A 288,358-nucleotide genomic window follows, 5' to 3' on the forward strand; every position below is an offset into this window, starting at 1 on the left:
AGTGCAGTGGCATAATTGGGTTACTGTAACCTTGAACTCCTGGGCTCAAGCGATTCTTCTACCTCAGCTTCCCAAGTAGCTGAAACTACAGGCGTGCACCACCATACCTGGCTAATTTTATGTTTTGTAGAGATGGTGTCTCGATATGTTGCCCAGGCTCGTCTCCTGGCCTCAAACAATCTTCCTGATTCAGCTTCCCAAGTGCTGGGATTACAGGTGTAAGTCACTGCTCCCACCCAAAAAAATAATTCTGTAATGACTATCATTAAGATTTATGTACTACATGGAAATACATGTATGGAGCTGAATGCCATGGCTAGGAGAAACTATTATATTTTTGTTAAAAGCCAGTGAGAGGCTGGGCGCGGTGGCTCACACCTGTAATCCTAGCACTTTCAGAGGCCAAGGCGAGTGGATCATAAGGTCAGGAGATTGAGACCATCCTGGCCAACACAGTGAAACCCCATTTCTACTAAAAATACAGAAAAAAAAAAAAAATTCGCCGGGCATGATGACAGGCGCCTGTAATCCCAGCTACTCGGGAGGCTGAGGCAGGAGAATGGCGTGAACCCAGGAAGTGGAGGTTGCAGTGAGCCGAGATGCCACTGCACTCCAGCCTGGGCTACAGAGGGAGACTCCGTCTCAAAAAAAAAAAAAAAAAAAAAAGCCAGTGAGAACAGCACCTCAACCCACTTATTTTATAGAGTAAAAGTTATTTTGCTATACCTTTTGTCAGCAGAGTGTACCGTGGGAAATGCAAACTGGCAGTTGTTAACACCATCCAGAAATTTGTCAGTTCCATTTGAAATAGTTTAAATACTGGCTCAAATTTCTAAACCCCACCCTGTGGCTGTTTTCCCCCCAGCTATATATAATGGCATTCTAGCAAGATACTTTGGATCCTCATAACTTGTGACAAAACTGCCCTATACTAACAACAAATCATTGTAATTATAGATCTCAAATTATGTTAAATTGCTATACTTGCAACCAACAGCAAGAATTTATATTTTAGAATATGTTAAGTCTTCTCATTGACCAAAACAAACAAACAAACAAACAAAAAACTTCAGACCCTGATAAATTGTAGAAATATCTTTCCTATCTTTGCAGTTAAAGATTTTCATCTTGAAAGTTACGGTTAAAAAAATTTTAAACAGTTAAAATAGTGTAGCTGTGCTTAAAGCTTCTGGTAAAAGCCAATATGCTTTGTAGAGCCCTTTTCCCCCTCCTGCTTTTTGTTTTTAGCTCACTAAATGATATAAACACTGAGTTTTTCCATATATAGCACTGAATAAACTGTCACGCCAAAGTGTCAATCAGTCCAGCACTGTGTCATCTTTTTCTAAAGGATTCCAAGTTAAATGTCTGATGTGTAAATAACATGAAGAATTATGCTGTTAACTATGTGAAAGATGTGGGAATTTTAAAAATCATTTTCTATATTTGGAGAAGATCAAACAAGTCTAATTCTTCAAAGCTTATGAGACTGGTTTCACTTCATATTAGATGGTAAACAATCGAGAATGAACTTATATTCACCCTTGTGTCCCCCTCCCCTGACCCCCTTGGCTCACACAGTAAGCAAATAATTTTCAGATAAATCAACTTCTCAGAGTTATGCAATTGTATATACATGTCCATGTCCATTTCAGATGAGAAATGGGTGGATTTAAGGGTTTTGTTAAAAGTATGTGTGCTATAGTGGCAAAATTGAAATGGAAAGCCTAACCTCAACCCAGACAAGTACCTCGGTTCTGTCCCACACCAATTTAAGAACTGAAATACATGACTGACTTAGAAAAGTAAACTGACATTTTGTTCTCCTCTGAAAATACCCCAAGGTTAACTTCAGGATCACCTTGCCTAAACCTACAATCAACTTTTTTCATCCTGTAAGAAAATCCACTTACTAAAACAGATTCATGTTCTTTGGGCAGCATGTTCATTCATTTTTTAGATGGAGTTTCACTCTGTTGCCAGGCTGGAGTGCAGTGGCGCCATCTTGGCTCACTGCAACCTTTGCCTCCCGAGGTTCAAGCAATTCTCCTGCCTCAGCCTCCCAAGTAACTGGGACTACAGCCACGTGCCACCATGCCCAGCTAATTTTTGTATTTTTGGTAGAGACGGCATTTCACCATGTTGGCCAGGATGGTCTCGATCTCCTGACCTCATGACCTGCCACCTCTGCCTCCCAAAGTGCTGAGATTACAGGTGTGAACTACCGCGCCCGGACGTTCATTCATTTTTAAAAGGGTAATATGATATGCCAGTCTGAAAGAAGAGGAGGACCTGGTTTTCCTAAAGAAAAGTTATAAGAGATTGTGAGCTCATTAGGCAAAATTTGAAAGAGTCCACTTAATGGTATACTTGGAAGAGAATGTTACCCATCTACCTAAGAGTAATAATTTCAAGTCAGTATTATCTTCACTACCACTGAAAAAATGACAGAGTTAACAGAGAATAAATGGACAGCTATTTGATTAAAAAAAATTTTTATTCAAATATTAATTTTATCAAATGAAACAAGAATCTTTGATGATATTTTGATGTAAAAAAAAAGTTTCATTCATGTGTTTGCACTTTCCATGGTTTAATTTGTTTAGGGTAAATTGTCCAACCTGAAATATAAATTATCCCTTTGCTTAGTATACTCTTTATTTCTTAAGAAACCAAAAAAAGGACATTTCATTTGATAGGATTTAGTTCAAGGATGTCAATTTACTGTTTCTAGTACTAAAGTACGGGTAACTATGTATGGTCTTTAAGTGCAAATTATGGCATCAGTCAATGGTTCCCAAAACAAACCAAATCACACTTACATACTCAAAACACAGTATTTTCTTTTGCAAGTAAAAATATATAAAACAAGTTTCAAAGAACGTCTTTTCAGTAATTCCCGTTTTAGAAACAAAACCCCTCAAGAATAGTTTACTCAGTTTGTTGATACTTTCTCTCCCGCCAGTCTTCAGTCATTAAATACCTCTAACTTAAAGAAGGCAAAATGAAATTCAAAACCATTTGAATGCTTACAGGCAAATCCTGGGAAAGAAGGGAAAATAATAATTCAAGTAACATTTCTGTGAAACTGGGAATATGGCTCCTGTGTCTGCCCATTCTCTCAATTTGGTAGAAAGGGAAAAATAAGAGCTTGCTTCAGAACAGAACAAAAAGAAAAAAATGTCTATGACTAGGTCATGGGTTAAAAAAAAAAAGTACAGGCTGACAAACACTACTATGTAAATTAGTCAAACATTTTATTATAGAGTATATATTTATATCAAAAGCACAAAAAGACTTTTATTCTGAAAACCAGGAAGATTGTGATGTTACAGAAGAAGATTCAATAATTCCAGTCCATTTCTGGGGTACTAAGTGTCTGATCACCTCAGTTAAAACAAAATACAAATGAGGCCAAGGTCACAGGTCTGATCACCCTGAGTCCCTTAGCACTATTTGGTTTCTCAAGTTGAGACATGTATTCCCAGTCCCAGTTAGCCACCTTCCAAGTGTTTGCTATTAGTCTTAATGGGTACTTAGCCAAAGACTACACCCAAATATAACCAAAGCTCATGTCTAAGTCATAAGATTAATCCTTCAATAATAAGGATAGCATAATTAGCTTTGTTACCTAATTCTACATAAACTAAATCGTCAAATATCCTGGCATAATTGAAATGACTTACCGAGGAAATAGTAAAGCTTGGAAGCATTCTATGGTAACTGAGCTGAAAAACGGGAAATGCCAAATGTTGTAAATGCCGTCATTACCAATAAGGGTCACCAAATTCTCAGAAACAGGTAATTGGCAGCTCAAGGCAGTTAGCACTACAAGATTTCTCTTTAAAAAAAAAAAAAAACATCATTTTTAAGAGTCCTTTTTTAAAAGGCTACATCAAAAACCAAACCAAAAACAAACAAAAAAAATTAAAAAGGCTACATGAGTGAAACAATAACCACAAATTTAAAAATCAGATTATTATTCCTGTTTGTTCTTACGAGTCATTAGTATTCTTTTAAAACTTACTCCCTGAGAGATCCCAGACTATGTTAAGAAAGAGTGAGCTTGAAGTTATTCTTATTTAAAGAGAAAATCTATATTAGCTCATCACTTTTGATAATACTATAACTCTTAAAGTCAGCAGGGTAAAATCAAATTCTAAGGAATATAGTTTTGAGAATCATTTGAGGGTAAATGTAATGTCTATATCAAATTTGTATTATAGTCAAGGATTTAACTGATGGTGCCGAAAGTCAAGTATTTAAGAGTTAAGACTTTTAAAAATTGTACCCCCCAACTTACTTAGTAAAGTAGGTTACCAACTACTGATTTATTGCTTTTAATGTGATGAAATACCAGATTTGACAGCTAAATTAGCAGTGGGATACAAGTACGTTTTTATCTTTAATCATTTTTGTAGAATAGGACATGTACATATCCATATAAAAAGAGACTGTAGCAGATGCCTCCCAGAATCAACCAGTTCTTGTAAACATTGCATTTGTGCAGATTTTCATACTTGATTCCAAAATTGAGAACAATAAGATTAAAGGCAAATTTAGTAGCCACAAAAAGTCCAGTTTGACTTCCTGCAACATATGGTACCACTCCTCTCTTCAGAACAAAACAAAACAAAAAACCTAGCAGCACATTAAAAAAAAGTTTACAAAACATTTCAGTACTCTTTCCCTCCCATCAAAAACCAAACAAAAATAAAGTGCAGCACCCATAAAAGTGTCAAGAAAATAGCCAAGTTCTTCCTTTCTTGTAACAAAATAGCACTTGACCTCAGCAGTCTTAACCAAATTATACAGTGTCCATCATTTTGGGTTCATCATCTTCTTTATGTACCACTGAGTTTAAGCTGCAGAGAGCTGTATTGATAGAATACTGAAGATAATCTGGATTCTGGGGAAAAAGAAAAGGTGGATTGGGGGGGAGAAAAAAACGCATTATAACCAGTTTTATGACAGCACATACATATATATTCAGTTTCACAGTCCTATTTCTCTGCAGTGTAGTAGAGCAATAGGAAAGAAGATGGACTTTGGAAAGAGACTTGGGCTGAATTCCAAGAAAATAAAGAAAAAAATAGGATGCTATCACCTATGAGATGTGATAAAAGAATGATACATGTGAAAAACAGAAATGTTAACAAATACCACCTTTCTTCTCCATTTAATCATACAAGGCAAGGCTACAACTTCCATGTGATTATATATACACAGCTACTGATAATTTAAATATGGTTTGAAGTCAGCGATGCATTTTTAAGATTACCATCTAATTATAACAGTAAATACAAAAACTGCAAATCATTTGAATGAAGAAAAATATTTGCTGGGTAAAAATTGTGGATATCTTCAGGGTCTACTATGGTTTCACAAAGGTTAAAACAAACGCAGTGAGAAATCTGTATGCTTTTGAGAGGTATTTACATCCTTATTTTTTAAACAGAATAAAACCACGGGATTTTTTAAACAAGCATCACTCATAAATGTTATGTCAATTTCAAAAAAAAAAACTGGGAATAGAAAACATAAAATCTTACTCAATAAATGCAAAAATAAAACCATTATTTGTTAAAGCACCATGAATAAGGGTATAGCCCTTAAGATCCAGAACTTTAGAAAATTCTTCCCCAATTCAATTTTGTCTACTCAATTGTTCCGAATGTCTGCTAGTTACTTAAGACTTTTACCACTTGTATTACTAGTTTTACTTGTATTTATTTTATTTAATAAACACCAACGAGGACAATAGTCAAACAGGATAGATGTCTTAAACCTCACCATCCAATAAGAGGTTGGGAGGCAGGGTTTTCTAAAGATCCTCCTAAGAAAGTACAACACTTTGTGAGATTCCTTTATTCTAAAAGTCAAAAAGCTAGCTGGAGTTTGGATTATTCCCAATCAGGTCTTTATGAAGGAAATAGCAGACACAACCGAGATGGGATACTCACACTGGGCCTCAGTTTTAATCCTGCCTCTATTTAGTAAAGCAAGCCTCAAGGAGAACAAAATTCACAATTTAGTAAAATTAAAAGCTAGCCTATAGGATAAACCTAAAGTAACTGTTATTATATCTATATCCAAAAGGCCTTGGATTAGACCTCTCAAAACTAAGGATAATGAATGGTATTTGGCTTATTTCAAACAATTGCTGTCAATTATTTAAAAAAAGAAATTAAAAGCTAAATGGTTACCCACACTTAAGCTTTATCAAAAATGACCAATATTCTTGCTACATTGTCTCATTCTCCTAAAAAACAGCTTTAAGTCCTTTTTCTGACAATCCAAACCTAATTCTCTGGAAGAGAGCTTACAATTACTCTATTAAGACTGGGCTCCAGTTTTCCATGACACAATTTTAAATAACAGAATTGGCTGAGGAGATTCTCCAAAACTCATCCACCCATCTTCCTAAGAACTGTAAGATACTATCATACAGAGACTTTAAAAAAATAGAAGGAATCGGTATACCCAACCTAACCTATACTTAAATTTCATTGACTGTCCCATATTTTCATCTAGTAACATTCTCAACACATATGATTCAACAGTCTGTGGTACAGGTGAATAAGCAGTGAAGTATAACAGAAATCCAAAAGTAGAATATTAGATTCATCACTTATTGTGTTGACTTCAGGCAAGTTACTTAAGTTCTATGAATTTCAGTTTACTCATCTATAAAAATGAATGAAAATGAATCACAGGGTATTTGAGAAGATTAAATAATATGTGTGAAAGTGCTTTGCAACCTATAAACTGATATAAAAATGAGATGTTATTATGGTAAGATTTTTCTTCCAAACCTCTAAACTGATGATTTGGTCCCTCAAGTGTCCTCTCATTTTATTTCCCTCAATTAGTTGATAATCCTTTCTGCACATGTAGCAAGCATCTAACTGAAATTTTATCCAGCCCCTGTATCCTTCAGAAGGACTACACCAGTATGCTCAAATTGCTTACCATAAGGAATTGGTCTCCCACCATGAGGAGATTAGCCCAGCTTAATTAAATCTGAATAACCCTGATAATATCAGCAATACAAAAGTGTCAGAATTGTATAATTCTAGTCCCCCCATGACTATAAGGGATGCCTAGCACCTGATATCAGTTGCTATCTAATATGTGTAACAAGGACTTACTTCTCTCAAACCAGAGGAAACTTCTTGATAACAAAGGCTAAGATACTATAATGTGTACCTTTCCCTCTTATGTTTAGAATCAGTTACACCCTTCCAAAGTCTCTTTTTTTCCTTCCCATGCATTACGTGACATTTTAATTTCAGGAGGTTTATATATTGGATTTCACAGTGACTTGGTCCCAGAATTCCCCTGGAAAAACTACTTCCCTATGGGCTATTTCTTAGGAACTGAAGAGAAAAATCATAATGAATTTAAATAAAATTAAGAGATAATCTGTAGGAAATTTGTAGAGGGAATATTTCTTACATGTCTAACTAAGGGGGAACATTAGTAATTATTTAAAAATCAAACATTTATTTCCATCCTTGAGACTTTTTTTTTCCAGGCAGCCTCTAGAGCCAGAGTAGGCTCAGAGACTCCTGAGAATAATATTTTTGACTGGGGTAAATATGATCAATCGCTTTCCTTAAAGGACATACATGTAATTGGAATGGTGAAATTACAGTGACATAAGGTCGAGTCATTGAAAATCTCAATTTTTAGCACTTTATGAGGTTTAAAACTAAATATAGGACTCTCCTTGCATTGTCTTTTGCATAAGACTTTCCTTCTCACAATGTAGGCAACAGATTAAACTGGCTAAAGCTGGTCTTAAAATCTTGGAGCCTGGAAATGAGAGATGACTGGGCTCTATTAAAGTGCTACTAGTAAAATCAAATGGGTAGGAATTATCTAATAACTTAAACTTGTAATCCTAACTAGCATCAGGAAGACCAGTGGTCTGATCACTTCTCCTTTTTGATGTAAATTTTTTCTTGCTGCCTATATGACATGGTTTTACCTTGATCAAACCACTGAAGACTTCAAAGAGGCTCAAACAGTTGGCCAATATTACCAGATACAATATTATCAGCTACATTAGTGTGTTCTAAAAATGTTACATCTTGTAGACAATACCAAGATTTAACAAGAAAATACTAAATAAACTTAAGCAACAGATCACACTGGTTCCACTTGCATGTCCACTTTGAAGCTAATTCATCTAAAAAAAATCAAAATGGCATAGTTCTAACTCAGGATGAGATGTTTTAAGGAAGTTCCTGAGGGAGCCATCTTGAAGAGTTTATGACTGAGAGGATCAATAGCTAAGATTTGTTCTTAAGAATGGTTAGGTATAACTAGTCATTACTACATTAAAAGGAGAGGAAATCTGGTATCTCTGAATACTTAAGAGGTGAGATTCGGTACCAAAACATGGCATGAAGTAAGATTCAACAGTTATCTTCTGAGGCAGGAATATGTAAAATAGTAACACACATTAAAAAAAAAAAGTTTGGCAAAATAACAAAAATTATGTGAACTAATATGCTTATAAAATAAATATTTACTTTTCCAACTTACCTGTGGTAAGGATTCTAATAAACCTATAGATCCAACACCAGAATGGGGAACATGATTCTGAAGTGTCATAGGATGAAAACTTTGTGATTGAGAATAAAGTCTTACTCTTGACTTGAAAGCTTCAAGTTCATTTTTGAATGCTTCAAAATAACCTTCTTCCTCTGCCTAGAAAAAACAAACAAACAAAAAACAAAGACTGTGTTCTTCAAGATTTCTAGACATAGTAAATTCCAGAAAGCCTATAACAGGTTTGAAGTGGAGGAAGTAATGACAAGGTGAATAGTCTAAATACAGAAACCACCATGATCCCTGTCACATTTGTGAAAACTACCTGATTAATAGGAACATTAATAATTGGTTTGCTCCATTTCCTTCTGCTTCAGCAAAATAAGCTAATAAAAAAAAACCCTCCCTATACATACGCACACAACTAAAAGAAAAGAAGGTTTTCTCTGTATTTTCCTTGATTTATCTGGCTCCTTAACAGGATCCAAAATAGTCCTCATTTAATCTGTCAAATTCATTCTGTCTTCCTCCCACTACCAAACAATCAAGGGATATTCTTAAAACCTTTTAATCCTCCAACAATTAATGAAGGTGCACTATTACCTGTTCCTAGTAATTTTCTAACTCTATATTCCCTACTTGTAAGAGCTATGAAAACCAAATAGAATTCAACAGTCAACATCATTATGGAACTATCTTCTTGTTCTAGTTAAGTACCTTCTTTTCAATATTAGAGAAAGAAAAAGTATGATAACTTAGGTCGAGGGAGTGGAACTCTTAGGCAACTCTCTATTGGCAGCTGCCTCTGTTTATGTTTCTTCTGAATATAGAGAAATGATACAGAGATTTATCCTACCAATAGAATGCAGGCTTTAAGTTCAAGTAGCAGGAGAGATCTTGTCAAATGGATTTTAGGTTGTGTAATCAGGTTAAAACCTGTGGATTACTTATCAGCATCAGCATCTATTGAAATAACACAGAGAATGTTCTGTGCTGCCATCCTATCTTCTTGTAAATTTAGGAAGAACTTCCTTAATTACATTTTAGCACCTCGCTTTATAAGAACTTGTGTGGACACAGAGTATGTCATATCCAAAAGTATTCTTTCTGAAAATTGAGAGGCACAATTGCTGGCCTCACTGCATGCTTAAGGTTTAGGGATTTAGATACAGTGATGACAGATTTTGTATTATTAAGTAATGTGTAGGCCACTTGCTTAATTTCTTTATGCCAATTTCTTCACCCATAAGATAGCAATAGTAATCCTCATAAAATATTATATGAATTTAATGAGTTAATCCATGTAAAGTGCTTAGAATAGTCCCTGGAACAAAGTAAGCATACCATGAAAGTGATTATTTCATAATTTTAAAAAAAGTATTATTAAGAATACAATGTTAAGATTGAAGACCAGTGCCTTTCAGTTTTACTTTGTTAAAGTAAATGTCAAACAATATATATGATTTGGCCATGTTCCATTATTTTATTAAACACTAGTTTAAACACATCCATTAATGTAAGATGAAAAGGAAATTATGTTTTTAACTACTCCTAAGTGTCAAGTAAAAATTCAGAAGAGACGAAGTGTGGTGGCTCATGCCTGTACATTTTGGAAGGTTAAGGCAGGAGGACAGCTTGAGCCCAGAAATTCGAGACCAGCCTGGGCAATACAGTGAGACCATGTCTCTACAAAAAATTAGCTGGGGATGGTGGCATGTGCCTGTAGTCCCAGCTACCTGGGAATCTGAGGCAGGAGGACTGCTTGAGCCCAGGCGTTCAAGGCTGCAGTGAGCAATGATTGCACCACTGCACTCTAACCTGAGTGACAGAGCAGGACCTTGTCTCTAAAAACAAACAAAAGTTTAGACTAGTCACCAGAAGCAGCCTAGCTAAAATACCAAGTCAAGTATTTGCTATTAAAGTTCAACTGTTTCAGGAAAACTTCGTGTTTTGGTTGCATTTCAGAAGAGTTTAGGGTATTTAAGTTAGGACTACTGCCACATTGACAGTTTTTTTTTAATATACAAATAATAATTTTATGTTTATAAAAGGAAATGTTCATTGTAGTACATGAAAAAGAAAATGGAAATTATTTATAATTCCACCACACAAGTATAACCAAAGTTAAACTTTGGTATATTTCCTTTTTACTTCTAATTGTATATGTTCAAATATATCCTATGTGCAGAAAAGCATGTAAAAGACATACACACAGTTTATTCAGCAACACCCCCACTATGTGCCCGTAGAAATTAGGAAATAGATCATTACTAGTATCCTAGAAACCAGTTTCCAAGAGCATTTCCCCTCCCTCCCTGAGGTTATCATTATTGTAACTTTTGTCTTCTTAATCATTCCTTTACTTTAGTTTTACTGCTTATATATGCATCCTTCAACAATATATTATTTAGTTCTGCCTGTTATTAAAAAAATACTTTATAAAAAAAATACAAAATAAGAACGTTGATACTAGATATATCCATTTAGTATCTATCTAAACAGATACATCACTCTGTGGTTTGTTTGATTCACTCTCTTGTTTTCCATCCATGCTGATGTTGGCTAGTATTTTACCGAATGAATATACAGGTTGCATATCTGAAATGCTTGGCACCAGAAGTTTTTCAGATTGTGAATTTTTTCAGATCTGGGAATATCTGCATTATATCTACCAGCTGAACATCTCTAAATTGAAAACACAAAATCTGTGAGTATTTCCTTTGAGTGTCATGTCAATGCTCAAAAAGTTTCGGATTTTGGAGCATTTTGGATTTTGGATTAGGAATACTCAACCTATACCACAATTTATTCATTGTTCCCAGGTTTTTGTTATTATGAACAATCTACTATAACCATTACGGCAATCTAGTACATATGTGTAAGAGTTTCTCTAGAGCAGCAGTTCTCTTTACGTCTTGAAAATTACTGAGGACCCTAAAGAGCTTCTGTTTATGTAAGTTATAGCTGTCAGTATTTACTGTTAGAAATGAAAACTGAGGAATTTTAAAAACATTAACTAAAAATAACAATGACAAACTCATTACACTACCATTAATAACATTTTAATTTTTAAAAAAATTGTTTTCCAAAACAAAAAAATTTAGTGAGAAGAGAGCTGCTTTTTCTTTTTCCTTCAATTTTTCTAAATCTAATGTCTGGCTTTACAGAAGATGGCTAGATTCTCATATTTGTACTTCCGCATTAATCTCTATTATACACTACTGAGAGAATGAAAATGAAAATTAAAAATAACATCTTGATATTATTATGAAAATAGCTTGGACAGAGAACCTCCTGAAAAGGTCATGAAGCCCCTCGGGGTTCTTGGACCACACCTTGAGAATCTACTCTCTAGGGTGTATATACCTAGGAGAATTTCTGGATGTTAAGGCAGGCACTTGTTCAACTTTACTAGGAAATTTTGTAAAGTGGTTGTTCCAATTTATACTTCCACTAGCAGTGAATGCAAATCCTCATTGCTCTACTTCTTGGGCAGCTTTTAAATTACTGCAAATCTTGTGAGTGTGAAAGGGTACTTAATCTTTCTAGACATCTATTTTTCCTCAACATGGCCAACATCATCTAATATGTACTGCTTCCTGTGAATTTATAGCATAAGCATGTCTTCAGCTCACTACAAATGTTCCATAAATATAATTTTAAAGGGTACATAATATTCTATGTACCATGGGTATTTTTAACTATTCCCTTAATTGCTGAATTTTTAGGTTGCTTCCTATTTTTTCTTTATAAAAGTCTGATTTCTCATTAAACTGCTGAGTTCTACACATGAAGAATCCTGTATCTATTTTGCTCAATAATGCATCCTGAGCATCTGAAACAGCTGTGCTTTGCATTAGGCACTCAACATTTACTGAATGAATTAATGACAGAACACAAGTTTCCTGAATATACACATTCATTTAAATGGGTCTCAATTTCATATACATGCTGTAGTACAGCCTCTTATATAGCTCTTTTAAGTTTAAATTAGCAAGAAATTAGCAATATAAATTTTCTTTTCACAAGAAAATCTACAGAATTTAGCCTGTGGCATCCTGCTTGGATGCCTTCTATTGATATGAATAGAACAAAGAGGTCTCAGCTGGGACCAAATCTTCCCATTTATCATATCAAATAATTACTTACTTTGGCTTTCTGGAAAAATAAACGAAAACACCCTCTTGGATCCACATTACAGTTTTTGGCCATTTCCATAATAAACTGCATTACAACAGCTTGATGTGCTATTTGTTCCATTAAAGCCCCTTTCTGAAAAAGATTTAAATGATATGAGAAACAAATATATAAATATATTTAATTGGCATACTGATTCAAATTTTGCATTTTTAGAATATTTCTGATTTTACTCTCTTTAGTTATAAGTCAAATACTTTACAAACATATAAAGAGTATATCTTAGTTTATTATTATTATTATTATTATTTGTATGTGGACCAGAATAACTAAAGGAAGACCATGCTCTGAACTTGATTTAATACCATGATTACTGTCTCGATTTTTAAAATACGACTTTCAAATTAGTTTGAAAAGGATTATAGCAATATGAAAATAAGAGAGATGGGGGCGGAGTGGGAGAGAAAGCATAGTGGAAAAGTTTCTGTATGCTAACTGAAACAACAACAACAACAACAAAATCCCACATTAAACTCAAGTAGATCTGAAAGAAAAAAATGGTAATTTCATCTAATGACCTTCCTGCTTTCTTTTAAAGGACTTAATGTAGAAAAGAAAACAAAACAAAACATCAATAAAGTATGAAATCAGATTTCCACTAAGGTTCCCAGAAACTCAAGGTTCACATAATAATACCTTCTCAGCTTCTAGGTGAAAACACCATAAAATAAGATATTTAGCAGTTTCTTCACATACAAGGTATGGATGGTCAGACAAAAATCTCTGACTATCATCCCATCGACTCAACATACCTGTAAAAAAAAGAATTGAACCATAAGTGTTAAATATTTTCCTTCTTCCTATAAGGGAAGAAATACCAACAATTCTTAATTCATTAATCTCTTAATAGTATTTTAAAATGATTCTCTTTAAAGACAATTCATATTACCAGAGCAACAGACTATGGTAAAAGAGCAAGTGAGGAACAATACTCTTTAAAGCAATACTTAGTAGACTGGAAAAAGCTCCTAAAATTCACAGAAAGTTTTATTTCAGATAATTAATCAGGCCAGAGTTCACTATTAAAAAGTCCTGCATCCACGAATGCCCGCAGTCTTGGGCAAATTGAGAGTTAGTTATGTAAGCCATTTACTCATGATGTCTTTTATAAACAAAGTCTTTTAAAAATTAGTTAAGCGTATTTGAAAATGGTTGTCATTTTGTTTCAAGATGTCAAAGAAATCCAAATACTATTTAAGTTATATCTACACTTTTATCTAAATTAGTAGGAAATTTGGTCAAAGTCAATACCACCAAGAAATCACGGAACCAGCAAAGTGTTGACTTTTTAATGTTGTCTCTACTAAAAATAGAAAAATTAGCTGGGCATGGTGGCAGGCGCCTATAATCCAGTTACTTGGAAGGCTGAGGCACAAGGATTGCTTAAACCCAGGAAGCGGAGGTTGCAGCGAGTCGAGATTGCACCACTGCACTCCAGCCTGGGCGACAGAGCGAGAGACTCTGTCTCAAAGGAGATAAGCCGGACATGGTGGCACATGCTTGTAATCTCAGCACTTTTGGAGTCTGAGGCCAGAGGAATGGTGGAGTCCAGGAGTTGCAGGCCAACCTCAGCAACATAGTAAGACCCTGTCTCTACAGAAAAAGTTTAAAAATTAGCTGGGCATGGCAGTGTGCATCTGCAGTCCCAGCTACTTGGGAGGCTGAGGGGGCAGGATCACTTGGGAGCCTAGGAGCTGGAGGCTGCAGAAGGTATGATGGAACCACTGTGCTCCAGCTTGGGCAATACAGTGAGACCCCATCTCTTAAAAGGACTTAAAAAAAAAAAAAGAATAAAGACTGTAGCATTTTCTCATAGAGTATTCTAACCTTTATAAAGTTATTTCCCCAATGCTTTGCATATAATGATTAGGTCACTTGAAGTTCCGAGAAACAGAATGATTATGGAAGTTACTTAAAACTACTTTTTAAAGTATAAAGAATATTGCCAGGCATGGTGTAATCCCCACTATTTGGGAGGCTGAGGTGAGAGGACAACTTGAGCCCAGATGTTGGAGGCTGCAGTGAGCTATGACCTCACCACTGCACTTCAGCCTGGGTGACAGAGCAAAACCCTACCTTTTAAAAAAGTCTAATGATTCCTGGGACTCAGATTTAAAGAAAGCACAATCCTTATTTCTTACACTTGAACCCATAAAGTAAATCCTATGAAGCAGTTTTGCCTTAGCTTTCTTACACTTCTGGAGAGGTAATATTTTCAACTCTATCTACCATCCACGATAAAGCATTGCTCCTCTTGTTTACTTCTTCATGGCAGCATTGTGACTCACTGAAATAACAAAAGCCTTATCCATTCTGATTTATTTTGCAGGAAGGATAACATGAAAGGGTTCCTGACACTTGGAGCCATGGGGAAAGGTATCACTAAATGTTAATTTGTTTTTTCTTTTTGTTGAGACAGGGTCTCGCTCTGTTGCCCAGGCTAGAGTGCAGTGACACGATCTCAGCTCACTGCAACCTCTGCCTCCCAGGTTCAAGCGATTCTCCTGCCTCAGCCTCCTGAGAAGCTGAGATTACAGGTGTGTGCCACCACACCCAGTTAATTTTTGTACTTTTAGTAGAGACAAGGTTTCACCATGTTGGTCAGGCTGGTCTCAAACCCCTAACCTCATGATCCACCCGCCTCAGTCTCCCAAAGTGCTGAGATTACAGGCGTGAGCCACCACTTCCGGTCAAATGTTAGTATTTTTTAACTACCTATTTAACACCTGAGACAAATTAACACTTGACATTGAAAATACATTTTTTTTAAATCTGAGAAATACTATCACTTGATTTCAAAAATGCACATTGAATTAGTATGAAATTGATAAGTTCAGTTACAGGTAGTTGATACAGACCTTTGTGGAAACAGTGTGGAATTTTATGAACAAAACAAAGACAGGTGGGGTGCAGTAGCTCACACCTGTAATCCCAGTGCTTTGGCAGGCTGAGGCAGGAGAATCACCTGAGCACAGGAGTTTTATGTCAGTCTAGGCAACAAAATGAGACCTTATCTCTACACAAAAAGATAATTAGCCAGGCGTGGCCTAGTACACCTGTAGTCCCAGCTGCTTGGGAGGCTGGGGCAGGAGGATTGCTTGAGCCTAGGAAATTGAGGCTGAAGTAGCTATGATCTTGTAACTGTAATCCAGCCTGGTGACAGAAAAAGACTCTGTCTCAAAAAATAAACACATAAAGAGAATCAACAACTCAGTGGAACAGCATATACCTCAAATTACTGACATTATTTTGGAATTTGTAAACAAACTTGTATACAAATGGAGAGTAACAACTTAAAAGATGGTGGCTGAGAACACAGACTAGAGCTAAATGGCCCAGGTTCAAATATTGGCCTCACCATTTTACTATTGTGGGCAAGTCCCTTTATAGGCCTCCATTTCCTCATCTGTAAAATAGGGCTGAAAACAGTACCTAACTCAGGATTTTTGTGACAATTAAATGCTATTAATTCATATAAAGCCCTTAGAACAGGGCCTGAGACATAGTAAATACTCGATAAATAATAAACACCCATTAAAAATGTTTATTTTTTTTTTTTTTTTTTTTTTTTTTTTTTTTGAGACGGAGTCTTGCTCTGTAGCCCAGGCTGGAGTGCAGTGGCCGGATCTCAGCTCACTGCAAGCTCCGCCTCCCGGGTTTAGGCCATTCTCCTGCCTCAGCCTCCGGAGTAGCTGGGACTACAGGCGCCCGCCACCTCGCCCGGCTAGTTTTTTGTATTTTTTAGTAGAGACGGGGTTTCACGGTGTTAGCCAGGATGGTCTCGATCTCCTGACCTCGTGATCCGCCCGTCTCGGCCTCCCAAAGTGCTGGGATTACAGGCTTGAGCCACCGCGCCCGGCCTTAAAAATGTTTATTTAGCTAATCCTTTGGTTAAGGATAATACAGTCATTTTAAACTAGCCAAACAATTTATCTGAATGCTTGGAAAACCTCATTTTGACAAGTTTAGATATTTTAATCATATGCTTTAACCTATGTATTTCCCTAGTGAACATCTAAATCTCAATCCATCATCAACCTTCATATGCCACCTGATTCCTAAAATGGTCCTGAAATACACATGTCCTTATTACTGATTTCCGTTTCCTCTTTCATTATACTTATAGAATTATTATTATTAATTTATTTATTTGTTTATCTTGAGAGACAGGGTATTCCTCTATTGCCTAGGCTGGAGTACACTGGTGCAATCACAACTCATTGCAGCCTAACCTCCCGGGCTCAAGAGATCCTCCCACCTCAGCCTCTGCAGTAGCTGAGACTACAGGTATAAGCCACCACACTCAACTAATTTTTTTTTTTTTTGTAGAGATGAGGTTTCACTGTGTTGCCCAGGCTGGTCTTGAACCCCTGGGCTCAAGTGATCCTCCAGTCTGTTTCTCAAAGTGCTGGGATTACAGGCATGACCACCATACCAGGCTTAGAACGATACATTTTAACAAACTGCACTAATTCATTTTAATTTCCATGTGTACTAAAAATCTCCCAGCTAGTTTGTGAATTACTTGAGGAAAGCTGTATGATCATTTCCCATATTCCTAAACTCCAGATCTCCTATATTTCCAATCATCTACCACCATATGCATTTCTACCGATATGCCTGCACATAAATCCATCTTACTTGAAACCAAACCTATACTTGTCTCTCTGCCATCCTACAGTGCTTCCTAGGCTCCATGTTACCAAATCAAGCGTTCTAGAAATTCCTCTGACATTTCCATTTCTCCCACATCAAATTGATCACCAAGTCCTGTGGTTATACTACTATGATCAGTTAATATGGTGAATCACATTAATGAGTTTTCTAACATTAAGCCATTTTGAATTCTTAGGATAAACTCTTTGAAAATTTTTTTTCGCATTATAAAAATAAAGTTAGTTTATCGTGAAGAATTTTTAAAATCCAGAAAATAAAAGTTATCTGTAATTCTACCACAAGACATTATTGTTAATATTTTGATGTATTTCCTTCCAGGCACATTTTTGAATGACTTTTTAAAAAAACAAAATTAAGGCCTGGCGTGGTGGCTCACACCTGTAATCCCAGCACTTTGAGAGGCCAAGGCAGGCGGATCATCTGAGGTCAGGAGTTCAAGACCAGCCTGGCCAAAATGGTGAAACCCCATCTCTACTAAAAATACAAAAATTAGCCAGCGTGGTGGCAGGTGCCTGTAATCCCAGCTACTCGGGAGGCTGAGGCAGAAGAATTGCTTGAACCCGGGAGGCGGAGGCTGCAGTGAACAGAGATCACACCACTGCACTCCAGCCTGGGGGACAAGAGCGAGATTTCCTCTCCAAAAAAAAAAAAAATTAAAATCATATGCATTTTCTATTCATTTCACTTCATATGTAAGAATGCTTTATATCAAATGTTTTTCAAAAATAAGATATTGATTTTTTTTAAAAGCAATAAACAATTACATTGAAGAGGTTGTAAATACTCATAATCAGTACAAATGAAAAAAATCCTATCATAGTATTTGCGCAAATGTTTATAGCTCTTGGTAAAATTTCCAGTGACAACATCCTACACAGATTAAAAAAAGCTGAATCACAGCTAACTTTGGCTAAAACTGAAGATGATGTGCTCTGAAAATTAGATGACTCAAAAAGCAGCTCTGATGATCATAAAGCCAGTGATGTCAAACATGCATATAACGGTTTGAATGTAACGGTTGTAAAATGTAAGAGATAAAAGGCTTTGTTTCTAAATTAATATTTTATATTTATAAAATGTGAATTACCTAAATTAATAAACTAAATACAAATGTAGAGGAAAAAATCAGATTTTAATGCTTTATACTATTCCATGATATACTGTACCATTTACTATTAGGTGGTAAATTCTACCTAATTGTAAGGGTAAAAGCAGCACAAGAAAGGTAGTCAATAAATTGTATAAGGGAAAAGCTAGGAAAAACTCTGAAGAATATAAGCACAAATAAGACCACAGAGAAGCACTGGTGGGAAGGCCCTATAGCCCTACACAGCCCCCACACACACCAGGCCGATGTCATCCAAGGGTCTGGAATGCAATCCAAGTCCAGAAAGCCTCCAACTGGAAGCTTTAATTACATCTCCTATTGCAGATGTGTTTAAAAGAGTATACCAGAAGCCATTATCCTAAGCAAACTCACATAGGAACAGAAAACCAAATACCACATTTTCTCACCTATATGGGAGCTAAATGACGAGAATACATGCACACATACAGGAAAACAACGCACACTGCAGCTTACCGAAGGGCGGAGGGTGGGAGTATCAGGAAAAATAACTACTGGATACTAGGCTTAATACCTGGATGATGAAATAATCTGTACAACAAATCCCTAAGACACACGTTTACCTATGTAACAAGCCTGCACATCCTGCACATGTACCCCTGAACTTAAAACAAAAGTTAAACAACAACAAAAAACCAAAATAAAAGAGTATACCAATATAGTCATCATTTTGGTAAGCTTTCTTCTTTCATCACAATAAGCATACATCAGAAATCTTCCATCAAGCAGGTATAGCCACAAATTTTCACTGTCTTGTCTCACACTTCTATCAATTCAGTGCCATAATTCAGTCCACAGGGATTTTTATTATCTTATTCCCCATGACTACAAGTTGGTCCACTCTCCACTGATGGAACTTGGTAAAGCAGAAATTGCAGGTATTCCAGGTCCCTTATTAAGATTTCCAGAGTGGGAAATAAAACACGTGAAAATTTTGGGAGCCTACTACCTTACTAACATTCCTGGGGATCCAACATGCTGTGGCAAGTAATATATCTCCTCTGAAGTTAGAGTCAATATGCATTTCCAGTAAAAAACAGGCACAATGTGACTCCGGGAATGGCTATTGGTCTGGTTGGGTGTGAATACAGCAAGGTTCTGGTATTTATTACAAGATAGTATATTGGAAGTTCATAACACATAATGGCAAAATGATTGCTTATTAATCACCTCTGGATGTTAAGTCAGTTTTTTTCCTCAACTATCTCATTATTTGCACAACAGTTTCATAAATTCAGGGGTCACGGTGGCACAGGTTTGTGATTATGCATAGATTTGACAGTGTAGACTTTCCCCATCAAGGATGTTCTAGTATCCTAATCCAGTTTAGCCACTGAACACCTAATTTGCCAGTAGCAAAAAACATCAAAATCTCACTATGGCACAATGCACTGCAGAGATGAGCCAGCCATCAAGTAGCAGGTTGATTACCTTGGCCCCACTTCATCTCAGAGGTACTGGTAATTCTCACTTGAACCAGCCCACTTTAGATGTGGAAGTGCCCTCCCTCCTTGCCATGCTTCTAATCAGTAATACATCTGTAGTCTTACTAAATGAATTATTCACCATACCACATTATTTTTTGACCCAGAAACTCATTTTACAGCAAAAGAAATGCAGACTGTAGGGTTCATGAAATTCACTGTTCTCATAACGAACATCACTACCCAGAAGCAGGTTTTATAAAACGCTGAAGATACATAGCACCAGATGGGTTACAACACTTTGTGATATCTGGATATTTTCCTACACAAAATTGCTTCTGAACAAGGCAGTCAGCTTACAGCAAAAGTGAAAGAACTGTTTCTCATTTACTAGGTTTCTCGTGGCTTCAAAGCAACCAACTTTCAGAGTGCCAGCTGGGTGAAAACACCTTGAGGAATGTTGTTTTACCAGATGCAGTACATGCTCTGAAAGAGCAATCAGTATGGTACTATTTTTCCTTCAACAGAAAAACATGGGCCTAGAAAGCAAGCACTGTAGGCGGGAGTGGCAATTCACATATCACAACTAAGATTCATGTGCAAATTTTTTGCCTTCTATCCTTATGACTCAAGGCTCTGCTCATTTCAAGATTTTACTATCTGTCCAAGGGAGGCCTGTGTATTCATTTTTTTTCTATTATAAATAATACACATTGATGATATGTAGAAAAACTTCGTCTTTATTTCTTCAGGTACTGTTCTTTTAGTTAAATACAGTCTTTTTTCTTTATTTAAAATGAAAAGTATGAGCAAAGTGAATGTTTTATGAATAAATTACATAAAAGGAAGGGAAAACATTGAAAGTAATATTTATTGTATTGACATAATTGAAGCATAAACGAAATTCAAAAAATTCTGAGTAAATAAACACCAATAGGAAAAAGATTTCAAAATGCCATTTAAAAAGTTCATGAATATATTACAAATAAAAACCTTGTTTACTAAATTAACATACTACTTGGAATTTTTTTTAAAAAGTTTTTACTTTGGAATTAAAAAAAAAGTTTTAAACCTTAACTCCTAACAGTTCCTAGTAGCATTTTCATGCCAGCGGTATCATGCTGCCTATAATTCTCAGAACACACCATGCTGTTTCCTAACTGCCCGTCTCATGCTGTTGCTGTTGGCTTGCCTCCCTTATACATGAAAAACTCTTATCTGTTCCTCAAAATCAAGCTCAGATGCTGGCTTCTCTAGGAAGCCTTCACTTGTATCAAACCCCCTCTTACCCTTTTTCCCCAATAGAAAAAGCCTATTTTTCAGTTCTTTATATATACATTTCTATTACTATATTTATCTGAGTAACAGTTCAAGGATCTGCCTGAATTATAAAGCATCATATCCAAAACCTGAAAAAAAATGAATAATCTTTTAATCATAAGATAATCAGATTCCAAAGAAGCAAAGAGGAGAAAGAAAAAAGCAAAGACTAGTTGGGAAATGGAAAGAGGCTATGGAATACATAAAGTTGTCTTAGAAGGTAGTACTATATAATAATACTTTTGCTTGTCTTTACCATTTGGTTGGCTCTGTCAATTAATTTTATTTATAACCAAAAAAATTCTAAAACAAGATCTACACAGCTGTGCCAGAAGTAGCTACAAAATTGGAGTTTGCTACTTTTCTTTTTGGCTCTCTTTTTATAAGTCCGTTTTTTGCACATGTACATATGATACTAAACATTACAAAGAAGGAAACCCAAGTAGTAGACTTACCAAAATGTCTGATTTTTTGCTCATATTTTTGCATAAATGATTCTGATTTATCTTCATCCTCTGTGTCTTTTCTTTTATCTTGATTAATAAAACTCTAAGAAAAAATTTTAGAAATTTAAATCAGATTTTAAATTCTAATTGAATCTTCTTTCTCAGATACTGAATACCTAGCAATTCTTCCTGTAGACAATATTTGTGGTATAGTATCATACTGATATTACATGATTAAATTCATCTGTTAAACTATTTTTAAAAATTAAAATTTTCTTGTATGGGAGTCTTATTAATTTTGTTTAAAATGATATATGAGGCCGGGTGTGGGGGCTCACGCCTGTAATCCCAGCACTTTGGGAGGCCGAGGCGGGCGGATCACGAAGTCAGGAGTTGGAGATCAGCCTGGCCAACATACTGAAACCCCGTCTCTACTAAAAATACAAAAAATAGCTGGGCGTGGTGGCGGGTGCCTGTAATCCCAGCTACTCAGGAAGCTGAGACAGGAGAATGGCGCGGATCCAGGAGGCAGAGGTTGTAGTGAGCTGAGATCACTCCATTGCACTCTAGCTGGGCGACAGAGCAAGACTCTGTCTCACAAAAAAATACATATGATATATGTGTGGATATAGGTTTATCTTAGAAATCATGCAGAAAAACAACTGAATTACCCTTTTTGGTAAGCTGAATTTCCCAATTAAAAGCAGGTATAGAAACATCCTTTATATTTTACATGAATAATTTACTTGTGCATTATTTAATTCCTGTAAGTATTTGCAACTCTTGCCTAATCTTTCGAGTTCTTGCTGGAAATAAACTCAGAAATTCAAAGCACATAAACTATATTTACTATAAATTCTTTATTAAGACATAAACCAGAAATAGACCATTGTTGTTGCGTGTCTTTTTTTTGTTTTTTTGAGATGGGGTCTTGCTCTGTCACCCAGGCTGGAGTACAGTGGCACAATCATAACTCACTGCAGCCTCAACCTCTTGGAGTCAAGTGATCCTCCCACCTTAGACTCCAGAGTAGCTGGGACTATAGGCGTGAGCCACCATACTCAGATAATTTTTAAATTTTTTGTAGAGACGAGGTCTGGCTATGTTGCCCAGGCTGGTCTTCAACTCCTTGGTTCATGCAATCCCTTCACCTTGGCCTTCCAACGTGCTGGTATTATAGGCATGAGCCACTGTGCCTGGCCCTTTGTTGCATTTCTAATAAACTTCTTAGAAGAGACCAAACAGTTTCATTTTTAAAGTCAAGTACAAATTTCTATTAAGGAAGTACTTATTTTCAGTTAAATAAGTCATAAAATATACCAAGAATAAAGTTTGTATCTAGCTAGAAAAACTGGCAGAAGTTTCCTAGAACATTCTGTGATCGTATTTATACCCTGTTATCATCACTGCCAAAAATAAAAATTGCAAACTAGATGACTGCCAGTTTATAATCAGGAAGCACTCAAAAGTTTACATATTTCAAAATAAAAGATTTTTTCTTTATACAGTCTGCCATCTAGACCAGCACTGTCCAATAGAAATACAATCCAAGTTGCAAATGTAATTTAAAGTTTTCTATTAGCCACGTTAAAAAGCAAAAAGAAACAGATGACATTAATAAATTATTTATCCTAACATATCCAACCTATTATTTCAACACGTAGGCAATACAAAACAATTATTAATATTTTACTTTTTTTGGCACTAAGTCATTGGAATCCGGTGTGTATTTTACACTTACAGCACATCTCAATTCAGACTAGACACATTTCAAGCACTCAATAGCACATGTGGCTAGTGGCTATCAAGTTGGATAGTGCAGATCTAGATCAGTCCTCTCAAGTCTCAAGCTCCCAGACAAAACCAGTATAGGACTTTGAGCAAATGACTGGAACATAAAGATAGTCCTAATTAATTTGTGAGATAAATGTAGGCTATCTTAGAACCTAAGTTTAAAGAAATAATTAAAAGCAACAACAAAATGAAAATTTTTTTTTGTGACCACTGTGTTAAAGAAGAGACATCTCTTGCAGTGAGCCGAGATCACGCCACTGCACTCCAGCCTGGGGGACACAGCGAGACTCCGTCTCAAAAAAAAAAAAAAAAGAGAAGAGACATCAACTTTACAAAACAAGAAATATTACTTCGAACATTTCTGGAACCTTCTGGAAGAAAAAAGTTATTTTAAATAGTTTTGGTATATAAATGCAGAACAGAAAATAACACTTAAGATGTACCCCTTAAAACAATATATACAGATATAGCAAATGACTCAGATAAAGAATGATCCCATTGTGGAGGGGGAGAAAAAGTATATGTAAATTAGTAGAGGCACAGAGAAAGTCGAGAAAGATATGACTCACTGTTAAAGTACTGATAGGGCTAGTGGCGAGGTGTGTTACTGACTGCTGTAGCAGAACTAGAGCTGGTCCAGGGAAAGGCAATTTAAAAAGCTCATGAGAGTAGGTGAAAGCAGATGCCAAGAGGACAATTAACAAGTAGGTTATGTGCTGAGAAGTCTAGAAAATAATGATGGTTAAAGATAAGGTTCATTGTGGACTTAGACAAGAATGAGCAGTCTCTCCCTGAAACTTGAGGGTGAAGTACAAATATAAAGAAGTATCACTTTACAAATTAGTAGAAAATGACTGAATTTCATTGCCCCATAGGTTACAGACTAAAGATTTAAATACTTTTTTCCTAGGTTCTACATTTCATATATTCAAAGGATTGTGGACTACACAAATGTATCTATTTGTTAAAATTTTACACTTAAGATTTGTGCATCTCAAAGTATATAAATCTTACCCAAAAATTAAACAAAAAATAACAATAAAATGCAGGAATGGGTGTAGGGGAAGGTACAGATGAAATGAAAATGGCAGAATGATGACAGTCATTGATGTGGACTGTGGGGTTTATCTGTTCACTTTGTGTATGTTGAAATTTTCCACGATGAAAGGGCTGAAAACAGGTCTAAAGTCCAAATTCACTCCTAGATGATACATCCATGGGCTAATTAAGGAAAATGACGACACTTGAAGGCCTCTTTCTCCCTATTCTCTGCATGTTTCAGGCCTAAAGAACACTCAGAGTGGATAACATACAAAATCTACCTTTGTGGTAAAGCTAAAAGCTTTCAGCTCTGTGAACTGTGTTTCCTTCAGCCATTATGGGATAGTGAAAAAAATGAACACCAAAATATCTGTATCCATCAGCATGCTCATAGACTTCTTTATAAATGGTTCTCCAAAATAAGGCTTAATACAAACTGCAATTTTTCTTTTTCTGAGACGGGGTCTCACTGTTGCCCAGGCTGGAGTGTAGTGGCGCAATCTCGGCTCACTGCAATCTCTACCTCCTGGGTTCAAGTAATCCTCGAGCCTCAGCCTCCTAAGTAGCTGGGACTACGGGCACTACAGGTACATGCCACCATACTCAGCTAATTTTTGTATTTTCTGTAGAGACGGGATTTCATCATGTCACCCAAACTGGTTTTGAACTCCTGGACTTAAGTGATCTGCCTGCCTTGGCCTCCCAAAGTGCTGGGATTACAGGCGTGGACATCTAAGCCTGGCCTATTTTTCAATAAATATCATTTTATTCCACATTTAAAACACTAGTTCATGAAGTTTTGCCTTTTATCCCCTTTTCATGCATCTGAAAATTAATCTCTAGAAACTCTAGTTTTCAAATGGAAAACTGAGGTATTAAACCCTGAAGTTTGAAAAACATGGGATTTTAAAAGTCTAAGCCTTCATTCTTAAAGGCACTGAATAAAGGATATTCAACACTTCTCATTATCTTATCTCTCCATCCCAGTCAGTAATTTCTCACATTTAACCCACCACTAAGTTATTAAGTCACTCTACTTAGTTTTCTACTTAGTTGATTCATTTATAAAAATAAGGTAGTTGTATTAAAGGAACTCTAAAGTAGTGATAATCAATGTAGGGGGTACAAAATATGAGATGTGGAGGAAAATATTTCACAACTGATCTATTTTCCCATCGTTATAAATATCAAATTTTTGTGAATGTTTTTTAATACATGTAATATTTGTTCGGCAGTACATTTATATAAATATGTATTTCAGACTGCTCAATTAACTGCCTGGAGTCTGCAGCTCTACAACAAGAACTTTGAGACTTTCTGACTTTCATAACTTTTCAAGCACCTTTCATAAACTGTTAAAATTGAACACCGTTTATGGGATTCTGCTGCTTTGCTACCAAATACGCACAACTGGTTTGTACAAACACTTCAGTTTTTCTTCTTTCATTATGGCTCAATACAAGGTCATACCTTATTAAAAACATCCTTGCTAATGGCATCCATGCTCCACAGACACATCTTCTCTCTTTGTACTAGAGCTTCTTCTTTCTGTCGCCACTCTTCTTCCCGTTGCCTCAGTTCTGATACTGCTGTTTGTGCTTTGGCATGCTCCTGATCCAAGGACTCAGAATTATGCAGTGCTAAGCTACCAAGTTTCTGTTGAGCTTCAGCAAGATTCCATTTGCACGCCACAGAGCTCTTTACAAACTCTTTCTGCTTTTGGCAAGCCAATTCAATTCCATGGCTATACATCTGGATAAAAACAATATTTGTAAGAAATGAAGAAAGCAATGGATGTTTGTGCAGCACAGTTCAATTTTTTTTAATTCAAAGGATTTCTGTACAATATTTTGGAATATAGTATATCCTGTGTTCTAGGTCTGCAGTCATGTTTTTATATCTTAGTCCTTGTTTCATCAACTAAATTCTAAACTGCTTTGTTAATTTATGTCTATCCCCTGACAACTAACAGCAACAAAAAGCCTGGCAACTATCACAGTGTCTGGCATAAAGCTAGTGCTTAACAAACATTTAATTAAGTCTTCATAATCCTGAACAAGCAGAATAACGAGAACAAAGCTTAAATCTAGTTCATCACTTCAATACTCAACTTGCTGACAACCAGGCCTTTATAATTTTGTTCTCCAAATTCTTCACTACAAAAAAACCTCCTTTTATCTAGAAGTAATCATTTCTTGGTTTCTATTTTCTATCTGTATTTTTCTAATCCTTGGTGATTTGAGAAGTTCTTATTGGATATTTCCATTTATAAATGATTATATCAGACAGACATCCTTTAATTTATTCCTAATCAAAATAGGCAAAGTTATATATCTATATCTATCTATCTATCTATATTTTGAGATGGAGTCTCGCTCTGTCACCAGGCTAGAATGCAAAGGTACGATCTCAGTTCACTGCAACCTCTGCCTCCGGGGTTTACATGATTTTCCTGCCTCAGCCTCCCAAGTACCTGGGACTACAGGCACATGCCACCACGCCCAGGTAATTTTTGTATTTTTAGTAGAGGCAGGGTTTCACCATGTTGGCCAGGATGGTCTCTCTTGACCTTGTGATCTGTCCACCTTGGCCTCCCAAAGTGCTGGAATTACAGGCGTGAGCCACTGCACCCAGCCGCAAAGTTACATTTCTTAAAAGTAGCAATGGTCCACCCTGCTGACTGTACTAGTCAAAAGCAGTAGTAATTAGTTTTAATATTTACTTAATTACTACATGTAAAATACTGTGATAGAGATTCAATTCCCTATATTCCTTGGCTCAATAAAACAAAAGCTGAAGGCACATTCTTTATGACTTCTTAGTCAAATGTAGATCAACTTCAGAATAATTTCTCTCCAATCTATTCCCGTATCTTCATCACTATTCAAGCCCTTAGAATCTCACATGTGAATTATACAAATGCAGACTCTCTTATCTCAAGCCATTCTCCACTCCACTAGACTGGAGTGATCTTTCAAACAAATGAATCTGATCTTTTTTTTCATTCTTAGCTTTGGGATAAAGGACATACTCTGTGGCATAGCCCTTCGTGGTGGCATAGCCCTTTGTGATATCATTTCCCATTACCTCTCCAGACTCAGTTCCAATTGCTCTTCTACTTGTTTGCTTATTCTTCCCTTTCCTACCCTTGTCCCTCACTTCAATTTGGCAATCCTCTTTCTTCGAGGTAACTCCTACGGAAACTCCTATCTTCATCCAGATTCTGGCAGACCCTAAACTTTTTCTTACCCAGTCTCTCCCCACCCAAGTTATGTCTATTTCTATTGTGGTGTTTTTCATACAATATCATGCTTATTTGTTTACTGACTGGTGATGGTAAACAATTCTGAGGCAAGTAGCAACCAAGGACCCTACCTCTTAGCTGAGTCTTCAGGCAAACTCAGGTTTGTACTGGGACAAATGTGGACACTGTTGCTATTCAGATGTTTTATTTGCTCATTCAGCAGGTCTGGAGCCCAGGTACTATAAACAATGTCCCTAACTAACCAAATAAAACATTTATTTTTACTTTTTGTTATCTTAGAATAGGATCAAGAATAACTGTAGAGTAGCTATGCTTAAAACAGGGCCAGGAAAAGGAGAAAAATTAAGCTATAAAACTTATTTTGTAAGAAAAGATATAAGAAATTTTGTATACAAAACTTCTTTTGGCTGGGTTCTGTGGCTCACGCCTGTAATCCCAGCACTTTGGGAGGCCAAGGTGGGCAGATTACCTGAGGTCAGGAGTTCGAAACCAGCCTGGCCAACATGGCAAAACCCCTTCTCTACTAAAAATATTTTTAAAATTAGCTGGGCATGGCCAGGAGCGGTGGCTCACACCTATAATCCCAGCACTTCGGGAGGCCGAGGCAGGTGGATCACGAAAAGGAGATCGAGACCATTTTGGCTAACATGGTGAAACCCTGTCTCTACTAAAAATACAATAAAATTAGCTGGGCATGGTGGCGGGCATCTGTAGTCCCAGCTACTTGGGAGGCTAAGGCAGGAGAATGGTGTGAACCCGGGAGGCAGAGGTTGCAGTGAGCCGAGACTGCGCCACTGCACTCCAGCCTGGGTGATACAGTGAAACTCCATCTCAAAAAAGAAAAAAAAAAAAAATTAGCTGGGCACAGTGGTGGGCACCTGTAATCCCAACTACTCAGGAGGCTGTAGCAGGAAAATCACTTGAGCCTGGGAGGCAGAGGTTGCGGTAAGCCAATATTGTGCCATTGCACTCCAGCCTGGGCAACGCCGCAAAACACCGTCTCAAAAAAAAAAAAAAAAAAAAAAAAAAGGAAAAAGAAGACAATATATCAAGAAAAGTAATATGGTTATATGGATAAACAGAAATTATCTTGCATTTTCAAATTATTTGGGAGTAAATATTCTTTTCTCAAATCAAACAATTCTAAAAATAATTTATGTTTTAATTCTCCACAAACTACCCAGACAACATTTGGTCATTTGGCAAACTATCCAACATGTATTCAGATGATTAAATAAAATATTAGGTCACATTCTAATCCATGACCATACAGAAGTTTTAGAAAGACATTAAACATGATCTGCCTTTACATTAATTGGATCTAAGAATTACATATCACATAATACATTAAGAAGTCTAGATCCCCCTTATTTGATAAAATTAAGCCAAAGCTGTTTTTTAGGATTCTAAAATGTTAATTAAACATTTTATTTTTTTCCAAACATTCCAATCCAAAAATTTAAGTCTTAAAGCCAGCAAAACCAATAAGTAGGTCTGTAATAAACACATGAACTTAGAATTAATAATCACGTTGCAAATTTTTTTTTTTTTTTTTTGAGACAGAGTTTCGCTCTTGTTGCCCAGGCTGGAGTGCAATGGTGTGATTTAGGCCACGGCAATCTCTGCCTCCAACAATTCTCCTGCCTCAGCCTCCTGAGTAGCCAGGATCACACACACCCACCACCACACCCAGCTGATTCTGTATGCACCACCACGCCCGGTTAATTTTGTATTTTTAGTGGAGACGGGGTTTCTCCATGTTGTTCAGGCTGGTCTCGAACTCCCGACTTCAGGTGATCCACCCACCTCAGCCTCCCAAAGCGTGGGATTATAGGCGTAAGCCACTGCACCCGACCCACTTTGCAAATTTTAATACCATTTAAAGGTAGTTTCAGACAAAGTTTTACAGTACTTCACAGGGTGGGCAGTGCAGTAGGTGGGAAAATATACTGGACTAGGAGTCATAAGTGGGTTCTAGTTTTAACCTGGCCACTAACTAGTTACACGGTCTCAGGGAAATCACTTTTAATGAGAGAGATAAGCTTACTCACTTCTAAAAATCTTTCAGTTAAACAAATTTATAAGTGCACAAGTAAGAAATTAACATACAGATATTTCTCTAGATTACTTCTGTAATTCAACCACAATGCACTGTAATTCTTGACACCCTTTTTCCTCTTCATATGCCTTCCAAATTGACAATGGCACCTGCTGTTCACTCTTTTTTTCCTCCCTAACACATCATATGCTTATAATACATTTTGTATATAAAGATGACACTGGTGATCCAAAATTAGTGGGTGACTAATGATGGACCCATCAACTCTCATTCTATCCTCCTAAAAAATGTCTTATAGTTCCCCAGTGACTAGCTGGCCAAAGTACAGACAGTGGTTATGAAACAGCATTTTTCTCTGTGTGAAGCCAACTAACTCTGTTAGCTGGGCATAAGACTGATAATCTCACGCTTACTGGCAAACAATTTAACTCATCCTCATTAACATCTAGCAAAATAAGTTGAGAGGAAAACTACTATTAAATCTGTTACACTCTTGGGAACCCCATTTTGCAAGGAGGCGACAGACACCTATGATCCATTGAATATATTAGTGTTTAGACTGTGATCCTGAAATATACTTCCAAAACACACAGGGATTCGGAGGAGAAAAAAAACAGGAAAAGGTGATGCGAGTATGTAAGTATCCCCTAAGATAGGTCCCTGAAAAATCCTTAGTAGTATATCACATTTGGATACGTTTCAATGGCAGGAAGGCAGGAAAGCTGGATTGAAAACACAAGTAAATACCAGGAACCTAAGAGAAGTCTGAAGGAAAAGGCAAGTATATGCGTATATATTTTCACTGGAGAATGACGTGAAGCAAAACTAAACAGTAAGGCAAAGATGGTCACGCGAATGGGAGAGGTGTACGCCAGCGTCAAAAGCGAGGTTTGAAGAATTTACTCAGTTGTCAACATGGGTTGAAATCGCATGTGAAATCTTTGTGAGGACTCGGTGTGACGTTGAACTACAATCATTCACTGTTCCTATCAACTGTGCACAAGTATGCTAGAGCCTTTAACAGAATAAAGTGCTCCGGGAAAACCTCTCACAAGAGGACAAAGGGTCAATGTTACACCATGAGCCGCCCCAAATCTGGGTGCTGTCAGGAAGGGGAGATGGAGGAACGTCTTCCAAGGGTGAACAGCAATCAGCCAAGGTGAAAGAAAAGGTGTGCGTGGAGGTGGAGGTTGGTAATACATGGCCACCCCGTCTCCATCCGAAAATGCTATAAAAGGGGTGGGATGGCATCAGGCATCAGATCCCCGGGCCCCGGCAGTGAGGTGGCCGCAGAAAAAGGCTTAGAAGAGGGTCTGGGAGACGCGGCATTCCAGGGGTTTGGGGACAGCACCACTCCATCCCTCGGCAGAACGCAGGCCCCCTCTCACCTGGGCGCCGCCGCCCGGCAGCTGCGGGCAGCGGGGAGAACTGGGGAACACGTCCAAGTCACTCTCTTCCTCAGCCTCACCCTCGGCCCGAGGGAGGCTCCAGGGTCCCGGAGGCGGCCACGGTTGCTCCATGTCCGGCTGCTCCGGGTCCTACAACCGCCCCCGGCCCTACAACTGCCACTGCCAACAGACTTGGCGTGAGTGGAACCTGCTGCGCCGAGCCAGAAGCCCAGCCGGGGGCCAGGGCCGTTACCCAGAATCCCTCTACTGGCCGCGATGCCGCTGCACACCCCGCGATAGCCTGGGCCTCGCCACCGGCGGACGGCGGAAGAAATAGTCGGCACGGTGCGTCACTTCCGGTTGGGGCGGGGCTGTGAAGGCGCGTCCCGGGCTCTTTGCGTGTAGGGGGTGGATCTACAATTGTATTCCTGTTTTAAGCACCATTCTCTTTGAGCTTTTCGGCACTGCAAACTTAACGGCTAATGGCGCTGTGGGTGGAGAAATGTTTGTTAGGTAGCGTTAGGTATTGCTCTCTGGTGTTCCCTATACCGAAAACGGCGGGTCCTGGCCGCCTGGAGGTACGCAGCCCAGGTGTCCACTTTGCATGTTCCTTGGAAATTGCAACTCGTTCCTTTACGTTGACATTTAAACCAGTGATTCTAAGGCAGAGTTGGGGCGGAGGGAGGAGAGTTTTGAGCAAGCGGAGCCAGTTTTCCTCTCATTTCTAATTACAGGCAACAACAGAATTCTGTGGTTGGTTGGTTGGAGGAGTACACCAAAAATAAAGTACCAAAGCGAGCACGGCTTCAAAAAAATTAGGATCAGTACCGCTAGTAGCGAACGTATAAGAAGGGCTTCCTGTATTCCTACGTATCTTGTTTAAGCCTAAAGATGTGTGCCCTCTTTATCCCCTTTTTTGGAGACGAGGCAATAGACCTAACAAGCCTGAGACCACACATTTTACAAGGAAGAGGTAGCATCCAGCCCCAGGGAGTTTAACTTCAGAACTTGCACGTTTAACAATCAGGTCTTGCTGCCCTACTCATAAAGAGACCCAAATAAAAACAACATGACGCCATTTTTTTCCATGTATTTAGATTGGCAAACTTATGAAGTCGCTTAATACCAAATGTGTACCAAGACGTAAGCAAATGATGTAAGAATGTCATTAGTGTAACCTTTTAGGAGGAGTAATTTGACAATATGAGAGGCTTGAGCGGATTGATTCAGCAATTTCACCACTAAGGAAGTATGGAACAATTATTTTTGCACCAATATCCAAGGATTTATCTACAAAGATTTTTGGCAGCAATTTTTGTGTGTGTGTGGCAAGAAAAAAAAAAGTATTCTGATTGTCCATCTATAGAGGAACTTAAATTACGGAATATTAATACAATGGGATATTACCCGTTTTTAAAAAAGTAAATTGTATCTAAATATGCTGATACATAAATACCTCCAAAAGGTATTGAGTTTTAAAGCAACTTGCAGAATTAAACATATGTGTACGTATACAGAGAGAGGGCAAGAGAGAGAGATGGTATTTGCGTGCATGTGGGGGTGTGTGCAGAACATTCCTGGAGGATATACAAGAAACTGTTAATGATTACCTCGGGTGGGTGAGCCTAGGAAGAAAAGCTGCTGAGGACCTTTACTTTCCACATTTAGCTTCCCTGTACTGTGCTGTTTGAAATTTTTCCAATGAATGTACATTAGTAATTATAACAGTACAAGATTACTATAAAATTAATTACAAATAAAAGCTGAGAATCACTTTTGCACCTAAACCTTTTGAATTTAGGGGTGAAAGTAACAGGAGAGACTGGAAAGGGAAGAATAAAAGAAAAACATTTTTCTCTTTGCTTCCATGAAGCCACCAAGTGCTTTGAATATGCCTGGCATAAAGTAAGCCCTGTATAAACGCTAATGCTGTTGGTTTTTCTCCTACCTCTTTTACTACTTCTCCTCAGTCTTCTTCCCTTCTAGCTGACCTCTAACTTTAGAGTTCCTCATATTTTGGCCAGTGAGGAGAATTCTGTGGCTTTACATAACATCTGTGTATCTATAATTCTCAAATTGAAATCCAAGTCCTGACCTTACCCCTGTGCTCCAGACTCATGTCTACCCGCTGATTTGTCATCTCTTTTTGAATGGTTCATACACATCTTAAATTTAACACATCCAAACCCTTGATCTCACTCCCTTCCCCAAACTTCTGTCTTTTCTGTGTCAATCAATGGCATCACCATCCAGTCCAAAACCTAGAGTTCAGCCTTAGTTCCTCCCTCTCCTTTACCTCTCACACCAACAGCAAGTCCTGCTGTTTTTACCCCCAAATACGTCTTGAATTTATGTTCTCTCCTGCTTTACTGCGTACTCCCTAGGCCAGAACACTATGATTGCTTCTCAGAACTACTGCAGTAGTCTTCCATGCTTCTGTTCCATTCTTGCTCCTTACAATCTCTTTATACTCGTCCCAGAGAGATATTTAAAAAAATATATATTGTGTCTCACCCCTACTATATCAATTATATGCTTTCAATGCAAATAACTGAAACCCCAGCTAAAAGAAACCTAAACTATAAGGACGTTTATTGGCTATTTAACAAAAACAATGATGCCAGGATAGGCTTAGCAGTTCAAAGATGTCATTAAAGATTCAGGTTCAGGCCAGGCGTGGTGGCCTACACCTGTAATCCCAGCACTTTGTGAGGCCAAGGCTGGTGGATCACTTGAGGCCAGGAGTTCGAGACTAGCCTGGCCAACATGGCGAAACCTTGTCTCTACTAAAAATACAAAAATTAGCCAGGCATGGTGGTGCATGCCTGTAATCCCAGCTACTCGGGAGGTGGAGTTTGCAGTAAGCTGAGATCGCACCATTGCACTCCAGCCTGGGTGACAGAGCAAGACTGTGTCTCAAAAAAAAGAAAAAAAAAAAAAAAAAGAAAGATTCAGATTCTTTCAATCCCTATCCCCCATCTCCAGCATCCTAAATCTGTTTACTTTCATTTTCAGGCTTGTTACATCATTGTTGCAGGATGGCTGCTACAGCTCTGGACATCACATCAAAATATGGCAGAAGCTAAAGCAGGAAGAGAGAGGAGGAGGCAAAACAGCTGTATTCACCTGTGATTCTCATATGAAGAATAAAGGTATTTCTCGAAATCTTTTAGTGAAATCCTTGTATCTTATTGGCCAGAACTGGCTTAAATAAATTATGATTTGTTCTCTGGAGCTGGATGCATTGCTACCTAAACAAAATTGGAGTTCTGTTAGCAAGGAGGAAGAGTTTGTGGCAGTAAGGTAGGCTATCACATTTTCTGCCATAACTGATAAAGTTCCTGTGAAACCTAGTGGCAGCCTAATTCCTAAGTGTCATTCCTGTCTTTATTTTTTTTTTTTTTTTGAAATGGAGTCTTGCTCTGTCTCCCAGGCTGGAGTGCAGTGGTGCCATCTCAGCTCACTGCAACCTCCGCCTCCTGGGTTCAAGCAATTTTCCTATGGGATTACAGGTGCACGCCACCACACCCAGCTCATTTTTTGTATTTTTAGTAGAGACAGTTTTCACTATGTTGGCCAGGCTGGTCTCAAACTCCTGACCTCAGGTGATCCGTCCGCCTTGGCCTCCCAAAGTGCTGGGATTACTGGTGTGCACCACTGCACCCGGCCCTGAGTGTGATTTCTTAAACCCTCTCCCTAACACCTTCCTTGCCCTCTCCCACCCAAAATTTCTCTTGGACTCCTTTCAGTTCCTCAAACATGGCAGTTCCTTTCCTAACTCATGGCCCTTTCGAGTTGCTATTCCCTTTACCTGAATATCTTTTTTCTTACTTTGAAAGGCTTGCTAGTGGTCATGCTTCTCTTCTTCGATCTTAGATCAAATCTCATACTCTTAGGCCAATCTGGCCAGTGAGTCTAAATGAGGTTCTCATTTCTTCTTCAACCTGTTCTATTTTACCACCTTGTATATTTCCTTTCTACTATTTATCATAGTATTATTTTATGTTCACTTAGCTATGTTTCTTCCCCCAATAGAATGTAAGCTCCATGAGAGCACAAACTGTTTCTTATTCACTCTTGTACTTACATGGCTCAGAACAGTATCTGGCTTACAGTAGACACTCAGTAAATGTGGGCTGAATAAATGCATAGAGAATGAATGAATGGAAACAAGGATAAAAGAAAAGATTAAATAAAGGCAGAAGATGGTGAAAAGGGAACACAAAGAAGTATATTTTGGTAGGAGATAAGGAGTGGGTATAATGATATCAGAAGTAGCCTCATCTTGAGCCATTGCTGACTTCAGGATCTGAATCCTGTGCCCTGACATAGTAAACACTTATTTTTAGAAACAGTTTTTGCTATGTTACCTAGGTTGGTCTCAAACTCCTGGGCTTAAGAGATCCTCCTGCCTCGGCCTCTCAAGTGGCTGGGATTACAGGCATGCACCACCAGGTCTCGCTCCAGTAGACACTTTTTAAACAAGTCTTGGAACTTAATCATACTCTTTTACTTTCTTATTTTGGATAATAAATAAAACTAGTTGGAAAATGCTTTGGGTCATAATTTGCCTATTACTCCCGTGGATGTAGAGCTAGCCAGCTGAACTCAAAGGAGCAAATTAGGTTTTTTTCTGAGTAGAAATTACTTTTAAATGGAAAGACTATGTAATCCAAAATGCCCAAGGGCAGCCCTTGTAGAAGGACTTGTGTTGCATCATTATGTAAGCATTGAGCCTACAAATGCCAGTAAATCAAAGCACAAGCCAAAGAGTAACATATGAGTCTGACTCATGAACTCTAATAAAGTTGTGTGAAACAGAACCCATGTGTGGGTCCAGATCCCAAATGACTTCAAGATTGTTAAAAGCTGTGCAATTGCAATTTGATTCCTTCCTTGGAAGATTCCTGAAAAATTCTTGAGAAGTGTGTATATGTAAAGAAATACTCAAATTGCCAGCTGCTGTTTTGGATATTCATGCAGAGATCACTATTATAATACAGCACTACTTTTTCCCTTTAAGTGGATGTCCCTCTAAATTACTTGTAAAGTATTATTACACACCACAATAATTTTCTCATCTTATCTGCATTTGAGGTGAACAGATCCACTATATTTTCTTTTTCAGTATGTGTAAGACTTATATTGAAGGGAATTTTATACATTAAAGATTTTTTAAAATTGTTATTACGATTTTTTTTAAGAGACAAGATTGTGCTCTGTCGCACAGGCTGGAGTGCAGTGGCAAGATCATAGCACATTGCAGCTTCCAACATCTGGGCTCAAGGGATCCTCCCACCTCAGCCTCCTGAATAGCTAGGACTATGAGTGCATGCTGCTATGCCCACCTAATTTTTTTAAAATGTAGACATGGGTTCTTCCTATGTTGCCCAGGCTGGTCTTGAACTCCTGACCTCAAGCAATCCTCCAGCATCTGCCTCACAAAGCACTGGGATTACAGGTGTCAGCCACCATGCCCAGCCTATTATGAATATTTTTTAACACACAAAAGAATAGAATTACAGAAACCCCATTCATCCATCACTCACAGTCAATAATTATCAAGATTTTACAACATTTGCTTTATCTATTCCTTTTATTTATTGACTGGAATATTTAAAAGCAAAATCTTAGATGTTAAATCATTTTACCACTACATACCTTAATATATGTCTCTAAACAATGTTAATATTTGCCTTACATAAACACAAGGGCGTTATCATATATATAAATTAATGGCTTGGTGTTATCAAATGCCCAACCCATAATCAAGTTTCCCTGATAGGCTGGGCGCGGTGGCTCACGCCTGTAATCCCAGCACTTTGGGAGGCCAAGGCAGGTGGATCATCTGAGGTCAGGAGTTCGAGACCAGCCTGACCAACATGGAGAAACCCTGTCTCTACTAAAACTACAAAAAAATTAGCCGGACATGGTGGCGGAGGTTGCGATGAGCCAAGATAGTGCCATTGCACTCCAGCCTGGAGCAACAAGAGCGAAACTCCGTCTCAAAAAAAAAAAATTTTCCCTGATAGTCTCAAATATTACATTTGGTTTGTTTGAATTAATGTCCCAACAAAGTCCACATATTCCATTTGGTTGTGAGGTCTCTTAAGTATCTTTTAATCTAGATCAGTTCCCTCACCTCTTCCTTTTTATTTTTATTTTTTAAATGCCATTGACTTATTGCAGATTAACTGGGTTAGGGTCCTATAGAATGTCCCAGATTCTATTTATTTATTTATTTATTTATTTATAGACAGAGTTTCGCTCTTGTTGCCCAGGCTGCAGTGCAATGGCACGATCTCGGCTCACCGCAACTTCCGCCTCCCGGGTTCAAGCGATTCTCCTGCCTCAGCCTCCCGAGTAGCTGGAATTACAGGCTTGCACCACCATGCCCGGCTAATTTTTTTTGCATTTTTAGTAGAGACAGGGTTTCTCCATGCTGGTCAGGCTGATCTCGAACTCCTGACCTCAGGTGAGTCACCCGCCTCAGCCTCCAAAAGTGCTGGAATTACAGGCGTGAGCCACCGCGCCCAGCTCTATTTATTTATTTATTTATTTGTTTGTTTACTTATTTATTTATTGAGACAAGGTCTCACTCTGTGGGCCAGGCTAGAGTGCATGGCACAATCATGGCTCACTGCAGCCTCAACCACCCAGGCTCAGGTGATCTTCCCACCTCAGCCTTTCAGGTAGCTGGGACTGCATGTACGTGCTGGAATGTCCCGCATTCTGTTATAGATATGTCTGCCTGCTTCCTTGTGTTGTCATTAACATGTTTTTCTATCCTCCATGTTTCCTTTAAGTGAAGTTAACTCTAGAACAATGCTGCCCATTAGAACTTTCTGTGATGTTGGAAATATTCTGCCAGCATTATCTAATACCAGTAGCCACTGGCAACATGTGGCTATGTGTGCTTTAAGTGTGACTAATGCAAGTGAGGAACTGGATTTTAAATGTATTTAGTTGGACAGGTGCGGTGGCTTACACTTGTAATCCTAGCACTTTGGGAGCCTGAGGGGGGCAGATCACCTGAGGGCAGAAGTTCGAGACCAGCCTGGCCAACATGGCGAAACCCCATCTCTACTAAAAACATAAAAAATTAGCTGGGTATGGCGGCGAGTGCCTGTAAACCCAGCTACTCAGGAGACTAAGGCAGGAGAATTGTTTGAACCCAGGAGGCAGAGGTTGCAGTGAGCCAAGATTGTGCCCCTGCACCCCAGCCTAGGTGACAAGAGCAAGACTCCATCTCCAAATAAATAAATAAATAAATGTATTTAGTTTTAGTTCAGTTAAATAACTATAAATGACTACCGTATTTTTATTATCAGACAGTGCAACTCTCAGTGTAGTTGATTAGATTCAACTACAACTTTCTTGATAAATGTGCTTCACAGGTACTTCCTATAAATCACATAGGGAAGCATACCTATAATGATGTAGAGTGGGGCTGGAATTGATCAGTGAGTTCATATGGTGACAGCCAGATTCTGCTAATGTAAAGTTTGCCCAAAGGATATAATGTAAAGTCTGCCTAAAGGATATTAAGATTAATATATATAAATTATATATGTGTATATATGTATGTATGTATATATGTATGTGTGTATGAACTATATACACACTTCATCTTTTTTATTTATTTACTTTTTTTTTTGAGATAGAGTCTCACTCTATTGCCTAGGGTGGAGTGCAGTGGCGTGATCTCGGCTCACTGCAACCTCTATCTCCTGGGTTCAAGAGATTCTCCTGCCTCAGCCTCCCAAGTAGGTGGAACAGGCCTGTGCCACCACACCCCGCTAATTTTTGCATTTTTAGTAGAGGAAGGGTTTCATGTGTTGTCCAGGTTGGTCTCGATCTCCTGACCTCGTGATCCACCCACCTCGGCCTCCCAAAGTGCTGGGATTACAGTCGTGAGCCTCTGCGCCCTGCTATACTTCATCCTTAGGCAGTTTGTTAGAACCAAAGAACGAACTCAATGTAGTTCATTGAGCTTTCTTATACATACAAAAGTGAGAAAGGTAAAACTTTCTTCTCTGTATATCAGAGTTTGAGAAAACTAAACTATTACAGAAAATTTTAGAGAAAGACTTTAGAAAAGGCCAAATATAAGACAATTATTTCTTGGGTCTTGAGACTGGGCCCATGCTTTAAAAGAAATGAAAAATCAGTGACCTGGAAATGCACTACTACTGAAATAATCCAGATCATTTCATGTTCTTGGGTGTTTTTTCGTTTTTGTGTTTCTTCCTTTTCAGGCATTTCTTACAAATGCAAATGACTAACTCACTTTGGAAACTCAGTCTGCTGGTGTTATTCATACTTGCTAATGAATAATTCACTGCTCAAAAGATTGTAGGGCCTGACAAATGAGTCTGTTGAGTCCAGACATAAACAAATTGCTTAGAATAGGACTTTGAGGGTCTTTTTGTTTTTTTAATCACTTATTATTAAATACAGCTGCCCTTTTGCTCTAATAAGGGAGTATAGATGTGATGGAGAGAACAGGCCCTCTTTTCTTACCTGTCGGCTTGTCTGATAACTCAGGTGGGGAACCAATGGCAGGAAGAGGACTCAGCATGCACTGAACAGTGCCATAAAACCTGACTTGACTAACCTTTCCTCTTTCAGATTATGAAAGCTAGACTCTTCCTGGATGCATATATGCACATGTAGGAAATGTTGCCTATCATTTCAGGAGGTTTAAGACCCCTGAGATAGCTAGGAATCACAGGATAAGAAGCCTTGCACTGGAAGCAGAAGTGGCAGACACACTTGCATGGATATTTTTATGGCATGCAGTATATAGGACATAGCTCCAAAAGCTGAAGAAGTCAGTTCCTGCTCCTTTCTATATTCCCAGACCAATCCTTTCTATTATTTTACATTTTCTACTTGTTTTAATGTGGTTTCCTTTTTGGACTAAATAATGCAAGTACTTGGCAAAAATATATTTTTTAAGTACCTAAAGATATTCAATGAAAAACTAACTTCCTCTCTGCCTCCCTATCCCAGGTCCCTCCCCAGAGGAACACATTATTAGCACCTTCTAGCATATCTTTTCAGGGATATTCTAAGCATATATGTAGATATAATATTCTCCTTCTCTCCCAAATGGCAGCACAGTGTATACATTTTTATGCCATTTTCTTGACTCTGTATTTTATAGACTATTTACTGTTAGAATGTATAGCTCTGTCTGCCTCATTCTTTTTCCATGCTGCATAATATTCCATCATATGGCTAAAACATAACTGATTTAATCTGATCCTACCTAATGAACACTTAGCTGGTTTCCAGTATTTTTTCAAATAGAAATAATTGTGCACCATATATTTTTGTGAAAGTATACCCATGGGATAAATTCCTAGCAGTGGAATTGCTGAGTCAAATTAAACAGTTTGATAGACATTATCAAATTGCTCTCCGGATAAGTTATATGTGGTAGGCAGAATAATGGCCCCCAAAGATATCCATGTCCTAATCCCTGGAACCTGTGCATATGTTATCTTACATGGTAATGGGGAAATTAAGGTTGTAGATGGAATTAAGGTTGCTAATCAGCTGACCTTAAATTAGGGAAATTATCCTGGATTATCTGAGTGTTTTCAGTGCAATCACAAGGGTCCTTACAAGTGAAAGGGAGGCCAGGCACGGTGGCTTACACCTGTAATCCCAGCACTTTGGGAGGCCGAGGCAGGCGGATTACTTGAGATCAGGATTTCAAGATCAGTCTGGCCAGTATGATGAAACCCTGTCTCTACTAAAAAGACAAAAATTAGCTGGGCATGGTGGGACATGCCTGTACTCACAGCTACTCAGGAGGCTGAGGCAGAAGAATTGCTTAAACCTGGGAGGCAGAGGTTGCAGTGATCTGAGATTGTGCCACTGCACTCCAGTCTGGGTGACAGAGCAAGACTCTGTCTCAAAAAAAAAAAAAAAAAAAAACCCCACAAAAAAGAAAGAAAGGGAGAACCAGAGAGATGGCAGCATGAGAAGGACTTGGCTCTATGTAGCCAGTTTTGAACATGAAAGAAGAGAACATTAAGCCAAGGGAATATGAGCAACCTCTGGAAAAGCAAGGAAACAGAAAAGGCAAGGAATGTAGCCCTGCTGGCACCTTTATTTTAACCCAGTGAGATCTGTGTTGGACTTCTCACAAAATTAAATAATAAATTCGTATTGCTTTAAGCCCCTAAATTTGTTAAGTAGCCATAGAAAACGAATACATTGTATGTATTTACACTCCCATCAGTGTGTTTTCCCATACCCTTCCCATTAGTGCTGTCTCTTTAATAGTTTTTTCCTTTCATATGAATATACTTATTATTTGAAATATTTATGATTTTTGTGTCTTATAATTAATTTTTTTAGTTAAAAAAATCTGAGCCATAATTATCTGCCATATTCTTGTTCTTTGTTAATTTACTCTTTGGAAAATCCCCATTTGGGGCATGTTTCATTTTCTTGTCTGGGGCCAGGATGTGAACAGGATGTGCTGCTGTATCACTTCTGCAATGCTGATGTCACTAACTGGCCAAGCTGCACTGCAGACACTCTCTGGAAACAGAGGTTGTTCATTGAAATCTGTTTGCTGCCACCAAGAGGTACCTACCCAGTTAACAAAGCCTTTCTCTTGTAGTGGTGACAGTCCAATCCTTAAAAGGCTTTGTTGGCCCCCTGCAGAGGTGGACAGCCTCAATGATAAATTACTTTGCAAGATGAGTGAGAGGCATTGGGTATCCACATCTCCACAGCAGCTGAGAGCCTCAGGTAACCATGGTGGGGACAATTAGGAGAGTGTGAAGTATCCCCATCAACTCATTTAATATCACCATAGAAGATTAGCAGAAGTAGCTGTGCCTGGTCCTTTCTAATTCTGCAGATTTCTTTTACCCCATGTGATGGGACCTCTCTTTACCCATGTACATTAACCCCCACAGATTGGCTTGACCATCTCTGCATTTAATATTCAAAAATATTTATTATCTTCTATCCTATTTAGGGTATAAACACTTAGCCATGCAGAGTTTATAGATTATGGAGACAAATAGTAATCAACAGTCACAGGAACAAATGTAGAACTGCTATTATGGCAGTTGCTACAAAGAGGAGACACATATATGTATGATATAAGATATGATATTGAGATCCCACCTTGTCAGGGGCAGCAGAAGAGAGGTCTTGGTGGGGTATGTAAATCTGTGTACATGTGTTAATCAGTACCTGCAATGGATGACACTCTAAGTAAAGGGTACAGAGTGAGGAAAGGAAAGGACCTAGAAACATTGCTTAGCCAGACAGAGGAGGATAAACAGACAAATAAAGAATGGCCAGAAAGTTGGAGGGAAACCAGAAGAGAGCTGTGCCCTAGCAGCCAAGCAAGGAGAGACCAGTTAGATCAAGAGTTAAGACTAAGAAGAGCATATGATGGAACATTGTGTCTCTGGAGATCAACAGGATGTCTATGTTGCAGACCCAGTGATGTGGTAGGACACACCTGGATTCAAATGTGGCTGCTCCCTTATTAGGTCTGTGGCTTTTAGTAAAAGGCTATCTAGCTTCAGATTCTGCATCATAAAATAGGGATAATATCTCCCTGATAGAGTTATTATAGGGATGAGATGAATTAGCATATGCAATGTCCCTAGCACTTTGCAGATCCTTAATAAAGACTGATTCTTCTCTCCCAATACAACTCTGGCTATTTATTAATTTGTTCTGTTTGTCACTCTCCTTGATTTCTTAGCATTGGTGTTGGTGACCTACCTGTTAGGATCATCACAGGTCCCGTCCCACATCACTCGGGGTGTCAGCAAGTTGTGAGTGACAAATCAATGATCTGGACACTATAGGTAGCTAGATGCCCACCTGTATCTCTTGGTATGCAGAGAGACACAGCACTAGGAACTGGATAAGGACACAATATGCCCTTCTTTATCATACCAAGTTTTTCCCTTCCAGGGAAATAAACTTCAGTTACCAAAATTAATACCTAATCTTGTCTTGACCATCCTTCTGCACTATATCCAATTGTATAACTCTCTAATGCAAAATACTAGTCATAAATGACTGAACACAATTTAGGGTTTTTAATTTTTTTTCAGAGACAGCATTGGCCTTCCTAGATTTTTTGGATTGCTAGAAGGAGCCACTACCTGCTCCTTTCCTTCATTTTTGTCTATTATATATAGTGAATGTCCCCTACCCATTCAGAACTCTTGCTCTGCCCACCACCTCTGACGGTTTTTACAGTGTAACTGTGATTATGGCAAATACAGTAACTACCCATTGGGCTACTCAACGCTTGCCTTAAACTAAACCCCAGAAAAGGCTGGACACTGTTATGGAGAGACTGACATACTTCTATTGTTGCTAACAGGGGGTACCTAACTTTTAAATCTGTTTAAGCATTAACCTTGTGTTTCTAATTAGCACACGTTTGCTACTGACGGTGGCCATGTTTTCCGAAGCAAACATAACATCTAATAAGCAAAAGAGTATTTTTAGGAACAGACAACTATATTAAATGAGAATTGTTACAGAAATTCCTAGGCTTGGGGGTCGTGCAGCTACTAAACGTGTACTATTTAAATTATAACAGACCTATGATCTCATTCTACTTTCAGAATGGAAACGGTAAACATTTTAACATGGTAATTGGGGATAACAGGAGCTGATGGAAAGAAAGCTGGGATTATCGGCGTTTCTCTATCCGCCTACCACGCCAGACAGGGCCAGTCTCTCCAGTTGGGGGCACTGCGTGGGGGACAGCGACCGCGCCTCCAAGCGGCGCACCGCGAGTACGCGCGTCTGCGCTGGGGCCTAGCGCGCGTTCCACGATGGAAGACTGCGCGTTTGAGTGTCCCTGGCAACGCCACGCTTCCGCCTTCTGGAAGCCTGCACTCCAGCTTCGAGTGTGAGAGACCCGTCTCGGTGGGAGGGACCTGGGCTTGGGGGGACGGTGGGGGAATAGGGGGATGGGGACTGGAGAAGCTTCTGGGAACATTTGCTCTAGGGATTGAGCTAAACTAAGAAAAATTGGTCCAAGGCTCGGCACAAAAGGATCTTTTCATTCCAGTCCTTTCGCCCACGCAGGGAACGATGCCTCTGGAGGTGGTGGTGGAGCTGCAGATCCGGGCGGTAAGAGATTGATGAACTCCCCCTCCTTAACCTCAAGTCGGACTCTTAAATAGTCTCAGGTGGTTTTCAACAACCCTCTCCCACATCCTCCACTTACCACAAACACATCATTATCTTCTGGGACAGATCGTACCTTTGTCCTTAAGATTCTCCGTATTGGTTTTCCCTGACTTCTTAACATTTAATTCAGCTCCACCTGTTCCCACCTTTTTTTTTTTCCCTGTTCTAAAGTTAACATGTTTCTTATCTTTATCATGATTTTTTTTTATTATTATTTTCAAACAACCCTGCATTAAGTCCAGGTAGAATTTTATTTTCTTCTCCTGGATAAAAATTTGTGAACGGATTTTAAACTTCTTTAACCAGGGAATAATTTTAAAAAGCTCCATCACTTCCTGATTATTTGCCAACTCTATGAAGCAATCAGATATTTTCCTATGCTATTCTCCCCTTAGTGATGGCTCTGGCTTGCTAATTCCAAAAGGGAAATCAATCGATCAACAAATATTTTGTAATTATCAAATCTTTCCTAAGTGAGGTGCTGTTGCAGAGTGACTCCATGGTTTCTACTTGGGCGTCTACCATTCCCTCTTATTTCAGTTTCCATTTTCCAATCCTTCCATGTAGTTAGTAACAGAATGTCATGCCACCTTTCCTCTAGGGGCTTTTCTACTGGCTATGATTACAAGCATAATGCTAACAGGAAATTGTCATGGAATCTGGTTGGCCTCCATACAATTGGCAAATGCTGTGGTTTCATCATACATGTGGGTGTGAAAGGTGATCAAAATTTCCTGGATTTGTCCCACTTTGCTGTCAGCAAATAGGGCTAGACCATATTCAGTCATACTATACCAGTTTTAAGCTCTAAAAATTGTGCAGGAAGATGAAGGAACTCTTGAGAAGCTAAGTGATAAATCAGTCTCCCTCCTCATCAAGGCAAAAATTAAGTTTTCATCTCACTTCATTCACCATTATTGGTTAATTTTATTTTGATTTTTAAAAGGCATTCCTCAGTGTACAATTAACAAAGAAATCAGTTTTCTACTCTACAGTACTTAGGATGCTTCAAAAACATCAGGTGAAATTGATCTATGCTTTAAAAGTCAGAAAACTCAGGCCCCAGCAACTAAAACAGGGAATTCCAAAATTGTAATTATGAACTAGATGGTAAGCCTAATTTCATGCCCCTCATATTCAGATTTGTGGACACGGCAAGAGGAAATATCATTTGCTTCCAAATATCCGGCCTGAATATTGCTGCAGTTAAAACAAAGGATCTCACTAAGGTTAAACAACAAACCCAACCCACTTAGAGCTTCACAGTTTAGCTGCTTTAGCAAGTGAAGAGGTAGTCGGTGTTCAGGATGTTGTGGGAATGCAAATGATTTGATTTTGAGGCATGGCTGTTTCTTTTTCAGTGTGCCCCTCACTCTGAACAAGCTCATGCTTTCACTCAATCAAAATCTACTTATCACAGCCATTCTCCAGGTTCCTATCCGAATCTCAGTATGGTAGATCAAAGTCCATAATAATTTCTATTTATAAATGCCAAAACAGTCATTAAGATTATCTAAGGACATCACTTCCATAGGTAATTTAAAGGATTTCTTTTCAGGTAGAGCAGTATTTAAAGCATATGCCTTCTCCAGTCTTTCTGGGTCAAAGAATAATGAGCAGAGTCTACCCTGCGTTTGGTGGTCTTTGGTCTTATGATTTGGGGAGGCACCATGGATGAACAGCTTTAAATGTAAAGATCAATGTAAACAGAAATTTTGGAATTATACCTTGTGCCTGGTACAGCAGCAGACTCCCCTGATGAATTTCAAGTTAAATACTGTTACCTAAAATGTGCTGTACCTCAGAAAACGGAATTCCATGTGAAAAACTGTAGCATACAGGTATATACAAGAAAGCTTACGTTCTTGCATTGAGAAGACGTTCTTTCCCCATTTTATTACCCTGATAGAGGAGCATTATTCTTTATTCAGTGGAGATGACTGGCAGCAGGGCCCCTCCTGTTATACTGGTCACTGGCATAATATATGGTCAGCCTATTCCCAAACTTTCAGTTCCTCTGACTCTCCCCAGCAACTTAGTTCCTCTGCCCTCTCTCATGCCATGTTAGGTTGTAAACAGAAATAAGCATGGGGCTATGTCCCATTCTTCCTTTTCTATGAGCATCTTAGATATGCCTACCTTTTAAGTGTTTCCTCTTTAAGCAAGTTCTTGGCTTTTTCTCTGAATGCTAAAAGACAGGGAGTAGTGGGAAACACATAAAGATCTTTTGAGGGGTGGAGGGAGAGGAGAGAAAAGACAAGTATTATAATCTCTTTTCCCACTACCCGATCCACAAATATGGATAGAGATAATAAAGAGAAAATAAAGTAAAAAAGCTTACCAAGAAAATCAGGATTAAGAAGAAATCGTCCCAACTATGGCAACAGATCTTCAGGGAATAAACTAGAAAAACCTATGTCTTGAACTTTAAAAATACTGTTTAAAATCTACCTCAGGAAAAGGACTAGGATTAGTACATGGCCTGTCTGCATGTATATTTACAGAATGAACATCATGTTTCTTTCTCAAAGTTCAGTTTACAAGTGGTATGTTGATTTAGGGATTACCACAAAACACAAATCTTATTGATACCAACTTTTAACAGCAACAGTATAACCACCTCAGCTTGGTTTCTTTGCAGTTGTCCTGGAGACATAAACAATTGTTGAATAAATATGCAATAGAGGGTTTTTTGCTTTCCCTAATATGGCTGTGTTCAGTAATGGCCAGCGTGTGCTCCAGCCTAGCAGCACATCAAGATGGTGGGACACCTGAAATCCCAAAGGAAGCCTGAAATGCCTAAGAGGGACAAGCGGGATGGCTGCTGGTTTAGGTTGGCATCATCGAATGTGGAAACCTTCAGACCTCCTGGTGCCATCATCAATGAGATGGTGTCATCGTTGACTCCACAGTAAAAAGAGGACCGGAGCATTATGGGGTGAGAGCCAGCAATAGTCCACGATGCTGTACTGCATGTAGCCCAGAAAAAAGCCAAAAACCACGTCGGTGACATTGTGCCGCCCCAGCATGACCCTGGAGAGGCCCAAGACGAAGGCCCACAGAACCACCAGCACCCTCAGTGGAATGGCCAGTACCAGGTGGTTCAGGATGAACCTCGACATCAGGGCAGCCCTTGTGGCATGGCCCGACGGGAAGGAGTACTTGTCCACCGAGAGAGTGACAAACATGTCCATCTGGTTGTGGGCCGGGCGGCGCCTGCGGACCAGCCCTTTGATCAAGGCCACCAGCAGCAGGTCCAACAGCAGGGCGAAGAGCAGGTTCATCAGCACCTCGCGCCCGGCCCAGCTGTCGCTCCTGCACAGGCAGTAGAGGGTGCCCAGCAGCCAGGGGATGCCATGTCCCGAGATCTCCAGCAGCTTCATAAGGGGTCGCACGCTGCCCCACGACGAGCTCTCTCCCGCGCACACCCCCAACTTCTTGGACAGCCACAGGTCGATGGCCAGCAGGGAGCGCAGGGCTATGCCCAGGAAGGACGGATTCAAGTCCATGCGGTCCTCCTCGGGCAGCGGAGGCGGGGGCGCCTGGGAGGGGCCCGCCGCGGCCAGGGGGAAGGAGCCGCGGCGGTGCACTGGGCTCTCCGAAGCACGGAGCCGGGCGCAGGTGGGGTCCACGCCGGTAGCGCGGCTGCTGAGCAGGGACTGGAACTCAAACCTGCTGCCGCCGCCACCGCCGCCATGGGCTGGGCTGCCGGGGCTGCTGCTGCTGCTGCTCGAAGCGGAGACGCCCAGCGGCCGTCCCTCGACGCTCCTCCGGGGACTTGGCATCGCGGATGGCGGCCCGGACCCCGGTACCAGGCCGGACTAAACAGAGGCTTCCCGGCCCTGCAGCCTCTTCCGCTTCCGCACTACCATCCTGGAGGGGCGGGGAGAGGAGCCGGCGAGAGCGCGATTGTGACACCTGGTGGAGACGTGTGAGGGAATTGGAATTTCCAATGTGAGGAGAGCAGAGGGGAGGACGTTGACGCTGGGAGGTACAGGTGAGGGAATGAGGTGATGGGGAAAATGTCAGTGTTTGTAGGAGCTTAAAAGAAATAGAGCCCCGTGTAACAAAACAAAGGAAAGCCTGTTTTCTCTCTCTTGTTTGTTTTCTTTCTTTTTAAGATTTCTTGCCCAGGGGTGTTCCTGCCTGGCAAGCAAGATGTGTACCTCGGGGTCTACCTCCTGAATCAGTACCTGGAGACAAACAACTTTCCCTCTGCGTTCCCCATTATGATTCAGCAGAGCATGAGATTTGAAAAGGTGATCTTGACTTTCTCATTGGCTTTTGTTGTCTGAAGGTAACCTAAGAGTTCTTATAAAGAACACAGGTCTTACAGCATTATTTTGTAAATTTCCTTCAAAAAAATTATCCAAAAGCACTTCAGCACAGTACAAAACCGCAGTCGGCCTTGAAGCAAAACCACAGTTGGAAGACTTGCTTTTGTAATGCAGGTCTGAGCCAAGTTCTGTCAATCTAGTGCTAAATACCCCGGTTGATGTTTCCTATTCTTGGAACTCCCATGGCATTTTTTAACTAGAGCAAGGAGAGCATTTCTGAATGTTTTTGGAGGTGTTAGAGGTAGTTGCATTATATTTATGAAAGGGATTATTAATAAACTGTGGACCTTAGAAAAAACTGTATTAGACCAAGAAAAATAATGAAAAAAATGAAATTAGTTAAATCCTGTAATTAAAATCCTGTAACAAAATAAAAAGGCTGTTCAGATTTACTGTTTCCTCAGCTCACACCTGGTTTACTTAGCTACAGTGATAAAAGCTAGATTCCATTCTGGTGAATAACATGGTGATATAAATAATCACAACATTACCAGCCCTCTTCCCACTAAATTATTTCATAGAATATTGATGTTATTACTATGTCATCACTGACAATCTCTTAACATTTTTGTTTTGGAATTTAGAGATGGAATCAGTTTTAACCTTAATAAGTCTAATGATGTTGCCCCAAACAATATCACTAAGGGAGATCTGGGGAGAAGGAAGGCTACAGAGTAGAGCATGTCATTTTTAAAGGTCTGGAAATTGAGGCCCAGAAAGTGACCTATCTGTTTCAACCTGAGGTTGAGAGAGATGAAGATCAATTTTCTGAAGGGCTAAGATTGTATGTAATATTTTTATAAATCACAACCTATTAATTTAAATGAAGAATGTACCAAACTGGCTGGATAAAAGAAGAGAGAAATAAATGGCTATAACCTTGGTACATATAATCAGAATCTAAAGGAACTTAGTTCTCCCATTTAGATGTTGGAAGTGGTAAAAAAGAGCCTGGCACGGTGGCTCACGCCTGTAATCCCAGCACTTTGGGAGGCCGAGGCAGGCGGATCACGAGGTCAGGAGATGGAGACCATCCTGGCTAATACGGTGAAGCCCCGTCTCTACTAAAAATACAAAAAATTAGCCGGGCATGGTGGTGGGCATCTGTAGTCCCAGCTACTCGGGAGGCTGAGGCAGGAGAATGGCGTGAACCCGAGAGGCAGAGCTTGCAGTGAGCCAAGATCATGCCACTGCACTCCAGCCTGGGAGACAGAGACAGACTCTGTCTCAAAAAAAAAAAAAAAAAAAAAAGTGGTAAAAAGTTGATGGTAAAAAGAAGTTGGTGGTAAAAATGCAGTCTTCCCCTCCCCCCCAATAATTTTCTTTTTTTTTTTTTTTTTTTTTTTTTTTTTTTTTTTGAGACGGAGTCTCGCTGTGTCGCCCAGGCTGGAGTGCAGTGGCCGGATCTCAGTTCACTGCAAGCTCTGCCTCCCGGGTTTTTATGCCATTCTCCTGCCTCAGCCTCCCGAGTAGCCGGGACTACAGGCGCCCGCCACCTCGCCCGGCTAGTTTTTTGTATTTTTTTTTTAGTAGAGACGGGGTTTCAGCGTGTTAGCCAGGATGGTCTCGAACTCCTGACCTCGTGATCCGCCCGTCTCGGCCTCCCAAAGTGCTGGGATTACAGGCTTGAGCCACCGCGCCCGGCCTAATTTTCTTATTAGTTATATCAATTTTGAATTTGCTCTGTAGAAGCCTCTTTTTTTTTTTTTTGGAGACAGAGTATTGCTCTGCCATCCAGGCTGGAGTGCAGTGGCAAGACCTTGGGGCACTGCACCCTCTGCCTCCCAGGTTCAGGCGTCGGCCACCACACCAGGCTAATTTTTGTATTTTTAGTAGAGACAGGGTTTCACCATGTTGGTCAGGCTGGTCTCAAACTCCTGGCCTCAAGTGATCTGCCCACCTTAGCCTCCCAAAGTGCTGGGATTACCGCATGAGCCACTGCGTCTGGCCTGTAAAAGCCTTTAAAAATATTTTTCTAAGAAGCCCTAAGATAGAAAATCATAGAAGCACACGACTAGATAACTCCAACCTCCTTAATTTGTCAAAGAGAAGAGTGAGCCTGAGTCACATTTCAGATGCCACTTCTGCTCTGTTGAAAAGCTGTACATTTGAGATTACTAGTCAAACAAATCATGGAACCATTTTTTCATTTTATAAAATTCACTCAATTAATTGTCCTCTTGCATGAGTTGTTTGGGTTCATATTCCTTTCTTCCTGTTGGTTTTAGCTTCCTTGTATCTGTTCCCTTCTCTAGCTGCAACTACTTTCAGCAGGTGGTGAAAATTTTCTCTTCCTTGGATCTTCTGTTTAATTCAAAGTGGAATTTTCTGAGGCATTTGGGTAAACAAATTACTCATAAGAATATATGAGCCATTGTTCAAGCAGTTCATGTTGATCATTTACTCCCCAAGATCATACTTGAGAAAATCCTTAGATATGGATGTTAGTTTCTTAGAGCTGCTATACAGAAGTACCACAAATGGAGTGGCTTAAACAACAGAAACATGGTTTTGCTGTTCTGGAGGCTACAATTCTTGAAATCAGAGTGTCAGCAGGGACATATTCCTTTTAAAGGCACTAGGGAAAGACCTATTCCAGGCCTCTCTCCTAGTTTCTGGTATAGTTCCTTGGCTTGTGGCAGTGTAATTCCAATATTTACATGGCATTCACTCTGTGTGTGTACTGTTAAAAAAGACTGGGGTGGGGGAAGTCATTAGGCTGGGGCGGCTCCAGTGCTTTAAATTCCTGCGTAAGCAAACTGAAGCCCAATGTAAACAGTAAAACTATAGACTTTTACCAAATGGATGCCACCAATGAACTTCTAACGAGATTTTACCAATAAGAAATTGCCAACTAACCTTTAACTAGAGACTTTACCTATCAGAAACTGCCAATGATCTCTAACTAGGGTCTTTCTACTCCAACCAATTAAATGTATTTTCTTTGTCTTATTTTCATGTCAGCCTGTAAAAGCTTGCTGTCCATAATGCAGCAGTGGAGGTCTCTGAACCTCTTTTAGTTCTGAGTGCTGCCCAGTTTATGAATCGTTCCTTGCTTAAATAAATTTAATTTTGCCTAAAGTTTTTTTTCTTTTCTTTTCTTTTTTTTTAAAAACAGTTTCTGTGCTCAAATTTCCACCCCTCCTCAGGACACCAGTCTTATCAGAGGCCTACCTTATCCCAGTATGACCTTATTCTAACTTAAGTAATTTTATTTGCAGTGACCTTATGTGCAAACTAAGGTCATATTCTGAGATACTGGGTTTAAGACTTCATCCCATGAATTTTTGGGGGGACACAATTCAGCCCATAACAATGGGTAAAACGAAAGGATTATTAAAATAATTTAGGCAAAAAAACTCACTTACCCACATTTGCTTGATAAATCCAGTCAGTAGGACAAAAATTGATTATATGAGACACTTTCATTTTTGTTTAAGTTTAAATACCATTTAAATCAGAACTTTGAAGCCTGAAATCAAGCTTTGCTGAAAACGTTTTGTTTTTCTTAGGGCCTAGAACTTAGGGGGAAAGGCATGGTGTACCTTTATTTCAATCCCATCCCAGGCCCTTTTATTTCAAGAACAAAATATAAAGATTTGGCAATGGCTAGATAGATATTACAATGTTTTTCTTGTGCTTCAAGATACACTTAAAACTTTTGAGACTCTCCTCTCTTTCTTTTCTTATTCTGTGTGAGTGTAGCTGCTAGTACTTAGCTTTTGTTTTGTGTTACGCATAGGTAAAATTTCTTTTTATGTTCCTTTTCAGCACAACCAATTGCTTGGGAAGAGAAACCATTCATTCAGTTAACATTTAATGAGTATCTGTTGTATACAGAATGTTTTGCTAGGTAGTCAAACAAGACTCTTTGAGGTTGATTCAAGATGGGCTTTTAGCACAAACAGTAGAGCTAGGTCAAGTTGATGACATTTTTAGCATGTGGTAGATTTATCTAATTGAGATTTTTTTGCACTTATTGTTGTGTTAACCTTCATTTATTCTATAATCAATTGTTGAACTTTTAATCAGACACTTATTAAAGGTACATCTGCTGAGTTCTAAAATGTTATGTGACTGGATTTCACATATGTTAATTACTTGGAAGAATTTAATTTACCCTTCCTCTCTCTTTCTTTCCTTCCTTCCTTCCTTCCTTCTCTCTCTCTCTCTTTCTCTTTCTTTCTTTCTTTCTTTCTTTCTTTCTTTCTTTCTTTCTTTCTTTCTTTCTTTCTTTCTTCTCTGTCTCTCTCTCTCTCTTTCTTTTTCTTCTCTTCTCTTCTCTTTTCTTTTCTTTTCTTTTCTTTCTCAGGGTCTCACTGTTTCTCCCATGCTGGAATGTGGTGATGCCATCTTAGCTCACTGCAACCTCTATCTCCTGGGCTCAAATGATCCTCCAGCCTCAGCCCCGCAAGTGGCTGGGAATACAGGCAAAAGCCACCAAGCCAAGCTATCTTTTGTATTTTTTGTAGAGAGAGGATTTCACCATGTTGCTGGTCTCAAACTCCTGAGCTAAAGCAATACACCCACCTTGGCCTCCCAAAGTGCTAGGATTACAGGTGTGAGCTACTGCACCTGGCATTTACAGTTTCTATATGCACTTATTAATACAACTTTGAAAATTTATTTTCTCCATTTTTCTCTGCAGGTATTTGAAAGTGCAGTGGATCCTGAAGCTGTAGTAGACCTTTTGGAAAGTAGGTACTCTGAAAAACAAAACAAAAAACCAAAAGACTATTGTGTGTAATTCACAGATTTAAAAGTCTGCTCTTTTCTAGACTGTGATATGTTCATGTTTGGTAAATATTTATTTCAAGACAGCCTATGTAAAATTTGAATCACATTTTTGATTCTGCTACATACTCTTTCTAAATATAAATGGGCTTGGCTGGGCACGGTGGCTCACGTCTGTAATCCCAGCACTTTGGGAGGCCGAGGTGGGTGGATCATTTGAGGTCAGGAGTTTGAGACCAGCCTGGCCGGCATGGTGAAACCCCATCTCTACCAAAAATACAACAAAATTAGCCGGATGTGGTGGCACATGCCTGTAGTCCCAGCTACCTAGGAGGCTGAGGTAGGAGAGTCACTTGAACCCAGGAGGTGGAGTTTGTGTGAGCCGAGATCGTGCCATTGCACTTCAGCCTGGGTGGCAGAGGAAGACTCCATCTAAAAAAAAAAAAAAAAAAAAAAACAGCTAGATATAGATGGGTTTTGATGGGGATGGTATGATTCTGTTTGGTTGTTTATTTCTAAAAATTGTTTTTGTGTATTTCATTAAGTTAGAATATTTTTATCACTACAAAAAGTAGCTCTATGCCCATTAGCAATCACTCCCTATTCCCCAGCAACCCTCCTAGCTATCAGTAACCACTAATCTTTCCATCTCTATAGATTTGCTTATTCCGGATATTTCATATGAATGAGGTTATGCAACATGTGCTTCTTTGTGATTGACTTCTTAGTGTAATGTTTTCAAGGTTCATCCATATTATAGCATGTGCCAGAACTTAAGTTTTTGTTTGGCCAAATAGTATTCTATTGGATGAATATATCACATTTTGTTTTTCTAGTCATCATTGATGGACATTTGTATTGTTTCCACTTTTAGGCTATGATGAATAATGATGCTGTGAATATTTGTGTGTAAGTTTTTGTGTGAACGTATGTTTTAATGCCTCTTGGGTATACCTAGGAGTGAAATTGCTGGGTCACATTGATACAGGAGTGCTGGGAAGAGAGATAGTGGTACCTTTAAATAATATGGAAGGAGGAAGTGCTGGGTAGAGGAAGGGTGTGATCCCTGGCTAGGGCTCCATCCCCACGGACCTAGGTGAGGACAGGCACTCCTGCTTTCCCGCCCAAATATTGCATTTCCCAAGACCATCCTGGCCCACCACGCCCCCATCCTGTGCCTATAAAAACCCGAGACCCTAGCAAGGCAGAGACAGAAGCGACTGGACATCGAGAGGAGCACATTGGCACTAGCAGAACGACACGGAGTTTGGCTGGGGCGGTTGGAGGAGAGCTGGGGCCGCCAAGCGGCCCAACTCCAGGGGAAAACCATCTCCCTTCTGGCTCCCCCATCTGCTGAAAGCTACTTCCGCTCAATAAAACCTCACACTCATTCTCCAAGCCCATGTGTGATCCGATTCTTCCAGTACACCGAGGCAAGAAACCCGGGGATACAGAAAGCCCCTATGTCCTTGCAACAGGGTAGAGGGTCTAACTGAGCTGACTAACACAAGCTGCCTATAGACAGTAAACTAAAAGAGCACCCTGTAACACACACCCACTGGGGCTTCAGGAGCTGTAAACATTCACCCCTAGATACTGCCATGGGATTGGAACCCCACAGCCTGTCCCCCTCTGTCTGCTCCTCTAGAGGTTTGAGCAGCGGAGCACCGAAGAAGCAAGCCACACCCGCATCGCACGTCCTGAGAAGGGGAAAAGGGAGCTTTTCCCGTTTCAATATGGTAACTGTATGTTTAACCTTTTAAGGAAGTTTCACATTATTTACCAAAGCAGGTGAATCATTTTACATCCCACCAGCAATGTATGAGGGTTCCATTTTCCCACATCCTGGCCAACACTTGTTATTATCTGTCATTTTGATTGGTAGTCATCTTTGTGGGTGTGAAGTGGTATCTCATCATTGTTTTGATTTGCATTTCCCTGATGGCTAATGATGTTGAACATTTTTTCGTGAGATAATTGGCCATTTGTGTATTTTCTTTGGGGGAAATGTCTATTCAGATCTTTGCCTACTTTTTAATGGGATCATTTGTCTTTATTTTTTTGTTTATTTTGAGACAGGGTCTCGCTCTGTCACCTAGCCTGGAGTGCAGTGGCACGATCATAGCTTACTGCAGCCTCAACTTTCTGGGCTCAAGCGATCCTCCCACCTCAGCCTCTGAAGCAGTTGGGACTACAGGCACACAGCACCATGCCTAGCTAGTTTTGTTTTTGTTTTTGTTTTGTAGAGACAGGATGTCATCCTGGGTAGAAGTCAGAATGGGAGCAGGCTAGGTCTCAGGCTGACATACCAGGTAGATTAAAGAGTTTGAAATTAGGCAAAAATCTATGCAGAGGTAGCATAGATTAGGGTAGTCACTGAGCAAGTATGTGTCTCAGGAAGCCATCAAGGTAATTGGGTATAAAAAATGATGCCTTTGGCATTTGGCCTTTTAAAAAATAGATTCAATACCCAAGTTGATTTACTGCATTTATATTTCTACCTGAATCTTAAAAAACAGGAAGGTGAAACATCTCTCTGAGATGGGTCACATCTGTAAGAGCACTGATTCTCTCAAGCCTCTTTAAATTCAGAAAAAAATCCAGCATTTCAAATGATCCTGCAAGAACTGGGATATTTTCATTTCATTTCCCAGTATTAACCCTGGGAGGTAGAATGAAGCATAAAAGAACATAAGAACAGTTCTCTAGGTCACTCATTAATGATTTCCTTTTGTCCTTGATATTTAAAGCAAGTGTGAATTACGTGATGCCATTCCAGAAGGCAATTAAAAGGTGTAGTTATTTTATCAAGCATCCTAATTAACTTGCTCTATGGAAGAATAGGATTTTTCAATGAAGTATCTTGCGGATAAGAGGACAGGCCCTGAGAACACACTACTTGGGTTCCAATATAACCCTGTTACTGTTAGCCAGTCTGACCTTGCCCACATTACTATAGTTTCCTCTTTGAGGTTTAGTTTCTTCATTCATAAAAATGAGGATAGCCATTGCATTGGACTCATAGAGTCACGATGAGAATTAATTGACTGCATAGAATTTAGAGCCTGACCATAATCAAAAAATCAAAAATAGTAGATGTTGGCATAGATGTGGTGAACAGGTAACACTTCTACACTGCTGATGGGAATGTAAACTAGTATAACCACTATGGAAAACAGTGTAGAGACGCCTTAAAGAACTAGAAGTAGAACTACCATTTGATCCAGCAATCCCACTACTGGGGTATCTGTCTACCCAGAGGAAAAGAGGTCATTTTATGAAAAAAATACTTGCACACGCATGTTTATAGCAGCACAATTTGCAATTGCAAAAATGTGGGACGAATCCAAATGCCCATCAAACAACGAGTGGATATAGAAACTGTGGTGTGTGTGTGTGTACATATATATATACATATATATATATTCCATTATATATATGTATGATGGAATACTAGTCAACCATTAAAAGGAATGAATTAATGGCATTAGCAATGACCTGGATGAAATTAGAGACTATTATTCTAAGTGAAGTAATTCAGGAATGGAAAATCAAACATCGTATGTTCTCACTTATAAGTGGGAGCTAAGCTATGAGGATGCAAAGGCAAAAGAATGACACAATGGACTTTGGGGACTCGGGAAAAGATTGGGAAGGGAGTGAGGGATAAAAGACTACAAATAGGGTGCAGTGTATACTGCTTAGGTAATGAGTGCACCAAAATCTCACAAATCACCACTAAATAACTTATAATCAAATACCACTTGTTCCCCAATAACCTGTGGAAATTAAAAATTAAAAAGAAAGAATTTAGAGGCTGAATCAAACTAAGTGCTTAAATTACCATCAGGGTGATGGTTGGCAAATATATATTCCCTCCTCTCATTTTGAAAACCTAAAGTGTCAGGCTGTCTTGGCTTTTAAGTTTCTTGGCATTTAAAGTTTTGTCATATAAATTCAAAATTTTTTTCATAAATCTACAAAGTTAGAATTTTACTTTTGTTGTCTATTTAAAATGTTTTCATGTCTGGGCACAGTGGCTTACATCTGTAATCCCAACACTTTGGGAGGCTGAGGTGGGCAAATCACCTGAGGTTAAGAGTTTGAGACCAGCCTGGCCAACATGGTGAAACTCCATCTCTACTAAAAATACAAAAAGTAGCTGGGCATTGTGGTACGTGCCGGTAGTCCCAGCTACTTGGGAGGCTGAGGCAGGAGAATCGCATGAACCTGCAAGGTAGAGGTTGCAGTGACCCAAGATCGCACCACTGCACTCCACCCTGGGTGACAGAGCGAGACCCTAATTCAAACAAAACAAAAACAAATAACTAAAATGTTTTCACTTGTTATGTTATTTTGTGAGAATTATCTTCATTGATTTTTTTACTTGTTATAATTGCACCAACCTAATATATCATTTAAGTTATCTTAAAGATCTGAACTTTATTCTTGTCCTTATTTTAATTTTATTCTTGTCATTGTACATAGGCTCGCTATTTCTAAATATATTTTGAACTCAAGAAAATTTAAAAAGTTTGTATATATATATATATATATTTTTTTCTTTTTAAGATGGGGTCTCACTCCATTACCGAGGCTGAAGTGCAGTGGCACAATCTTGGCTCATTGCAGCCTCCACCTCCTGGGTTCAAACAATTTTCCTGCCTCAGCCTCCTGAGTAGCTGGGATTACAGGCATCTGCCATCATCCCCGGCTAGTTTTTGTATTTTTAGTAGAGACTAAAATACATGTTTAGTAGAGACTAAAATACGTTCACCATGTTGGCCAGGCTGGTCTCGAACTCCTGACCTCAGGTGATCCACCCACCTTGGCCTCCCAAAGTGCTGGGATTATAGGCGCGAGCCGCCATGCCTGGCCTTACAAAGTTATATTTTATGTTTAATTTGTATAGTCATATTGCACACTATTTTAAGCAAGATAAACTTTTGTACATTAATGGATAACAAGTGGATTTTGAATATTTAAGATGAAAATTGCATTGTTATTTTAGAGCTCTATGTATATATACACTTATTTATTTATTGTATGCACTTTTAGGAGACAAATATTGCATCTTTTTTTTTTTTTAATACTTTTCAGGAGGTGAAGTGCTATTTTTTTTTTAACTTTTAGGTTTAGGGGTACATGTGCAGGTTTGTTATATAGGTGAACCCGTGTCATGGGGATTTGTTGTAGAGATTGTCACCCAGGTATTAAGTCTAGTATCCAATAGTTATTTTTTCTGATCCTCTTTCTTCTCGCACCCTCCACCCTCAAGTAGGCCCCAGTGTGTATTGGTCCCCTCTGTGTGTCCATGAGTTCTCATCATTTAACTCCCATTTTTAAGTGAGAACATGCTGCATTTGGTTTTCTGTTTCTGTGTTAGTTTGATAATGACCTCCAGATCCTTCAAAAGACATGAACCCTTGTTCTTTTTTATGGCTAGTGAAATGCTATTTTTATAATTCTGTTACTCTCATTACACTCTCTTGATTGATTAATTCTAGAAATACCTGATTTGATGTTGGTTTGGAGTTATTTTTAATTATTATTTTTATTATTATTACTATTAAATGGATTTTATAACAGTTTAAAACTTAATAATTATTGAAAGACTGTGGCAATTTTTGGAAGTATTAAAATCTCATTTTTTCCTTTTTAGGCTTCCTAACCAGGTTTGAATTAATACAGCTAGTTCCTCCAGGTAATGTGCCAGTAAATACATTTCTAAATTAGCTTAATATAATTTTAAAATAAATTTGGCCTGAAAAAATGGGTACTGTACTTAAGAGTTGTGTTTTAAAATAACACATAACTTTATATATCTATAAGTTTATATAACACATGCCTTTTTTCTGCCAATCTATTAAATTTTGTCTATTTTCAGAATAATAACTTTATGGTGTTTGGTGGCAGGGAGCATAACTTAAACAGACTCCTTGTCTTTCCATTTTTTAATAACTTTATTTAATTATTAAATAATTTTTCAGTCCTGGCTTAGCTGATTTCAAGTTTTGACCTTTGGCTGTGTTCTAATTTGTGGGGGGTGTGTGTGTGTGTGTGTGTGTGTGTGTGTGTGTGAGAGAGAGAGAGAGAGAGAGAGAGAGAAACCCTAAGACATTTTCTTTGTTAGTTGCTGGAACAAGGTTGGTAAACTATAGTCCCTAGCCAAATCCAGCCTGTAGGCCATTGTTGTATGGCCCATGAACTAGAAATGGTTTCCACATTTTTTATTGCAATTTAAATCATATACAATTCATCATTTTCAAATGTACAATTCAGTTGGTTTTAGTATGTTCATAAGATTGGACTGCCATCACCACTAATTCCAGAACATTTTTATTACCCCAAAAAGAAATTCTGTGTTTATTAGCAATCATTTCCCATTCCTTCCTCCTCCAGGCCCTGGCCACCACTAATTGTGTCTCTGTTGATTTTCTCATTCTAGACATTCCATATAAATAGAAGCCTACAATATGTGACCTTTTATGTCTGGTTTCTTTCACTTAGCATAATGTTTTCATGGTTCAGCCATGTTGTAGCATGTGTCAGATTTTAATTCCTTTTTGTGCCTGAATAATATTCTTCTATATGGATTGGGTAATGAGGGCTCTGCCGTTATGAATAGGTTGATCTATTCATGGATTAATGTATTGATGGGTTATCATGGGAGTCAGACTGTTGGCTTTATAAGAGTAGGAAGAGAGACCTGAGCTACCATGCTCAGCACCCTCACTATGTGATGCCCTGTGTCACCTGCCTACTCAGCAGAGTCCCCACCAGCAAGAAGGCCCTCACCAGACACAGCCCCTCAACCTTGGACTTCTCGGCCTCCATAACTGCAATAAATAAATAGCTTTTTAAAAATAAATTACCCAGTTTCAGGTATTCTGTTATAAGCAACAGAAAATAGACTAAGACATTTCTACTTTTTGGATGTTTATAAATAATGTTGTTTTGAATACTTGTGTACAAATTGTTGTATATTTGCTTTTAGTTCTTCTGTGTATATACCTAGCGAATGGAGTATATGATAACTGTTTAACTTTGTGAGGAACTGCCAAACTATTTTTGGTTTTTACATTTTTAAATGGTTGGAAAGAATTTTTGAAATGAATATTTAGTGATGTGAAAATTATATGAAATTCAAATTTCATTATTCCTAAATACAGGTCTTTTTGGAACATAGCCATACTCATTCGTTTAAGTAGTATTTATAGCCACTTTTGCAGAGCAATGACAGAGGTGAGTAGTTTTGAACAGATGGCCTACAAAGCCTAAAACATTTAGCTGTCTGACCCTTTACAGAAAGAGTCTGTGACCCCTGTGCTAGAATCATGAGATTCTAGGAGGAAGCTCTTCTGTGGTACTTTTGCTTTGCAGTATGTCTTGAGTGACATAAGACCTGAGCTGGTGAGAGAGGTTAGGACCTGCCACTCAGTGGCACCAATTCTCATAAATAGTCTTTCAGTATAGCTATCTAGTGATTTTAGGGTTGTTGGCATAGAAGTGCGTGTGTGTGCACGCTTGTGTGTGTGTCTGTGAGAGAGAGAACACTGAAAACTCAGAAAATTCTCTTCTGATCTTTGTTATTACACATTTCTGCTTTTTTTTCTTTCTGAAAATGAAAATAGCTTCATAATTTTTACTTGTAAAAATTACGTAATCCTGAGAGAACCTTTATTTATATTTTGGTGAACATATTTCTTGATATTTCTCTGTAGATAGAAGAATACATAGATATGGAATTTTTGCATAGCATCACGTACTTTTTTATCTGTTATTAGCTTTCCCCATTGTATGTCACTGTTATATTGTTGTTTAATTTTTTTAAATTTAATTTTATTTTTTATATGTATCTTTTGAGACAAGATCTCACTCTGTCACTCAGACTGAATGCAGTGGTATGACCTCCTGGGCTTGAGCAATTCTCCTGCCTCAGCCTCTCAATAGCTGAAACTACAGACATGCACCATGCCCAGCTAAATTTTTATTATTAGTTGTATTTTTTGTAGAGCTGGGATTTCACTGTGTTGCCTAGGCTGGTCTCAAACTCCTGGATGCAAGCAATCCTCCCACATTGGCCACCCAAAATGCTGGCATTAAAGGTGTGATCCACCATGCCTTGCCTATGTTGTCATTTCTAAAAGCATAAATCTACATTTTTAAAAAAATTTAGTTTTTTATTTTTGAGACAGAGTTCAGCTCTGTTGCCCAGGCTAGAGTGCAGTGATGCAACCTCAGCTCACTGTTCCATCCGCCTCCTGGGTTCAAGTGATTCTCCTGCCTCAGTCTCCTGAATAGCTGGAATTATGGGCACCTGCCAACACGTCCAGCTAATTTTTGTGTATTTTTTGTAGAGTCGGGGTTTCACCATGTTGGCCAGGCTGGTGTCGAACTCCTGACCTCAGGTGATCTGCCTGCCTCGGCCTCTCAAAGTGCTGGGATTACAGATGTGAGCCACTGCCCCCAGCCTACATCATTATTTTGATAGCTATAAATAATTTTATTAATTTATCTATGTGTGTTTTATAGGTCTCTAAACAGTATTTCCATAGTATTTTGAGTTTTACTTTTCTTACTTTACATTGTTACCTATAGTTTACTTGTCATTTTCAATAGCTATGTATTTTTCCATAGTGGTGGTGTTATCCATAAATTGTTGAGCATTTAGATTTTCTTTTCTTTCACATATTTCTTGGTATATTTACAAATAATAGAATTCTTAGATTGAACCATGCCTTTTAAACTGGGGTAAGCTGATCCCCAATAAGGTTCCAATACTTCTACTGCATCCAGGAGTGCATGGCATTCCCATTCCCCATATCCTAGTTAATGCTGGATACTGTCAATTGGATTTGTTGTGTTTGCAAAGTATGTCATGGCTCACGCTTATAATCCCAGCACTTTGGGAGGCTGAGGCGGGCAGATCATGATGTCAGGAGTTCGAGACCAGCGTGGCCAACATAGTGAAACCCTGTTTCTACTGAAAATACAAAAATTAGCTGAGCATGATGACAGGTGCCTGTAATCCGAGCTACTCGGGAGGCTGAGGCAGGAGAACTGCTTGAACCCGGGAGGCAGAGATTGCAATGAGCTAAGATCATACCACTACACTCCAGCCTGGGCAATAGAGCCAGACTCTGTATAAATAAATAAGTAGATAAAAATATATTTTATCCTATTTTATGATCTATCTCCTTTTTAGATATGACTGTGACAACCTTAAATTTAAAACTTCTTAAAATTTTTCATTTTCCCATATTATGATTTGTTTTCTTTCCTTCCTTCTGTATCAAGTGACTGTCACTGTCCTTTGATTACTTATGGAGTAATGTCTGACATAAATGTTGTATTTTGGTATAGATTCTTATTTTTAACAAAGTTTTAAATCAGTTATGCTTAAAACAGTTACATTTTCCCTGTTTTGTTGTGTTATTTTGATGTTTTATGGTGTGTGCTTTTCTTTTTCTTTAGAGAGCATGGGAGAAGGAAGATGAGACTAGCAAATGTCTCAGCTAAAGCAGAGGGGACTGAGGAGGCTTTTGATAGGGATCGTAGTCCTGCCTGCTGTGGATATCACTGAAGCAGGTCAAGGGCCCAAGTGAAGTGCAGTGAACCCAGGAGTCTGTAGTTCTTTCTTGTGCTTCTTGGTTCTTTGGCAAAGGCTGCCGCTGGAGACAGACAAGAACCCCACTCTGTGAATTTAAAAACAGGTGCTTTTGGAGATGTCATTACCTTCATAGATAGATGGAACTGAGCAGGTGCCTCCTGCCTGCTTTTCAGAAATTCTCACTGAATGTTTTTCAGCCTAAAAGTGACAGGCTGAAATCAGGGCACTGAGTTTTTTTCCATAAGTTTTTTATTCTTATTTGACCCAATTTTATGTTCAAACATATATCACTGCTGGCAAATTATATTTTAGTATGCTGAGAAAGTAGAAGCATGCCCACTTTGGTCTTATTTAATTTTACATGGGTTTTTAAAAAGTTACCCAATTCCTAAGTAATCTCAGTATAAAAAATTTAACTAACATGAAAGTATGTAAAATAAAATGTCAAAAGCCCCTTCAACAATCCCTGACAGATAATTACCATTAACAATTTGATGTGGGCCAGGTACGGTGGCTCGCGCCTGTGATCCCAGCACTTTGAGAGACAAAGGTGGGGGGATTGCTTGAGCGCAGGAGTTCAGGTACAGCCTGGGAAACATGGTGAAACCTCATCTCTACTGAAAATAAAAAAATTAGCTGTGTGTGCTGGTGCGTGCCTGTAGTTCCAGCTACTTGGGAGGCTAGGGAGGTCACTTGAGTGGTTAGGGAGGTCACTTGAGCCAAGGAGGTTGAGGCTGCAGTGAGCTGTGATCTTGCCACTGCACTCCAGGTTGGGTGACAGAGTGAGACCCTGTCTCAACAAAACAGAACAAAACAATTTGATGTGTATCTTTTTAAACCTTCTAAAATACGTTTGGTATATTCAGCCAACCCTAAAATATACACCTATGCATGCACATACCTTATATATAGTTGGACCTTCTGATTGTCAAGTTCCACATCCATGAATTCACTAACCATGACTCGAAAATGTATTTAGGCCTATGATGGTTGTGTCTGTACTGAACATGTACAGACTTTTTCTTGTCATTAGTCCCTTAACAATACAGCATAACTATTATATAACATTTACATTATATTAGGTATTATAAGTAATCTAGAGATGATCTGAAGTATACAGGAGGATGTGCATAGGTATATGCAAATATTACACCATTTTATTTCTTATTTTAAACTTTTTATTATTATGCTCTTTTTACCTTCAACCAACTCACCCCAACTACACCATTTTATATCAGGGACGTGAGCATTCATGGATATTTTCTTATCTGCAAGGGTTCCTGAACCAACCTCCTGTGGATACTTAGGGATGACTGTATATTAAATACAGTATATATAAACATAAATATATTTAGTATTTAGTATATATAGTTGTGTGTGTATATATTTTATGGTTGGTTGAATACACTAAATGTTGGTTTTCTGGTCTCTCGAAAGACATATGACAGTCCAAGATATACCACATTTTAAAAAGTCAAGTGCAGAATATGTATTTTCAGCATATGTACACACACACACCTATATATATGTTGACTATAAATATTCTGCAACTTCCTTGTTAAAACTTAATATGTCTTGGAGTGCTATAAGTTTTTCATGTGACCAGAAGCCCATCTCTGAGAAGGTTGGGAGAATAGTTGTTTGAAAAGAATGATTGCAGAATATTCTAACTGAGTGCGTAAATACTGGTTATAACTCAAAAATTAATCAGATGCAAAATGGGAGCTGTGTTATACTTGTTTTTTTTTTTTTAATTTACAATCTCTCAATTTCAGATTGTAATTTTAGTGGAATTAAATTTGAATTGCGCAAAATAACAATTGATTTTACTTAGCTTCGGATGTAGTACAGATTGATCCATTAATTTGTTCCATATATGTTATTACAGGCATACTTTTGCACACACGATCTACACTGTGCCAGTCTTCCTAGTGTGATGCTGGTGGCACCCACTGGGCATGTAGCAGTGGCAGTGAGCCCTCGTGATCTGCTGATCCTTGATACTAGCTAATTTTTTTTTTTCTTGAAGTCTCCTGTGGACTGTGCTGTGGGGTCACATGGCCCACATTTGGGTTCTCAGGGACCAATTTCTCTGTTGGCTGAATTGTTACCTTTTCATTTAGCTGTATTTATTGCTTAATATTTTTTCTCATTGCTTTCAAACACACATATTCAAAAGACATGTTATGATCATTAAGTTAATAGTACAAATAAATTAATAATACAAGTAATGATATCCAGATGTGCATATGGCTTTACTGCTAAAGAATGAAGTCCAGTGATCTTTGCTGCCAAGAAATAAGACCCTTCCTGTTCTTCAGTTTGCAAAGGTGGGAAAAGGGAATGGACACAGGGGGGCAGCGTGATCCTATTCCACAGTGAGCTTGACGCTTTCTTTTTATTAACCTCTGAGATAACTACCTTCACTTTGGGTAAGTCAGGTATATTCAGTCCAACTGTAAAAGTCTATTCTCATGGGCCCCCATTCACTTAACAGAGCTTAATTTCATACTTTTATAGCAATGCTTTTATAGCAATATTTTACACTTTTGTAGCAATGCTTTTATACTTTTATAGGCATTAGCAAGGAAGGACCTTTTGTCTCAGATGATTTGGTTTTGAATTCCTACTTTGCCATGTGGTATCACTAGCCATGTGGCATCATGACAGGTCAAACTCTCAGAGCCTCAGTTTCCTTATCTGTAAAGAGGGAATCAAATGTGATCCTGTATCTGGAAGCACACTGTCAATTCTGACATGCTCTAAAAATGTTAGATATTCCTCCAGCCAATGTTGTTATTACAATTGTTATTTCTTTTGAAGTCTAATTTGTTTCCTTTTTGGGGGAAAAGTTCATTGATGCCATTGATGATGTCACTGTCCGTGTAATGAACTCTTAAGAACACTGAGTTCTCTCAGATACTTCCCTTGACCTATAAGACTTGTTCAGCCTGTGAATATGTTTATTATTTCTAACCTAGGCTCTTGCTGTACCGTCCTCTTAGTGTGCTGACATTTTCACTCTGGGTGGCAGTTTGGATTTCTAGAAAGTGACCACACCAGAGAGACTGTCTTGAGAAGCTTCATAGCCTTCTATTTATTTGTCTAACCCTATTTCAGTCTATTTTTATTCCTGTGATTCTAAAGATAGGGTATGAGCTCACTTTCAATTTTCTAGCCTCTTACTTTTATCTAAATTCTTGCTAAACACAGGAATAATAATTTGCAGCTATCATTTAGATGCAGTGACAAGAACTAGCCAAAAGCATATGAAAGGAAAGAGGGAAAAGGAAAGGCCTCCTGTGTAGAACGTCATCTCAGGAATCTAGGTGTTTGTTCCCGGTAGGAACATAATGATGTTTACAGAAGCCAGAGCAGTTCTGGGGCCACTGCTGGGCTGGTGTCAGAGAGCAATCCTGGTAATGGTAGGCAATGTCAGGTGCTGTGCTGTGCATTATACATGGCTTTGTCATTCGTCTTCAGAGTAGTCTTAAAGGGCAGGTACAATGACAGTTTTTACATTTTCTTGAAGAGGAGACTGAAGTTAAGTAGTTTACGTAATTTGCCCAAGATCACATAGTTGGTAAGTGGTGGAGCAGGGATTTGAACCCAACCTTGCCTGACCCTAGAATTTGAATTCGTGGTGCACGTCTGTAATCCCAGCTACTCGGGAGGCTGAGGCAGGAGAATCACTTGAACCCGAGAGGCAGAGGTTGCAGTGAGCCAAGACTGAGCCATTTCGCTCCAGCCTGGGTGACAGGGCGAGATTCCATCTCAAAAAAAAAAAAAAAAAAAAGTTCTTAGCTCTATACTATAGGCTTCAGGAGAAAGTTGTCTTTTGTTGCTAGTGATAGCTGGGGAAATTGGCACATCACTTTCCATTTGCAGGTTGTACTTCAGAGTTTTTGGATGGAGGCAGAGTCTGTTTTTGACCAGCAAAGGTGGGAGGATTATGCCCATCACAGGGAGCATTGTAAGAGGAGCATTAATGAAGAAGGCCAGGATGAGACTAGTAAATGAAGCAGAGAATTAATGTTAGAATTACACCCATTGGCTGAGTGCAGTGGCTCACGCCTGTAATCCCAGCACTTTGGGAGGCTGAGGCAGGTGGATCACTTGAGGTCAGGAGGTCGAGATCAGCCTGGCCAACGTGGTGAAAGCCCGTCTCTACTAAAAGTACAAAAATTAGCCAGATGTGGTGGCAGGGTGCCTGTAATCCCAGCTACTTGGGAGGCTGAGGCAAGAGAATCGCTTGAACCCAGGAGGCGGAGGTTGCAGTGAGCCCAAACTGTGCCACTGCACTCCAACCTGGGCAACAAGAGCGAGACTCCATCTCAAAAAAAAAAAAAAAAAAAAAAGGAATTACACCCATCTTCTCTCCTGTCTTCCTACCCTCTCTATCTCTATTCCTAGCAATTTACCGTTATGGAGCTTAATTTTTAACTATGCATTTATTTGTATAATTGTTTAATACTTATAGACTATAAGCTCCAGGAAGGCATTGATTATATTTACCTTCTTCACTAGTATACATCCAGTGTCTGTAAGTCTTACTACATAGGAGGTTCTCAATGAGTGAAGTGTTTTTTGAATATATGAATGAAAATAAATTGAAAAATGAATGAAGGGTAAGAGTTGGAAAAGCTTTTAGAGAACATTTAGTCTCTCTTCTCCTTTTTTTAATAGTATGGAAACTGAGTCTCAAAGAGGGTAACTAATGCTTATTGAGTGGCTAACGTAAGCTGGCACTTACGCTAGTTAACTTACTTTAGTCCTCATGTTCATTCATTTAAGAAGCATTTATCAGGTACCCATTATGTCCTAAGCATTGTTCCACAGGTTGCTGCACTTCACCACTCGTCTCTGAACATCATTGAAGTTCAGTTTTAAAATGTCTATCTTTAGTGATATTTCAAGGGGCTTGTTGAAGATGCTGACAGTGAGGCCCCTTTTCAGGTGTGATTGTCTTGGCTGGACCCTGTCCTGATTGAACTGCTCTGAGTTCACACCTTTCTAGGGACAACCCTGCCAGCAGTAGAATAATGTACAGAAAAGACAAAGTCACTGCTTTCATGGAGCCTTGTTGGAAGCAGATCACGAATAAATACATGAACAAAAATATCAATTAGTGGTAAATCTTATGTCGAAAGTAAAATCAGGTGATGTGATGGGGAGTGTCTGGGAAGGAGTGCTCTTTTGGATTGGGTTGCCACCTTCTGATAAGATGACATTTAAACCAAGCCTGTTATTCAGTAGGAAGGAGCCAGCCCTGCAGAGACCCGGGGAGGGAACTTTACAGAGAGGAGAATGATAAGGCACAACCCTTATGTGGAGGTGAGCTTGGTGTGTTTGAGGGACAGCAAGAAGGGTAAAGGATGACAGGGAACGACGATCAAGGGGAGAGTGGCAATAAATGAATTAGGAGAGATTATTAGAAGCCTGATTATATAGAGTCTTGAAGTCTAGGGTAAGGTGCTTAGATTTTATTCTAATGCGATGAGAAGCCCATTGGAAGGTTCTAAGCAGAGAAAGGCACAGTCTGATGTATTTAAAACATTGCAGTGTGCGGATAGTGGATTTGAGTGCAGGAGAATGGAGGCAGGGAGATCAGCTAAGGCCATGGCAGTAATGCAGGAGAGCATGCATGGTGGAAGTACATTGCTCAGGAGGGAACATCAATCCATTGTGGCTGGAGTGTGGCTGGGAGCGCACAAGTGGAAAGAAATGCTATTTATGATGAAAAATATAGAATAATTTCTTTTTGCACTTTGATTCTTTCCTCAGTAGAACCGAAACATTCGTATTAAATGGAGTTAGTAGGAGGAAGAATTTAATGCATCATATTATGTGATGTAAGGTCAATTATGTTCTACAGTTGATGTACTGAAAACGAAGCAACCCTCATCAGAATTCTTCTCATAAGTAAAGTGGCAGTCACTAAATAGCAAAACTGCCTCATTGGCTACAGTTACTTTTTTGATGGTCCTCTAGGCAGGGACCACTCTCAGTTCAGATCACTTCTGTGGCACCTGCTGTGTGGTCAAGGATGATTCAGATGGTAGCTTTCTGTCCTTCGGCTCAGTAATTGTTCATCCTATTAGACCCAAGATCTTTTGGTAATGAGTATTTTGTAGTATCCCTTTTATGATACTAAAAATATTTGTAGTTAATATAATCAACTTATACAAGTCACTGTAAAAAATTAACATAATCTGATTGTAATATAAAGTAGAAATGAAAGTGGTGTATGATAAAATGTATATGTTAATATGTAAGTGTCAAGCATAATGAAGCATTTAGATGGGACATGATTTTCAAAATATCAAACAGGTCCGGTTAAAGATCCAAACAAAACAAAATACAATTGTTCCTTGATTTACACAGTACTTGGAAAAATTCAGTGTATTTCCAAATCATGCAAAAAAAAAAAAAAAAAAAAAAAGCTTCGTCTTTACATGTAACATAGTTACATAATTATTTTCAATTACATAGTTAAGTTCTAGGCTCAGATAATTATAAAATAGTTTTTAGCCTGCAAGAATGTTTGCAAGATATTAGAAAGTCATTGGGGATGGGGGAGATTGTGTGATGTGCATGAGTGTCTTGAGCACTGCAGGACTCCCTCACACCTCTGGCTCCTGCCCCTGAAATATTTCCACAAATGTCCAAAATGTCCCTGGGATTGGTACCCCTGCTGAGAACCACAGCTGTAGCTGTCATCTGGGCCCTTGGCATCCATGCATCACAGAACACATTGAACCCCAGTCTAAACTGTAAACTTGTGTGAACAATGCTATGTTCGCCTTGTTCCTATTCTATCCCCGGTACCTGGCTTAAGGGTTATCATTAGTAAATATTTGTCGAAGGAAAAATTGGATGGATAGATGGAAAGATAGATTTTCCTATTTGTTCTGTTTTGTAGAACACCTCTTTAGTCTTTTTTTCTCTGTTATGACTTTGGAAGGCTTTAAAAAATTATCCAAAAGATAAAAAGTAATAGAAATTAGTCTCCTCTTGAATAACAGGTGCTAGGATCAATGTGTCTATTTTTACCTGAGTGCCATCTCTGCCATCATCTGCCTGAACTTTTATTTTGTTAAACCTGAAGGTGTAAATACAGATATTTATACTTTTTCTCCTTTCTTTCTAGTGTGGGATGAGTTGGCCTACTATGAAGAAAACACACGGGATTTTCTTTTCCCAGAGCCCAAGCTAACACCTTCGCACCCTAGGAGGTGTAGGGAAGTGCTCATGAAGACGGCTCTAGGTTTTCCAGTAAGTGATTCATGTCCATCTGGGCTTCTATTAGGAGAGAAAGTCTTGGGACCTGAATGTTTTATTCCTGAGGAGGGTTTGATCTTTATTTTGGTTAGTACCCCTGCTGTTCTGTTTAGTGGCTCCGTTTAGATGCCCAACTCAAGGTACCAAATTATACTGATTTTCAGTATTGATCTGAGAGGTGGAAGTTTTATCTAATCAGGCTAAAATCTTTTCCATATTTACATTGTCACATAGTTATAAAAGCCTCCTTTTGTTGCAGATTAACAGAAAGATTAGTTTGTTTAATCATAGCTATTATGACTAAATAGAGTAGCAATAGCAGTTATGTTATTTTTCATTTATTTTGCACTTTCAATTTTTTCTCCCAACAATTCTCAAGTTAGCCAAGGCAGATATGGTCTCCATTTAACAGAGAGGAAACTGACAGAGGCTCACAAATTGATATTACTGAAGAATCTTGAAGGATATAGCAGATATTCCACTGGTAATTTAATTCTTTGGGGGGCATTATCTGAACCCAAATTCAAGGTATGCATTTTGATGTTGTCTTTGACAATTTCTATTCCCACGGCAACCCTGATGATTTTCTTGACTGTTACATCACTTGAATGATCTCCATTTAAAAGGCTATGCCTTTGAGAATTATAAAAAGTATTTTGATACTCAGCTTTTCTCATATTGCCCCATGAATTACAATTACTATAATTTGTTATCGTTTCCTACTTTGTTGAGAGTACTGTGCAGAATATATTTAATATAACAGTCAGGACCTCTGTTTCTATGAAGCTTATCATGACAGAGCTTCTAATACTTCAAACAGCAAACATTCATTAAAGGTTGCCCTAATCAGAATTCCTAATAACTGTAACCCCAAGCCCTTCATTATCTTTGAGAGTTTGATGAATCTCACTGAAACTGTCTTTGTTTCTCCAAGATCTTCATGTATCATTTAAATCCATGGTACATGTGATAAGCTTGCCTTTAATTATTTTATTTTGAGTTATTGGGATATTGCTCTTCAGAAGCTAAAAGTTTAGGATCAAAAACTGATGAGAATCAGGTAGGGGATACTCTATTATTTTAACTTTGCTTTGCCTAGTTCTCTGCTAAATAAAAGGCATCTACAAACACTGAGCTGGTATCCAGTCAAGTATCAAGATAAAAAGAAGCAAACGTTCTTATATTTTCTTGATTGTTATCTCTGTTCAACTTTATGGTCATAAATAGGAAAAATAACCTATAGGAGGTTGTATTTATAGTTATTTATACATGCAGTTAGTCATTAGAGAATAGATTTTTTAAATATGTGGAAACACCTGCATGCATTAGAGGTATTCTTACAATTAAGTTAATCAAATTATATTTTAAACAATTTGTGAATAGATAGAGGGACTCAATTTCTCTCAACCACTCTATAAAGCAAAATAAAACCAATTGCATAGTAGTGGTTTTTGGAGTGTGGGATCTGATCTTATTTGTTACTCAAAAAATTTTATTTTTGACTGGACTCAGAAGTAGAAGCTTGCAGAGAGGGCCGCCTACATCTGTTGTCAATCTATTCCTGGCATTTTTCTTTGGTCTCCTTCATTCTTTTGGCCAAAAGCTTAGCATATTCTGCAGCCTCTCTCTTATTTCCCCTAGTAGTCTCTTTCGTCAGAGTAGTATGCTAGAGTTTGTGTTACAGGATATGTGGAGTAACGAGACACTGAATCTTGGGTGCTTTGGTTCTAGGTTTCTTACCTTCTTTGTTTAAGGGCTTTATTACAATATATTGGCAGATATCGTCTCTTTTAGAGTGACTGAAAAGTGCAGATTCTGCTAGGTCTTTTGGGCCCCAGGCGATGAGGCACCATAGTGTCAGTCAGTCCAGGAATATCCTTCTCTCCTTTTTTGATGATAACCAAGTTGAGAATGGTCAGATTGGTGACCACATTGTGACCCTGAACAGATTTGCACTTTCTTTCTCCAATTCTCCTTGGTCTATAACAGGAATGTCCCTTCTCAGCAGCAGGTGGACATAGCCATGGGTCAGGACACCCTGCTTTATGGGAAAAACTTGTTTGTCATTCTCACCGCTGATCTGGACCACATAACCCTCCCAATCTTCACCCAGAGCATCTCAGTAGTAACTTCTGTGGCCATATGCTTCTCATAAAAAGTATGAAGTTTGCTTTCATCATCCACTTCAATGAATTTCTGGCAGCCAGTGGCTGGAAAGGAAATATTCAGCTTCATCTTTTTGTTTGTTTGTTTGTTTTTGTTTTGATGTCTAACCAAGTAACTGTTACGTATTTATTTGTATACAATAAAAGCGTCATGAAAATTCTGTGTTGGAGATCACATCCATGTTGCTTTCACACATAAATAAGTATTATTCTGAATAGGAGAATATTAGTTATGTCCTGATTAATGCAATACATACTTCCTTTGTCAAGTATTTCCTCTGCTTTAATAGACAATTTCAGAAAGACATGTTAAGGGGGGAAAATCACACAATACTAAGGATCTGAGGGCCATAAACATCACGTATGTTGAGTTTGCTTTTAGTTTTGTTTCCAGTAGCTCTTAACCAATGTCCCTGGCTGTAATCTACGTGCTAGACACATTGCAAATCTTCAAAAGTGTATAAGATGAAAGAGCAACACACTTAATTGTTATTATTATTTTTTGAGATGGAGTCTTGCTCTGTTGCCCAGGCTGGAGTACAGTGGAGTGATCTCGGCTCACTGCAACCTCCGCCTCTCAGGTTCAAGCGATTCTCCTGCCTCAGCTTCCCAAGTAGCTGGGATTACAGGTACTCACCACCACGCCTGACTGATTTTCGTGGAGACGAGGTTTCTCCATGTTGACCAGGCTGGTCTCGAACTCCTGACCTCAGGTGATTCTCCTGCCTCCACCTCCCAAAGTGCTGGGATTACAGACGTGAGCCACCATGCGCAGCCTTCAGCTTCATCTTGAAGCAGCTGATTGCCCCCGAGATACCACAAAAAAGAGCTATCACTTTAATAATAGCTGATGTTTCAGCCTGGCCAACACGGTGAAACCTCGTCTCTACTAAAAATACAAAAATTAATTGAGCGTGGTGGCGCATGCCTGTAATCCCAGCTACTGAGATGCTGAGGCAGGAGGCAGAGGTAGCAGTGAGCCAAGATCATGCCACTGCACTGCAGCCTGGGTGACAGAGTGAGACTCCATCTCAAAAAAAAAAAAAAAAAAAAAATAGCTGATGTTCACTGTGTGCTCACTGTATACCAGGTACTGTGTTGAGCTCACTATCCTGTTCTTTCCCCACTATAAAGGAGAGGGAAGCTGGTGTAAAGAGTTTCAGAAATGCACTTAGGGTCACAGAACTGGTGAGTGATGGAGCAGGAATTCTCATGCTGGCCTGACTGGCTTCAGAGCCTGCGCTCTTACTCACTGAATGATGCTAATTTTCTCATATTTATTTCAGCCCACTATCTGATTTCTTTTCATTAATATTGTAGGAACTAAGAATGAATATGTGAGACAAATTCACTTTATTTTCTCCTAATTTATCAACTTATTAACAATTAGATTTATTTCCTCCACTAGCATGTGGCTTTTCTTTGTATTTCTGTATTTTGCTGTTTTATTTCACTTGATACTTTAACAGTATTTTTTATTTCCTGGTGAGGTCAAGAATTTTTTTTGTTTGCAATATTATCTAGTCTTATCTATTAGATAATAGATAATATTACTGTCTCATCTATTAGATAATAGATAATAAAAGATGATAATACTGTCTCCCTGTGAGGCAATGAGAAGATTGCACAATTATCTATTATTATGTTAGGTTAAGACTGACTTTGTAAAGTGAGCATAAAAAGCATTTAAAAATTATTTTTATTTGTTTATGTTATTATGTTATTTATTATGTTAAATCCTTTCATTGACCTAACTGTTATCAACATCATTCCATTGGTAAGGAGACTGGTTGAGATATAGTCTCTAAATTTCAACTCTAAAGTAAAATGTTATGCTAAAAGCAGCACAGTATGAAAAAGAAAATACATTCTTCTTTATTGTCTGTAAGTCATGGCAAGGAGTGGAGGTCATATAAGGTGAACAAAAATGTGTTACAGAATGTGGGTTCCTTACCAGCAGGGGACTTCCTTCCTCCTCTCTGGGCAAAGTGGATCAGGAACTTGAAAATCTATTAGGCAGCTGCATGTACAGTGGTTTAGTATGGAATCAGATTGTCTGGGTTCATTCCCAGTTTTGTCATGAATGGCTATGAGACTTTGGGTAAGTTAATCTCTTTGTGCCTTAGTTTACTCATCTGTAAAATGGGACTGTAATGGTACATCCCTCACAGGATTATTGTGAGTGTTAGATGAGGTAATACACAGTGTTTAGCATAATACCTGGTATATAGTTAAGTGTACAATAAATCTAAGCTGTTATTATTTATTGTGCTGTCATCCAAGGGTTAATACTGTCTCCCTGTGAGGCAATGAGAAGACTGCACAAGACTGTGGCATGAGAGATGACTTGTTCAGGCTCAGGCCACTGGGCTGTGGGGGACCTGAGGCTTGGCACACATGTGAGGGTCATATGATTCTACCAGTAGCACTGTGGACACTGAAATTCTCCTTGCCTTCTTCTTCTTGTAAGCCATCTGGTTAAGAAAAGATGAGGCTGTACTAGTCATATGATTGTACATTCTTTATCAAATGTCCCTCTGCATTGTCTGACTCTGTGTAGCATCTTGGCCCCTGTGTTTATAAGCCTAGAAATGTTTTCTTGAGTTGTCTGTCCAAGCTTTGCACTCTTGTGTGCATACTGTGCATTCTACAGGCAATATAAAAAGGAGTTAAGGATATAGATTGTACCGGTGAGGACTTGTGTAGACAGGATGGGTGCACAGGAATGAATGAATGCACAGGAAACAAGCTGACTAGCTGATTCACAAGGCCCCTGAAGAGATAGCATGAGGAAATGGAAAGAAGGCAGGTTTTGTAGTAGTTCAGCAGAGTTTCTTTTTTCTTTCTTTCTTTTTTTTTTTTTTTTCCTTGAGTCTCTCTCTGTCATCAGGCTGGAGTGCAGTGGTGCGATCTCGGCTCACTGCAACTTCCGTCTCCCGGGTTCAAGCGATTCTCCTGCCTCAGCCTCCTGAATAGCTGGGATTACAGGCTCACGCCATCACACCCAGCTAATTTTTGTATTTTTAGTAGAGAATGGGTTTCACCATGTTGGCCAGGATGGTCTCGATCTCTTGATCTCGTGATCTGCCCGCCTTGGCCTCCCAACGTGCTGGGATTACGGGTGTGAGCCACAGTGCCTGGCCAATTCAGCAGATTTTCAAATCCTGGGTCTACCCACCTGTGTGACATTGGGCATACTATTAAACCTCTCCAAGTCTGTTCCCTCCTGTGTAAAATGGGAATACAGTGGTCTACTACACAGGTTGTGTGAGGATTAGATGAGATCGTGCCTCTGGAAACCCTTAACAGAAGCTGGCACATGTAATAAGCATGCAGTAGATGTTGGCTTCCTTTCTTTCGAGGGCTTCAGCTGGGGCAGACCCTGTTATGGAAGCACCTTGAGTATAAGTTGTATAAATGAAAATGAAATATTAGAGACTGGAGGGAGAGACTACTATAGGCTTACCTGGAGGAGTTAGAGTGAGATCAGACATTGAGAGATGGGTAAAATTTGGATGGAAAAGAAGAGAAGGAAGGTGCCCTCAGGACAAGAAGTAACTTGGCCAGGTGGTGTTCTCTGGGGGAGAGTAGAGCAGAGAGGTCATGCAGAGGGGCCACTGGTGAGTCGATGGGGTCAGATGGAGACAGTGTAATTTAGTCAGATCCAGGTCCTGTCGCTGTGGTGCCATTTATAAGCCTTGTAAATTTGGGAAAATTGCCTTAATGTCTCAGTAGGCCTCATTTTTTGGGGAAAGCAGTTGTATTTTAAAAATTATTATACAATAAAATTGATGCTTTTTTGGTCTACAGTTCTATGAATTTTAGCATGTGTATAGATTTGTAAAACCACTACTACGATCGGGATATAGAACAATCCCATCACTCCTAAAATCCCCCTCATGTTACCTCTTTATAGGCACACCCTTCCCCTGACCCTAAGCACTAGTTTTTTCTCCATCACCATAGTTTTGTTTTTTTGAGAATGTTACATAAATGGAATCATACAGTCTGTAACCTTTTGAGAATGGCTTTTCTCACTTAGAAGAACGCTGTTGAGATCCATCCATGTAGTTGTGTGTGTCATTCATTTGTTCCTTGTTATTACCGAGTAGTTTCCATTATGTAAATACACCACGGTTCATCTGTTCACCCATTAAGAGTGTTTGGATTGTTTCTAGTTTTTGCCCATTTTTCAGTTTTAACATCTGTAAAACAGGATGATTATAATAATTGTACCTACCCTATAGGATTATAAGAATTAAACAGGATAGGATATATATACACACACACATATATATATATAACCCAATATTTTAGACAGTATGGTACTGAGGACAAAAAATAGAAATATCAAATCAATGAAACAAAATTAATTTGGAATTAGGTCTAATGAATACAAATATCTGATATGAGATATAAAGCAAGTTTTTCAAAGCAGGTAGGTAGAGAGGAAGACTCTATACATTATACATACCTCTCTCTAGGTAATCGCATTCAATTCCATGGTGCGGTGTTTTAAATAGAGTAGCTAACATCATGGACACTGGAGCCGGAATGCCTGGGTTCAATTAATAGCCATCATTACTAGATGGACATGTTACTTAAACTGTGTCTTAATTGAGGAGTACTATTATAAAACCTGCCTCATGGGGTTGTGTTAGGATTGGATGAGTTAATATATATGAATTACTTAGGCCTGGCTCTGATACATAATATATATTACATAAGTATTTAGCTATTCTTATTACATATATATTTTAGATAATGTGTGTGGATTATGCCAACCACACAGAAGAGCAGTTAGGTTCTTGTATGATTTTAAGTTAGAATGAGATGGCCAAAGAACTGTTTCTAGTAATTTTATTTGCTTTTCTTATACTGTTTTATTTTTAGGGAATTGCTCCTAAAATAGAGTTTTCTACAAGGACAGCCATCAGAGAATGTGTGTTTCTGCATAGAAACAGATTTCTTGTAAGTACAATACAAATCTAGTGATAGAAATGACCGGATTTTTTTTTTTTTTTTTTTTCCTAATTTAAAGAATTTTTGCCCAAACTCAGTTTATCAAGTTTACATGAAACTAAACAAGTAGAAACCTGGAAAGTTTTTACTAGGTTTGAATTTCTGTAATTCAAACTGTTTACTCAGCCAGTCATATTAGAGTATGTTTGGCACATATGTTTGGCAGCATGATGTAGCTGGAAGCAGGGTGATTCAGAAGCTAAAATTACAAATTTGATGTAACTGAGCTAATTAGCTTTTGTTATTGTCGTTCTATGACATTTACTTTTGATCTTATGAACAGCAGTTTCCATCTTTCTTTTTTAAAAGTTCAAAAATTTTAGGCTAGGCATGGTGGCTCATGCCTGTGATCCCAGCACTTTGGGAGGCCGAGGCGGATGGATCACCTGAGGTCAGGAGTTAGAAAACAGCCCAGGCAACATGGTGAAACCCCATCTCTACCAAAAATACAAAAGTTAGCTGGGCATAGTGGTGTACGCCTGTAATCCCAGCTACTTGGGAGGCTGAGGCATGCAAATCGCCTGAGCCTGGGAGGTCAAGGCTGCAGTAAGCCAAGATGGCTCAACTGCACTTCAGCCTGGGTGACAGAGTGAGACTCTGTCTCAAATAAAATAAATAAATAAAAAATAATAAAAATAAAATAAAAATTTAGAAATTTTATTTTTTCATGGATACATAATACCTATATATATTTATGGAGTACATGAGATATTTTGATATAGGCATACAGTGTGTAATAATCACATCAAGGTAAATGGTGTATCTATCACCTAAAACATTTATCCTTTGAGTTACAAACAATCCAATTATATTCTTTTAGTTATTTTAAAATTTACAGTTAAATTATTATTGACTATAGTCACCCTGTTGTTCTATCAAATACTAGATCTTACTCATTTTTTCTATTTTTTTTTTTTACCCATTAACCATCTCCACTGCCCCTCAGCCCCCACAACCCTTCCCATCCTCTGGTAACCATCATTCTACTGTCTGTCTCCATGAGTTCAATTGTTTTAATTTTTAGCTCCCACAAATAAGTGAGAATATATGAAGTTTGTCTTTCTGTGCCTGGCTTATTTCACTTGATATAATGACCTTAACTTCATCCATGTTGTTGCAAGACAGGATCTCATTATTTTTTGTGGCTGAACAGTATTCCATCGTGTGTATATAATATAATTTCTTTATCCATTCATATGTTGATGGACACTTAGGTTGATTCCAAATCTTGGCTATTGTGAATAGTGCTGCAGTAAACATGGGGCCATCTTTCTTTTTTTTTTTTTTTTTTGAGACGGAGTCTGGCTCTGTCACCCAGGCTGGAGTGCAGTGGCGCGATCTCGGCTTACTGCAAGCTCCGCCTCCCGGGTTTACGCCATTCTCCTGCCTCAGCCTCCCGAGTAGCTGGGACTACAGGCGCCCGCCACCTCGCCCGGCTAGTTTTTTTTTTTGTATTTTTTAGTAGAGACGGGGTTTCACCATGTTAGCCAGGATGGTCTCGATCTCCTGACCTCGTGATCCGCCCGTCTCGGCCTCCCAAAGTGCTGGGATTACAGGCTTGAGCCACCGCGCCCGGCCAAGGGCCATCTTTCTTTTGCTGAGGCTGATGCTCAGATTGTATTCATGGTCCATCTTTGGTAAACGTGAAGCGTCTTAGGGCATCCATGTGTACTACCTCAATTTTACTCTCTTCTTCAGTCCTAGTGTCCCCCTCACCCCAATTTCTTTCTGTTTTGCTTTTACCTTATTGTATATAATGTTGTTGCCACTTAAAATCTTTTCTAGAACAAGATAGAGAAGGAATAAAGGTAGTTTGTGAAGCTTCTCCAAATACTCTGGGACACGGTAGAGTAAAACCTGTATGTGAAACAAAATGCTTATCCCAGATCTTATGTATGGTCCTAGAAAAGACCTTGAAAATGTGGGCTGTGTGTTATGGGATTCTGAATGAGAAAGAAGGGCCAATAATCTCTGCAAATCTATCAAACCTCGCAGCATAATAACTCATATAATGGGAGACCAGTGATTAATTTTAAGGAAGGCGTTATCTGCTTTTTAGTTTCACCTTATTTATCCTCTTCTCTCCAATTTATTTGTGATATGTTCATAGCAATTTTTCAGTGTTTCTTTCTCTTCTGTTCTACCATTTTAATTCTGTTTTAACTTCCTAGGTCTTCCTTTCAGTGTTAACTTTTTAAACAAATAGTTTTATTGTTTTTTTTTTTTTTGAACTCCTGGCCTCAAGAGATCCTCTGCTTCAGCCTCCCAAAGTGTTGGGATTACAGGCATGAGCCACCGCACTCAGTCTGTTCTTTTTTTTTTTTCTTAAAAGTATCACTTTATTTTGGAAAATTAGAAAACAAAGATAAATAAGCGAAAAGGACCCAAAATTTTAAAAACCTGTCCCATTTTTGCCATTTAGAGATCAGCATTAATTTTTTTGGTATATTCTGTACACACACACACACTTTTAAAAAAGATTGAGATCACACTGCATTGCATATTATTTTGTACCCTTCTTTTTTTTACTTAACTTATCATAAACATTTTCTCATGTCCTCAGGTATTCTTGTGCCAGACAATTTTTCATGGTTTCATAGTATTCCATTGTATGGAAGTACTGTAATCTGTTTGGCCATTCATTTTCCTTTTGTTGAGCACTTAACTGACATATCAGCCAGGGTCCAGTCAGGAAACCACACCAAACTTGTGATTGTAACAGAAAGATTTAATTTAAAAAAATGGCTAAACAGGGGTTGAAAGACTGAAAGGTAAAAGGGGAACACTGAAATGAAGAGTAACTGCAGGAAGCAGCTTCCACCCCTAGGGCTGGGGAAACAAAGGGAAGATGTTGGGTCAGCCAGAACACAGAAGCTTAAAGAAGAGACTGAACAGAAATGGGACCCAGACCTCTGGAGAAGGGCTGCTTTCCTGGATGCTTCTTCAGGAATTCGAAGGTGGGACTCTGATGAGCTGGGACTCAGATCTCTAAGGAGGGGCACTGCTCCCTGCTGGTGCCACAGGAGCTTGGAGGAAGGTTCCTGTGAGTCTAGACTCAAATCTGAACAGGGGGCTCTGGCCCGCTGCTGTTGATATGTCTGGAGGGGTGCAGTGGGGCTAGTTCTGGCATAATAGGGGAAAGGCTATAATCTGGAGCCACTTGCAGCTGTTAAGGGGAAGAATTGTTGCTGGAATGATGCTAACAGGAATAGAATACAAAACTGGAAGTAGCCAGTCACTGTATCTCCTCCAGCCTTGCGCTTTCTCTAGCACCTTCTAGTGGCAGAGCCTACAGAGACCAGCTGGAAAAGCAAAAAGGGGGTTTGTAGAGTCCCTGGGTCAGTATTGTATAGCTGAGGTGGATTTGCAACTGAGCGCAATTGCTTACTCACCAGTACAGTTGGTTTCTAACTTTTGAATTACCATAAGCATTTTTGTAGCTATACATATAGCCATAGTTATTTCCTTATAGTACATTCCTGGAAGTGAAATTGCTAGACCCCTGTATGTGTCAAATTCTCTATTATCTATCTATTGGAGGTGTCTGACACTTTCTAACTTTCCCGTTATAAATAAATCTCACTGTTAATTAGTTGAATACATTATACTAGCAAGGTATAAATACTAATGATGTTGAACTGAATAGGAAAAAAATTAGAGAAATGTCCTTCCTTAAGTTTATGTTTTATAAATCTGAGGTGTTCTACCTTTGACCTTAATTTTTTAAAGTTCAATTAAATACAGTTATATTCTGATTGAATTTTTTTTTCTTTATTTATTTTTGAAAATATTCTTTTTTGTTGTTTATTTCAGGAAGAAAGACATAAGTCACGAAGGCCTTTATCTACATCACATGAACCAATATTTCCCTTAAATACTATAAAGATGAAACTAAAGGAGAATAACCTCAACAGACTGCCCAAAGGCATGCAAGCCCGGGAGCCCTCTCCATGTTCTACCAGGCATTTCTTCCAGGACCAGCCAGTTCAGTTGAACCTTGGAAGTAATTTCAAAATCTCTGGAGGAAGCAAGCCTCCATTTGTTGTTAGACATGTGAGCCTAAAATTATTTTTTAGAGTATTTTGCAATAGTGAGGATATGGATGAGGGTAGAATAAAGGAAGTTTGAGCTATAATAACAAATGAATAATATTAAATAAAAAGGTACTTCAAATTGAATAAAAATTGTGATTAAATTATGTTAATTTCCTAGATCATTGTCAGGAAACTCTTAGAAAGGTGCCCTATACAGTAGACTTGCTCAGTAAATGTCAGCCATCCCTATTTTTAATTTTTGAAAATTATTAGCAGAGTATAATGTCTACACATGATAACTTGCTGTTATCTTGAAGAGTCAGTGAACTGACAGAGGTTGAAAACGCGTAACGAAGGTTGGCATGCACTCTGTATCAATCCAAAACTAAAGCTTCATCAGTTTTAAAGAAAACTACATGAGTTTTCTTAATGAGATTGGTGCTCAGTGGCCATATGTTGAAGAGCCAGAAAAGTTTGTTTGCAGGAAGAAGCAATGTTGTGCGATACTCAAAGCACTTAATTAAAGTCATCTTAGATTATGTCCTCTGGCAATGGTGGGCAAATTTAATCACACTAGTTCTCTTAGTCTCTTTACAATTTTTTTTTTTTTTTTTTTGAGACAGAGTCTTGCACTGTTGCCTAGGCTAGAGTGCAGTGATACAATTTCAGCTTACTGCAACCTCCGCCTACCACGTTCAAGTGATTCTTCTGCCTCAGCCTGCTGAGTAGGTGGGATTACAGGTGCCCACCACCACACCCAGCTAATTTTTGTGCTTTTAGTAAAGACAGAGTTTTACCGTGTTGGTCAGGCTGGTCTCGAACTCCTGACCTCAGGTGATGCACCCACATCGGCCTCCCACAGTGCTGGGATTACAGGCATGAGCCACTGCACCCGGCCTACAACTTTTTTGCTACTATAAAAGTAATGGAAAACAGAAAAGTTCAGGAAAAAAATTAATCCATTGGCTCACCAGCATAATAAAATCATTGTTTGATTTAATTTGACTCAATTTCTCTACATTATACTTGCATTCATAGGCTTTATTTTTTCCACAAAGTTGTAATTATACTGTATATACAGATTAGTTTTCCTACATATTCCAATTAAAATTATATTAAAAAAATTTCCTGTGTTATTTTGTAGTCTACAGGAACACCAGTTCATGTTCTAATTAATGACTTATTCTCCAGAATGTTAACTATTGATAGTATCATTAAGTTGATATTTTGATTTAAAGTCACCAGTGGTGATGTTTGTGTATTAGGCAGAGACTGTGAAGTGTAGTAAGTCTTGAAGTGAAGGTGCTGCTGAGATGACTGTATGTAGAATTGGTTTGTAGAACTGTTTGGCTAGAAACTGCAGAACAGCTATCTACAAAAAATACACAACAGCTGTTGTCTTGGTGGCCTGGGTAATGACATCTGGCAAAAATCTAACGACCAATCTTTAAACATGGGGCCATAAAAATATCGAATTGAGTTCATTTATTTCATTTTGTTGAAAATATATCTGATTTACTTCATTTGATATAAATTATTGTAAAATACAACTTTAGTCCATGCCATTATGAACTAAGTAATCTTAAAATCTTGGTAGATTTCTTAGGGGATTAAAACTTGTTTGATACTTATTTTATTTAACAAATTCTTATATAGTTTTTCCTATGCGCCAAAGTCTTTTATCAGTGATTTGACATATTTAATTTTTTTATTTAGTCAGATTTTCTGATGATATGTGATGTTTCCTTAAGTAGAAGCATTAAAATTTAGAAAACCTGATGTTATAAAGACTATAAATTCAAGTCAATATATTAAAGTAAAATGAAAAGTAACATTATAACCTGCCTTATTAAAATTTTAAAAAACAGAAATAAAAAAAATTCAGCACCTCTATATTGTAGATATTTGGAAGAGTCCCTAGTTCACGTGTTTTGACCTGTTTGCAGATCATGTTACCCAATTTTTCCTTAGGAAAATATGGTCAGTCACCATAGATAAAATAATATAGTTGCTATTATTATTATTTATTATTATTATTTTTTTGAGATGGAGTTTCACTCTTGTTGCCCAGGCTGGAGTGCAATGTCGTGATCTCGGGGCATCGCAACCTCCGCCTCCCAGGTTCAAGCGATTCTCCTGCCTCGGCCTCCCAAGTAGCTGAGTTTACAGGCATGTGCCACCACGCCCAGCTGATTTTTGTATTTTTAGTAGAGATGAGGTTTCTCCATGTTGGTCAAGGTGGTCTCGAACTCCTGACCTCAGGTGATCCTCCCTCCTTGGCCTCCCAAAGTGGTAGGATTACAAGCGTGAGCCCCTGCACCCAGCCTAGCTACCATTATTCTTTTTTTCAAAAATGTAGACACTTGGACCAGAGAGGAATGTGGAAAGTAGAAATGTCATCTTGTGGGAATCCCTTGCTGTCAGTGAGGACCCCACTTAGGCCACCACTACTCACACTGTTTAAGGAATGTGAAATATTGTCCTATTTTAAGAGATTGTGAAATAAAGCTTCACTTGCCCTCTTTCTGTGCTGTATCCTTACCAGTTGTTGGAATGTAATTTGTGACTAACTTTAGTTCCTTATGCTAATGTTTAGCCTATGTCCTCATGTTCTAGCCTCAATGAAGGACAGAGAGTTTCTCCTTTTAGGAGTAACATGTAGCAAACTTGGAGACTGTGATCTAGGTGGTTTTCCAGCCTTCTTTTTCCAACCTGTGTAATCAGTGATTGAGGGGGAGACAGGCATTACCAGTGATGAGGGGAGGGTACTAGAAGCTATAGTGGATTCTAGTCTTATTTCTTTCCTTTACTTTCAGGTGGACAGTGCAAAGCCCTTTGGTGAGAATATTTCAGAGCATCATTTGAGGAGGTGTAGAAGAAAATCTAAGTTTTCAGACTTTCCGTTTCCAATGAGAAGAGGTACTTGAGTTTCTTGTTACTCCTGTACATTTCCCTGTGGCAACAAATGTGTCCTGTGTATACTCTTTCATTCTGAGGAATCACAGGTTATGTTCGGAACTGTGGGCCTAATTCTCAAGTCCTCTCCAGCTATGGAATTTCCAGGACAGTGGTCCCACGAAGCAGAGTCAGCTGAGAAGCTTCTGTCTGAGAGTTCCCCTCGTCATTGAAGGGGACCGTTCTGAGCAGCGTGCTGAGTGTGCTGTGGTTGCAGTTGTTCCCTGGCTGTTCCCTGGCTGGGCTGGGAAAGCAGAGTGCAACTTGTCCTGCTGTGAGCCCTTTGCAAAGTCACCATTGATGCCTAACAAATAAGGCTTTCCATTTTTCTGGATGGGAAAAAACAGGAGATTGATGGTGATCAGGAGATGTAACATTTGCTTTACAAGATTTCATGTCAGTAAGGTGGGAAGCCAACTCTATCTGAAGCAGTTAGATGAAGGCAGGGTATTTTTAAACCTTTAGATTTCAGGCCCTTTTGCATTCTTAATATTATTGAGGAGCCCAGAGAGCTTTTCTTGATGTGGATAACATCAGTAGTTAGCATGTTAGAAATTAAAACTGATACATTTTTAAAATATAAGAATAGACTACGGCCAGGTGCAATGACTCACGCCTGTAATCCCAGCACTTTGGGAGGCTGAGGCAGGCAGATTACCTGAGGTTGGGAATTTGAGACTAACCTGACCAACATGGAAGAACCCCATCTCTACTAAAATTACAAAATTAGCCAGGCATGGTGGTGCATGCCTGTAATCCCAGCTACTCGGGAGGCTGAGGCAGGAGAATTGCTTGAACATGGGAGGCAGAGGTTGTGATGAGCCGAGATTGTGCCATTGCACTCCAGCCTAAACAACAAGAGTGAAACTCAGTCTCAAAAAAAAAAAAAAAAAAAAAAAAAAAAAAAAAAGAATAGACTAGTATTTCTATTCCATTAGCCATCATCATCATGATGATGTCATAACATCATTGTGGCTTTTGGAAAACTCCATTGTGCAGTGGTGAGAGAATGGGAATGAAAGAGGCAAATCATGTCTTAGTATTACTATGAAAACAGTTTGACCTTGCAGATTTCCTGAAAGGTCTTGGGGACCCTTGGGGGAGATCCCTGGACCACACATTAAGAGTCACTGGGTTAAGGAATTCCTTGTAGGCTTTTGACTGAAATCCATGAATCATGTCGTTAGTGAAGGTCGTGTTGGTGAAGATCAGTCATTCCTGAAATTAATCAAAATTCTTAGGCTGGAAAGGAATGGTGGTGGTCCATTCTCTTGCCTGCTGGTAGCACTGAACTTTCCATCTATTGCCATCCCTGACAGTAGAGTTCTTTATCTTAGGCTTAAAGGTTTACACTTTTAAGGGTCTACTTTTAAGCCTTTTATGGTAACTTAAGCCAGTGTTCTTAGACTGTGGTAGCTCTTTGACAGCAGCTGGCCAAGGACAGAGTACCGGGTTTGAAGCAGAATGTGCTTCATCACATCTGACATTTAATTTAAGTTCTTTGAATTGAAAGTCACCCGGGTAGCTTATAAAGCAGCATTGTCTTCTCTACTGCAGTGAAATCACGCAACAGCAAATGTCCTTTCCTGGGGCGGACAAGTTGGGTTTAATGCAGGCTCTATTATGATGGGACTCACACATCACATTGGTCTCGGCCTTTGTCTTTTCTTAATCCTCGCAGGTGGAGAACTAAGGTTCCAGAGAGGTTACAATGTGTGTAAAGGTCACACACCAGGTTTTTGGCATACCTACATTTAGAGAAGACATTCAGACCTCTGGCCTCAGATCCTTGGAATCCCTGTAGCTTTCAAGCCAGAACTTTGCTTAAGTCACCTGTCAGCTCATTCATCCAGGCCTAAGGTAGAACACAGCAGTGCTTCTCAAACTTGAATGTGCATTTGAATCACCTGGGGCTCTTGTTAAACTGCAGATTCTGATTCATTAGGGCTGGGGTGGAGCTTAGGTTTCTCCTTTTCTAACAGGCTTCCAGGTGATATGAATGCTACTGGTCCAGGGACTGCACTTTGAGAAGCAAGGGAATGAAGGCGAGCCCCCCTGTGAAAGGAAGGGCTCAAAACCAGTAGGTAGGAGTTTCTGAGGCCACAGGGTTATGAGGCCACAGGAGGAAGGAGGTTATGAGGCCACAGGTTATGAGGCCACACTGGAAGGAGGTTATGAGAAGGGGGTTATGAGAAGGAGGTTATGAGGCCACAGGGCAGGTTTGTGGCTATAGCTGAAAGGGCATTAGCATTGCTGACTCCCTGCCCAGCTGGGGGTGGGTGCAAAGAGAGCTCCTGGGACAAAGTGGTACCTACATATCTATATGCCTAAAGGATATGAAAATGGTCTGGCTTTAAAAATCTCTTTTTATATCTACCAGTGACATGGGGAGGGGGATCAGTAGTCCAGAAAAAGTCCTTTGTCATTGCCTGAGCCCCGGTCACACTGGGGGAAGCCATGGTGACCTTAGCATTGTCTTACAAATACTAATTTTAAAAACATTTTTTAATCAACCTGGAAAAATCCAACCTAGTCTTCACTTTCTCTGTGTCTTTATTACCTCATTTCCTAGTCATCCTTGCCATACTTCGGCATTAGGTCTACTTACCTATCATGATCATTTACAGTCATGATAGTGATTTCCATTTTTGCTATGTTCTGTATTTCTCCAAGCTTTTACATATTTGTTGTCTCAATTTAACATTTGTGTCTACCTTGGACAAATATATTCAAGAGCTCCTGCATAAATAGGATTCCATGAAAACCAAAGAAAATGTCAGAGGAGACAGTTTACAAATTTTATATTAGACACATAGTACTTTTTTTTAGGTTCTGGGCACCTACTCAAATACGAGTTTTTCAGACTGCTTAAGGGTTATTGAACTTACTCATTCACTTTAGACTTGCTTTACCCTTCCCTCTTCCATACGTGCTGTCATTGAAGACAAATCGTCCAGAGGCTCACACCTGTAATCCCAGCACTTTGGGAGGCCAAGGTGGGTGGATCACCTGAGGTCAGGAGTTCGAGATCAGCCTGGCCAACATAGCAAAACCCCATCTCTACTAAAAATACAAAAATTTAGCCGGGCGTAGTGGTGGGCACCTGTAATCCCAGCTAGTCTGGAGGCTGAGGCAGGAGAATCGCTTGAACCCGGGAGGCGGAAGTTGCAGTGAGCTGAGATCGTGCCATTGCACTCCATCCTGGGCGACAGTGTGAGACTCCATCTCAAAAAAAAAAAAACAAAAACAAAAACCCAAAAAACAAACAAAAAACCCAGAAAACCTCATTGTTAACCTCAAAAAGACAAAAACAAAACAAAAAAACCCCACGACCCAGAGAATTGAAGTGGCTTAAGGGAGACTTAAAAGTGGTAGTGTAACTTACAAGGGAGCATTTAAGTTTTAAATAATTCATTCATTGTCTAAAATTTTTGTACTGCTGTAGAATAAATATAATGGCAGTTTTAAAGCTAAATGGTAATAATGAGTCATTGAAACACCTGTTCCTCTTTCTTCTAGCTTCTTCTCTTGACAGCCTTGCAGCTAACGTAAAGGTAATTTTAGAAATAGAATTTGTAAAATGATTTACTTCCAGCTATCTTATGTCAATTATTGTGCTTTTTCCAATCAGTGGTGGATATTTCTAGTTAGTCTGCTTAGGTGGAATTGCTGTAGTTTAGTGTTTGTTTGAAGATGTGCCCAGACTCCATGTTATACTTTGCTTTGGGGTTAGCTGGTTTGTGCCCCTCATATAAGTAGGATGAATCACCACGGAGGGTGTATGTAGACCCAATACCTACTTTATTGGTAGTGATTTTTATTGCTTTTTCTCCAAGCAAATAATTTTATACATAGAGGTGGTAAATCATTTGTTCTTGAAGTTTGATTGGTTTGTCAAAGTGAAGGCTCAAACTTCTGTGTAACAACATGAGAATAGATTTATGCAGAGAAAATGGAATATACTATGCTTCTTATGCCATAGCACTTAAATATTTTGTTAAAGTTATATTTTTCCCAGATCAATAATCCCTAGTCCTCAGAAATCAAAGTTTACAGCGTGAGTTTATTTTGGTTTGTTAATATATCCCAAACATACAGACTTTTGGTTATTTTTATCAGTCTTAACTCCTGAGCATTTTGTCACTAGTCTTCACTTCTCCAGATCCTCTTCTATTTGCGGGAGATCCCTGGCGCAAATGTTCTGTCATCTTAGCCCTAGTTGTCTTCCTTGTTCAGCCCCACCCCCAGCTCTAAATTAAGCAAACAGAAGCAAAATTACAATTAAATAATGCGCATTCACTCAGGTTATCAGAGAGCCAGATGAACGGATTATTTTAAGGAGTGACTCATCATCACGTTTAGATTCAAGTCAGTTTGGAAAGTCCTCGTCCAGTAAACAAGGTGATGCCGATTTCCACCGGAAAGCTTCATTTGCCACCTCCCAGCATTCCAGCTCTCTCGGACCCTTGGATCAGCCCCTTCTCAGAGAAAGGTCAGTGTCAAGCACTGACCTTTTGCCTGAAGAGTGCATTGTGGCCTGGCAGGGGTAAAGCTGGGTCATTTCATCAGCTTCCTTTCTTAGGAATATTCAGCTGGTGACACCTTGATATGAAAAAATGATTATTTCTTTTAAAATCTACCCAAAAGCCAGAGGCATATCTCAGAATATTTGCTGTGAATGGAATAGACAACTAACTTTGACATAGGTACTATTTATCTACCCATTTTTATTTGTCATACATTTAAAAACTAAACCTTTTTATTTTACCAGTATAGAAATGTTCACTACAGAAAGTTTGAAAATGACAGAAAAAAAAGGGGAAAAAAATTACCCATAGTCCTACCACCCAAAGACAAATGTTAACATATGGGCGTATATTCTTTTTCTAGACATGGTTTCTTTGTTTACATTATTTTCAAAAATAATAAAATTATATTTGCATATGTCTGGAGAGCAGGCCAGAGAGTAAGAACAGAAACCTTTATTTGCCAAATGGCACACTCTAGTAGGGTAAGTAACCATTGGTTTGCTTGAGTCTGCCTGATTTTAGCCCTGAAAGTCCTGCATTCTGGGAAACCCTTGAGTCTTAGGCAAACCAGGACAGTTGGTTACTTGAAGTTCAGGGAAGTGGCACTGACAATAATATTTATAAGATTGTTATTTTGAATGAAGGATATGCCAATCTGCTTTTCTCTGCATTATTAGTGATGAGAATAAGAAGCAAACTGTGCATACCAGAATAACACAATTGCTCACAAGGGACTCAGAGTAAATATATCCCAGAACCACAGTGGCCCTGAAATTTTTACAGGAATTATATTAACTTCGAGGTAGACTAAGAAAATGGCTGTCTATTCTTAGCGTTTTTCAGAAATGACAAAATAACTGTATATTCCAATGTTAAATCATGGATTTAAGGAAGCCAGATCACATATTTTAATAAAATCCATTAATATATGGCGAGCTTATGATTAGTTACTTTATTAGAGGAAAACAATACAACATAGATTAAAAAAAAACTGGCTCTGGGCTGGGTGCGATGGCTTATGCCTGTAATCCCAGCACTTTGGGAGGCCAAGGCGGGTGGATCACCTGAGGTCAGGAGTTTGAGACCAGCCTAACCAACATGGAGAAACCCTGTCTCTACTAAAAATACAAAATTAGCCAGGCGTGGTGGCATATGCCTGTAATCCCAGCTACTCGGGAGGGTAAGGCAGGAGAATTGCTTGAACCCGGGAGGCGGAGGTTGTGGTGATCCGAGATCGTGCCATTGCACTCCAGCCTGGGCAACAAGAACAAAATTCCGTTTAAAACAAACAAACAAAAAAACTGGCTCTGGCACACAGAGACAGGTGGTCAGAGACACACTTATACCTCTCTGTGCCTGGCCTCTGTCCCCTCCTGTCTTATGCTTTTGCCACCAGCCTGGAATTCAGCAGACTGGCAAAGCACAGGAGGTTATCCTGGATTTAAAGACTTGTAAAGGATTGATTTTAAATGAAGAGTGGAAAGAACTTTCAATTGGCAGTGGTCAGGAGACATGGGCTCTAGCGCTCATGTGTCTCTAAGTGCTGGGTGATTTCACACAGCTACTTGACCTAATTTTTTTAATTAATTAATTTCTTTTTATGAGATCGGGTCTTGCTTTGTCACCCAGGTGGAGTGCAGTGGCACAATCACAGCTCACTGCAGCCTTGACTTCCCCAACCCAAGCAATCCTCCTGCCTCAGCCTTCTGAGTAGCTGGGACTACAGGTGCGCACCACCATGCCTGGCTGATTTTCGTACTTTTATTTTTGTAGAGATGGGATCTCACTGTGTTGCCCAGGCTCTTCTCAAACTCCTGGGCTCAAGCAATTGTCTTGGCCTCCCAAAGTGCTGGGTACTGGCATGAGCCACCGTGCTCAGCTTCAACCTTTTAAACCTCAGTTTCCTCATCTTTAAAATGGATGTGATGATCAAAGATCCATCTGCATACAGCCACAAAGTGCTTCTCAGCTGCCAGAACTGGGGAAAACCCGTGGTTTTTTTTGTCCCTGTGCTTTCTATCTATAACACCTCCCAAACTCCTTAAAATCAGTACTGCAAGCTTTTCTGAGAGACTGTATTGAGCATGCTGTTATTGGGTAACTGTTGTGGACAATGGACACCATCATGACACATCTCTGCTTTCCACTGGCTCACATACTAGACAGGAAGGCAGGCATACACCATGTCACTGAATATGAGATAGACTGTGGTAGGCACTTAACACTTAACAGAAGTACAATCCAAATGCAGGGGAAAGACAGAGTGGGAGGAAATCAATTCCATCAGGAGAGAGATCTGAGAAGGCGTCTTTTCTCTTTAAATACATGTTAGATAGTTTATGCATTCATTCAGCCAGCCTTTCCTGAGCGTCTTTATGCAGCAGGCCAGCAATTCTCAACTCTGGCCAACAGAAGAATTGCCTCTTGTTTACTGAGTCAAAATCAACTAGGATTGGAATTGAGTGTGTGGGCGGGGAGTGCATGAAATCTGTGGTTAAGAGGAAAGTAGGATTGATACTCAATCTGCTAGGCCTGGAATGGGAACACTGACATTTAAGACATTTCTCCTGATCTCTGAAAACTTGCAACCTAGTAGAGGATATAAAAAATAATAATAATAATAAAAAAGAAGCATGCGAAGAGCTTTCTACAAAGCAGAACTTTGTGAATAGTGTGGAACAAAAGTTACTGGAGTATAAAGAAAAAGGGTGGAACTTTTGGAGTGTTTTAATGGAGGAGGTGATGCTTTCATGTGGCGGTGAGGGGAGAAGATTGGATTATGATGGGGTTCATGGAGGTGAGTGATGGGAGGTGGGAGGCAGGGGCACTGTCAGCTTCCAGCAGTTAAGAAGTTTGGAGAAAGTTGGTGCCAGTACTCAAAGGTTTGAGGGGGACCTTTGTTGCTTGACCTAAGGAGTTTGGGCTTTGCTTGGAAGGAGTGAGGAGCTCTGTGATATTAGTCACAGGAGTTGGCACAAGTGACTTTAGAAAGATGAGTCTTAGCTGCAGACCAGAGTTTTACTGGCCATCTCTGATGAGGCAGCAAATTCTTTGTGCCCAAAGTCTCTCTAAACTGGTAGCTTGGGACTTAGTTGGACTATGAGTTTGTAAATAAGGCCATGATTATCAGTGACAAAGAATAACACAGCCACAGAAAGGCCATCCAGTTTGCCCATAGCTGTCCTGGTTTTAGTACCAAAAGTTTGCATTCTGGGAAACCCCTGAGTCCCCCTGAGTCCCAGTTAAACCAAGACAGCTGGTCACCTTAACACTAGAGAAGTGGCTCTGAAGATAATATTTTAAAAACAGTTCTTTTGAACGAGGGATATGCCCTTCATGTCCTTGCAGAACACATTGCCCATTGGCTTTAGAGTGATCACCAGGGCAGATTCCTGGGACCCTGGGGGTTGCCAGCACTGTGTCTCCACTCACTCAGTGTTCTTTTCACACCAGCGTTATCAGGACCACTCTTTCTCTGTGCCCAGTTCACAAGGGTGCATGAGAATACCTGTTGTGTTTCTGCTAACTTAATACTGAAGTCAGTAAGGATCAATGTCTTAGGGATGAGTTGGGAGACAAATTTTGGAGTGAGAGTCAGCCCAAGGTTTTGATGGACGAAGTAGAAAACACTTTATCAGAGTGAACAATGGGAGTACTAAAGGAGGGAGAAACACTGCCAAGCCTGTTCCCTGTATCCACCATCTGAATAGTGTCATGCCTCTTCAGCACACCCTCTCTCTGCACGTTACTAAAGGAGAAGGTAGATCCCATGGAGAGGGCTCTAGTAAAGGCATAGCATTGCTCCCATCTGTTGACTCATCATTCTCTGAGATCTTCAAATGTAAAAAAAATAAATTGCATGTAACGATAATGGTAACAAATATAGGAGTCGCTTTGGTACTGGTTACTCTAGATCTATGAAAAATCATTTACAGTATCCAGCTGGTGGCTGTTTTTAAATGCTAGCTTCATTTATAGCTTCAACATATTTCTATTCCTTCCTCTTGAACATTCTTAGAGAAGGGCCAGGCGCGGTGGCTCATGCCTGTAATCCCCGCATTTTGGGAAGCGAGGTGGGTGGATCACTTGAGATCAGGAATTGAAGACCAGCCTGGCCAACGTGGCCAAACCCTGTCTCTACGAAAAGTACAAAAATTCGTTGGGCGTGGTGGCATATGCCTGTAGTCTCAGCTACTTGGGAGGCTGAGGCAGGAGAATTGCTTGAATCTGGGAGGCAGAGGTTGCAATGAGCCAAGGTAACGCCACTGTAGTCCAGCCTGGGTGACAGAATGAGACTCTGGGTCAAAAAAAAAAAAAAAAAAAAATTCTTTTTTTTTTTTTTTTTTTTTGAGACGGAGTCTCGCTCTGTCACCCAAGCTGGAGTGCAGTGGCCGGATCTCAGCTCACTGCAAGCTCTGCCTCCCGGGTTCATGCCATTCTCCGGCCTCAGCCTCCCGAGTAGCTGGGACTACAGGCGCCCGCCACCTCACCCGGCTAGTTTTTTTTGTATTTCTTAATAGAGACGGGGTTTCACCGTGTTAGCCAGGATGGTCTCGATCTCCTGACCTCGTGATCCGCCCATCTCGGCCTCCCAAAGTGCTGGGATTACAGGCTTGAGCCACCGCGCCCGGCCAAAAAATTCTTACAGAAGCATAGAAATAATGTTTGTAGTGACATGGGCAGTGCTTTAGGTGGTGCTTCCATTTGCTATGAGTTGTTTTCTTGGGTCGGCAATGGATTTGTGTAGATCCATTCATACTCTTGGTCTTGTCTCCCTGGAAAAACCAGCGGGACATGCTTGTCACAGAGAGAGCTGGAATGGAGGCCCGGATGTGGGCCGGAACCAGCCAAGCAGAGGGGCAACTGCACAGGGTGGTCATTCATATGGTAGCCATAGTAACAACTGGATTTCCAGATGTTCCTGTCATTTCCAGTGTGTACCGCACATTAATTAAAGAGAACCATTTTCTTTTCTTTTCTTTTTTTTTGAGATAAAGAGTCTTGCTATGTTGCCTAGGCTGGAGTACAGTGGTGCCATCTCGGCTCACTGCAACCTCCACCTCCTGGATTTAAGCAATTCTCATGCCTCAGCCTCCCAGTATCTGGGACTACATATGTACCACCACCACACCTGGCTAATTTTTTATATTTTTAGTAGAGATGGAGTCTCACCATGTTAGCCAGGCTGGTCTGGAGCTCTTGGCCTCAAGTGATCCACTCATCTCAGCCTTCCAAAGTGCTGGGATTATAGGTGTGAGCCACTGCGCCTGGCCCCAAGTGGCTATAATTCTTTGGGTATTTTTAGAAAACCGTATCTGTGCCTTTCATTATCAAATTGCTATGTACACTTTTAGATTAGTTATATACCTCAGACTTTAGGATTTGGTAACCATCCGCCTCCTGAATATGAATGGATGAATGAATGAATGAATGAATGAATGAGAGAATGAATTCAATCACTCAATAAATATTTATTAACTACTTACTGTGCTATTCAGTTCCTACTCTGCCCTGGGATGAGCTATTAAGCAAAGAGTCTCAGTCTCAATTTCACTCTAGGAGTAAAGACCGCCATTAACCAAATAATGACAAAATGTCCACTGGTGCAAATGGTATTAATGAGGTATAGATAAATGAAACTGCAAGTGCGTATAACAGAGAAGCTGACCTCCTCTGCAGGAGAGGGCTCAGAAAGGGCTTTGCTGAGAACTGAACAATTGAACTGAGCTCTGAAGGGTGGGTAGGAGTTAATAAGAGTAGTGAGCAGGGTTGGGAGGTAGAAGAGGGAACAGTGTTGCCAAATGCCTATGGAAGGTAGAAAATGCTCTATGTTTGGGGAACTGAAAGAGACTATTAAACCTATGGTTCAGTTTGGTGTCTGGGTGGCCTAAAGTAAATGAGATATGAGATAAAGTCCTGGTGGTAGGAAACAACCAGGATTGGAGGCTGGGTGTAGTGGCCCACACCTGTAATCCCAGCACTTTGGGATGCTGAGGCAGGAGGATCACTTGAGTACAGGAGTTTGAGACCAGCCTGGACAGCACAGGGAGACCCTGTCTCTACAAAATACTTAAAAGTTAGCTCCGCATGGTGGTGCATACCTGTAGTACCAGCTATTTGGAAGATTGAGGTGGGAGGATCCCTTGAACCCAGGAGTTCGAGACCAGCCTGGGTAACAAGACCCTATCTCTTAAAGAAAAAAAAATAGCCAGGCATGGCAACATGTACCTAGTTGATCCTCTGGGAGGCTGAAGTTGGAGGATTGCTTGAGTCCAAGAATTCAAGGCTGCAGTGAGCTATGATCATGCCACTGTACATTAGCCTGGGTGATAATCTCTCCCTAAAACCACCACTGGGATTAAATTTTATATTAAAATTTTTTGGATTTAAATTTCATATTAAAAGTTTTTGTATTAAAATTTTAAATGTAAAAGTAGGGTTTGTTCATGAGAGAAATATCTGAAAAACACAGGAAAGTACAAAGAAGAAAAGAATCACTCATAGCCACACATAGAAACACGAAAAATTCTTTTTTTTTTTTTTTTTTTGAGACGGAGTCTCGCTCTGTCCCCCAGGCTGGAGTGCAGTGGCACGATCTTGGCTCACTGCAAGCTCCACCTCCCGGGTTCATGCCATTGTCGTGCCTCAGCCTCCTGAGGAGCTGGGACTACAGGTGCCCGCCACCACACCCGGCTAATTTTTTGTATTTTTAGTAGAGACAGGGTTTCACCATGTTAGCCGGGATGGTCTCCTGGCCTTGTGATCCGCCCGCCTCGGCCTCCCAAAGTGCTGGGATTACAGGCGTGAGCCACTGCGCCTGGCCAAAAATTCTTAACATCTGAGCAGTTTTTATTCCCCAGTGCTTTTCCTATGGGTAGGTTTAAGAAAGACATTGAAATCACACTATGTTTACCATTTTGCATGCTGCTATTTTTTATTATGATTAAGTTTTAAATATCAATCCATATTGTCATGTGCTTTATTTAAGTGTCATTTTTAGTAGCTGCTTAATATTCCACCCTGTTCCATCTGTTGAGCAGGTTCCATCCTGGTTCTCAGTCCACTTGGAAGAATATCCATGAGAGGGTATGCAGTCTTCTGACATCCCACAGAGCACAGCAGCACCAAAATAAGGTTAGACTTTCTTATAAAACTAAATCTATGCTCACTAAATAATATGGGAACAGGGACCTATAGTCTAGTCAGGGAGACAGACATTAATCAAATAACCACAGAAATAAGTGAAAAATTGTGAGGCTTACCAAGGAGATTACCTGTTGTCCTGAGAGTGAATGGTGGCGGGTATTTGACATGGCTGAGAGTCAGGGCTGGCTTCCTGAGGATGAGACAGTGGGACTTGGATGCAACGGAGGAGTAGCAGCTAATTTGGTGCACGGCACTCATCAAGTGGAGGTCCTTTCAAAGGACTAAGAGAAAGCAGGCTAACTGGCCCACAGAGCATTCCTTTCCCCTGCACACATGAATCCCAATCCAGTGAAGAATACAGTTGTGTTTGAGCTATGTAAGGCCACAACATGGAAGAAAGTTGTTCTAAAATTTAATAAGGTGGTTTTTGGCTGTATGACTTTTACAGGGGTATGGGGAGTGCTTCTGATCCATTGGTAGGTATTCCCAGTACTTTGTCACTGCTTCAGACACACAGCTAAATGGCCGTTTACCAGCTCCAAAGAATTCAAATAAAGGATAACAGTGCCCCCAGTGGCTGACTTTAATGATGCCATGTATTTGAATTAGTCATCTTGACTTATTAAATACTGGCATATGCTAGATTTGCAGGATGATGCTTAAAAATAAATGTTGTTTGCCCTAACCATGAGGGTAGTGAACTACTTTACTTCTTTTCTGCAAAGTCATAGGCTTTGCTTTAATTCCTAACCTTTTCGGGCAAGGACTCTCTTTAAAATGTAAACAAAGGCCTGGTTTGGGGCTTAAATCTATAATCCTAGTACTTTGGGAGGCTGAGGAGAGAGAATCTCTTGAGGCCAGGAGGTTCAAGACCAGCCTGGCAACATAATGAGACCTCGTCTCTACAAAAAAAAGAAAGATTCTACATACACACATATATAGTGAACCCCATATAACAGCATAAATTGGATGTACAGACCTCCTACATGCAAAACTACACCTCTGGGTATCATCCATCTCTATTATGTTATGGGTAACATAATTGCTGGATTTGTTTTTATTGTAGGAAGAGTCTACCTCTGAAGTAAATTATATCATTGAAAGACCAAGCTGCCCTCTGAAGAAATACCCACTGCATGAACAGAGATATTTTTAAGCTGCTGTCTTATATAAGTAAGCAGCTTAAATACTTCCCCTTATCTTGGTTTGCTAAAAGAATTTCAGTTTTCTCCTATCAATATGAAGTAACTAGAAAGTATGGAGGACGGGAGACTTGGAGGAGACTTGAGAACCATGTTCTTCCCTTGCTCTGTATAATGGAGCTCTGATAACGGCAATGCATGTGTCTTCCAGTTCTCTTGCCTTTTGTAATCATCTCTCCTGCCCCCAACATCACCCTTTGTCTAATGGACCTTCCAGCCTTCTTTCAGCTCCTTGAACACGAGCTCTTTCCTGCCATGGGGTCTTTGCACATGTTGTTTTCTCCATCTGGAATTTGTCTTCCTGACTCTGCCTGGATAACTTCTATTTGTCCTTCCAGGCTCGTGATTTTCTGCGACACGACACTCCCTCTCTCTGTGATGCATACCGTTTAGCACACTGCATTTTTCCTTCATAAATTATAACACAATTTATTATTATATTTTTATCTGGGCTGATTGTTTAAAATCTGTCTGTTCTACTGGAATGAAACCTTTATGAGATCAGAGAATCTGTCTCTGTTGCTCACTGCTTTATAATCAGTATTTAGTGCCATACAATGGAATCACATTTAACTTTTCAAACACATGTACTAGGTGTGTGCACTGAACAAGAACCTGCCTTCCCATCTCCACCCTGCTGCTGTCCCTGTATCACCTGACCCTCCACAATGGTTGCTGCTCAGTAAAGAGAGTTTTGTTTTGTTTTGAGATGGAGTCTTGCCCTGTTGCCCAGGCTAGAGTACAATGGCATGATCTTGGTTCACTGCAACCTCCACCTCCCGGGTTCAAGTGATTCTCCTGCCTCAGCCTCCTGAGTAGCTGGGATTATAGGCGCACATGACCACGCCCAGCTAATTTTTGTATTTTTAGTAGAGACAGGGGTTCACCATGTTGGTCAGGCTGATCTCGAACTCCTGACCTGGTGATCTGCCCGCCTTGGCCTCCCAAAGTCCTGGGATTACAGGCGTGAGCCATTGCGCCTGGCTGCAGTAAAGGGTTTTTATAAATGCATGTTGAATATGCATTTATTATGAATGCATGTAACAAGGAAACTCTGGAATTCAGATCTGTGGCAAATAGCCACATTGTGGGACATCATAGTTTCTCATATATTCTTTTCTTTTCTTTTCCATTCAAGCTCAGAATAATAATCGCTATTCCTTATGGCATGCGGCCTGAGTGCTGAGACTAGTACACATACTTCACATGTATTAAACAAGTTCATATCTAATTCTCAGGACAACCTGATGAGATAGGTACTATCATTAGTTCCATCTTACAGCTAGGGAAACTGAGGCATAGGTTAGGTCCGTTGCTCAAGGTGACATGGCTAGTGAATGGTGGAGCTTTATTCTCTTAACTGCTACATTCTATTGCATTTTCAAAGCTGAGTGTAATCATACATGGAAATCCATGCAGAGAAAGAGCAGGTGTGTGAAGGAGGGCCCTTTGGAACCCAAGCAGAGTTTGTGGGCATTGCCTTCAGAAGGCTCCCACTAGGATCCTATAGCTTTGTAATGTATAGTCCTCATGTCAGCAGGATCAGAATAATTATGCATCTTTCTAAACAATAAAGGAGTGTGGGATAACCTGCTAAGTTTTCACTGTAGTCAGGCTCCTGAAAGTCTGGTTTGAGGGTCACGCGTGCTTTACAGAACAAGTTGGTTTGCCCTAGGGGTGGCCAGGGCTCCCTACCTTTAGCACAGAGGAATGGGGAGGACAGCTCAGTAATTGCCCATTCTGCAGGCTTCTACCTTAGAACGTTCTGCTTGCTAGATTAAAGGACGGATTCTGGGCCATTTACTCTCTGGTTACCAAAGTAATTGCTGTCTAGGCCATTATTTAGGTGGTTATACAGAACATAGCCCACATGATCATCAAATGCCAAATTACGCTGAATTTCAACATGGGTAATATCAGGTTACACAGAGCCTTGAACCAGCTGATATGTGGACACTGATGTCGGGGGATAGAGAGAAAGTAAGAAAAGAAAAAAACACGTCAATTCTGTCTTGGAAAATAGGTTTCATACATAACAGGAATTCCCACCCAGTGGTTTGACATAAGTTTAGAAGACCTTCTCTGGAAGTCTCCATACCATCCTCCCTGACACAACTTCTTGAGTCATGGATTCCTGGAGAGGCTGGGATCCTGGAGGGTCATTTTAGTGAAGGTTTAGTGATTGTAAAAAACCCAGGTGACTCTGGCTAGTCTTAAGCAAACAGGGCGTTTATCTGAAAGATGCTGAGCATCCATCTCAGTGAGTCCAGGAAAGATCCAAACAGGCAAGATCAAATAACTGAACAGGACAGCCAGAGCCACTCCTTGGGTTGGGAGGACAGACCCCAGGCAGGAGGCATCCCCCACACACAACCCAGTGGCTCCCATGGTGTGTCCCAGTTCTGGCTTTTCTTGAGGACTCTCTTCTAATGGCAGCACCAATTCCTGTCTCTCCCTTTCTCCATATCTGTTTCACTGCCAGGTCCTGGCTCCCCAGTGATCTCGAGATCCCAGGGAGATGAAAAAGTAGATTCTTACCACAAAAAGGTCAGGGATTCTTTAGCCAAAAACAATGAGTCAAATTATCTGACCAGGTAGAGGGAGGGAATGAGTGAAAGAAATGGGTTGAAGGGGTTGGAATACATCTACTTCTGGATCTTTTGGGACTTGTTGGTTTTGGTATAAACAGAGTATCCCTTGTATTTAAAATTGGTGAATTTTACCACACAAAAAACAAACATCCAAAAAACCAAACAAAACCTCCCACAAAGAAACCCATCAGATTATCCCTAGTTCTCTTGGAAGGCATGATTGCCATGACATCATGGCCCCCAGTGTGCAATGCCAAATTACAGAGTGAGACTGCATCACAAAGAAAGCAAAGAAAGGAAGGAAAGGAAAGGAAAGGAGGAAGGAAGGAAAGAAAGAGGAAGAAAAGAAAAAGAAAAAAAAGAAAGAGAGAAAGAAAAAGAAAGAAAAGAACAGAGAAGGAAAGGAGGGAGGGAAGGAAGGAAGGAAGGAAATTTGTTCAGTAGAATATAGTTGATTGGAACATGTTTAACAGGTCAACTGAATAACACCTATTTTGGCACATTTACTATGTAGCAAGGACTGTGTTAACTCTTCACAATAATAGTAAGAGGTAGATACTCTGTCATCATCCTGATATTTTACAAAGACGTCAAGTAAATTGCCCAAGGTCGCACAGATGCTCACTATGCTCACTGGGTTATTCTGTTGTGGGAATCCGGGGAGACTAAGTGATCCCAAGGCATAGCTACATGCCAAGATTGGGGTAGTATGAAATTATCTTTTTCTCCTTACTTGTATTGGTTGTTTGCCTTTTTCTCAATACCATATGTAGAATATATTGCTTCAAATTTTGCAGGGGAAATTAATGAAAGCTGAAGGGATCATGAAGAGCTCACTCACTACAACAATTGAAGCATCCTTAAAGAAATGAATAATTTTTGTTGTCTATGTTGAATCACTGATGTCTAATCCCCTTTAAACCAAATGCTGTACTCAGTCTTTTGTGCCCAGGTAAGAGTTGTTGATTAAAGTGTTTGCTGTTTGGGGGCTCACATTTTCTTGTCAAGCTGGAAAATTTGTGTTTTTGCATGTTTATTTTGAACATGAAAGAGGAAGCACTGTAGTTGGGTGGCAGGTGCTTATCCATTTGGAAAGCACTTCTTAGAATTCTAACAGGCCAGGTGCGGTGGCTCAAGCCTGTAATCCCAGCACTTTGGGAGGCTGAGGTGGGTGGATCATCTGAGGTCGGGAGTTCAAGACCAGCCTGACCAACATGGAGAAACCCCGTCTCTACTAAAAATACAAAATTAGCCAGGCATGGTGGCGCATGCCTGCAATCCCAGCTACTCGGGAGGCTGAGGCAGGAGAATCGCTTGAACCTGGGAGGCGGAGGTTACGGTGAGCCGAGATCGTGCCATTGCACTCCAGCCTGGGCAAAAAGAGCGAAACTCCGTCTCAAAAAAAAAAAAAAAAAAAAAAAAAAAAAGAATTCTAACAAAAATGTCGAGATGTCTTTTAACGTATTCTTCATTTTTGACAGTGGATGTGTTCTTGAAAACTTCTTTCTTTCTCTCTTCTTCCTTCTGATCCCTTTCTCTCTGTCTCTCATTAATTATATATGAGCTAGAGGAAGTTGGTATTCACAGGAATAACCTGATAAATCCTCCAGAAAAGACTGTCAACCTGACTTTCTCTTTTTGGTATATCCTTTTTTTGTTGTTGTTTATTTCTTAGTGTTAGGCTTGATTTACATGAAGCCCACTAAAAACCTTGGAAAACAGAGCATTACATCTGGATAATTCAGATCTTGTTTTAAATGTTGAATTTCTGTGATAAATTTGTAAGAGGAGGCTAGCTCCTTTGGAGTGTAGTTTAAACTGCTCCTTCTGTTTCCTACTCCTTTGTTCCAGCAATTCTTTGTAAATTTAGATGAGGAACAAAACCTTCCTCAAATATTTCTCCAAAAGAGCTACACATTAAGTAAATAGGTTCTACAGATAGGACTGCCAAAGCCAGGTTTTAAAGTTAGTTAGGAAGGTGCATTTATGAAATGCTTACACAGTGTGAGGGAGCAGGAAGAGGAAGGGGATGGGATAAAGGGAGACTAGAGGCACATTTGTCTTCATTGATACAGACCCAGAGAAGAGGGGCCTGAAAATGGAAACTTATGTCCCTCCTTCATAGTATAACCATAGCATTTTCCTCTACCAGCCCTACTATAGTGTGAATGTTTGTGTTCCCTCAAAATTTGTATGTTGAACTCCTAACCTCTAAGGAAATGGGGCCTTTTGGGAGGTGATGAGGTTGTGAGGGTGGACCCCTCCTAAATGAGATTAGTGCCCTATAAATAGGCTCAAGGGAGCTCGTTTGCCCATTTCCACTGGCGAGGAGACAGCGAGAAGGCGCCATCTCTGAACCAGGAAGAGGGCCCTCACCGGATTCTGAATCTGCCAACATTTTGATCTCGGACTTCCCAGCTTCTAGAACTGTGAGAGATAAATTCCTGTTGTGTGTAAACTACCCAGTTCATGACATTTTGTTATAGCAGCCTGAATAGAGTAAGACACTACCCTAAAACTTGTTCAGTTTTTAGAAGATTCAGTGAGAGACAAGTTTTCTTTTCTCATTGTGATCATAGGGATTGGTTCATTAGGTAAATTAAGGAAATGAAATTAAAAATTAGAAAAGGAACTCCAAAAACAAAAACAACAAAACAAAATTCATTTATCCTCTTCTCAGAATTTCAGCCAAATAAAGGTATATCCAAGTTGAACCTCCCAATCTAAAAATCTGAAATCTGAAATGCTCCAAAATCCAAAACTTTTTGAGCACCAATATAACACCATAAGTGAAAAATTCCACATCTGACCACATGTGGCAGGTTGCAGTCAAATGCATTTGAAACTTCGTTTCATGCTCAAAATTATTTAAAATCATGTATAAAATTACCTTCAGGCTATGTGTATAAAGTGTATATAAAACATAAATGAATTTCATGTTTAGACTTGGGTCCTATCCCCTATCCCGAAGATACTTCATTGTGTTTATGTAAATATTCCAAAATACAAAATCAAAAACCAAAACCCAAGTTTAAAACACTTCTGGTCAGTCCCAAGCATTAAAGATGAGGGAGACTCAACCTGTATCACAACCAGTATTCCACCTTGGCAAGGCCAACAGCAAGCTTAAATTACATGTGCTAATATATTCTCAGTCTCTCTGAAACTATAGTTGTCAATTTGTTATTCTGATGTTACCTCTAAGTAGTCATCAAAAATAAGAAAATACTGTGTTACATTAAGGTTATGCTATAAGTCTCAGCTAAAGGAAAGCAGCCCTAATGAATTGGTATCCCATTTCATTTATTGTTAAAATATACACCATGCATTCAATACTCAGTGTTTTTTGAAATGGTTTGAGCATAACTCTTTAATTTAATAAGATCTTAAATACACATTCTTGTTTAAAGTCATTTTTGGTTTTCACACTAAATTATACTTTTTTCCCTCTACTTTCGCATTTATTAACTCTATTCCTTAAATTATAATCATTTTTACTTTTTATTTCTCAAGGAGTTATCTCAATTTTGAGGAATCATGCTGGGGCAAGGATTGCAGTTGAAGTATTTTGCTTTTGGAGTATATAATAGTATGAATAATTTTGTGATGTTTGGGGGTTTGGATTACTTTGGGAAGATCTGTGTCATTAAACATCATAAAAATAATTCCCATATGTCTTGCTTCAGTTTCTAATTCCTTTCTTGACTTTTATGGTTGCAGATCTGTCAAAGCGTGGAGCATATTTTATGGACATGTTTCATGGGGTCTTGGTTTGCAGAGGCTCCTAAGAAAATATCCTTTGTGGAACCTAGGCCCTCCAAACAAAAGCTGCTGTACAATGAGGCCAGTTCTCTGTGGTCACCTGACTTAGCTGAAGCCTGTAGGCCATGAGTTATGAAAGAGATTTTTGAAAAATGAAAGTGCAAATGATATGTTTGACATAAAAGAGGTGGTTGGTTTTAGGTGTAATTTGAGAAGACTGATGGGTATGTGTGTGAGTTTAGCCCTAGCGCCCAAATGCCAGGCTACTCTCAGTATAGCCAGTACTCCCCCGAGTTGGTTCCATCAAAGGAGCCCGCTGGGTTCTCTGGAGGGCAGCCTGAGGAACAGGATATGCTCTCTAGTCCGTGCTGTGACCAGAGAACCTACTAGTACCACCGGATGGGGCTGCTGTCTTTCTCTGGTTAGGGGACCCCTCCTAGCACTACTTGGGGGACCTGCAGGTCTTGAGGAGACCTCTCTTCCCTTGTGCTGGGAACCCTGCCAACAGTAAGAAGAGTCCCAACCCTTTGCTCCTTTGGCCTGGGAGCCTTCCATCCTCCACACTGAATCTAGGGGCACCAAATTATGGTAATAAAGTTACTTTATTTATCAAAGGAAAGAACCTATGCTTAATTTCACATAGGGAATTTGGTCAAAACAGGGTCATGTCTAGGACAGGAGCTATTACTTGGTGCAGATGGGTCCTTTTCTTGATAGCTGAGTTGATGGAGCTTCTTCAACAAAATGAGGAGTTTCTGGTCCAAAATTTTTCCTTGGGATTCTGCATCTTTTAGAGTGATCCGTTAGCACCGCCCCACCTCACCCCCCACCCCCACCGTGTGTGTGTGTGTGTGTGTGTGTATTTTGTTTTCTTTTTTTTTTTTTTTAATATAAAAAATAGAGAAGAAGTCTCCCTATATTGCCCTATATGCTGGTCTTGAACTCCTGGCCTCAAGTGATCTGCCGTCTTGGCCTACCAAAGTGCTAGGCTTACAGGTATGAGCCACCGCACCCCTCCTAGTACCTGGATTTAAATCCTAGTTCTGCCATTTACAGGCTGAGTGCCTTGGACAGATAATTTAACCTTTTTGTGTCTCAGTGTCCTTATGTATAATATGGAGGTAATAATAGTATCTATCTAATAATGTTATTGTTGGTAGGTAATACATTTAAAGTACATTAAATCAGTGCCTGACACAAAATGAGCACTCAATGGGCATTAGCTATTCTTATTCTCATCTCATTTAATTTTTTGAGGAAAGCATTGTTCCCCCTATTTCTTGCTAAGGACACTGAGGCTCAGAAAAGCAAGTGTCAGAGCCAGTTTGCAAACCCTGCTCTGTGTTGTTTCCAAATCTCAGGTTCTCTGTACCACTTCCTGTCACCCCTTGGCTGCCACCTGGTTGGCCTTGAGGCATCCCAGATAATTCAGCCTAAGGGTTTGAAAAACATGAACTCAGAACATTTCAGAATAACAGAGCAACTGAGGTCTCTTGACAGAAGTTGGAACAATTAACCACTTCTTATTTAGGCCAACAAGAGAGGCTTTCTGCTCTTATTTCCTGTCATTGGAATGTTATGTTTGTAAACCGCATTTTTAGGAAGTCCCCTCCTCCCCACCACCCCCAAATAAACTTTCCTGTTCCTTTTTCTCCAGGAACTGACACTCACTGAAATTGGAATTTTGAACTGGGATAAACATCATACTTGTTTTACTGGGATGACTTCCAGGAACAGACCGTAGGCAGTGGCAGTAGGTGTTATTGCTGGAAGTGTTGCATTCGCGGTAGGAACTCTTCATTATGAAAGCTCATTTGTTGTTGCTTAAGGGATAGGATGACGTCCTTTGTTCACTGGGTCTCCTCCCAGCCCTGCAGTTAACCAAATTGATTCCACAGCCTCGCATGGACCTACTCAACTTGTATTTGTTAAAATCCTGTGTGCTCAGTATTGCGCAGGACCCTGTGGGGTAGGGAGGGGTCACACTAAGGGGTATAAAAAACAACCTGTGCCCTCTTGAAGTTTCCAGACTTACTGGGGCAATGAGACGTTAAATGAGATATTTCAAGTGTGATTCCCAAAAGGTGTTGCAAACTCGGATGTCTTTAGGGCCAGGCAGGATTTGTGACTGTCAGAAGCAGTGGAGTTTGAAATAATGGTGAGTGATGGGAGCTGGAGTGAAGTGGAGCGTGTAACACCCCACCCTCCCACAAGGTGTTCATCTTCAAATTCAAATCTAAACCAGCCAAAGGCTCTGTGGCCCACATAAAGCTGGTCTGAAGCTGGGTCTTGCCCAAAGCCACCAGTTTTGACTCCTGTTTAGTAGTATAAAGTAATGATATTGATTTACAGTGAGGTTTGTAGAATTCAATTTCATTACTTTATAGTCAAGTCTCATTGATTGACTTAATAATATAAGGCAGTATCTGATTATGTACCAAGATACTGTTGCTTCTGTGTGTTTCAGGAGGTTGGAAACAGGTGGTATTGGGATTGCAGGCCAAGAATTTATTTTCAGTGTTTAAAAAATAGGCAGACCAGGTAGAGAAGAGATTTGGGAGAGTGAAGCAATTGGGGAGAGTGTAATGAAGCATGTGCATATGGAGAAGAGGAAATGTCTTCCGGGGTATCTTCTGAAGTGTCCTAAATATTCAGGTGAGTATTTTCAACTTTGTGCTGTAGACAATAAGAAGCCATTAGAGTTTTGGAGCCAGAAAGCAAAGTATTAACCTGATGATCTTGTGCAGGATGGTTTGGGGGTAGGTAGAGGCTGGCAGTGGGGAGACTCTGACAAAGCCTTTGAAGAAGTCTGAAAATTAGGGCAATAGAACCTGAACTGAGTAGGAGAGTCACAGGAAAGAGAAGGGCTGATTAGATACCAGGGCTGGGAAGACATCATGAGACAACTTATTTTAGGGGTGCTTAAAAACCTGTGGGTGTATGGGGGAGGTACCTGGCCCTTTTAAGGAAGAAGTGGTTAAGTCAGGTGGCCTGGGCTTGTTACAAAGTGAAGGTGAACTACTTAGTCAGCAGAATAAAGTATTGATGGAGAGAATAATTGCCCTGCAGAAATAAGGACACAGTGTCCTTCATTTTGTGGATTCATATTCTTCATGATGTGTGAGGCAAGATGAACTGAAGGACTAAGAGAACAAAATAGGAGCTCAAATGAAATCCTTTAGGGACTTTTGTTTTTGTGGTCTCTTTTTGGCCAGGGAGATAGAATAGGGAACACTCAGAATTAGTAGGGGGCGGGGTGGGTGTTTCAGAAGCAATGGAGGCCTTGTCTGGGATTTTGTTTAGTATTTTTTTAATCCCTCTGAATCTTGTTCTTATCATGAAGGCCTCATGGTTGTAAATAGAATTTATTTATTTATTTTTTTTTTATTTTTTATTTTTTTGAGACGGAGTCTCGCGCTGTCACCCAGGCTGGAGTGCAGTGGCCGGATCTCAGCTCACTGCAAGCTCCGCCTCCCGGGTTCACGCCATTCTCCTGCCTCCACCTCCCGAGTAGCTGGGACTACAGGCGTCCGCCACCTCGGCCGGCTAGTTTTTTTTTTTTTGTATTTTTAGTAGAGACGGGGTTTCACCGTGTTAACCAGGATGGTCTCGATCTCCTGACCTCATGATCCGCCCATCTCGGCCTCCCAAAGTGCTGGGATTACAGGCTTGAGCCACCGCGCCCGGCCGGTTGTAAATAGAATTTAGAGGATTATCAAAATACAAGTTGTTTATTCAAGAATTACTTGGAAGAGAAAATGCAGGAGTACACCACGTCCAGTGATGCACGTCTGGACAGAGGCTAAGTCTTGGGTCACTCACTTCACAAAGAGGCATCACTGTTCACTCAGGGGCTCCCACCTGAGGCCCACAGCAGAGGGATTCAAATAAATGGACCAACCTCTATAGACCTGCCTTGCAACCTCAAACCTTTTGGGGACAAAAGCAAGAAGAAATGTTTATGATCCTAGATTGTAGGGGAAATAATGGTGATTTTTAAAAACACAATTCCCAATCTGGGAAAGAGAGACTACAGAAAAGATTGATGAGATTGATTTTGGATAAATTCAGTTTAAAAAGATGGTGGAAAGGCCAACAAGAAGTGGTCAGTAGAAGTTGGAAGTGGGGATCTGAGATTTGGCTTGGAGATCAGTGCAGGAGAAACCAAGGGCAGCTGTAGATTTTGTGGATACGCATTGTTGTTAATCATCTGCATAGAGATGGTAGTTGAATCCATAATATTGGAGGAGTATATAGTGGAGAGAAAAAGACCAGAAGCATGTGAGCTTGTTCATTCATTCCACAAATATTTGAGGGGACCCTGTGTGTGTGGCACAGGCAGAGATGAGACCCACAGCAAGGGAGCAGCAGGAGGAGGAGGTTACAAAAGTGATGGAAGAGTGGTGGGAAAGGGTCAGGTGGGGCAGAACCTCGTAATGTCTTGGAAGCCAAGGAAAAATAACTTAGTGGAATATAAAGCTAACCAATAGTGACAAATGTTGCAGAAGAGTAAAAATTGACGACTGAGAAAATGCCTTTTGGATTTCATGAGCAGGGCATCGATGACCTCGGAGTTTCAGGAGTGCTGTGGAAGCCTGACTGTAGGGGATTAGGTGTTTGTGAGTGGGGAGGAAATGGAGTCACAGCATAAAGAACAAAAAGCAGTCCCTAAAATTTTGCAAGAAAAGGAAAAGAGAAATAGGGTTCCAGTTTTTATTCTGACTCCCCATCTCTGGTTTTGGAAAAGAAAGGGATTTTGGGGAGAGTTAGGATTTGAGTGAAACATTTAAAGGTGATATGAGGGAGGGACACAATGATATTGTATACCATAAAGGAGGTGAGGCTGGGCAGCTAGGTGAGATGGGAGATAATCTAGACATATTTAAAATTAATTTTTGCTAGAATGGGAAAACAGGCAATTTGAGGGAGCAAATTTGGTTGTATCAAATAAAATGTTATGATTAGAAAAGATAAACAGCTTGTAAAGAGGTGACGATTGGATACTATCATGCATTTCCTCTTACTTTTTAGACATTTTGAAGCACTATATCTTAATAGTTAGGAAAAGACTTGGAATCATGTGAGTCCCAGCTCTGTGAACTTGGGCAAATTACTTAACCTCCCTAAGCCACAGTTTCCTCAACTGGGAAACAGACGGTAATATGACCTGCCTAATAGACGTGTTAAGAAGAATGCGTGAGACTATGCATGTAAAGTCTTTAGTACAATGCAGCATATAATTAGCACTTGGTATTAGCAGTGATTCATTTTTTCTTAAACCACTTTATTCAGGTGTGATTGGCATACTAAAAGTGTACATATTTAGCATGTACAACTTGGTGAGTTGTGAAACAATCACCAAAGTCCATGCCATAAACCTATCATCTTCAAAAGTTTCCTCTCACCTTCTTTATTAATTAATTATTTTGGGGGGTATGATAAGAACACAATGTAAAAGCTACTATATTAGCAAATTTGTAAGTATACAATGCGGTATTAAGTATAGCTACTATGCTATGCAGTAGATCTAGCCAATGATTCTCATCTGCTTTGAACATTTAGACCACCCCACACTTGAGTTATAATTAATATTTTAGTACTCCTGGCACTCTCTGCCTTATAAGGCCTGGTGAAGAACAGTGACACTGCAGCCAAATGGCTGAGCCATCTATTTGTTGTGTGGTCTTTGGGGAAGTTGCTTAATATTTTGTGCTAGTTTCTTCATTTGTAAAAAGGAGATAATAATAGTACCCACTTTATGATGCTGTTATGAAATTAAATGAATTCATATTTAAGTGGTAAGAACACTGCTTGCCACATAGTAATTGCAATGCCAACATTTGCTGAGTAAATAAAAATGTTCTTCCTCTGTGTCTTTTTTTTTTTTTTTTTTTTTTTTTTGAGATGGAATCTCGCTCTGTCACCCAGGCTGGAGTGCAGTGGCGTGATCTCAGCTCACTACAAACTCTGCCTCTAGGGTTCAAGCCATTCTCCTGCCTCAGCCTCCCGAGTAGCTGGAACTACAGGCATGTGCCACTACAGCTGGCTAATTTTTGTATTTTTAGTAGAGACGGGGTTTCATCGTGTTGGCCAGGCTGGTCTCAAACCCCTGACCTCAGGTGATCCACCCGCCTCAGCCTCTCGAAGTGCTGGAATTATAGGCCTGAGCCACTGTGCTCGGCTTGTTGTTGCTGTTTTTCCTTCTGGGCTCAGGACATCCCACTTGCTTGGACACTCATCCTGGCAGGGAGGAATCTCAGGGGATACCTGCAGCTGTTAGGTCAGCACCTTAAAAGAAACTGGACCTTGATTTGCCTTAGAGTGTCATCTCTAGGAAAGGAAATGATGCCCAAGAATAGGGTAGCGACTGCCTGAATTGATATAGAAGCAAACATTTTCTTAGTGGCAAGAAAAGCAGACTAAATATCCTTGCAGGCTGAGTCAGCATTGTTTGCATGTCTAATTTTTTCATCAACTTCTGTGGCATGTTTTTCTAACTTAACTGTTCTCCTCTGATGGAGCAGAGAGCCTTGGGTTTGTGATTCATGTGAAATTGACACATTCTTTCTACCTTAACCTTTCTGGCTAAAATAGGAAATGGGAGGATTAGCTCCAAAGTACCTGAGAGGTAAAGCCAACTTGGCATGCTGGGAAGGCAGAAGCAGGTGTTGAGGATGAATCAGCCAGTGTCCCTCCATCGCCGACTGGTATTGCCTTCTTTTATCACATGCATTTATACAGTAGCACTTCTCTGACATCCGTCAGACTTGCCTAGTTTCCTAAAGACCTGGACAGGATAACCTCGGATTCATTTTGGAGAACCTTTATAATTTTTTTTAAGCCCTTGGCTCAGAAAGGCCTTTTGGCTGGCCTTTTGTTATTCTTGCCAAGCTAAGCTAATAGCCTTGGAAACACAACACAAGGGCTCTTTAAATAAAAGTTATGTTTGAATGCTTGGAGGAGGATCAAAGTCATCTTTAAAATGTGCATGCCTTGAGCTCTTTGTGAAGGCATGCTCATAAACTGGAAGGAGTAGTACCTTTCTCCAGCGACTGCCCTCCCAAGATGACTGAAGTCATTTCAATCTGTCTTACCTTCACCTTGGAAAAGGTAACTTTCTACGGGGCACAGACAAAGACAAAGCAAATCCTGGCTGGTGTTATATCTCCAGACCTCTTGCACCTTCCCCTGCAGCCAGACCCTTGACCCTGAAATGCTCAGATGATGCAACTCTGTATCACATTCCCTGAAGTGCCCTGAAGCCTTGGTAATGGCTTTCCTGCGTTATGGAGGAACGGCAGCTATCAGAGCCTGCAGTCTGACAGGAAAACGCAGCTTCTTGGAGGGAAAATGGAGGACAGGCATCCAGATACTACTGCTCAGTTTAGTTGATTCTGCATTTAGTTCCAGGGTTATTTGCCTCCCTCCATTTTTTGATAAACAGTACTTTTGTGAGGCAACTTTCTCTCTAGGTAATATCCTGGAGTTGTCCCCATGGAGCTAGAGCTTCCGAGCTGCACGCTGCCGGGGCCTTCTGGAAACCAGTGGAATTTCTCTAGAAGAGGCAATGGTATTCCTTTCTCATTTTCTCCAGCCAGAATAATCAAAGGAATGTAAATGTTTATCTTGTCTTTTGGGGGCTTATTCATAACTGTTTTGAACTTGGTGTGGCAGGCCAAGTGGAGATTTGTAGATGAAACCATAAGTGTCACCCTAATTCTGGAGAGACACCTTCCAAATCACACATGACAGTGGTTTGCCCTAGTGAGGGAAGAAATGGGACATCAACTGTGTGGTTAGATTTCACTGCTTGCTTAGGAGTTTTGTGGCACTGTGCATGCAGCCTAGGCCATTGAGAAATGTCCTGATCATTTCCATCCCTGATGGATAACTTTATACACTTAGGTACACTCACCCAATTCCATATACAGGTCAATGTGGTGTTCCCAGCCAGGGACGGTGGCTCACGCCTGTAATCCCAGCACTTTGGGAGGCCGAGGCAGGCAGATCACCTGAGGTCAGGAGTTTGAGACCAGCCTGGCCAACATGGCGAAACCCTGTCTCTACCAAAAATACAAAAATTAGCTGGGCATGGTGGTGCACGCCTGTAATCCCAGCTACTCGGGAGGCTGAGGCAGGAGAATCACTTGAACCCAGGAGGCAGAGGTTGCAGTGAACCAAGATCGCAGCACTGCACTCCAGCCTCGGTGACAGAGTGAGACTCTGTCTCAAAATATATAAAGATATAGTTCCCAAAGCTAATTTAACAAGGCCTGCTTCTTCTTCTTTATATTATCTGGCTTTCACTTTAAAAATCTAAGATTGCAGAGAGGTACATTTCCTCCCACAGGGTATATTAAAAAGCTCCAGGTAGGGCCCTGCTTCCATCAGGTGAGGAGACTGTTTTTGAATAGTCACACAAGATTTATAGGCTGACTGCAAAAGTGAACTTCATGCTGGACTCTCATTTTCAGGACGTATGAAGGGGTGTTATGTGAAGGTACATCTCAGCTTCACACAGCCCAAGCATCTCAAATCCCTGTCTGTGTCTCAGGGCATAGGAAATGACTGCGAACACTTATTTTTTGTTTACCTCCTACATAACACTTTATAGGAAAAATTTCCGTTTGCTACCCTTTAGATTAAAATGTCCCATTTCTGGAAGAGTTTCACCTTTATAGAATGGGGGCTGTTTACGAATCTCACGAGGTTGGGTATACTGTTTGCTCTGAGAACTCAGCCAGCACCAAGTGGTAGGAGCTTCATTCCTTCACCACATCAGGGACACGGATCCTAAAACACTGGAAGAGCAATTGCATCTCTATGGATTACCCATGTTAATAAATGGGGGAGGGAGAAGGGTGTAGTTTTTTCCCAGAAGCAGGGGTGGGGAGAAGAGACACTAGCATTTATTAGACATAGTCTGTAACAGAGTCTTTGCTACATGCATTTCTCATTGACCACTGAAAGCAGTCCCGTGAGGAAAGAATTTTTATTCCTATTTCATGGAAGAGGAAACCAAGGCTTAGGTTGTTGGCAAGGGACACAAAGCTGGTAAGGAATCAGAGCTGTGTGCATACTCATTGTATTCCATAGTCCCTTGCTGGGCAGTTGGGGAATACAGAATATCAATCCTGTTGCATAGAAGCTTCTAGCAGCCTTCCAAGGCTCTGAAGGATCACTTCCTGTCTCCTGTTCCAGGAGGGAAGATTCTTGAGCTCCTGCAAAGCAAACACTGCAGCTGGCCTACTGCCTGAGTATAAGCCAAGCACACTCCCCATGGCTCTTCTAAGAATCGGGGTGTGCTTTAATAAAGGGCCTTGTACCCACTGGACTAATAAAGATTTGCTGAAAGAATAAAGTCATTTGTCAGCTGATAACACCATTTCTCTATTCATGAGTAAACTGTAGGCAAAATCAAAATCACATGGAGACCCAGGGGCACCAGCTCTTCCAAACAAGTATCTTTTTCTAAGGAATTGTGTTGTTGAGTATTTTCTCCCATGTTGTACACAAAGGAAACTACCCGGTATTCCTTTGGCCAGGTAGCAATAGGTATTTTTCTGAGGAGATAGGATCCTCTCAGTGGGAAATAGGGAGCTGTTCATTCCTTTGTTGTCTGTCACAGCAAGTAAGTCCATTGCCCCCTGCAGAATCCCCTCATGTCTGAGGTATTCTAGGTAGGACTGCACCATCCCATCAGAGATCACTCTGAACACAGCCATTTGTAGCTTGTAATCTTACTTCAGAGGGCAGGATTGGTCCTTTAGTGAAACCAAGCCACCATCATATTGAGAGGTAAGACTTTTTTTGTTGTTGTTAAATATAGGGTCTCTGTCACTCAGACTGGAGTGCAGTGGCGCTATCACAGCTCACTGCAGCCTCAACTTCCCCAGGCTCAGGTGATCCTCCCACCTAAGCCTACTGAGTAGCTGGGACTACAGGCACACACCATCACTCCCGGCTAATTTTTGTATATTTTTGTAGAGACGGAGTCTTTCTGTGTTGCCCATGCTGGTCTTGAATTTCTGGCCTCAAGCAATCTGCCTGCCTCGGCCTCCCAAAGTGCTGGGATTATAGGGGTGAGCCACTGCGTCCAGCCGACTATCTCTTACTGTAGTAACTTCATCTCCTAACAAAATCCTACTTTCATCTCCGCCACAAAATATGCATGCAGCTGTTCATAATGGCACTGTATTTCCGCCTTGTAATCCCATTGGCTAACATGAACAATCGGATTATCTTTCCTCAAGCCTCGCTTTTTCATTCTTGGGGTAAAAAGTTTTGAAAACAATAATCCAGCTAGGCACACTGGCTCACGCTTGTAATCCTAGCACTTTGTGGGGATGAGGCAGGGGAATCACTTGAGGCCAGGAGTTCAAGACAAGTGTGGGCAGCATATTGAGACCCTGTTTCTACAAAAAATAGAAAAATTAGCTGGAGTAATGGTATGTGCCTGTAGTTCCACCTACTCAGAAGGCTGAGGTTTGAGCTCAGTAGGAGGAGGCTGCAGTGACCTGAGATCATGCCACTGCACTCCAACCTGGGTGACAGAGCGAGATTATATCTCAAAAAACAAACAAACAAAAAAAACACTTTGTAAAATCTAATTCAACTGATCATATCTCTGCCTTCCCACACCCATCCAAGTAAGTTAAAACAACAGATAACAAGAAGAAAAAGGCGGGGGGAAAGAATGAGGGAAGTGTTTATTGAGACTGAAATGGAACATTGTTCTCTTTTATGAGTTAACAGCAGTGTGTTAAGAGGCTGGTTACAAACTGACTCCAAAATGATAACTCGCAGCTCATGAATAGCTCTGCCAACTCCAGTGCCACTAATTGGGGCATCCTAGTAAGGGGTAGAACCATTTAGCCCAAGAGAAATTACTGATTCAATTTCATTTACATTTAGATTTATTTCTTATAAACAATAGCAATATTTGCATTTTAAAATTCACATTGAATCATTATTTACTATTTATGATGTTTACATAACAATTCAGTATCATTATGTTGTAGATTTCAGATGTAGGTGGTCAATACTGAGTACTTATTTACTCTTCTGCTATCTTTGGCACAATTTCTCATTTCTTAAACATGAAAGCACAGGTTTAAGTTGGCTACACAATACTGCAGAAACATGACTATTTTGGATCTCAGTGTAAGTACAAGTTTATGTTAAGCATTATTTACAAGATGAGAACTGAAGCACAGACTTTAATAAACTAGCTTCATAAATTAGCAGAATGACAAGCAGAGAATGTAATGAATAGGGCCAAGATTACCGATTAGAACAGTCCTCCCTGGAGGAGGAGACGAGTGTCATAGAATGGAACTATTTTCCCCGAACCACTGATATCAGTTTATGTCATGGGATTTACTCTGCAAGAACCCAGGTTAGGGGCAGGTCTTTTTCTGCAATGTGGCTTGTTCAACCCATGGAATCTTTATTAAAATACAACTTAGTTGGTAGCTGGCCAACATTATTTGGGCCCTGATAACAGAAGTGCAAGGATGGCAAAGTACTGGCCTCTTTGAGTACGAATGAACTTGGAAGAATAAAGCCTTCCAGTTGGATGAAAGCACATCCAGCCTTTTGTGAGTGACAGCTTTGTATATAATCTTATGCAGAGCTAATATGGATTGCCTCGAGGCAGCTCAAATCTGGAAATTGTAAATGAATGGCTATGCCACCTTGGAGTATCACCATAGTACATCTCTGCTTTAGGGCTGATATACAGATGTGAAACGATCAAACAACATGATTTCTCATTCTAGTGCTCCTGAGAAAGGAGTTCTGATAAGCCCCAAAGCAGACCTGGGTTGGAATTGTGGTTATTATTCAAGTACAAGGAGAACTCTTTATTTCACATTGACGGTTCAGTTCTGATCTCTGTCTGGCAAATTATATGAAAATAATAAATATATACATATATATATATATATATAGCTCTACGCTGAACACTGGGTTAATAGTTACCAGCGTCCCAATACAGTACATTGAAAAAAGAATCCTTCTCCCTTTCTTCCAAACCCTATGCCCATCTTAAAACTTATTGCAGAACTATGCTGGTCTGTTTTCTTTGAAATTGGCTGGAGATAAGTTAAAAATGGACATTTTGGCACATTAACTGGGGAGAGGTGGTTGAGATGCATTATAATTTATAAAAAAGTGAAAGGTCAAAGGAAATTCATGCCAATAGAAAGCCTGAGTAAACATTTGTAACCAATGACAGAATATTTTTTTTTAACCCAAAACACTTGTCTATGCACGAGAAAGCATTTTCTTTTTCATATCCATTACCTAATTCTAATAGTTATTACTTTATGTACTTCCAAACTTTGTCTCTTATAGAATTTCTAAAACTCAGATAATAGAACTTTGCTTTTAATGGATTTCCCTTCATCTTACCCCACACCCAAATCCCAAAACCCGGAGAGCAAAGGCTGTGAATCCAAATATACAAAATAATCTGGAGGTCTGTATATCAAATCAAATGAACACCTGGCCATTAGCATTTTTCTTTTCCTTAACCAGTGTTTGAGATGACTCTCATGGAAATGTCCTTCCTTGTTTTCAGTTATCTGCAGCCAGGGGCCCTAGAACTGTGAGGTCTGGGTGAATGAGATGGTGTCAGACTTGTCTACTGCAAAGCCTCCATTGACATAAGACTTCTTGGTGTCTGAGTCTTCGTTGTCAAGGATTGTAGATTCCAAGGCAAAGGGATTCACAATGTTTACTTCAGATGAAACATCCATCTGCTCCAGCTCCTTCTTGGAGAGCTTTTCCACGATGCCTGTCCCAAAAGCATCACCAAGGACGTTGACCATGGTCCTGAACCGGTCCCTGGGGAGAGATGGGAGGCGTCAGACAGGAGGCCCAGATTTCATTTTCCTTCATCATCGGAGAGATGCAGTGACCTGACATGTTCAGTTTAGATTTAAGTAAATGCAGAAAGTGCTGTCCTTATGACTGACTTACTGAAGGCTCCTCACAGGCCTGGGGTTGTTCATACAGGCATAGCATGAGCTCTCCCAAAGTAGCAATGATTTCCCTAAGTCTCCCTAAATTCCCTCCTCTTTCCCAAAGAAACATGAATAGAGTTGTTCCAGATATTTTCTGGGGGAACTGAGGGAGGTTCAGAATTCAGTAAGTTTTTCAGCCCTAACCTCTGTCTTGTGGTTTTCTAGATTCAATGCAAATGCCATTGTGGGCTGTCTTTGGGCAAAGGTCAGAGAACTTGGGTGTTTTGTGGGTGGTGTATGTACCATGTGCATGTGGGGTATGCGTGTGTGTGTTCAGGTCTATGGTGTACTTGTTTATTTACCAATCTAGGTCACTCTACTTATGAGCAAACCAGGAGGCATGGCGCAGAGCACGGGGTCAGAAAACACAGGTTAGCCCAGGAATGGATTTCTCCGTGAGCCACCCTCATCCGGTCTTAACTCCCAGAGAGCCTGGGGAAGAGACCGGTGACAGGAAGACAGGTAGAGAAGGCACACTGCAGAGGAGAGGATCCATTTTGATACTGGTGCTTTGTTGATAGCAACTGCATGCAGGGGGAATCTTGTGAAAACTACATCTGCAGAACAGAAAAGGCTGACAATGCTTACACATGGCCACACTGGATGCCCTTCTGTTATTTAGAACAAGTCCAGGGATTGAACTGGACCTAGTGTCTTTTTATCCCATACCTCCAATTGGACCTTTGACTCATCCGGGTATCTTGGCAGTGAAGGTAACTGGTTCTAGGAAGACTCAGGGAAAGGAGAAAAGTGCAAATCCACCATCATCACTAGAAAGAACCAAATCTTGCCTCAATGCTAGGGTATCTTTGCAAGAAGGGTGCCACCTCATTTGGGCCTATAGCCCAGTTAGCTACTGAGGCCCCCCCAACCCATGACACAGCTTCCAAGCCAGGTGCAGAGGCTTTGCCATCTGAAATGTGAATCTGTGTTTTCAAGCCCACATAGGATGTTTCTGCTTCCCTTTCCATCTTATCTATCACCTGCAAACTACAGTACCTAGCACTGTACTCCCCAGTGAGCCTGAGCTGGTTCTGAGCAAAGGCTCCATGTGGAGTGATACTTACCTGCAATGCCAGGGGACAGAGCCAGACCTAGATGCTGCAAGACCCATGCACAGAAGTGGGCATCAAGGGTAAAGCTAGGAGCCAAGCTGGTTCTGACTTTAATCTTGAGGGTCACTAAAGGTACGTTCTCACACAGATGTTCTGCTGTATTGTGTGTGTGTGTGTGTGTGTGTGTGTATGTGAGAGAGAGAGAGAGAGAGAGAAAGTGTTGTTGATTGGGGCCTGAATAGTCCAACTCATTCTAATCATAACAATGAAACTTGCCATTTATTGAGTATGTATGGGCTGCCCGATACTATTCTAGACACTCCATTCACATAAGCTCACTCAGTCCTTAAAACAACCCAATGAGATAGGCAGATTTTTTCCCATCTCACAGATTATACAACTGGGCCTCAGGTTACGGAACTTGCTCGAGGTCAAGGAACTTGCTCAAGGTCAAGAAGCTGGTAAGACACAGGATGGTGATGCAAACCCAAGTGCTCATGCCACTGTCCCTAACAGTTCGGAAGATGCTTAGGAAGATGGACTGATTTTGAACTAGGTGGTTCTGAGCCTATGATGCTGAACCGGGGCTGGGATAGGCCAGGATGGCCCCGGGGCCCTGCCTGGCTTCTCACCTTGTTGTTCTGTGTTTATCTTTGTTCCACACCCAGCTCCTAACGTTGAGCATTACCAGGTATAATGAGCTGATGGAGCTCACTGGCTTTTTAAAATCACTACTCCACATTATGAGGAGTTAATTTTTAAGCACATTATCAGATGGCCTGGTCAGAGGAAAATTAAAGTAGCAACAGGTGGCTCATTAGGCAATCTGAGGAGAGAATGATGACAGACTGCAGAGCCCGCGAGGCTGGGAAGCCCGCCTGCACATCCGGCTGAGGCAGTGCATTTATTTCAACTCACAGGAGCCAGTCGACAGCAATGATCAGGGTGACATCCTCGGCGGGCAGGCCCACGGCACTCAGCACAATCACCATGGTCACCAGGCCAGCCTGGGGCACACCAGCAGCTCCGATGCTGGCAGCTGTGGCCGTGATACTGCAAAAACATACCAGCAGGAAAGGAGTTAGACAATTACCTCTCCCGTTAAAGCGTTGGCCTGAAATGGTTAGTCCTGCTTAGTCGCGATGGCTATTACTGCTGTGTCCCTAAGTTGGGCAGTTAGAATCTGTGACCTGCTGAGCCCCAGCTCTGCCTCATTACAGGATTAGAGCTGCAGGGGGATGGGGGCTGGGTGGGGTATGATGCCATCTCCTTGCAGAGAGAGATGTGGCACATCACTCTAATGCAAGGAAGAACTGCATAAGTGGCACCAAAAAATGAGCAAGAGAGATACTCAAGAGGAAAGCAGGAGTTTACTAAATGGGGTGTTAATAGAAGGCTTTGTGTACTCATCTATGTATACATACACTCATCCTAAATAAGTGCCAAGTACCTCTGCACCTGCCTTCCTACTCCCTTCTTCCATCTACTCACCACCCAATAATTTACGGAGCACCTAATGTATGGCAGGAATTTAAGTTGCCCTGAAGAATGGACAGAGGGATAGCTGTAGGGGCAGATGGACAACGGCATTTCAGGTGAAGGCAAAGGAATGAGACAATGGTTAAGCAGGCCTTATGCACTCTCTTGACATCACAGGACTCTTTACCTCTGGGAACTGCTCTTTAGGGCACTGGATTGAGAAAGAGCTGATCCTGTCCAAGATGCAAGCATTTACTCCTGACTGCTCCTTTTTGCCAGTAGATGTACTTTGTGGGAAAGAAAGATCTGGAATCCAGGAGACGCAGCCAGGTGAACTTTATTACCAGGTATTTAAAAAGATTCCTCTTGGTAAGATCAGGTGAGGCAGTAGGGATTTTTCTCTTTGTAATGTGCAGTCTCTTTATCAGCAACATCTTCCTTATTTTAATTGGATCATTCTGAAGGAAACAAGGGCTCACCCTGCCCTGAAAAGTCCCTTTACTTAGATAAGCTTGAGACCACACCCACAATGCTTTCTGGAGACAAGTCCTTGCCCTTGGGCCAAGGCCTGAACTGCTGCCCAGGTGCCACTGGGTTGAAAGGTGAAAATGTAAAAATTGCCAATTTAAACTGGAAGAATCCCTGATTCTATCCACAAATTCATATGCTTTGGGGCTAAAAACGTCTTAGAGTTCTTAGGAAGCTGATTCTACTGCCCATTCATCTGCCTACTGAGGTGTTGCAGAAAGCATTTGAGGGTACAAACACAGGCCAGAGTTTTTTGACAAGTGTATTTTCATTCAGTGGTTTTGACCACCAAATTACAGTAAATTAGAGATTTCTGGGGCTGTACCAATTACTCCAAAGGTTTCAGGCCTCAGTCTCAAAGGTTTCTGGCCTCTATAACCCTTTGGATCTCTTCTGACATAATCACTCTTTGGAAAGCCGAAGATTATTTTAATGCTGGTTGAAAAAAATTTAAATGGAATGCATCAACAGGTTTTCTTTGTCAGAAGTGATTTGTATCCATGCCAGCTGATCCCTCTTGGAAACCCTGAGGTGTCACAGTTATCCATGTTGCTATAGCCTGAGGCTGGGCTTGAAACTCAAAATTCATTTAGTCCAAGAAAACTCTGTCCTTGAGCCTTGACCTTGCTTGCTAGACTACGGCTGTTTGACTGGCATTGGTCTGAAACTCAGAACTATGAACCTTCAGATGGGAGAAAATAATATAAAAACCTACTCCTGCTGCTTGAACATATTCTACTTTGAGTTAGAGGATTTCCACAGAAGAAAACATAAATATCAGTGGCACAAAGTTCTTTCCTCACACTGAGGCCTAGTTTTAGGACCAGCCACTGGACTCGGCTCTCTAAACGGGTTGAAGGATGGGTTGTGACTTGGAGGGAACACAGGTTTTAGTGTCAGACACACCTGGGTGATGTACTTTAGGCTGTACCATTTCACTGATGGCATTTCTTTAGGCAAGTTACTTCTCTGAATCTCAATTCCTTGCCTGTAAGATGGGGACAGTATGTCTACTACAAGCTGCTGGGAAGATTAAATGAGGTTAATACATGTAAGGCATCTGGTATAGCACTTGTAGATGCTTAAAAACATGCCATTTCCACATGTATAGCTATGTAACAAACCTGCATGTTCTGCACATGTATCCCAGAGCTTAAAGTAAAACAAAAAACAAACAAGAAGATTAAAAATGTGCCATTTCTGCTGCTACTTCTGCAACAGCAGTAGTTGCTGCTAATGCTTCGTCTATTGCTATTGTCGCTGCCACCACTGGTATTATTTTTTGTTTGTTTTTTTGTTTGTTTTTTTTATTAAATTATGGAGAGTTTATTACACACCAGCAATAACTTTTTCATATACTCCATTAGATAACAACACTGAGACATTTCAAATGTAGTTACATTAAAAGTCATGTTGGAATGTACTTTAATTACCATGATGATAGTGGCAGTGCTTACCAGGAAAAGAAAAGCATTTTGTTCAATTAGTGTTCTACTACTGCTACTGCAGCAACCAGAACAGCAACTATTATAACAACAACTACTACTACTATTACTACTGCTACCTTTTTTCCTCTCTGCTCTTTCTGGGCCCCAAATCCTATAATTATCTTTCTTCTTTATTTTATATATATATATATATGTATATATATATATATATATATATATTTTTTTTTTTTCCCCAGAGACAAGGTCTCACTCTGTCGCCCAGGCTGGAGTACAGTGGCATGATCACAGCTCACTGCAGCCTCCACCTATTGGGCTCAAGTGATCTTCTTGCCTCCGCCTCCTGAGTTGCTGGGACCACAGGTGCGCTCCACAACACCTGGCTAATTTTTGCATTTTTTGTAGAGATGTGGGGCTTCGCCATGTTGCTCAGGCTGGTCTTGAACTCCTGGGCTAAAGTGATCTGCCTGCCTTGGCCTCTTCAAGTGCTGGTATTACAAGTGTGAGCCTCTGCGCCCTGCTGTATGATTAGCTTTACTTTTCTTTCTTTTTTCTTTTTCTTTTTTTTTTTTTTTTTTTTTTTTGATGTGGGATCTCACTTTGTTGCCTAAGCTAGAGTGCAGTGGTGCCATCTCAGTTCACTGCAACCTCTGCCTCCCAGGCTCAAGCAGTCCACCCACTTCAGCCTCCTGAGTAGCTGGAACTACAGGCACATGCCACCATACCTGGCTAATTTTTCTTTTTTAGAATATTTTTGGTAAACATGGGGTTTTACCATGTTGCCCAGGCTGGTCTCGAACTCCTGGACTCAACCGATTCACCCACTTAGGTCTCCTAAAGTGCTGGGATTACAGGTGTAAGCCACCGCTTCTGGCCCTAATTATTTTTATAAGACAATTTATCCTTTTTTTTTTTTTTCATTTTGACACGTGTACTCACACCAATTTTCAATCAGTTGTAACCTTTGAGTATTATGATAAAGCCACAAAAGGGTATGTTTTGGGTAGATAGTACCTATGTTTCTTTGACATCCAGTCCACAGAAATATACTTTGGGTCTAAAAATCTCTTTAACCGTTAGTTACGTGAACTATAACGGTAACTGTCAAGTAAAACCAACTTTTATTATTTCCCATGTAGAGCCAGTGAGGATTTTAAATTTTAAGCGAATGATTACTTTGGGTCTCACAGTTGTTATTGGTTCTGGGCCAGTAGTTACCAGCAAATCTGATTTAAGAACACACCAGAGAGTAGGGAGAGAGGCTTTAATGTGAATTGACTAGCCTCTAGGCCCAGCGTTCATTCCTCTGGCAGTGAGGTTAAAAAATGATTAGAAAGATCTAGAAAACTTATAACCAAAAAAGAGGGAGGGATTTCATCATAAAGTGGCAAATACACAAAAGAATTGGCACCTCATAAACCACTCCTTGGAAATCAGTTCAGTGAAGACTGGGTTCCACATGCCAGGGTGAGGGAAGTGGGAAAAAACCCTTGGAAATGTAAAAGTAACAACTGTTGGAAGCACAGGGGTGGTTGTGGAGCAGAAACTTTCTCAGGCATGACTCAAGGTTTCAATTTTGACATACTCTCTGCTGTTATAATTACATGACTTTACTCAATCTCTTTGGCACAGGCTTCTTTAGCCACTAACACTTTTTTATAGATTACACGGCATTGGGATAGTTCTCCAGCTGGTGTGCCAAATGGTGTATTTTGCACTTGTCTTCAGCCAACAGAAATACTTTGCGATTTAGGGGTGGGGAGGATTTAAAAAATGCATTGTGTTAGAACATTGTTAGTTAACAAACTCTGATTTTATGCCTAGAATTTATGTTTAGGCTGGGGATACAAGAATGAATTAACTCTAAAGAGTTCAGATTCAACCTTGAGCAGGCCTAGGGACCAGTTTAGTCTTAAACTTCCATTCTAAACTGAACAAAAGTCTTCAGGTTAACTCTAATCCCAGCCTATTACTCTAACATAGCGCTATCCAAAATAACTTTCTGCAATGATGAAACCATTCTATGTCTGTGCTATCCAATTCAGTGGGCCACATGGCTAGTGGTTACCGTATTAAACAGTGCTGTCCTAGAGAAACAAATCTGGCAAAATCCACTTATGACAGTTCTACCATCTACTTGGGCAGACAATTTCTATCCTCATTTCATTAGAATTCTCTGCAGCATCTGACTCCGTGGACCATTTCACCCTTGAAAATCTCTCTTTTCTGGGTTTCCATGATACCAAGGTTTACTGGCTTCCCTCCCATCTCTCTGTCCTTCTCCCTCTGCCTCTTGGGTTTTCCCTTCTCTACCTGCTTCTAGTATTAGGATTTTCCAAGCCTCAGTCCTTAATCTCCTTCTCTTCTCTACAAACTCTCCCTACGTCATGTCATCCACTTTCAACATTCACTGAGTGCTCACTACATAGGCACAGTTATAAGCATTTTATATGCATCTTACTTAATTGCCACTATTTGAATAAGTTGTAGGTACTATTACTCATTTTACAGATGAGAAAACAGGAGCTTAAAAATTCAAGTCACTTGCCCAAGATCACAGCTAATCACGACGTAGCTGTGATTCCAATACAAGCAATAACTTGTGACTCATACATTTGAAGACCATCATTAAGCTCATGTCCCTGATGTCTGTATCTTCAGCCAGACCTGTATTTCTCATTGCATGTGTCCACCTAGAAGTCTTAAAGGCATTTCAAATTCAGTGTGTCAAAAAGTATTAACTATTTATCTTTCCTACCTATATGTGCTTCTCTTACACTAGTTCCTGTTCTGGTAAGCCCCACCCCCCAATTTGGAATCATGTACCAATCCTAGGAGTCATCCTAGCATTCCCTTGCTTTTCACCCTGAATCCAGCTGATGCTTCTTCCATTCATTAGCTCTTCTCCAACCTCAGTGTCAGTGCCTTCTAATACCCTGCCTGGACCTCTGCAATGGTCTCCTAACTGGTTTCCTAGATTTGGTCCCTGCTCCCATCCAATACATCTGCCATATTGCCAGTTATCATTGTAAAAGGCAAATCTGCCAGGCGCGGTGGCTCACACCTATAATCCCAGCACTTTGGGAGCCTGAGGTGGGCGGATCACCTGAGGTCAGGAGTTCAAGACCAGCCTGGCCAACATGGTGAAACCCATTTCTACTAAAAATTCAAAAATTAGCCAGGTGTGGTGGTGCATGTCTATAGTCCCAGTTACTCAGGACGCTGAGGCAGGAGAATTGCTTAAACCCAGGAGGTGGAGGTTGCAGTGAGCCAAGATCGTGCCACTGCACTCCAGCCTGGGCAACAGAGCAAAATTCCATCTCAAAGCATAACATAAATAAATAAATAAATAAATAAATAAATAAATAAATAAATGCAAATATGTCCACAATGTGACAAAGCATCTAAGAACTTTCCACAAACTTTTCGTACAAAACCTTTCATGACATGACCCCGTCTCCTCATTCCTTTATGTTCTCCACATTGTATCCTTTATGCCAGCCATAGCAAGAAATCTGTATGCTGTAACTAGCCTATGGCTGCATCACAAGCTATTTCTGCCACCCCAGATGCTCTTAGCTTCTTCCTTTGCCTGCTAAATTCCTATTCTTTTAAGATTCAGCTAAATGTTCCCCTCCTCTGGGAAGCCATCCTTCACCTTCACAGCTAGAACCAGCCCTTCCCTCTCTGGAGTCCTCTGTGAACACCATACAGAGTTCTCTTACATCCCTCATCAGGGTCTTCAGCATTCATTTGGATATGTGCATCCCAATCTAGCAGGGATCTTTTGAAAGCAGGGACTGGCCCTTACTCAGCCTTGAGTCTTTGTGCTGGCCTGTGCCTAGATCCTACCGGCTTCAGTAAACCGAGCACAGGTGATGGCTTTGGCTACCCAGACCCCGAAGCAGAAATCTTGCATACCAGGATATAGTTGTATTTAATCTTGGGAAGGTACTTTGTAGATCAAGAAAAAGAATTCATCACTGGGACATTCTTGGTGTCCCTTCACGGACCATTTTTACTGGCAGTAATCCCCATATCACCGATGACAATGAATGTGACACCACGCCCCACCTGATGGTGATGATCTGCCCAATGCCCAAATCCAGGTCATTCAACTGTGCAATAAACACCGCTGCCACTGCTTCATAGAGCGCGGTCCCATCCATGTTGATTGTTGCACCAACGGGTAACACGAATCGAGTGATCCTCTTGTCCACCTGGTTCTTTTCTTCAGCACAGCGGAAGGTGACAGGCAGTGTTGCTGAACTGTGTGATAAAAAGAGAAAGGAACTTATGGTCTAGAAATGCTGGTCCTCAGTCCCTGCCTGAAGCCATGCCTCTCTTCCAAAAAGTAAATAAAGGGTCCTTTTGGGTAATCTTGTCAAGAAAAGTAAAGAAAATAACAAAACAAAATGAAAGAAAGGATCCAAAGCATGTTGGCCCTTTAGGCAGGTCCACGAATCAGAAGGTGCTGTGCCCACCGCTGCTCCCAGGTATGCCATAACCCCTTCCTGAGCTGCAGGCCATGCTAAGAGGGCAGGAAATATGCAACAGCGTGAAGCAATGTGTTCAGGGCCAGGGACAGAGAATATGGAGGCCATTTCTCAAAGGCAGCTACAAAAACCGCAAGCTGGAGTCTGTTTTGTAAAGTGAGGTGAGAGTTGATGACATTGAGTCTGGAGGCTTCTTCCAGAAACCCCTCTTCTGTTTACCTGGAAGAGATCATGAGAGCTGTCAGGAGAGCCTGGGCCATTCCCATGGCAAATCGGAAAGGGTTCTTTCGTACGACTATGAAATATATCAGTGGGAGAATAACAATGGAGTGGATTGCAAGCCTGTAAACAAGAAAGAGAAATTAAAGTTTCAAAGATAATACCACCTCCCCACACTTAATCCTTTTATCAAACATCTTTTTAATTTATAAAATTGACTTTCATAATGGCCCAATGAGAAATGGGAGTAGGGCAGGAATATACGTCCCCATTCCATGTATGAGAGTGTAGAGGCTCACTCAACAAATGAAGCATCTTGTCAGAGTTAATGACAAAGCCAGTAGCTGAATCCAAATTTAAGGCTTCACAAAACAGAATTATATCATGCTGCCACACCCCTGGGTGTGCTATTCCTGCCACATGCACAAAAATGCCCTTTTTTCCTTCTGTTGCTGCTGAATTCTTCTCCTCTAACACTTAGCTAGGCATCCCCCTTCCTCCAGGAAGCCTTCCCTCACTTCCCCAGGTAGGGCTGAGCCTTCTTTCCTTTGTACCCTCTATGTCACCACTACACTATGCCTCATATACCTTTTATCACAGCGCTCAGTCCTTACCCCCTCCACTCCTTGCACCAAGCTGCTGTCTTGCTGGTGGCACCCACTGTCTAAGAGGGAAGTCAGATTTACAGTAAGGAAAAAAGTCTCAGCTATTCCACAGCCATAATTTGGGATGGACTTTCTTTTCTTTATTATTCCTGCCTTTTCAAACTGTTCCTTATTTCACATGGAAATACACAGGTTACATGAACTAGGGGGCTTAAGAAATGAGACTCATTTGGCAGATAGATATATACGTAACTGGCAGCTTACAGTCTACAGATCAGTTATGTGTGTTTGAAATAATAGGAAATGGTCATGAAAATTACAGATCCTGGAGGTCTGGAGAGAGGATCTTCTCGATAGAGAGCTTGTAGCTAAAAACCATGAGGAACTGACTTTTAGTTTTCCATTAGACACCTAGCTGGGGTGACAGAATAGAAACCAGCAGAACTTGGTTATGAAATGGCTCAGCTCAAACACCCCAGCCACATCACTGCTGAGACACAATCCCTGGCACTGCCTGTTTCAGCAGCCCTACAGCAGGGTGGCCTCCAGTGAGGTGGAGGTCCCGCCTCCCTTGGCACCATGGTCCTCACACTGTAGGGACCAAATCTACCTCTGTGTTGGCTGGCAGGGCTGTGTTTTTGGGAAACACAGATTAAGAACCAAATGTGCTGTGTTGGAAATCTCCAATACGATCAAGTTCCAATAGGTGAGGTGATTGCTCAAGTTGGGTGCTTGTAGGTATTGACTTGTGGGAGTCAAATCAATAATATTTACTTATTCCCTTAGTCTATATTTCTTAGCATATGTGACATATTCTGCCCCTGGCTAGGTGTCCAGGGGCACCATTCATATCTTATCCCACCTCAATAGCTAGGCTATAATAAATATGCAAACTACCGAACCCCTACTGCCTTCCTGTTTAATGGCTTCTAAAAAGGCCCGCACAATTCCTCCTAGCCTCGAGATTCTCCTGGCACCCTCTCTGACACTCTGATGGTGCAGGCCATGGTGGTGGTTAACAGCCCCTGCTTTGAACCAACAGCCATCCTGCTCCTACTTGCTCAAGTCTGATTTCATTTAGGCCCTTGCTAATTTCTTTCAGGTTCAAGGTGCATGGAGGCTATTCTTACTTGCCTGGCTAGTTTACATTCTTAAGGAAATGAAGGCCAGGAGAGAGCCAAGGGAGGCTACAAGTGGGTTTCTCTCTTGTTTTAAAAAATTATTTTAACATAACCAATAAAGGCAGTGACAAAGCCTGGTCCAGGCTGTTCTGCCAAGAGCTGACAATTAGCACAGCATGATCCACCTACAGTATAGCTGTTAAAGGGCAGCCCTCCTCCCCCTGCTGTCTTATCTCTGAACCCTATCTTTCCCAGCACATAGGGGAGAAGCCAGTTTTAGCCAACTGAAACCCAACCTCCCAGTGGCCATCCTATTGGATTAAAGGAACTTTCTGTCTCTTCTCTTGAGTCTGACATACCCAGTCAGGACTGTGGCCATGTAAAGGCCCAGCTTGCGGAATATTTCCCAGTCTTCAACTTCTATGATCTTCCCAGCAATCAGGAACAAAATACCCAGTGGCATATAACTGGAAAGGAAGCACAACAGAGGCATGATTCCGTCAGCAAGTGTTTTCTCATGCTGGGTTGGTGGGGAAGGAACAGGCCAGTGTGCGCACCCTCGGCTTGGCATGCTCGCTTGGTGGAGCACAGGATGCAGAATTGAAGCTAAGAGCTGTTTCAAGTCCTGGGTGAACAATACTGGCTCTAGTTTTCAGTACCTATGTGCACCTTAAATTCTACCCATCCAAACTACCACAGGATAGTTTGCAAACTTGGCAAGAACATGTGGTTCTTGTTGATCTGAACAGATCCACATGATGATCTGAACAATTTTCATGGTTGCCTCACTCAAAGCATTGAAGAAATCCACCAGAATTTGTGGATGAGGGCGCATACCTCATGCCATGTTCCTAGTGCATATATATCCTGCTGATTGTCATATCTGCAGATCTCACTTGAGCTTGATCCTCACTGACAAATACGGCTCTTTCTAGCCATGGTCATCTGTTTCCCAGGTATCAGCAACAGAGGCATTAGTATTAGTACTGGAAGTGATCATCATAGCTCTATTTGTGGAGCTCTCATTACATCTTGCGTTAGGGAAACTATTTTATGTGCATCATTTCATTTAATGTACTTCTCCTATCCCTGGGGGTAGGTTTTATTATCCTTTTTAACAGATGATGAAGCTGAGGTTTCTGCAGTATTAAGTGACCTGTCTGTCCATTTTTACTGAACCCTTTACACCACAGTCAGACATCACTGTCCGTATCTACACTTTGGATTAAATAATGTTGAACCAATTAAATATGAGGTAAGTGAGGCAGATGCCTCCTAAGAAAGGTGGACTTTTTGGCATTTCCAGGGACAGGGCAGACACTCAAGTGGTGTCACTGGTATGCTCACGGATGGCAGCTTTCATTCAGATGGGTTAGTGCCCATGCTGTACCAGTTATAAATATTTTGAAACTCACTTTTGCATGGGGCACAATAGGGAAAGCACTTTGTGTTCTCACATACAATGAACTCCTTCTAATCATTTTTTAAAGAATTGCTTCTTACATGAAGGCTGACTGGGTGTAAGATGATCTCGCAAGGCTTTGAGGGAAAAGACAATGGTTGATAGCTAGACTTTTGTTCATGAACTAACTCCTGGGTAATATGTGGAATTATTTAATACTCTAGTGGTGGCTGGGTGTGGTGGCTCACACTTGGGATCCCAGCATTTTGGGAGGATGAAGTGAGTAGATTGCTTGAGCCCAAGAGTTTGAGATCAGCCTGGGCAACATGGCAAAACCCTGTCTCTTCAAAAAATACAAAAAAATAGCCAGGCATGGTGGTACATGCTTGTAGTCCCAGCTACTCAGGTAGCTGAGATGGGAGGATCACTTGAGCACAGGAAGTTGAGGCTGCAGTGAGCCGGGATTGCACCGCTGCATTCCAGCCTGGAGTGACAGAGTGAGACTCTGTCTCAAAAACAAAAACAACCAACAGCAACGAAAGCCCCCACAAAATACTCTGGGGGCTCAATATTAAATGTCCAACTTCTCTAGCATGAGGTCAGTTGAGAAACATAAAACCTCTTCTAATTTTGAGGGGACAGAATTGTCAGGGGAAGCAAAATGACATTAAACGGTGTCTGCTCACCACATGATGATCTGAACAATTTTCATGGTTGCATCACTCAAAGCATTGAAGAAATCCACCAGAATTTGTCCCTTTTCTCCCATTTTTCCAATGACAAGTCCAAAGACAAGGCAAAAGACAATCAAGCCCAGGACGTTTATGCCATCTGAATACATGCCAATGATTTTGTATTCCTTTGTTTTGTTCTGTGGATCAAAACCAAGAAAACATATTGACTCATGATTATAATCTTGTTAGAAAGCACAGGTTTGGAAATGAGAAGATACAATGACCAAACATAATAAACTGGTGATCTCCCAGGCAGAGTCAACAAAACTATAGAAAATATAAAAACAATAATAAAAACACCTATGCATGTAACAAACTTAACCCTTGCTCCCCGAAGTTAACATGCTTTCTCTTCTTTCAACAAGTCCATATTTGAATATTTCTTATAAAGATTTCTTATTCTGGAACGGTTTATATTTTTATTATGAATTTTAGAATCAAGGCGCTTTTCAGGGTCATTTTAACTACTAGCTACATTTGGAGTCTGCTTAAAAAAGACAGGAATTAATAATGCAGGAAGTACAAAGTACTTACCAGTGTGAACACTTTTACCATCTGTTTTACCCTGATAATGAAGCACAGTAACATTCTTTATGCCTGTGGTCTTGGATGACCAATAGGATTATTTATTTATTTATTTATTTATTTATTTAGAGATGGAGTCTCTCTCTGTTGCCCAGGCTGGAGAGCAGTGGCACGATCTCGGCTCACTGCAAGCTCCGCCTCCCAGATTCACGCCATTCTCCTGCCTCAACCTCCGCAGTAGCTGGGACTACAGGCGCCCACCACCACGCCTGGCTAATTTTTTTGTATTTTTAGTAGAGACGGGGTTTCACCACGTTAGCCAGGATGGTCTCAATCTCCTGACCTCGTGATCCGCCCACCTCAGCCTCCCAAAGTGCTGGGATTACAGGCGTGAGCCACCGCGCCTGGCCTATTTATTTATTTTATTTATTTTTTTTGAGACAGTTTCACTCTGTAGCCCAGGCTGGAGTGCAGTGGTGGTATCTCAGTTCACTGCAAGCTCCGCCTCCCAGGTTCAAGCAATTCTCCTGCCTCAGCCTCCTTAGTAGCTGGGATTACAGGCATCCGCCACCACACCCAGTTAATGTTTTGTATTTTTGGTAGAGACAGGGTTTCGCCATGTTGGCCAGGCTGGTCTCGAACTCCTGACCTCAGGTGATCTGCCTGCCTCAGCCTCTTGAAGTGCTGGGATTACATGTGTGAGCCACCACGCCCAGCCAGGATTCTTTTTTTTTTTTTTTTTTAAACTTCTATATTCAAGGGTACATGCGGTGCAGGATGTGCAGGTTTGTTACATAGGTAAACGTGTGTCATGGGGGTTTGTTGTACAGATTATTTCATCACCCAGGTATTAAGCCTAGTATCCATTAGTTATTTTTCCTGATCCTCTCCCTCCTCCCACCCTCCTCCCTCTGAAAGGCCCCAGTGTGTGTTGTTCCCCTCTATGTGTCCATGTGTTCTCATCATTTAGCTCCCACTTATAAGTGAGAACAGGCAGTATTTGGTTTTCTGTTCTTGTGTTAGTTGGCTAAGAATAATGGCCTCCAGCTCCATCCATGTCCCTTGCAAAGGACATGATCTTGTTCTTTTTTAATGGTATCATAGCATTCTGTGGTGTATATGTATACATTTTCTTTATCCAGTCTATCATTGGTAGGATTTTAGACATACAAAAATTAGCTAAATACTTACTACTGTGAATCATGTATTCGTTTTTACTTTTTTTTTTTTTTTTAAACAACAGGGTCTCATGTTGTCCAGGCTGGGGTGCAGTGGCATGATCATAGCTCACTGCAGCTTCAGACTCCTCAAGGAGGGCTCAAGTGATCCTCCCACCTCAGCCTCCCAAGTAGCTGGGTCTACAGGTGCATGCCACCATGCCTGGCTTAATTTCTTCACTTTATCCTGGGTACAAATAGCCTGAGATTTACAGAGAGATAACTGAGTGATGCCAACTAGGTTTGTAAAGAATTATGTTAGCTAGGCACGGTGGCTCACACCTGTAATCCCAGCAGTTTGGGAGGCTGAAGCAGGTGGATCACCTGAGGTTAGGAGTTCGAGACCAGCCTGGCCAACATGGTGAAACCCCGTCTCTACTAAAAATACAAACATTAGCCAGGCATGGTGGTAGGCGCCTGTAATGCCAGCTACTCGGGAGGCTGAGGCAGGAGAATTGCTTGAACTTGGGAGCCGGAGGCTGCAGTAAGCCAAGGTCGCAGCACTACATTCAGCCTGGGTGATAGAGCAAGACTCCATCTCAAACAAACAAACAAAAAATTATGTTGAGGAGCCACTGGGCTACCAGTCATTTCTTACTTATGATCAAACATATATTTAGGGCAAAGCTAGAGTATTACTGCAATGGCTATAGCATAAGGTCTTAAGATTCAGTTGGAGATGGCCGGGCGCGGCGGCTCAAGCCTATAATCCCAGCACTTTGGGAGGCCGAGACAGGCGGATCACGAGGTCAGGAGATCGAGACCATCCTGGCTAACACGGTGAAACCCCGTCTCTACTAAAAAATACAAAAAACTAGCCGGGCGAGGTGGCGGGCGCCTGTAGTCCCAGCTACTCGGGAGGCTGAGGCAGGAGAATGGCGTGAACCCAGGAGGTGGAGCTTGCAGTGAGCTGAGATCCGGCCACTGCACTCCAGCCTGGGCAACAGAGGGAGACTCCGTCTCAAAAAAAAAAAAAAAGATTCAGTTGGAGAGACAAGACTGTGAGAAGCATGAGCCAATAATAGCAGGATGGTATGTAATTAATTGTGCACCCAAACTATGAGATACAAGTGTCATATGGAGAGTGGGACATGAATGAGGGTTTCGAAGTTAGGGAAAACTATGGCTGAGGAATCAGCAGCCAGGAGAAAAAGCATGTTTCAAAAAGATGGCAAGCAAAGGCAAAAATGATCATGCACTAGGCCTTTGCACCCTACTTGAATAATTCTTGCTCATTCATTACGGCCTCCAGACTAATTTAACAACCCTTGTTGAATGCCCCCCAAACATCCCACTCTTCCTGATTGTAATACTCATCATTCTTTGTATGAGGACAGAGGCCTGGCGTCTGTCTTTTCACCATTATAATCCCAGTGCCCAGCAGGGCCTGGGGTATGGAGGGTGCTCAGAAAATATTTGTGGAACAACATCAAAAGGCAAGAATAAAGAGTGATGGAGGAAGTGGATCTGGAAAGAAGAGAGGCGCCCACTGGAAGTAAGTTGTGAAAACTAGAGAGAAGCCAGGTCATGCAGCGCCTCTGAACCCGGTCAGAGGAGTTAAGGCTTTCTGCAGTAGGAAGCAGGGAGCCAATGGTAGTTTATTTAATTTGAATTCTTAAGTCTAATGAATACTCCTTTTCTCCTTAAATCATTCCTTCCTGTGTGAAGTTGAGAGAACATTCAGGAGAAATCCTACAGGCTTACAAAGATATCACTGCAGGCCCACACATTCTGATCTCCAATTCTGAAATCCCCAAAGCTCTCAAAGCATGTGGATTTTATTGATAAGTTTATAGCAAACTCTTTTGGCAGCAAAACCTATCCTAAACTGAGATGAGGCTACTGGCTACTAAGGGTTCATTTCTCTCCTTGGCAGAATATTTATGAGTTTGTTATAAAAACATTGATGTGGTTGATTCTGGCATGTTGTTGCCCTTCTCACTTACGAAGGTTGCATAATATGCAGTACATACACCACATGGCCGTTCTAAAGTCTGAGAAACTCTGAACTCCGAATTACATCTGGGCAGAGAGATTCTGACTAGGAATTGTGGACCTGCATTGCATGCTTATGTATCTGACAAATCTACAGCAGTTCCTAGAGATGGCCAGCTCTACTGTAAGCAGACCCGGAGAGGAAGAGGCAACAGGGCTCATTTATTTGCTCTTTGTGGTCGATTCTCTCTATTCCTGGTAATTATGTTTTGTAAAGTGCCCATGGACACTGCATTAGCAAATACTGAACCGTTGCTCCTGGGGGAAATGCAAGGTTATGTTTCTGGGAACCTTGGACACATCCTTTTCAGCAAACAATCAATATATAACATTGTTGTATTTCTTTTACAGACACCTTGTTTCATATAGATTGTTGATTTATTAATATTGACCTCACAGCCAACAGCACTATAACTCATTCCTGAATGAAGCTTTTCTAAAGCACAAATTTTCTCCCTAAGGCACATCAAATGCCTTAGGAACATCTTGTGCTTAGGAACCCTGGAGACCACTTCAACATGATGCTTACTTTTTTTGAAACAAGAGTCTTGCCCTGTCACCCAGGCTGGAGTGCAGTTGTGCAATCATAGCTCAAATGATCCTCCTGCCTCAGCCTCTCAAGTATCTGGAACTACAGGCATGTGCCACCACACCTGGGTTATATTAAGATGTTTTGTAGAGATGGGGTCTCACTATGTTTCCCAGGCCAGTCTCAAACTCCTGGCCTCAAGTGATCCACCTGTCTTGGCCTCCCAAGTACTGGGATTACAAGTGTGAGCCACCATACCCAGCCTGGTCCTTTTTTATTTTTTTATTTTTTGACACAGGGTCTCTGCTATCCAGGCTGAAGTGCAGTGATTCAATCATGGTTCACTGTAGCCTTGACATCCCTAAACAAGCGATCCTCCTACTTCAGCCTCCCAAGTAGCTGGGACTATAGGTGTGCACCATCATACCCGGCTATTTTTCATTTTTTGTAGAGGTGAAGTGTCACTATGTTGTGCAGACTGGTCTGGAACTCCTGGGCTCAAGTGATCCTCCCACCTCGGTATCCCAACGTGCTGGGATTACAGACGTGAGTCACTGAACCCTGCCCTGGTCCATTTTAAACAGCAAAATCAGCAAGGAAAATCACAAAAATGCAAAAAAGATGATACTAAACACACTGCAAAATGGACACTTGTTTCCAGTATGAGAATCAAAGCAAGAAAGCAGAGCACAACTTTGTTCACCTTAGCTGGGAACGTGCCTGTCGGGTGACTCAAATATTTTGCTGCTTTTTATGTACCTGTGGATGACCACGAAAGCCCCATAAGTGTGGATTTTGGGGTCACAAATAAATTTTAGCAAGTAGGTGAATTCACAAATGCAGATTCTGTGAATGACGAGGATTGACTGTATTTCCTACTTGGTCATGAGTCAGTGCCTGTCTCCTGGGGAAGAGGAACAGGAAACAAGAATGGTACCTTGGAAATAGCAGTTGTCATGACAGCTGTGAAGGACTCTTCTGTCATGTTCGTCTCTGGATCTCTGGGAGGCTTCACTTCTTCACGCTTAGTTTTGTACTGCACGTTGGAGAAAATCAAGGACAAGCAAACAAAATGTTTTTTAAGCTTTTGAGACTAAATCACAGGAACATGTTATTTTGGTCAAACAAGTGCCACTGAAGGGATCTACCTCCAATGCCTCTGTTGGCTCCAGTTGTCAATGGTACCTCCCATCAGGTTTTGGAACTAAAAGCAAGGCAGAAATGTAAACCCCTGACTCCCACAATCACCATTCACTTATGTCAAAATGTTCCTTCACTTTCACAATAAGCGACAAGTTGATGGAGGAATAATACAAAAGAAAGTACAGGCTTGATCTGCAGGTGCTTTCAGAGACAGTCTCTGTAAGGATTCCTGTCAATCATTTTTGTTTTTATTAATTAATAAATTATTTTTAATTTGAGCAAAAACACTTCATCACTTTGATAACATCACCACGACTTTAATAAGCATCAAGAAAGGTTTAACAATGTGGTTGTTCCAAAATCAACAGTCCCCTTAGGGCTATTCAGTGATACTGCTGTTGAATTCTCTTCCTTTAGCCCTGTTTGGTTCTGTGGAGCTTCCACATGGGGGTTTAAGAAGGAGTGAGTATATTATTACACCAGGCATAAATGTTCCCCCTACAAGGCTCTGCCAACACCGAGAACCTTACAAACAACCACTGTGACTGATTTGCAAAGGCCCCGCTGTAATAGAGGAGGTTCTGTCCCTCGTGGAGGTCTGCAGAGAGCAACAGAGTTGCCATTTTTGTTGGTATACACAGAAGCCTCTGTTCATGTAACTTATGTAAATGAATACAGCAGTTTGTGATGGACTCAGCTGTCTTAAAGCACATAAATAAATAGGAGGGAAAGGCTTGAAGTAAATGGAGTGAAGAGATTGTTCAATTTTCCTATAGAAAAAAAATCATGGCTTTGATACACTACGTTGTAGAGCTCCAGCAATGGGGATGCAATGATTTTTTATTATTTCTTTTTAGAGACATGGTCTTGCCATGTTGCCAAGGCTAGTCTGGAACTCCTGAGCTCAAGGGATCTCCCACCTTGGCCACAGGTTTGAGCTTCCACACCTGTCTGGGACACAATGATTAAGGAGAAGACTGTGAACCCAGATGTGGACCACACCAGGAGGGTTAGATCCTGGGTTCTAATACCAGAGGAAAAGCAAAGAGGAGATAAAGAGCTACCTTTTTTCTGTAGAAAGTTTAAACTTCTATACAAATATACCATGGTTCTCCAAAAATAGGTACTGGAGGCCACATTTTAAAATACTCATTATTTGACAGATTTCTGACTTGTACCATTTGAGCCCTTTTGGGGGGAAAAGCATAAAGGAAGAGGAAGCAGTGTAAATTGTGACATGCACCTTACTGTGAGCCAGAAAGGCTAGATACAAAATAGAGACATCACCTTAAACTCGGCCAGTCACAGGTGTACGTCCTGCTGCCATTTTTGCGGGGCTAATTCCATTTCTTGAATCACAGCAGAAAAAAACATTTTTTAATTGATAATGGGAAGAGGGTAGCAACTTAAGAGCACAAGTAATTAATATTACCTGCTGAAAACAGGCCTGGACAAGATTCTCAGGGAACATATTCCTGTTGGAGACATGAAAGGCAGTATTATGTTAGGGCAAAAAGTATTGTTTTGTCATACCTAATATATTGGTAGAAATGAGTATAATATAAAACTAGTACTCTGGTTTCTCTTCTGGCCTCTCCTTTGCAGAATACTTCATGTATTGAGATTTCTTTTTTCCTGCAGAGCTTCACCCAAGTATAGAAAGCTCTCCTAATCAACTATCACTTAACTGATTCACTGAGTAACTGACATGCTTGCTCTCCTTGGTAAAATGGACACTCACAGTCAAGAGACTATTTATTCTTTAATATTCTGAACATTTCTGTTTTCATCAATGACGTTGTATGCTTACTGATATGGTTTGGCTCTGTGTCCCCACCCAAATCTCATGTCAAATTGTAATCCCCACATGTCAGGGGAGGGGCCTCATGGGAGGTGATTGGATCATGGTGGGTGGTTTCTCCCATGCTATTCCTGTGATCATGAGTGAGTTCTCACAAGATTTAGTTGTTTGAAAGTGTATGGCACTTCTCCCTTTGGCCTTGCTCTCTCTCCTGCAGCCATGTAAGACGTGCCTTGCTTCCCTGCCTTTGCCATGATTTTAAGTTTCTTGAGGCCTCCCCAGCCATGCGGAACTGTGAGTCAATTAAACCTCTTTCCATTATAAATTACCCAGTCCCAGGTAGTTCTTTATAGCAGTGTGAAAATGGACTAATACACTTACCATGGGTTCATTGTATTTGTTCCCAAATTCTTTATACCAGTTGCAAATATCATCATAATTACTGAATTTCATATTATGTAAACCAGTGAAATAGGAGCGTAAAAAGGAAGGTATGGTTTCTATAAAATCTAAGCCACATGCCTGGAAACTCAGTAAAGGCCAGTGACTAAGATTTTTATGGTTAGATTAGGTATGGGAAGATTATTGAAATTAAAAAGAAAAACTGGAAAGATTTACACTCAGCTTTCTTTGCAATGTCCAAAGGTTTTGGTGCTCTGTTCTACAGAAACTTTATCTGGAACTTGCAGATGATACATTTATAAGGGCTGTACACGCAACAGAAACTTTAAGAAATTACCATGAGCTAACAAACTTGAAGAAAAGACCTTGACTTTATGTCAAACAATTGGTGAATAAATGCACTAAGTGTTAAGTGAAAACAAAATATGTAATGTGTATCTTATGTCCTTTTTTACGAGTCTCTGCTTTAATTGGTATTTTTTATTGACTGACCTATTTACAGCTCTGGTTGCTTTCAATAAGAGAGTTTCTCCTGTACAATTAAAAAATGGATTTATTTAAGTGCGCTTCAGAACTGACTACCAATCCATCCCAGTATCTCTCTGGAACATGTATCTGCACTTCTGTTCATCCTAAATCCTGATTCAGAAGCCTGTTTCTTCTCTTCCCTCTTGGAACCAAGACTTGGCAAGCAGTACTGGCTATGTAATTTGTGGGTTCCTGAGCAAAATGAAAGTGCACAATAATTCAAAAGTTATTAAAAATTTCAATAGAGTAACAGCAGAATATTAAACCACGTACAAGGCCTTGTGCTACTATAGGGTTGCATGTCCTTGAAGCCACCTTGTGGCAAGACACTCACCTGATGAGATCTAACATGGCATCCACCGTACTGACTTCAGGGGTGCTGCCTGTCCTGTCGATTTCAGCCACTTTCTGGGTGACACCAGGCTTAATGCTCACCACCAGCACAATACCTGTGGCCAAGAACAGTGTCCACAGAGCATTAGGAACCTTCCAGGGCACCTGGCACAGCTAGTACCTTTAGAACAGTGGGCATGGTTATACCAGGCAATAGTGTGATGGGGAGGACCCTGAGGTCCAGCCAAAATGCTGAGCCTCCTCTGGAATCTCAGCAACCACTTTAATTACTCTTCCATTTAAATGAGTAAGCAGAAAGAACTCCGTGTGCTTGCGTGCATGTGTGTGTGTGCGTGTGTGTTTAAAATGAAGGGGCTGCATCCCAGAATTGCTTCTGGAAACACCTGCTGATGAGAATATTCTTTTTCTTGAACTTACGAGATCAGCCTAGGAAGGTGTTAGGGTAAGGATGATCCATTTTCCAGCCCAGAGAATGCATCTGATGTCTTTCTGCAACTTTTACCCACAGATGCTGGTTATCCTCCTGATAATACAAAACCAGCCTTGCCTTCCTTCCACACCATAGGTCTTCAAGTATCTCGAAAGCAGTCATGTGGGAAAATGCTGTTCCAGGGGTGGAATGAGGACAAATAGATGGGAGTTATAGGGAGAGAAGGTTCATCTCTCTGTAAGGAAGAACTGTCTACATGGCAGAGCATCTGACATCACCATTGTGGCCTTGGTAAGTAATGGGTTCCTGTCACTTGAGTGTCCAAGCCAAGGTGGGAGGCTGTAGAAGAGACCAAGACATTGGAGGGTGTTTGACTGGAGGGAAGTGAAGAAGAAAAAGGTCCTTATGCTCCTTATTGCTCCTCCCTCAAGAGGAGGCAATGGTAATCCAAGGGGTAGGGCTCTGGTATGCTGAATGGGTCCGTTTTGCTAGTGGGAGGAGTTGCTGGGCAATAAGGGACCATGAGTGGGCATGGCCCACTCTTTTCCTCTCTCAGGGTTGTAGAAGGGCTATATGCCTCCAGCTAATAAGAGAGCAGGATCTTGCTTCTCATTGCTATTTTTTCTCTGTGTCTGTCTTCCTCAGGAAACTCATGAGATGATGTGGTTTTGTTTTATGGCAGAGTTCAGGCTCTCCTGGGTCCCTTGGCCTAATACCATTAAAGCCTCACCACATCCCACCTCTTCTTATCAGCTTATTGAAGCAGGGCTACAAGGGCCGAGCTGCTGCCACATCTGAGTACATGCTCTTTCTGTCTTCCCCCTCTGGACATTCTTCTTAAAATGTCACTCAGGGTTACAAAGACCAAGCATTCTTCAAAAAACCATGCTAAAGGTATAAGAGCAGCTACTCCCTTACTAGAATTTTCTCCCTCTTACAAGTGGGATTTATCCTTAACAAGGATAGCTTAACAAGGATAGCTGTTAGCTCTTGTTACTATGTGAAATGCACTAAAATGCTATATTTCTGGAAATATTTTATAATTATACTCAACTTCACTATTATAGACCAATTATCCACTTTAAGAATTACGTAAGTGGCTGGGCACGGTGGCTCACGCTTGTAATCTCAACACTTTGGGAGGCCAAGGCAGGTGGATCACCTGAGGTCAGGAGTTTGAGACCAGCCTGGCCAACATGGCGAAACCTTGTCTCTACTAAAAAAGTACAAAAATTAGCTGGGCATGGTGGTGTGCACCTGTAATCCCAGCTACTCGGGAGGCTGAGGCAGGAGAATCGTTTGAACCCAGGAGGCAGAGGTTGCAGTAAGCCGAGATCATGCCACTGCACTCCAGCCTGGGTGACAAAAGTGAGACTCCTTCTCGAAAAAAAAAAAAAAGTAGTTAGGGTCAGGCACCGTGGCTCATGCCTGTAATCTCAGCACTTTGGGAGGCTGAGGCAGGCAGATCCCTTGAGCCCAAGAGTTCAAGACCAGCCTGGGCAACATAGCAAGACTCCCCACGTCTCTTTTTAATTTTAAAAAAATATATTTTTAAAAAAGTAGTTGAGCTTTTCTTAACACACAATTTTTTTTTTTTAATCAGAAAGTAGTATTGTCAAAGTACCATAAAGTTTTCCCTTTGAAGTCTGTCTGCCAGGTTCAAGTGATTCTCCTGCCTCAGCCTCCCAAGTAGCTAGGACTACAGGTGCATGTTACCATGCCCAGCTAATATTTTTGTACTTTTAGTAGAAACAGGTTTTCATGTTGGCCAGGCTGGTCTCAAACTCCTGACCTCAAGGGATCTGCTCACCTCAGCCTCCCAGAGTGCTGGGATTACAGGCCTGAGCCACCGCGTCTGGCCACCAACTACTTTTTGAATGAAAAAAAATTACCGTTACATAGAGGAATAAGGATTCAGAAATAAATATTACCTAGAATAACAGCAATGAGAGTGGTACAGAAATAATACACGACAGCACGTAGACCAATTTTTCCAGATACGTTGGAATCCAGTGCAGCAACACCTGAAGGGCGAGACAGAAACCAAATTACATTAATTTTAAAAGACAGGTTTCCCGCAATTTAATCCTCAAGGTGTGAAATAAAGAGCTGAGAGGTGTTCTCATCTACAGACAATGGGCAATAACATGCAATCGGCAAAAGCAACACTTCAAAATTCCAAACAGATGTAAAAGAGGGAAGCCCAGTCAGGTGCAAGTTCCCCTGCAGGCAGCTTCCCACAGCCTTGACCTCCAGGAGTGCCCTGCCTTCAGATCTTCTTGGAGTTGGTCAGAAAATGATCATAAGGAGTCCCCCTCCCACATTTGCAGTAAGAACTTTACCAAGATTTGTATTATATCATTCAACATCCCTTATGATAAACCTCCTTTGGAATTCAGTTATCTAGGAAAAGTTTATCTTGAAGATCTGAGATCGTTTTGTTGTTGTTGTTGTTGTTGTTTGTTTGTTTGTTTGTTTGTTTGTTTTGAGACAGAGTCTTACTCTGTCACCCAGGCTGGAGTGCAGTAGTGTGATCTTGGCTCACTACAACCTCCGCCTCCCGGGTTCAAGCGAGTCTCCCGCCTCAGCTTCCCGAGTAGCTGGGATTACAGGTGCACACCACCATGCCCAGCTAATTTTAGTATTGTTCGTAGAGATGAGCTTTCACTATGTTGGCCAGGCTTGTCTCAAACTCCCGACCTCAGGTGATCCGCCACCTTAGCCTCCCAAAGTGCTGGGATTACAGGTGTGAGTCATCATACCTGGCCTGAGATAGTTTTTTTTTTTTTTTTTTAACACTTGAGAAATCATATAACTCATGATAGTTTTCCTTTCTGCCCTTTCCAGGAAGCTTAGGCTCAACTGGAAAAAATAATGTTTATATACAATTATAAAAGTAATATACATTCATTATAACTATCTGAAAAAGGAGAAAAGGTAAAGATGACGACAAAAATCACATCATCTCATCAACCAAGTTAATATTCTGGTGAATTTTCTTCTAATATTTTTCTCAATTTTTTGTAAACAGCTGAGAGAATTTTATAGTTTTTAACCCTCTCTCTTCTTAATATTGTAGTTGTAAGCATTTTCCCTCATTGTTACAAACTCACCCTGAGGATAATTTTAATGGCTCAATAATCTGTCATGTGGCTATACCAGAATGTATTTAATGATCCACTTATTGCTGGATCTTTAAATGGTCCTGGGGCCAAATTCACAGTAATGTCATTATCCATTCTGGTTAGTGTGTTTCCTTCCTCTTTTCATGATTTTCAAATTGCTTCTGTGTAAACAACCTTATTGTGTATAGCTTTTATTGTGAGACATCTTAAAATTTCTATTTGAAAGAGGAAAGATATTAATAAATAATTTCCCAGGGCACAGGTAATGTCAGAGACTTACAATCATTTGGTTAGATCTCACTTCAAATGGTTCTTGGCTACCAGTAATATGACTAAGTGTTGCCCAGATTTGAAAGGGCTGTCTGGAGTGTCAAGGACAGCTGGATTAGAGGTGGAAGGCAGGCATCCCTGCTTGCCAGAAACCCTTGCTCTCTGTCAAAGATGCTCATATAAATGGAGTCAAAAGCCGTTCTCCAATTGGACTTGGACGTGGGAAATGGGCCAAGTTGAGAAACAACGGAATCATCGTTCAGCAAGCTGTCATTGGAGGTTTCAGACACTACCCAGCCTGATTTCCAAAATGAGGGTCATATTTTGAGTCAAAGGATCATTATAGAAAATGATTTTGCATATTCAGCACACATGAGTTGTCCCATAACCATTTGCAAAGCCTAAGGTACAGGGTAGCAGGAAAAAGGAAGAGGTTGTCACAAGGCAACCCCAAGGGAAAGGCAGTAAACCTGTATGGCTATCAGCATGCATAGGTAACTTTTATGTTCATTTCCCACACTAAAAGGCCTATCCATTTTTTTTTTTTTTTTTTTGTTTTTTTTGTTTTTTTTTTTTTTTTTTTTGAGACGGAGTCTCGCTCTGTCGCCCAGGCTGGAGTGCAGTGGCGCGATCTCGGCTCACTGCAAGCTCCGCCTCCTGGGTTTACGCCATTCTCCTGCCTCAGCCTCCTGAGTAGCTGGGACTACAGGCGCCCGCCACCGCGCCCGGCTAATTTTTTGTATTTTTAGTAGAGACGGGGTTTCACCGTGGTCTCGATCTCCTGACCTTGTGATCCGCCCGCCTCGGCCTCCCAAAGTGCTGGGATTACAGGCGTGAGCCACCGCGCCCGGCCTATCCATTTTTTTTTAAGTGACTGGGGGATTATGCTTCTCATATATAATCATACATATTTGATGTACAGGAAAAATCTGCAAGGAAGTGATCACCATTATGACGACAGAACAAGTCATTTCTCACTCTAAACACACCATTTCTCTGGCTGTTGATTGCTCCTTTGGAAGTTAATATTTTGAGAGAAGGTGCTCTGGCCTCTGTAGCAGCCACCCCAGAATGTTGTTAAGGGGCCATTCATCAACCTCTGGGAAAAGATTGTGCAATTGCCATATAATGGGCATACTGCAATAGTCACATTCTAGAATAATTTTTATGATAGATTTTATTTGATTTGAGAAAAATGCAGTTTGCTGTGTTGAAGAGTCTTTCTTTTCCTCACAGTAAGACAACGACAATTAGGCAAGCAACAACAAAAAAGTCAAGAGAGATTGAAGGCCAAAATTTAGAAACAAATTCACTATCTCATGTTTAGTTTAGGTCTCTTAAAGAGCAAATCATAATGCAAATATGTAAGCTTGCTAAGTATATTATATGATTATAAAATATATGCCTATTTCATTTTAGAGCTCAGTATATCGTTTTGATAACTATAATAATTATTTCAAACAAAAATCATAGGTTAAAAAGAAACAAAAAGAATCACCACCTTAACAGACTCCAAGTAACTCATCTGTAGCCCTAATATGGGATCTATTTTCAGATATATTGTCCTTCTTTGGTAGATGTCTAATTTAAGCAGATTCCAGCCCCTAAAGTGCTGACAGGTGAGAGTCACAGAGCAGTTAAAGAGCTGTTCTTGGAGGTGTATTTGGTGCTCTTTCAGGATTTTCTTCCAGCAGTGAAACAAATTAAATCTATGTGGGTAATTGTTTCCAGCATATGTTAATATGTCTTAATTTGTCTTAATGATTTGGCCATGGGCTCGTGCCTCTGCTTGTACTCCAGGACTCAGCTGGCAATAAAAGGCTTGATAATAATGAGATCTTGGTGAAAATATCTTAAACAAATACATCCCCAAGTAGACATCCAGCTTCCCCTCTGTCCTGGAGCACAGCAACTATCTTGCAGTAACTTTCGCACGGTCCTTTGTTTTCCATTCCTCTAATCTACCTCCATCCTACCGTTTTCCCGGATATATCAGATGTTTACTCAAATCAACAATTATACTTCTCTGCACTGTATAGTTACCTCTACCTCTGTACAGTTACCACTGTATAGTTACCCTCTACCTCTCTAGTCATCAATATGGGGGCAGAGCTGGCCCCCAAGTCCAGGCTCTTGCATGATTTATAATGCATTGTTGGGGATAAGAGTGGTGACCACTATAGAGGGAGAGAACAGATACAGGGAAACAGCCTAATCTTTGAAAACCTCTGTAAATAGGAACATTACAGAACTTAATGACCATAAAATGTCTGTCTGGATGGTTGTAAACACCCCACCTGCCACTAATATCAATAATGATGAGGATGATAATTATAATACAAATAATGATAATGACAATAAACACTATACTGACTGCATGTTAATGCATCATCTTTAATTCTCATTATAACCCAGGGAGGCAGGCATTATTACGCCCATTTTACAGAGGACAAAACTGTAGCTCAGAAAGGCTAAGTACCATATAATCATAAAGTTGGTAAGGTGAGTGGTAGAGCTGGGATTCCAATCTACGTTTTACCTCAAAGGCCATATTCTTAACCACTATTCCATATTGACTCTATCCATGTGCTACAAAATTCTAGACTAGCGCTGCCCAGTAGAGCTTCCTGACAGAAAGGTTCTGTTTTTGTGCTGTCCCCTGCAGTAGCCACAAAGTGCACATGGTTAGCAAGCACTTGGAAAGTGGCTAGTGTGACTGACGAACTGAGTTTTCATTTTAGTTAATATATATTTATTTAATTTTTTTTTTTTTTTAATTTTAAAGATGAGGTCTCACTATGTTGCCCAGGCTGGTCTTGAACTCCTGAAATCAAATGATCCTCCCACCTTGGCCTCCCAAATTGCTAGGATTATAGGTGTGAGCCACCACACCTAGCCAATTTTAATTAATCTCAATTTAAGTAGCCACACGTGGCTAATGGCTATCCTATTAGACAACCCAATGTCTCTAGACCCTACCAGTGTTTAGCATTTAGTGCGTGCTCAACAATGTTGAATGAACAAACTATAGCTTAACTCTATTATCAAATTCAGGAAAAGTTCTTTGCCTTGCAAGCATGGGCAGGGGAAAGGAAGATGCTAAGCCCAAATCTCCTGGCACGTAGTTCTATCTACTGCACTGACTGTATTGCTCTAAGGCCTGAAGCTTATTGTTCACTGGGCCCCCGGTGCCTTAAATAAGGTGCTCTACGAATGTTTGTACTTGAAGCTTTCTACAGGACAGAAAGAGCTGCATTTTTTACAAGTAATCCTCTCCTTACAAATGACCCCATTTCAAAGATCCACTTGTGGGTTTGAAACTTGGAACTCAGCAGGTAGTCTCCTTAGAAACCACTTATACATGGTGGTTTAGTTTGGTTCCCAGGGCAGCCAACGAGAACACTTTTCACCATAAAAGACTCCACAGGGGAACATATGTAACATCTTAGTCTTTTTCAACCTTGTTTTGTTGTTGTTATTGTGCAACCCACCCCCCAAAGCCTTTTTCCTAATCACCACCCCTGTGAAATTCTAAAACCACAAACTGTGTATATAGTAAATGTATATAGTAAATGATACATGTATTTTTTACATAAAACAAGTAAGATTTTCTCCCCCAACTCACCACCACCAAATAAAAACAGCTTTTGCTACCTTGGGGACAATATTGTCTTGGTGAGAACTTGTGGTCTAGCTCAATGAATGTTGACTGTGAGAATGAGAATCCAGGCACTAGACTCTTACTGGCGGGACATCAGAGAGCAGGCCCACCTTAGTCCCAGACAAGTAAAACCTCATTTGTACTTTATTTCTGAGTTTTCACTCTCAATGGCCACCTGTGTTTCTTGCTCTCAGCCCATCTTTGGTGGCTGGCAAGGTCTAAAGGACCCCCTTGCTTTACAGTTCACTATCAGAACTCGTTTCTCCTGGGAGCTGAAAGCTGTCCTCTAGGAGGTGATAAATGAGAGGGAACCAAGCAGGTGTGATGGCATCTGCACAGAAATCAGCAGTGAGTATTTAAAATGTTTATAGTAATTGGACAGTAACTTTATTTCTGTTGAATGTAATAATAAAAAATAGGGGCCGGGCGTAGTGGCTCACACCTGTAATCCCAGCACTTTGGGAGTCCCAGGCAGGTGGATCACCTGAGGTCAGGAGCTTGAGACCAGCTTGGCCAACATGGTGAAACCACATCTCTACTTAAAACACACACACACACACACACACACACACACACACAAATTTGCTGGGCGTGGTGGCGTGCATCTGTAATCCCAGCTACTCAGGAGGCTGAGGCAGGAGAATCTCTTGAACCTGGGAGGTGCAGGTTGCATTGAGCCCATATCATGCCACTGCACTCCAGCCTGGGCAACAAGAGTGAAATTCCATCCCCACCCCCTCCAAAAAAAAAAAATAGGGCTAGTATTTCATATGTCTATTTTTAATATAATTTTTCTAGTAATTTGCTCTAACTATGGTTTATGAAGGTTATTGATCTGTAACAGATCAGAAATTTTAACAACTGGATTTGCTCCATCCAGTTGAAAAACTAGATGTTTTGTGAAGCCCTGGTGCAGAGACTAGGTACTGTGGGTTTTCAGAGGAGCCTGCGCTGTCACCAGATTGAGATGACCAGGAGAGGCTTGATGGAACAGGTGGCATCTGAACTGGGCAGAAAAAGAAGAGCACGGTTCCAGTTCCTTGTGAGCCCAGAGTTGTCCATTAGAACCTGGGACAGTTTTGAGGCTGGGCTGTGGCCTAGAAACAGGGATAAAATCCCCAGTTGTCCTTGGAAGTCAGGGGCACCTGCTAGCTCTTTATTTTAGGAAAAGGCATTTATTTGCTTTTTTCACCTCAGGAGAAGGCTCTGATGAGCAAGGGTGTTGGCTCCCAGCCAAAGCAGTAATCATCTGAACTTTTTACAAAAACACTCCAAAGGAAGCAGTTGCCTGGCTAAACAATAGCATGTTTTAAAAACAAACATCCGAGGGCAAAAGACTCCTCCTAGAGCTCTCTGATTAAGCAACCACCCACTGAGAACAAAGCTTTCGTGACAATCTCTCCACATTGCTGTTAAGGTATCAAAATTCAGTCCCTTATTGGAAGTTCTTTTAGGTCTGGCATTTGGTGGTGTTACGCCATTATAAGTGAACACCACATCCAAGAAACTCACTGTTGCATAGGAGTTAAAACTCGCCATGTGGATGACTCCTGTCTCTGTCACCAGCAGAGAGGCCACCTGTGCAGAGAGAAGGCATGGGCTTTGGTGGGACAGACTGGGCTCAAATCCCAGCCTCCTCCCAGACTCAGCTTCTCCATCTATAAATTGGAGGATCTGAAATGCCTCTATCACCTTTAGGTTAATTGTGAGGAGCAAAGTGAACAACCAACCTCAGCTTGCATAGCTGTTGTGAGGATTAGAAACAATGTATAACAGGCCTAATACAGTGCCCAGGACACAGTGTGTTCGTAGTAAATAGCCTCCATGGTTACTGAATAAATGATAAAGATGATGCACGTCACTGAGCAAATGGAAAGCATTCAACAAGAATTAACTGATTCATTCCTTCACTACACAGTCACTAAAGAGATCTTTTAAAAACGTAAATCAGGTCATTTTATACATCAGGATAACCCTTCAATGGCACTGAAGGTAAAGAAAATCCTTACCTTGGCCAACAGGCCTTGCAGGGGAGACACCTGCCTGCCTCTCCAGCCCCGCCTCGTGCCATCTTCCTGTCTCATCCTCTCCTTCAGCCTCTTCTGGATCAGACCAAGCTCCTTCCCACCCCAAGGCCTTTGCACAAGCTCTTCCCTTTGCCTGGAGTGCTCTTCCTCACTCTTCATCTGGCTTTTAAATTCTTTCCTCAGAATCCTTCCCCGATTATCCAGCCTAAACCAGGGTGTCCTGATTTCCTTGCTTGGCATCCTGTCTCAACAATTTTTATCATTGGTTCATTATTTTACATCTCTTTCTTGCTAGGTTTTAAGCTCCACGAAGGCAGGAGACCTAGATATCTGCTTGTTCACAAATGTATACTCAGTGCCCAGCACATAGGAGATGCTCAATAAACATGTTGATTGAATGAATAACAGTTATTTAAGTATGGCTGCCTGCCCTGGATCCCTCTCCCAGGCTCTGGCCCCTTGGCAGCAGAGTGCTGCCAGAACAAAACTTGCCAGTTCCAGCTGCTGCCCTTATGATCTGTGTGATCTTGAAAAAGTGGCTTAATCTGTCTTCAACCTCCTGTTTCCTTATCTCTAAAGATGGAGTTAAGGTCCCACCTACTTGACGACTTCATAGGGCTGCTACGAGGATTAAATAAACAGGTTCACAATTTTTAAATTCCAAAATGTTCCTTTTATTCCCCAGGGAAAACAAAGCAGGATATGATCTTACTTTGTTAATCCAGGGCATAGGGAAATCTCTGCAGCCTTGATTAGTACTCCCTGGATGTTCAAAGGGAAAGGAAGAGGCAAAGGGGAGCATGCAAAAGCTTTCCGTGCATGTGTCACCTATCACATCTACTTTTCTCAGAGACATTAAGAACTCTCTTAAAATAGGTAATATCTCCACTCTAGGCTATTTGGTGATGTTAACAAAATAAACTGGTCCTTAAGCAGAATCAGCTAAAGGTCCCCTTGAAGCCTCTGTCAGCTGGTCCACATTTGAAGTTCAAAACATGCATCAAAAAGCAGTGGGCTCTCCAGGCGCAGTGGTTCACACCTGTAATCCCAACACTTTGGGAGGCTGAGGCAAGTGGATCACTTGAGGTCAGGAGTTCAAGACCCAGCCTGGCCAACATGGTGAAACCTCTTCTCTACTAAAAATACAAAAATTAGCCAGGGGTGGTGGTACACACCTATAGTCCCAGCTACTTGGGAGGCTGAGGCAGGAGAATCTCTTGAACCCAGGAGGTGGAGGTTGCAAATGAGCTGAGATCGCACCACTGCACTCCAGCCTGGGCAACAGAGTGAGACTCTGTCTAAAAAAAAAAAAAAAAAAAAAAAAAAAAAAGAAGTGATGGGCTGTGTCCTGGTTTTAGCAGTCCAGGAGCTGTTTTAGCATTTTTTTCATTACTGTGGAACACGGTGGTATTTGTAGTTAGGACCAGTTTTTCAGAAGACTCCATGAACTTTTTGATTCCCTGAACTTATTGTCCAGTGAAAGCATTAAACACACCTCGAAGAATCTGAGGAACTCAGCTATTCTTTTCCAAAGTCCATATGAATGCTCTGACAGCAGCAGCTAGCAAATGGCTCGGTGAGACTTTTCTGGGTTTTTGCCACAACCTAAATATGACTGAGCTGTCTCTTTGCTTCTCTTTATTCATAAAATTGGTATCTCAGACTTCTAGGCAAAAGCTTCTTACATGCTGGTGAACTTTACAAACTGATGGCAGAGCAAGTCTTTTTATATTGTTCTCATTTCCAGAATGAATGCATTCAGTGTGTTCATATCTGCGTAGCTCAATTCTAATATTGGCCCTGTAGATTCTGCTGCCAGTTCAGGTACTTTGTAGGAACTTCTGAAGGTCTCAGACAAAAAAGAGTAAGTAAAAAAATTGTATAGCATTCTAGATGTGCTATGAAACATTATTATTGTTCATATTTTAAAACCGAGGACAAGTTAAGTAAAATCCAAGGTTTCACAGCTAATCCACGGCAGAACCAGGATTCAAACCGAGGCAGTGTGGCTCCTGTCTGTGCTCTTAACCACTAGACTCTCCTGCCCCTCTAGGATAGATACTTGTTCAGGTGTCCCTCTGTAGAGAATGGCACAGGTGGGAGTCACTGCTAGAATTGCTTCCCTCGCCTACAGGCTCAAGTCCAGTCCCCTTGGCAAGGCACACAAGGCCAATAAACCCTTGTGCTCACCCCTTCCATCCCATTCCTCTTCCCCACGTTTCCAGCATTCCACTTCCAGTCTCACTGTCCTCCCAAGATGCTATTTTGGGAGGACAAAGATGCTATTTTCTTCTGCCTGGAATACCCACCCTCATCCGTTCACTTGATTTTTATGCTTCCTTCAAAATGGCTCCTTCTAATGTCCCCTGTGCTGTCCTCATTCCCAGAAAGTGCTTATCACACAGCATTGAAATGTACTCTTTCTTTCTAAGACTTAATTTTACACGTTGTGTGTCTAGCAGAGCCTGGCTCATTAATGAATGAATAAATAAATGAACGAATGGTCTCCCAGGTCCATGCATCCAGTATATAGAAGGTCCTTAGAATCCCTTTTTAAATAATAAAATCAGGTTATCTTACAGCTGAACAGAGCTATGAACAAGTCTAGTACCTGTTTAGTCAGAAAGAAGGCTCATGCATGGTTGATTCTCTGGGCTTCAGTCTCAGGGAAAGACTAAAGCAGGGCATATTTATCTCTTGCCACTATTCATTTTATTACTTGCAAATGACATGTTCATTATGGGAACTCTTCCTTATACACTATGTGGTTGTTTTGTCTTTGGAGGCCAGGCTTTACACAGATCAAACTGATGCAGTAAGTCCTTTGGTTTCAACAGCTGTATTTTAACTCAACACAAATTTCTTGATAATCTTAGGGAAAGGAGCACTTAAAGTGCAGGAAGAGCCCACTTGTTCCAGATGTTGCAAATGAGGCAAGAAGTTCACTCTCAGACTGTACAGTCTTAGGCAACAACCTTGTCTTCCTGCCTGGAGTTTTAAGTTTATAAACCACCTCGAATGGCAATTTTCATAGAAACTAAACTGTATAACGGACCACCAATGTTTCAAGAAAAGAATGCATACTCCTCCTCCATAGCTAAAATTGACATTAAATGCTCTTAGCCACCTACATTTATGAACAGTAGCTTATATTTAATAGCAAGTCGTACAACAAAGTGATGTGCGTCTTCAAGTCTTACAATTCTTGCTAACGAGGGACTCCTGGACCTGACTATCAGATGACCTCAGCTCTGTGACCATGTGAGTGGTAGGCCCTCACCCTCTTATATGTGGTTTTCTATTAGTCTGTTTTCATGCAGCTGGAGTTAACAAATGTTAGCTGAATAAAACTGAACCTTGTCTCGGGGAGGCACGTGGCATGGTTCTTTTCATAGGAGGATGTGGGACTGTTTCCAGATACACAGCTGCCTCTGAGTAAATGAATACATAGCCTTTAAAAAAAAGCCTTCCTCAGCTCCAAATATTTAAGTGTGTCATCTGCTGTAAAGCCTGAGTTTACAAATAAGGTGTTCTAAGACTATCACCAACTGCACTTTATTCTGCTCATCCTCTATTCTTCAGTCTCTTCAGTGCATTCATACTCATTGCCAGATGTAGTAGTTTATTTTATTACCTGGATTCAACCTCAACTAGCTTGTATCTGGAGTGTCAGAGTCTAGCTGGGCAGGGGTCAGCTCCTGGCTGGCCTCCTGTATTTGTAAATGAATGTTTTGTTGGCACACAGTCACCCTCAATCATTTACATACTGTCCGTGGCTACTCTCCCAGGACAAACAGAGTTGGGTAGTTGGGCAAAATACACAGGGCCTATAAAACCTAGAACATTTACTATTGGGCCCTTTATAGAAAAACCTTGCTTGAAAGGCAACCAACTCACATATGTATTCTACATCTGGCTGTTGTTTAATAAATACCGAATATACCTAAGGTTTTATAAGGCTTTGAACTTTTTTACTTGGTTAAAAAGTAGGGCAGGTGTGGTGGCTCATTCCTGTAATCCCAGCAATTTGGGAAGCTGAGGTGGGAGGATCACTTGAGGCCAGGGGTTTCAGACCAGCCCTGGCAATATATCAAGACCCTATTGCTACAAAAGTAAGAATTAGTCAGGCATGGTGGTGTGCACCACCTGTAGTCCCAGCCACTAGGAAGACTTAGGTGGAAGGATAGCTTGAGTCCAGGAGTTCAAGGCTGCAGTGAACTATAATGGTACCACTGCATTACAGCCTGGGCCACAGAATGAGACCCTGTCTTACACCGTCTCCCAACAAAAAGTAGTAGAAAACCTCTGATCTTATGGTTGAGGTCAAGCCCTAAAATTTTGAAATCCTAATGTGAAAGCTGGAGTAACAATTATCTAAAAGTCTGGAACTTTTTTTTTTTTTTTTAATCTTCCAAGGGTAGAGTGTTAAATTTATCTTTGGAGAAGCTCCTCAATTGTAAATCCAATCACCCAACCAGTGTCTGGTGGAAACTGAAAGATATTGATAAACAAAACACAAATATTTTCTCCTGACGTCTAGTGTTTAGTAATGTGACTTGTCCAGGAAGCAGAATGAGTACTAGGACTCACACTCAGTGGCCTGGGGGAGAGAGGAGGGAAAGGAGGGATTTTTCTTGGCTTGATATCTGCTTGGCTTGACATCCACTGAGCTGCAAACTGGTGCTGTTTCTTAAGGAGCTGTGTGTGCCCTTGTTTGAGCAGGTGTTTATAGGAAATCCAGAGCTGCGACATCACAGTAATGGTTAGGAATGAGCTTCTCCTTGCTCTGGAGGAAGAAATGTGCACAGGAACTGGCATGGACTTGGCCCAGCCTGACCTGGACAGACTCCCAAGTTCTACAAGCAGGGTGGTTGCAATAACCCAGCAGGTACTATGGTATGGAATCTACTGAAGGCTCCTGATGGGGTCCACGAGGAAAGGCTACCCCCTGTGGCTGTGAGGGGGGTTTTCTCTGAAGTGGATATTCCATAATGGCAAGCATCCCAGGAAGAGGTCACTCCAGGTCAGGACAGGATGGCCTGTGTGCTAGTGGAATTTTTCCTTCTTAGAACCTGGTGTCAGGTTCTGGGATCTGGGGTGCAGGAAAGCTTGGAACACCTTTAGTGGAGAGATGAACTCCAGCCTCCTGAAGGCAAGCTGGCAGCTAAGCAGAGGGGCATCTCTGTTAAGGGACCCTGGGAGCCCCTTCAGGGAGCAGCTGGATGTCACCATTGGTGTTTCATCTGCTTTTGGTTACCTTTAGCAAAGATTATGTCCTGAGTAGCAGTGTGGTCTCAGCTACACTTTGGAGAATTAAGCTTCTGTTCCTGTCTTAGGATGGAGGAGCAAAGAGGGGAACTCCTTAGGTCACAGGGGTAGTGGCAGCCACAGCAGACACCAGGAGGCGCAGCTGTGCCCACTGGAGTGCTTCTGGCCCAGGCGGGGGTGGCAGAGGCTAAAGTGTTAGAGCTGGAACCTCTTCCTGAGCAAAGTTACGAGCATCCAGGAAGGATGCTCAGGGGACCTCTGGGAGTGGGACTGGAGGTGCTGTTCTGTTCCTGTGCCGGTCATAGGAGGCTCCAATCATCATAATTTAGTTTTGGGAAGTATTAAAGAAAATGTGACCTGAATTTAGACTCACTGGCTGGTGAGACCTGGACCAGGATTTTTCCAGAGCCACAATTCTCAGGCATATTCATAAGCTATTTCCTGTTATTTCTCTGGTGGTTTGATATAAATACAGCTTACAAGCCTAAATGTTAGCAGACCCCAAACACAGATATTCCTCAGCATGGCAGGAGCGCGTTCTTCACAATGTAATTTATGGGTAGGATTCTATTAGTACCCACAATGACTGTCTCTGAAAATGTCTTGAGTTTATATTGACTGTGCCATTTTTTTTTTCTGTTTTAAAGTAACTTTGAGACATTATGTCATTTCATATATGCATTTAAAAAGTAAGGACATTTTCTTATACAACTATATGCCATTACCATCTCTAACAAAATCATTAACAATTTATTGATACCATCTAATAGACAGTCTGTATTCAAATTTCCCTGGCAAATATGACTTCTTAACCTTATTACATAAAAAGGGGTTCTTCCTGTTTTTTAGAAAAGCTATAAAGTGTTTTTTTAAATCTCACCAGAGGCTTTTGATGGCAGAATTTTTTTCTACCTGTTAATTTGGCAAGAGAGTTTCCTTTCTGCGGGAGCACAGATTATTAATCTTGGGTCTGAGTTCCAGCTGTGTTTCTGCTTCTGATTTACATATCCTTAGGGGACTCATTCAACCCTCCCCAGCTTCCCACCTGCATCCTCCTTCAGCCTAATAACTGTATACATTAAGCTACCAGCCTGCTGGATTTATGAGGGCATTTGCAATGTGAAATGGCCCTTCCTGTGTGTTTTCCATGGCCATCTTCTGGGTGGGGAGGCTGAGGACTACTTCAGAGTTTGGAGGAAGGAGCTGTGTACCAGGTAAAGGTGGCACTGAGCTGGCAGGGGAAGGGAGCAGAGATGGGGCAGAGAAGCGACCAGAGGCAAAATTGGAGGAGCTCAGGGCAGAATCCATCCCCATCTCTTTTATTAAAAATACAAACCAAACAAAAACACATGTTCAGTTGAAAATGTAAAGAAAGCACAATGGATCATGTTTTCTTACTTTCCGGATGTTAACCTTTTGGTTTTGATCACAACTTTTAAAAATGTATATACATTTTAATAAAATTTGGATTGTACACACTATCCTGTTGTGTAATTTTATTTTCCCATTTTATACTGTATTGGGAATGTTTTCACATGTAATTAAATATGGTTCTAAAACAAGTTTTTAACAGTTGCTTAGTATGAAAATTTGTATACTATGTATACATATGTATACAATATACATTTGTATACATTTAGGTTGCTTATAATTTATCACCATTACAAAAAAATGTTACCATGAATATCCTTGTACTTAGGAATTTGAACATATCTCTGATTATTTCTTTATGATCAATTCTGAGAAACACAATTACTGGGTGAAGAGATCAGAACATGCTCCAAACTGTCCTCCAGAAAGTTTCTTCCAATTTATAAGGTAACTGAAAGTGTATGAATGAACTTACTTTCCTATAACTGTGCCAACACTAGTCTTGTTGCTTTTCCTCTCTAATATGACAATTTAAAGCATGGATATGCCATCATTGTCCCCACCCTGCTTTGTTCATATCCCTGGAATCTTTGACTATTTCATTGCTCCAAATCAAAAGATGGGGTGGTGGTTTTGCTCGCTGTCTCTAGTTCTTGACTGGCTGCTGCGGGTTTGGTGGAGGAAAAGTGGAGAAACGACTTGACCCATGCTATAGCTTCAAAAGTAGCTGGGCTATGTCAGTGGAATGCTGAGTTGTAAATTATTTTCCTAGATTATTTACAAGACTGAGCTAACACACAAAACATCCAGACTGCAAAAATCTCACTAGAGGAAGTACCTGTTTCTGGCTTCTGGCCTCTGGCCAAAGGATATGCTTCCCAGAAAAAAAACCAAACCAAACCAAAACAAAACTCACTTATTGACTGCCAAGAGTGGCATGTATTTTTCAAACATCTGATATTACAGAATCAGTATATTCATACATGTATTTTTACCTTTTCTTCTAAAACCTATTTTACCTCAAGTTTTGGGTTTGCTGCATAATTTGGATCAATCTTCTATACTTCCCCTCATAGATACATGAGTTAAATAGTATTGCTCATCAGGTAGTTTATGCACCTTGTGCAATTGCATGCAAAATACAGTATATACATGTACAATTGTGAAGATTTTTCTTGAAAGGAAGTCCAAAGCTTGCATTGTGTTCTCAAAGGAGCCCAAGAAAAGATTAGGAATCTTTGGCTGAGTGTGGTGGCTCACACCCATAATCCCAGCACTTTGGGAGGTTGAGGTGGGCGGATTTCTTGAGCCCAGAAATTCGAGACCAGCCAGGGCAACATAGGAAGACCCCATGTTTAAAAAAAATTTTTTTTAAAGAATCTTTGATATGGAGAAGATTCTAAGGGTTATAACTACAATCCTTATAGCGGCCAGGCAGGTAACGTAAGAGTGAAGTGGACAAGGTATTGGGGCAACAGGGAGTTGTGAAGACTATAGCATTCTTAAATGCATTTGCTCCAACTAAATGAAGTAGTTGTCTCTTGGTTTCAGACCACTGTTGGTAGGTGGGAATATTGGGCCAGTGTTCCCAGATCTTCATTTTTTTTTTTTTTTCAGAGAAAGCCAGAAATTTGGATATTTACATGAAATCTTTCCAATTTTAAATGCTTATGACAATTTAAACAAATAAATATTATTTGGGACAAATAATTGGTCTGCTGCTGTGTCAGTCAGGCTGCTAGGGTTAAAAGGAACCAGGCATTTCCAAACATAATTAAATACATTCATATAAAAATAATTAAATGCTCTCTTTAGGTTTCTCATAAGCCGAGAACATCAAGACCATTTAAGGACAAAGTTCCCAAGGGACTCTAGTCTGGTTGGAGTTTGGCAATTGGGAAATTCAAAGGCCAAATGTGACAGCTCTTCAAGCAATGCAGTTCCTGAATGCAGCAGATCCTGACCCCCACCTTCTCTTCCCCTGACCAATGTCCAGTACTCTACCAGGGCCAGTCCCAGGTCTTTACAGTGGCAGTGAAGAAAAATGTTCTAGAAGGGGACATGTCATGACATCTAATTGCGTGTTTACATAAAACCTTGATTTTCAAGCTAACAGCACCAGCTACTGTCATGCCACGTTTTACCAATTGCCAGAGTTAAGTACAAGAAACTGTGCAATGCAGATAAACTTATCACACCCAGACAAATGATATTTTTGTAAACCAAATTCATCTCCATCTACCTAAGGAAGCTTCCTCTTCAAAGGAACCCTGCAATATAATGATCAATATGGGAAAAGTCATTTCCAAATGCAACTGTGTCACAAGTTTTAAAAATACTGGGCCTTTCAAATGTGGTGTACATCCATATTTAAACCCTTCTCACAGAATTTGACTGCTGGTCCCCATAGCAAATATGTAGGGCAGATACATAGCAAGTTCTGGGTTTCAGTAGAAAGTGGGTAAGGAGTAGAGAGACCCTGAAGGCAGCTGTTGAGAGGCTGAGGGCAGTACAGCTGCAGTTGGGAAATAAATGAGTGAATGACTGAAAACATGATCAAAATTGACAATCATATTTTTCCTGAGGACACTAGCTAACATGTCAGTGACTAAATAAGCTTTTTTTTTCCATGCCCCAGATAATGTTTTGTTTATGTTTGAAAATGACATTTTCCTCCCAAGACATCATATGCTGGTCAAATGAAGATTTGAGCAGTGGTGGACAGCACTGTAGGCACAGTGTATGACAAAGCAATGCCATGTTGAGAACAGTGAAATGTTTCCACAGAAGCAAATATAGACATTCCAAGTGGAGAGAGGTGGAGAGGGAGAAGGAGAGGGAGAGGGGGAGAGAGAGAGATGCATCTAATGTATTTCAATTTTTCCCATAATTAGAAAAGAACAACTTAGGTGAAAGCTTTTTAAATAATCATAGAGAATGACATGGTTAGGCTTTGTGTTCCCACCCAAATCTCATCTTGAATTGTAATCTCCATCATCCCCACGTGTCAAGGGAGAGACCAGGTGGAGGTAATTCAATCATAGTGGCAGTTTCTCCCATGCTGTTCTCATGATAGTGAGTGAGTTCTCACGAGATCTTATGGTTTTATAAGGGGCTCTTCCTGCTTTGCCTGGCCTTTCTCCTTCCTGCCGCCTTGTGAAGAAGGCTGTCTTGCTTCCCCTTTGCCTTCTGCCATGATTGTAAGTTTCCTGAGACCTTCTGAGCCATGCTGAACTGTGAGTCAATTAAACCTCTTTCCTTTATAAATTACCCAGTCTTAGGAAGTTGTTTACAGCAGTATGAAAATGGACTAATACAGAGAACATCAGTTTTCTCAAGGTACCTGTAATCATGCTGGATATAATTAATGGCAAAATGATGAGTTTCAGCATCCGCATTAGAATTTCTCCAGGAAAAGCAAAGTAGAATTTCTCCAGAGTTGAGAGGTTGCTGTGTTCTCGAACCAAGACTCCTGTGGTAATGCCTAAGGAAAATAAGAGTTGGAAAGAAGGAAGAGGAACATTATTGAGTTCTCCTGTATCCATGTCTATGGAAAAATACCCCCAAATGCACATTTTAATGGCAAGAAAAATAGTTTAGATCATTTCCCATGAGTCTGTAAAATCTAGACTGAAGTTATATTTTAAAATATAGTGAACAGAAAGTACACATTATTTAGTAAGTCTATAAAAAGTATTTTACACATGAAAGCTTTGTTGTCATTTCTTCCCCATCAATTATACTTATTATAATGACAAAATATTAAAGAACACTGTGAGAAAAAAAAATCTTAGTCAATCCAATACAGCTCTTTTGCTTTCACATACCACCTTTGTCTACCTGCAGAGATATTTGACATCTTTTATTATTTTTATTAAGACAGGGTCTCTCTGTCACCCAGGCTAGAGTGCAGTGGTGCCATCTCAGCTCACTGCAGCCTCGACCTTCCAGGCTCAGTCGATCCTGCCACCTCAACCTCCCAGTAGCTAGGACTATATGCACACCACCACGTCCAGCTATTTTTTTTTTTTTTTTTGGAGAAATAGGGGTTCATCAGGTTTCCCAGGCTGGTCTCGAACTCCTGGCCTCAAGCGATCTGCCCACCTCGACTTCCCAAAGTACTGGGATTACAGGTGTGAACCACCATGCTTGGCTATTTTACATATTTTATATTTACATATCAATTTGTATTTTTCTCATATTTTTAAGTACATTTTGTAGCATATTTGTATAATCTTTCCTGTTTATGCGACTTTTATAATTTTAATAGGAATATAATATCCTATTGATTTATTTACCATATTATCAAATGACTGTTATCTAATGTTTTGCACTCTTTTCAGTTATTTCTAGGTAATGATATGTTCAGGTTTATCTGATTAAAAGGCTTTTTACAAAGTTTCTGATCTTGAGTACCTTGTACATGAAGTCTTATAATTATGTGAGTGTAGGGACATGTTCACTATTAAGAAATGTTGCCATTCTCTGAAAGCTTTTCCTTAACAAGTTGCCCATATTGAAATCCTCCAGTTGTATGGATAACACAATTTAATGATGACTTTGATAACTAAAAATCACAAATTTTTATTTCTTCTTAATTATCTTCCAAGTATTTCTAATAACATCTAACTGCTTTACCCTTTCCTTCTCCCAATACACACACCCTTATTTTAAGGCAAAAAAGGAAATGGCATGACTTTTGCATCATTTTTCCTTCATCAGCCTCTGTTGGATGTCATGATACTTGGAAGTAAAATGACTAAATGGCAGAAAGATTCAAGGAGGATATCACTGGATATGTGAATCTACAAACTCAAGCTATTAGTTTATGAATACCGAGACTTATTTGGGCACAATTAAAAACTCTAAGGCAATGAAAGAATATGTGAATTATAATCAGTACTAGAATTTTCATTTAAATTCAGGCATCCTTCCCATGCCCACTAGTAGACCAAATAGATGAACCTCACAAGATGCATTTTGTGTACTAACCTTATCCTTAGCTTAATTTTATTTCTCTAAATATTCTACCTTTGCCTTGATTTCTATTTTGTGCATACACTACTGGATGCATTTCTGGTGATTCAGTAGTGTTTACACACTACTGCATTGTGAATACACAATTTTAAATCATTATTGGAACAAACATATACACATACACACATAAACATTTCCCAAATTGTAGCTAAGACAAAGATGAAACAAAACCCTATTATCAATGCTATTTGGTTTCTACTTTACAACCCTAGTGTTAGAGACTCTTGAATGGATAAGAATACCAAGAATTCAAAATATTTTAAGTAAATTTAAAAAGCATGATGTGCTCACTTTCTGCTTTATAAACTGCCTGTGTTCAGCTGTTCTATATAAACATACCCATATTATGCCCTAATACTCTGTAATTCCCAGGACTTTAAAAAACAAACAAACATTCTCTCTCATACTATTCAGGTTGCTTCAAGTAAATTTTTGGCTTGTATGTCAAAGAAAGCTCAGTGTGTAAAAAATAAAGATGTGTCTGTGCTCAAAAACTAGCCACACAAGGACTCTGTTGAATAGCAAAAGCAGCCCATGTGCCCCAATCTCAGGGCTTATATTACTAATGATTAACTGTGCCTCTAATTATCTCTATGCTAAATTAATGTAGGGTCATTAGAAAGATATGCACTTGCTATTTTTCAGCCTTTAGCCAGATATAGGATTTTTTTAAAGGGAGAAATAAAAGAGCTGTCAGGTATAGTAGCTTGAAAGCAATAAAAGGCGACATGCATGCCAAGCAGGTTACTGTATTTGGCAATTACAACTTTCTAGCTTTTTTCAAGCTTGTTCTTGAAATTGAGTGCCACAAATTGTACTCCAATATTTCTATTTTCCTTCCTTCCTCCCTCCCTCCCTCCCTCCCTTCCTTCCTTGCTTCCTTCCTTCCTTCCTTCTTTCCTTCCTTCTTTTTCTTTCTCTCCCTCTCTCTTGCCCCTTTCTCTCTTTCTTTCTAAAAAGAAGAATAGAAATACCAATCTAGCGCTGGAAATGAAGTTGGGATATTCAGAGATGTCACCCTGAGACCCTCAAATACAAGAAATGGCTAGTGAGAGGCCGGGTGCAGTGGCTCACACCTGGAATCCCAGCGCTTTGGGAGGCCGAGGCGGGCAGATCATGAGGTCAGGAGATCAAGACCATCCTGGTTAACATGGTGAAACCCCGCCTCGACTAAAAATAACAAAAAGTTAGCTGGATGCTGTGGCAGGTGCCTGTAGTCCTGGCTACTCGGGAGGCTGAGGCAGGAGAGTGGCGTGAACCCAGGAGGCAGAGCTTGCAGTGAGCCGAGATCGCGCCACTGCACTCCAGAATGGGAGACAGAGAGACACTCCGTCTCCAAAAAAAAAAAAAAAAAAGAAAAGAAAAGAAAAGAAATGGCTAGTGAATGACCTCACCTAGGAGTTATGCCTTGTAAATTGGTGTGCTTTATCTTGGTCTCAAGCAGTTTAGAAACAGCAGATTCAGGATGAAGAAAATCACCAGAAGATTTTCCAGGTCCCAAGAAGAGGTCAGAGTCTCATAGGGCATAACCTTTCTTTACCCATTAACAGAGTCAGAACCTTGGACTGGATTAAGGATTATGGAGAGGTCCTCAAAGCCAAAGGCTGCTAGGAAGAACTGCCCTTCTGGGATTATGCAGGCCAGACCCACCTGGTAAGGCCACTCCCAGAACTAAGAAAGGTGGAGATTATGAAAATAAATAATTCAAAATCTCAGCTGTTGAAACTTTATTTTGAGCCTTAAGGGAATGTGATTATGGAACCTGAGTTACATAAATAGGCAGCTGTAACCTTTGTTTCTCTGATTATAGATTAGCCTTTTCCTTAACTACATTGTTTGGTAAAATGTTGTAAATGACTAAAGGGTGCCAGGGAAGACCCTTTCTCTCTAAGTGTGGATCTTCATTATAGATTAGCCTCCCTCTTTCCTCTTTCACACAAAGTCTTCATAGTTAGCACACGATCTAGGATGGAATGTTAAACTTGCTTTTAAATTGGAAAGGAAATGAAAAGCTGTATGGAAAAGAAAACAAATTAAATTTTTGTCACTCATAAACCAGCCTTGTGTAGAAAATACTCTAATCCTACTAAACTTCTTTGTTTGCTGTATAGAAACAAGTACTTAACTTTTAACTTCGAAGCACTGACTCCATTTCTCGGAGTCCATGTTTCTTGGATGGCCATTACCAGCTTTTTGCTTGAATAAACTCTTTAAAACTGGATTCTGATCCTTTTGATTATTTCAGGTTGACAAGATCAACAATTTCCCTGAACGGTGTAGCAGGAAGGACTTCAGCAGGGCCAACAAGGAATTCCCAGTAAACTAAGTACCTGGACCCCCAAAGCCTCAGCAATGGACACAGGACACCATTCTTGGGCTTCCTTCCCACCACAGGCAAGGTGATTTCAAGCAGATGCTTGGGAAGCTTGGGAAAGACACTGGTATTAGGCAAGCAGGCTCAAGCCTGGTTCCACCAATTGTGAGGTGTGGAACCTGGGCCATAACTTTAACTTCTCCTATTTTCAAGGGTTAGATTAGCTGCCTTCAGAAGTCCCTTCTAATGCCTCTAATCACCTCTGAGCCTTGATGTCCTCAACTTTAAAATGAGATCACATTATCTCATTTCCAAGAAAGCTGCCTGTGCTTTTGAAGCAGGAAATTTCCCAGACACCTTTGCAGGTAGGAACTGGAGTGCACGGATGCTAGATCTAGCTGGCCGCTTTGGCACTGGCGGGGGCAAACTCCACTCACTTGGACCCATTGCACTTCATCCCTTGCAGAAGGGAGTCCACAGGTGAGCAGGTGCGGGAGCTGGGGGTGAGGGCTTCTGGGCATCAGCCTGAGCAAACTGTGTGTGGAGTCCTGAGGCAGTGTCTAGTGGGTGCCCACTACCCCTGAAGCCTCAGAGAGCGTGTGTTTTAGTCAGCACTCTTTTAGCTTTTGCCAGCCACGGACGGCTTAAGTGTTAACAGTTCAGTGGGCCCTCTGTCTTTTCGTGTGAGACGGTTGCTGTCTACCGAGAGCAGACGGTCAGTGTGATAGCCTTTAGCATCCTCACCGATGGCATCCAATCTCTTGTTTGGTGTCCAGGAATAATCAGGTCACATGAACAAATTGAAGGGTGGTGAATATGGAGGATTTTATTGCTGATGAACGTGGCTTTCAATGGAGGGGAGCTGAAAAGGGGATGGAGCAGGATCATCTTCTCCCAGAGTCTGGCCATCCCTGGCCAGACTCCTCCCCAAGGTAACACTGTCAAGCCATCCCTCTGAAGTCAAGCTGCTTCTCTCCAATGTCCAGGTGCTTCTCCTCTCTCTGCTGTTGGAGCCTGGGGTTTTTATGGGCACAGGATGGGTGGCAGGGGGGCCATGGGTGGTTTTGGAAAAGGCAACATTTGAGTGGGAAAACAAGAATGCATGTTCTCACTTTGGGCCATGGATCCAGGCTTCAGAGTGAGGCCTTTGCTGGGGACTGCCCTCTTCTGCCCAGAATTTCCCTGCCTCCTGTCCCTATTGCTTTCTCCAGCTTTTATGCTAAATATAAGCTGGTAAGGCCAAGTGCAGTGGCTCATGCCTGTAATCCCAGCACTTTGGGAGGCCGAGGCAGGTGGATCATGAGGTCAGGAGTTCAAGACCATCCTGGCCAAGATGGTGAAACCCCATCTCTACCAAAAATACAAAGATTAGCCAGGCTTGGTGGTGTATGCCTGTAGTCCCCCGTAGTCCCAGCTACTCAGGGGGCTGAGGCAGGAGAATCACTTGAACCTGGGAGGCAGAGGTTGCAGTGAGCCGACATCACGCCACTGCACTCCAGCCTAAATGACAGAGCAAGACTCCGTCTCCAAAAAAAAAAAAAAGTAAGTTGGTAAAACACGAAGAAAGAAACATGGGAGGAAAACACCCATGATCTCAACTAGGGATTATTTAAGTTCAAAGGTGAAGGTTTAAAAGAGAAGATGCACAGAATGTCATTTCTTCCATGATGTCTCAAAAAAAACAGCTGCCAGTTCATAGCCTTGTCTCAGAGGTTCTGAGGTGATTTGTTTTTTTGTTTCTAAGTTTATTAAAAAAGTATTGTTCAGGAAGCAATACTGGGAATCAGAAAAGAACAACAAAAAAAATCACATATCATTACATCAGTCTCTCTCTCCCTCTCTCATTTTTTCCAGGTCCTAACCAGTCTTTGTTCTTATGCACACACACTCTTTACAGTTATAAAATTAACCTAGGGATAGTAGTTGAATTGCATTTGACTAAGATTTATGAAAACAGCATTGTCATTCTTTTGGGATATTTGCAGAAAAGAGATTAAAATCATCTGTGGTTTTTTAAAATGAAAGCCATAGAGTAGTTCTCCGGTACATAAATTAATTTTGGCTTGATTAAATAAGAATTACTGGCAAAGGAAAAAATCTTTTTAATTATTGCTGAAACAGATATGTAGCCATGCCATCATGCTAGGCACTACATTAAGCAAATTAATTACGTGCCTTTTTGCCTTTTGGGAGCTAATCTAAATAAATGTTGATGATGAGTAAATAAGTGTAGAAGAACACTTATTGACAAATGACTACATGCATTCAGTGGATAAATAGAAGGATAGTTTCTCCATCCTGCCCTCATGCTGTATTATCTGTAGCCCTTTCTCATCTCTTTCTGCCTCCCTAAAGAGCTGAGTAGCTCCACCAATACAGGCTCTTCATGAGAATTCCGGCTCAAAGCACAGATGGTGGAGTCTGCAAAGCTTTTATTTTTTTGTTTTAAAATCCTTTAAATAAAGTATTTACTACACTGGCAATATATTATAGCAGCTCTGCCTGAAATAAAAATAAATGCAAAAATTCATCCACAAACTCACCAACTCAAATATATCCAAGGTTGAATTGTTTCTATTTTTCCTTATACTATTGCAGTTGTGACAGGAAAATAAATCTTGGGGCCCCCAAATCCCTAAGCTAAAGGTAAAAGTCAAGCTGGCAACCCCTTAGGGCAAATCTGCCTCCCATTCTATTCAGAGTTACTCCTCTGCTCACAGAGATAAGTTTATATCTGATTGCCTCCTTTGGAAAGGCTAATCAGAAACTCAAAAGAATGCAACCATTTGTCTCTTACCTAACTGTGCCTGCAGACCCCCTGCCTGCTTCAAGTTGTCCCGCCTTTTCTGGACTGAACCAATGTAAATCTTATATATACTGATTGATGTCTCATGTCTCCCTAAAATGTATAAAACCAAGCTGTGCCCTGAGCACCTTGGGCACATGTCCTCAGGACCTCCTGAGACTGTCACAGGCGCGTCCTTAACTTTGGCAAAATAAACTTTCTTGATTAACTGACACCTGTCTCAGATATACTGAACACATACTATATGTCAGGCCTTGCACTAAACATTTCAAATAAATTCTGTCTTGTATATTATCTCTTATAATTTTACAAATTATAATCTGTATTCTGCTGAAATGTCTCATAATTTTTAATGGCTATATATGGAGTTTTTTGTAAATGTTTTATTGAGATCAAATTCATATAACATAAAATTTACCATTTTAAAGTATATAATTCCATGATTTTTAACATACAATGTTGTACAACTGTCACCAATGTCTAGTTCCAGTGTTTCCATTACCGCCCAAATATTCCACACCTGTTAGTCACTCACCACTTCCCCCTACTCCCAAGGGCTCCTGGTAACCACTGATCTACTTTTCTGTCTCTATGGATTTGCCTAATCTGGCATTTCATATAAATGTAATCATACAAGATGCAGCCTTTTGTATCTGGCTTATTTCACTTAGCATGTTTTCAAGGTACATCCATGTTGTAGCATGTGATTTTTTGAAAAAGCACTTTTCATTTAATGTTATGTCATAAGCATTTCCCCCACATTAAAAATCTTCATCTTTTTATTAAAAACACTGAGTAATACAACTTTAGCTGTTTGGAAGGACTTGCCTCTTGACCATCAGCCAACTACTAAACACTCCAATCCTTGACAATTTTGCTGAATGCTGCTGACTTTGCCTAGCGACCAAAGAGGCAATCATGAAATACCAAGCAAAGGTTCATATTAGCATACATTTTTAGGTTTAAGTTTTAAGGTAAGAAAGTACAATAAACACATTCTTTGTAGTAGGTTAATTCAAAAAGAGGCAATAACACTTTTGTGTTTATTAATATCCAAATATATCCCAAGCACTATATTGAGTGCTAGAGGATTTGAAGGGGAAGAGTTAAAAAATAATATAATTGTGTTATTAAAGCAATAAAAATGTTTTCCTTCATGGGTGACTCCACCATCAACAGGAAGTGTGGTTTGCACTGTTTTGTCAATAGCAACAATTGTTTACATTGAGTCATCTATCCCTTTTGGTCTACCACCTACAATTAAGAATTCGGTCTGACTCAGGAGAAAAGTTGATTTTGGTAAAGGTCGAATGGATTTCGCTAGGGTAGGATTTGGGCCTGCAGGCAAAACTGGTTTTCTCTGACACATGACTGTGTTAAACCAGCATCTCTGTGCCCAGGAAGAGGGATTGCTTCTTCTCACAGGACCCTTGGATCTTGAAGCCGCTCCTGAATCAAAGATTACATTGTATTCTGCATCATTAACATACTGAGTACACTTAGTTGTGTTTTCAGTGCTTTAATTAGTGGTCCATATTGGAGGGCTTTGACAATTCAGTTATCCAGACTTTATCCACAATATTCCATTGCCCACCATCAGAGATCAGAGTTAGTTATATTACGGAAATTGAGAGAAAGGGAAGAATTGGGCCCTCTTTTTGCATGCTCCACCCTTTCATATTTTCTCCCCCTCTGCAAACCTCCTTCTTCCTGTCAACCCAAATAAAAATAAGAGCAAAATAAGGGAAGGAGTCAAGTCATTCACTTTCCATTATTTATGGTGCATTTTAAGGAAGCTCTTAAATATTCAAGTTACTCTCTCAGCCTATTTGGTCTAAATAAATAAGAAAATACATGCACAATATTTGCTTCATTGTCCAACTCAACTTTATCACCTGGTAGCATTCAAGGCATGTATCTTACAGGTAACTGAGAACTCTAAAAGCGACTAGGCCCACGGATCATGAGCAAAATGATACTATTGTGGTGAAGTAATCAAGTAAATATATATTTTAAAAATGAGACCAAGTGTGGTAGCTCACACCTATAATTCCAGTACTTTGGGAAGCCAAGGTGGGAGCCCAGGAGTTTGAGATCAACCTGGGCAACATAATGAGACACCATCTCTACAACACATTAAAAAAAAAAAAAATGAAAGTTTCATTTTGACTGATGGCAGAGGCTACTGATTATCTAATTCATCCTTCATTCCTCCTTACACTTATTCATCCGTTCATCTGCATATTCATTTGTTCACTCATACATAGGTGTATTATCCTAATATATACATATCAAACACTTACTGAGCACCTACACAAATAGGCATCATGGCACACTGTGTGACTACAAAGACATCTGGATGCATGGCCCTTGCCCTCAAGGATGGAGGACAGAACAGTTTCATCAAGAGAGTAGAGACATTTGTCTGGGAAAGGAAGAGTATGAATTCGTAAGACTACTGCAAAGGCTTAAAGGTCAGAAATCTGGGGTATCTTGGCACATTTAAACAGCTTCAAGCAATTCAGTATGGCCCGTGATTACGTAGGTGGACCTAACTGCACAAGTAAGAAGAAGGATCACATATGCCAAGCTAAGGATTTGAAACTGATTCTGAAGGCAGTGGGAAGCCTCTGAAGGATTTACTCCTTCATTGGAAGGAGTTTTGCAAGAGAAAGCAGTGTGCGAATCCTGTAAGTGGTTGCTGTGATCCAAGGTGGGGGGTGTTAAAGAGTGGAGAAGGGGAACAAATTTAGGAGGTGGAAGAGTTAGTATTTGGTGATAAATTATATGGCTGAAGGTGGAAGGCAGTAGAGATGAGGAAGAAAGTGAAGTTCTGGGGTTCTTGTTTTCTAGCTTGGGTAACAGGGTGGGTGGTGATACCTACCACAATGGGCAATATGGATAGTTCTAAGGATGATGAGTTCATTTTTGTATGGGACACTGAGGGGAAGATGCTTAATGAACACACGGTTATGTGTGTATAGAGCATAAGAAAGAGACATGGATGAGGTATGTTGATATGGGTATCAGTGGCACAAACAAAGAGATAAGGGTGGATGAGGCCACATATATTACAGCCAACTCAGATTATAGACTGAGAAGCATGTACTGTTAAGGTTAGGACTCAATTTATCAAAGCTCTGGTATTATCTCTGTATACCTTAGATCCTCAACCAATTTTACTTCTTCCCACCTTCTTAAACCAGAATACTCTCAAACTATAAAAAAATCTAACTTGCATTTTTTGTTTGTGTTTTTGAGATGGAGTCTTGCTGTGTCTCCCAGGCTGGAGTGCAGTGGCGTGATCTTGGCTCACTGCAACCTCCGCCTTCTGGGTTCATGCCATTCTCCTGCCTCAGCCTCCCGAGTAGCTGGAACTACAGGCGCCCACCACCATGCCCGGCTAATTTTGTTTTTGAATTTTTAGTAGAGATGGGGTTTCACATGTTAGCCAGGATGGTCTCGATCTCCTGACCTCGTGATCTGCCCGCCTCGGCCTCCCAAAGTGCTGGGATTACAGGCTTAAGCCACCGTGCCCGCCCTCTAACTTGCATTTTTAATAAAATCAAACTCCAGTCCTCCAAGATTTTCCATGCAAGAAGTATCTTCTTGTGAGAAGGGGAGGTGGGCTGCACAGTTTTGGTTCTTGTTCTTGGAGATGCCTTTCCCGTGGGGAATTCTCATTAATTAACACTGTCATCACGCATCGTGGTGTGCATCAAAGTGTCCATGCTCCTAATATCCCTAGCATAACAGAAATTACACTAGAAGGTTTAAATGAGACTTTACTAAAAAGTAGGGGGTGACAAGAGCAAAATAAACACAGAGGATAACATGCACAGAATAAGCTGAGTAACAAGAGGCAGGTATTCTTTCATTCTTAGTTGGTGACCCCAATAATGGGGTCTTCTGATGTGCTCCTGGTCTTACTCCAGGAGGGTTTTACTTCTTGCATTTTCTAAAGTTCAAGTTCAGATTCCACTTCTTTTCAGAAGACTCACCACTTTGCCATGACAGATACCCAGAATATCTACTGGTTGAGTGAAATGAGCCCCATAGTATGGCTTCAAAACAATAACAAAATGGTCTCAGAACTCAAACTCCATATAATAGAGATGTTCGCATAGACATTAGCATTGGATAGGTGCTGCCATTTTTGTTATATAAGCTTAGAAACAATTTCTGTAGATCTTTTGTGGGAATTTTATCTAAAATGAGAACCTGGTTTGGTTATCTCAATCAAAATACCAAATCAAAAGAAAGTATAGCAGAATGGCAAACATAGTACACCATGACAGTCTAGTGTATTGATCATAGTGCTCAGATAAAATGTGAATAATCAATGCCATAACAAAACCAGCACTTTATAGAGCATGTCAGTTTACAAACTGCTTTCATACAACAGGGTAGATAGAGCTACTGCATTAGTTTTCTATTGCTATGTAACAAATCACCACAAATTTAGTAGCTTAAAACAATACACAGGTAATATTTCCAAATTTCCTTGGATCAGGAGTCCGAGCACAGCTACGCTGGGTCCTCTGATCAGGGTCTCACAAGGCTGCAATAAGGTGTCAATCAGGCTGTATTCCTTCCTGGAGCTTAGGGTTCTCTTCCAGGCTCATGGGGCTGTTCTCAGGATTCACTTCCTGGTAGTTGCAGGATTTCTTACTGGCTGCCAACAGGGGCTTCTCTCAGCTCCTACAAGTCCTACTGTTCCTTGCCATGTGGCCCTCTGACAACACAGTGGCTTCCCTCTTCAGAGTCAGCAGGATGGGCCCAGTCTCTTTAAGGGCTTTCACTTGATTAAGTCAGGCCTACCCAGGATCATCTGTTTTGATTAACTCAAAATCAACTGATTAGGGACTTTAATTACATTTGCAAAAGTCTCTTTGCCTTTGCCAAAGAATGTGAAATACCATCATATCCACACTTAAAGTAAGGGGATTTTGCAGGGTATTTTTGCCAAGAAGTAGGAATCTTGGGTACCATCTCAGAACTGCCTACTACATCTACTGTAGATCCCCTACCACAACCAAACTGCATGAATAAAAACCTCATGCGACACTGGCATTAACTTTATTTCTTAATTGTAATTTTGTTAGAATTCTATTCAGTGTACAGAATCCGAATTATTGATTTTTTGAAAGACTATTCTTCTGAAATGTTTCAATGAAAAGTAAAAAACCATAAACATGTATACATCCACCCCATGCAGACTGAACAAATCCTCCTCAGATCTTTTTTTACAAATAAAACATTATGGTTGAGGGTCCATTGTATCCTCCCCAATTCCATCCTCTCTTAGATAGATTAGATAATCACTAATTTAAGCCTACTTTTTGTCCATGACTTTGTACATCTACTACTCATGTTTCTATCCATTAAAATGTCTTATGCTGTTTGTGCTTGAAAAATCTAACTCACATGGTATCAGTCTGGATGTATTCTCTTACCTTGCATTTTTGAAATTTTTTGTGTTTTTAATTATTTATTATTAATATTAATACAAGTAGATCCAGTTCATTCAAAGTGCTCTTCAGTATTCCATATCACATTCCCTATTTTGTTTTCTATATGACTAAATCCTGCTCTTATCTGATAAATTCTTTCCACCTAATTTTTAAAGGTTTACTCTGTTATTTTTCTCACTTTTGGAGTTGATTGCTTAGCTCATTATCATTATCTTTGTGAGTTTTTTTGTTGTTGTTTTGTTTTGTTGTAGAGACAGGGTCTCACCATATTGCCTAGGCTGGTCTCAAACTCTTGGCCTCAACTGACCCTCCTGCTTCAGCCTCCCAAAGTGCTGGGATTATAGCTTTGTTTTTGTTTTTCAGTATGTGCATATAAGGCATTTCCTTCTAAATTCTGTGTTGGTGTCCTGTGAATTATTTTACAGTACTTTTACTTTTATTTAGTTCTAAATATCTTATAAATCTCTATTGTGATTTCTTTCTTTGAATTGTAAATTCTTTAAAAAATATATGCTTTTCAGTTTCCAAATGTATGGGTCCTTGGAGGGTTTTTATATATTCCTGATTTTTTATCTCTCTGTGATGCATTGACTGATTTGTCTCACACCTATCTTGCAGTTTCCAATCCTTACATCAGTTGCATTTCCTGGATGTTTAATTTATTCACTGAATTTTTAATTCCGGTCTTTCTAAGTTTCATTTCTAGAAGTTATAGTATCCTTTCCACACTATCATTTTTCTATTATCTAGTTTCTATTCCGCCTATTTTTCTTTAGTTATTCTAAACATATTTAGTATATATTCTTTCAGACTGTTCTATCATCTCCAGTGGGGGACACCTATCCTCCTACTGGGTCTTTTCCTGTGTAGTTTGTAATTTCTGATCATAGGCTTGTCTTTTGAGGAGGGGGTTGACTTTTTTCTGAGTTTACCTACAGGCTACTTGTTTTTCCTGGGGACTTAGGAGTTTCAAGTCCTCCAGGACAGTTTTCATATTAATTTTTCAGCTTGATAAATCAGCATTACACAGTGCTGTAAATTTAGATCATGCACTGAGGGAATTATCAGTCTGGATTTTAATCCTCTCATGGGTACCAGCTTTACCTCTTACTTTAGCCATGGGCAAATGGCAAACTTTCTTAAGGTTTTCCTGAGTCACTAGGTAGAATTTCTCTGCTCTTGTTTCCAAGGGCAGGGCCAAATTTTGTGGTTCCAGACTTTATGTCAAGGTTTGATTTAAACTCCTTCACTCACATGGGCCAAGATCATATCTCCTTTCCCCATGTGGATATTAAAACCCCTATCTCCGGGCCGGGCGCGGTGGCTCAAGCCTGTAATCCCAGCACTTTGGGAGGCCGAGGCGGGCGGATCACAAGGTCAGGAGATCGAGACCACAGTGAAACCCCGTCTCTACTAAAAATACAAAAAAAAAAATTAGCCGGGCGCGGTGGCGGGCGCCTGTAGTCCTAGCTACTCAGGAGGCTGAGGCAGGAGAATGGCGTGAACCCAGGAGGTGGAGCTTGCAGTGAGCCGAGATCGCGCCACTGCACTCCAGCCTGGGCAACAGCGTGAGACTCCGTCTCAAAAAAAAAAAAAAAAAAAAAAAAAAAAAAAACCCCTATCTCCCATTATTAAAGCCTGTAAGTGGGTCTTGCTGTGGTTGGTTTGTCCTCACCAAAACTTATGCTGAAATTTCATCCCCACTGTGGCAGTATTGGAAGGCAGGTCCCAGTGGGAGGCACTTGGGGTCATGGGGCTGGATCCCTCATGAATAGTTTGGTGCTATTCTTGCAGTGGTGAGTTCTCACTCTGGCAGGACTGGATTAGTTCTCATGGGAATGGATTAGTATACTCAAGAGTGGGTTGTTATAAAGCCAAGATACCCCTCAGGTTTCTCCTCTTTGTATAGATCTGCTTCCCCTTTGACCTTCTCTACCATATTTTAAAAATAATTTTATATTAGTTATTAAAATTAAATTATATACACATGACCCAAGATGAGATGACTTTCTCTACCATATTTTGATGCAGCTCGAAAGTCTTCACCAGAAGCCAGGGCCATGCCCTTGAACTTCCCAGCTTGCCGAGCTGTGAGCTAAATCAACATCTTTATAAGTTACCCAGTCTCAGGTCTTCTGTTACAGCCACACAAAACAGATTAAGACAGGTCTAGACCTTAGCATCAGATCTTGTTTATACTTCCGGCTTCGAGTTCCCTTTTTATTTCTGGCACAAGGGGATTTCCTTTATTGCTTTTGAGTTTGGGTTTGGCTCTCCTTTAACCTGGAGGGGACTTTTATATATCTATGTGTTTGAGATGGTGGGAGAACCCATTCATATTAGCTCAACTACCATATTAATAGATGTGTGACACAACCATCAATTATTTATTCCTTATCCTTTCCAATATGCCCATTTTAACATGGATAATGGAGTCAGTAAATATTAAAATTGAGAGTTCTACACTGTATAGAAACGATCTTGCTACATCAAGAACTCATTATATTAAAACAATCATTGCTTTTCTAAGTATTCCCATGTATGCACATAGGATCAATTAGCCAACAATTATTTACAGATCACCTAATTTATACAATGCATTGGCTAAACGGGTAAATATAGATGAGAGTAATGTATAAACAAAGGGCCTTTAATATACACAATGAAATAAGGCATGTTAAATCACATGAGGCATTTTGAAGGAAGAAAGGAATTCAGCAGCAATCCTTCAGGAGGCAGGCTCTTTAAGAAGAGACTGTGTTCAAATCTTGGCCTCACCACTTTATTAGCTGTGTTATCTTGGACAAAATACCCTGTAGCCTGTGCCTCTGTTTCCTCATCTATAACAATGGGAATAACAAAACATCAACCTCATAGAGTCATTAGGAGATTTTAAAATGAGACTATATGTAAAGTACTTAGAATAAAAAGTACCTGGCTCACACTGTAAGTACAGCTAATAAATGTTAGCTATTATTGTAGGCTACATACTCTTTATAGATTTTCTCATGAAATGCTCAAAAGTGTTTTGGCTCTGACAGGTAAGTCATGGTTACAGAGCTAAAGAGCAGCAGAGTCAGAAGTTGAGGAGAGAAATTAATGTTAAATATTTTTGATATGACCAAATTAACAAAATTCTTCCTTCTGTCTATGACATTTATTTTGGTAGAGAAATATTAACTTTTGTTCTATAAATTAAAAACTTCAGAGTTAAAATTATGATATATAACATAATGTTTGTTAATCTTTATACCACTTGATATCAACAAAATAAATATCTTAGGGTCTTAATGGTACTAGAACACATGGTATGTGAAAAAGAAAGAAAGAAAGAAAAGGCATTTGGTATCTTCTGAAATAATTTCCAACGTGACTCAATAACTTAATTAAACTCTGCAAATATTTACTATGTCCAAGGACCTGTGTTAGGTTCAAGGGGTGGGAATCAAGGTATAAAAATGGATGATGTAAGACCCTTCCCTCAAGGAGCTCACATCTAATGAGAGTCAATCATAGATGCAACTCAACACAGGCAGGAGTCACAGTGGGGTGCTGAACAATGGAAGGTGGAAGTATTGAGCTGTGGGAAGACAGGGAGGGAGAGGAGGAAGAAGGGGAGAGGGCTGGGGAAGGCTCAAGAGTAAACACAAATAGGTACCTACCTCAGGATTTTATGGAATTTTTATGGAATTTTATGGAATTGTTTACAAGTACTTTGGGGAAATGCTAGTTGATCAAAAGATCGTGTTTCTTCATCCAGTAATGAAAGGAAGCTGCAGCCAGTACTAGGATGGTGATATGGTTTGGCAGTGTCCCCACCCAAATCACATCTTGAATTGTAATCCCCATAACCCCCATGTGTCAAGGGAGGTAATTTGGTGGGAGGTAACTGGATCATGGAGATGGGGGTCTCCCCCATGCTGTTCTCATGATAGTGAATGAGTTCTCATGAGATCTGATGGTTTTATAAGTGTTTGACAGTTCCTCCTTCACACACTCACACTCTCTCTCATGCTGCCTTGTGAAGAAGGTGCCTGCTTCCCCTTTTGCCATGATTGTAAGTTTCCTGAGGCCTCCCCAGCCATGCAGAACTTTGAGTTAATTAACCCTCTTTCCTTTATAAATTACCCAGTCTCAGGTATTTCTTTATAGCATTGTGAGAACAGGCTAATACAGATGGCATCAAGAGTATACCAGGTGAAATCCATGGAAACCATGAAAAGAAAGAGGAAGACTGACTCACACGGAGGTTAGGCTGAATAACCATGTGAGATGTGAAGGGATAGAGAAAATATAATGTAAATCTATGCTTCTTAAACTCTGATGTGCCCTGAATCACTTTGGGGTCTTGTTAAAAGGCAAGTTCAGGCCAGGCGCGGTGGCTCACACCTGTAATCCCAGCACTTGGGAGACCGAGGCGGGCAGATCACAAGGTCATGAGATTGAGATCATCCTGGCTAACTCAGTGAAACCCTGTCTCTACTAAAAATACAAAATATTAGCCGGGCATGGTGGTGGGCACCTGTAGTCCCAGCTACTTGGGAGGCTGAGGCAGGAAAATGGCATGAACCCGGGAGGCAGAGCTTGCAGTGAGCCGAGATTGTGCCACTGCACTCCAGCCTGGGCGACAGGGTAAGATTCCATCTCAAAAAAAAAAAAAAAAAAAAAAAAAAAAAGAAAAGAGGCAGGTTCAGATTCATTAGAACTATACTTGGAATAACAAAGAAGGAAATGAACCTAGCAAGGGCATCCATAAGACCTTGCTACCAATGGCAAGCACTCACTTTGAAGAGCATAAAGATGCTGCTGCAAGCCTCAAGCAACTGGACACTAAGGTATGGTTCAATCAACATGCAAACAAGTGGGGCCACTCCCTTTGTAAAGGTCCTGAATAAATAATTGTCTTTGCTGACTTTCTCTCCCACTTAGCTGCCACCATCAACTGTACTTCCCCCTTCCCTCTTCTGCCTCAGGGTGCGGCTGCAGGCCTTCCATAAGGTACGCAGACATAAAGTCACAGTTGAGCCTAAATGAGGGAAAATCACACTAGCCAGCCATTATCAAGCTTCTAACCACACCATCTCAGACAATGAACTCATCATGACAAGAAAAATGTGCTGCAAATATTCTTCCTGGATGATGATGGGGTTCATCTGCCCCAGAATTTTTCTTTAAGAGCAATTTTGAAGCAAAAACAAGGTCTCCATCCCACCATGGACAAAAATGTGATAAACCCACAAGCTTCCTCAGCCACCATGGCACTTTCTACTATACCAGATGTGACCACAGCTTTCCTTCAGGTGGCAGAGAGGATTAGTGCAGGGCCTCAACAGTAAAACCCTCTCCAAACAAAGTGCTTCCTTCTCACTCCAAACTCCATTTTTGAGCATAAATCCTGATGACCTTTGAAATACTTGTGGGTAAATAGGAGGTAGGACCTGGTAGAGACAACCAAGCTTCACAATATGGCAGAAAAAATTTAAAATTTTCTTGAAATATATTGCTTTGCAATTTATTCAAAAATGAGAAATGTGCAAATTATGTATCTGGTAAGGGTCTACAATACATAAAGAATTCTTACAACTCAACAATAAAAAGACAATCAAATTGTTAAAAATAGACAAAAGATTTGAATAGACATTTCTCCAAGGAAGATATACAAATGGACAATAAGCATATAAAAAGATGTCCAACATTATTAGTCATTATGGAAATATAAATCAAAACCACAATAAGATGTCACTTTATACTCAGTAGAATGGCTATTTTGAAAAAACACAAAAAGAGAAAATGATATATGTTGGTGAGGATGTGGAGAAATTGGAATCCTTTTGCCTTTTTGGTGAGAATGTAAAATGGTGCAGCCTCTGTGGAAGACTGTTGGGCAATTCCTCAAAAATTAAACATAGAGTTACCATGTGACCCAGCAATTCCATGCCTAGAAATATACCCTCTGGAACTGACAACATGTCCTTACACTAAAACTGTACAAGAAATGTTCACAACAACATTATTCCTAATAGCCAAATGTGAAAACAATCTAAATGCCCAACTAATTGTTGGATAAACAAAATATTGTATCTCTATCCAATGGAATATTATTCAGCCATAAAAAGGAATAAAGCACTGCTGCATGCTATGGTATGGATGAGCCTTGAAAACATTACACTAAGTGAAGCAAGCCAAAGAAGCCAGTCACAAAAGTACATGTACTATGATTCCATTTATATGAAATGTCCAGAAAAGGCAAATCCAGAAGCAGAAAGCTAACGAACCAAATTGATTTTTAAAATGGGAAAAAAGAAAAGTAGACAATAATAATATTAAAAGGGATTCATTCAATTTTGATTGGTTGATAATTTGATGGCTTTTTCACGAGGTGGGAAAGCTGATGACATCACAGTGAAACTTTTCTTTTTCCTTTAATCATCATACTAATAGCACAAAGATTGCCAAAGATGTGACATTTTGCTCAAACTTCCACTTGGCAGGATGTATGTGAGCCTATCAGATCTGAAAGTCTCACCATCTGGAAATAACAATTTGAAAACCCATATGAAGCCAGACATGTTTATTAACAGCTCAAAAGAAGATGATCAATTTAAAGAAAAGTTGTGATTACAGATTGTGGAGCATAGCCTGTAAAGGAGATGCTTAAGAGCTTAATTTCCAATTACAGTGTCTAAAGATAAATCAAAACAGCCAACAGAAAACCAGGATTATTTTGAGAACAGTGTGATATGAAAATCCCTGTAGAAAAAGTAAAATAAAAACTAATGGCCTAGAAAAAATCAGCTGTCATTAATTAATGGCTTGCATACCTGTGCATACAACCACTTTGCTAAGCTCTGTGGAGGATATGTGGTCTGGGTCCCCATGTGGTTTACAGTCTAGGTGAAGATATAAGACATAGCAGAAATTTCCATGAGTCACCTATCTGGAGTTGAATATGTCCCACCAGTTACTAGCAGTGTGACCTTACGTAAGTTACTGAATCCTTCTAAGCCTCTGTATCCTCATCAGTTAAAGAGAAATGAGAAGAGGACCTATGTCATATGGCTGTCGTGAGCATTAAGTGAAATAATGAATGCACAGGACTTAGCCCTGCCCTTGGCCTGCAGGAAGGCTCAATAAATATCTATGATTGAATAATAACAACAGATAATAACAGCACAAGTAGAGAGAGCAGAGCTTCCAAAATTATTGCCTGGTGTAAATAAAAACCAAGCAGGATCAGATAATGAAAAGAGGAATTAAGAATCTGGATTCTAATTCCATTTCTACCACATACATACTAAGCTATGTCATTTAAATCCTCTTGCTTTTTGATTGCTTTATCTAAAAACTTCAGTGAGGGTATCTCAAGAATGTTGGGTGAACCCAAAGAGAAAATGTACATAGGAAACACTGTGTGATCTAAACAAATGTCATGCATTATTCTTATTTTACAATGTATTTATCTATTATTCTTATTTGTTTCCATTTCATTGAAGACCACTCAAATTATACAAACAGTTATGGTGTAAAATTTAGAGGCCTAAAGACACACTCCCTGTGGAGGATTGAGCAGAAACTTCTCTTTAGAGCAAACAGAAACCAAAGTTTTATTTCAGCTCAGTTTATAGTTGTCTAATAAACAGTTCTGCAAACACCAGTCTTATAAATACAGCTGAAAGGGGTTGGAGACCCTAAGGCAGACAGAACAGTGGAAAAACATGACATGATTAGACACCATCGGGCCCAAACCACTCATCATTTATCTTCTAGCTTTGGGACAGAGCACAAATGACAGCCTCTATATGCCTTGATTTTGCTATAAGTCAAGAAGGAATGATACACGACTCAGACTCAGGGTGAGTATTAAATGCAATAAATCATAAAGTGAGAAAATTCTCTTCTTCTTTCTTCCTTCCCTGTCACTTCTGCCTCTCCCCTCAGGGAGTGGAGCCATCAGTGCTGAAAGGTGGTACAGGCAGCAGAGTGACCTGATATTTTTCAGTCTACCCTGATGACAGAATGGGACTGATGGCTTCTGCATCTGAAAGAAGCTAGAGACACTGCATTGACAGGCAGCTGGAGTTGGAATAGGGCATGAGGCCTCTATCACCACAGATTCTAAACAAATGAAAGATGTCTACAGAGGGAGAGCACAAAGATATTTAAAAACCATGCTGTAGGCTGGGTGCAGTGGCTCACATGTGTAATCCCAGCTATTAGGGAAGCTGAAGTGGGATGATCGCTTGAGCCCAGGCTGCTGAGGCTTCAGTGAGCTGAGATCATGCCACTGCACTCCAGGCTGGGCGACAGAGCCAGACCCTGTCTCAAAACAAACAAACAAAAAGACCATGCAGTAGAAGAACCTTTTCACCACTCAAGGAAATAACACCTCCTTGGTCATCTTTCCTAAAACCAAAAAAAGTAATGACTTCATTCTTTTTTTTTTTTGAGACGAAGTATCACTCTGTCACCCAGGCTGGAGTGCAGTGGTGGTGCAATCTCAGCTCACTGCAACCTCTGCCTCCCAGGTTCAATTCTCCTGCCTCAGCCTCCTGAGTAGCTGGGATTACAGGCACCCACCACCATGCTTGGCTAATTTTTTTTTTTTTTTTTTTTGTATTTTTAGTAGAGATGAAGTTTTGCTGTGTTGGCCAGGTTGGTCTTGAACTCCTGACCTCAAGTGATCCACCTGCCTCAGCCTCCCAAAGTGCTGGGATAACAGGCCTGAGCCACCGTGCTCGGCTACAACTTCATTCTTAAAGTAGAGTTGAAATAAATTTCAACAATTTTCAGATGACATCAAAGACTGCAAATGTACAAGGCTACAGCGGTCAGGGCAGAAGTGAAGGAAACAGGCCTGTGGGTCTGTGGTGGTCCTGATGTCTCTGCCCAAGTCCCATCACATGAAAGTGAGGGTCCATGGTGGCCTTGTCTCCTGAACTTTTAAAGAGAAACTAAAAATCTAGGTCTTTGTGTGAGACCACCCCATTTTAAAAATGTTAACAAAAGCTTAAAAACAATTGTTAAAGTCTGTGAGCTCACCCCAAATATCTCTGCAAGCCAACTTCCTCCTGGCTGTCATCTTTCATTCTGTTACACAATAACAGAAGAGGGAAGGTGACCAGTGTTCAGCCGAAAGCAAATATCACAGCAATCAGGAAATGAGCACGTGGAACACATGAAGCCTCCCGTGGTCTTGAGTCAATCTTACAAATGTTTTCTGGGTGACTTCTTTGTGCCAGCACCATAGGAGGTGCTATGTTGTGAGGTCAAAGAGAGGACGCTGCTCCTGCCACTGAGAAATTGTATTCTAGTAGGCAGGACAAGACAGAAGACAAGAGAACAAGCTAGTCTATAGGAATGGCCACCCCAAAATTGTAGGAGTTCAGAGCTACCCTTGAAATTCACATTAGGTGGGATTAAGAAAGGAAGAATTTTAGATGAACCTTGGATGTGAGAGTAAGAAGGAATTCACTAGGTGGGGACTATTGAGGACAGTGGAGAGTGGAGAGAACACCTAAAGACAGAGGGGCAAGGGAAGAAGAAACTAACATGTGCCAGGTGCCTATGGCCCAAACACTTTTATAATACATTATATTATTTAGTCATCTAACAAGCCTGTTATTTACAGATAAAGACAATAATGTAACAAAGGTTAGGAAACTTGTCCAAAGTCACATGGCCAGCCTCGATATCCAGTTCTGTTGGACACCAAAGTTCTGTTTCTTCCATAAAGAGGTGATAAGAGTGTGTTCAGTCAGTAGTCTGGCTAGTGCTTGAGGGGTGGTTTAGAGAACCAAGACTAGGAAATCCCTTGGGGCACACCATGGAAGGCCTTGAATGCCAGGGAGGAGAATTTATACTTCTCTGACCCTAAGTTCCCTTCCATATAACGGGTTCTTTGTGAGAATAAAATGAGATAAACCATGTGTTAAACAATAAAGTAATATACAAAGATTAGCTATTAAGGATAATGAATAGCCATTGAACATGTTTATGTAAGAGCCAGCCTGGATTGGAGGAAAGCCTGGTTAAAATGTGTAGAATGGATTAGCATAGGGAGATCAGGTAGTTGGCAGCTGTTTACAGGCAGGAAGATGAAGGCCATAGGATTGGAAGATGGGAAGGAACTTCATCAGGAGTGGGATAGATTGAAGGCAGGAGAAGAATAAGAATCCCAGATCCGTAGTTTGGGTCAGGTAAAGGTTTGGTGAGATGATAAGGGTGGTTTATTTCAGACTTTGGGTAAAAGGGAGTATGAATCAGTTCATTAATTCATCTTGTTTCCCAGAGAGAAAAAAAGATCAAGAGACTCCATTCTGGCTCTGCCACATCCCCACAGCCAGCCCTGTTTTATTTCATCTGCTTGCTCAAATTAAACCCACCACACTGGAGTGCAATCTGCCAGGAGCCAGCTGGGGTGTATTGTGTTCAGTTGTTCAAATGTTCAGGCCTGTTCTGGGTAAGTTCATGCTGGTGTCTCTTGGAGGGATGCCTAGGGTGAAGGGCTGAGCTCTGAAGTCAGACAAATCTGTTTTAGAACCTGGCTCTTTCATAGATCACAGGTCACTTCCTCTTTCTTTATGGCAACTCACAAAAGAGGGACCAGGGAAGCTCCTGTACCAATGTGGCTCTCTAACAGGATCTGGAACTGAAGACTAATTATTTGGACGTGGCTTACATTCAAAAGGACATTTCGAAGTGGTTGAAGAGGAGAAACTTTGCTAACAACTTGTTCAAAGACTCTTTTACTCCAGGGAACATATCTGACTGGGAAGAGAGTGGAGGATCTAGTGCCTTGTGCCATACTGGAAACACACAGGACAGAAGGCTCCACAACACAGCCTGGCCTTGGGAGGAAGGTAGGAGGTTCTGACTCAGCAGCCAGCTGAGAGAGGTGGAAGAAGACCCTTGATCTGGGCAAGCAAGGGTTCAGTCCTGCTGGAAAGTTGACTCTTTTACCAAGAGAATCCTGAATCGCAGAGAAAGAAGTCTCAGACTGCAGTACTCTAGGAGTGAAACCAGATGGATGCCTAGAGGAACTCAGCCAGCTGGATAAGCTCTCACCTCTCCACCTTTGACATTGTGCTTCACACGGATGTTGATGTTCACCAAGGGTTTTCTCTTCCACCCTCTTTCTTGGGCAGCACACTCTCCCACAGGGATCCCATCTGCTTTTATAGCTTCCATTTCCATCTCTATCTGTTGCCTCATGCTGCTTCCCCAGTGACAAACTCAATATACAATTACCTGCTGGGACTCTACCTGGATACCTGCACATGAGGTCCAACAAGGGAAAAATAAACTTATCTATCCTCCCTTAAGAAAACCTCAGACTTTTCATCCTGGGTCCCCTGGTGATTTAAACATAGGCCTATTGAATATTTGAAACTCTTTCCATCAGAAAAATGGAGGCTCTGTCCCTGTCTCTTCAATCTGGGTTGGCCTTCGTGATCACCTTGATAGACAAAATGCAGCAGTAGTGAGGTTATGTGGAATCCGAGATAGGTTAGAAGAGGCCAGCATCTGATGAGTTTTCTTCTTGGGACACTCACTTTGAAGCCCTGAAGCATCATGTAAGAAGTCCAGCTACCTTGAAGCTGCCATGCTGGAGAGACAACATGGGAAAACCAGAGCAAGAGGGAGGGTAGTGGGGTGGGGGTTGGGGGAGAGAGAGAGAGAAAGAGTAGGGAAGAGAGAGAAAGAGAAGAGGGGGGGGAGAGAGAGAGAGAGAGAGAGAGAGAGAGAGAGAGAGACAGAGAGAGAGACAGACAGACAGAGAGAGAGAGTCAGAAAGAAAAGGGATACAGGAGCCCCAGCTGCTTGAATCCTGCCAGCCCAGGCAGAAGACAAGTGAGTGATGGCCTTTACATGATCCCAGCCCCAGCCACCAGCTCCCTGCAATCACAAGAAAGAACTGTGAGCAATCATGATATGGTCATTATTATTTTAAGCCACTAAATTAGGGGGTGATTTGTTACCTAGAAATAGATACCCCTAAATTGTGTTTTTATTTGCAAACATTTTTGGAGGGCTTACCATGTACCAGACCCTGGGCTAAGCATAATTAACTCTGATCTTCACAACAACTCTATGAGGTAACTTCATTTTCAGGTGAGAAACTAAGGCACAAGCAAATGAAATAATTTGTCTAAGACCCCACAGCAAATAACTGATACAGCAGATATATTGAAGCGGTTTGGGTCTGAAGTGGTACACTTTTGGAACATTCCAACTGACTCTGTGTCCCATGCCACATACCAAGTTCTGCTGTTATTGGCCAAATAACTCTCAAATTCATCTCTTTCCCTTCTACCCTCACTGACACTGCCTTGGTTCAGGTCTGCCGCATTTCTCACCAAGGCTACTTCATCAACTTCCTAAAACTCTGCATACAATCTTGTCTCTGCCAATTCGTTCTGCAAACTAAGTCAGAGCTATCTTCCAGGATGCAAATCTGGCGGAGTCACTCTCCAGCTTAAAGCCCCTTCAATGGTTCCCTAACATAGGGTGGCACGCAAGCTCCCTGACCATCCTAGCCCCAGCCCCAGCCCCAACCATGCCCACTGTGTCAGTTCTGCCCTGCGCTCATGTCTTTGAGCCTTTATTTATTGTTCCCTCTGCTCTCTCATTTATCTGATTACCATTTCAGTGACTTCAAAACTCAGCTCAAGCATATTTGGAAAGCCTTCCCAACCTCCTCCATGATCCGTGTGACATGTGTGTCTCCAAGCCCGATAACCAGGGAGGCTCTGGCTGGCCCTGTGGATGTTATCTTAAGAAGTCGGTGAACCTTCCATGCCCAACAATATCCAAAACAATCAGGTCAGATATCCTCAGTGGGAATTAGGGCAGCATCAGGCCACTCAAGGTTCTGCTCTTTGCAGGGATGAGAACTCACTAGAAAACAGGAATTCCCCACCAGTAAACACAGACCCCCTCTTGCAAATGCCAGACATGTATGCACCAACTGACTCTTAAGGTGATATATGTATGTGTACATGTGTTGATCATACAATAAAATTGACTATTTTAGTGTACAGTTCTATGGTTAACGGTTAACATGTTAAAATTCTTTTCTTTTCTTTTTTTTTTTTTTTGAGATGGAGTCTCGCTGTGTTGCCCGGGCTGGAGTGCAGTGGCGCGATCTCAGCTCACTGCAAGCTCCGCCTCCTGGGTTCACGCCATTCTCCTGCCTCAGCCTCCTGAGTAGCTGGGACTACAGGCACCCGCCACCTTGCCCGGCTAATTTTTTGTATTTTTAGTAGAGACGGGGTTTCACCGTGTTACCCAGGATGGTCTTGATCTCCTGACCTCGTGATCCACCCGTCTCGGCCTCCCAGAGTGCTGGGATTACATGTGTGAGCCACTGCGCCCGGCCAACATGTTAAAATTCTTATAGCTACCGTCAAAATTATAACATAGAACAGCTCCATCAGGCCAAAGAGCTCTCTCATGCTGTATCTTTGTCGTCACACCCTTTCTCCATTCCTAACCTCTAGCAACCACTCCTCTGTTTTCCATCACTACGGGTTTGTCTTTTTGAGGCTATCATGCAGATGGAATCATATTCTGTGTAAGTTTTGAGACTGGTTTCTTTCACTGAGTATAATGCCTCTGAGATTCATCTGAGTTTTGTACGTATCAATGGTATGTTCCTTTCTGTTGCTGAATGGATCACATTTTATGGATAGACTGCATTTACTTATTGAAGAATATTTGGGTTTCCCATTTTGATTGATTATGCATAGTGCTGCTATAAACATTCACATGCAGATTTTTGTGTGAACATGTTTTCCTTTCTCTAGGACCTATACACAGGAGTGAGACTGCTGGGTCATATCATAAAGCTGTATTTAAGGTGAGAAGAAAGCGCCAAATTGTTTTTTTAGAGTGGCTGTACCATTTTGTACTCCCATCAGCAATGGGAGTTGCTCCACATCCTCATCAGCACTTGGTGGTGGTGTTTTTTTTTTGTTTTTTTTTTGTTTTTTGTTTTTTGTTTTTGCCACTCTTAATAGGTATTTACTGGCATCTTATTGTGGTTTTACTTTTCCCTAACGGCTAATGATGTTGAATATCTTTTCATGTGTTTATTTGCCATCAGTATACCCTTTTCGGTGAAGTGTCTGTTCAGGTTTTGCCTATTTTTAAAGTTTGATCGTTTGTTTTCTTACTACTTAGTTTTGAGAGTTTCTTTATATATTCTGGATACAAATTTAGACAAGTTGGATATGTGATCTGCAATTCTTTTCTCCCAGTCTGTAGCTTGTTTGTTCATTCTCTTAAGTGCCTTTTGTAGAGAAAGAGACTTATGTTTTAAAGTCCAACTTACCATTTTTTTTTCTTTCATGAATTGTGCTTTGGCATCTAAGATCTCTTTGCCTAACTCCAGTTCATGAAGATTTTCCCCCTATGTTTTCTTCTAAAAGTCTTATATCTTTCTCTTTTCCTTTTGGAGTTAATTTTTGAATGTAACGTGATTTTAGGTTGCGGTTCATTTTTTTTTTTTTCCTGCATATGATGTCTAGTTGTTCCAATACCATTTGTTGGAAAGACTATCTTTTCCTCTTTGAAAAGCTGTTGCACTTTTGTCAAAAATCAATTGGAGGGCCAGGTACAGTGGCTCACACCTGCAATCTCAGCACTTTGAGAGTCTGAAGCAGGAGGACTGCTTGAGCCCAGGAGTTTGAGGCTGCAATGAGCTACGATCATGCTGCTGCACTCCAACCTGGGAGACAGAGTGAGACCCTGTCTCAATTTAAAAAAAAAAAAAAAAAAAAAAAAAAAAAAAAGACCAACTGGGCATATTTGTGTGGGTCTATTTCTGGAATCTCTGTTCTGCTTCATTGCTCTATTAGGTTGGTGCAAAAGTAATTGCACTTTTTGCCATGTCTATCTTTTCACCAGTATTATACTTGATATGTTGATAACCATATTGAAATAAGATAGGATTATTCCTCCAGCTTTCTTCTTTTTCAAAATTATTTTAGCTATTCTAATGCCTTTGTATTTCCATATGAATTTTATTTTTTGTTTGGTTTTTTGGAGACAGGATCTCACTCTGTTGCCCAGGCTTGAGTGCAGTGGTGTGATCATGGCTCACTGCAGCTTCGATCTCCCGGGCTCAAGCAATCCTCCTACCTCAGCCTCCCAAGTAGCTGGGACTACAGGTGGATGCCACCATGCCTGGCTAATTTTTGTATTTTCCTGTAGAGACGGGGTTTTGCTATGTTGCCCAAGCTGGTGTTCAATTCCTGAGCTCAAGCAATCTGCCTGCCTCAGCCTTCCAAAGTGCTGGGATTACAGATACGAGCCACAGCACCCTGCCTCCATATGAATTTTAGAATCAGCTTTAGAATTTGATATATCTACAAAAATCCCTGCTGGGATTTAGATCAGAATTGCCTTAAATCGATACATCAATTATGGGAGAACTGACATCATTCCTATGTTGTCATCCAATCCATGAACAACTTATGTCTCTCCATTTATTTAGGCATTCATTGATTTCTTTCATCAGTGTTTTATAATTGTCAGAGTACAGATCCTATATATATTTTGTTAGCTACATACCTAATCCTTACTTTTTGGAGCTATGATACACAATGTATTTAAGTTTCCATTTTCTGTCATACATTGTTAGTATATAGAAACAGCAAGTGATTTTTGTGTGTTAACCTTGTATCTTTCAACCCTGCTAAAATCACTTACTAGTCTTAAAAATTATTTTGTAATTTCTTGGGATTTCCTGTGTAGAAAATCATGCCATCTGTGAACAGGGACAGTTTTCTTTCTTTCTTTTCAATATGCCTTTTATTTCTTTTTCTTGCCCTGTTGCACTGGCTCAGGCTTCCAGTGAGATATTCAATAGAAATGGTGAGAATGGACAGCTTTGCCTTATTCCTGTTCTTAGGGGGAAAGCATTCAGACTTTCAGCATTGAATATAAGCTGTAGTGTAGTATGTGTGTGTGTATGTGTGTGTGTGTCTGTGTGAGTGTGTGTGTGTTTGTATAGAATTCTTCAGAGTTTAAGGCAAAACATGCTTAATTTTTCTCCTCCTCTGCTATGGTATGAATATGTGTGTCCTCCCTCAAATTCATATTTTGAAACCTAATCATCAATGTGATGGTGTTAGGAGGTGGGGCCCTTGAGAGGTGATTAGATCATGAGGGCAGAGCCCTCCTGAATGGGATTAGTGCCTTTACAAAAGAGTCCCAGAGAGCTGCCTTGCCACTTCCACTGTGTGAGGAAACAGCTAGCAGGCATCATTCATGAGCCAGGAAGTGGGCCGTCTGCAGACATGGAATCTAATGGCACCTTGATCTTGGACATCCTGGCCTCCAGAACGGTAAGAAATAAAAGTCTGTTGTTTATAAGCTACGTAGTCTGTGGGATGTTGTTATAGCAACCAGAACAGACTATGATACCCTCTCTCAGCTTTTAAAGTGATTTCTGTCTCAGTTCCATCAATTTCAAACCATGTGGTTAATAACTAAACAACTTCACTGGCTTTTGTAACTATGAATTCAATAAAATTTAACTTATGAGTGTTGTATTGATTGCTTTCAGTCAATAGCTCAGGAACATAACAGATAAAAGGCAGGTTTGTTGTTCTTGTTAAGGGACAGTATCCCTTGTCCCTGCAGTAAACAGCACACCTCCTAACTCTCAATTTGTTTACAATGGAGCTGAAGCCCTAACTAGTCCAGAAGCTTGGGGGAACATGGTAGGATGAGGGAGTGACCCTGGTCTCGCCAATCAGCTCACCACATTCCTTTGGTCCCAAGACTATATTGAAGAATGGAGCTCTGACTTAGGGCTGAGTTAGCCTAAGGTTAAGGCCATGGAGTCTTGTTTGAACTAATAGGGATCAGAAAGTTTATCTCTCCTGCTGGGTGTGGAACTGGGATAAAGAAACCTCGACCTGTGCTGGCAGCTATCTCACCACCAGGGAAGAGTCTTGCCTGGGAGTGAAAACGACACAGGTGTAAAGAGACTATATGTAAAGAGAGAACAGGTCCAGATGATACTAAACCCCTGTACTAGAAGCCAGGTACTGTTTCTAGACTCTTACGGTATCTGAGCCATAAATTTTATATGTTACCCCCACCACCTTCCAACTTTCTGGATTAAACCTGTTTGAACTGGATTTTCTGTTGCTTACAATTAGATGAGTCCTAAATTATAGTGGGGAGACAGAGAAACTGCCACTGGTATTCTAGGTGTCTTCTCCACCAACCACATTTGCCCTCCTTGCATGGAAGAAAGGCTGGTAGATGCAGGGCCAATGCTCTCTAGATATGGAGGCCTAGGGCTAGGCCTGTGTGACCAGCCGGAGATGGTCCTGCTGGTATATAGCTAGAGGCTGTAGGAGCCATTCTGACCTCTCATTTCCCACAATGCCCTTAAGCAGCAGCCACCAGTATCACCAGATGTCATCAAAATAGACCAGGTGCGGTGGCTCATGCCTGTAATCCCAGCACTTTGGGAGGCCGAGGTGAGTGCATCACTTGAGGTCAGGAGTTTTAGACCAGCCTGGCCAACATAGAGAAACCCTATTTCTACTAAAAATGAAAAAATTAGCCAGGCATGGTGGCATGTGCCTGTAATCCCAGCTACTTGGGAGGCTGAGGCAAGAGAATTGCTTGAACCTGGGAGGCAGAGGTTGCAGTGAGCCGAGATCATGCCACTGCACTCCAGCCTGGGGGACAGAGCAAGATTCCATCTCAAATAAATAAATAAATAATAATTTCCTTGCCATCATTTCCTAGACTGTATCTTTTCAACACTTCTTGGTGTCCCAAGAAAACCTTTTAGCATGGCACTTCATTCCATATGGCTCTGTGCTGGTCACTCTCCATTTGCCCTCAGATTCACCCTCTGTCTTTCTTTGTCCTGCTCTGTGCACTGAGAGGACTGATCCAGGGTTCCTTGCCTCTGGTTTTGGCTGGGTTGAGCAAATGAGAGGCAGTAGCTGTAGATCTTAATGGTGGAAAGAGACAGAGGTTGGGGTTTTTAAATTTTCTTCTGCCCTCCCTGCCTGTGTGTTCCTCTGCGGCCACATAGGCCCTGTCTTTTGGTCCCTGCCACAACTCAGCTCTCACTGTACTGTGGAAACCCCATTACCCTCCCTTGCCTGTTCAGGCCTAGAGGAGCTAACAGCTTCCCAGTTATTCATCCCTGGGTGCCTCACCATCCCTTGCTGATTCCTTTTACCCTGCTGAACTCTATAAATAGTCCCTTGATTCAATTCTGCTCAGTGAAACCCTTTTGAGTGAGTGCACCATCTGCTTCCTGCCAGGTCCCTAACCAATACAGGCCTGCATGTCCTTCTCACCCCCAATCCCAGCAGATCCAGTCACAGCAAACTCCTTGCTATTTCTTAAAAGATGTTCCACGCTTTTTTGCTTACATGCTTTTTTGCTTTCACACTCATGTTCACACAGATCCCCCTCCCTCGAAAGCCCTTTGCCACTATCTCTGCCTAATAAACTCCTACCCATCCCTTAAAGCCTAGTTAAAAAGCCGTCTCCTCCAGAAAGCCTTTCCCAGGCTGTCTCCCCAGGTGGAAGGAATCTCTCCTCTGGACCCTACTCAGTTTTATCTGTATTTCTATTACCCCCTCAAACAGGTCTAATTCGCGCTCTCCTTCCCTTTCATCTCAAGCTCCCAAGGCAGAAGCATTTGTCTGCTCATTCCTGTACCCCACCACCCCTGGCATCAAGCTTGACACACTGTAGGTGTTTGATTGACACCTGCCGCATTGAGCCGAACCAGGAATGCATTTTAATTGCTATTTAATGCACATGCCCAGGAAGCCACTGCATTTTCTACTCTTTGCTCATCAAACCTGATTGTGAAAGGCAGGAAAAAATCACTGAGGGAGGATGTCATGAGCAAAGCATGAAAATTGGGCCACAGGAATGCAGATAAATTCTGTCACACTGTCTCAGGGCCATCCAACCCAGAAGTGTGTCATAAACACAAGTCTCTCCAGTAACTCCTGACTTGTGAGATGTTCTCCTTTTACAATGGCTATGGTGCTGTACACATGAGAATTCAAGTGTCCAGCTCCTCACCTGGGGGATGCCTCCTGGGGATGGAGTCTTAGGAGTCCTTTGGGCTCAAGTGAGGGTGAGCTTCGTTGGGAAAATTAGGACCAGCCCACAGGAATCTAGTCTCTTGAGCAAGCATCCGGCTGGCTTAGAGTCCAGCAGGTGGGTGAATCTATCAGTCTCGGAACAACCAGACTCTCTCTCCCACAGGTGTGTCAGTCCCATACATGTGTGCTTGGATTATTTCCCAAGATACATATCTATGACTTGACTTGTGGATTCCAAAGTCTTGCATTTTCTACCTGTGGTTGACTCTGTTCTACTTTTTTCCTCTTAAAGCGATTTGTTTGCTAATCTCATGGGTGATTCTACCTATCATCTTGTTTGCATTCCTGTGAAAATCCTTTATCTATCCTATGGTCACGTTCCACTCTTTCCCCTCCTCAATATCTGGGCAAATATTTGGGTTCCAAGCCACTGACGGAATTTCTGTCCCTTTGCTCAGACTTGTATGGTTTGGAGAGGGCCTGGAATCCTCTGCTTGAAAGGTACACCTTTTCCTCCAGTTTAACTAACATCACGTGTCCCAGATCACTACCTCTTTACAACAGCCAGTTTCACATGCCTGTAAACACCTTCTTGGTTCACTACACAATCTTAGGAAGCCGTCTCCCTGTGTGTAAATAAAGGCTGACCATCTCTCCTGCAGCAGGTTTTAGTCAGGTGCAACTTAAGATCAGATTGACCTCTGGGAGAAAGAAGGTGGCCCATCGTTCTGGATTTTCTAGACCTGCTGCAAGCCTGGAACTCCTGGATGAACCCTGAACCCAGAATGCTAAGTCTAAGTACCTGGGTCTCCAGGACATACTTCAGTCCATTCCTTACGTCTGCTTACAAAATTTGTGTCATCTTGAATGCTCTTCCTCATGACTCTCAACTATGCTGCCTGCCTGCTAACTGTTTACCCTTCTCTCTTAACTTTTGTGGAGCTGTAACTTTCCCCACTCCCAGAAGGACCACAGAAACATTTACTTTTATCTTCAAGTGAGTTAAGACATATTTTAAGAATTTAAAACACAATAGTAAACATTCATAAGGCACTTTATAATTTCAAAAAGTAACTCCATGTGGATCAGCTCATTTAATAACAATAGTGGATTAGATTGAAGGTCTAGAAATGATTGTGAATGCATCTAGGATGACCACCAGAGACCAAAAAAATCAAACATGGTGAGTATAATCTTTCCACAGTAACACTTGAGGATTTTGTTTACTCCTGGAATTTTTTTTTTTTTTGAGACAGAGTCTTGCTGTGTTGCCCAGGCTGGAGTGCAGTGGCACCATCTCGGCTCACTGCAAGCTCCGCCTCCCGGGTTTGTGCCATTCTCCTGCCTCAGCCTCCTGAGTAGCTGGGACTACAGGGGCTCACCACCATGCCCAGCTAATTTTTTTTTTAATTTTATTTTTAATAGAGATAGGGTTTCACCGTGTTAGCCGTCTTGATCTTCTGACCTCGTGATCCGCCCACCTCGGTCTCATGAAGTGATGGGATTACGGGCTTGAGCCACCATGCCCAGCCTACTCTTGGAATCTTTTATTATATGTTTGTGAAAATCTTCAGCCCCCTTAGTACTGCCCTCATGGAAAACAGATGTTCCCTGGGAAATGAGGGGAGGTTCTAAGAGGGGAGAAAGAGAGAACCTAAGAAAAAATTACTGGCTGCATACTCCACGCACTGTGATCTGCCAACCCTTTTCCCTGGTACACAGGGCCCTGAATAGGCTTCAGGGAGCCTACACAAGCTCAGTGATGAGCACCAATTCAGATAACTTCAGGGTTCTAGATCTTAGGTGCAGTAAGTCCAGTCTTTTGCAGTTATTGACTTGAGGTTAAAAAAGCAACCAAGCATTACTCAATTATTTCCACTTAAGCAAAAGTAGATGTCGATTTCTATTTTTTTTTTTCAAAATAAATTAGCTGGAGATTATTGGGAAATACCAATATTCAATGCAGATGTTAAACCAGATACAGAGGGGACCCAGGCATGCTATTTAAGGTTATGGTTTCTAAACTGGCAACAAGATCTTTTCTTAGGTTATATCAATTTACTTCACATAGAACAGCATATTTCAGGCCTTTTCCACTTCATAACAAAACCATCTGTACACAGAACCCAAACACAACCATATAGCATTATATGTAAAATGTGAAAATGTACTTTAAAATGCAAGTGGCTCTAAAGCACTTGCAGGATAGAATTTCATAGTAATCTGGCCAGGCATGGTGGCTCATGCCTGTAATCCCAGCACTTTGGGAAGCAGAGGTGAGTGGATCATTTGAGGTCAGGAGTTCAAGACCAGCCTAGCCAACATGGCAAAACCCCCTCTCTACTAAGAAAATACAAAAATTAGTCAGGCGTGGTGGCAGGCACCTGTAATCCCAGCTACTCGGGAGGCTGAGGCAGGAGAATCACTTGAACTCGGGAGGTGGAGGTTGCAGTGAGCTGAGTTGGTGCCACTGCACTCCATTCTGGGTAACAGAGACTCTCCATCTCAAAAATAAATAAAATAAAATAAAATAAAAGTACAAAAATTAGCTGGGCGTGTGGCACATGTCTGTAATCCCAGCTACTCAGGAGGCTGAGGCAGGAGAATTGCTTGAACCCAGGAGGTGAAGGTTGAAGTGAGCCAAGATCATGCCACTGCACTCCAGCCTGGGTGACATAGTGAGGCTCCATCTCAAAAAAAAAAAAAAAAAAAAAAAAAAAAAAAAAAAAAAAGAAATATACATATATGTACACATACACCCCCACATCGCACACACAAAACTCCACATAATCCAAACCAAGGCCATTTCCTTATTAGCAAAGGTATTTCGTGACAGTTAAATATTACAGACTTATTTACCACTTGTTTTGGTCAATCTTGCTACAAAAAGACACTGAAACAGACAATTTTCTTCTTCAAGGTAAAGATGATGTCTAATTTAGAAAATCTTCCTCTTGCGATTGCACAGTGAAAGGTATCATTTAATTAAATATAAAAGCTTACTGGGAGAAATTATTTAAATCTACACAGAAGAAAACATCAACTTTTTAAAAACCAGTAAGAGCACTGTCTATAACACAATCCAAAACCTTTCAAACCCAATCACAGTGCTCTTTGCTGTTTTGTGACAAGATCTTTATCTCCATCACTTCATAGAACTCAGAATCTCTTCAGTCTGGTGAAACCTCAGGAAATTCTCCACATGCAAGAAAGAAATCCAAGAAGCGGCAGCAGAAATGGAGCAAGCCTGTTACATCTCCTGGTTGACAATTAACTTTTGCTAATAAAAAAGTAAAAACTTATTTTCAGACTCTGATGACCACATCTAGTGTTTACCCACGCGGTTGTTCAAAGTCTCCTGGAACAGGTAGCACAGACAGGCTAATTAATTTCTTATCATAGAAATAATCTCCAGACAGGGAGAGAAATGGGCAGAATTTGGATAAGGATGTGAAAGGATACTTGGAGGGGGAAAATCCAGAAATAAATTCACTAAATGGTGTAAGAGTTGCTAAATACCACAGCTGAAAAGGCTCTACCATCCAGGGTTGATTCAGCACCAAGCTGTGGCCCAATTATGGAAAAATAGATGGATCTTCCATTTTCTCTAATTAGCCCAAAGAATTCTCTGGAGATCAGGCTGGTTCTGGTGCTGCTTTCTTGGGAAGATCAGATGTCCAGTCTGGGAGCTTCAGGGCCATGCTGTGCTCACACTAAAATGGCTTCAAAACTGCTAGTAACCAGACTTGTTCTTCTGGGGTCCCCAGTCCAGGAGTTAAGTATGTTTGGGATGACTTAAGCTAGCGTAAGAGTTCCTCATGGTCTTCACTCAAAAACCCATACAACTGGGTGGGTTTCTAGGGGATGAATGGGATTGGTTCATCAAAGATTTACTTGTTTTAATTCTTCGGTGAAGAAGGTTGTAATCAGTCAAAAATATTTGGGGGCACCTCCTGTGAAGTAAGTACAATGCTGGATGCTATGATGTGACAGACCTGTGTAGTATTGCATTCTTGTCCTTAGAAAACAGGTAAGAAAAAGTGTGAAAGAACAGCAACACATATATTAAATTATAGTTCCATGTAATACTGAAACTGAACCTAAGAGACAATAAGCCCTCCTTACTCATATCATCACCTTTATGCAGACTTGCTCTTTCCAATCTTCAAGCCCAGAAATCCTACCACACCTGCTCAAGGCCATTCCAATTATGGCCTCCTCCAGGAACTTTCCCAGTTACACCTTTCTTCTTTGAAGGCCCACAGCATGCTACAGCCTCCTTGCAGCATTTACCACACTCAGGATCATGTTAGTGATTCTGCATGTATTGCCATCAATAGACTGAGAGGACAAAACACAGACTTTGACTCTGCCTCTCTTATCAGTAAGATCAGTGCTTGCGCAATTTAAATTCAGTTCCTAATTGATTGCCAAATGAATAAACTTTTCTCAGCAACAAACAATACTTTTCATCTTATGCGCCAATTCTGTTTGATCAACAGTGGTTGCCTGGAGCAAAGTTTGGAGGATTCTGAGACCACAACAGAGCTCAGTAGTGAAGAGTACTGTAATCAGTGATGTCTGCCACAGAACAGGCCTGGGAATGGTGGTGCTAATGGTGATAATTTAATGCATATAAATCAAGGGTTAAGAATGCAGAGAAGGGAGATTATCTCCAACTGCAGTCAGAGAAGTCTACAAGATAAAAGTGGGAATTAGATCCATCTTCGAGGATAGGCAGGATAACAGTGAGTGAAACATTTGAGCAAAAGGATTAGGGCATGAGAGTACAACAGTTCTGGGAAAGCAACTAGATGTGTTCCACTAGAATGCGAGCTCAAAGAGAAGGCTTATGTAGGAGAAGCGTAGGGGAAAGGACTAACCACACACAATAAAGAAGAGCTACAAGACTGACAAAAGTTGAAGCAAGAAGGAGAATAGGTTTTATTTGGCTACTTTGCAAGAATGAAGCCTGTCTGCCAGAATGGTTCTAACTACCAATTAGGTGTATCAAGGTTTGCTAGGAAGGAAGAAGACTTGCTTAATGGTTAATAATTAGTAACCTAAGCTTTAATCAGACAGTCCTGGGTACTAATCCTAGCTCTGTGTGCTCAGCTACATGACCTAAGCCTTGTAAATTTCAGTTTCCTCATCTGGTAAAATGGGAACCTCCTAACTCATTGTACTGAGTGTCAAATGGGAGGTAAATGTACATAAAACTAATAGTAAATTCTCAATAAATATTGATATTAGGTTGGTTAGCCAAAGAGAAATTTTCAAGGGAGAAAATATGTCACTCTCACTCTCTCTCTCAATGTCTCATACTTTGGGGAATCTTTTTGTTTTGTTTTGTTTTTTCCTGGAGACAGGGTCTCATTCTATCACCCAGGCAGGACTGCTGTGGTGTGATCTTGGCTCACTCCTGATTCAACCTCCTCCCGGGCTCAAGTGATCCTCACCTCAGCCCCCTGAGTAGCTGGGACTACAGGCATGAGCCACCCACACCTGGCTAATTTTTGTATTATGTGTAGAGATGAGGTGTCATCACGTTGCCCAGGCTGGTCTCGGATCCCTGGGCTCAAGCAATCTGTCTGCCTTGGCCTCCCAAAGTGCTAGAATTACAGGTGTGAGCCACTGTGCCTGGCCCATAATTTGGGGAAATCTTAAATGAGACCTGCAAAGTGGCTAAGTGGCTCAGAAAACAAGTCTTTGAGATACCCACAGAAATTGAGCAGTATCAGTTTATTTTCCAGTAATGGGGAGAGGCTCAGGGATTAGGCTCTCTGTGGCTTAGGCATTTCTGGTGATGGTGCATTTTTTGTTGTTGACTTAATTCCTTACTGAGTTATAAGTAACTAGATAACTCTTAAGCAATAGAACAGTGGTAGAAAAATAATTATACAATCTCACCCAAGCTCTCTCCTATAAGGATTTCCCCCTTGTTTGAGTCAGTGCTGTAGTTTTTTTGTTTGTTGGTTTGGTTTGTTTTGTTTTGGAGATGGAGTTTTGCTCTTGTTGTCCAGGCTGGAGCACAATGGTGCGATCTCAGCTCACTGCAACCTGTGTCTCCTGGGTTCAAGCGATTCTCCTGCCTCAGCCTCCCCGGTAGCTGGGATTACAGGCATGCGCCACCATGCCTGGTTAATTTTGTATTTTTAGTAGAGATGGGGTTTATCCATGTTGGTCAGGCTGGTCTTGAACTCCCGACCTCAGGTGATCTGCCCGCCTCAGCCTCCCAAAGTGTTGGGATTATAGGCGTGAGTCACCGTGCCTGGCCAAAGTGCTGTAGTTTTAACCATTTGAAAGTGCTATACCCAAACAGTTGTCACAGAGAGATTATAAGAATAAACACACTGTGTGGCCATGTGGACCCTCTCTGAGGGTGTTTCTGAAGCCAAGTCCCAGTCCCCAAGGCCGCTATTACTTCAACATGCAGACCAAGCAGAGAGTCACATGATGATAGCAGGAGAATCATTTGAATCTGGGAGGTGGAGGTTGCAGTAGCCGAGATCGCACTACTACACTACAGCCTGGGTGACAGAGTGAAACTCTGTCTCAAAACAAAACAAACAAAATAGAAAAGGCCATTTAAAACACTTTCTACTATCAAGAGCCTTCCTAGACATGTGGAGATCTGCTGTGACAACTGCCCTGTCTTGGACACAGTTAGGGACTCTGAGATTAAGAAAGGGCTCGGGAGTGGTGACCTCAGCATGAGTGCAGGACTGGTGGGACATCTTATCTTCTCAGGGCTGGTTCTGGGGTTTAGTGGTAGAGAACAAGGCACTGTATCCCTCCCTGTCTTGGCTGAGTGGGGACCGCTGCCCAGAGCTCACATAGCTGAGGCTGGGCCTGGGAGAGGAACGTGAAGCATCTGTGAGCTGGGAAGAGATCTGTCCATCCCAGAAAGTATAGGACTATTTACTGGAAAGGAAATATTCTACCTTTGGTAATGGAACAGGCAGTCAGCAGATAATTTTCAAAGTAAAGTAGTAACATTTCTGGCAAAGAGTGAGTCACTGAAACACTTCCTTTCCATTAACAGAGGTGTTACTGTGGGTGTACTAATTACAACAGGGCACTCTTTGTTGCAGTTTGGGGCTGTTCCTTCAGCAAGTGTAATGTATTAACTCTTTCTAAATCAATCTCTTGGGCGCAGCATGGTGCCTCGTGCCTATAATCCCAGTACTTTGGGAGGCTGAGGCGGGCAGACTACTTGAGGTCAGGAGTTCGAGAGCAGCTTGGCCAACATGGTGAAACTCCATCTCTACTAAACATATAGAAAATATTAGCCAGTTGTGGTGGCAGGCGCCTGTACTGCCAGCTACCTGGGAGGCTGAGGCAGGAGAATTGTTCGAACCTGGGAGGTGGAGGTTGCAGTAGCCGAGATCGCACTACTGTACTCCAGCCTGGGTGACAGAGTGAGACTCTGTCTCAAAACAAAACAAAACAAAATAGAAAAGGCCATTTAAAACACTTTCTACTTTAACAGACACTGCTATGGGGGGTTTAAATGGGCCACTCAATGTCATCTAAAATGAGTTCATTTTCTTCGAGAGTTCTTGAGTTGTCACAGCATATGTAACCCCAAATCTCCAGTGACACGGGAAATTTGCAGTACCTCAGGCGAACACAGCTTCCCTGGCACCAGGCCAGTGTGTCACGGACTCCCTAGGACAGTTATTTTCAGTCTCGGCTCTGTTAAAGGTAATCACAATTTCTCACAAGTAATTAATGTGGAAAGATTTCTCTCTTTATAAGCAAGTGCTCTCACATGCATGCATGCTCTCTCACAACTGAGTCCTAATCCTACCTTGTCTGATGTAACCCAGGCTTTACCCATCTGAGCTCCACCACATCCTGAATTTGCACGATAATTTTCTACACAGCATGTTTTCATTTGAAGCTTGCTTTATTTCTTATGCCCAATGCTCAAATTTTTAACAGGTGAGCAACTTCAATTGTGTAGTGTTACTGTCCTAAATAAAACACCATATCTTAAATTAAGCAACATCTAACAAGATATTCAAGATTTGCCAACCATTAGTGATTTATATTCAAAGTCTTCCTCATAGGAGGCATTAAGATTGTATATACCAACCTGCATGTGCAGAGTCTAATATGTAAAATCATTTTAAAGATTCATTTTATAATTTTGTGTTTAGATCATTTTGTTTGGGGTTTTGATTTGATAGACTTGAGTTATATATACCTTGCATAGAACAACCAAAAATCAGAATCATTTCAGTGATGCTTCAAATCTGATTCTGATTTGGTTGCAAAAATGAAAACACCAGGCATAAGCATTCAAAACCCAGTTTCTTTTCCTAATTCTTTAATATGTAGAATTTTGGCTAGGCCAGAAGGATCTCTAAGGTACTTAATTAAGGAGATAAGATAGATAGATGAGAGATAGAGATACATAATATAGGGTCGGGCACAGTGACTCACGCCTGTAATCCCAGCACTTTGGGAGGCCGAGGCGGGTGAATCACCTGAGGTCAGGAGTTCGAGAACAGCCTGGCCAACATGGCGAAACCTCGTCTTTACTAAAAATACAAAAATTAGCTGGGCGTGGTGGCAGGCACCTGTAATCCCAGCTACTCGGGAGGCTGAGGCAGAAGAATCGCTTGAACTTGGGAGGCAGGGGTTGCAGTGAGCCGAGAACGTACCACTGCACTCCAGCCTAGGTGACAGAGTGAGACTTGAAAAAAAGAAGCCTGGATGACAGAGTGAGACTTGGTCTCAAAAAAAAAAAAAAAGATACATAATACATACACATATATATTATGTATATAATACATAATATATACATACATATATAATATACACACATATATATGTATACATAGAGACAGAGACCACGTATCTCAGTATTTTAGAGAACGTATAAGCAATATCATATATATACACATACACACACACATATATATGTATTTTCAAATGAACTTAAGTCACTATCAACTCCCAAATTTCTAGAAAATATTATGGAAACCAATTAGTAGTGCTCAGTATTTTGCTAATATTGTCATGTCTGTGGCATGCTATGGAGTAAATATATTAATACAAACTAAATATATATGACTAAACTAGCAACCTTGTCTGTTTTCATCAGTTTTCAGAAATATATAAACATAAAGCTATATTCCTCATTAAAAGCAAAAGTCCCCATTATATAGGAATAACTATGGCTTTTTTTGTTTTCCCTATGTCAAACTGATTATTTATTGTTGTGGAAATCACTGGTTTTGAGGATATAGGAACTAGGCTACTCCTGTCATTTTAAAGAAACTATTATTTTGTTTAGTGTTTTTGGAGTATTGTGTACTTTGCAAATATTTTAAATTAGAGACATATAAGGTCCAAAAACATACATATATTAGGTCTTCTATTACTGTTGTAATAAACAATCTAATAATACTGACCTAGAACATATTACCATGGTAAGAGCCCCGTATACAATTTACATTATTATCCCTATGTCACTGATCAGCAGTTCAAACACAAAACAGTTAACTCGACGTCAAGGTCATTTTATCATCCTGTAATGCCCTTTAACCCCCACTTAGCTCCTTATGGAAGAGTTCCTCTGGCTCCCAGCAATGAACTGTGGAATGAATACACAGTCATAAAGCTAAAGGTTCTTAAAGCTATAGGACTCTCAGAGGTTTTATAACCCAAGTCAACAATTACTAGCACACATACCACTAGTTCCGGACCCTAAGCCAGTGGCAGACAGCAGTAATCAATTTCAGAACTTTTGTTTTCAAGTCTTTTTCAACAAACATCATACCAGATAATCCACTACCTATAAATGGTAAAAGATGCATGAATAGAATCTTCTTTGCTTTCCTAGCTAATCTAAATCCCTTTCTTCTTAATAAGAACCAAAGACTCAGAGAGTATAGGTAGCAGATACACTTTTTTGAAAATTAAAAAAATAGTTTTTAAGAGTCAGTCTCATTACTTTATGGCTCATTTTATTTTTTAGTGCCTGTGAAATGTAACAACAGGAACCTCAAGGGGTCTGTAATCTAGTTTTGAGAAAGAAAAGATTAATATGCTTGATATTTATATAGACTCATTCAGTGTTAATCTATGTTGCTGACATAGATCAGAGGGGGCTGAAACACACAGAGCAGAAGTTATGGAGGAAACAGAGTTTGATCTAAGTTTTAGGCTCATTTGTTCCCTTGACAAACACGGACAACCTTTTACTAACTCTCTGGGTCATAAATGGCTCAACAATTCAACAAATGTATTCACCTTACTGTGCAATGTGACAGGTACTGTGGGCACAGAGAAGAGCAGCACAAAATTCCTTCCCTTAGGGTTCATGAGTTGGTGAGGGAGGCAGAAAAATCAGAATACACGGTAATAAATATCACACAGCAGCAGGAGAGGACAGTGGTTAGAAGCAGAGTCTCTGGAGCCAGACTTCCAGGGTTTGAATCCCAGCTCTGCCCTTGACCTTGGGCAAGTTTCTTAACTCTCAGTTTCCTGAAAATATGCTTGATGGAAAGATTAAATGGTTTAATACCTATATAGCACTCAGAACAGTACTTGGCACAGAGTAATGGATACATAAGTCTCAAAAAAAAATTTCTGTTTTTTTAAACCACCCAATTTGTGGTAATTTGTTATGGCAGCCACAGGAAAGGAATACAATGCTTCACCCTTAACTCCTCCCTTCCATCTCAGGAGTATAAAGTCCTGTTCTCTGTTCAGGGCCAATCCCCGACCAGGTCCCTCCACTTCACGCTGTCTTCTCCACGCAACATCACTCATTGTTTTCTCTCTCTTCTGCATTTATTATTATTATTTTTTAGAGACAGGGTTTGCTCTGTCACCTTGGCTGGAATGTACAGTTATGTGATCACGCTCACTGCGGCCTGGAACCCCTGGCCTCATGTGATCTTCCCACATCAGCCTCCTGAGTAGTTGGGGTTACAGGCACACACCATCATGCCTGGCTAATTTAATTTTTATTTTGCAGAGACAGGGGTCCTGCTGTGTTGCCCAGGCTGGTCTTGAATTCCTAGCCTAAAGCAATCCTCCCACCTTGGCCTCCCAAAGTGTTGGGATTACAGACATGAGTCACCATGCTCAGCTGCATTTTTATTTTTAATGATCACTTCTCTTCAGGTTCAGTCAGACTCAAGTCTCCTTAAAAAACAAAAAACAAAAACAAAACAAAACAAAGCTGGGTGCAGCGGCTCGCACTTGTAATCCCTAGCACTTTGGGAGGCTGAGGCAGGAGGATAGCTTGAAGCCAGGAGTTCAAGACCAGCCTGGGCAACAAAACGAGACCCTGTCTCTTAAAAAAAGAAAGAAAAGAAAAGAAAAGAAAAGAAAATACTCTCTGGATCTTAAATATGACTTCCACTTTCTCTGAATTCTTTCACATCTAAGTGCCTCCAAATAAAAGCCCAGAAGGTCACGTCCCTGTCCTTTGTATCCCCAACGCTGTTGAACACCCTCCCCAGACCCCCTCACTCCTGCCCCTGAACCTGTCACCCATCACTGTTCCTGTTCTTAATTTCTATCACACCACTTCCGGTTTCTCCTATGGGGCCCTTCTCTTCCCAGGCCTCCAGTGCTGGGGTTGTCCAGAACTCTGTCTTTGGTCTTCTCTTCTCCCTACTCTCCCACGATAGGTTCATTCATTCCCAAAGCCTCAATCAGGTCCCTGACATGCTCTCTTAAGTCGACACTCCACTCCACGTTTGTCTCCTGAGCACCAGACTTACTTAGCCAGGTGCTTGCTGCCTACCTTTGCCCAAACACCCCTCTGACTCCTCAAACTCAACATGTCCACCGTGGAACATGCCATATTCTTTTCCAAGGCAGTGCCCCTTCCAGGACTCTCTGTTTTGCTAGAGATGGCCACTGCCTTCTCCCTTGGACCAAATTCAGCCAAGCCCTGCAGGTTAACCCCAAGCAGCTATCTTTCCATTGTGTTCCACTCCTGGCTGCTCAGCTGAGGCACCCATCTCCCCTTTCCTGGACCTTGGACCTGAACCATCCTACTGCTCTGCCCCCAGCCTCACCTCCACTTCACCTCCTCCTACTCTCTCTCTCCCTCATTCTACTCCTTGATGTTTCTCACACAAACTAGAATGTTCCCCAGATACCTGTGCAACTTTTTCCTTCACCTCTCCTCAGTCCTGATTCAACTGTCACCTTCTCAGTATGGCCTCTCCTGTCACCCTGTTTAAAACTGCAAACCCCCACCTTGCCACCCCACTCCCTGCTCTATACTACTCCAGAACACTATTCCCATCTAACATACTCTATACAGTAGGTTACCTATGTATTCTGTTTATGGTCTTCCTCTCTCTACTTGAACATTAAGTCCCATGAGAACATGCCGTATGACCCAGCTCTAGAACAATCCCTGGTGCACAGTGGGTGTCTGATACATATCCGTTAAATGAATGAATGGCTTAAGTGTTGATTACTATAGGGATATTCCTAAACAGTGCTGAGCCAAGGTTCTATGCAGGTGAGGGGCTGAGCCTGGAACCAGCGTGAACCGCTGCTGGGCCCTGTCTTCAAGGGCTAGACAGACAAAGCGGGAAAGCCTATGCAACGTCTCAAATTAGCACTTCCAGATGCACGCTACATGAGCTCCAGGGTAGAGACATGAGGCTGGGCAAGGGTATTACTAAGACCATGAAGGAGCTGTTTCTGATTTTAGATAATAGAATCAGAATCTATGCATGATTGCTTCCTTAGTGCTCCAAAGAAAACACTTTAGAATGAATAAGCTTGCCAGCTCTGTCATGTAAATGCCAATACCTATTGCTGTTTCTGAGTAGCTCTAAGTTGAAATCAGAGTTTTCAAATGACTGAAGTAATGGCATAACTGGTCTGGAGGGAAAGATTAGGTTTTATATTGTGTGAATAGGGTGAGGATATAAGAAGTGCCTTAACAACATTATATACTATATAACCATTATTGGATGACCCGAATCAGAAGGCTGGTAGAATTCTCACTCAGTAACTCTGCTTGGACAGAATTCCCACTTAGAGCATAAAACCTTCTTTCAGAATTTACATACTTAAATTATATTTATATAAATTATATATTTAAATAATATATTTAAATGAATTGAGGATTAGCGATTAGCCTGTGGGGTACAAAACAAAATGATTCATTGTTTCCATTTCCCCTTTAAAGAAATGAATAATGCTACGGAGACAGTTACTAGCTCAGACAGAGCAGGTCATCAAAACACTTGAATCACCCTAAATTATAGGTGGGACACTAAGCAGAACAGACACAGAGACATAATATGAGATAATTTATTTAATAAGAAAATATTAATTTTCTCATAATCAAATTATTCATATTTACCTTAAAATAACAACTATTGAGTGCTGAATATATGCCAGCCACACAACTGAGTATTTTTCACATTATCTTAATCACCTCTAATAACAAACGAGGTAATGACTAATATCTCCAATTTCCAGATGAGGAAACTGAGGCTTGTAGGGAATACACAATTTGCCTACATGATAGAGCTTGATAGTACCAGAATTCAAATCCCAAGGACTTTTCACTCCAGGCTCTGTGCTCATTCTACCATTCTATGGAAGTAAAGAATAAGCCTATAAGAATTATAATGAAAGCCGTGAAAATGTTCCTAGTGGTATTTTAGTAGGGGATAGAGGATTTTCCTGTGAAAATCGAAGATATTATTTTCAGGAAGCATGTAAGGTGTCACAGAAATTAACCAAGATGGTCACCTAACTATTCAATCCCTTCATCTTGTGAACAAGAATTTGAGAAATGTTTGGTTCTTAGCATTTCCTTGTCCATGAAAAGAGTGAACTTCCACTCCTGATGAAGATGACCTTTATTACATTTCCCCTCATGTGCTGTATCTTGAAAAATCAGACTTTAAGCTGGCTCATAAAAATCTTTGCCCCTTATTTCTATAATCAAATATTTTAAAGTGTCAGGGCTACTAAATTATAGTAGTGACTGAACATCTCATTTCATTATTATTTCTTTAAATTTTTTTTAGAACTAGAGATGAGATCAGGCCAGTCTCAAACTCCTGGACTCACTCATTCCTGCCACCTTGGCCTTCCAAAGTCCTAGGATTACAGGTGAGAGCCACTGCACCTGGTCAGGGACCAAACATTTCAATGGCTATAATCAGAAAATGATGTTTTGTCAGGATAGTTAATACATTTCACAGTTTTTTTCTTTAAGGTCCACATGCTGAAAAGTCCAGAAGGGAGGCTGCATCAGAGCTCCTGTGATTTTTCTGGATCAGTTAAGGCAGTTATAAAATAAATTCTTACTATCATGATCTAGCAAGGGTTTACGAATAGACTCAGTGCCACTGTTATAAGTCACTGGAATTTCACTGCCAGTTAAACAAATCAGCCCTTACAGACTACACAAACAGAAGTATGATTTTTCCACTCAGGCCCAGTACTCTGAAGAAAAAGGAAAAGGAAAGGATCCCTGTTAATGGGCACATTGGGGGTGGTCTAGGTTTGAGACTTCTCAGACCGGAAGCAGGACTGCCCTTTGTTGCCATCTGAGGGAGCAAATATCCAGGAAGATTTCAGCTGGACACTTGATTTTTAAGTGGTGACTTTCCTTTCTGGAGAAAAGTACTCAAACCAAGCTCTTGGGGCTCACATACATTAAAATTGGAGGAAAGTGCCCATCTGAGACCAAAGGCCATGTCTGCAAAATGGGCATGTACTTCTTCTTGACCCTGAAGACGTATTCATGCAACCGATTCCAAAGGCCAGGGAACAATTGCTTAAAATCTTTTCCAAACCAGTCTCTAGTGAATTGCATGCTGACCGGTGGTGTGCAACACTTGGGTAACAAGTGAGTATCTCTGGAGAGCCCCATGCTGAAAAGGCAGGATAACTCCACTTTCACAGGGAATCAGGAGGGAGGCACAAGCCAGTGTTTACCCTGCAAAGTCTTTTTTTTTTTTTTTTTCCTTTTAGACAGGGTCTTACTCTTGTTGCCCAGGCTGGAGTGCAGTGTTGCGATCATGGCTCACTGCAGCCTCCACCTCCCTGGGCTCAGGTGATCCTCCCACCTCAGCCTCCTGAGTAGCTAGGAGTATAGATGTGCACCACCACACTAATTTTTGTACTTTTTTGTAGAGATGGAGTTTTGCCATGTTGCCCAGGCTGGTCTCCAACTCCTGGGCTCAAGCAATCCTCCTTCCTTGGCCTCCCAAAATGTTGGGATTATAGGTGTAGTCATCTTTTTCTTTCCTTTTTTTTTTTTTTTTTTTTGGTAAATTCTTGGTCTCTCACCCAGGCGGGAGTGCAGTGGCACAATCTTGGCTGACTTCAACCTCTGCCTTCTGGGTTCAAGCAATTCTCCTGACTCAGCCTCCTGAGTAACTGGGATTACAGGCGTGAGCCACCTCGCCCTGGCCCTCTCTCAAAGTCTTCAAAAAGAGCTTTAACAATTAATCCTCGACTCTTATCACTAGGAAAACAAACAAAGCCATCTCTTCTCTTTGGCCTAAAGGAAATCAAGTCGTTCTTTGTAGCATATGCTATTTAAATATGGTGGAGTAGGATAAACTTTCCCTTAAAAATGTCCAAAACCGAAGGAAAAAAAAATTCCAAAACCACTTGGCACTTGTTGGGGGAAATAGTCAAGATTTGCTTCTCTACTTCTCTCCTTTCCTCCTACAAATAGCCTCTGCTAGGGTCATTCCAGGATGTTATTTATTTACTAGAAACCTGACTTTCCTTTGCACAAGTTTCTGGAGAATCCAATCTGACCCCAACAATCCCATTAACTTCCAAAGGCCATTTCCCTGCCCTATTCCCACCCTAAGGGGAGGGGGCGGTTCGGAGGGGAAGCAGACAACAGCAAATATTCTGAGATTTAGGAGCAGCAACTGGAGAGGAAGGTACTCGAGTTTGGGAGGAGACAAGCTGTCCCCACTTGCCTTTTCAGCAAACACAGCTGCAGTTTCCAAAGGGAAGGTGGAGCCTGCCGAGGAATCCACATTCCTCAGAGGGTGCAACAGCCCTCACCTGCTGAGGAGCTATCACGGGAAAGGAGATAGATATGGCCCTAATCCCAAGGAAGCGCATCCCCGGGCCAGAGCTAGAAACACACAACCTTGGCAAAAAATCAGAATCTAAATAACTCATACCTCTGAGCAATGGCTCAGACATCCACCTGGTCCAGTGATCTGTGAGGGGTGGATCACTTAAATACACACTTGTTTAAAAACAGGCAAGGATGGCTTAAACATTATTTTAAATACAAAAACAACGTGGAGAGCAAGGAAGGCAGGAGGGGAGGCGGCTGAGTTCTCTTAACTCTATTCCCCCGTGACCTCCCGCGGGCCACAATGGCACATCCCAGAATTCAGGCACGAATGTGGCAGCTTTTCAGAGCCCGGGTGCAGGCAGTCGACGCTCGCCGCGTGGGAAGGCACCGTTCCACGCACTGCCCATGGTGAGCGGCGACAGCGTTCTCAGCCTCCCTCCCCCAAGGGTCCGGCCCATCCCGGAGGCCAAGGTGCCTCTTCCAATTCGACGGAGAACTGTAGTCCACACTCAATCTCTGTCCGGGCAGCGTGGTTGGGGGTGTGGGGGTGAGGAAGGTGGCGATGTTAGGGGGAGATACGGTGCGGGATTAACAAAGAAAAAAATCGAACCCTGTTTTCAAACGAGCAGAACCAAGAGCTACTTGCTTCCCTTTCGACTCCCAAGCCCCTTTGATCATTTTGGGTAGAGCAGGAACCAGCAGCTCAAGGAGCACTCAAATGGGAGTCCCTGAGGAGCTTTGTTCTTATTGTGCAGTAATTAGAGCGCTTGAGGGTGGGGGAGGGAAGGCCCCGCGGGGGACTCGAGGCTAAGGCCGAGGGGGCATTGAGGGACCCTGCATGGAGTGCGCCAGCGCCAAGCCCACCCTCACAGCCGCACGCGGCCTGGGCGCAGAGAGCGCGTGAGGGTGCGCTCATCGCCCACCCGCCGCGCCGCTCACCTAGCACCACCGCGGCCACGGTGGACAGTAGCAGCCAGTTATTCTTCAGGAACCGCTTCCACTCGCATCCCTTCCTCGCCGGTTTCCCCATGGCTGTCGCCGCTATTGTGCCCTGGGCTCGGCCGTGAGCGCGTGGGCTGGGCGACCCGGGGACTGCTGGCTGCTTGGCGGCGCGGCGAGATGCTGGTGCACAGGGGATAGGTGAGAGCTGGCCGCTGCAGTCGCCGCGGTCACCACCGCCGTTGCCGCCGCCACCCGGGATCGCGCACCGCGCCTGCCGCCCTGCCAGACCGGTGGTTTTGCGTGGCAGGCGCGCCCGGCTCCTCCTGCCGCCGCCGCGCTCTGCGGCGCCCGGGCCAACCAGCGAGGAAGGAGGGAGGAGCGGCGGGCCCGGGAAGGAGGGTGGGTGCGTGCGTGGGGCGCCTGGGGTCCCTAGGGAGCAGGCGTGGGAGGGCGCCCAGCGCTGCGGCAGGAGCTGGGGCAGCCTCTCCGGGAATCCTGAGTCCCGCCCCACAGCCTTCCACTGGAGTCTGTCTCGCTTTCCACGCCCCACTCATGCTAGGTCTTCGGGTTCAGGGTTTCCTTATGTCCCTAACCCAGAGAGGCGGAGCCACTGCCCTCCTTGGTGTGGGCTTCATCCTGCACGTCTCCCTCTCCGTTCTCCACACCAGCTATTTCCAGTGCCGGCACCCTAGAGAACGGGTGCCCTTTCGAGTTGGGGGAAGCTGATTCTGCCTTGGGTCCCTCTTGCCCCGCTACGCAGGCTGGGATGTGCCAGCAGCCGCGAAAGCCTGAAGCCTCTGGGAGGAGAGAAAGGAGTCCTGGGGCAGAACAGGGCTCTGGAAACTTTCACGCGGAGCCTCCAGTGCCCCCCCACAGGGATTATTAATTCTCCTCTTCGAGTCGCTGGAGGTGATTTGTCTGTGGACACTGGGCTTGGAAGTGTTCCCTGCACAAGGAGATGGTGATTTCTCTTAGAACTTTACTTCCGCTCCTTGTGACCACAGGCCCTGGAGCATGGAGGCTTGGTGCAGTAATTAGGATTCAGAACCGGACCCGGGAGCTGTTCTGGGGAGAAAGTGGGCGGTCCATCCCCTAAGGTCCAACGGATTGGAAAGGCAAACACAGGAGAAACTAGGTTAGTGGTGCCAAATATATTTGGTGTTGCTAAGTGAATTTCTGATTCTCTTCCATTTTCTACCCAGTTCACTCTCACATATACAAACTCTTTCCCTCCGTATACCGAATCAGTACCTCCGCAGCTGCAAGCGGTCTTCTTATCAGCTTTCCTAAAATTAGTGAGCCCGGAACTCTTTTTGCTATTGTAGAATCTACTCTGATTGTGGGTAGGGAGAATTTCCCCTACTAGATTTTCTGATGACTAAATCCTCACAATTTGAGCTTCATTCCTTTGGCGTAAATTGATAGAAGCATCTTTTAAGCGACAATGGATTAAGATTTACAACCTTGTGGACTTTAGTATGAGTGAGTTTATCAGCTCTTTCCAGAAAGCAAACTTTGACAGAAAGGTTAGAGGGATTTTAAGGTCTTTGGGTGTCTGAGGAAGATCTGAAGAAATGTCAGAAGGGGGGCCGGGCGCTGTGGCTCACGCCTGTAATCTCAGGACTTTGGGAATCCGAGGCGGGCGGATCACGAGATCAGGAGATTAAGACCATCCTGGCTAACACAGTGAAAACCCGTCTCTGCTAAAAATACAAAAAAAATTAGCAGGGCGTGGTGGCACGTGCCTGTAGTCCCAGCTACTTGGGAGGCTGAGGGAGGAGAATCGCTTGAACCTGGGAGGCGAAGATTGCAGTGAGCCAAGATCAAGCCACCGCACTCCAGCCTGGGCGACAGAGTGAGACTATCTCTAAAAAAAAAAAAAAAAAGAAAAAAAAGAATTAAAGAAATGTCAGAAGGGAAACTATCAAGAAAGCGAGAACAGTGCCGGGCACTGTGGCTCACACCCGTAATCCCAGCACTTTGGGAGGCGAAGGCAGGCGGATCACTTGAGGTCAAGAGTTCGAGACCAGCCTGACTAACATGGCAAAGTCTCGTCTACCAAAAATACAAAAATTAGCCAGGCTTAGTGCCATGCGCCTGTAATCCCAGCTATTTGGGAGGCTGAGGCAGGAGAATCACTTGAACCCAGGAGGTGGAGGTTGCAGTGAGCCAAGATCACGCCACAGCACTCTAGCCTGGGCAAACAGAGGGAAATCCTATCTCAAAAAAAAAAAAAAAAAAAAAAAAAAAAAAAGCGCACGAGAGAAGACTTGTCCCACAGTAAAAAAACAGCTGGAAAAAACCCAAATGTCCAACATAAATGGAATGGTAAATATATTATGGAACTGCCAAGCAACAGTACCTTATGCAGCCTACATAAAGGAAGTTTATGAAGTTTTTAACAGCATGGGATAGCACATGTTATAAATCTATATTTATAAATATAAAGGGAAGAAAGAAATACTAAAATTGCATATACAATTTGATCACATGTATGTAAAATAAACATATTGGCTGGGTGCAGTGGCTCACACCCATAATCCCAGAACTTAGGGAAGCTGAGACAGGAGGACTGCGTGAGCCCAGGAGTTTAAGACCAGCCTGGACAACATAGTTAGACCTCTGTTTCTACAAACATTAAACCAACCAATTAACAAGCAGATGAAATAAAACCATGTGCTTAGAAAAAAAGACCAGAAGAAATATGTCAAGATTTTAACAATGGTCATCTTTGCCTTCTATCTTTTGTATTTCCAAAGTGTCTACCATAGAACCGGGAGTGTTGGCTCACACCTGTATTCCCAGCACTTTGGGAGGCTAAGGCAGAAGGATCACTTGAGGCCAGGAGTTTGAGACCAGCCTGGGCAACTTAGTGAAATCTTGGCCCTACAAAACTTAATAAATAAATAAATAAATAACCTGGGCATGATGGCACATGCCTGTAGTCCCTGCTACTTGAAAGGCTGAGGTAAGAGGATGGCTTGAGCCCAGGAGTTTGAGGTTGCAGGGAGCTATGATTGCACCACTGCACTCCAGCCTGGGTGACAAGAGGCCTTACATCACCCATAGCACTTTCACACTGGGAGGCCAAAGCCCTTGGTCCCCTGAAGGTTTGCTTCAAAATCACTGACAGGCAGATTCATTAATAGGAGAAAAGGCATACCAATGTATTTAACATACACACAGGAGCCTTCAAAATGAAGACCTAGCCTCCCAATGAGGTACAGAAGTTTGTATACCATCTTGAGGTTACAGAGAGAATGGGGGCTTGAATCATGGTAAAACAGGTTGTGGGAGGTGGGGAGAACAGGAATTGCTGAGGGGATTAGGAGGGAGAATGAATGGATCGCTGAACAGAGATTAATTTGTGAATAGTTCTCTTTGATAGTGAAAGTGTCTGTTCAGGTGTGGTTACATTCTTGGTCTTACAGGAAGGGGAAGAACAAACAATTACTTTCTTTGATGGGTCTGAATCTTAGGCAGATAAAGGAACTTCCACTTCTTTGTGAGAGACCTTGAGGTTTCTCCATGTCAACATGTCAAAATGCCATATTTTGGGGTGTTGGATTCTGAGCCCAACAACACCTAAAGCCCCTATAGTGCATACTTGTTTTATGTTCATTTAAATTATGCATTGAAAATAGTGCAATATAAAAGATTTAAAAAATTTCAATATATACAAACATTTTGAAATAATCAAAATCTCCCTGACTAAAAGCAAAAGTCAAGCCAGGTGTGGTGGCTCATGCCTGTAATCCCACCTCTCCTCTTTGGGAGGCCAAGGCAGGTGGATTGCCAGAGGTCAGGAGTTTGAGACCAGCCTGGCCAACATAGTGAAACCTCGTCTCTGCTAAAAATACAAAAAATTAGCTGGCCATGGTGGCAGGCACCTATAATTCCAGCTACTCGGGAGGTTGAGGCAGGAGAATTGTTTGAACCTGGGGAGGCGGAGGTTGCAGTGAGCCGAGATTGCGACATTGCACTCCAGCCTGGGCAACAAGAGCAAACAAAACTCCATCTCAAAAAAAAAAAAAAAAAAAAAAAAGCAAAGGCAGGAGTCTCAAAAGCTCAACGCTGGTAGTACAATCCCCTGATGGGTTCTTGCCTGCCACACAGGTAGAGCTGATTCACTGAGACACTGGTATTGTTGTAAAGATGGAGCTTAATTAATACAAAGCTAGTCACATGGGGAGACAGGAGGTTATTACTCAAATCAGCCTCCCTGGAAATTTGGAGGCTGGAGTTTTTTGTTTTTTGTTTTTTTGTTTGTTTGTTTTTTGAGACGGAGTCTCGCTCTGTCGCCCAGGCTGGAGTGCAGTGGCTGGATCTCAGCTCACTGCAAGCTCTGCCTCCCGGGTTCACACCATTTTCCTGCCTCAGCCTCCCGAGTAGCTGGGACTACAGGCGCCCGCCACCGCGCCCGGCTAGTTTTTTGTATTTTTTAGTAGAGACGGGGTTTCACCGTGTTAGCCAGGATGGTCTCGATCTCCTGACCTCGTGATCCACCCGTCTCGGCCTCCCAAAGTGCTGGGATTACAGGCTTGAGCCACCGCGCCCGGCCAGGAGGCTGGAGTTTTTAAGAATAACTTGGCAGTCAGGGTTTAGGGAATAGATTCTGCTGGTTGGATGAAGATGAAATCACAGGGGTGTGGAAACTAGTCCTTATGCAGAGTCAGTCTCTGGGGTGGGGCTACAGGACTGGTTGATTTGTGGATCTGATTGTGGTCAGCCAGTCCTCAGAAATCCAAAAGTCTGAAAAACATCTCAGAAAACCAATCTTAGGGCTGAGCACGGTGGCTTACGCCTGTAATCACAGCACTTCGGGAGGCCAAGGCGGGTGGATTACTTGAGGTCAGGAGTTCAAGACCAGCCTGGCCAACATGGTGAAACCCTGTCTCTACTAAAAATACAAAAATTAGCTGGGCATGGTGGTGAGTGCCTGTAATCCCAGCTACTTGGGAGGCTGAGGCAGGAGAATCGCTTGAACCCAGGAGGTGGAAGTTGCAGGGAGATGAGATTGCTTTACTGCACTCCAGCCTGGTCGACGAGAGTGAAACCCTGTCCCCCCGCCACCCCCATGCCAAAAAAAAAAAAAAGGAAAAAGAAAACCAATCTTAGGTTCTACAACATGTGATGATGTTATCTACAGGAGTACATTGGAGAAGTTACAAATCTTGTGTCCTCTGGAACAATGGTTGGTGATCATTTACGCCTACATCTTAGCAGAATTCAGGCTCCCTTCATAATCCTGATCTTTTGTCTTTTCATTGGTTCTATAAAGACGATTCCTGTCCTCCAATGAGGAGGGGATAGTTTTGGGAGGGGCTATTACTATCTGTACTTCAAGGTTAAACTGTAACTTCCTCCTAAAGTTAGTTTGGCCTATACTGGGTACAGTGGCTCACCCCTGTAATCCCAGCACTTTGGGAGGCCAAGGTGGGTAGATCACCTGAGGTCAGGAGTTCAAGCCCAGCCTGGCCAACATGGTGAAACCCGTCCCTACTAAAAATACAAAAGTTAGCCAGGTGTGGTGGCAGAGGCCTGTAATCCCAACTACTCAGGAGGCTGAGGCAGGATAATTGCTTGAACCCGAGAGGCAGATGTTACAGTGAGCTGAGACTATGCCACTGCACTCCAGCCTGGGTAACAGAGCAAGACTATGTCTCAAAGAAAAAAAAAATTAGCCTAGCATGGTGGCACATACCTGTGGTCCCAGCTACTCGGTAGGCTGAGGCAGGAGAATTGCTTGAACTTGGGAGGCAGAGGTTGCAGTGAGCCTTAACCATGCCACTGCACTCCAGCATGGGTGACAGAGTGAGACTCCGTCTCAAAAAAAAAAACAAAAAACAAAACAAAACTTAGTTTGGCTTATGGCCAGGAATGAACAAGGATAGCTTACAGGTTAGAAGCAAAGTAGAGTCAGCTATGTCAGATTTCTCTTACTGTTATAATTTTTGAAAAGGCAATTTCAGTGGGCCAAGTGGATTTTAAACTGTATTTATACTATTGCTACATAGAAGTTCCATTTTAGCTGGTAATAACAAACAAAAACAAACAAACACATACAAAGCACTTATATACCAGGCACTCTTCTAAGCACTTGGCCCAAATTAATTCACTTGGTCCTCTCAGTATCTCAGTGAGGTAAGGATTATTGTTTCCTCATGAGGTTGTTGGAAGAATCAAATGAAATATTATGGCTTATCATCCTTATCTTACAGCCGAGGAAACTGAGGCACAAAAAGATTCAGCTCCTTGTCTAAGTTTCCCCTTTTAGGAGGAGAAAGGGTTGAGCCAGATGGTCTGGCTCTGGAATTTGTACATTTAACCAACACCTGTTTTTTTTTTAAATTTTTTATTTTTCCCGACACTGAGTCTCACCCTGTTGCCTAGGCTGCAGTGCAATGGCACTCAGATCTCGGCTCACTGCATCCTCCACCTCCCAGGTTCAAGTGATTCTCCTGCCTCAGCCTCTTGAGTAGCTGGGATTACAGGTGTGCACCACCACACCCAGGTAAATTTTTTGTATATTTAGTAGAGATGGAGTTTCACCATGTTGGTCAGTCTGGTCTCAAACTCCGGACCTCGTGATCTGCCCACCTTGGCCTCCCAAAGTGCTGGGATTACAGGCATGAGCCACCGCACCCAGCCACCAACACCTCTTATGTAAGGAACAAATATAGAGTTGTTACAAAAAGAACTAGCTGAGTTACATGTTGTATTTTGTGCAAGGTCTTTAAGAGTCCATTCACCTGTATCCAGCAGACACTTGGGTCTCTAATGTGCTGTGCTCAGTAGGGCACTAAATACATTTTATGGGGCAGTGGTTGGACTCCTGCATCGTCTGTAACTGCTGCTGGCACCCAATTCTATGATATTTCTCTGCCTAAAGCAAAATACAGGATATGAAGCATCACTTTGGGGAGATGTCTAGTGATGCTGGTCTTTAACTTCAATTCTTTTTTACTTTATTGTCTTCTAATAGTCATGGACACAAATGATCTTAAATTGAACAAAAGTTGAGAGGCATTTCCCTTGTAAGCTCTACTTTGAAGAACTTGGTCACTCAGCTCCTGGAAGAAAAAGTTCTCTCTCCAAGTCAAATAGAAAGAATTGTTAGAATTTTTTTTTCCTTCCAATAAATGCTAGCATCTCTCTTTTTCCCCCAAGTCCTTCAAATTCCACCATCCAAATAAACCTTTGACTAGTTTTTATTAATTACATTTTGCTAGTATGCTGCTGCTGCTTTTTAAAGATTTAAGTAATTTTGGCATTTCCTTCGTTGTTATTTTTTTTCCCTTTTTAAAAAATAGTTGACTCATGGCCTCTCCTGTTAGTTATTAAAGGAAGGAGACTTTGACTTTGCCACACGAAGTTGTATCAGCAGGCCTTATATATTAATTGGGATATAAATGAAAAAGGCATTCAGAAACAAAAAGTAAGACATCAGCTTCTGAGTATCTCTAGAAATAGTTTCCTAGTTGTATTCTCTCATCATAAAACATTTATGGTTGGTTGTTTTGTCCTCATGCAGTGGCAAGGGAGGAGGAGGTCATGGAGTACCAGAGTCTCCTTCAGCATCTCAGCTGCACAGAGTTTCATGATCCATGGATGGGGAGAAAGATGGTGTCAGCACACCTAGACACCCTTTTTAACAGTTTCTTCATCTTCCAATCTCAGTCTAGATATAACTTGCCTTGGAACTATAAATTGAAGAAGAAAAGAACTGTAACTCGTTAAACTTTCACGACAATTCTCCAAGTAATATTTTATAAAGATAATTTGACTGGAAAGAACTTTTCTAATAGATATATGACCTTGAACTCTTGGCTTCAACAGAACTTTACCCCACGGGCTTTATTGCTCACTCTGACAAAGTGAAGAACAATTCCGTTTCATTTTAGGATATGAAACAAAAGTTCTCTGTCTGCCTCACATAAGCCGTGTGTCCTTGACCAAGTAATTTAAACTTTCTGAACCTCAATTTTCTTATCTGAAGATACCATTTAAATTAATAAATGCAAATAGTCAATACATATTTAAAACATGAAAAAATCTTCAATCTCACAAGAACTAAATACAAATTTAAACCAATATTTACCAGCTAGATAAAGATATTTCGACATACATTTTTAAAAATTTATAATTGCAAAATTTATACTTTTAGCATTATAAATTATAAACTTAGAGAAGGTATGGAGAAGTGGGCAGTGTCATACCCTGCTGGTAGACCCAGAAAATGCTGTGACTTTTCTGAGGTTAGGCAATTGGTAACATCAATCATAAGTGCTTGTATTCTCTAACTCAAACACTCTACCTCTAGAAACTTATAATGAAAAAAATACCCAAAGATGTGCACAAGGGCTGTTCACCTCAGCTCAGCTGGAAACAACTTAACTGTCTAGTAAAGTAAACTGGCTAAAGATTAAGTGTGTAAAAGTACACTAGACAATGGGACATCACTTAGAGATTGAAAAGCGTATTTTAGCTTTGATCTGAATTACATGAGAATTACATAGGAAAATGAATTACATTGGAAAATGGTACACACACACACACACACACACTCTCTTATGTTATTTATTTATTTATTTATTTATTTATTTATTTATTTATTTTGAGACAGAATCTTGCTCTGTCATCCAGGCTGGAGTGCAATGGTATAAGGCTCACTGCAAGTTACGCCCCCCACGTTCAAGCAATTCTCCTGTCTCAGCCTCCTAAGTAGCTGGGATTACAGGCACATGCCACCATACCCGGCTAATTTTTATATTTTTAGTAGAGACAGGGCTTCACCATATTGGCCAGGCTGGTCTCGAACTTCTGACCTCAGGTGATCCGCCTGCCTTGGCCTCCCAAAGTGCTGGGATTACAGGCATGAACCACCACATCTGGCCCAATTATGGTTTTAAATGCAAAAGTAAGTTATAAAACAGTAGATGGAACTGGGTGAGGTGGCACGTGCCTGTAATCCCAGCACTTTGGGAGGCCCACTTGGGAGGATCACTTGAGCCCAGGAGTTTGAGACCAGACTGAGCAACATGGAAAAACCCTGTCTCTACAAAAAATACAAAAAATTAGCCAGGTGTGGTGGTGCTTGCCAGTGGCCCCAGCTACTCTGGAGGCTGAGGTGGGAGGATTGCTTGAGCCCCAGAAGTCCAGACCTGCAGGAAGCTGAGATCAAGCTGCTGCACTTTAGCCTCAGCAACAGAGCAATACCCTGTCTCAAAACAAAACAAAACAAAAAACCAGTAGGTGGGTTTTTTGTTTTTGTTTTTGTTTCCAATAAATATGTAGTAATTTATTACTTGTATACTTGAAAATATAAAACTTACAATATACATTCTACAATTGCAATTAAATATATGTGTGTAAGAGTAATATGAAAATTATTAATGTGCTTATTTTTCTTTTTGCCTTTCTGAGCACATGCGTTTTGCCCTGGTAGAGGTCAAGGCATTCATATGCTGAGGATATTAGGATTTGTGACAGAGGAATGTTAAAAATGTGGTAACATTCCACTTCTATATGATATATAGCGTTAGATAGCAGGAAAGAGGATTATTGAGAAAGAATGTTCCATATTCCTTAATTTCTTCATTAGAATATCAAAAGCTTGGCTGGGCATGGTGGCCCATGCCTATAATCTAGCGCTTTGCGAGGCCGTAAAGGGAGGATCACTTGAACCTGGACTTCAAGAACAACCTGAAAAACATAGTGAGATGCTGACCACAAAAAATAAAGTTAGACAGGTGTGATGGCACATGCCTGTAGTCCCAGCTGCTTGGGAGGCTGAGGTGGGAGGGTTATTTGAACTTGGGTAATCCAGACTGCAGTGAGCTGAGATCATGCCACTGCACTCCAGCCTGGGCAACAGAGTGAGACTTCATCTCAAAAAAAAAAAAAAAAAAAAAAAAAGCCCAGGCTGGAAAACCCATCTCACAGAATTCTTCTGTAGTGTAAGAAAGACACCTCTCCACCTATAACATCTGTCACTCTATCACAGCAGGAGGTGAAAACATAGGGAATCAAAAGAAAATATTTTCTGGTCAAGGTTGGGCATGGTGGCTCATGCCTATAATCCTAGCACTTTGGGAGGCCAAGGTGGGCGGATCACCTGAGATCAGGAGTTCGAGCCTAGCCTGGCCAACATGGCGAAAACCCGTCTCTACTAAAAATACAAAAAAAAAAAAAAAAAAAAAAAAAGAAAAGAAAAGCTGGGCGTGGTGGCACGTGCCTGTAGTCCCAGCTACTCAGGAGGCTGAGGCAGAAGAATTGCTTGAACTCAGGAGACAAAGGTTGCAGTGAGCTGAGATTGTGCCACTGCACTCCAGCCTGGGTGACAGAGCGAGACTCTGTCTCAAAAGAAAAAAAAAAGAAGAAGAAAATATTTTCTGGTCAAGAGAATGATGGGAAGAAGGAAGGGAGAGAGGAGAAGCGATGGTGGTCCTGGTTTCTCTCTCTGAGCTTCATCTAGGAAGGAGTGTATGTTAAAAAAAGGAGGGTAGCAGCTCTGTCTCCCACTAACCTGGAGTGCAGCCGCAACCACACCAACACCAACACAGCAAGGCAGTGTGGCCAGGTGGAGAGATACTCTGAGATTTCATTTCCTAACCACCCTTGGTAACTGGAGGCAGGGGTGCTGACTTGAGAGCCACAGGATGGTCATGACTGGGTGAGGCGATCCTCCTTAGAGTCTAGGGAACCTCTATAAACTGACCTGATGTAGAGACTTGCATATTTGTTACTAGCAGTAGCTGAAGTGAGGTGTAGGCCTTGAAATGAGGTGTAGGTAAATGCCCTGAGCCCTAATTGAGCCAAAAGACAGGAAAGAATACATCTTCACAGCTGTAGATTTTATCCACAAAGGCCCACAGGGAATGTTGCAAGCAGGGACATGAAGGACAATGCTCTGGACACCAGGATCTAAATAAGTCCACACGTGACATTTGGTTAAGTTGTAAAGTATCTTTTATTCTACGATCTCTCTTATGTGTTTGTTAAAGGGACTAGGTTGAGGCCTGGTACAGTGGCTAACGCCTATAATCCCAGCACTCTAGGAGGCTGAGGCAGGTGGATTGCTCAAGCCCAGACTTTCAAGACCAGTCTAGACAAAATGGTGAAACCCTGTCCCTACAAAAAATATTTAAAAAAACTGCAGGGATATTGAAAAATATGTATATTTAAAAAAAGGTACTTGGTCATTTGTCCTACAAAATTCTGCTTATTCTGGATTTGGCTAATTCCTTCTCCATAGTGGAAATTAATTTGTTTCTGTATCCCCAATAGTTCCTATAAGTTGGTAGTTAGATGTAGAGGTTTGCTACTTCATAATGCTAAGATTGAACAGTGGATTCTGATGTCAGCCTGATTCAACTATGATAAATTCACCATCAACACTTCACATATGGTTTTAACATCTATTGGTGACAGTGAAGACCATTTTAAAAAATTCATTCTAATTCTATCATTTGTACTGCATGTATTTTCTGTAATCAACTATTTGGTTACCCTGAATAGATTTTATATGGAAAAGGCAGGATAAATGCTTAATTTCTTTCCTTGGTTGGTTTTCTCAACAATGAATTAGTGCACCAGCAACTTCCAATTGTGACTACTGAGTTTTTTTTTTGAGATGGAATCTCTTTCTGTCGCCCAGACTGGAGTGCAGTGGTGCACTCTCATTTTACTACAGCCTCCACCTCCTGGGTTCAAGCGATTCCTGTGCCTCAGCCTCTGGAGTAGCTGGAATTATAGGCGCCCGCCACCACGCCAAGCTAATTTTTGTATTTTTAGTAGAGAGGGAGTTTCACCATGTCAGCCAGACTTGTTTTGAACTCCTGACCTCAAGTTATCCACCCGCCTTGGCCTCCCAAAGTACTAGGATTACAGGTGTGAGCCACCACGCTGGGGTTTTTGTTTTATTTTTAAAATATTAGTACGAATACATGGATTTATATGTGTTTTGGATAGATTTATGTGTTCCAATCGGTTACAATCATGATCCTTTCCCATGCTCAAATCATCCTGTCTTTAGCCAATGGGAGCCCCTTCATTTTGGCAGCTGTGTTTTTTTAAACAACCACTTGTCTTCAATAGTGTCTTTGTTTTCTGACTCAGCAAGATGTCCCAAGACCACCTTGTGTATTTTTTGCCCCGAAACTGGAATCAGTTACTTCTCTAAAGGGTTCAGATTCTGGTTCCTGGTAAATAGTATTCAGGAGCTACAGTCTTGGTAATGGTGGCTCATTGCTACATTGTTTCCAGGCCTTTTTAGTGGACAAGGCTTAGAAATATGTATTTCATAGCAAGAGACAAATACATAATAAGTTCATATTGCTATTTCTGATTTCATTTTTTCTTATAGTGTAATATACATAATAAATTTTACAATTTTAATTTTACCATGTTTTTAAGTATACAGTTTAGTGACATTAAGTACATTCATATTGTTCTGCAGCTGTCACCACTATCCATCTCCAGAACATTTTTATTCCTAGGCTGAAACTCTGAGCCCGTTAAACACTAACCTCTAGCCAGGAGTGGTGGCTCATGCCTGTAATCCCAGCACTTTGGGAGGCCCAGGCGGGAGGATCACTTGAGCTCAGGAGTTCAAAACCAGCCTGGGCAACATAGGGAGACCTTATCTCTACAAAAAATACAAAAATTAGCTGGGCGTGGTGGTGCACATCTGCAGTCCCAGCTACTCCAGAGGCCGAGGAGGGAGGATCACTTGAGCCTGGGAGGTTGAGGCTGCAGTGAGCCGTGATCACGCCATTGCATTACAACCTGGGTGACAAAGAGAGACCCCATCTCAAAAAAAACCCAACCCCCCAAAACCCACTAACATCCTATTCCCCACCTCCCACCCCCACCCGACCCTAACTCCCAGCAAACACCATCCTACTTCCATATCTATGAATATTTGTTCTTTTGTGAGTGGCTTATTTCACTTAGCACGATGTCCATTAGGTTCACACATGTTGAAACTCGTGTCAGCATTGCCTTCCTTTGTAAGGCTAAATAAGATTGCATTGTATGTATTTACCACATTTTTGTTTATCCATCCATTTGTCGATGGACACTTAGGTTGCTTCCAACTTTTGGTTATTGTGAATAATAATGCCGTGAATATGGATGTACAAATATTTGTTTGAGTCCCTGCTTTAAATTATTTTGGGTATATACCCAGAAGCATAATTACTGAAGCATATGGTAATTCTATATTTAATTTTTTGAGGAACTGCCATACTGTTTTCCATAGCAGGTGTACCATCTTACATCCCACCAGCAATGAACAAGGGTTCCAATTTCTCCACATCCTCACCAATATTTGTTATTATATTTTCTAGTTTTTAAAATTCTATTAAAAAAACAGCTATTCTAACAGAGATGAATCAATTCAAATTTAAGATTATAGGATTGTGGCTACACTTTAAAAATTTTTATTCTTATTTCTTTTCTCTTTACCTTGAAAATGTTGGTTCTTAAAAACATTAATTCAAGTACTTATTTCCTAATACTATAATGTACACATAATAGTTAAAAAAAAACAAGACCCATATTGTTTCTAATAATAAGATCACTGGGCCGGGCATGGTGGCTCATGCCTGTAATCCCAGCAATTTGGGAGGCCGAGGAGAGTGGATCACCTGAGGTCAGGAGTTTGAGACCAGCCTGGCTAATGTGGTGAAACCCCATCCTTACTAAAAATACAAAAATTAGCCAGACTTGGTGGTAGGCACCAGTAATCCAGGCTACTTGGGAGGCTGAGGCAGAGGATCACTTGAACCCAGGAGGCGGAGGTTGCAGTGAGCCTAGATCCTGCCATTGCACTGCAGCCTGGGTGGCAAGAAGGAAACTCCGTCTCAAAACAAAACAAAACAAAACAAAACAAAAAGCCCCCACTGAATTCAGTTTAAGATTTCTCTGTGGATCTTGTGGTCCCTAAAGATACATCAGTAGAGATATATAATCAAATTACTGCATTTAAAAGTCACTGTAAATAATTATTTTTCCTGTTATTCTATCAATTTGATATAGTTATGATTATATTCATTATATGAATATGATTTTATTCAACAATAGATTATATTCATCCATTTGTTTTCAAATGTCAGAAACTGGTTTTTAAGAATTTAGTATTTTTTAAATTATGTAAAACATTTACATAGTTCACTCAAAACTATAAAACAATACAATCAGGCCAGGCACGGTGGCTCACATCTGTAATTCCAGCAATTTGGGAGGCTGAGGAGAGAGTATCACTTGAGCCCAGGAGTTCGAGACCAGCCTGGTTAGCATAGTAAGACCCTATCTCTATTTCAAAAAAATAAACAAACAAAAAACTGGCACAATCAGAGAATTCTCACATTAATATCCAACCCCACTCTTCTTCTACTACCCTTCCTCCCACGGTAGGTAGCAACTAATTATCTGTTAGAGTTTGATTTATTCTTCAGTTGCCTCTTTTTAGAAAATATAAACACGTACTTATATTCATATTCCCCTCGCTTGTACACAAAATGGGAGCTTACAAGCCCTCTTCTGTGCCTCTTTTTTTCATTGAACAGTATATCCTGGTGCTCACTGAGTATCATAATACTGAAATCTTCCTCATTTTCTTTTCTACTTAATATTCCTCTGTGTAGGTTTATTATAGAGAAGTCTTCCTCATTCCTTTGCACTGCTGCAGAATAATACACTGTGTGGGTGCATCCATAGTTTATTTAACAAGTTCACTAGTGATAGAAATCTGGTTTGGTTCCAGTATTTTGCTATTACAAATAATACCACAAAGAATAGCATTGACCTCACTCAAGAATGCTCTGGTAAATGTTTGCCAACAAGCTCTCTGGAAAAATAAAATGAAATGAGAAAACAACCCTGATTGAGCACCTTTTCATAATGTTTAGTGGGCATTTGGATAGCTCCTCTTCTGTGAAGCATCTGTTCAGCCTCCTCTTACTTCACTATAAGGTTGTCCATCTTATTGTTTCCTCTATATGAGCCCTTTGCTGGACATATGTATTTCCAATACTCTTTCTCATTATTCACTGTCTTAGTGATTTCTTCTGAATTTCTGAATTTAAAAATTTTGGCTGGGTGCAGTGGCTCATGCCTGTAATCCCAACTACTTGGGAAGCTGAGGCAGGAGAATCACTTGAACCTGGGAGGCGGAGGTTGCAGTGAGCCAAGATCGCGCCACTGCACTCTAGCCTGGGCAACAGAGCAAGACTCTGTCTCAAAAAAATAAATAAATAAATAAATAAATAAAAATAAAAATAAAAAAATTAACATAGTCCAATTTATGAAAAGTTTCCTTTAAGTTTGGAGCAGAGTTCTGTTTAATAAATATTTGCAAGCCTGGGCAACATAGGGAGATCCCGTCTCTATAAAAATTTTTTTAAAAAATCAGCTGGGTGTGATGGCAGGTGCGTGTAGTCCCAGCTACTCCAGAGGCTGAGGTGGGAGGATCACTTGAGCCTGGGAGGTTGAGGCTGCAGTGAGCCATGTTCACACCACTGCATTCCAGCCTGGGTGACAGAACAAGACCCCATCTCAAGAAAAAAAAAAATTGCTTTGGACTTCACATGAAAAGTAAAAAAAGAAAAAATAAGTAAAGAAAAAAAAAATTGTTTACTCCAAAGGTATGAAGATATATGTTTTATTCTAGAAGCTTTATTATTTTGCTTCTTTCATTTCAATCTAAAATCTATCTGGAATTCATTATTTTGTATGATATGGATGAAGATTCATTTTTCTCCATATGGATATCCAATTAATCCACGAGCATTTATTGAAAAGATCATCCTGTCTCCACTGCATTGCAATGTGACTTTGGTGTATGTGTATGTGTGGATCTGTTGCTGAATTTTCTATTTGTGTGGTGCATTTGGGTTTTTGTTGTTGTTTTGTTTGTTTGTTTTTGTAGAGATGGGGTCTCACCATATTGCCCAGGCTGGTCTTGAACTTCTGAACTCAAGTGATCTGCCCACCTTGAACTTTCTATTTTGTTTTATTGATCTATTTGTCTATCTTTTCACTAATTCGCTCTGTCTTGATTATTGTAGCTTTATATGTAGCTTTGATATTTGATATTGTAAATCCTCTAACTTTTTTTAAGATTGTCTTACTTATTAATCATTCTTTGAATTTCCGTATAAAACTTAGAGAGCTTATGAATGTACACAGAAACACTTTCTGAAATTTTGTTTGGGAGTGACTCGAATCTATAGATAGATTTGGGGGGAACTGACATCTTTACACTACACAGGTTCATGAATTTCGAGCCTTCTGATACATGAAGCTAGTCTATTTTTGCATTTATTTAGGTCTTTTTTAGTTTTTCTAAATAATATTTTGCAATATTCTACATAGAAGTCTTGTGCATCTTTATTAGGTTTTTCCCTCAGTATTTAAGGTGTTTTGATATTTTTGTAAATAGCATCTTTTAAAATTTTTATTTATTTATTTTTATTTAACTTTTAAGTTTAGGGGTGCATGTGCAGGTTTGTTATATAGGTAAACCGATGTCACAGGGGTCTGTTGTACAGATTATTTTATCACCCTGGTATTAAGCTTAGTTATCTTTCCTGATCCTCTCCCTCCTCCTCCCACCCTCCACTTTCTGATAGGCTCCAGTGTGTGCTCTTCCCTTCTATGTGTCCATGCCTTCTCATCATTTAGCTCCCACTTGTAAGTGAGAACATGTGGTATTTGGTTTTCTGTTCCTGCGGTAGTTTGCTAAGGATAATGGCCTCCATCTCCATCTACGTTCCTGCAAAGGAGGACAACATCTCGTTTTTTTGTTTTTGTTTTTGTTTTTTTGTTTTTGTTTTTTTGAGAGGGAGTCCTGCCCTGTCATCCAGGCTGGAGTGCAATGGCATGATCTCGGCTCACTGCAACCTGCACCTCCTGGGTTCAAACAATTCTCCTGCCTCAGCCTCCTGAGTAACTGGGATTACAGGTGCCATCATGCTTAGCTAGTTTTTGTATTTTTAGTAGAGATGGGGTTTCACCATGTTGGCCAGGCTGATCTCATTCTTTCTATGTCTGCATAGTATTCCATTCCATGGTGTATATATATAATATTTTCTTTATTCAGTCTATCATTGATGGCCATTTAGGTTGATTCCATGTCTTTGCTATTGTGAATAGTGCTGCAATAACTGACAAGGTTGCAGAGAAAAAGAAATGCATATACACTGTTGGTGGGAGTGTAAATTAGTTCAACCATTGTGGAAAGCAGTGTGGTGATTCCTCAAAGTTCTAAAAACAGAACTACCATTAGACTCAGCAATCTCATTACTGGGTATATACCCAAAGGAATGTAAACAGTATTTTTTAAAAAGATTTTTCAATTGTTTGTTAATGATATCTAGAAATATAGTTGATTTTTAAAATATTTATCTTCATATCTGCAATCTTGCTAAGTTTATTTAATATCAATAATTATATAATTTCTGATTTTTTATATATACAACATGTTATCTGTAAATAACGACAATTTTAGTTCTCTCTATTTTTTTTTATTATACTTTAAGTTCTAGGGTACATGTGCACAACGTGCAGGTTTGTTACATATGTATACATGTGCCATGTTGGTGTGCTGCACCCATTAACTTGTCATTTACATTAGGTATATCTCCTAATGATATCCCTCCTCCCTCCCCCCACCCCATGACAGGCCCCTATGTGTATGTTCCCCCCCCTGTGTCCAAGTGATCTCATAGTTCAGTTCCCACCTATGAGTGAAAACATGAGGTGTTTTGTTTTCTGTCCTTGTGATAGTTTGCTCAGAATGATGGTTTCCAGCTTCATCCATGTCCCTAAAAAGGACATGAACTCATCCTTTTTCATGGCTGCATAATATTCCATGGTGTATATGTGCCACATTTTCTTTTTTTTTTTTTTTTTTTTTGAGACGGAGTCTCACTCTGTCACCCAGGCTGGAGTGCAGTGGCCGGATCTCAGCTCACTGCAAGCTCTGCCTTTCGGGTTCACGCCATTCTCCTGCCTCAGCCTCCCGAGTAGCTGGGACTACAGGCGCCCGCCACCTTGCCCGGCTAGTTTTTTGTATTTTTTAGTAGAGACGGGGTTTCACTGGGATAGCCAGGATGATCTCGATCTCGTGACCTTGTGATCCGCCCGTCTCGGCCTCCCAAAGTGCCGGGATTACAGGCTTGAGCCACTGCGCCCGGCGTGCCACATTTTCTTAATCCAGTCTATCATTGATGGACATTTGGGTTGGTTCCAAGTCTTTGCTATTGTGAATAGTGCCACAATAAACATATGTGTGAATGTGTCTTTATAGTAGCATGATTTATAATCCTTTGGGTATATACCCCGTAATGGGATGGCTGAGTCAAATGGTATTTCTAGTTCTAGATCCTTGAGGAATCGCCACACTGTCTTCCACAATGGTTGAACTAGTTTACAGTCCCACCAACAGTATAAAAGTGTTCCTATTTCTCCACATCCTCTCCAGCACCTGTTGTTTCCTGACTTTTTAATAATTGCCATTCTAACTGGTGTGAGATGGTAACTCATTGTGGTTTTGATTTGCTTTTCTCTGATGACCAGTGATGATGAGCATTTTTTCATGTGTCTGTTGGATGCATAAATGTCTTCTTTTGAGAAACATCTGTTCATATCCTTTGCTCACTTTTTGATGGGGTTGTTTGATTTTTTCTTGTAAATTTATTTAAGTTCTTTGTAGATTCTGGATATTGGCCCTCTGTCAGATGGGTAGATTGCAAAAATTTTCTCAGATTCTGTAGGTTGCCTGTTCACTCTGACTGGTAGTTTCTTTTGCTGTACAGAAGCTCTTTAGTTTAATTAGATCCCATTTGTCTATTTTGGCTTTTGTTGCCATTGCTTTTGGTGTTTTAGTCATGAAGTCCTTGCCCATGCCTATGTCTTGAATGGTATTGCCTGGGTTTTACTCTAGAGTTTTTATGGTTTTAGGACTAACATTTAAGTCTTTGATCCATCTTGAATTAAATTTTGTATAAGGTGTAAGGAAGGGATCCAGTTTCAGCTTTCTACATATGACTAGCCAGTTTTCCCAGCACCATTTATTAATGGGGAAAGGGAATGTGGTATTATTTCTGAGGCCTCTGCTCTGTTCCATTAGTCTATCTCTCTGTTTTGGTACCAGTATCATACTGTTTTGGTTCCTGTAGCCTTGTAGTATAGTTTAAAGTCAGGCAGTGTGATGCCTCCAGCTTTGTTCTTTTGGCTTAGGATTGTCCTGGCAATGTGGGCTCTTTTTTGGTTCCATATGAACTTTAAAATAGTTTCTTCCAATTCTGTGAAGAAAGTCATTGGTAGTTTGATGGAGATGGCATTGAATCTATAAATTACCTCGGGCAGTATGACCATTTTCACAATATTGATTCTTCCTTTCCATGAACATGGAATGCTCTTCCATTTGTTTGTATCCTCTTTTATTTTATTGAGCAGTGGTTTGTAGTTCTTTTTGAAGAGGTCCTTCACATCCCTTGTAAGTTGGATTCGTAGGTATTTTATTCTCTTTCAAGCAATTGTGAATGGGAGTTCACTCATGACTTGGCTCTCTGTTTGTCTGTTGTTGGCATATAGGAATGCTTGTGATTTTTGCACATTGATTTTGTATCTTGAGACTTTGCTGAAGTTGCTTATCAGCTTAAGGAGATTTTGGGCTGAGATGATGGGGTTTTCTAAACATATAATCATGTCATCTGCAAACAGGGACAATTTGACTTCCTCTTTTCCTAATTGAATACCCTTTATTTCTTTCTTCTGCCTGATTGCCCGGCCAGAACTTCCAACACTATGTTGAAGAGGAGTGGTGAGAGATGGCATCCCTGTCTTATGCCAGTTTTCAAAGGGAATGCTTCCAGTTTTTGTCCATTCAGTATGATATTGGTTGTGGGGTTGTCATAAATAGCTCTTATTATTTTGAGATATGTCCCATCAAAACCTAGTTTATTGAGAGTTTTTAGCTTGAAGAGCTGTTGAATTTTGTCGAAGGCTTTTTCTGCATCTATTGAGATAACCATGTGGTTATTGTCATTGGTTCTGTTTATGTGATGGATTACGTTTATTGATTCACAAATGTGAACCAGCCTTGCATCCCAGGGATGAAGCCAACATGATCATGGTGAATAAGCCTTTTGATGTGCTGCCGGATTCGGTTTGCCAATATTTTATTGAGGATTTTCACATAGATGTTCATCAGGGATATTGGTCTAAAATTCTCTTTGTTGTGTCTCTGCCAGGCTTTGGTATCAGGATGATGCTGGCCTCATAAAGTGAGTTAGGGAGGATTCCACCCCTTTTTTTAATTCCAAAAAAACTATTTTTTGGAATAGTTTCAGAAGGAATGGTACCAGCTCCTCTTTGTACCTCTGGTAGAATTCGGCTGTGAATCTGTCTGGTCCTGGACTCTTTTTTGGTTGGTAGGTATTAATTATTGCCTCAATTTCAGAACCTGTTATTGGTCCATTCAGAGATTCAACTTCTTCCTGGTTTAGTCTTGGGAGGGTGTATGTATCCAGGAATTTATCCATTTCTTCTAGATTTTCTAGTTTACTTGTGTAGAGGTGTTTATAGTATTCTCTGATGGCGGTTTGTATTTCTGTGGGATCGGTGGTGATATCCCCTTTATCATTTTTTATTGCATCTGTTTGATTCTTCTCTCTTTTCTTCTTTATTCATCTTGCTAGTGGTCTATCGATTTTGTTGATCTTTTCAAAAAACCAGCTCCTGGATTCAGTGATTTTTTTGAAGGGTTTTTTTGTGTCTCTGTCTCCTTCAGTTCTGCTCTGATCTTAGTTATTTCTTGCCTTCTGCTAGCTTTTGAATGTGTTTGCTCTTGCTTCTGTAGTTCTTTTAATTGTGATGTTAGGGTGTCAATTTTAGATCTTTCCTGCTTTCTCTTGTAGGCATTTAGTGCTATAAATTTCTCTCTACACACTGCTTTAAATGTTTCCCAGAGATTCTGATATGTTGCGTCTTTGTTCTCATTGGTTTCAAAGAACATCTTTATTCTGCCTTCATTTTGTAATGTACCCAGTAGTCATTCACAAGCAGGTTGTTCAGTTTCCATGTAGTTGTGCGGTTTTGAGTGAGTTTCTTAATCCTGTGTTCTAGTTTGATTGCACTGTGGTCTGAGAGACAGTTTGTTGTGATTTCTTTTACATTTGCTGAGGAGTGCTTTACTTCCAACTATATGGTAAGTTTTGGAATAAGTGCAATGTGCTGCTGAGAGGAATGTATATTCTGTTGATGTGGGGTGGAGAGTTCTGTAGATGTCTATTAGGTCCGCTTGGTGCAGAGATGAGTTCAAGTTCTGGATATCCTTGTTAACTTTCTGTCTCGTTGGTCTAATGTTGACAGTGGCGTGTTAAAGTCTCCCATTATTATTGTGTTTGTGTCTAAGTCTCTTTGTAGGTTCTAAGGACTTGCTTTATGCATCTGGGTGCTCCTATATTGCATGCATATATATTTAGGATAGTTAGCTCTTCTTGTTGAATTGATCCCTTTACCATTATGTAATGGCCTTCTTTGTCTCTTTTGATCTTTGTTGGTTTAAAGTCTGTTTTATCAGAGACTAGGATTGCAACCTCTGCTTTTCTTTTTGCTTTCCATTTGCTTTGTAGATCTTCCTCTATCCCTTTATTTTGAGCCTATGTGTGTCTCTGCATGTGAGATGGGTCTCCTGAATACAGCACACTGATTGGTATTAACTCTTTATCCAATTTGCCAGTCCTTGCCTTTTAATGGAAGCATTTAGCCCATTTACATTTAAGGTTAATATTGTTATGTGTGAATTTAATCCTGTCATTATGATGTTAGCTGGTTATTTTGTTCCTTAGTTGATGCAGTTTCTTCCTAGCATCGATGGTCTTTACAATTTGGCATGTTTTTTCAGTGGCTGGTACCTGTTGTTCCTTTCCATGTTTAGTGCTTCCTTCAGGAGCTCTTGTCAGGCAGGCCTGGTGGTGACAAATCTCTCAGCATTTGCTTGTCTGTAAATGATTTTATTTCTCCTTCACTTATAAAGCTTAGTTTGGGGAATGGGGTATCCATCCCCTCAAGCATTTATCCTTGGATTTACAAATAAATCCAATTACCGCTACACTTGTTATTTATTATTATTATTTTTGTTTTTTTTCTTTTGAGACAGAGTCTTGCTCTGTTACCCAGGCTGGAGTGCAATTGCGTGATCTCAGCTCACTGCAGCCTCCGTCTTCTTGGTTCAAGAGATTCTTGTGCCTCAGCCTCCCTAGTAGCTAGGACTACAGGTGCGTGTCACCATGCCCTACTAATTTTTTGTATTTTTAGTAGAGATGTGGTTTCACCATGTTGGCCAGGCTGGTCTCAAACTCCCGGCCTCTGGTGATCCCCTCGCCTTGGCCTCCCAAAGTGCTGGGATTACAGGCATGAGCCATTGTGCCTGGCCTACTATCATTATTCAGACTAAGAATGTATGCAATATTACATGTAAATTTCCTGCATTCTTACAGGATTATCCCTTCTCTGGTCATGAACAGAAAAATGTGCTGAAACATCTGTAATTGATGGGCAATCCCCAAGGAAGAAAGAGGGAAATGCTGATTCTGGTAATGCTGTTGGTTAAGTACGCAAATATAAGGCAGAGTTTCTGAAGAAATGTGTCACTGAAGTTTGTTATTGCTAGCCCTTTGGCCACATCCATTTATAGCTTGTGCAAATATGTCCGTTTAGAGGAATACACTACACTAGCTACCAGTGACAGGTTTGTGTTTTATTTTAATACCATTTTGGGGGATTTCTTCTCATATTCACATGTGTCTTTCCCATCGGGTTTAAACTCAAATGTGAAGTCTATTCAGACCAGCATTTCCTGGCTTCAATATTCTGCATACAACGTTTATAATTCTTTTCTTCTTCCATATGCCACTTATATTACTTGCCTAAGGTTTTCTTTGAACTCATTTTCTTTTTCTTCAATTAATGCCTTTTAAAAGAAAATATCAGGCCAGACATGGTGGCTCATGCCTGTAATTGCAGCACTTTGGGAGGCCAAGGGAGGTGACTCACCTGAGGTCAGAAGTTCAAAACCAGCCTGGCCAACATGGTGAAACCCCATCTCTACTAAAAATGCAAAAATTAGCCTGGTGTTGTGGTGGCACTTATAATTCCAGCTATTCGGGAGGCTGAGGCAGGAGAATCGCTTGAGCCTGGGAGGTAGAGGTTGCAGTGAACCGAGATCACGCCACTACACTCCAGCCTGGGTGACAGAGCAAGACTCTGTCTCAAAATAAATAAATAAATAAATAAATAAAATTTAAAAAAATAAATAAAGAAAGAAAATATTACTATCACAAATTGAAAATCAATACTGCTTGTCAAAATCATGGTAAAAATTAAAACAGTGAAACTGAAATAATTTTATTAAATACTACAAAGAGATCATCGCCTATTGAAGACTCTGACCCCCAGGCAGCCCTCTTTATTAAAATAAGCAATGTTAGAGAGGTTTTAAAGCCTAAATAAGCTGAGCTGTTCTCCTTAATATAATAAAAAACCTGACAGAAATGAAAAGGGAGGGATTTTTTCCTGTGTGATTCCACTTTGTTCAGTGATTTGCCAGTGTACCACATGAAGGCTCCTCATGTTCTACTCTTTAGGATACACTGGATTGGATCATCTCCAAGATGTCTTTCAACCTGCATCTATGACATTCCAAATTTTTTTTCTTCGAAGTATTTTTGTATTTCCTCCCTCAGTTCTCACTCATGGAAGCTGTCCTTGACCTATACCACATGTACAAATGACTCCTTTCTAGCAATGACCGCTTGTACGCCTGCACTCTTAGTGCTGAATGTCACTATGAAAACACTTGGGAATTTTATATAAGAAACAGAAAAATGGAGAAAACTGTGTAAAGTAGGAAGTAATTAGGAGACAATAGCTCAGACAAAAGACATCCTGCATCTTTGACCTGGAACATTTTTATCTGTTTTCCCCAATATTTTTTCACTTTCTTGTACTTCCCACTTGAGGCTTATTTGGGTTAAAATAAGTGTATTCTCCTAAAACAGCAGATATCTCTAGGAGGATTAAAAGACCATCAGCTACCCACACCTTAGTATAAATTAATCTAATCGGTTTGGTTATTTCCTTGATGTCTGAGATTGCCAACATTAAAAGAAACAGAAAGAAATAATTTTGATGAGTAGTATATTTTCAGGGCCTGGGGGAGCATAAGAGGAGAGAGGGTTGGATGAAAAAGCATGAAGAGATAGAAGAGAAACAATAAAGGAAGGTCAGAGGGTCCCAAATAAAAGTTTAAGAATAGTTTAATGTTTTCTCTCTTTCCCCATTTTCTTGCTCTATCAGCTTAATTCCTGTCATACAGACCCAGAAGTCAGGTGAGTATAGAAAATGACACTTAAGTTACTTCTTAAAGTCAACTTTTATAGGCTAGGACTTTCCCCACCATTAGTAAAATTGCTTCTAAGGAAAAATGTATTTTGTGTTTGTGACAACCAACATATTCACTGCGTTCTATTACACAGTATTTGATAACCTGAGAACTATCTGTATGGATTCTGCATACAGTCAGTAACTAAGAAATACTATTTATCTCTCTGCCTTTGTAAATCTCCAGCGGAACAGAAAAATGCCAGGAAGATTGGTACAGACATGGACTTCCCCAAGAGAATGGTTCAATTTTACATAAAGTGTTCCTGTGCCCTTTAAGTCCTATATTAGGTTTCCCATCACCTTAAGTGCAATAGTTCTATTGATGACTTTCAAGCAGGTTCTAGGCCAGTGCTTTTCAAACTATCTGTGATGAAGGACCAGACTTTTTCTTCTTCTTCTTTTTTTTTTTTTTTTTTGAGACAGGATCTTGCTGTGTTGCTCAGATTGGAGCACGTGGGCACAGCCATGGTTCACTGCAGCCTCAGCCTTCTGGGCTGAAGCAATCTTCCTTCCTCAGCCTCCTGTGTAGCTGGGACTACATACACACACCACACCCAGCTAATGTGTGTGTGTGTGTGTGTGTGTATATGTGTGTGTGTGTATGTGTGTCTGTGTGTGTGTTATAGAGATGGAATCTTGCTATGTTGCCCAGGCTGATCTTGAACTCCTGGCTTCAAGCAATGCTCCTGCCTCTGCCTCCCAAAGTGCTGGTATTACAGGCATGAGCTACTGCTCCTGGCCACCTCCTTTTTTTAACTCTTTGATCCGTGGTGGAATCCAAAAATGCAGTTTGTGCCACATGTGACTCAGCATACAAGTCTGAAAACACCCCCACTGGTCTCTTACCTCAGTCAACAAGACAATTTCACCAATCTTGAGCTTGGATGTTCTGGCAATGTCAAGTTGCTATAAGAGTTTCTACACACTAATTCCTAATTTCTGAGCTTATCTTATTGCAGAATGGTGAAAAGGTTTACAGATCATACATTGAATAGTGATCTTGTAGGTGTGCTCTGAGAATCCTTCTTATAAAATGACAAGACCCCTGCAGCCCTGGGGAGTCCTTTCATTGACCTAGAGTAGATGTAATCTAATGGTGTGGCCCATGGACAAAAATAACCTGAGAATTATTGGTCTGTAACACAGACTAGCCAACTCACTTGGTGTGCTCTTCTTGCTACTTCCACTCCTTTGAACTGTACCAGAAAATTTGGAGATTGTATAGTTTTTACCAATTATTATATTGCTAACTAAGTACATAAACATAATATGTAAAACAATCTGCAAAGCGCTTTCTCACTGTCAGATTAAGTTTTGCTGCAGTAACAAAGGATCTCTGAAATCTCAGAGCTTGACAACAATAAATCTTTCATTTCTTATTCATGCTATATTTCCATCAAGGGTCAGTCTGAGCCAGCTCCACTTGATCTTCATTTTAGGACCTATGCTGAAGGTGTAGTGCTAGTTGGGACATGGCTGCTGGTATTGGGTGAGGGAAAAGAGAAGATGGTGGCCATGTGATAGTTCTCAAGGCTTTACCCCAAAATGTCCATGTTATTTTCTCTCATCTCTCATATCTCATTGGCCAAAGCAAGTCATATGACCAAGCCTGAAGGAGGCAAGGATGAACAAACTCCCAGAGGAAGGATCTTGGAGGGAGGGGCAGCAAAGAATCCAAACCCTAGTAACACCTATTGCAATCATTTTGAAAATTTGAGTGAGAGTTGAGGAAAGAGTAGAGGCATTTCAGAATGTGAAAAATCTATCCCATAAACAAGGAAGATAAAATTACTTTTACTAATTTTAATACCAATATGAGAACATTTTACTCTGATTTTAAGGCTCTGTGAGAAGAATTGGTTATTTAAGTGCATCATTGAAAAATGTATTCTCTGTAAGAATTACAGATGATTCATATTAAAAAGAAAACCATCATGGGCATTGATCCATCTTTCTGGAGTATATAAGGCTGACATACAAATATACATGAAGTAAACACAAATGAGAATGTAGTCCCACCTGATACAAAGTTAATTTGTGCCTGAGGTTTGAAAAGTTTAAGATCTTTTCTTTTGATTTCCATGGTTCATTTAAAAGGTGAGAGTATCATAGAAAAAGAGTGACATATTCATTCTCTGAGGCTTGTTAGAGAATTCCTCATTTGGTAAAATAAGAGAACGTCTCCAACTCCCAGAGAAGAAGTAAGACTGGTCTTAGTAGTCTTTAAATATTCTTAATTCTCTATGGATGAGAACAAAATTTTCTCCCATCTTTCTTCAAATAGGAGTCATTTTAGTATCAAAGAATTAATAAGCCTCCTTAAGTACCAAACGTACAACCAAGGAGTAATTGGGCTCATTTGATGTTAGAGCTCTTCAAGGTCTCTTTTTATATTAAAAACACTCCAGATTGGAAATGCTTTGTCAGAACTAGAAAGAAAGAACAAGGACAAATCCCCACAGCATGCAGACATGTAGAAGAAAAAAGGAAAGAGTACTCCTTTATTTGCTTCTTTTCTTTCCCTCTTTGCCCATGATTTCTTATTTTTCTTTGGAGCCTTACATTACTACTCTTTTAAGCTCCTCTTGGGATGGCTTCTTCTGCTTCTGTTTAGTGAGATGTTAACAGCACATTTTTCTAAGAGCTCCTCATATTTAAACTCGGGGCAGTGGGGGAAATTGTGTTTTTCCTGCACTAGCCAGGACATCAAGCTAAACTTGGAGTATATATACCTACAGCTTCTTCATGGGGCACAGGAATGTGGCTGGAGAAGTGCCACATGGTGTGGACTTCCATTATGGCAACCTAATGGTAACCCATTATGCTTGTGTAGAAGTTACAGTATTTGCAGAGTTCATTCACCACATTTTCTTCTTTGATCTGATTTTGACATCAGTTCTGTGAAACTGGAACTTTCAACCCCATTTTATAATTAAAGATTAAGTGATAGAACCAATGGAGGGGATCCATGCAGATGTCATCTTTCTTTTCCAGGAATTGCCTCCTTTCTCTATCCACATTTATATCTCAAAAATGCCCATGATCTTCCAGGACAGCATGAGATTCCCCACTGTTGACTGGTCCACCACTGAGTTACCAAATTGCCTTTCCTCATGGCCATAATTGCTTGATCTACAGATGGGTACCTGACCTGAACCAAGTTAATCAAGAACTGTCTTTAGGATTTTACAGATTGGAATGGGCCAGGCGTGGTGGCTCAAGCCTGTAATCCCAGCACGTTGGGAGGCCGAGACGGGCGGATCACGAGGTCAGGAGATCGAGACCATCCTGGCTAACACGGTGAAACCCCGTCTCCACTAAAACATACAAAAAACTAGCCGGCCGAGGTGGCAGGCGCCTGTAGTCCCAGCTGCTCGGGAGGCTGAGGCAGGAGAATGGCGTAAACCCAGGAGGCTGAGCTTGCAGTGAGCTGAGATCCGGCCACTGCACTCCAGCCTGCCAGCCTGGGCGACAGAGCGAGACTCCGTCTCAAAAATAAAAATAAAAATAAAAATAAAGATTGGAATGGAAAATTCAGCACCCCTTTAGTGGCACAAACTTTTAGAGCGTGCCTCTATCATTCTACTGAAACAGCTCTTATTAAGGTCATCTGTGTCATTCCCTCTCCCCTACCACGGTGATATCTAGGGATCAATTCTCAGGCTTCATTTTTCTCCATCATTCAGCAGCATTTAGCATGGTTAATCACTTCCTCCTCCACTTTGTTTTTCTCCCCCCACAATTTTTTTTTTTTTTGAGACAGGGTCTTGCTCTGTTGCCCAGTCTAGAGTGCAGTGGTGTGAACATGGCTCACTGCAGCCTTGACCTCCTGGGCTCAAGCAGCCCTTCTGCCTCAGACTCCCAAGTAGCTGGGACCACAAGCATGTGCCACCATGCTCAGCTAATTTTTAAAAATTTTTTCTAGGAATGAGGCCTCACTATGTTGCCCAGTCTGGTCACGAACTCCTAGGCTTAAGTGATCCTCCCACCTTGGCCTCCCAAAGTGCCAGGATTACAGGCATGAGCCATTGCTCTTGGCTGCCTCTTCTACTTTCTGCATCTGCTTTCTGGGATACCACTCTTGTTTTCCCTCCTACCTCACTGGCTATTCCTTTTCAGTCGCCTTTTCAGGTTTGTTCCCCGATTCCTAGTCTCTAAAGATTGGAGAGCCCCAGGGCTGGGTCCAAGACCTCCTGTATCCTCTGTCTGCCTTGGGCTGTCTTTGCTTTTCTCTTTGTCCTATAACACCACATCCAGTACTTCAGCATACAATGCTGACAACCTTCATGTATATTCAGTATATGGTCACTTCTCATCAGCTTTATCACCTGGTTCAACTTTCACCATCTCTTACAAGGATTATTCAAATGATCTCCTAAATAGTCCCCGTCTCCACTCTTGCCCCCTACACATGGCAGCCAGAGTAGTTCTGCTAAAACAAATCAGATCATGTTATTTTTCAGCTCATTATTTTCCACTGACTTGCCATACCAGAGTAAAAGCCCAAATCCTAACGATAATCTTGGATCCATGTGGCAAGGCCATTGCTACCTTTCTGCTCTTGCCTCTTAGCACTCTTCCTGTCACCCACTTCTGCTCTAGCACACTAGTTCCCTTGCTTGTCTTTGAACATGTCAATCACTTTCCCACTTTAGGGTCTTTGTATTTGCTGTTTCATCAAATATACTTATTACTTCCTCCCAAACATTTTCCACTTGTTCAGATGTAATCAAGTCTCACTCTGTTGCCCAGGCTGGAGTGCAGTGGTGCGATCTCAGCTCACCACAACCTCCGCCTCCTGAGTTCAAGTGATTCTCTTGCCTCAGCCTCCCGAGTAACTGGGACTACAGGCACACACCACCATGCTCAGCTAATTTTTGTATTTCTAGTAGAGATGGGATTTCACCGTGTTGGCCAGGCTGGTCTCGAACTCCTGACCTCATGATCTACCTGCCTTGGCCTCCCAAAGTGCTGGGATTACAGGTGTGAGCCACCACACCTGGCCCCTGGCCACCTTTAATAAAGTAATACACTCTACTTCCACCACCATCACCATCACTACTTGACACTCCCTAACTTTATGCTTGTTATTTTTTCCATAGCAATTACCACTACCTGGCATGTTATTTGTGCATTTGTTTATTATTTGACTCTCTCCACAACACATGAGCTCCTTGAGGGGAGTCCTTTCCTTGTCACTACTATGTCCTCAGTGCCTAGAACAATGCATGCCATGCAGTTGGGCCCCAAAACAATAGCTGATTGAGTGAATAAATTAATGTAACCTTCTAGAGCTGTGGGAGGCTGTGTTTTCTCCCAAGTAGAGCAAGATAGTCTGCAATAAGAGAGAACAAAGTTGGCATGACAGGAGGGTGGAGATCTGGTAGGGAAGATGAGTTCTGGCTGAGCTTGAGTCTCCAGTTTTTCCTGGTGCTCAGGTGCATACCTGCTCTCCTATGGGTTGGTGGTTCAGTCCTTCCATGGAGTTAATGGGGCTTTGTGTTTAGCAGCTTTTAGTGGGATTTGTGAAACCAGCATGGTCCCAACAAGTACACAAAGTTCAAGTACACAAAGTATATAGAAGGAGCTATACTTAGGGTCAGAACTTAGGTCTTGGATTTTTAACCTAGTATCATACTGCAGTTTCTGCGATTTCTTTCTCTCTCTCTCTCTTTCTCTCTCTCTCTTTCTCTCTTTCTTTCTCTCTTTCTCTCTTTCTTTCTTTCTTGACAGAGTCTCGTTCTGTCGCCAGGCTAGAGTGAAGTGGCGCAATCTCAGCTCACTGCAACCTCTGCCTCCCGGGTTCAAGTGATTCTCCTGCCTCAGCCTCCCAAGTAGCTGGGACTACAGACACGCAGCACCATGACCAGCTCATTTTTTTTTTTTTTTTTTGTATTTTTAGTACAGATGGGGTTTCACCATGTTGACCAGGATGGTCTCGATCTCCTGACCTCATGATCTACCTGCCTTGGCCTCCCAAAGTGCTGAGATTACAGGTGTGAGCCACTGTGCCTGGCCAGTTTCTGCATTTTAAGTCGTTATTTGATTACAGGGCCCAAAGATATATGTGCCCAAACCCACCCAAAACAAGGCCACAGAGGGTGTTAAGAGTGAATAATGTTCAGCTAGAGCTCACTAAATATCTGTTTTCCTCCTTTCAGAGGGTGCAATCAATGCAATCAATTCCCTTATAGATGCAGACAAATCTTGCTTTTTTTTTTTTTTTTTTTTTTTGAGACAAGGTCTCACTCTGTCACCTAGGCTGGAGTGCAGTGGTGTGATCATAGCTTATTGAAGCCTTGACTTGCTGGGCTCAAATGATCCTCCCGCCTCAACCTCCTAAGTAGCTGGGACTACAACTGTGTGCCACCAAGCCAGGCTAATTTTTTATTTTTATAGAGACAGGGTCTCACTATATTGGCCCAGCTGGTCTCAAACTCCTGGCCTCAAGCAATCCTCCCACCTCAGCCTCCCAAAGTTCTGGGATTATAGCTGTGAGCTATTGCACCCAGCTCAAATATTACATTTCTTATAAATTGAAGGTTTGTGGCAACCCTGAGTAAAGCAAGTCTACTGGTGTCACTATTTTTAGCAGCATGTGTTCAGGTCATGTCTGTGTCACATTTTGGTAATTTTTGCAATATTTCAAAGGTTTTAATTATTTAATCTGTTATGGTGATCTGTGATCAGTGATCTTTGATGTTACTATTGCAATTGTTTTGGGGCGCCATGAACCATGCCCATATACAACAGCAAACTTAATTGATAAATATTGTGTATGTTCTGACTGCTCAACTGGTCAGCTGTTCCTCCATCTCTCTCCCTCTCCTCAGGCCTCCCGATTCCCTGAGACATAGCAGTAGAGAAATTAGGCCAATTAATAACGCTACAATGGCCTCTAAGTATTCAAATCAAAGGAAGAGTTGCTTTAAATTAAAAGGTAGAAAAGATTAATCCTAGTGAGGAAGACATGTTGAAAGCCAAGATAGGCTGAACGCTAGGCCTCTTGCACCAAACAACTGTGAATGTAAAGGAAAAGTTATTGGAAGAAATTAGAAGTGCTACTGCAGTGAACACACAAGTGATAAGAAAGCAGAACAGCCATATTGCTGATAGCGAGAAAGTTTTAGTAGTCTAGATAGATGATCACATCACTCACAGCACTTCCTTAAGCCAAATAGCATCACATGCTACAGAGAAAGCTTTTGTGAAAGGAAGAGAACATCCATGCAGCAAAATTCATTGTTTCATTTTTTATTTTAAGAAATTGCCATAGCCACCCCAACATTCAGCAACCATCAATCTGATCTGTCAGCAGCCATCAATATGGAGACAAGACACTCTACCACCCAAAATTTACAACTTTCTGAGGGCTCACATGATCATTAACATTTTTAAGCAATATTTTAAAATTAAGTTATGTGCATTGCTTTTTAAGACATAATGCTATTGCAAGTACAATAGACTACAGTATAGTGTAAACATAACATTTTTTTTTTTTTTCTAGACGGAGTCTCACTCTGTCGCCCAGGCTGGAGTGCAGCGGCATGATCTCGGCTCACTGCAACCTCTCCCTCCGAGGTTCGAGCCATTCTCCTGCCCCAACCTCCTGAGTAGTAGCTAGGAGCATGCACCACCACACCTGGCTAATTTTTTGTATTTTTAGTAGAGATGGGGCTTCACCATGTTGGCCAGGCTGGTCTTGAACTCCTAATTTCAAGCAATTTGCATTACTTGGTCTTCCAAAGTGTTAGGATTACAGGCATCAGCCACCACACCTGGCCTAAACATAACTTTTATATGTACTAGGAAATGAAAAAAATCATGTGAATCACTTTATTGCAATATTCTTTTTATTCTGAGACCGAACCTGCAATATCTCTGCAGTATGCCTTTCAGGATCTGGAAAGAAACAACCAACACATTATCTTTGAATGTCCCATTATTGATCACTTCATGGAGATATTAAAAATAGAGTGTTTTTAAAAATTAATTGCATAAGTGACTGGAGAAATCCTACAATGTTAGGTTTGGAAAGAATGTTAGAGGCAACTTCATTCACCCAAACAAATGATATAATCCACCCAGGGTAACTTGTTTAGTGACAGGGCTGGAACTAGAATCTAAGATCCTATGTCTGTTTGATCCTCAGTGCCGGCTCTTTTTACTATACAAGATGCCTGATTTTTTCTTGTCCTTCCACTTCCATCCTGTTCTTGGAGGCTGCAACCACATAAACTCTATTAATAATCTCTACATTAATAACTTGTGGATAATGCTATTTAGTTGTCTACAAAGAGTGTGGTGACACATTTTAAATGAACTGAGAATAACTGAAGACCGTAAGATGGAAGGCAATCTCACACTAGCCATGAATTAAATATAAATCAATGCAAAGTCAGCAATTTATGGACTCACCCATGTGAAAAAATAATAACTTTAGAATATGCCACAAAGGTAGGCTTAAAGCTCTTCATGAGTACTCTTTTTATATTTCTATTTTAGAATGAGAAATTGATTATTATCTTGGAGCTAAATTCTACTTTGCCCTATGCACCCAGGACTCTGGAAAAAGGTATAAATTACCTAGTAAAGTGGAAAAACACTAAGCACTTCTAAATTCTTAATAGTTTTGAGGAGGTAAATGGTATAAGAATAAAAAAGAGTTATTAAGAAAAATTAAGGAAAAACATAGAATTAAAGGCACATGTGAGTGTGTGTATAATTCTAGATTATATGAAATAAAAATTTCTTCAAATTTGTGAGTTCCCCTACCTTAGGGTGCCAGTAAAGAAATGTATCACCTCTAACTATATGCTTTTTCTTGAATAACCCCCCTCATTGTGAAATTATGAGAGAGAGACCCTAACTGTCCCAGCCTGGAACACATCAAACCCACAGACCAGAGGAGGGCAAAATATATTCCCTGAAATAGAGGAGAGTAGCTCCTCAAAACAGAAATGTAGATGCATTTACTAAAATAAGAGGAGATACATGCTGGAAAGAGTGAAATAACAAGTGTCCACTAGTATCTCCTAGATTTGCCCTTTCATCCTCCTTCCCATACTATCATAATGTGTTGGGAAACAGCAAGACATAGGGCAAAGGGACCTGGACTTGGATTTGACCTTTGGCTCTCTATAACTTTACATAAGACATATATAACCTTTATGGGCTTTATTTTTCTCATCTGTAAAATTAGAGGTCTTTAGCATATTATTGCAAAGATATCATTCTTCTGCAGATGATGAGTCTATCATGCACACTTTGGTGCTGTCCATGGTTCTGCCAACTTACAGTGAAATTCGGTAAATGTGCTTCAAAGACTAGAATTTATCAGGGTTAAACAGCAAGATTCTGGTGCAGGGCAGATCAAACAAACAACAACAACAATAACAACAACAAAAACAAGCAGTAAGATTCTGAAGGCAGGGAGTCAAATAGCTACTCATTTTGAGGTGACTGAAAGCTGTGGAACTAGGTTCTAGTTCCAGTCCTGTCACTAAACAAGTTATCATGGGTGGATCGTATCATATCAGTCCTGGTCCAGGAATTAGGAGGTGTAGTGCAATGCTCATCTGTGCTTTTGTCTTTGTGGAATTCATTTGCCCTTCCTCAGTTAATAGCACCACAATTTTCCTTTGATCAGCCATCTATTAATCCATGTGATTCAGGTAGGGTTGATCTCCTTCCCATCTCTCCCACCACCCTTTATCCCTCATTGTCACACTGAGGGATTGTAGTTGTGTACACAATTCCAACCCTGGAATGACTTAAGCTAAAGACAGTCCTGGGATTTCAACTGAAATAATTTTAAATTCTATTTCAACTGAGGTTGATAAACTAGTAACATGTTATCTTGGACCTACTTGGGGAGAAATTTCATGAGAGTAAACACAACATAGAAAAAAAATCAAACATGAGAAATGGAAAGAAATAACAGTCTTGAAGCATCTGGATCAAGTTAGGCCTGGAACCCATAACTCATACCTGACTATTTCAGTTTTATGAACCGATAAATAATAACAATTTTTCTCCTCCTCTTCCTCCTCCTCCTCCTCCTGATTTTTACTCTTTTTTTTTTTTGTTAAGGCAGTATAAATTTGGTTTTAATTATTGAAACTAACATAATTATGCCAAAGTACATCTAGAATAGTGTCTAGGTCATTTACCTTCTCTGAACTTCCACCCACTCACCTGGAAAATAATAGAATAATCAATTATGCAATTCTTTAGTTCTTCATTGAACCAGTATACTTTCTCAAAAGTCTTCTTTCAATGAAATACAATTATTTAAAGATACTTTTTGGAGAGATTCCATTGATAGATGCAGGTAATTACCCTTAGAGATAAAAATGCAGTTGCCAACACTGAGGTAAAATTTGAATCCCAGGATAATCCCAGTCTCTGCTAATGGTTCAAGAGCTTGAATGAAGTGAAATTAGGGATTCTGGCCTGTCAGAAATTTGTGACCTTCTACTGCCTTGATCAAGTAGTCATTAATTTAGATTGGTATAAATTTGTGTTAACCCAGAATCCCATATTCCCTGTTATGGTAGAGCCGCCTACTTTTTCTTTGAGGAATAGTTTGTTTCCCATTTCGTGTGGTCTTGCTAAGACCGTCAATCAAGGCATCCCACCACCCTCCTCCAACTGGTCAAGACTTTGAGGGGAATGTGAGTCTTGAGTGATAAAAGGTTGAAAAACAGCTGTAGCTGATTCCTTCTTTATTTATAGTGTATTGTGAACACATTTTAAAACTTTATTTTGAAATAATTATAGACTTACAGAAGATTTACAAGACTAGGATAAAAATTCTCAAATACCTTTCACCCAGATTTCCCAAATGAAAACATTATACCACTTTTCTTTTTATCTCCGTTTCTCTTTCTCTCTCTGTCTCTCTGTATCTATCTACTTATCAATTATTTATGTATCTCTTTATATCTATCATCTAGTCTGCATCTACATCTATCTATCTAGTTTTCTGAATCATTTGATAGTAAGATATAGACAAAATGTCCTTTTTTTTTGAGACAGGATCTCACTCTGTCACCCAGGCTGGAATGCAGTCACATTATCCTGGCTCACTGCAAACTCCACCTCCTGGGTTCAAGCAATTCTCTTGCCTCAGCCTCCTGAGTAGCTTGTATTACAGACACCCACCACCACGCCTGGCTAATTTCCATATTTTTAGTAGAGATGGGGTTTCACCATGTTGGCCAGGCTGGTCTCGAACTCCTGACCTCAAGTGATCCACCCACCTCAGCCTCCCAAAGTGCTGGTATTAAAGGCATGAGACTGGAGTGCAGTGGTGTGAAATGCAGGACAGTTGTTCTAAAGAGTTAGCATCATAATCTCAGACATTGCAGAAATGAAAATATAAATACTTGTGGTCTTAAACCATGAGATTATGGAGTTGATTTGTTACCACAACATAGTTTACTTTATACAAAGTAGATACCCAGTATCCTTCCAACATTTTTCCTTGGTATAAGTTAGCTAGGGTGGGCTTCTTGGTTCATGCAAAATTAAAGAACCCTAAGTGCATACACCATGGTTACTGTAACAGCCTCCCAAATGGTTTCATTGCTATCTGTCTAGTGTCTGCTCACCCTGATACAACCTCCAAACTTCTGCCAGTGTAATCTTTGTACAACTCAGGATGGATCACTCACCTGCTCTCCACTGTTTACTGCATGAAGTGAACTCAAGATTTTTCCTTACCAGGTTGGCTCTGTCTTTTCTATCACCTTTTCTGTAGACATATGTTGCTACTCTTCATTTCTCCAGCATGAAGCTTTTAGAGATAAGGGACAAAGTTGCGTTAATCTCTGTACCTGTCAGCCTTTGCCATCACTAGCACAGGGCATTGCCTATTGGCTATTGTTTCTGTCTAAACCCATGGTCACAAAGTTTCCATAACTCCTCCTGTTGCCTTGACAGAGGCTCTGGCCAGTGGGCAGGAGCAGATGAGATAAAATGCAAGGAGAGAGTCTGGGCAGAACTTCCACTCTGGGTTAACACCCCAGTTCTACCACTTACCACCCATACAATTACTTAACTATGGAGAGCCTCATTTTCTTCCCATAGGTTGAGAATGACAATATTTAACTTGCAGGGCTTCTGGCACAGGATGGTGGAGGTACCAAGGAAAAAACAATCACATTCCTCTTCCTCACCAACAAACCAGAGATCAGGCAAAGCAACTGAACTCTTGGCTTGAGTTATTTGAAGATTAGCCTCTCAGTAAACATGAAATTTAAACTATACTGCAAACTACTCTGCAAACTTTGTGAATTATGAACTAGTTGAGGTATTTCTAGTTCCAGATTTTTTTTTTTTCAGAATTTCCTTTCCTTTCAGACAGAATATATACCTTATGTAGAAGCTGTATGATCTCCTGATTCTGAACTTTTGGACATTATGACAAAGAAAGGAAGAATTTTACTATTAAAAATGAAGCATGTACTTCTTGATTAAAGCAGAGTTGTTACAAAGGTTGGAAAGTTATACTGATATAAGTGTAGATGCTGCTAACGAGACATGTCTTCCACTGTATGAGCATTTATAAAATTGATTAAGCTTTATGTCAAAAAGGAGGACTCATTAACATCTCAAATGTAGAAACCTTCAGGCTATATTTCTTAAATTGCAAATTATGATAGAAAGATACTTTAAAAAAAAGTAGCCACTTGGGATTTAAAAATACAATAAAACCAAAAATTTTCCAAATAATTCTTTTATACATTAAAAAAATATTTTTAATTAAAAATAATAGAGATAGGGTCTTACCATGATACCCAGACTTGTCTCAAACTCCTGAGCTCAAGTGATCCTCCTGCCTTGGCCTCCCAAGTGTAGGGATTACAGGCACGAGCCACTGCACCAGGCCAATAATTCTTGAATGATCGTGGAAAAAATGAACTCTTGTGGTGAGGTCCCATATAGAAACTATAAGACTTTATAATAATTTATGTGTGTATAACCAAGATAGGCTAGACTCAATTACAAACAATTCTAAAATATTTGTTTCTTTATGGAACAAGAGGTTACTTCTACATCAAGGCATATATCCAAAGTAGTCTGGTGGCCAGTTGTGGTGGCTCATGCCTGTAATCCTAGTATATTAGAAGGCCAAGACAGTAGGATCCCTTGCGCCTAGGCGTTTGAGACCAGCATGGGCAACACAGGGATACCCTGTGTCTAGATTTTTTCTTTTTTTTCCTTCTTTTTTTTAATCATCATATACATTTGTCAAAACTCATCAAACTGAACATTTTAAACTGGTGGCTTTTATTAGATGTGGAATATACCTCAATAAAGCTGAGTTTTAAAAGAAAAAGTAAAGATGTTTTCTTTCTTTTCTTTTTTTTAAAAATTTATTTTATTTTTATTATACTTTAAGTTCTAGGGTACATGTGTACAACGTGCAGGTTTGTTACATAGGTACACACGTGCCATGTAGGTTTGCTGTACTCATTAACTCATCATTTACATTAGGTATTTCTCCTAATGCTATCCCTCCCCTTCCTCCCACCCCATGACAGGCCCCTGTGTGTGATGTTCCCCACCCTGTGTCCAAGTGTTCTCATTGTTCAGTTCCCACCTATAAGTGAGAACATACAGTGTTTGGTTTTCTGACCTTGTGATAGTTTGCTCAGAATGATGGTTTCGAGCTCCATCCATGTCCCTGCAAAGGACATGAACTCATCCTTTTTTATGGCTGCATAGTATTCCATAGTATATATGTGCCACATTTTCTTAATCCAGTCTATCATTGATGGATATTTGGGTTGGTTCCAAGTTTTTGCTATTGTGAATAGTGCTGCAACAAACATAACATGTGCATGTGTCTTTATAGTATCCTTTGGGTATATACCCAGTAATGGGATTGCTGTGTCAAATGGTATTTCTAGTTCTAGATCCTTGAGGAATTGCCACACTGTCTTCCACAATAGTTGAACTAGTTTACACTCCCACCAACGTGTAAAAGCGTTCCTACTTCTCCACATCTGCTTCAGCATCTGTTGTTTCCTGACTTTTTAAGGATTGCCATTCTAACTGGTATAAATGGTAGCTCATTGTGGTTTTGATTTGCATTTCTGTGATGACCAGTGATGATGAGCATTTGTTCATGTTTGTTGGCTGCATAAATGTCTTCTTTTGAGAAGTGTCTGTTCATATCCTTTGCCCACGTTTTGATGGGGTTGTTTTTTTCTTGTAAATTTGTTTAAGTTCTTGTAGATTCTAGATATTAGCCCTCTGTCAGATGGGTAGATTGCAAAATTTTTCTCCCATTCTGTAGGTTGCCTGTTCATTCCGATGGTAGTTTCTTTTGCTGTGCAGAAGCTCTTTAGTTTAATTAGATCCTGTTTGTCAATTTTGGCTTTTGTTGCCATTGCTTTTGGTGTTTTAGTCATGAAGTCCTTGCCTATGCCTATGTCCTGAATGATATTACCTGGGTTTTACTCTAGAGTTTTCATGGTTTTAGGTCTAACATTTAAGTCTTTGATCCATCTTGAATTAATTTTTGTATAAGGTGTAAAGAAGGGATCTAGTTTCAGCTTTCTCCATATGACTAGCCAGTTTTCCCAGCACCATTTATTAATGGGGAAAGGGAATCCTTTCCCCATTTCTTGTTTTTGTCAGGTTTGTCAAAAATCAGATGGTTGTAGATGTGTGGTGTTATTTCTGAGGCCTCTGTTCGGTTCCATTAGTCTATCTCTCTGTTTTGGTACCCGTACCATGCTGTTTTAGCCTTGTAGTATAATTTGAAGTCAGGTAGCATGATGCCTCCAGCTTTGTTCTTTTTGCTTCGGATTGTCTTGGCAATGTGGGCTCTTTTTTGGTTCCATATGAACTTTAAAGTAGTTTCTTCCAATTCTGTGAAGAAAGTCATTGGTAGCTTGATGGAGATGGCATTGAATCTATAAATTACCTTGGGCAGTATGGCCATTTTCACAATATTGATTCTTCCTATCCATGAGCATGGAATGCCCTTCTATTTGTTTGTGTCCTCTTTTACTTCGTTGAGCAGTGGTTTGTAGTTCTCCTTGAAGAGGGCCTTCACATCCCTTGTAAGTTGGATTCCTAGGTATTTTATTATCTTTGTAGCAATTGTGAATGGGAGTTCACTCATGACTTGGCTCTCTGTTTGTCTGTTATTGGTGTATAGGAAATCTTGTAATTTTTGCACATTGATTTTGTATATTGAGACTTTGCTGAAGTTGCTTATCAGCTTAAGGAGATTTTGGGCTGAGACGATGGGGTTTTCTAAATATACAATTATGTCATCTGCAAACAGGGACAATTTGACTTCCTCTTTTCCTAATTGAATGCCCTTTATTTCTTTCTCTTGCTGATTGCCCCAGTCAGAACTTCCAACACTATGTTGAAGAGGAGTGGTGAGAGATGGCATCCCTGTCTTATGCCAGTTTTCAAAGGGAATGCTTCCAGTTTTTGCCCATTCAGTATGATATTGGCTGTGGGTCTGTCATAAATAGCTCTTATTATTTTGAGATACGTTCCATCAGTACCTACTTTATTGAGAATTTTTAGCATGAAGGGGTGTTGAATTTTGTCAAAGGCCTTCTTTGCATCTATTGAGATAATCATGTGGTTTTTGTCATTGGTTCTGTTTATGTGATGGATTACGTTTATTGATTTGCAAATGTTGAACCAGCCTTGCATTGCAAGGATGAAGCTGACTTGATCGTGGTGGACAAGATTTTTGATGTGCTGCTGGATTCAGTTTGCCAGTATTTAATTGAAGATTTTCACATTGATATTCATCAGGGATATTGGTCTAAAATTCTCTTTTTTTTTGTTGTATCTCTGCCAGGCTTTGGTATCAGGATGATGCTAGCCTTATAAAGTGAGTTAGGGAGGATTCCCTCTTTTTCCATTGATTGGTATGGTTTCAGAAGGAATGGTACCAGCTCCTCTTTGTACCTCTGGTAGAATTTGACTGTGAATCTGTCTTGTCTTGGACTTTTTTTGGTTGATAGGCTATTAATTATTGCCTCAATTTCAGAGCCTGTTATTGGTCTATTCAGAGATTCAACTCTTCCTGGTTTAGTCTTGGGAGGGTGTGTTTATCCAGAAATTTATCCTTTTCTTCTAGGTTTTCTAGTTTATTTACATAGAGGTGTTTATAGTATTCTCTGATGATAGTTTGTATGTCTGTGGGATTGGTGGTGATATGCCCTTTGTCACTTTTTATTGCATCTATTTGATTCTTCTCTCTTTTCTTCTTTATTAGTCTTGCTAGTGGCCTATCAATTTTGTTGATCTTTTCAAAAACCAGCTCCTGGATTCATTGATTCTTTGAAGGTTTTTTTGTGTCTCTATCTCCTTCAGTTCTGCTCTTATCTTAGTTATTTCTTGCCTTCTGCTAGCCTTTGAATGTGTTTGCTCTTGCTTCTGTAGTTCTTTTAATTGTGATGTTAGGGTGTCAATTTTAGATCTTTCCTGCTTTCTCTTGTGGGCATTTAGTGCTATAAATTTCCCTCTACACATTGCTTTAAATGTTTCCCAGAGATTCTGGTACATTATGTCTTTGTTCTAATTGGTTTCAAAGAACATCTTTATTTCTGCCTCCATTTCCATATGTACCCAGTAGTTATTCACAAGCAGGTTGTTCAGTTCCATGTATTTGTGTGGTTTTGAGTGAGTTTCTTAATCCTGAGTTCTAGTTCGATTGCACTGTGGTCTGAGAGACAGTTTGTTGTGATTTCTTTTCTTTAACATTTGCTGCGGAGTGCTTTACTTCCAACTATGTGGTCAATTTTGGTGTAAGTGTGATGTAGTGCTGGGAAGAATGTATATTCTGTTGATGTGGGGGTGGAGAGATCCATAGACTTCTTCTGGTCCACTTGGTGCAGAGCTGAGTTCAATTCCTGGATATCCTTATTAACCTTTTGTCTCGTTGATCTGTCTAATATTGACAGTGGGGTGTTAAAGACTCCCATTATTATTGTGTGGGAGTCTAAGTCTCTTCTCTTTGTAGGTCTCTAAGGACCTGCCTTATGAATCTGGTTGCTCCTGTATTGGGTGCATATATATTTAGGATAGTTAGCTCTTCTTATTGAATTGATCTCTTTACCATTATGTAATGGCCTTCTTTGTCTCTTTTGATCTTTGTTGGTTTAAAGTCTGTTTTATCAGAGACTAGGATTGCAACCTCTGCTTTTCTTTTTGCTTTCCATTTGCTTTGTAGATCTTCCTTCGTCCCTTTATTTTGAGCCTATGTGTGTCTCTGTACGTGAGATGGGTCTCCTGAATACAGCACACTGATGGGTCTTGACTCTTTATCCAATTTGCCAGTCCTTGCCTTTTAATTGGAGCATTTAGCCCATTTACATTTAAGGTTAATATTGTGTGTGAATTTGATCCTGTAATCATGATGTTAGCTGGTTACTTTGCTTGTTAGTTGATGCAGTTTCTTCCTAGCATTGATGGTCTTTACAATTTGGCATGTTTTTGCAGTGGCTGGTACCTGTTGTTCCTTTCCATGTTTAGTGCTTCCTTCAGGAGCTCTTGTCAGGCAGGCCTGGTTTTGACAAATCTCTCAGCATTTGCTTGTCTGTAAAGGATTTTGTTTCTCCTTCACTTATGAAGCTTAGTTTGGCTGGATATGAAATTCTGGGTTTAAAATTCTTTTCTTTAAGAATGTTGAATATTGGCCCCCACTCTCTTCTGGCTTGTAGAGTTTCAGCTGAGAGATCCCTTGTTAGACTGATGGGGTTCCCTTTGTGGGTAACCGACCTTTCTCTCTGGCTGCCCTTAACATTTTTTCCTTCATTTTAACCTTGGTGGATCTGTCTTGGGGTTGTTCTTCTCGAGGAGTATCTTTGTGGTGTTCTCTGTATTTCCTGAATTTGAATGTTGGCCTGCCTTGCTAGGTTGGGGAATTACTCCTGGATAATATCCTGAAGAATGTTTTCCAACTTGATTCCATTCTCCCCATCACTTTCAGGTACACCAATCAAATGTAGATTTCGTCTTTTCACATATTCCCATATTTCCTTGAGGTTTTATTCATTTTTTATTACTCTTTTTTCTCCAAACTTCTCCTCTCACTTTATTTCATTAACTTGATCTTCAGTTACTGATACCCTTTCTTTCACTTTATCGAATCGGCTATTGAAGTTTGTGTATGTGTCACATAGTTCTCGTGCCATGGTTTTCAGCTCCATCAGGTCATTTAAGGTCTTCTCTACAGTGTTTATTCTAGTTTGCCATGCATCTTATCTTTTTTCAAGGTTTTTAGCTTCCTTGTGATGAGTTTGAACATTCTCCTTTAGCTCGGAGAAGTTTGCTATTACTGACCTTCTGAAGCATACTTCTGTTAGCTCATCAAAGTCATTCTCCCACCAGCTTTGTTCTGTTGCAGGCAAGGAGCTGTGATCCTTTGAAGGAGAAGAGGCACTCTGATTTTTAGAATTTTCAGCTTTTATGCTTTGGTTTCTCCCCATCTTTGTAGTTTTATCTACCTTTGGTCTTTGATGCTGGTGACCTACAGATAGGGTTTTGGTGTGGATGTTCTTTTTGTTGATGTTGATGCTATTCCTTTCTGTTTGTTATTTTTCCTTCTAAGAGTCAAGTCCCTCAGCTGCAGGTCTGTTGGAGTTTGCTAGAGGTCCACTCCAGACCCTGTTTGTCTGGGTATCACCAGCGGAGGCTGCAGAACAGCAAATATTGCAGAACAGCAAATAGTGCTGCCTGATCCTTCCTCTGGAAGCTTCATCCCAAAGGAGTACCCACCTGTATGATGTATCAGTCAGCCCCTACTGTGAGGTGTCTCCCAGTTAGGCTACACAGGGATCAGGGACCCACTTGAGGAAGCCATCTGTCCGTTCTCAGAGTTCAAACACCATGCTAGGAGAACCACTGCTCTCTCTAGAGATGTCAGACCGGGACGATTAAGTCTGCAGAAGTTTCTGCTGCCTTTTGTTCAGCTATGCCCTGCCGCCAGAGGTGGGGTCTACAGAGGTAGCAGGCCTTGCAGAGCTATTGTAGGCTCTGCCCAGTTCGAGCTTCCCCAGCCACTTTGTTTACCTACTCAAGCCTCAGCAATGGCAGACACCGCTCCCCCTGCCAGGCTGCTGACTCACAGGTCGATGTCAGACTGCTGCACTAGCAGTAAGCAAGGCTCTGTGGGCTTGGGATCCCCCGAGCCAGGCATGGGGTATAGTATCCTGGTGTGCCATTTGCTAAGACCATTGGAAAAGCACAGTATTTGGGCAGGAGTGTACTGATTTTCCAGGTGCCATCTGTCATGGCTTCCCTTGGCTAGGAAAGGGAAATCCTCCAACCCCTTGTGCTTCCTGGGTGAGGTGACACCCCACCCTGCTTCTGTTTGCCCTCTGTGGGTTGCACCCACTGTCCAACCAGTCCCAATGAGATGAACCAGGTACCTCAGTTGGAAATGCAGAAATCACTGTCTTCTGCGTCCATCACGCTGGGAGCTGCAGACCAGAGCTGTTCCTACTTGGCCATCTTGGAATGGATTATCAGTTTTTTTCTTTTTTTAAACAAACAAACAAACAAACCACAAAGTAAGCTGGTAACAAAATTTAGCATAGCCATCCAGGCTACTGTAAACTTCAATTCAGCATGGTTCCAGGGATCGAAAGGACATGATGATTCTCACACAGGCTCTTAGAGTTTCTGCCCAGAAGTGATGTAAGTTACTTTGACTTATAGTTTATTTTCCGGAACAAGTTATATGGTCACACCTACTTCAAAGCAGGAGGAGAAATACATCCCACAGCATGCCCACAAAAAGATGCAAATATCTGTAATTATCTCTAATGACAACCACAATGTGCAAAAGAAAGAACATGAGGCTGAAGTGGGGAGATCACTTAAAGACCCGACTGTCTATAAGCCACTTTGCTAGTTGGCTCAGCTTTGAGAAGTGGCTCAACTTCTCTGCCATCAGGAGATACTGGAGCTGCTGAGACACTTTCAGCCTCTGTGCTCACAAGCATGGATGGGTTCTGGCTGCCTGAGTAGCTAGGCTGGCCAACTCTAGTTGTGTGGGTTTGTTGAGAATGGATTTGCCCCTAGGTTCTCAAATTATAGGAAAACACTGGATGAAATGATCCCTGATAGATGAATAGATAAATGGGACTGGGGAGTTAGCAAAGAACCAGATTATACCTGCAGCTAAGGAGATTGTCTTAGAAGACAATCAACCTTAGTTGGGACAGGAAAGAAGGAATCATATGAGAGCTTTAAGGAGCTGACTGGTACCAGTCAAGGAAAGCTGGGCTCTATCAGAGTACAAATAGAAACAGGTAGGTTGCAGTGGCTCATGACTACAATCTCAACCCTTTGGGAAGCTGACATGGGAGGATCTCTTGAACCCAAGAGTTTGAGGTCAGTCTGGGCAACATATTGAGAGCTAATTTTTACAAAAAATAAAAATAGAAATAAATTTAAAAGGGACAGAAACAAACAGTGAAAAATGTAAAAGGGAACCAGAAAAAAAGGGCCAGAACATGGAACAGACCAGTCTTAGGTGTTGAACAGAGGACTGGGCTCAAGAGGCTGGCTGCTTTCCATAACCTCTTGGCAAAAGAAGAGGTGAAGTCATCTGAGTCCTTGGGGAAGTTGTCTTCCATGAAGCCATCTAATGGAGAAAAAAAATTCAGCACCTCTTTCAGCAGATCAGCAGTACTTAGAGGCAAAAATCAGTCTGGAAGCAGACTGAGGTTCAGGAAGGGAGATTAGTGGTCACTTCTAAGTAAGCATGAAGAGTTTAATTTCAATTTAACATTCACTGAGATTCCACTTGGGACAATAGGTACAAAACAAGTACCTGTAGTACTATGGGGTAAATGAAATAAGACATAGCAAGACATTGTGAGAATATAATGGGTGAACATGTCGGTGGTGGTGTTGTGGTTGGGAGATTGTTCAGGGACTACTTCCTGGTAGAAATAAGATTTGAACTATCTTAAAAGAAATTTAAGGCCAGGCATGGTGGCTCACTCCTGTATCAGGCACGGTGGCTCACAACTGGCTCAATCCTAGCACTTTGGGAGGCCAAGGTAGGAGGATTGGTTAGATCAGGAGTTTGAGAACAGCCTGAGAAACATAGTGAGACCCCATCTCTATAAAAAATAAAATGACTAGCCAGGCATGGTGGCACATGCCTATAGTCCCAGCTACTCTGGAGGCTGAGGTGGGAGAATCATTTGAGCCCAGGAGTTTGATGCTGCGGTGAGCTGCGATTGTGCCACTGAATTTCAGACTAGGCAACAGAGCAAGACCCTGTCTCTATTTAAAAAAAAAAATTAAGCGTTATGGCATAGAGGTCCATTACAGGCATAGGGTACATCATGAACACAGAGCAAGAGTAGCGGAGTGAGAATAATTTGGCATGTTTGCAAAAGTTGGTGGATGTGTTCGTTGAACCACAAGCCATTCAGTGCAGCTGGAACCTAAGTACAGGCAAGGAGAGGTAGGAAGTGAGCTAAAGAAGGAAGCAGAGGTCACACAATGAAAGCATTTTCACATCATAAGAAAGAATTTGGGACCAGATGCAGTGGCTCACGCTTGTAATCCCAGCCCCTTGGGAGGCTGAGGCGGGTGAATCACCTGAGTTCAGGAGTTTGAGACCAGCCTGGACAACTTGGTGAAACCCCATCTCTACTTAAAAAAAAAAAAAAAATTAGCCAGGCCTGGTGGTGTGTGTCTGTAATCCCGCTACTTAGGAGGCTGAGGCAGGAGAATCGCTTGAACCCAGGAGACAGAGGTTGCAGTGAACAAAAATCATGCCACTGCACTCAAGCCTGGGCGACAGAGCAAGACTCCATCTCAAAAAAAAAAAAAAAAAAAAAAAAAACTGGATATTTTCCTGCTGTCTTAGTCCACTCGGACAGCTACAACAAACTGACGTACACTGGGTAATTTATAGATAACAGAAATATATTTCTCATGGTTCTGGAGGCTGAGAAGTCCAAGATCAAGGCATCAGCAGATTCAGTGTCTGGTGAACGCATAGCTTCCTACTTTATTGATGGTGCCTCTGGCTGCATCCTCACATAATGGAAGCAGGCAAGGGTGTCCCCTTTAACCTCTTTCATAAGGGAAATAATCGTATTCATTAGGGAAAAGCCCTCATGGCTTAATTATTTCCCAAAGACCCCACCTCTTAATATCACCGCCATAGAATTTTGACATGAATTTTGGAGGGACACATTCAGACCAGAACATCTGTAAATCAGAGATTACAATCTGGTAAACCAGGGGCTGGTTTTGACCCTCAGATATTTTGTTTGGCAACACAACATTATCTTAAAAATTGAAATATAATTTAAAAATTGGGAGATTTCATATATTAAAAAATCTAAAATTTTGGTATTTCTAGGGAAAATGAGAAAGTCTGGCAATCCTGGGCCTGTATTCTGATATGGTGAAAACTACCTGGAGACAAATATTAGCTGTCCTCCTGGATGGGACAGGTCCATTTCCAGTTCTCTACAGTCCCCACCATGCTGTTGATTCCTCAACTGGCAGCCAGCTTCTCTTTTTATCTGCATGTCCCTCATAGTGAGATGTATACTTAAGAAGGATTCAGACATCTGCCTGGAAAGTCTGAGTTGCCCCTAACATGCTGTGTCCATGAATAGGTCATTTAGTCCCTCTTGTCCTCAATTTTCTCAATCCTTAAATCTAGACTAGTTTATTTTTATTTCTTATTTTTATTTTTAGAGTTAGAGTCTTGCTCTGTCACCCAGGTTGTAGTGCAGTGGTGCAATCATAGCTCACTATAAGCTTGAATTGCTGGGCTCAAGCAATCCTCCTCCCTCTGCTTCCCAAGTAACTGGGACTACAGGCATATGCCACCATGCCTGGCTAATTATTTTTATTTGTATTTATTGTAGAGACAAGGTCCCACTGTGTTGCCCAGGCTGATCTTGAACTCCTGGCCTCAAGCAATCTGCCAGCCTCAGCCTCCCCAAATGCTGGGATTACAGGCATGAACCACCACACCTGGCCTAGACAAATTTTTTTCTATTGTCACTTCCTACTTCATCACTCTATGACTTTATATAATAAAAATAGTGATGAAAAATGCTACAGCACTTTCCAGTTTTCAAAGGTTTCATATACATTTTTCACAGTCTTTGTGAGATAAATAGTATGTTCCTGATCGAGCACATGAATAAACTGAGGTCCAGAGAGGCAAAGAAACAAATCCTGTGCCTTTTGTCCCACACCTCATTGCACCACTGTGCCATGCTTGAATTTCTCTCTTTCTAATATTCCTCAGAGCTGATGCATAATGATTAAAATAATGAAATACAACCAACTAGCATATATGAGATAAAATGTATGAGATATAACTCCAAGGCAACAGGAGAGGTTCCATGTGAAAAAAAAAAGTCATATATTTTTTAACCCTCGTGTTTATTGTAAGATGTTTTGACATCTTAGGCAAGAATGAGCTAAACCGAGCCTCTATGGAGATTTTTTCACTTACCTCTTTTCAGACAACTTATCCAAGCATGAAATCTTTGAAGCAATTTTGTAATCAAGTCTGAAAACAAAATTTCAACCCCCAGATGCAGCAAAGCCTGTGGTAGTTAGAGAGAGTGGATGTGTGTAAGGAATGCAAATGCCACCGGTTCCATATACCCCAGGGGCTTTGGCTCTTCATATGTGTTCATCTGAAGGGAGTGGAAGCCAGACTTCTAACGATGGGATAGCTTGCTTTCTTCATGATAATCAACAAAGTTATCAGATTATCAGACCTGCAAAGTCATGTCAGCAGCCAGGTGTTTTACTTCATATGTGGGTGAGTTTGAAGTTGTTAAATACAAAAGAATTACAGGAGTCTGGCTTAATGATTCGCATAGGACAGACAGAGTAGAGCCAGGAGCTTATCATTCTGTTCATTCAAAAACTGTGTGTACTGAAAGATAATTGAGCTAATGATGTTAACTAATGCAGACAGGAAGTTTAGGGGAAAACATAAGCTTAGCATGTGATTACATAATATCTCTGATGGGGAGGACAGAAGGACATTGTTTAGATGTCTTTATTATTGTGTATGAGAAGCATACTAATTATTATGCTGTTCTTGTGAATTAAGATAAGTGGTATATCTTATTTTGCAGAAAAGCCTTTGTATGTCTTTGTATGCTGGTTGGTAGAAGGGCATTCTGAACTGAATGAAAACTGGATCACATTTCAAACAAATAGCTCCCATCACTTTGTCCTCATCATCACTTCTATAACTGACCACCAGATCAAGAGGTTACTATTCTTTTGACCATGGTCCCACTCCTTATTTTTTCCTGGGATGCCTCGTCTGTGGTGAATTACCAACACATTACACAACTTTAATTGAGACTCTTTGACTGTATTGTAGAGAAGCATGGGATATAACCTCTCTACACCAGGTCAGTAGATAGAGACACACACAGTGGAATTTGTAGAGTGTCAACCTGGGACAGATTAACATAATTTTTACTTCTTTGAGCCAACCTTTTTGACACCAGGCCCGCTAAGCTATTTCTTCTTGCATTTGGGGAAAACAAGGACCTTTCTAAGTTCCTGGGGCAATCTAGACTTTAGGTAAAAGCTGTTTTGTTTGCAATCACTTGACATATAAGCCTATTATTCCTTTTCCTGTTCCCCACAGCCACTTCTTGAACTGGCCTCTAGACACATGCATTGCAAGTGATTTCTCTAACAGTGTGCTCTTGCTTCCTTTAATCTCATCTTGCTTTCCTTTTCAACCCTGGTTACTTTCTCTTCCATCATTGCTCCCTCCTATGTTAGTCTCCTTAAACGGGTGACACTGCTTTCCCTTGATCGTTCTCTCTGACCTTAAGAACATGCATCTTCAATGTTTATTTTTCTGCTAGTCAACTTCTAATTTATTATGAATTAGAATTTTATTTTCTCATTCATTCATTCATTTTCTATTCTCATTCATTCATTCAAGGGAGAGAAGAGATTTCCAGTCAAATTGGAAAAGTAAATTTATATTTTAACACTTTCTCGCTGCTCTGTAATGCAGACATGGACAGAAAAAATTAAAGAAAGTCCTTATTTATCAGAAATGAACAGTGTAAGTGGTGAGTGGGGCTGGAATTACAGGCTTGCTGGGCTCTGGGTCTAGAAGCAGACAGTAGCTTGTTACTGGAAACAGGGACTCTAGAACGCTCCATGAGAGTTGGAGGCCTGGACACAAATTTGTTACTTGAAGCTAGTACTGGAATGGGACTCAATGTTTCATAAAGGAAGACTGGGGCGGGGAAATTGCTACCAATCAATGCTGGAGACTACATCCTGGCAAATGCTTGACTTGGGAGGTGGGAGGACATAGACTCCACAGCATGACCAGCAGCTGAACCAAGCTGCCTGCTGACTCAGTGCCTTGATTTGTAACACTCAATTATCACCCTAGGGAATCTCTAAACTATTCTTACGAACTTGTGTTCTGGATTGGGGTCTGGGAAACTACATGGAGACAACTTCAAAACTCCTGTAGAGAGGGAAGGCAAAGAGGGAGAAAAAAAAATGAAAACAAAATCCATTCAATTTAAAATAAACCTTCATTTTAATATCTGTAAATATGTAAAGGAATCTAATAGCAAAAAAGAATGGATTAATAACAGATAAGATTAATTTATTAATTTTATTTTATTAACTTAGTCTAACCAAGACTTTGAACTATGTATGTTTAAGGTATTTAAGGAGAAAAAAGGAGGCATAAAATTTATGAAAAATAAGAAATCATAAAACAAAAGCAACAAAAGTGAAATCTGAACTGAAAAGGAATGAGTTAGAAATTCTGGAAAATAGAGCAGTGTCCCTTACTATCTGATCGTGTTTTCACTCCCAAGTTCTGGAATACTTAGGGTGGTAAACTTGCCACTGGATGATTACCAGTTGAACTTCTTTGGGGCGTGGGGAGGGAAGAGAAGGCAAAGAACTTTCAAAAAGATAAACGAAATCAATAAATCTTTATCTAGATTAAGAAAGAAAAAGAGAGGACCCAAACAAATAAAATTAGAAATGAAAAAGGAGACATGACAACTGATGCCAGAAAAATACAAAGGATCATAACAGACAATTATGAACAATTATACACCAACAAATCGGAAAATCTACAAGAAATAGATAAATTCCTGGGCACATGTAACCTACCAATACTGAATTGTGAAGAAATAGAAAATCTGAACAGCCCAATAGTGAGTAAGGAGATTGAGTCAGGAGTAAAATGTCTCCCATCTAAGAAAAGCCTGGAACCTGATGGTTTCACTGTGAATTCTACCAAACATTTAAAGAAGAACTAATAACAGCTCTTAACTATTCCAAAAAACTGAAGAACAGGAAATTTTTCCTAACTCTTCCTATAAGGCCAACATTACCTTGACACCCAAACCTAACAAAGACAACAACAAAAAAAGATGGCCAGGTGCAGTGGGTGGCTCACGCCTGTAATGCCAGCACTTTGGGAGGCCGAGGTGGGCAGATCACTTGAGCCCAGGAGTTTCAGAACATCCTGGGCAAATGGCAAAACCTCATCTCTACAAAAAAACACAAAAAATGAGCTGGGTTTGATGGTGAGCACCTGTACTCCCAGCTACTTTGGAGGCAGAGGTGGAAGGATGGCTTGAGTCCAAGAGGTGGAGGTTGTAGTAAGCTGAAATCACACCACTGCACTCCAGCCTGGGTGATAGAGCCAGACCTTGTCTCAAAAAAAAAAAAAAAAAAAAAAAAAAAAAAAAAAAAAAAGAAGAAGAAGAAGAAAGAAAACTACTAGTCAATATATCTGATGAACTTAGACACAGAAATCCTCAACAAAACACTAGCAAATCAAATTTAACAACACTTTTAGAAGATTATTTACCATCATCAAGGGAGATCAAGATGAATCCACTCCAGGCAAAAGAGGATGGTTCAATATATGCAAATCAATAAATGTGATTCATTAACAAAATGAAGGACAAAAACCATATGATCATTTCAAAAGATGTAGAAAAAGCATTTGGCAAAATTCAATATCACTTAATCATAAAAACTAACAATAAATTAGGTATAGAAGGAATGTGCCTCAACACAATAAAGGCCATGCATGACAGATCCACAACTAACATCATATGGAATAGGGAAAAGCTGAAAGCTTTTATGGTAAGATTTGGCTAAGGCAAGGATGCCCATTTTTACCACTTTTATTCAACATAGTACTAGACGTCTTAGCCAGAGTAGCTAGGCAAGAGAGAAAAATAAAAGGTATCCAAATTGGAAAGGAGGAAGTAAAATTATTCCTGTTGGCAGATAACGTAATCTTACATATAGAAAATGCTAAAGACTGCACCAAAAAACTGTTGGAACTAATAAATGAATTCAGTAAAGTCACAGGATACAAAATCAACACACAAAAATCAGGAGCATTCCTGTATGCTGATAGCAAACTATCTGAAAAAAAAATTAAGAAAACAGTTCCATTTATAATAGCTACCAAAAATACCTAGAAATAAATTTAACCAAGGAAGGGAGAGATCTTTACAATGAAAACTACAAAAAACTGATGAAAGAAATTGAAGAAGATACAAGTAAATGAAAAGATATCCTGTGTGCATGAATTGGAAGAATTAGTATTGTTAAAATGTCCATATTACCCAAAGTGATCTACAAAATCAGTGCAACCCTTGTCAAAATACCAATGACATTTTTCGTGGAAACAGAAAATCCTAAAATTTTAATGGAACCACAAAAACCTTGAAGAGTCAAAGCAATTCTGACCAAAAAGAACAAAGCTGAAAGTATAACGCTACCTAATTTAAAAATATACAACAAGGCTAAAATAACCAATAAAAACAGACAAACTAATGGAACAGAACAGAGAGCCCAGAAATAAATCCACAATTTACAACCAACTGATATTCATCAAAGGTGCTACGAGCACATTTTGGGAAAGGTCAGTCTTTTCAATAAATTGTGTTGAGAAAGCAGTATATCCACATGCAGAAGAAACGAACTAGACCCTTATATAAAAAATGAACTAAAAATGGATTATAGACTTGAATCTAAGACCCCAAATGATGAAGCTACTATAAGAAAACATTGGAGAAATGCTTCATGACATGGGTATGGGCAAATACTTTTTTGGATAAGACCTCAAAATCACAGGCAACAAAAGCAATATTGGAAAAATGGGATTACAGCAAGCTAAAAAACTTCTGCACAGCAAAGAAACAATTAGCAGAGTAAAGAGACAACTTATAGACTGGAAGAAAATATTTGAAAACTACACATCTGACAAGAGGTTGATATCTGAAATATAAAAAGAACTCAAACAACTCAATAGCAAGAAAACAACTGTATTAAAAAATGGGCAAAAGACTTGAATAGACACTTCTCAAAAGAAGACAGGTAGGCTGGGCAGGGTGGCTCATGCCTGTCATTCCAGCATTTTGAGAGGCTGAGGTAGGCAGATTGCTTGAGCACAGGAGTTCAAGACCAGCCTGGGCAACATTGTGGAACTTTGTCTCTACAAAAAACAACAACAACAACAAAACCCACAAAAATTAACTTGGTGTGGTAGTGTGTTCCTGTAGTCTCAGCTGTTTGAGAGGCTGAGGTAGGAGGATCACCTGAGTTGGGGAGGTTGCGGCTGCAGTGAGCTGTAATTACACCACTGCACTCCAGCCTGGGCAACAGAGTGAGACTCCGTCTCAAAAAGACCAAAAACCAAAAACAACCACATAATCTCTCATGTGAAATTCAAAGAAGCTGATCTCATAAAAGGAGAGAGTAGAATGGTGTTTACCAGAAACGGGGGTGGTTATGAAAAAGAGAGGATGAGGAAATGTTGGTCAAAGGATATACAATCAATCACAGATAGAAGGGAGGAGGAAAAAATTTTTGCCCAGAATAGGCAAACATATAGAAACAGAAACTAGACAAGTGAGTGCCCATGGCCAGGAGGTACTGGGGAGAAGACAGGAGGAGAAGAAGAGAAATGGGGAAATTACTGCTAATGGTTGTGGAGTTTACTGGATGAGGAAAATGTTCTAAAATTTATCATGGTGATGGTTGCATAGCTCTGTGAACATACTAAAAACATTGGAGTGTGCATTTTAAATGTGTGAATTGTATGATATGTGAATTATATCTCAACGAACCATTTTAAAAATAGAAATCTTGAAAAATAGAAAAAATTATGGCTTTTGGAATACAAAAATTTTATACTTACCGGGATGATTAGGGAATTGGAAGGTGGTAATGAAGAATGCCCTCAGCATGCAGCACAGAGAGAGAAAGGGGTAAAACATGAAAGCGCATTGAAGAGACAACAGGTGCTAGGTGGTGAGGAATCAACATTGGCCATTATATTTTGATGGTACATTATAACCCCATGTATGTAATTCTTAAAAGCTGATCAAACAGTGCTATATTTGAAGAAAATTGACATATAGAGTAGGATTATACAAAACATGTGTATTAGTCTGTTCTCATGCTGCTAATAAAGGCATATCTAGGACTGGATAATTTATAAAGGAAAGAGGGTTAATAGACTCAGTTCCATGTGGCTGGGGAGTTCTCACAATCATGTCAGAAAGGGAAGGGGAAGCAAGATATGTCTTACATGGCGGCAGGCAAGATAGAGCTTGTGCAGAACTCTCATTTGTAGAACAATCAGATCTTGTGAGACTTATTCACTACCGTGAGAACAGTATGGGGAACCTGCTTGCATGATTTAGCTATCTCCACCTGGCCCTGCCTTTGACAAGTGGGGATTATTACAATTCAAGGTGAGATTTGGGTGTGGACACAGTCAAACCATGTCAATATGCAAAGTAATGAAGAACACCAGATTCAGGATAAGCTATTTCTTCTAATGTGGGATGAGAGTGCAGGGGAGAAAATCTTCACACTGCCACCGTCTCATCATCCCTTTGACTCATCCCACCCTCCTTAGGTAAATGATTATGGGGCGGGGAAGCTTCTCTGCGACATGAACAAATGAAGTCTATTCGTCATTTTGCCTTTAATTGCTTTTAATTAATATAACCTTCATTACTAAAACATTTTAGCTATATCTGCAATTTTTTCTTTAGATATTACATATGTAAACAAAATATCACAAAACATCAAGATTCATTAGGGTGGCATGAGGGGCACCTGAGCATTCATCACTTTAGCCTCATTCTTATACTTTTTTGTAGAAAAGAAATATTTTATTTGAAAACAAATTTCTGAAATACAAAAGAAGCCATTTAGTTAGCCTAAGTATTCAGAGCACTGGTTCTGGTGTTAGGTTTCTTGAGGTTAGTTCCTAACTTCTCAACTACAGTTGACCATTGAACAACATAGGAAGTTAGGGGCACCAACCCTTATACGGTCAAAAATCCACGTATAACTCTTGACTCCTTGAGAACTTAACTACGAATAGCCCACTGTTGAACAGAAGCCTTGTTAGTAACATAAACAGTCAACACATATTTTCCGTGTTATATGTATTATATGCTGTATCCTTCAATGAAGTAACTAAGAAAATATTAATAAGAAAATCATAAGAAAGAGAAAATATATTTACTATTCATTAAGAAGTGGATCATCTTAAAGGTCCTTATCCTCATTGTCTTCACAGCGAGTAGGCTGAGGAAGAGGAGGAAGAAGTGGGTTTGGTCTTGCTATTTCAGAGGTGGCAGAGGCAGAAGAAGTGGAGGAGGTGGAAGGGAAGGCAGGCACAATTAGTATAACTTTTATTGAAAAAAATCTGTGTATAAGTAGACCAAGACACTTCAAGCCCATGTCGTTCAGAGGTCAACTAAAATAGTTTTGTGACTTTAGGCCAGCTGCCAAATCTCTCTCTATGCCTCAGTTTCATCATCTGTAAAATGAATGTCATTATGGTGCCAATTCTTGGAGGTATTTGAGGATTAAATGAAAGATAGATAGATAGATAGATAGAGATATACATACATTCAAATATCTAGAAAATTTAGAAAATATGAATATGTAAAAAGAATAAAACAATCTCATTCAAATTATACAAATATTTTGATGGTTAAAACTGCTGTCTTTTATTTCCTTGTGGTTTTGCATATAAATATAATAAATCCAAGAACCTCATGCAGTTGGGGGTCCAGCAATCAAAAGTAATATTTAAATAACTCAAATTCTTCATTGCCACTTCTCCAAAACCATGAAAAGATTCAAATACACTTTCATAATAACGTTTCAAGACTCTCCTCCTCTTCTATCCTATTTCCTCATATGCTAATGCTGTTGCACATCTTCTAGAAAATTCTTCCTCTTCTCCAGCTCAAGATACCTTCTCTTTATACTTCTACTGCAGCACTTTGTTATGTAGATTTAGTTGCTCTTTTGGTGGAAGTCTTGCTCCTTTTTCTTCCTCTTTAGTTGCTGTTCTCTCTCCATTATTCTGATTACACATCACAATAACTTAAATAATTTGTCTGAGAAAACAGAAAACCAGGCAAATTCTTGTTTTCTCTCTCTCTCTCTCTTTTTTTTTTTTTTTCTGAAATGCAGTCTCACTCTGTTGCCCAGGCTGGAGTGCAATGACCAATGGCGCAATCTCAGCTAACTGCAACCTCTGCCCCCCAGGTTCAAGCAATTCTCCTGCCTCAGCCTGCAGAGTAGTTGGGATTATAGGTGCCTGCCACAACGCCCAGTTAATTTTTTGTGTTTTTAGTAGAGACGGGATTTCACCATGTTGGCCGGCTGGTCTTGAACTCCTGACCTCAGGTGATCCACCTGGCTTGGCCTCCCAAAGTGCTGGGATTACAGGCTGAGCCACCGGTCCCGGCCCTTGCCTTCTCTTATAGTAAAATGTCATTGATGGGGATGGTGAAGGTAGCTTGGGGATCATGGTGGCACACATGAGGAACCGGAGCAGATAAAGATTGAATTCACTTTGGAGGTAGAAGGAAGAATATTAATATTATCGTGTTACAATTTTATTTCCTATTAACATAAGTTAATATTGTTTATATTAATTTACAACCAACTTTTAATGTATTACAAATATTGCCCTTGTCTGTAATATTTTTCTATAACACCATGTTTCTTTGCATAATATCCCGTAATATGTATTGAACGTTTCCCTATAGTTGTTTCCAATTCTTTATTACAAAGCTTTGTGATCATCTTCATATCTGTAACTATGGTCATACATAAATTCTTAGAAGAAGTATTGTTGAGTCCAAGGATATAGCAAATGTCTAAAATATTTCGGCATCAGTGCTGTGAGCCACAAATGCACCTTTTTCAAATATTAACATTTACAGCTAATATCCTTCATATATTACAAATCACAGATAATTTAAGGGAAGATTTTTGTTTGTTTATTTTTGTTTGTTTTTTGAGACGGAGTCTCGCTCTGTCACCCAGGCTGGAGTGCAGTGGCGTGATCTCGGCTCACTGCAAGCTCCGCCTCTTGGGTTCACACCATTCTCCTGCCTCAGCCTCCCGAGTAGCTGGGACTACAGGAGCCCGCCACCACGCCCAACTAATGTTTTGTATTTTTAGTAGAGACGGGGTTTCATTGTATTAGCCAGGATGGTCTTGATCTCCTGACCTCGTGATCCACCCGCCTTGGCCTCCCAAAGTGCTGGGATTACAAGCGTGAGCCACCGCGCCCAGTCTAGGGGAAGATTTTTGTCATCAGCTATTGTCTCAGCTTTCTTGGCAGAGATTTAAATATAAGAGTCTTTTCAGTGGAGTGATAAATCTGTCTTTAGGTACTAGGCAGATCCAGGATGGTACAAAATTAACATCAAAGGAACTTTGTAAAACGATGCCTTTTGATGATCTTGTGACAAGGGTCAGGAGATGGGGAGAAGGTAAAGGGAATTGGTCTGGCAGGCTGAGGAATGCACTCCACATGCAAGTGAAGAAGCGAGGATCTGTTAAGCTCCTGGAAACTCTGCCTCTTGATTAGTCATGCTGGGACTTTACCCAACCTTCCTTGTGTCTGTTGCTGCTAAGTTTCATAATCCCATTCAATCTACACTATAATCCCATTCAATTTACACTATCCATTGTAATTCTGAGTATGAAACAGACATTTGGGGAGTGGGAAAAGGAGAAGGGAAAAAGCAAGCAAAGAAAGTGTCTTCCAGACCAAGCATGTAGTCATTGAGAGGAAGAATCTGGAGTTCTTCAGATTGACCATATTCATACCCTGTCAACCAGCTCAAAGAATCTTATCTCTATGTTGTCCCAGAGAATTGTCTTTGAGAGACAAACGCTGAAGCTTCTGCTGTATTAATGGTTGTGAACAACCCAAATTCTTGTACAACTTTGAGTCCAAATCATATAATTTGGTACCTGACAGCTTTGTTTTATTTCTTGAGTATAACTCTTGATTCTCTAGTGAGGTGATAATTTATTGGTGGCCGGATCACATCTTCTTTGAATCTCTCTAGCACCCAGCTCAGCACTGGTCTCACATGGGTGGTAGTCAGCATCCCACTTGCTTAAAATGGGCATTAGAATGAAACCTCCTCAATGTCAGGATTCTTAAGTTTTAACTTAATGGAGTGAGAAAAGTTAAATGTCTTCTGGGGAAGCTGGAATCAAACTTCAAGACACACTGGAGATCTGTAAGGAAGAAGAACTGTCTTACATCTGGGTTGAGGGGAGTCTTGGAAAATACACAACCTCTAGAGAAGGTTTCTTCACCTCCATGTATCCATCCATTCATCCATCCATCCATCAATCCATCCATCCATCCACTCATCCACCTATCCAACCCCTCAGTAAACATTAATTGAATATACACAACACTCCATAATCACGTGCTTTGGGTATCTGCTGGTTTCCCTGCCTGAGATGCTGTTCTTTCATTCTCCCCAAAGCTTCTATTATTTTTAATGTCTCAACTCAGATATTATCTCTTAGGAAATATTTTTTGAGCCCATAGACAGTTTTAGGTGCTTCTTTTCTCACATACCACTTTGACCTGGACATACTCCCATAAAATAAATTATAATATTGTCATGTTAATGCTTGTTTCAGATCTGACTCCCACAGACTACTTCTACTACCACTAATACCAGTAGAGTACCACATATGTGGAATAAATACATGGACAAATAACTATATACATTAAATGTTAGAATGTGGCATTGGCCTGAGTACCCAAACCTGAGGCTTTCTACACAATTGCAATTTAGGTAGACCACTCTTTCTTTCTTTCTTTTTTTTTTTTTTTTGAGACAGAGTCTCACTCTGTCACCAGGCTGGAGTGTGGTGGTGTGATCTCAGCTCACTGCAACCTCCACCTCCCAGGTTTCCTCAGCCTCCCGAGTAGCTGGGATTAGAGGCTTGCGCCACCACGCCCAGCTAATTTTTTGTATTTTTAGTAGAGACAGGGTTTCACCATGTTGGCCAGGATGGTCTCTATCTCTTGACCTCGTGATCCACCTGCCTTGGCCTCCCAAAGTGCTGGGATTACAGGCATGAGCAGCAGCGCCTGGCCAACCACTCTTGAATATCAGAATAAATTGCACCACTAGCAAGTGGAAGCAGGGATTTCTGTGCAAAAGCCAGCCAAAGTCAAGCTTTCACCACAGATGGGCTCTGACAAAGCAGCCCAACAGGTTTGCATCACTTAGAGATAAGTAGTTCTTTTTAGGGATCTAGAAATGAAGGCTTAGCTACACATATTTCTGACTTCATATTTCACCTTATGCAAATCATTTCTCAGTATCCAAATGAGTTGGCAAAAAATGGAGTCCATATTTTATCATGGCACACCCTTCCAGGAATTTTAATAGTTGGCTATAAATCTCTGTATGTGCTAACTGAGAAACTTCTCCTATGAAAGCTCATTTTATTGATTTATTTATATTTTATTTTCTGAGACAGAGTCTCACTCTGTCACCTAGGCTGGAGTGAAGTGGTGTGATCTCTGCTTCCTGCAACTTTCGCCTCCCAAGTTCAAGTGATTCTCCCACCTCAGCCTCCCGAGTAGCTGGGACTACAGGTGTGCACTACCATGCCCAGCTAATTTTTTTATTTTTAGTAAAGACAGGGTTTCAACATATTGGCCAGGCTGGTCTCAAACTCCTGACCTCAGATGATCTGCCTGCCTCAGCCTCCCAAAATGTTGGGATTACAGGCATGGGCCATAGCGCCTGGACATTTTAGATTAAGATTATGATAATCAGAGCAACATTTATATAGCCTGATAACTGAAATATTTTCTGGGTATGCTGGTTGAGTAAAACAGTTCTCCTTTGCAGATAGGTAAGGGTTATAAACACCTGGGAGGCAGGTTTCTGTGACTTGAACTCCCATTGCTTACACTGTGTTAGAAAACATAGTCTGTGTTGCCGGATGTGGTAGCTCACACCTGTGATCCCAGCACAGGGAGTGATGGGAGGATGAGGTGGGTGGCTTACCTGGAGTTAGGAGTTCGAGACCAGCCTGGTCAACATGATGAAACCCTGTCTCTACTAAAAATACAAAAATTAGCCGGGCGTGGTGGCCGGCGCCTATAATCCTAGCTACTCGGGAGGCTGAGGCAGGAGAATCGCTTGAGCCCACGGGGTGGAGTTTGCAGTGAGCCAAGATTGTGCCACTGTACTCTAGCCTGGGCAACAGAGCAAAAATCCATCTCAAAAAAAAAAAAAAAAAAAAGAAAAGAAAAAGGAAAGAAAAAGAATATAGTCTGTTTTTCAAACAGTGAATTTACAAACAGATTTTTGGAATACAAGGCTTGTGTAATACTTCTCAACAAATTTACATGGCTCCCTATTGCTGCTGAACATCTTTAAACACGGTATTTGAGGCCTTCTTACCTTTCCAGACTTATCTCTCACCTTGCTCCGCATAGCTGTGTTATGGCCAAACTGAACTACATGCGCTTACTCAGCCTACAACACTCTCTTGCTGCTATACATTTGCTCATGCTGTCCCCCCACTTCCGTTTGTCAAAATCCTACCCTAGCTTTAAGAATCAACTGTGGCCTTTCCTGATCACTTAAACATGATCACTTCTTCCTGTAAGTACTAAAGTTACTTTATCATTTAAAAATGATGACAGTTGTCATTTATTGGCAACTCCTATACACTGACCTTTGTACAAGGCACTTTAGAAACATTGCTTATCATAATCATCATGACATTATATGGGGAAAGGCATGAATTTCAGATGTGTTTCTTCAACGGTGCTCTCCCTTTCTCTACTGACTGGCCAAATGCACAGGAGGACAAGGTTTGAGAGCAGAAGTCAGCAAACTATAGCTCACGGGCCAAATCGATCCTGCTGCCTGTTTTTGTGAAACAAGTTTTACTGGAATGCAGCCATGCCTATTCATGTACATATTGTCTATGGCTACTTTTGTGCTACAGCGGCAGAGTTAAATAGTTGTGACAGAAACCATAGGGCACACAAAACCTAAAATACTATATGTTTGTTTGTTTGTTTTTTTCCAGATGACTTTTTGCTCTTGTTGCCCAGGCTAGAGTACAATGGTGCCATCTAGGCTCACTACATCCTCCATCTCTCAGGTTCAACCGATTCTGCTGCCTCAGCTTCCTGAGTAGCTTGAATTACAGACATCTGCCACCACGCCCAGATAATTTTTTATTTTTAGTAGAGATGGGGTTTCACTATGTTGGTCAGGTTGGTCTCGAACTCCTGACCTCAAGTGATCCACCTGCCTCGGCCTCCCAAAGTGCTGGGATATCAAGCATGAGGCACCATGCCCGGCCTTATATGGCCTTTTACAGAAAACATTTGCCAACCTCTGGACTAAGAGTATGGTGGAACCACACACAGGATGAAAAGATCCTGACTCCCTGAATGACTACATAGAGCAAAACTCCTCGTCCTCCCCAATCCTGTCAATCTACGCTGAAATGTAATAGAAGTGAGAAACAAGTTTTTATTCTGTTAATACACCAAAACCTCCTAGTTATTTTTTCCAGTAGGTAACCTGGCTTCACTAATACAAGAGCAAAGTAAGAATGCTAACTATCTGGATGGCAACCAAACAATTCCTTTTTCCATGATTCACGAATATCTAAAGTTTGTTGCTAAATTATTCTATTGGCATCAAATGCCTTTTAAAATTAGAGGCGGATAAGGGAAATTCTAAGACTCAAAACAGGAATGTGCTCCACAAAATAACTTTCATGAAGGGTGTGGTGATTGAGTTGCTTGTGATTTAACTGAGTCAGTAAAAACTGTAGGAAAAAAGGCCCAACAATTTCTGATCCAGGTACTTGGTTGGGATTCAATTGAGGAAGGAAAGATTGAGAAAATGTGTGAATTCTGTATGCCAGGATCCTCCAGAGTTAGAGGAACTGAAACTGAGGAGCAGGTATTCACTTCTCACGGCTTCTCTCTTGGAAGAGCAGTTTGTGACATCCTTTTATTTCTTTAATGAGAAATGTTGGGGAAATGAACCCAGAGGTAAATATGAACTTTCCCCTAATTTCTGGCATGTTGAAAGTGACTGAATGTCCTAAAGCGAATTTGAATTAAGTTAACAGCCTTTATCTGCTTATCTCTGGATTGTATTTTTTTGAAAGGAGAATAGCAGTAATTTACACATTCTCCAGTGGCCATTGGGACTCCTAACCCTTTGCCTTCCTTAGGGATAACAGAATGAAGATATCTATCCTCTTGCTAGTTGTTCTTTGATTTATCAGAACACAGTGATCTTGAAACCATAAAGCCAGTTATAAATTAACTGATCCTAGCTTCTCAGTTTCATGGAATCATCAAAGTTCAAGTTGGATAACGATTGCTAAGATTATTTATGAGGGCCCTGCCCAAATATTTTCCGTGAAACACATACGCATAGGTGACTACTGGCAGCAATGCAGCTTCTCTGCTGATCTCCCATTCATCTAGACTGGGAGCTGCAAAGTAGTATCACATTCCTCCTGCAGATATGTTATGTGTGATCCACATAGTGTTTCAAAATCAGAAAGATTTCACACAAAAATGCAGCTTTGAACTTCTCTAAAAAAAAAAATAGGATGACCTAAAAATACTGGACCCATAATCTCATGCATAAGTTGGAGCTAGAATTAGATGGGCATGCATGCACCTTCTAGCTAGGTGTGGTTTCCAGTGCCCTCTCTTATCTTAACCCTGACCTGCTAGTTTTCACATTACCTTTCTGGCATCTGTAGGCATCGGAGTTCCTGGATCTCATTCCCGGTTTCGTTTTTGTCTCCTCTGCTTGCCTTGAAGTTTTTTTTTTTTTTTTTTTTTAAATAGAGGACAGATTTTGGATTCAGATAACCTGGATTGGCATCTTAGATCTATCATTATGTGACCCTGAACACAAGTTATTTGGTGTCTGTAGTTTCCTTGTTTATAAAATGCCTAAAACAAAAGATGAAGTGTTCAGAAGATTATCCAAGGTAATGCATGGAAAGCCTGCTTTAGTTTCAGGCCCTCATCTTCTCCTGTAGGGCTACTGCATCAGTCTCCACCTTGGTCACCCTGCCTACAGTTTCGTCACTCTTCCATTCCATAATTTTAAATATTTCATTTATTCAAAAATATGTTGAGCACTTACTCTGTGTCTGACACAGAGGTGAGGATTCAATGTTTGGTGAAAACACACTCAGTCTCTATCCTCATGAACCTTACAGTGCTACTGGGGGAGGCAGAACTAATCAAATAGTCACGCACATAGATGCAAAATTGTCATGGGGTCAAGCACTATGAAGTGGATGACCTTAGCATTAAAAGAACATGTGACAAGGTTCTTGACAAGGCCAGGGGGTCAGACAAGGCTCTTGTGGGGAGCATTGCTAAGTTGAGATCTGAAGGTGAGAAGAAATTTTTCAGTTGAAGAGGAGTGAGAAGAATATTCTAGGCAGTGGGAACCACATGTGCAAAGGCTCTGTGGGAAGAGAAAACATGGAAAACAAGGCACTAGAAGAAATCCGGTGGGTCAAGAGGAGGCGGAATAAGGGAAAGTCGGGGGGCATGAGGCTGGAGAGAGAGGGAGGTAGGGGCCAAATGGCATTGCAGGTGATGCTCAGGAACTTTATCATCTTAAGAATAGCAGGAAAGCCACAAAAGATTTCAGTGAGGGGTAGGTGCAACAGGATAAAATTTCCTTTATGAAAAGGTAACTCAATCTGGAGTGTGGAAATCAGATGGGAAGAAATATTACGTTGAATCCTATGAAATTGCCACTTTCAGGCTGGTTTTGACTTACAAGATAGCAATTTTATATGGGACCAGCTGATAGAGTGGATGCAGGGTAGACCAGTTAGGAGACTGATGAGAGATGATAGTGGTTTGAACTAGGATGAGGTTTTGGAAATGGGCAGATTGGACAGATATTTAGAAGGTAAAATTAATGAGCCTTAGTGATGAATTGGTATGGGGTGTCAAGGACAACTCCTGTGCCCTAATGGGGTCATTTGTGAGTAGGGTACATTGGCACATGAACGGGCTTGGTAGGCATGAATGATTTCCCTTAAGCTAAAAGTGCCTTTGCAACAACCAAGAGAAGATGGTCTCTCAGTGTCTCTATAGAAATATCTTGCCTTGGCTTTTGCTCGATTCCTAGGGCTTTGAATGACACCATATACTATGTTAAATTATCAGTTTAAGGTTCCACACCATGAAAGTTTTATCAGTTAAGGCCCCAGACTTGTGGGTAGTATTAGCTCAGAGTTTGGTTTTCATTGGTGAATTTTTTTTAGCCCTCTGAAACCACACATAATAGCTTGTTTATGCAGATAGCTCAATTTCATTTTTTCCCTCCTTTAGGCCTGAACTAATTTTTTGTTTTTGTTTTTGTTTTGAGATAGAGTCTCACTCTGTCACCCAGGCTGGAGCACAGTGATACAATGTTGGCTCCCTGTAACCTCTGCCTCCCGGGTTCAAGCAATTTTTGTGCCTTAGCCTCCCAGGTAGCTGGGACTACAGGTGCATGCCACCAAACTTGGCTAAGTTTTGTATTTTTAATAGACATGGGGTTTTGCCATGTTGGCCAGGCTGGTCTTGAACTCCTGACCTCAAGTGATCCACCCACCTCGACCTCCCAAAAGGCTGGGATTACAGACATGAGCCACCACGCCTGGCCTTATTTATTATTATTATTATTATTATTATTATTATTTTGGTAGGCATGAGAAACGTAGCTCTCTTGCCCTAGGGGGTCCATATTGCCATATGAAACTCCCATGGCCTCCTGTTATCAGCTCATGTTTATTCATCTGACTTGATTTCATGCTATTCCTGGCACTGGAAATTTCTTTTTTTCTGATTGAACTTGGTTATGTGGAAAATATTTTTGCTATATTTTGTTCAGGATTTCTGTATAGTAAGGGGCCTGTTTATGTCAACTCAGTGGCCTGCGTGGTCAGAAGCAGTCTAGTAAATTTTCTACATAGATTAGTACAATTATTTTCTAATTGTGCCTCTTTTTGTTTAGATGGAGTCTCTTGCTCCATCACGTAGGCTAGAGTGCAGTTGCACAATCTTGGCTCACTGCAACCTCCGCCTCCCGGATTCAAGTGATTCTCGTGCCTCAGCCTCCTGAGTAGCTGGGATTACAGGTGCACACCACCACACCCAGCTACTTTTTGTACTTTTAGTAGAGACAGAGTTTCATCATGTTGGCCTGGTTTGTCTCAAACTCCTGGCCTCAAGTGATCCCCCTGCCTCAACCTCCCAAAGTGCTGGGATTACAGGCGTGAACCACTGCGCCCAGCCACTGTCTGCCATTTGACATACGTATGCATCTCTTGTCACATGGCAGGGAAATCCTGCAGACCAGTTGTTATCTGGGACTGGGCTTCAGGCTCAAGGAATATAAAAGTGTGTATACATCCTGGGTGCTGAACTTGAAGTTTGATGTGACACGGAAGTTGCTTTGCAAGACCTTCAGAAGGACATCTCTGATTCCCACCCCTTACCACAGTGTCTGTCATCTAATAGTTGCTAAATAAATGTCTGTGTCATTGAAAAAATTATAGGTGGAGAAGAGGGGAATTCTTGGCATATGCTTCACGATGATATAAAAATCCTGTGATTGGAATAGAGAATTGCAATCAGGATGGTTTTTCCAAACCCCAGAATGATTTGTATTCTCAATGGAGCATCCAACTTACTGTTCCATCACCTCTCACCCATGCATAAAATATAGATGGAAACAGTACTGTCTGAAGTTCTTAGATAAAACTTTTATGGATAATTCACTTTCATTCACATGTCATACACTGATTATTTACTATGTGCAAAATTTGTTTGCTAGGTTCTATCAGGTACAAAATGGTGACTAAGACATGGGCTCTACTCTCTGTCCTCTTCCACTCTACAGTTTAACTGTAGAGGGTGTGGGCAAAAGTGTATAAGTAACTGAAGTCAAAGTAATAATTCCTTATCAGATGCTTTCAATGTGCCAGGAAATGTGCTAAGACTTTTTCTTGGATCAGCTCATTTAATTCTTACAAACTCTGTGAAGTGGGAACTGTTATTGTCTCCATTTTACCAGTGAGGGAACTGAAGCATAGAAACGTTAAGAAACATCCACAAGGTCACACAGCAAGAAAGAGACAGAGCCAGGACTGAAACCCAGTCATTCTGGTTTCAGACCTCAAAGGTTCAAATATTTTGCTATATGGTTGCCCAAATAATCCATGGTGGACGGTGATATGTTCTGGAACAAATGTTCAAGCTCAGGCTGTGTGCACAAAGGAAGTCTCAGGAAAAGCTTTATAGAGAAATCTGTTTTTCCACAATCTTAAAGAATGAGTAATATTCTGACAAATAGTGATGGGCAAAGAGGTGTCCTAGGAATAGGGAATTGCCTGAGCAGAGACAGAGGGCAGATGAAGGCATCACTGCAGGTTTGGGAAACTGAAAATAAACAGTTCAGCGTGGCTGAGTGTGAGATAAGGGAGGAAAGAAGAGTTGTTTGGGACTTAAGTTTCAGGTGAAGAATTGTGGAGCAGGAAGTGGGGAAGAGGCAAGTGGCATTTCTCTCACTGTTGGTCATAAAAACAGTAAATCCTGCGAACAACTGAAGCTTCTAAAATCGACTCAGTCTACTCTCTGTTTGGGAGCAGTAATGGGGCATTTATCCCAAGGAGGAAATCAGATGACTTTAGAGGTTTCAAAATCTTTTCTGGAGTTCAAAGGCAAGGCTTCTTAACCTGGGGACTCTGGACTCACGGATGGCTGTCAGGGTACTTGGCACCTCAGGAAATTCCGGGCCAAGTTTTGCGTTGCATGAACATATGTGCTTTTTGTCAAGGAAGATGGTTCATAAGATGCATCACTTTCTCTAAGGGTACTTGATCATATAAATATTGCAAACCACTGCTCTGAGCACAGAGTCAGCACCCATCTTTCTGGGGCCTTCCTTGGACTAAGGAACTGGGACCAACGTTCTGCAAAAGTCAGAACTGAGAGTTTAAGTTCCAGATTCACAAGTAAAACTTTCAAGGGAAATACCACTGCTGTGCATCAGTGGAGACCTGAGTTCACCTTTGCCCTGGGATTGTAGGCTACCCTGCTGGGCAGTCCCGAGCAGGTGGTACTAGGTAAAGCAATATCTCATGTGAGGTGTCAGAAGAACTGGAGCTTCTGTCCCAGGAGGTTTACAAGAGTATTAGGAAGCTGAAGTTTCCAGGCAGATGACAGGTCTCTGGAAGGATCTCTACAAGGATCTCTGCATTGCAAACCCAACCCACTGGCGTCACTCAGCAAGGAAGCGGTCTTGAGAATGAGGCAATCTGTGGGAAAAGCCTATGAGAAAATCCTTCATTTCCTTCTCTTTGTCACATCATTTCAAAACTTGCCCGGCAGGCCTTGCTATTCCTAATACCAGCTGAGGTGACTGAGGGCAGGAAGGCAGATATGCCAGAGATGAAAACAAGGTCTCCAGGCAAATCCTTTGATTCACGGAAATAGTTGTGGTACTGGTTTGGTCATTAGTGGCATATTTTGCATAATGATATCTTTGATAAAGGGAAACAGTCCTGTGTAAATTACTTAGGATTAAGACTCTCTGCATGTGACAGAAAATTCAAGACAGCAGTGCCTTAAACATGATACAAATTTATATTGCTCTCATGTAAATCAGATTTGGAGTTGGGCAATCAGGGCTGTTTTGGCAGCTGATTCCATGATGAGCAGGGACCCAGGCTCCTTCTGGCTTGTTCTTCTTCCAAACTTCGGGGGCTGCTTCATGATCCAGGATGACTCCTCAACTTCCAGTCATGTGTTCATATGCCAGCCCAGAGGAAGGAAGAAGAGGGGAATACCGGAGCTCCCTTCCTTTTAAGGACACTTCCCCAGAAGCCTCAAGTTTCAGCCTGTTTACATTTCATTGTCCAGAACATGTTGGCCACAAATATAACGCCCAGTGTGTTCTTTTCATCAGAAAATCTCTGATTTAAAAAAAAAAAATGGTCAGGCACAGTGGCTCACACCTTTAATCCTAGTGCTTTGAAAGGAAGATCGCTTGAGCCCAGGAGTTTAAGACCAGCCTGGGCAACATGGCAAAATCCCGTCTCTGCAATAAATAAAATAAAAACAGCCAGGCATGAGGGCAAGCGCCTGTAGTCACAGCTACTTAGGAGACTGAGGTGGGAGGATCCCTTGAGCCCAGGAGTTTCAGGCTGTAGTGAGGTGTGATCATGCCTCTGCACTCCAGCCTAGATGACAGAGCAAAATTCTGCAAAAATAAAAAAAATAAAAAATAAAAATAAAAAATCCACTATCTGCTACAGTTTCCCAGTGAATGTGGCAATAATCAAGTATTCTCTAAGAGACTACATTAGGCCTTTAAAGATTATTTTCTAGGGTCACACTCCTGTTAGGGATCTAGGCTAGAATCTGTTGCCTGGTACTTACAGGCCTATTCTAATTAAAGAGGCAGAGATTCATAGTGGTTTACAGCTTCAAGAGGGCTTACAAGGTATTCCTTCTAACTGCCTAATTTCATAGACAGGGAAAGAGAGGTCCATAGAGACTTAAAAATACAGAGTGAAAGCAGGTTGGGGTGATGAAGAAAATCAGTGGCAGAGCTAGCTCTGGAAGCTACATCAACTGATTTTAAGTCCAAAGTTCTTCCTGCTACCTCATAGGCTTCTTTTGAAATATCACTTAAAAAAGAAAAATGTTTACATTGATGGTTCACTAGAAATTCAAGGATATTGGGAGTTTTCTTGTAATTGAACTTTCTTTCAAAAGTCCCTTTGCCTCAATTGATTTTAGAGAATATTTCTAACATCTACCAATTCTTTTTCCTGTCCTCATTCAAGTTAAGTGTGATAGATGGAATTTGCCTTTTAAGTTTACACTATTTTGTGGTGGATTAGGGTCATTGTTTGATCATCAGCTCACATTTCCCGCCTCACTACAGATTAAAGATTAGCAATGTTTTCTAAGAGATGCAAAATCTTCACTGATTTTTCTTCTGACATTTTAAGTATGTGTGTGTGTATATGTGTGGATGTTATGAACAAGAATAAAGCAGCCGAAGGTCTAGAAATACCAGGAAAGATAGCCTGATAGAAGCAGTTGGCTCATTTTTAATAAAAATGATTCCATGTACCCCTTATGGCATTTGTGCAATAACTTAGCCAATATTTATTATAGGGCATTGGGCTGAACGTTCTGTGACCTTGTGATATCCTCTAGAAATTATTGGTTTTTCAAAAATAAATCCCTTATACGAGCTTGTTTAATAGCTGCTAGGTAGAGTTTTTGTGGGTTTTAATAAGGTATAAGTGATGCCCTGTAGGCTGCTGCCAGATAGGAGCTTTGGTGTCATTTTTTATTGGGAAAGAGAGTGGTTTTTCTAAAAGTCTGGGGGAGGGGTGCGGGAAGGTGGGGGAATGAGTAGCTTTCTCTGGATCCAGCTGGGTCGAACCCCTGTGCCCACCAGGAGGCCTTGGGAGCTAAGACTAAGATGCAACTCAGAGGGAAATAGCTGCCCTTCTGTGTGGTAAAGTTTAGTTTCACCTTCAGCTTCCTGAAAATTAGGGGACTTGGGGTCTGTGATGTCAGGTGACAAATATTTGTGGACCCTCTCCTGGCCTGAGGAGAGGTCCTCTGATAATCGGAACTTGTTGTTTAAAAGGCAGATGGTGATGAACCGGGCTAGGAAAGACTCGGAGTTGTCCAGAGGTAGGGAAGGGCCCCTGACCTTCTTCAGCGGACCCCGCCCATGGAGGCATATACTCGAGCACTCAATCCATGTCCCCACTGCTGCTTCTGGCCCCTTGTGTCCACCTGACCCTTAGACTACACCTAGTTTTCTCTTCTGACTCCTGTGATGTGCTTCTTTCTCCAAAACCAGGGCATAGCAAGGCAACAATGACCACTATTTAAGAAGTCTGGGGGGCTGGGCGTGGTGGCTCATGCCTGTAATCCCAGCATTTTGGGAGGCTGAGGCGGGTGGATCACAAGGTCAGGAGATCGAGGTCATTCTGGCTAACACAGTGAAACCCTGTCTCTACTAAAAATACAAAAAACAAAAAAAATTAGCTGGGCGTGGTGGTAGGCGCCTGTAGTCCCAGCTACTCAGAAGGCTGAGCCAAGAGAATGGCATAAACCCTGGAGGCGGAGCTTGCAGTGAGCTGAGATAGCGCCGTTGCACTCCAGCTTGGGCAACAGAGCAAGCCTCCACCTCAAAAAAAAAAAAAAAAAAAAAAAAAAAAAGAAGTCTGGGTCCTAGGGTTCAAAGGAACTGAGGGTTTACTTTTTCCATCTCAGGGTCTTTGTCTTGTGTCTTAAATGCATCCTTCAAATCTCTTCCTCTAGGTCTCAGTGCAAATGTCACCTCTGCAACAGACCTTCCCTGTGCTGCCCCCAGCACCCCCTGACATTACTCTTTATGTCATTATCCTGCTTTACTTTCTTCAGGGCTCTCATCTCTAACTGAACTTATCTGAGATTTGTATTTCCTCATGTGTGGTTTGCTCTGACTTCCCCCAGTAGATTGTTAGGCAGAGATGTTGTATCCCCAGTGCCCATACAGGACCTGACGTAGGAGAGATATGTAACTGATATTTTTGATGGACTTGTTGACTGCAGCAGAATATGGTATTTTCCTGGGGAAACAGAATCCAGGTGGATCCCACTAGACTCCTGCGGGTAGCTCTCTGGAAGGATCTCTACCCACCTGGGGGTAGCCTACTAACCCCAGATCCTGGGGGAACCATGTCTTCTTTTTATTCTCTCACATACGTGGACTTTCTCTTTAGAGATCTTAGAACTGTCTGTAAGTATGTATTTGTAAGATTATTTCTTTAAGGCCTGTCTCTCTTTCTAGGACAAGGATTCATAATCATTTTGTGCCAAGGTTAGCTTTGTTATCTGATGAGGCTTATGGACTCTTTCTCAGAACAATGAATAAAATAAAACACATAGGATTATAAAGAAAACCAGTTATACTGAAATACAATCATCAAAGTGTTGAAATACAAATTTATGATACGGTTACATATGTGTTTTTGCATTAACACAAAATCTGGTGGAAGATTTAAACCTACCATAATTCTTGAGTGGTGATGAGCACAATTGACTTTTTGAGAAATCTGCAAACACTGTAACTTGATATGAACATGTCTGTGGTTTCTATTGGTGACAGAGGCACTGGACCTTTTTCACTGCTGTGGTTTGTTGCCTACATTCACAACTGAGTAAAATGCTCAATGTCAGTTAGAGATGAGTGAAAATAAAAATCTGATTCTTTTCCTACTCATGTTTAATGACTCCCTGAAGCCGATCCATGCATTCTAGGGGGCATCCCTGAGCCCCAGGTTAAGAATTCCTGCACTAGAATATATCACTTAGGTTTAGTTCACTATTTTAACACTAGCACCTAGGACACAGCTGGTGCTCTTTACATATTTGTGAATGGAAGAAAGGAAGGGACTTTTCTGTGTCTAACACTATTCTCAGAACAAGTTTGCTGAATGAATGAGTGAATTCTGCAGAAAAGGCAGTGAGCTATTCAGTAATAAATGAGAGTGCCCTCTTCCCCTGCCAGTTCCAATGATAACTGTATCTTGGATGAGGTCCTTTTTATTCTAGTGAAATCCATTGAGTGCCTCACCCACAACTAACACTGAATAAGTATTTGAATGACAAAATGCCACTAAACTTGGGCAAGACAAGCACCACATGTAATTGATCAGGTATGATGGATCAGTGCATTGGGACTTCCATCAGACCAGCCAGCTTTCTCTTTGGGCTGCCTTTGGTTTCCTTTCTCATCAGCAGCATCAGCAGCTTTTATTAGCCAATGTCTTTTACTTGACAGCATCTTTCAGTTGGAACCAGACTTGCCTTCACCACCTGCCCTTGGTGAACTGTCTTGGATGGACCCCCTTTCCTGTCCTGTGGGATAGCAGGCTCACTAGGAAGCTGGCCCCGTCATGTGACAGAGATTATTTCAGCCTTTGATGAATATCAACTGGAAAGACCACTGCTATGTAGATTATTGCTTTCACAGTGCTTTACAAGTCAGCAGTCACTGACAGTACTTAAAGGGAAACTCAGTGCTAGTGAAGATGTCAAATTCACTATTCAACGTCTCAGAAAAATTCTTAATATGTCAGCAGTGCAGAAGCAAACATGAAACTCTTGGTAGCAGACACTTTTTAAGAATTTTGGAATGCTTTTTAAGACAAGACTAAATAAACATTCATGCAAGTGCTACAAAAATGAAGGCTCTATTTCTTAATGGGGGAGATATAAGTAGCTTGGGGAAAATATATAACAATTTCAGGTGGCTGTTATAACTAGATGTTATACATGGACTAGCTTTATTGTAATTGTAAGGTGCAATCCATCTTTCTATGTTATATAGTCAACCTATGTAATATCATCTCTTTTCTTTGTAATTTACCCAGTCTCAGGTATTTCTTTGTAACAATGCAAAAACGGATTAGTACACTGGGGCCCCGTGCTTCTTGTTCAAAAGAGATTAGCAGCTGTTCAACCAGATGAGCACCTAGTGGATTCTTTCTCCCTGATGTAATCAGAAGGATTAAACATTTCAGAGAGAAAACGAGCAGATCAAATGGTAAACATGCTCTGGTATTTCCCACCTGCCTTACCCCTGAGTTTATTGACTTGCTTAACATGATACTAAGTGGTGACTAATTATACTTTCCTTGGATCACAGCACCTTATGAGTAATGGTTTGAGGTTCAAGATGCTTGTCTAGCTGTATAATCATCTAATTATCCTTCTTCTCATTAGGTTAGTGGGATATATACGGTCTCAGATAAGATACTCAAGGTAATAGAATACTGCTTCAGTGATGGAAGAAAATGATGTCCCCTCTTTTTAAACTCCTTAAAACTCCTGGCCTATTCTGCAAATGTGGCACTCAGTGGACTTGCGGATTCTCAAATTGCATCTTCCTCTCCATGTGGCCCCCTCTTCAGTGATTCTTTGAGAATCTGTGGTTTTCTGTTTTGGTTGCCCATTAGAATTACCTGGGAGAGATTTGTTTTTGAACCACACATGCCTGGACCCCTCTCCAGGAGTGAGCACCACAGGTGATAGCCTTGAACAGCCAGGCTTCAGGACATTGCTCTAAATCCCCCGTAACTACTCTCAGTGTATTTCTGTTCAGATCCCTGTAGATGGTTCTCAACCTGGGTGATATGGCTTAATTCTGTGTCCCTGCTCAAATCTCATGTTCAATGGTAATTCCTAATGTGGTAGATGAGGCCTGGTGGGAGATGATTTGATCATAGGGGCAGATTTCTCCCTTGGTACTGTCATCGAGATAGTGAGTGAGTTCTCATGAGATCTGGTTGTTTTTTGTTTATGTTTTTGTCTGTTTGTTTTTGAGAAACAGCCTCATTCTGTTGCCCAGGCTGGAGTGCAGAGGCATGATCTCAGCTCACTACAACCTCTGCCTCCTGGGTTCAAATGATTCTCCTGCCTCGGCCTCCCAAGTAGCTGGGACTACAGGCGTGCACCACCACGCCCAGCTAATTTTTGTATTTTTAGTAGAGATGGGGTTTCACAGTATTGGCCAGGATGGTCTCCTACTCCTGACCTCAAGTGATCCACCAGCCTCGGCCTCCCAGAATGCTGGGATTACAGGCATAAGCCACTGCACCCGGCCAGATCTGGTTGTTTTAAAGTATGTAGTGCCTCCCCTCCTTCTCTCTTGCTTCTACTCCAACTTTGCCTTCTGCCTTCTTGGTAGGTTTCCTGAGGCCTCCCCAGAAATCAAATTATGTTTCTACAGCCTGCAGAACCGTGAGCCAATTAAACCTCTTTTCTTTATAAGTTACCCAGTCTCAGGTATTTCTTTGGAGCAATGCAAGAACAAACTAGTACACTGTGGCCCATGCTTTTTGTTCAAAAGAGGTTAGCAGCTGTTCAACCCAGATGAGCACCTAGTGGACTCTTTCTCCCTGATGTAATCAGAAGGATTAAACATTCGGGAGAGAAAGTGAGCACAAGTTTCTCATATTTGAGGTCAGAAAGCAAAACTCATGAACTACTTCTAAGAGATTTTAAAATTCCAGTTCTCAGCAATGGTGAAGGTATTTTGTAATTTATTGGATTTTAATCTGATTGCTTAATGACAGATTGCAAGGCCTGTGTCATATTTCCAAAAGATTCAGGAATTCAGTTTCCATCACCCTCTCTAGCCTTATCTTGAGTTGATTGCACTTCACACTCTACATTTCTACCATTCAGGGCAGCAACTTGAAGAAGGTTTGAATGTTCCCATCCCCTGTCCTGGCTCACATTGCTCCTCCTACATACAATACTTTTCTCTTCATCTCTACCACTTGAAATCTTACACTTTCTTAAAGACCCAACTCAAATACTACTTTTTTTCATGAAGGTTTTTCCTCCCTCCAATTCTGGAATCAACATCTTTCTCCAATATTTATTTATTTATTTATTTGAGATGGACTCTGGCTCTGTCACCCAGGCTGACGTGCAGTGGTGCAATCCCAGCTCACTGCAACCTCTGCCTCAGAGGTTCAAGTGATTCTCCTGCCTCAGCCTCCTAAGTAGCTGGGATTACAGGCACCCACCACCACGCCCAGCTGATTTTTGTATTTTTAGTAGACACGGGGTTTCACTGTGTTGGTCAGGCTGGTCCAATATGTTTTTATACCACTTTTATTTCTGTTCTAGTCTTTGCAAATTCTTACAAAGTCGTTTCCAATACTTAATTCAGAGGTTTTACAGATAGAGCAAATCCGGTAACATCCTCATTTTAACCTACCCATTTGGGCAATGTTGTGACTTGCATAAGGCTACGATCTGCATGTCTATCTTTCCCTCCTGAGGCCAATGACCTCAATAGTTAAAGCCCAGTCTCTTTTTTTGCAATACGTATTTGTGGAATTAAAAATTGCCTCAGTCATCTGTAGCAGAGTTTAGGTTTCAGAACAGCTTCTTCAAAGGACATCTGGCTATATCCAGTACACTTGTTCAGGATGGCTCATGAGTGACTGTTATGTGTTAGTAAAAAGATTGAGACCTCTAACCCAGTGCTTTTCAATTAGGCAGTGCGTTCCTAAGATGGATATGTGTGGAATGTTTTTTGATTATCACAATGACTGGAGGTGTGACCGGGTTTTAGTGGACACGAGCCAGGAATGCTAAATATTTTGCAAAGTTTCCTCACAAAAAGAGTTGTCACATTGAAAATATCAATTGTTCCCTAACCCCTATACCTATATTGACAGATATAGCAATCCACATTACAAAATAACTTAAAAAAAAAAACAAACTTGATTTGGAGAAAAGGGGGAAGTTCCTAAAACTGACTTTAAAGTCATAAGCAAAATGTCCTGGGCTTGTTAACAGATAGACAAAGATTACAAAGTTCAATGATACCTGGTTGGTGAAACAGGAATTCTCACATAATGTAAGTGAGAATGTAACATTAGATAACCTTTTTGAGGACAACAAAACTTATTCGTATTTAAAATGCACACTTTTCTGACCTAGCAATTTCACTACAAGATGTTTGACCTACAGATGTATTTACACAAGGGCCCCAAATTGCATGTACAGGAATGTTCATTACAACATTGGTTGACATTACAAAACAGCAAGAACAAACTATATATCTATCAAAAAGAAAACTATGTATCAATGTTGGTACATCCAAACAATGGTATGTGACTATATGAAAAGACTGCCAAGATACATTAAGTGGAAAAAAGTGAAGCATGATATACAAAATATGACTGATTTATCTTCAAAGTATATAAGTGTACATATATACAGAGACAGTCCTTGCTTTTCATGGTTTGGTATGAACAAAATTCAGTTACCATGTTTTAGTTAAATAATATCAGTCCTCTACAACACAGTTCAAATTCAGTCACCACAGCATGTTAACCATGAGTCATTAGATAAATCATAAACTTCACTTCTGGCTCTTCAGTCCACAAATCACTATATAAATAATCGATACCCTTCAAAGTCTACCCTTGATTGATCATCAAGTATTTGTTATTCAGTTTACCAATAGACAGAAAAGTGTGTAATTGTGTCGCCTGTCTCCAGTGATAAACTCGTGTGATGTTTTACAAAAATGCATAATTGAGAGAAGGAATTAAGCCCAACAAAGAACGGAACAGAGATAACACTGGCAGATAAATTCACAGTGAATGTAAGTGGGGTTATACAAGAAATCACTAGGCTGAGGCAGGAGAATCGCTTGAACCCGGGAGGCAGAGGTTGCAGTGAGCCAAGATCGCACCACCGCACTCCAGCCTGGGCAACAAGAGTGAAACTCCATTATAAGAAAAAAAACAAAAAACAAAAAAGAAATCACTGACCATGGGAATGTTGACCATGCTGCCATTTGAGAGACTCTAGATATGCAGTCACAGGAACTTAGTGGAGGTGAGTCTGTCAACCTTAATAAGAAAAATGGTTGTGATGAAAAGGAGGAAGGTGTCCCAGAGGAAGTCACACCAGCCAAACAGCCAAATACTTCATATTTAAGGAACTCTGGGAGTCACTTTGTAACACTGAAAGTATGAAGAATAAAATATTGGAAGCTGATCCAAATTTAGAAAGAAATATGTTAATTTAGCAAGGCATAAAAAATATAGTTCATATTATTATGTGGCAAAAAGAAGGCAAGCACTGTTTAAATTAATCTTTATAAACCTTTTAGAATAAGATACTTTACTTCTCAATGTTCCTAACGTTTTACATTATAGTGTACTACATAGCAATATTACTATTTTTTTGTTTTCCCTTACATTTATAACCAACAGTAAAAGAGGTTTTAATATTTTGACAAAAAATTGTAAAGGAGATGGAACAGTTGTGATTTTTTCATTGAATATTAAGATCAATTCGCATGCCTTTTGTTTTTTGTTTGTTTGTTTTTTTTTTTTTTGGTGACAGGGTCTCACTCTCTCAACCAGACTGGAGTACAGTGGCTCAATCTCAGCTCACTGCAGCCTCAACCTCCTGGGCTCAAGCGGTCCTCTTGCCTTGATCTCCTGAATTGCTGGGATTATAGGTGTGAGCCACTGCACCTGGCCACTTTGCATGGTTTTAGTTAGTGCAGTCATTTGATCCTGTGCTCTGCAAAGTGAGGTCTGCTTATATATGTAAAATACAAATATATTATATACATTGTTTATGTATGTAAATATATAGATGTATATAATATATTTGTATTTTTTTAAATGTCAGTGTATATTCAAAGAATTGTTAATAGTGGTTACTTCTGAGGAGTGGGGCTCAGGGAGAGGAAAGACAAAGGGAAATTTTATTTTCATTTTATACCCTTCTGAACTGTCTGACTGTTCCATTAGTATGTATTTCTTCTTGGTACAAAACCTAATTAATTCAAAGAAAAGAGAAAGGTTAAAATTTTTTTTTAAATGTGTATATGATCTGTGATTTTTTGTTTTTGTTTCTGTTTTCTGGGGACATAATCCGAAGATTTGATCAAGAATTTCAAAAGAATTTGACATCAAAAAGGTCAAAATCCATTGTTGTAAGGTCACATTTACACTGTTTCCTAGCAGAAAGATTGCAAAATATGCAATTTTTTCAGGCTTGCATGTGATCTGAGCTGTTAATTTCATTTGTGTATGGGAGAACTGGCCTGAGAACAAGACCAGCTGATGGTGATGTTCAAGTGTAATTTGCAAACAGATGCCCTAAACAAAATGCCTCTGCAGTGTCTGGTGACTAACATTCATCTGTTTAGAAGCCAGAAAGACTGAAGCAAAGTATGACCTTGTGCGTAACTCTGAAAATTTACTGGCTGGCAAACCAAATGTCAAATGCATGGTGATGAGCATTCGGAAAAATAATGTTGAGGTTTCTGATATATTTACCCTGCCTGGACTTAGATAGTGAGCGAGTGAAGGGTACCAAGTGGATGAGGCTGAGAACTTAACCACTGATCCAGGATGGGCAACTGAGACTTTAAGGGAGTCAGTGGGGTGGAAAGATCCTCACAGATCCCTAGTCCACTTACACAGTGCATTTCCACCTTCTATCATAGTCTCTGGATAGATGAGGAGATCCTTCAGAAAATGTAAGCTTATTTTAACCAGTTTCAAAGAAAACCAAAGTTGAATAGTAGTTGAAGCAGTTCAAACAGAGTTTATTTAGAACTATTGGAATAGGAGAAAAGAGGCCTCTGTGTAGAACTAGGCTCAATTCTAAATACAAGAACAAGTGGGGATTTACAGCTAAGGAGCAGGGTGGGGGTCAGTGGATAGAAAATTACTAAAAGGAAACATCAGGAGTAAGGAGGATTTTAGCTCAACTGACCTAAGAGAATTCTTGGTGAAGACAAGCCACGGTGATCAGACAACATCTGGAATACAGTGGAAGATGAGAAACCAAATTGGACATTGAGGATGATCAGATATGCAGGATGGGAGAATCTGGCTAAAACAATTTAGCAGGGTTCTTGCTAAAACTGGAATATTCAAGGAGGTGCACAGATGGGCCTAGGAGGAGGTTGAGCAGCCTGACTACAGATTGGTCAAACAGTGAATCCTTGTTACCCAAAAAAGTTCTGAAAAGACCAGTCAGTGGTCAGGAATGACCAGGCAATGCTGAAGCAGGCAGGATGAAAGCTATCCACCAGCATTATATAGGCATAATATTTTTTAACCCTTAAAACAATCCTATAATTGTTTGACCACCCCAATATTACTAAGACAACTGAGGTTCAACCGAGGTTTAAGGTTAAGTAACTTGTCCATTGTCACATAGGTGGTAAGTGGTGGGCCTAGAATTTGAAGTTTAATTTCTGAAGTTCTGAATATTCACACTGAGTTATGGTTTCTCTGAAGTGCTTGAAAAATGCCTCTCAGCCATACATGTTTTGCCATGTCTTCCATTTATCAGAAATCTTGCTCATGCTGCATGATCTAATCTAAAATCTGTCCTTCCCTGCTACATTGCTCTGAACTGGGCTGACCTGGTGCTTGCCATTTTGAGTATTTAAACATTTTGACTCTCAATTCTACCCTTTTGTGTTTCTTTCATATGGTCTCTGTGGCTGGGGATCATCTCGCTTTTGCCAACTTCACATTCCAATTGATTCAGAGGAAATGTGCATGAGTCTTTAGTGTTTTCCCTAGAAATATGGCATGGTTCTGGCTTTCACTGACTTGGCTGAGGCTTCTAAGCCTGAAAATAAGAAACATCTGACCACAGGTCTGTAAAGGCAAGTGACAACCTTGGGTAGAGTTAAATTCTATAATCTGGTGAAGTTAAGCCATATTTGGATAGCCAGAACCTCATTTAGCAAAATCCAAGTTTTCGGTTGGATTAAATTTTATAGGGTTTTAGTTAATAATTTGAAAAATGAAACTGGCTCTTTTGGGGTTTTTACATAGTGGTTAAAATGGGCAGTGGAAAGCATTCCCTACCTGATATAAGACTTAGGGAACATGGGTCTCAAATGAGTCCCCCATGTTAGGCAGCCATATGATGTCTGGGTGGCAATGTTCAGGATGCTACTAGGGTTCCTTCCTAAGTCATGGAGTCAAATCTGGGCCCTTTACAGAACTTTTCAAGTCAGAGCACTGAAGAGTTTGGCAAGCTAATGATTGCCCACAAGCAGGATATACTGGAGAAGATGATTCTTTAGAGGTGGAAACTGGAGCTTGCACAGCTTTGAGAAAATATGTGTTTGAAAAATAACCAAGGTTCAAAATGTGCAGGCTTAGAAGCCAAGTCCAAGTCTTATGGAAACCCTTTTGTTGATTAGAACAGGGATTAAGAGTATGGCCGTGAGATTGGAAGAGAACAAGAATGTGTTATTAAACAGAGAAGATGATACTTCTTACAGTCATAGTAAACACAATGGTGTGATTTAATGTGCTAGGCACTATGCAAGGGTATGTCCATATGTAATCTCATTTAATTCTCCTCAACAACCCTGATTTGGGATTGTGGTATTAAACGTATATCCAAAGTCTGTGAGTTAGTGGGTATTGGATCCAGAACTCAAGACCAGGTCTTATTCTATTTGGCACACTTAACATTATGATTACCTACCTTTAATAAGCCAAAAAGCATCATCTATTGAGCATGTCGTATTAGTTAGGGTAGTGCTAGATGTTGAAACAGACAAACTCTAAATCTCAGTAGCCTAACAAGACAGAAGTTTATTTCTTATTCATATTAAGTGTAATTGCAAGGGCTGGCAAAAGAGACTGTGCTCCACATGGTCACCCCAGTATCCAAGCTGACATAGGTCGGTCATCTTTGACACTAGTTTCTAAGGTAACTCTGGATGCCAACAACAAGAGGCAGATGGAGGAAGAGAGATAGGGATGGTTCATAAGGTAAGTTTTTATGGGCCAGGCCTGGAAATGGCACATTCATTTTTGACCATAATCTACAAGTCAGGTTCAATTTTATGGCTAAATTTAACTGGAAGGGAGTCTGGGAAGTGTAGACTAGTTATGGCCCCAGGAAGAAAGGGATAAGGGTTTGGTAAACAGCCAGTCTCTACCACATTTGTGCTTTTTTACAATGATCAGAATTTAAGTATAATAAATAAATATTGCCCTTCATCAAGTGCCAAATACCATCCTAGTTTCTGGGGATATATATACAAGTGAATAAGCCGAAATCCATGTCCCTAAGTCTAGCAGGGGAATAGACAGAGATACAAATGCAAGAGTGATATCCATTCTTACCTAGATTAACTGTTCTAGACCACTTGTGTCTTACGTTACACCAGGTATGATGGAATACTCTCTTGTTCAGAATGAATTATTTGAATGCTTTTAGTCCCAAGAAGTGTCTGCTTCAAGATCTGAATGTAGGCGCCAGTCTAAGGTAACTTTTAGTCCACTAAAAAACTTTGGTTAAACGCATTTGTAGACACCCCCAAAAGTAACAAAGTCACATTGTTCACCTCTCACAACTTAATTCCATATTACACCATTAAGCTATCATAGCAGGATAAACCCTCCACCTTGCTAGGCCTGAAGGTATGCCTTCTTGGAAGAGCGCCACCTAACCTTCAGGATGGCTGTTGGGCTGTGTGGGTGGTAGGATGAGTAAGGCGTTTTCAGAAACTCACTGAGGATAGAGATGCTGTTTAGAGACTTAGACAATTTTGTTAGAGGATTTGAAAACCTTCTCTCTTGATACCCATGTTAAGATTGTGTACTAACTCTTAAAATAAATATTTTCTATGTTTGAAGCTCATTTAGCACTAGGCCAGATTATTTTATCTAAACTAGTTAGGACCATAAATGAGCCAAAATGTTAAATGGCACTTTTTAACCAAAAGTGTTTTTAAACATTATTTTATTAGCTTTCTCTGACTTTGAGACCACACATTGAAAGCTTGTAGAAGAGGAGGATTGCAGGGAAAAATGCAAAAACTTCAACATAAGACTGTGGTGGACGGTGTTGTATGCCAATTGTCCATGGGTTATTTCTTTGGGAGCATGAGCCGTGAGTTTGTATTCTGTAGTTTCAGAAGAGAAGCTAAGCTTGTTTACCATACAGCATACAGCACCATAAATCAAAAATACGGATTTTCTAAAAATAAGGTCAAATGGAAGATAAAAGCAGAATGAGAAGATGGGACCAAAGGGAAAATGGATATGTCACTATCTCCCAAATTAGTGGTTCCCAAACTGGGATACACAGATAAATTCTGAGGGATTACTAGTTTTCTGTGAGTATTTAATACGTTTGCATATTGATTTTCATGACAGCTAAAAAATATGTACAAGAATATTATCAGTCATCTGTATCATGACCTCATAACCTAGTACTGCTGCGACATTTTGTGCCTGAGGTTGTATTTCTGTTTACAGTTGGAAGGTCGGGTGGACTAATGAAAAAGGTGTAGAGATAGACCTAAGATCTAAATGGTATGTTTGCACCAAGTGAAGGACAGAAGTCATTATAACACATTGCAGAAGTGAAATTTTCACAGTAATTTAAATTGAGAAAAAGTGTGAGTGAATTAAGTTACCACATCACACATGTAAAATTAGGCCCAAAATTCAAGAAGACATTGTGAGTGGTAACCAGTTTTGACAATATCAC

At 40.7% G+C, this 288,358-nt stretch overlaps 4 protein-coding genes, 2 long non-coding RNA genes and 1 pseudogene across 10 annotated transcripts; 3 read left to right on the forward strand and 4 right to left on the reverse strand.

Annotated features, from left to right (window-relative positions):
• Nucleotides 1–4,324: 4,324 nt before the first annotated feature.
• CDC37L1 (cell division cycle 37 like 1, HSP90 cochaperone) lies at nucleotides 4,325–31,638 on the reverse strand. The gene is made up of 7 exons (XM_050761107.1): nucleotides 31,297–31,638; nucleotides 26,055–26,336; nucleotides 21,759–21,852; nucleotides 13,393–13,508; nucleotides 12,709–12,831; nucleotides 8,554–8,718; nucleotides 4,325–4,909 (listed from the first exon to the last, which is right to left on the reverse strand). The coding sequence occupies exons 1-7, from the start codon at nucleotides 31,426–31,428 to the stop codon at nucleotides 4,808–4,810; spliced, it is 1,014 nt and encodes a 337-aa protein (XP_050617064.1). The 5' UTR covers nucleotides 31,429–31,638; the 3' UTR covers nucleotides 4,325–4,807.
• Nucleotides 31,639–31,651: 13 nt separating this feature from the next.
• LOC126937571 (uncharacterized) lies at nucleotides 31,652–34,461 on the forward strand. The gene is made up of 2 exons (XR_007719777.1): nucleotides 31,652–31,874; nucleotides 34,312–34,461. It is a non-coding gene; the product is annotated as an uncharacterized LOC126937571 (long non-coding RNA).
• A 7,804-nt stretch (nucleotides 34,462–42,265) lies between these two features.
• Nucleotides 42,266–107,232, forward strand: SPATA6L (spermatogenesis associated 6 like). Of its 5 annotated transcripts, XM_050761099.1 has the most exons (14): nucleotides 42,266–44,215; nucleotides 44,395–44,439; nucleotides 48,621–48,758; nucleotides 53,485–53,533; nucleotides 59,233–59,274; nucleotides 70,334–70,458; nucleotides 77,523–77,600; nucleotides 81,465–81,704; nucleotides 84,502–84,604; nucleotides 88,160–88,194; nucleotides 88,945–89,132; nucleotides 96,210–96,303; nucleotides 97,382–97,488; nucleotides 100,906–103,770. In XM_050761099.1, the coding sequence occupies exons 2-13, from the start codon at nucleotides 44,401–44,403 to the stop codon at nucleotides 97,469–97,471; spliced, it is 1,221 nt and encodes a 406-aa protein (XP_050617056.1). In that variant the 5' UTR covers nucleotides 42,266–44,215; nucleotides 44,395–44,400; the 3' UTR covers nucleotides 97,472–97,488; nucleotides 100,906–103,770. The 5 variants fall into 5 exon arrangements, 3 of the variants coding, with proteins under 3 accessions (XP_050617056.1, XP_050617057.1, XP_050617058.1); XR_007719775.1 differs by lacking the exons at nucleotides 42,266–44,215; nucleotides 97,382–97,488 and adding an exon at nucleotides 105,528–107,232 and having other exon boundaries at nucleotides 44,257–44,439; nucleotides 100,906–101,060; XR_007719774.1 differs by lacking the exons at nucleotides 42,266–44,215; nucleotides 97,382–97,488 and adding an exon at nucleotides 103,829–104,754 and having other exon boundaries at nucleotides 44,257–44,439; nucleotides 100,906–101,060.
• PLPP6 (phospholipid phosphatase 6) lies at nucleotides 45,407–48,379 on the reverse strand. Its single transcript, XM_050761108.1, has one exon. The coding sequence runs from the start codon at nucleotides 48,282–48,284 to the stop codon at nucleotides 47,394–47,396; it is 891 nt and encodes a 296-aa protein (XP_050617065.1). The 5' UTR covers nucleotides 48,285–48,379; the 3' UTR covers nucleotides 45,407–47,393.
• On the reverse strand, nucleotides 71,957–72,699 carry LOC126937567 (40S ribosomal protein S6-like; annotated as a pseudogene).
• Nucleotides 107,233–114,560: 7,328 nt separating the features above from the next.
• On the reverse strand, nucleotides 114,561–207,160 carry SLC1A1 (solute carrier family 1 member 1). Its single transcript, XM_050761097.1, has 12 exons — nucleotides 206,368–207,160; nucleotides 157,972–158,112; nucleotides 140,838–140,930; nucleotides 138,457–138,571; nucleotides 136,824–136,866; nucleotides 135,186–135,284; nucleotides 129,935–130,119; nucleotides 128,206–128,313; nucleotides 126,121–126,243; nucleotides 125,480–125,674; nucleotides 118,872–119,006; nucleotides 114,561–116,719 (listed from the first exon to the last, which is right to left on the reverse strand). Exons 1-12 carry the CDS (start codon nucleotides 206,456–206,458, stop codon nucleotides 116,473–116,475), a joined length of 1,575 nt encoding a protein of 524 aa, XP_050617054.1. The 5' UTR covers nucleotides 206,459–207,160; the 3' UTR covers nucleotides 114,561–116,472.
• On the forward strand, nucleotides 154,847–161,676 carry LOC126937572 (uncharacterized). The gene is made up of 2 exons (XR_007719778.1): nucleotides 154,847–155,075; nucleotides 156,444–161,676. It is a non-coding gene; the product is annotated as an uncharacterized LOC126937572 (long non-coding RNA).
• Nucleotides 207,161–288,358: the final 81,198 nt, after the last annotated feature.

The sequence above is a fragment of the Macaca thibetana genome, chromosome 15 (assembly GCF_024542745.1).
Source record: "Macaca thibetana thibetana isolate TM-01 chromosome 15, ASM2454274v1, whole genome shotgun sequence".
Taxonomy (NCBI): Eukaryota; Metazoa; Chordata; class Mammalia; order Primates; family Cercopithecidae; genus Macaca; species Macaca thibetana.

Coding starts and splice junctions, on each gene's coding strand:
- PLPP6 (XM_050761108.1), bottom strand. CDS start 48,284: ATGCCAAGTCCCCGGAGGAGCGTCGAGGGACGGCCGCTGGGCGTCTCC.
- SLC1A1 (XM_050761097.1), bottom strand. CDS start 206,458: ATGGGGAAACCGGCGAGGAAGGGATGCGAGTGGAAGCGGTTCCTGAAG. Junction 135,285..136,823: donor TCCAGGCCTGTTTTCAGCAG/GTAATATTAATT, acceptor TCCAACGTGCAG/TACAAAACTAAGCGTGAAGA. Junction 125,675..126,120: donor GCTCTCATGATCTCTTCCAG/GTAAACAGAAGA, acceptor TTTATCACACAG/TTCAGCAACACTGCCTGTCA.
- SPATA6L (XM_050761099.1), top strand. CDS start 44,401: ATGCCTCTGGAGGTGGTGGTGGAGCTGCAGATCCGGGCG. Junction 59,275..70,333: donor AATACAGCTAGTTCCTCCAG/GTAATGTGCCAG, acceptor CTTTCTTTCTAG/TGTGGGATGAGTTGGCCTAC. Junction 88,195..88,944: donor GCCTTGCAGCTAACGTAAAG/GTAATTTTAGAA, acceptor GCATTCACTCAG/GTTATCAGAGAGCCAGATGA.
- CDC37L1 (XM_050761107.1), bottom strand. CDS start 31,428: ATGGAGCAACCGTGGCCGCCTCCGGGACCCTGGAGCCTCCCTCGGGCC. Junction 8,719..12,708: donor TATTTTTCCAGAAAGCCAAA/GTAAGTAATTAT, acceptor TGTTTTTTCTAG/GCAGAGGAAGAAGGTTATTT. Junction 4,910..8,553: donor TATTAGAATCCTTACCACAG/GTAAGTTGGAAA, acceptor CTTTTTCCCCAG/AATCCAGATTATCTTCAGTA.